This window comes from Strix uralensis, chromosome 4 (genome assembly GCF_047716275.1).
Source record: "Strix uralensis isolate ZFMK-TIS-50842 chromosome 4, bStrUra1, whole genome shotgun sequence".
Lineage (NCBI taxonomy): Eukaryota > Metazoa > Chordata > Aves > Strigiformes > Strigidae > Strix > Strix uralensis.
Genome location: NC_133975.1, coordinates 56,725,664 through 57,014,021, shown reverse-complemented (window position 1 = coordinate 57,014,021; position 288,358 = coordinate 56,725,664). Strand labels below are relative to the sequence as shown.

The following is a 288,358-nucleotide window of genomic DNA, read 5'->3' as shown; positions in this document are numbered from 1 at the left end:
GCAAAGAATATGTTCAGGTAGCCCTTCTCCTAATGATTTGAAAGGGCAAAATGCCAGGCCTGGTTCTCTATTTGCTCATGTTTTGTACAGTTTTGTAAAATACTGCTGAATCATTATACCCTGTTTTACACTGCTGCAGACTAGAGGGTTTACCACAGTAGGGGAAAAAAATTATCAAATCCATTCTATCTACAATGAGAAATGCTATAACACACACAGCTAGGGAAAAGCAAAATAGGAAGTGACTGAAATTTATAATCCTCTTGAAATGATTACACTCGCTCAATTTCACGTAAGAATAAAGCCATTACATATAATCATTGTAAATTGAATGCAGTATCAAATACAAAAGTTTATTTTATCATTCTCAGAAATACAGTAAAGTTTAAAGATCTGCAAAGTGAAAAGTGAACCTCCCTTTTATTAGTGACAGTCGTTGCTCCATTTTAACTGTGACTTAATCAAATACTAACAGAAACAAAATCCCCAAGAATTTCTACATGGAACAAAACTTCCCCTCCCTTTCACCCTCCTGTCACCCAAGAAAAGAGAACTTTAGGTGCACAGCAAGAAGAAACAAGCCTGTTAAGATTTCACAAGCCTGCAACAACCCAGAGCAGTGGAGGGTATTTGAAGCTCATTCTATTACACTACTGCCACCTGGCAACACTGGCGCAGCAATCAAAGATCTAATCTCCAACAGCCCACTTTTCCACTGTTGCAACACCACAGCCATCAGGATCTACACAGCTCTGAGTAGCAAATTTGGGTATCTTTAACATGAACCCCTGAAACAGGTTCAGTCAATGAGAATAGTACAGAAACACACAACCATGCACAGTTAGACGTTTTAGAGAGAAGGCACTATCCCACACACATTCAGACTTCTCTGCCTAACAGATGCCAAGATGGCCCTGCATACATCCCAAACAGGCCCACTTGAATACCATATCACAGCTGTAACATGCTAGCAAGGATCACCACTGCTTTTCATCTCACCCTAGCAAGTATCACACTACACAGCCTCCGAAGTCTGCAATTGTGATCTAACAGACTTGTAGGAAATGGGACAGTTCTGAGCACCAGCATAAAGGCTGACACTAGTTAAACCCAGCACAACTGCCACACCCTCTTTGCCAGAAAACTACGCTTTGTCCTCATAAAGAGCAACCAAAAAACACCATGGTCTGGTGGTACTGACTGGTAAGAAATGGTATACCAACATCAATGAAAATTATAATAAATTAGAGATACAGCACCCAGAAAGCACTATTCGTGGTGTTCACTGCAATTTTTAGTCAGTCACACAGTGCCCAAAACCAGAGAAAAACCATCACCTTCAGTAACAGAAACCATAATCACAAAGAGATTATATTCCAGTATCTGAAAATCTATCAACTTCAATGTCCTGCACTTCTCCTAACAAAAACCCTCACATGTCACTGTAATAACATAGTTTGAACAAAAGCTTTGCTTACAACATAGATTTAGCCCTCAGATTACCAAGTGGTATAAAATTTTCCACCCCCTTGGAATTTTGCTGGTCCACACCAACATTGCTGCCACTGCACAGTTATAGTTAAATGTCTACTGAACATTATCCTGTAACTCTGATTTCCTGAACTTGGAGGATGTAAAATACATAATTCACATCTCAGAATGTAAACTCAATGCTCGACCTTAACCACAGCAACTCTCCACTATAAGTCAGGACTAAAATTACTTTGTCTCCCAGCATATAACCTGGTCTATGTCGAAAAATGATAATGAAATGACAAAGGACCTAATCTTACCTTCACTGAAGTCAGTAACAAAACTCCCACTGACTTCAGTAAGAGCAAAAGCCAGCACTAGATCTCCAAAAACTATTATTCTCTTCGGCGCACCATATGCATTTCCTATCAGTACCCTGCAGAAGGATGACAGTGTCTCAGCTTTCCATTAATATCACCTCATATAAAAGCATCTCAGGCTGCCAGCACTGATCTAACATCTATGATCACCTGAGGAATACAGTTTGACTTGAGCATATAACCCGAAGGAAAGAATCAAGCCCTATGGAAGAAGAAAGAGGCATACCAGCAGTAATGACTCAATGATAAACTTGCAACTAACAAAAAAAGTCACTAGCATATTTTAAGGAGATCTTGTATGAGCATCTCTTCTCTCTGCACAATAAACACCTAGGATTCACAGAATAATATTTGCTTTTATACATACAAGCACTTAGATATTTAGCAGGAAATTGCTATTAGAAGTGACATAAAAAAAAGAATTTCTATCAAATGGAAAACTATATTCTGCAAGTGATGCAGAAATACTTTTTAATCCTCTCTGGGTTAAAAAAGTGTAAAAAAGCTCTGTTACACAATTAAAACCACTTGCTGTATGTTTAAGCATAAAAATTTCATGTGGCTTTTTTGGAACTGCAGAAGAAACGAGTGTCACTGGCTTCTGAACAGAAAAAAGTGACTTAAAAGTAGTTATGTAGTTAATAGTCTTTTCATGAGAATTAACAAAGGTAACAAGACAGAACCTGCACTTTTCAAGTACCTTTCCTCTTTAAGTCGTTTAGAAGCAGTCAGAGTGAACATAAGTATTTAATTCATAAACATAGTATAAAGGAAAAGCTAAAGATCATCTTCATATGCTCAGGCACTTCAGTCTTGACCATGGTATGCAGTTTGAAACTTATGCCATACCAAATCTAATAAGAATCTAATAATTATGCCTTCCTCTTAAGTGAGCTGACAACACACCTGGCAGCCGCTTGCCCGAACAAACTTCACACAAAGTAACAGCGCCTGATTCCTAGTGTACAGGCTGGAGTTCAGCTAAAGCTGCCTTGCCTGCTACACAGTAAAGAGCAGCTTCACCTCAGTAGTTACAGGTGCTATTTACTGGTCTGATGATGAAGGCGTTCTTCCAGGAAGACCCACATAGGACCTGAATCTGGGCTTTCCAATTCAATAGTTGTTTGCACAGAAATCAACAGAGCACAGAAGGATTACCACTTGAAATGGGAAGCTCTATTCAGATTGCCGGTCATTCCCTTCCCAGTGCAAGCATGTTCAAAATTCACCAATGAAACTGTATAGAAATGCAACAGATGTCCAGTTCTACATGCAACATTTTATACCATCTTTGGATCTCCACTTGGTAATCAGCAACAGGCAAGAGTTCAATTTAAAAAGAAAAAAGGGGGCTACTGAAAAACAGTCTTGAATCCATAGGGTAAGATACCATTGCTACCTGGCCATAGCAGAGACAATACAAACCATTAACATATCTCCTCTGGAAAGAGAAAACATTAATACTTTAGTTACTGTTCAGCTAATTAACCCATGCTACTGACAAGCATCAGCATAAGATTCTGCAACAATATTGCATATATTCATTTCCTATTTTTCTGTATCAACAAGAGATCATCACAGCACCTTGCTGAAACATCCTCCTGCACTCAGCCACTCTTTGCCCCGAGCCATTGTACATTTTATATGTGTTCTAACTTATATAATTGCAATATCAGTGCCCCTAGTTTTCTCCTTCTTTGCTGAACAAGATTGAAAAGATAAAGAAGTTGCCCTTTCTTGAGCAGCTGCTTCACAGTACATGACAGGTAGAAAAAAAAAATTAATTCCATACAATTTTTATAGAAGTGAATTGCTAAACAAATCAAGGTTTTCCTCCAAACATGAAATATGGATATAAATTAATTCACAAGTAATTTGCAAGTACTGTACCGCCCTCTGCAGTCCGTGTGTAAGTTCTGCAAAATGAACTTGTGCACATTCCTTACAAAGATCAGTAGGTCAATAATAAAGCCTCTGCAAGTTGAAACCCAGCAGAAATAGCAATTTTATGATATTATCTTACTTGTTGGAATCACAGGAACACAATACAGAAACTCTTTAATTCTTCATGTAAATGTTCTGCCTATTAAAGGATGCAGAAAATGCATGTTTTACTGTTTCAAGAAGAGTCAGATTACTCAATGATACTTTTGGCACTTACTCTCTCCGAACTTGACAAAAACTTGCCATGTCCCCTCTGAGAATTTTTTCTGGTCACTTCTAATATCCAAAACAAACTATTTTTTAAGTGTTACATTAACTGATCTGTCAGTGACAGAGAAGTGTATTTTACAGTTCAGGTATTGCACTACCTTATTTAAAACAACTTATAAGGGTCTAATAGGGCCTTTTACTGACATTGTTACAGCACCAACTTCTTCACATAGATACCCAAAGACAGTATTATTTTCCCTGTTGAATTGTTAGAGAGTATTTGACAATTATCGCTGTAGATATTTGCTAAAATGCAATTCCTTAAAAGGCCCTTTTTTTTCCCCTCAAACCTGCTCTATATATTTGTTTCAGAACCTCCATATGTGTTTAACTTCACTCAAACAGTAAAAGCTCTTCACAGACAATTATGAACCATTAAGGAGGCAATTCACGTTAGCAAATTTTACACACATGATGAGGGCTCTGGATATTGATATAACTTCAAGTATCTGTTCAAGTAGATAGCACTGTAGCACGTAATACCTGATGGGACAGCAAAAGCATACAGCAGTGTGCTATGGTATCTCTGTAAAACAAATCTCGAGTAACTGAATTACTAGAAGTTAGCAGGTTCTTCCTCTGTAATGTGACATTTTTCCTTCACATTTTAGTGTCTGAATACTGTTGCAAACAGAAGTTACTCACATTATAGCCAGCTGTCTCCTTAACACTGATAGGATCACATGACAAAACTGATTTCTATCAAAACACCTCTATTCCAACTTAATTTACATCTGCTTTTTTCCTTGGATCTGTGAACACAGTTTTTTAAAGTGATTATTAGATTTTACAATATTTTTCTCCTCCTACAAAACATTGTGTTTTACAGCAACAGCATGATATAGCATCACTAAAATGCAGAAGGTTAAACTGCATTTTCTACCGCACACAATGAAAGCGATGAAAACAAGTGAATCCCACTCAATTCTTTTTAAATCAAAATTAAGCTTTTGTAGATCTACACTTCTGCTCTCAGCTGAGATCTGAAAGATTCTTGTACCACAAACGTTCAAGACAGAGTACTAACAGCACTTCATGTTTTGTGGGTCACAATGAAAAGAAACAAGTCGAACTTGAAAACCGCTCTAGAAAAAGCAGCGGTAGCTCCGGCAGCTTGCTGAGGTTTCCCACCTAGCAAACGCTGCAACGCTGCTGGGCTGGGGACGGCGAGCCCAGCAGGAGCCCCCTCAGGGACAGGGCCCCCACCTGGCGCTCAAGAAGCCGGACAAGGACGGCGGCCCCCTCAGGAACCGGGCCCTTGTCCCAACCAGCCGCTGCTCCTCAGCGGGCGGCACCCGGGGCTCTAACGGCCGCAGCTCCCTCAACGGCCCTGGCTGCAGCGGGCAGGGCTGGCGCGCCAGGAGCCGGAGACAAGCGGTGATCGTGCCGAGCCCCGCCAGCAGACCCGCCGCGGGCCCACCCCTTCCGGCGCCGCCCCGCCGCGCGTCCCCAGCAACGGCGGCCGCTGTACCTCGGCGGCGCGGTAAAGCGAGGGCGGCTGAGGGGCAGCTTGGTGACCCCGGCCCATGGCCGAGCCTCCCGGGGAGCCCCCGCCCCAGGCTGTTCTGCGGGGGGAAGGGCAGGAGCGAGACCTCGGGGAGCACTTGCGGCGCGCAGACAGCCCCGACCGGCCCGAGCCGCCTCAGTGGGGCCCCGGGCAGCCGCCTTTTGAGGGCTTTGAGCCTGAACGAGAGCCTCGTCAGCCTCAGCAGTCGGAACCGGCACCAGCTTCCTATCGGTACCGGGGGGTAAGGCGAGGGAGTCAGCCCCAAGAACCTGACCAAGACCCCTCCCAGTTACAAGACCGAAGAGGAAGCGTCGGCCAGACCCGTGCACCGGGAGAAGCACCGTACCAATGGCAGAGCCCATTTCAACACCTCTCTGATCCGCGGGGAGCAGAACAAGCCTCTCCCAAGCTACAGGTGCCAGAAATAAGCATCAGCCAGAGAGACGTGCTGCCACAAGACTCTGATCAGGCACCGGAGGCAAGGCAAAGCATGTATCAGTCATATGCACTGGGATTAGACCCTTACCAAACACAGGAACCAAAACCTGCCTATCAGACACACGTAGCAGGAGACGATCCCTATCAAGCCGATGAATGTAGGCGTGGCCCCTATCAGCCACATGAACCCGGGTATGGTCTGTATCAGTCAGGATACAGTCCATACGACGATCAGATACCCGATCCCAAATCCCGAACGCTGGCAATTCAGAATGCAAAAGCCTATTTACTGAAGAGCAGCACAACATCTGGCCTGAACTTGTAAGTCTGATAAAGGGACACAACTGAAAGGGGTAGGAACTATGAGTGGAAAGAAAAGTAGTGTTGGTAAAAGGGCAAAGGGTTATGTTAAGAAAGGGAGGGATACCAGGGGGATATATATAGATTGGGAGAATATGTTATAAATGCAGTAGTTCATTGCTATGTGATACTTGAGTGTGTCCAACATCTTTCAGAATCAAAATTCCGAAGGGAAATGATAGAGTTCAAAAGGAAATGGATTTGATTAAGAGCAAGTTTAAATTCAGCTTCAGCTCTTGAGGCAGGTGCAGTATATACCAAAAATGGAAGATGGGACTACTCCTAAGTATATTAGAATCAAGCTAGTTTCCAGACTAATTTCCCATAATGCTCCATGATCCCCTTTCATCTAATTATTCCAACAATTTCTCCAAAGCTCTAGGTGATTAGCTTTGATATTAAAAACATAATATTCTAAGTCTTTTGTATAGTAGGTCAATAATATTTACATTTATATGACAGATATGATCATCTTGCTAGTATGCTTACAAAGATCCTGGATGAACAGCCCACAAATGCAGTAGACATAATTGAGAATATCAGCAAGGATGTGAAGTGGGCTCAGTTTCAGAAAAAAATGGACACTCTTCGAGATGAACATGAGATTCTGCCAACATTTGAAGCTGCAGAAAAGCGTAAAGCTTTGTTCCTCACGGCTAATGGAGAAGGAGATGAAGAACTAGAAGAAGAGATAGTGAGTTATTATCAGGGAAAAATAGATATCGTATATACCAGGGAATGGGTGGGAGGATGGCGGGAAGGGAAAGGAGGAAGGGAGGAAGTTGTGGTCTGCTTTGTAGTATTGCTTCTCATGATCATATAAGTACTATGTACCCTCTTCATAGTTAAGTTGGTCCCATATCTAGTTGTGAAGAAAAAACCCCATCTGGTTACTTAGTTGGGATTTTTTTCTGTAGTAAATCTAATATCCTGAGCCTTTAAAATCCTAGATGTTCTAGAGATGATCAACAGAAAGTAAAGTTTGCAATGTCTCCCATATGCCAGTTCAGCATGGAATATCATATCCAAATTTCTTTTCTTTATCTAAAAGTGACATTACTTTACCTAAAGTGACCATAATTCTGGACACCAGTTCCAGAATATTGTGCATAGCTACAACTGTAAAATAGAGAATGGAGAATTTTGTGATCCTTCCAGCTCCAGATATGGTTCCAGTCTGTCTTTCTCCAACTAAAAAAAAAAATGGTTATAATGAAGAACTACTAGAATTGAAAAGCCACTTCTTAAAACACGATTTTTCAGTTTTCAGCAGCTTCAGAAGCATTTGTACCCAATGAAAAATTAGGAGAATTCTTATAATAACAAGGGAAACTAATTAACAAGATGTTGATTTTCATATGAAGTTACCAGTATATATTCAAAACTAATTGCCATTGCAGAATAAAAGTACTAACAGAAGAGCTAGTCTTTTATCTTTTTCCATAGCCTATTACTTATTTTACAGTAACAGTATACAATGGTAAAAATGGAAAAAAGTAGGGTATTTCAGAAAGGAATTTTGAATTTTTCATACTCCTGTTTATCTTGCTTTCATATAAGAAACCTGGAAGGCCCAAAGAAATTCCATATGAAACTATCACTACTTCTTCCAAATTCCCTACCCTGCCATGTACAACTTCTAATATCTAATATTTTAATACCTGTGTGATATAGTCACCTACCCCCATGAAATGCAAGGGTGATAAAGCAAATGCAAATACTTGATGAAATCTTCATTATTGGTCTAGTTCTGCTTCCACTGAAGCCAGATGGAGTCTTATTATGGACTTCAGTAAAAGCAGGGGCCAGTATTTTAAAAAATGCAGGGAGCTTTATACCAAGGTTTTCAGAAGAACATTCAGTCCGGAGAAATATTGCTGGTCAGGTGTCTAAATATATAAAATATGTATTACATTTTTCCCAAATGCATCTGCCGCAAACACAAGGAAACGCAGTGACACTGTTTGCAGGCATCAAGGCCTCTTACATAGCTGACATGCCCTAGCACTGAAGTCCTTTGTAGATCCTGTGTAAGAATTCTGACTTTCTTTATTTTGCAGTAATTAGGAGTTTGAACTTTGAAATCCTGTATTCTAAAAGCTGCAGTTCACCTGTGTTCTCCTCTTTAGCCTTAAAATGTCATTTTTAGTTTTTCTAAATGATAGTGGAAGAGGTAGTGAATGAATGTCTGCAAAGCACTTCGAGAGAATGAGTGGCACTACAGAAAAGTGAAGTAAAACATTCTGTGGTTAACATGTTTAATTTTTCAAACAGATAATTATACTGCTCTTCAGCTCTAACTCTGGATCTTCCTTCCCAGGGAGAGACCCCTCTACCTAATGTGATGGAAACAGCCTTTTATTTTGAACAGGCTGGAATTGGCTTGAGCAAAGATGAATCCTATCACATATTCCTTGCCCTTAAAAAACTAATTAGTGTTCAGCCAATCCAGACCTGTCGCTTCTGGGGCAAAATTTTGGGCCTGGAGATGAACTACATTATAGCTGAAGTACAGTACCATGAGGGGGAAGAGGAAGAGGAAACAGAAGAGGAAGAAGTTATTGAGGAAGGAGGGAAAGGGATGGATGAGGTCGAAGACAAAGATGAGGAGAAAGAAAAAGAAGACGAACCACCAAAGTCCACCTATAAGCCCCCGCCTGTCATCCCAGAAGAAGAAAATGGGACTGGGGCTAATAAATATGTCTACTTTGTTTGTAATGAGCCAGGCAAACCCTGGGTGAAGTTGCCTCCAGTGACACCAGCCCAGATTGTCTGTGCCAGGAAAATCAAGAAGTTCTTCACTGGTAGGCTGGATGCTCCTGTTGTGAGCTTTCCTCCTTTCCCTGGAAATGAGGCCAATTACCTGCGTGCACAGATAGCTCGGATCTCAGCAGGAACCCAGGTCTCTCCCATTGGATTTTACCAGTTTGCAGAGGAGGAAGGAGACGAAGAGGAGGAGGGGGGAGGAGGAAGAGATACATGTGAAGAAAACCCTGATTTTCAGCCTCTTTCTGTGGCTGAGATGGTGGATTCTCTCTCCACATGGGTACACAATGTACAGAGTATTCTAAAGCAGGTATGTTCTGGCGTAGCTCACACTGACCTTGGATACCATTCACACTGTAGTATTCTTAGGGTTTCCAAATGTAAATTATACTCCTCACCTGCACATTTGAACTATTCACCAGAAATGGTATTGGACTGAAATATTCTTCTACAGAAATAAATATGTTGCACATATTTACATATAGCATATATTTTTATATATATATATTTAGGAACCTTATAGGTTTAGTACTTTTTTCAGTGGTGTGTTCTTGAGATCGAAACCTATCTTTAGGTAAAAGTATAGAGTTAGGCCTTGATAAATAACAATAATTTCTGGTAATCTTCTATATTAAGTTTTCTCTTTTGAAATCCTTACTTGACAAAAATGTTTTAAATTCTATTTTCTTGGGTAGGATGCTAACATGGAGATAACTTATGATTGCATGCTAAAGGGAACTTCTTTGATTTTTTTCTTCTGGTTTGTTTTTTGTTGCTTACTTTCTGCTGTGAAACATGCAAATGAAAAAGCTTAAAAGCTTGTGATACCAGGCCAGTGCTGGAAAGAGGTATTACTAATTTGATGATAATTACTGGATGACTTTCTGGCCAGTCAACCAATTCAATGGTTGGACTAGATGATCTTCAAGGTCTTTTCCCACCTAGATGATTCTGTGATTCTGTGTAATCTAGCAAGGATATAAACCAAACTGGCAAGGAACTGAAGACTACAAAATAAGAAAAAGCTGATGACAGAGGTATAAGGTTATTCTGAAATAGTAACCAGGAATGAGGGAGGGATGAGGGACATAGGGAACACTCTGCCAAAAGGATACAATTCTACTAGCAATATACCAATTGTGGAATATATATTTTTCTTTTCTTCCCCTCCTCCCTTAACTGTGTGTGCGTGTGCCTGGGCCAATTGTTTTAGCTGGCTCGCATTCTTTTAGTGATTGTTACATGTATTTATTATTTTTCCATATCAATTATAGGGTCGCTGCGTTTGGTTTAATCCCTTTCAAAAATCAGAGGAAGAAGAAGAAGAAGAAGAGGAGGAGAAATCAGAGGAGCCAGATGAACTACAGCAAGAAACAGGACCACCTCTTCTCACTCCACTCTCTGAAGATGAAGGTATTCTTCATGGAATATGAAGTTTTTGATAGAGAGCCACTAGGAATCTTGGCATTTAGGTAGTAAATATTTGAAGTTATAGGACTCTGACGCTTCATGGAGCAATATTGTTTGCCCCTGTAGGGTAAACACATTCTTTTACAAAATTCATCAAAAGCAAAATGGTTAACAGTATTGACATTAAAACTGAAATAATTGGATTTGCTAGTTATCAGTCTTGTTGAGAATAAAAGGGAAAAAACTCCCCAGGCTTGTCAGGCTACTGCAAGTTCAAGACAGCTCACTACATTAAATACATTCAGCTATTTTTCCATCATCTTTTTAGGCAAAAAAGAAGTGTGTGTGCACGTGTAAATAAATATATATATGGATGCATATGCATAGATACACAAATAAGAATTTAGATCCTGTAGCATATTACTGCAGCAAATCATGGGAATATGAGAACCTGAATATTAGATTACATCAATAGTAAATTATTTTCCTACTCTCCATTCTTTGATCAAGGTGAAATATAACTATATAATTTATCCATAAGTGATGAAAAGTCCTTGACAAAAGAAACAGCAGTGAATACTACTGAATTTTAGGAGCATGATCTTTTCTGTACACGGCTCTGTTAGCATTCCTGTACTACCTACCTGTACATCCAAACCACCTGTTTGAACACAGCACCTACATTTATTGTTTATGACTTCTAACTCTTCTATCATGCAACTTAATATAACCATTGCTTGAATTCTGCAAAAGCCTTGCAGCTCAGTCTTAAATATTTTGTAGAGGCTCATAAGACAATTTATTCATAGACTCTGTGTGTTTGGCTGCCTCCAGGAATTCAAAACATCCCTGCCTGGACAGCTCAGCCTTCTACAAACCTGATCCCACAACACGCTGTTGCAGTCCTCCAGTCTAACCGATGGCCTGGAGCATATGCCTTTGCATCTGGCAAGTGAGTAGCTAGTTGACATGGTTACAACACAGACTGTACATGCTAAACACGGATACCTGTCTAATGAAGTCAAAGTTGCTTTATTATTAATTCATTGACTGAATTCTAACTATTCCAGAGACTGATGGAGAAGGCCACTTAAATGTGCACAGCAACAGTAAGTACGTGTTTAAGACTGAAATGAGGGTAGGGAGGCTCTGCAGAGAGACCTGGACAGGCTGGAGCGATGGGCTAAGGCCAACTGTAGGAGTTTCAATAAGGCCAAATGCCGGGTGTTGCACTTGGGCCACAACAACCCCCAGCAGCGCTACAGGCTTGGGGAGGAGTGGCTGGAGACCTGCCAGTCAGAGAAGGACCTGGGGGTGTTGATTGACAGCCGGCTAAACATGAGCCAGCAGTGTGCCCAGGTGGCCAAGAAGGCCAATGGTGTCCTGGTGTATCAGAAATAGCGTGGCCAGCAGGGACAGGGAGGTGATCTTACCCCTGTACTCGGCACTGGTGAGGCCACACCTCGATGACTGTGTTCAGTTTTGGGCCCCTCACTACAAAAAGGACATTGAATTACTCGAGCGTGTCCAGAGAAGGGCAATGAAGCTGGTGAAGGGTCTGGAGCACATGTCGTATGAGGAGCGGCTGAGGGAACTGGGGTTGTTTAGTCTGGAGAAGAGGAGGCTGAGGGGAGACCTCATCGCCCTCTACAACTACCTGAAAGGAGGTTGCAGAGAGCTGGGGATGAGTCTCTTTAACCAAGTAACAAGCAACAGGACAAGAGGGAATGGCCTCAAGTTGCGCCAGGGAAGGTTTAGACTGGATATTAGGAAGCATTTCTTTACAGAACGGGTTGTTAGGCGTTGGAATAGGCTGCCCAGGGAGGTGGTGGAGTCCCCATCCCTGGAGGTGTTTAAGAGTCGGGCTGACATAGCGCTGAGGGATATGGTGTAGTTGGGAACTGTGAGTGTTAGGTTAATGGTTGGACTGGATGATCTTCAAGGTCTTTTCCAACCTGGATGATTCTGTGGTTCTGTGAAATGAATCATCATTGGAGAGGCTACTATAAAGTTAATGGATGTAAATGTCCAGTTAGTACTTGGGCACCGTCCTTTATTTAAAACCTATTTTCTTGAGTCTGTGGTACTTTTTACAAAAACAGCTACATTCTGTGGTTCTAACTTTTGTTTGTTTTCACTGCACATGGTACAGTCATTACCTCTTTATGCTTTTAAATGGGCGCTGGAGTTGTCAAAATGGTGCTGTTACCAATGGGAAGTTGGAGTCGTACTGCAGTATAGTGCAGTGACAGAGTACAGCCTTCATCATTTTAGCACTTGGCGTCTTTTTAAGTGGAAGACATCTTAATCAACAGTTACAGCAGTTAAAAAGAGGTGCTGTCTTTTAAATACTTCTGTTATAGGATATCTGCACCACAGTGACTTCTTGCACAGCAGAGTAAGGTAGCCTGACAATATCTCCACTGATGTTTTGACACAGGGAGAACGTGTGACCTTTCACTTTTTTTTCTCAGGAAATTTGATAACATCTACTTTGGCTGGGGTCACAAATACAGTCCAGAGAACCACACTCCCGCACTGCCTCCACCAGTGCAAGCAGAATACCCCAGCGAGCCAGAAATCACTGAGACAAGAGACCCCACTCTGGAAGAGGAACTGGCTTTCAAGGCTGCGAAGGAAGCAGCCTTAGCTGCAGCGGAGGAAGAGGAAGATGAGGAAGATGTTGAGGAGGATGAAGAGGAGGAAGATGATTAAAATATAGGGGAAAACATATTTTCATCTTAAAAGTTTAGACATGAGTACTGTTTTCATAAGTTATTCATTAGTTGACCTTAAAAGAAATGCAATTGGAGCACGTCTCCTTTTTTGAATTTCTGTGGGCTCTCCTTTGCAGCTACCTTCCCCTCCTTCCCTGCCTCCTGGGCCCACCCGGGCTGGCATGAACACTGCATTGCATTGAAAACAACACACTGAAGTTGCCCTTTTTTCGAAGAGTGGGCAAACCTAGCCTGCTTCTGTTTCCCAAAATACTGCTTTAAACGAACTAACTACCGTCCACCAAACGTTGTTTTCCTAACCCGCACTTCAATACCTATATAAATGTTACTTAAACCAAAAAAAACCCACCTTAATTACATAACGTCACTTTTATGTCTGAAAGCATGCTATTTAAAGTCAGTAGACAGCCTATTAAGTTACTGGCCGGTCGCACAGTGAGCGCGGAGCCCCCCTCTGGCCCCCACTTCCGCGGCGCCGCAGCCCCGGCCGGCACCATCGCAGGACTCTCGCCAGACGTGGGGGTGTGGCGGGAGGGCTGGGGGGCTGCTCCGCCGTCTGTCCCTCACCGCGCTTTCCCTGCCCCCCCCGTCCGCCCTTGGCCAGTGGTACGCCCCGCCGTGGCGTCTGCCCCGCGCGGGCCAATAGGGAGCGGCCTCGGCAAAAGTTCAAATTCCGGTGGCGGTTGGGCCCCTGCGGCGGTCTTGTGGGTGCGGGCGGGTGGAAAGGGGCGAGCCTGGGAGCGCGGCCGTGCCTGGCGATGGCGGAGGAGGGAGCCGTGACAGTCTGCGTGCGTGTGCGGCCGCTCATCGCCAGGTGAGGCTCCGGCCGGGCGGGACGGTCGCGCCCAAGGCCCCGGCCAGAGGGGAGGCAGCAGCGCTGCCCTCGCCCTTGGGGTCCCTCAGCTGCCCTGGGTGTTGCTGGCAGCCCCCCCCATCTCCAACACCCCGCTTCAGCTGGGACACACCCCCCATAGCTGGGATACACCACACACACACACACACACCCCTCACCCCCCCAACATTCAGCTGGGACACACTCCTTCAGCTGCCCCCCCCTCATCGTCAGCTGGGCCCCCGGGAGCACCGCTACCACCCTACAAAGAGGGAAAGGTGGGGACATAAACGAAAGAGGAGGAAGAAGGGAGTCAGAGCAAACGGGGCTGGGAAGTCCCTGGGGGGAGAGGGATGCTTGTGGTGAGGGGGTAGCCCCGTGTTATAGGAGAGGAGTCCTAACCTAATAAAGTTAACAGAATATGTCTTCGTTTAGAGAAAACGCTCCAGAAGATAAAGTGTCACTCCACTGGAAAAGTGAAAATAATACTATTTCCGAGGTGAATGGTACAAAAGTCTTCAATTATGGTAAGAGCATGAAAGCAATTATTTTATTTTGATGCTTACATGGGCCATCATTACTGTACTACTTGAATGTATCAAACTAACATTAATGACCTTAGCTTTTTGCAATGTCCTTGAACCTTTTTTCCAACTTCATAATTTTGAAAGAGTACCATTGGGGCACACAGGATTTCTGGTTTAGTCAGTAACAGGAACATGCTTTTCAAGTCAGCTTCTTGATGGACATTGCTTTCTCTGTTCTGGTTCATACTGTACAGCAGTTTTGAAACACATGAGCTGGATTTTTTCGTATGAACTCTGCTTACAAGTGAACTAGAGTAGGGCTAGTCTAGAGCATTTAGGGAGAAGGTGGTGCGGGAACCCAAATGCAAAATGGAAGAGTGCCTATGAAACAAAGAGCTTCACTCAACAGTCAGAATTGAGTATAACTGTTAAGCAGGTATTCTTTATTTGCAGCGCTGAGCAGCACTGGGGATCGTTCCACCACAAGTGCTGCACTAACTAACAAATATTCTGACTAATATACACAAAAAGCATACATATGCGTCAGATTTCTTCGAAAAGGCAGTCTAATGCTAATGGCTTCTCAGAATTCATTTACACAGTCTGAGCATGCGTAGTAAAAATAGAGTGGGGGTCTTCTCCCCTCTGTTCTCACACTGTCCATTAGTGAACTTTAGGTTTCTCATGGCCATATATGGTCATAGAGTTACCTCATCCGTCCTTCAGCTCCTGTTTGTTCCAAGGAGGTTAGTTTAGACGAGTTTCCAGTCACTTATCTTGACACTGGCATCTTCTTAGACACTCGTGTTTTTAGGTTCCTGCTATTAGGGATGTACTCAGGGAGTTGTTCAGACTGCCCAAGATCTGTCTTATCTTTACTAGGCAAGGAGTTAAAAGGTTTCAAAACATCTTACAAGTGGGTAACGACTACAGAGGGTAGTTAGGAAAAAGTATCGATGAAATTACATACATTGCAATAAAATATGGGAAAAATAAAAGCTAGTAAAACACAAGTGATGGTTAACATTAAAACTAAATGTCCTGCTTTACAGGTCCCTGTACATTAGCAATTTCAAGTATACTTGTAGCAACTTCCCTCCACCTAGTGTGGATGTTAGATCCTCATAACTAACTGCCTTGCTTTGAGTCTCTTCCTACTGATTCACTCTGCTTGTTAATTGAATGTAGCCACTACAGAGATTTTTTTTCCAAATTATAGATTCAATAAAAGCATGCTCCAAGCTAGGCATTTAACAAGTAGCCTGTCTTGTTAGGCTTACAATCTGCATAGATAAACAAGCTATAACTGTTTTTAGGATTAAATGGGGTGACTATTTAACTGTATCTGTCATTCTTGGGGGTTTTTTGACTTGTCCGTTGTATCTTTCTTGGTTTTGGGTTTAATATTTCTTTTTTTTAAAAAACCTGCATTGGTAGTGACTGTGTGAGCCAGCACAGGCAGGACGCAGGAACAACCACAAAACCACAGATGAAATGCAAAGAGCAAATTTATTCTCAGTATCTCATGACCCGGGGGATCTCCATAGCAGCACCCAAGTAGAGGCACAGAAGTGGCGACGAAGGCACTGCAGAGCTCGGTCCTTGCTACCCAGAAAGAGGCAAGGCAAAGCAAGAAAAGATCTTGAACCTGCTGCTTTCACCTCTATGTATCAGGGATTTTTGCAGCTGTACTTTTCCACTGTGCTTTGATCTTTCCCACAGCAGGGCAGGAATCTCAAGGATGTTCGATAGTGTGTCTGAGTCTCTCACAGGCCGATGTTATCCAAACACAGACACTCTACCCATCAAGTACACAAAACTAAACAGTAATTAGTGAGATATATGTGTTCTTCAGCACCCCAGCTGTGAGTCACTTGAAGGTGTTTACAATCCTCCTCACCAATCTTCCATTGTATTCCCACAGTGTCACAATTACATTTTCTGTTTGAATTATCCTACAAACAATCTGATGCCTATTTATTGGATTTGAAGTCAGCAATACTGACTAAGATAACAGCTTGGTTTTGACTTTCAATACAATGGATTCACATGCTTTTATCTTTTTTTTTTAAGATCGTGTCTTTCACTCAAGTGACAACACTCAGCAGTTATATGAAGGTGTAGCTGTTCCAATTATACAGTCAGCTGTGCAAGGTTATAATGGTAAGTTTTAAAACTCTGTTTAAATCCTGTTTGTAATGTATTTCATAAGTAAGTAGTAAAATTTAACCATCTTCCTAGGCACAATTTTTGCTTACGGACAGACTGCTTCAGGGAAGACATACACAATGATGGGAAATGAAGATTCTGTGGGCATTATCCCTAAGGCAATTCAACATGTTTTCAAAGTTATTTGTGAGGTGAGCAATTTCTTTAAATTGAAGTGACTGAAAGGACTAGTAATAGTTATGATTGTTACATAAAAGTTAATTTTCACTGTCAAGGATCTTATGAAGGAAATAAATTTATATTGGACCATATGTTGCAATTGCTTTGCTAGCCTTGCAAAGATGAGCGGTTTAAAGAAGAGATAATGACACTATTAGTTGGAATAAAACTAAGTTAGAACAAAATGGAGGGAGGTTGTTAAACTTGCAAATATACTAAACATTGATTACAAGTATAAATAGATGCTCACTCATTAATGTGGTAAATAAGGTAATGTGAAGCTTTGTGTTTGTTTTGCTATTTTTAAACCTGAAAAAAATAACAATATTAAAGACTTTAAGTGGGAAGAATGACGCTAAATTTACTTATTTCAGGCTTTCAAAAGAATCTTAGGGTAATTGGTCAGTGCTAATGGGAAGTAAGGAGGAGGTGTAAGTTAAAACAGTGCTTACCAAAACATCATCTGCAGAGCACTTGCTTCTGCCATGAGAATTTCAGGTAACAGTTATCAGTTACGTGAAATGGTCACTGCTCCTTTGAGGAGGTGCAGAGTACCTTAGGGGTGTCCATAAAAGTAACTAAAGCCAAGAAAACTTCCTGTGGTGCTGTAGTCTTTGAGTCAATTGCACAGCCTTTCCTTTTCCCAGTACTCTCTGCCAGGGAGGCAGGGGAAGAAGCAGCAGCAGCAAAGTAAATCTAAGCAAGCAGAGAGAGAAGACCAGGTACACATAGAGGAAAGAGCCTAAGCAGGAGGAAATTGGATATGGCAAGGGCATTTAAGTAGGACAACTATTGTCACACTTCTGTAGGGCAGTTATCTTTTATAACCTACTAAAAGTGATATACCATTAATACAGCTCGAAAGAGGTAGGATAGAAGAAAAATAATTCTATACGGGTGGATGCTGAAGTGCAAAGAGAATGAGGGGGAGAGAAATCTGTGGAATGATATACCTTTGAGTTAAGAATACTTGCATTAAAAGGTGTTAATTGGTTAGTCTGTTATTTTTTCTTTTCTTTTCTTTGAACATTAGATTCCAGACAGAGAATTTTTGCTAAGGGTTTCTTACATGGAAATCTACAATGAAACCATTACAGATTTGCTTTGTGATATCAGGAAAAAGAAACCTCTGGGAATTCGTGAGGATGTTAATGTAAGTGGATGTCATGTAGTGTAAGTATTTTATCTGTTTGGAGTAAAAGAAGTAGTTAAAAAAGCCTTCGGAGGCATCTAGTTGAAAATGTCTGTGTGTCAAATAGTGTAATTCTTATCTTCAGAATTAGCAGAAGAACACTTGATATAATAGAATAACAACAGTGAAGCTGGGCTTGCTGTGCTGGTTTATCTTTATAAATGATTGCAAAAGTAGACAATCCCTTATGTTTTCTGGGGTAGTATATTTTGGTTAACTTTGACAGTGAATACTTGGGAGTTGTCTAGCTAATAAAACTTCTGCAAATGTGGTATTAAGCCTCTAGCTCAACGTTTAAAAGTCTTCAACAGATATACAGAGTTACTTTAATACTATCTTCGTATCATCTACAAAGTTGATACACTTCTGTAATCATAGAACAGCCATCAGGCTAGAACTATTCAGTAAGATGATCAGTAGGGAAAAATAATATTAATGCCATCTTCAGTTTCTTTATATTAAGTTTTGTAGCAAATAATAAAAATTGGTGGGTTGTTTTTTGGTGGTGGGGTTTTTTTTTATTTCAATGCCCTAAATGTTCAGTGCTTTTGGCATTTGGGAAGAAGGGAGATTTATCAGTTGTATGATTATGGCCTTATAACATTTACTGAGAAATATTCTTCTGGATTCCCTCAGAAAATGTCTAGAAGGATATTTCCCTTATCAGTTTTATTTTGAGGAAAATTTCTAGATCTGTTTGATTCTTGGGCCTTTAGACTACAGTTCTGATAAAGGTGTAAACTTTCTCCATTCCTTGTGTTCAGAGTAAAAAGACATTCAGCTGATGTTGCTTCCTTTTAAGAAGGAAACAAACTGGAATAAATACCATAATAATTGCTGGTAATGTTAATGTATTGAAGTGCATTTTAGAGTTCAGTAAAATTTATTACTGTTTTTGTTCTGAAGAGGAATACATATGTAGAAGATCTGATTGAAGAGGTGGTGGTTGCCCCAGAACAAGTTATGGAATGGATCAGAAAAGGAGAAAGTAAGTTGTTTAACCAATGTCAGCTGATAACCTTAGAAAAGCATTGATGAACTGGGTATATCTAGAATCATGGGGTATCTCTTTGAGATTATATTCAGAAATCAATTTTTTTCAGGTAACTTTAAAAGTGCACCTTTTGTCTGTTATCTCCAGTTTATCAGAATATAAACAGAAGTATTCTAATATTGCTTTTTCACAGAAAATCGCCATTATGGGGAAACAAAAATGAATGAACACAGCAGCCGTTCTCACACCATCTTCAGAATGGTAAAAACTTTCACTGTTGGGGGGGGGTGTGTTATTTTCAGAGTGACAAAAACTTTATTGTGCTATCTTCTTCTAGATCATTGAAAGCAGAGAACGAAGTGACCCTGCAAATGCAAACTGTGATGGAGCAGTGATGGTATCCCACTTGGTAAGCTGTACTCCAAGAAGCTATTAAACAGGCATTTAAGTAGAGAATTCACCGTTACCGCTTGTTTGAGAGAATGATGTTACTTTATAATGATGTTACAAGCATGCTTTGTTGTTAACTTCTAGCAGACATTTCTTAAGCTGAAATCATGTTTCTGATCATCAGTATAGAGGGAGACTCCTGGCATGTTATCTAGAGGATATCTTCCCACCAAAAGCAATTTCCACATGGGAATAGTTCCTAGACAATTCATGCTGAATTGGCGAGTATTATGCCCTTCCCAGGAGTGTAAGGGGCTATTGTCAAGAGTGCTGTTGCACTTTGTTAAACACAGCTTCCTCTACAATTGTTTCTGACCACTGATAGTCCCAGTGAAATAACTTGTAAAGTGGGTAACCTTAAGGCTTCTCTCATCCTCTAATTTAGTTGTTAAAAGAACATGTGACCTACAGCTGCAATGGCTGGAGGATTATTTTTTTTCAAAAGTAAGCCCACTTAGCATCTCTTTGGTGGATTACTAGTATATGAAATACACTAAGTTGGGGGGAAACATATTGCTGACCTCTAGGGGAGTGTGTTGATTTCTGAAGCCTTCTCTATACAGCCTTTCCTTGATTCTCAGAAAAGAATCCAAATCAACTGGAAGAATGAAATCGATATGAAAGCCTTCGAGCTTGCTAAAATCTGGATGAGCACGCATACTCGGAATTGTGAATAGCATTAAGTCAATCACATGCATTGTGGAAAGAGATTTTTGTTTTTCTTCTGGCTTCATGTGAAAAAGTTCTGGGATCTGAATGTAAACACTGCTCATGCAGTATCTGAATAAACTACTGCCCACTTTTTTTTCTCACCGTAGCTTATGGGATATACTTTTCTTACACCACCACCCACCCTCCACCCTGTCTCTCTGTTCCAACTGACTTCATAGTAACAGGGAGGGACAGAGGATTTTTTGCCCTTTTTAGTCTGTTGCTGCTTGGTGGAGCTAGTGCAGGATTTTACCCTTCTGAAACAGAAGTCAACTGAAGTGAGGGCTACTTGCTCAGGCAAATCATTATGGGATGCTATAAAGTTCTATTTGATTTTGAACCAAATTCAGAGTGAGACTTTCTCTCTGGTATTTAATTTCTTCCTTTCCTTATCCCCACAATGACAGGCAAGGAAAGACATACAGCTGATTCAGAACAGGGTGCTAGATAATCTCATCTAGGCTCTTTCCCATGAAAGACTGGACCAGATGGTCTGTGATTATATGAAGCTTCCTATGGGTTGACTCTAGTTAACACTTCTGTATTGAGAAACTTTGCTTATTTTTTTTGTTACTGAAGGTAGGGGAAATTTCACTGCAAGTTTGAAATACTGTTCAGTGTGGTATAATAGAGTTCATAACAAACTTATTCCATGTCCTTATATACCTTGAAAGTAGTGGTTGGTATGTGTGTAGTAGCTATGGATTACTTCCAATAGTGACAGACCTCTTGCTTTTTTTTTCTAAGTGTAACTTTATGAAATTCTTAGTAGAGGTTTAAAATTAAGAGGATCTAAAACTAAATTGCCTCAGAACTAACCTGTGAAAACTTTAATGAATTTGCAGAACTTGGTAGATCTGGCAGGCAGTGAAAGAGCTAGTCAAACAGGATCTGAAGGTGAGTGTTAAATGAGGCTCTCCTGATGACCACTTCTGTTAATTAACCCTTGTGAGAGGCTAATAGAAAGGAAATTATTTGATCTATGTGCTATTGTGTTACTTATTATTTATGAATACTCCCTTTTCCCTTTAGTAGGGCAGGATCTACTCAGGAAAGTACTGAAAATGATGTAAAGTGCAAGCAGTTAGGTAGTAATAAGGCTTTTCTAGAATAGCAGGTTCAGCAACAGTCATGCACTAATAGAATGGAGATGAATCGGTAAAGATTCACCAGTAGTAAAGAAATCATTAGGAGTTTGTGGAGACTCATGTAAAGGTGAAGAGTGAATAGATGTCTCTAGCTAAGAGGAAGCTTGATCATTAACAATGACAGCATGAAGCTGCACAAAAATGCCTTTATCATAAAATAAGTGATCTGGGAGGAATACAAGTTAATATTCTCCCTTACAAGGATTAACTAACTTTAAAAGTTGTATCTAAGGCTGGTTTGTTATACTTACACATGTAAATATGGGCATTTGCAAAGTTTAAACAGGAAACAAAATGTTCTTAACTTTAAAGTTCTTGCTACATAAAGATTATTAGTGTTTATTTGTGATGGATTACTATCTTATTTCAATGCATTTTGGCTATTACAAAGGATTGGATACTGACTGCTTGATGGGTCACAGTGCATTGTGGCACTTGAGATTTAACTGTTGGGTAATCCCTCTGAACATAACATAGCACAAAAACTTGACAGATTGAAAATGTATCTTAATTTTATATTTTAAAAATAAATAATGAAATAATTTACTGGTGATACCTAGGTGTCCGACTGAAAGAAGGCTGCAATATAAACCGGAGCTTGTTCATTCTGGGTCAAGTTATTAAAAAACTTTGTGATGACCCTTCTGGGTAAGCACTTGTGTTTGTATACCTGTTTTAAGATAAGTCACTAATAAACTAAGAAATTAAAATCCTTTATATATAATCCTGGTTTATGTAGGTAGCTATTTCAAATAACCTATTCCCTCTAGAAAATATATTTACTGGGTATAATACAAAAATATATCATTTTCTTCATTTTTTTCTTTTTTTCATCAGCTTCATAAATTACAGAGACAGCAAGCTGACTCGAATTCTGCAGAACTCTCTTGGAGGAAATGCTAAGACGGTCATTATTTGTACAATTACTCCTGTTTCTTTTGATGAAACGCTCAGTACTCTTCAGGTAAAACTTCTCACATTTTCAAGTATTATTCTGACTCAAGGCTTCATTGTAGACAGGTTGGAGGGGTGGAATATGTTATCTACTGGATCTGTAGTCACTTGAATCTTCTAAAGGTCCTCTGTGGACTTGGAACTTGAAATATTTGTTTTGTACACAACATCTTTTCTCAGTCGTCATCTTGTGCTAAGTTGTCTAAGGAGCTTTCTGGCAGTTGGAACAAAGCTTCTTCTCTCTCCTTGCATCCAGGAGATAGCCTCTGGTTTCTCATTTGCCTTTTCCAAACACAGTTAGAACTATAAGTCTTTTCTAACACAAGATGTTAGACCCGTCCTACAGGAAATGAGGGTAATTGAACTATTAATGAACTGTATTCTTTGGGTAGGATTGTCTTCCTTTTCAGTGGTCTTCTGAGCTTTTTATTAAATAACTTGGTATATTTTTGCTTAAATGTTAGGCTTCGCTTCTTAGATATTAATATCAAGCAAAGAAAACTTACCTTTTCAAAGTGTAGAATACATGAAAAATAAGCAAATGTAAATATTTGTGTCCTTGATTATACATTGCTCTTTATCAAATAAACTGCCCCTTTAATTCTGTTGGGAAATATTACATGGAATATGTCTTTTGATATATTTGTTCTCTGGCTATTGCCCATGAGAAAATATTCTTCTAGTTTGCCAATACAGCCAAAAGAATGAAGAACACTCCGAAAGTCAATGAAGTACTTGATGATGATGCCCTCCTGAAGAGATACCGCAAAGAAATTCTGGATTTGAAAAAGCAGCTGGAGGAAGTATGTAATAAACTTATTAAAATTAAACTATCCTTAGTACTGATAGCTATTTGGAAACATTCTGTTTTAAATCAAAACCAGTTAAATTTGGAGGGGTAGGCAAAATGTTTAAAATGATATCTATCATTTCTAATGAGAGAATAAAAATTGAAAAGGTGATGTGAAGCTTAGAACAACTGATGATAGTCAACATAGCTGTGTGAAAGCTAACACTGAATGAGGTCAACTAACTGAATTGCTTGCTTTCTGCAGGTTAACATGTTTAAGGAACAGAAACTTATCATGCCTATAGCACTTCAATATTGCCACAGATCAAAAGGAATAACTAATTTCAGTATAAGAAGTTATTGAATATCAATTAAAGATTCCAACTTAATTCATGTTTTTCTCCCTTACTGATGATTAACTTCAGTTTGAGTTAGAAGAAGTTGCAACTGTGTAAGATCACTGGCAAAACTTGTGTATAGGCAGAAGATACATTTAGAAAACAATAGTAACTTCCCACCAGACAGTGTAGTCTCTCATGTTCATCTTTCTCTAAAAAACTACAGAGTTGAGGAGTAATCTTGGAAATCTGGTTTGAGCATAGATCCTAAAAGATAAAGCATAGGAAAATGACAATTATAAACATACTCTATTGGTGAATTAAAATATCAAAATACGCTTTTTTTGGCAAATAAAAAATAAGTCATAGGAGAAGTTTAAGGACAATTAACTGACCTCTTTAAGATCATTAATCTGCAGTATAAACTTGCACCTGGAAGTGTTTGCTATATTCTGAGATAGTAGGTAGTGAGTAAAGTACTTAAGTACAGAAGAGTTTGTTGGAAAATCCCATGTGAACTTCAAATTACTCTGAAGTATGTAAGCTTATGATCAAGTTGTCAGAAAACTAGCTACTGTAATGCAGTTGCTTTACAGCTGAATAAATTTTCAGTACTTCAAATTTTAAGAGACCACGTGCATTAGAGTAGCTTGCTGTTATTTGCCAATTAAATCATAGTTCTCAAAGAGCTTCAGGCTTCTGGCATGCCATGGGAAGGTCGTGTTAAGCTATGCTATGCTTGAAAGAATGCTTTTTTTTGTCCTTAGAAAAATCTGAGGCTGTATTGTTTTGACCCCTTTAAATACTAAGTCTACTGGTAAAGTGTAGATTAATCTTTAACAATGAAACTGAGAATTTAAAGACAGCTCTTTGAGACTTAAAAGAATATGGTGTAGTTGTCTTTAAATATTAGTAATTGTGTATCTTCTGTAGGAGTAGTTTGTGCTCTTAAAATGTCAGTTTGATTAGTATCCTTTTTATGGAAGGTGTCTTCGAAGACTCAAATTCACGCAATGGAAAAAGACCAACTGGCCCAGCTGTTGGAAGAAAAAAATACTCTTCAAAAAGTACAGGAAGATAGGATACGAAACTTAACTGAAATGCTGGTGACTTCTGCCTCCTTTTCTTCAAAACAGAATGCTAAAGTAAGCACCTGTTCTAGATCTGAAATACTTTGCAAAAGGTAGTATTAAATGCATAGGGTTATATTGACATTGAAGAGTAAGTTTGATAGGCAATTTTCACATAACTTTTCTTATTTCTAAAGTTATCCCTGTAAAAATAAGTTCTGAGTGAGTATCAACTAAGTGTTGCCTTGCAGTGAATGGACTGCAGAGACTTTTGCTTTCAAACCGTTATGCTGTAGTTTAATTTTGAAGAAACTGCAAATCACGTTCTAGTTACCTGCTGGTACATTATAGGACTAGCCCAATGCAACATCTACTCTCTACTTAGTACTTTGGTTCTACCACTCTTTCTGTAAATGCTTTTTTTTTAAAGGCCAAGAGAAGAAGAAGAGTTACTTGGGCTCCTGGTAAAATAAACCAGGCGAGTGTGAGCTATTTTGAAGACTTTGAAAAACCAAGGCTGACAGAAACAAAAAAAATGAAAATGTCCTTGTCACTATCAGAGGATTGTAAGTATCTTCAGGAAAAAATAAGGAAACTTTGCAAAGCAGTTTTGGAATGAGAAATAATCCCTTTTTGTTAAATCTAAGTTAAAAAGCAAATTAACTTGCTAATAATACAAAAGCTACATTTAGTTGGCACTATACTATTCAAATTATGTTCCATGAACATGTTTTTTGAAAGAGTTACCTGTAGCTCATAAGGAAGTTATGTTTGTTTGCCAGCAAAGAATGCTGCCTGGAAGGGAAGTGGTTTTAGTACAATAATACTGATAGTTCTTGTGCTGGAAGTAAGGTTCATTTTATTTAACAAGTGGGAGCATGAGCCTTACTATCCCAGGTGAAATAGTGTGTAGCAAATTCCTGTTGGATAACTTTGCAAGCATTACTTAGTTTCCTAAAGGGTATAAGTCGACTCTGATAGCACAAAGTAAAAGGAAAAAGAAAACAAACCAAAAAAACCCCACAAATCCAAAACAAACCCAAATGCCCCTGTGCACACTTTCCAAGGAAATTACTTTTTTCCCCACCTTGTCTGGATATTGAGCTTTTAATTGTGTTAAAACCAAAGGTAAAAGCTGTGAGGTAAAAAGCAGGGTCTGCAAATACTTCTACCATGCAGCATACCCCAACCCCCCAACTTTTTGTAAAAGTAGCTGAAGTTATTTGTTAACGCAGACTATCCATCCTAACCATGTTCTCTCCAAAAAAGGAGGAGGGGGGAAAAAAGGTGGTGTGTGTGAAATTCCAAAATCCTCAACAGGAATAGAGAAGTCATTACTCAAAGATCAGATTGAGATACAGAGAAATTCAAGGACTTATTAGAAGAGCAAGGGACAAAGAGTAAAAGACGAGAATAATTGGACAGTACTGTTGATGAATTGCATCTTACAGCCCTATTACCTGTCCTGTCAAGATTTTTTGCTTGTGTGTGGATTGTCAGGGTTTTTTCTGTATGGGGAGTGGTGGTGTTTTTTTTTTTATCTTGCAAGATACTGTTGAGTGGTTCTTTCCTTGACACTTAAACAATTTTCCTAGTCTGTAATTAAGTATATATTCTGGATTTGGTTAGTATTCATTAACTTCTTGTGATAAGGTGGTCAGTATAAGTGCAGGGACTGGACTTCAGCATTGTTCCCTTTCATAAGAGATCATGAGATTCAGAAGTCCTACTTGGTGTGTTGCATCTTTGCCATTGAATTAATGTTTCCAAGGCGACAAAACTTTAAGAAAATAATTCTTCATGCCCAGTTTAAAATCTACTGCTACTCTGTATTTTTTAATACCTCTTTTTTTAGCTATGTTAGAGAATTCTGAACATGACAACCAATGTCTGATGGTTCCTGATCAAATTGTGGATGCAGAATGGATTGCTGGACCTAACATGAATTGGGTAACATCATAATCTATTTTGATTATCTAATACAGTGCATATATATTACATGCTTCTCAGTAAGATAAGCCTTAATCTTCTGTAGAACACCAATATTCTTCTATACGTCTGAAGAATTATTATAACTGGCTAGAAAGCCTCTTGATCATCTCTGAAGTTGTAGGATGCTTCTATGATTCTATGGTTTTGTGGCAAATGATCCAGTAAGCATTGGTATTGAAACAGGACTAGCCATGAAAAGGCAAGCAACAAGGAATATAGTACTAAACCTGCTTGATCTTGTAGATCAGTTAACTGGAAGCAATTCTTTTTCTAGACTCAGAGAGACTTTGAAGAATCTGTGCAACTCTGTGAAGTGTTAGCACAAGAAAAGGTAAGTTTGTTGTGTATTGTCTAGAAATAAGACTGACATTGTGACAACAGCTTCTAAAGTTTCTTGTGCTGCCTCTTCAGGATATTGCTGTAAATGAGATCAACGTCCTGCAAGCTAACTTTAATAACCTAGTATTAGAAAATGAGCAGTTGAAATTAGAAATAAATGAGATGAAGGAGAAACTGAAGGAAAAAATAGAAATGGATGAATTTGAAGCACTGGAAAAACAAACACAAAAAGATCATGAGGTAAGGTGCATTGAAATAGAGACAAGAATTCTGTATGCTCAAATGTTTTCTAGAGTTTATTCGGTGTACATATACTTGGATGTTGATCCACAAACAGATGGTGTTATAAGCTACATTCAGTAACAGAATGAATGAACCCAGCATTTAAACTGGATTTATTCAGAGTGTGAAATTCAGACTTAAATTTTTGGGGAGTTGCATACTGAAATCTAGTTAAACATATATTTGTGTGTAGATGTATCCATATACTATGCATTATCTGAATTTCACTCTAGATTTCTGCAAGAGACAGTTTTTTGCTGCGTAAATACATTTCAGAACTGTTTTGAAGTTAAAGTACGGTTGCTAAACCATATTTCAGATATTTCTTGTGCAAAACATCTTGGTTTACAATTCAAAATAGCTCTGCGTTTTGGTAATCCATTGCACTATGTGAGTGTTAACTGTTAGCATATTAAACCTGATGATAAAATATTTTAAAAAAATAGTGTGAATAGTATTGTCTGTGGAAAATTGAACCATTGTATTTTGTGCCAGGAAGTCAGAAAAGGTAAACCTACTACTAGATAACTTATGATATAGGAAATGCTGACTTAACCTCCTTGTGCTATTAGTGGAGATGTACCTTGTTTGTCCAAATGTTTTGTGCTCTTGATTCTGTAACCTAAAATATATATTACTTGTATTAGGTTCTAGCTGTGCAGGGACTAGACTGTGAAGTAAGTCATGGTGCAAAAAACAAACCAAACAACAAAAAAACCCCAAACAAACAAAAAACAAAACCAACCAAAAAAAACCCAAAACCAACAACTTGAGGTATTAAGACATGGATATATTTATTATTCCACTTCTTTCCTGATACCTTCTCTGCAGATTATTTGTACATGCTAGTCTGTTTAAAATCTTCTCACCATGAAAGTAGGGTTGAAGCTGAAGTTACATCCTTTTGCATTGTTGTTTCAGGTTACAATTTAACAAGATCATCTCTCATTTCCACTGTGTTCCCTGCAAACGTCTATGGATCTTAAACAAAATGGATCCATAATAGATTATGATTTAGCTTGTATTTAAGATTCTTTTTAGAAGACTCTTTGTATGTTAGACTAATTGTGCTATCTTTCTTATCAGCCAACATTTAGCAAATACTTAGTTTTCCCTGCAAAGCTTGTGTATCTAATAACAGATGCAATGTTCTAGTTTCTATTACAAGAATTGCTTTTTGAATGATTCATGTTTTCAGATATGTTATCTGAAGTCAGTCCATAAAACATAAGCATTTGTTGATACCCATGTAGCAGATTAATTACAGCAATACTGAAAGGTAACACTTTAATGGATTTCAACTAATGTATTTAGTAATTTAAACCACCACAAATAAATACAGCTAAACTCTATTATTCTGAATAATGACATTAAATTACTTCAGACAGTAGTATTGTATCTCATCTTCTACAACCATGCCCTGATTTTAAGATTACAGATTGGGTTTTCTTCTCACTATACTCCTAACTATAGAAATACTCAGAGTGCTTGTTTTAGAGCTTTTCACTGATGTTAGATTGGACTTTTTCCTTACCTACACTTGTGACTATACAGAAGTAATTGTAGACGAGTGCTTATTGTAAAGCTTTTCTGACAAAGACCAAAAGAAAAGTTCTTCAGTTTTACAAGTGCTTTTCTATCCAGTCTTCTACTTGTGCCACCTTTCAGAGGATGCCACTGAATGAATTCATGTCTTGCTTCACCTCAATTTTGACACCTTCTTATAAGTATCTGCACTGTGTCATAAGAAAGTGCTTAACATGTCTAGAATTTGAAGTGTCATATCTGTAAAATTTCTGCATTAATTGCTTTGATCATGTTGCTCTTGCTTCTCGAGCTGTTGCAGATTAAATTGTACTTGCATCCTTTCTAATTACTGGGAAGCTAAAACAGAGCTTTGCATCTCATCTATCCATTTGAAAGAATATGTAGTAACTTGCTTTAGCTGTTTAGATATGCGTGTGTGTGTATGATTTGCCCACTAATAGAAAAGAAAAGATAGACCTTGCTTATTTTCATGGTGTTGGCAACTAAAACTATTGGTGTGGGTGCTTTCTAACATCCTCTGCAATTTTGCTTCAATTTGCTCCACAGATACAACTAATGCATGAAATTACCAACTTAAAGAGTCTAGTTTCAAATGCTGAAGTGTACAATGAGGAACTTGAGGTGAGCCTGTTCGTAAATTTACATTCAATAAGACTTGTAGGAAATGTGCTTGGTTTGTTTATCTTGAAATACTGTATCTGCTGAGGACGACCTAGACATCATTGGGTTCTGGTTAGTCTTATCAGCTATAAGGAGGGTATGTCTAAAACCCATGAACACTTACTATGTGCAAAGCAGGCTTTTGTTTAATTATTACCTGGAAACCCAGCTGGGCAATAGAATTTTCTTCCTTTTTTTTATCTCCAACTTTTAGGCAGAAATAAACTCCAAATTGGAACAGCTGAAGGAGAAAGAGAATAAAATAAAGATATTACAGAATTGCGTGGAAGAATTGCAGAAAGCAGGAGTGGAAAAAAAGGACACATCATTTTCAGTGGTAAACTTGAGTTTTCTGCTGGGTTAAGAGATGGTTTTGGTTTTGTTGGAGATAAATTTAGGTATTTAGGAAACTTGTTTTACAAAACTTAAAATGCTAATTACTACATTATCCTACAGCAGTACTCTGGTGAAGGAAAGTCATTGGAAATGCTGCTCTTCATCCCATCTCTCAAACAAGCCTACTACTGTTCCTTTTAGAGTAAACTGACCCAAGTTTTCTGAGCCTGTGTTTACATTTTAATGACATTATAATGAATGTATTTGCTTTATTATTGCTAGATATCTTGGGGCTTTTTTGACTATTTATCTGCCCTTTTTTCAGGGAGATTCTGATAAACTAATAGAGGAAATTCAGCAGCTGAATAAATCCCTTTTAGACAGTGAAACCATAGCCTTGGATGCCAAAAAAGAATCTGCTTTTCTCAGAACTGAAAATTTGGAGCTGAAGGAGAAGATGGCAAGTACTTGTTAAACTGCCTTTATAGCTGTACAAAATGATGTTAAGGGCCTATCTGCTCCCAGACTAGTGAAGGAGGCAATTGATAAAGACAAGATGTGGTGGAGTATATGGAGAAACCTAATGACTCATGCTCCAAGTAACACTTTTATTATGGAATTCATGGAAAATGGGTCTTCAGGAGAAAGATAAAAAGAAAATAGAGGCTGCTTCCATGGGAGTGGGTTGTTAGTTTTAAGTCTAAGATTTAAGGCCAGTAGAGAGAGAGAGAGCAAATGAATGATCTTTAGGGAGTTATTAGGACATAAGACTCAAAACCTAATTTTACTAGAGAACAAAAGGGAATAAGAGATGAGAACTCAGAAATGGGACGGAGCTTACTTGGAGATTTGAAGGAGTAAATACAAAATAGTAGAAGCAGTTATGGCCCTGACCTGTTAGGTAAGGTTTGGTTTGTTATAGGACTGACAGGAATGCAGTTGCTAGTGTGGCTTATACTGACATATTTAACAAGGTCAAAGTTTGTTCAGAGTGACCACAGGAAATGTGACAGATGCAACATTTAAATGTTAAGCAAGTAGAATTTTGTGTGTGAATTGCATGTTGTTTTGTTTTCCTGAAGAATGAACTCTTAAATAATTGCAAGCAAATGCAAAAGGATGTTCAACTCTATCAAAGCCAAATAGAAGCAGGAAAAGCCAGTTACAAGAAAATGCAAGCTGACTTGCAGAAAGAGTTGCAGTCTGTATTTCAAGAAAACACAAGGCTAATTTCACTGATGGATGGTAAAGTTCCAAAAGGTACTGTTTCAGGTGATGCTTTTTCCCTTCCCCTCTCCTCCCTTTTCCTCATAATGGTGGGGGAGTAGGGAGACTTTAGCTCTTGTTGTCTCAAATATTTGGAGCTTCTGTCAATATAAAAATATTAGAGTATCTGGTACTGCTGGCACATAACTGCTTTAGCACTTTCTTAAACTATTTGGAAAACTTCCACCTGCATGTTTTGTAAATTGCAGTTTTCTAAATAGTTTAAGAATGTTTTGTAATTCACACAAACACAGTCAAGTTAACACAGGTTGTCGGGGAGTATCTAAAATAAACTGGGTGTCAACCTAATGAGTGATATCTGAATTCAGACCAGCAGTTTCATCTTTAATTGTTGGCCATTTTAAAATAGTCTTTTCTAGGATTCTACTGATATGACATCCAGAATGCATTATAAGTCCTCTGCTTAATTTAAAACATGCTTTTCTTCTCTCACACTCTCTTATTAATCTAAACTTGTTAATTCTCTAGATCTGTGCTCTCTTGTGGAGCTGGAAAAAAAGGCAGCTGACTTAAAAGGGGAACTAGAAAAAGCCTGGAAAGAGAATGCACTTTTACAAAAACAAGTAAATGAGCTATCAGAATTTCAGTCTCTACCAAACACTGTTGAGATGCAGCAGAAAGAGGTAAACAAAAAAAATCTAACTTTTTCTTTGTTCTTACATTGTTCTTGACTAGTAACGTATCAATAGAGGCCTATAGGATATGAAGTTTTAAAGCCAAAAGTTGTCTTGAATCAAATAACCTGAGATTTTTACAAGTAAGTTCATTAAATTATTGTTCCTCAGGTATTTAATATTTGCATTTAAGAATAAATTTACATGTTTAGTCACAGAGTCTACCGTAATTAATCAGGAATTTCTAGTCCAACACTTGCCTGCCTATTTGCCTTGGTCACCATTGATAACTGTGTGTATATGTATAATGGTGGTTGCTCCTGGTTTACTGTTCTAAAACTGAATTTTTGTCTAACTGGGCAAAGAGAAAATTTCAAAACATCTTGGCAGAAATGCTGCTTGAGAAGCGAGAGATTTAACTTGTAAATTCTGGAAAACTTGTAAGGGAACTTCTGTTTCCTGGCAGATCAGGTCTTAGTAGACTAAGTTGGCTATAAATGTGTCTTAAAGGGTTTGTTTGCAAACACTTTCTAGGTTTCTTTATCCTTAAATACCTGCTACTAAGTAGTGTGGTGAAAATTAGCCAGGACAAGTAATCTCACCAACTCATGAATGCTTTGCAGGAAGTTCCAAACCCTTCTGGTGATCTACTTCCACTAATAAACAAAACTTAATTAGATGTTAACAACTTTAAATTCTGTATCTTAAAGAAAGTATTGATACATCTAAATATCCAGTTTAGGAGTTATAGCTAGGAGTATCAGTCCAGTCCTAACTCAAACATAAGAAAAAGGAAATATTTAAAGAACATCTAAAGAGTTAGAGGAGAAGCTTCAAGGTTTTGGAAGGGGCTTGTCTGTCTTGCTTCCCTTTGAAGGATTGTTTGCTAGACAGCTCCCTCCCAACAAAGCAAAACCCAATGTACTGTGCTGTGTGTTTGCCTGTACTTTATTTCCTATATCTGCATATGAACATGTTTTTTATTACACAGCTATGACAAATACTGATTTAGAAAATGCTATTAATACTGTTTTTCTGTTGGCAGATTCTTGAAAAATGTGAGGAGCTACGCTTACTAAAATTGGAAAGAGAAAAACTGCTTTCTGAAGTAGCTGATAATGAAATTAAATTTAAACATATGACTGAAGAAATTGGAAAATCAAAAGACAATCTAGCAGATGCACAACTTAAGTATGTAAAGTTTGATCAGGAATATGTAGCACTTAAACAACTCCATGAAGAACTAGAGAAAAAATATGTAGCTGCATCAGAAACCAATGAACAAATGAAGCTCCAAATAAATATTCTATCTAAAGAAGCACAAGAGTCTAAAACAGCTTTGGATGAAGTGAAATTAGAGGTGAGTGTCAGCTTGCTCCTTTTTGCAAATACAAGACAAGGAATTAATTTGTAGGATAAAGAAAGAAAAGCTTTTTTGGAGAAGTAGTCTTAAAGGTATAATTAATACTATCATTGAAATTCCTTTAGCGTAAGTGGATATTATTTATTCTATTCCAGGTGTATAAGGTTATGCTGCTCAACAGTCTCTTTCTTCATAGGCAAAGAAATTTATATGTTGCTCCAGGTCATATGTCTCCTTCTGTACTTGACCTTTTAGTTATTCTCCCATTCTTAAGTTACACCTTTATTATGCAAAATTTTTTTTAAATTATGCTTCTATGACCTACTCTACCTAAAGTCATAGAAACAAAGTTTCCTCATTTGGAACTGGAGTCTGTTTAGAACAGGTCTTTCAAACCAAAGAGAATCACAACATAATTTTTTTTTCTTTCTAAATGCCAATTTAAGAAGCAAAGGGAACTAAAGATACATATTTTTGACAAGGTTTTGGCATTGACGGCTGTCATATTCCAGCTATGGATTTGATAACTCCTAATTGGATAATTCCTAAGATACGTTACAGTTTCATGTATGGTGTTATATTTTAGTGTGGCTTTTGCTGCTAAGGAGAAACCACAGAAGGTTTTGTAAAAAAATGTTTATTTAATGCGGGTAAGAATATAAGCAGTGACTTAAAGTGAAATGATGAACTTCTTATTCTCTTGTTGAAAGCTAGCATATCTCACCCTTTCAAAGCTAATATAAGATTCTCTGAAAACATGTATGTTATGCAGTTTTGCATTACAATAGAAGTGTTTGGCCTTTTCCTTTACAAACTAAAGCTCTCTAGCAAAATGAAAGAACTGGAAGAAAAGAGAGCAGAGCACAAACAACTTCTTGAGATAAGAGAAGATTTTATTCAGACTCAGCAGAAGTTAAATGAAATGGAGCAATTAAAAGAGCAAGAAAAGATTATGGAGTTGAGACTGGAGGCCAAGGATTCAGAGATCCAGGTAGTTCTTCAGCAGCTTACTGAATGTCAAGAAGAAGTAAAAACTCTACTCCAGGAAAGAGATCACCTGAAGCAAAAAGAGGAGTCTCTCCAAGCTGAGACAGACCAACTCAAAGAGGATATAAAGGACACTGTTTCAATGGTAGGAATTCTGCCTTTGTAGAAATGGACCATACGTGTTAAGGGGGAGAGTGTAAGACAACTTAAAAATTGTACTGAATTATATATGGGAGTAAGGGCATTGGGGTTTGTGTGGTGTTTTTTTAATCAATGAGTGCTTACTAATGTTACAAAATACTTGAATTTTCTTTTGTGGATTTTCTTTCTTTTATTCTAAAGAACATTTTGGCACATGAAGAACTGAGAAATACACAGAGTTCTCTCAAACAATACCAGAACACTGTTGAGAAGTTGGAAAAAAATATTTCTGAAAAAGAATCTCAGATTCTGAGTGTTGAAGAGGCACTAGGGAAAACCATTCAAGAACTCAATATAAGGGTAAAACGTTATGTAATAATTCAAAATAAAAATGCTTTTAATGTATTTTCCAACACTGAAAAAAACAAGCCTAGTTAGTCTGCTTATAGTCTGTTCTGCTTGTCATTTAGAAAATTTCTAGGCCTTTGGTAGAAAGTGGGCAAGAAAGTAATACTGCCTGATCCAAGTCTTTACCAGTTACTGATCTATTTCTGTAGAGATTCCAGCTGTAATGTATACTCTAATACACCTTTGCTTAATTAGTGTGCCCTGTGGTTGTCAGTTTGAGTGATGGCATTAGATGGCAAGTGGACGAAGAGATAAGGGTTAATTAAGGGTAGAAATAAGGCTAATGGTTTATAACACTCAGTCCCAAAGAGAAGCGTTAACACATAGGTGTAAAGGGCAGCTCATTTCCTAACACAGAGCAGAAGACTGGTTCACTGTTTTTTATGCCTGTTTGTTCAACAACTGACAAAGAAGGGTGCTGAGAATATTAAATGTTACACAGTTGCTTCAGTAGTACTGTTTCTCTGGAGGGATAATCTATAGGATGTGATTTTTCTTGAAGTGTATCAGCTGACAGATCCAGTAAGTCAATGGCTGTCAACTCAGCATATGGATGTTTTGGAGCAGATGTGTAAAAATAATCCAACAGGTGTTTCTTATTTGGCTTCTTCCACAGACTTTTTCTAGATTAAAATCTAGCCAATATTGCTGAAAAGACTGCTGAAAGGTTAGCATTTAAAACAGGTGACAAAGGCCAAAGAGTCAGTTCTGGAGTTCTTCCAGTTTGCTTACAGGGGCTTGATAGTAGAAATACTGTAGCAGAGTGAATCACACAAAACTTTTGCATTTAATTTTGGTTTTGAATTGATGGAAATACTGTCTTTGCACATTTTTTTATAGGTATCACAAATGACAGAAGAAATAAAAATCATCACATCAGAGAGAGACCAGCTTGCTGAGGAAAAATCGGAAAAGAATAACTGTAGAGAAAATGATCAGCTTCAGGTGCAAAAAGAACAAATCTTCTTCCTTACACAAGAGAACTATTCATTGCAGGATAAGCTGGACAGTTTACATTTGAAAAAAGAGTATGGGGAAGGAACTTCGGTAATTATGCTAAGGCTGTAATGGAACGCATGCTTATTTAAACTTCAGTGGAAATAACTTGCAAAACAAACTGGATAAAAGGGTCCTGCTACTCAACTGCAGACCATTAAACACTAGGATTGTTATTGTTGAGTTGAAATATATTCCACTCATATTGTTATATATGGACAACTATTAGTAGAATATGACAAACATTTTTTTCTGTAAATAAAATTTTAACTTGATATAGGATGGTGATTTTTCTGAGTTGATCTGCACAGAGACATGGTTCTATAAGTAGCTGAACCTTAAAATTGCTCATCTGGAAACTGGTTGTGCTTTTTTGAAGCATAAATAGAACTGACTTTTTTCCTGGCATCAAAAGAGGCATCACATCCAACATTTTCCAAAACTGCACATGCTGTTTTGAGTGTTATATGTATATATATAAAGTGTGTGTATGTGTATATACACTTTGGAAAAAAGTAAAGTATGTGCATATACTTTAATATTTATGGGGGGAGTGGACACACTTCAAGGAAATAATTGTCTTAACACCATTATTGTCTACTGTTGAGACTAGAAATATGGATAAGGTTTCTGTAGTTTGGTTTGTGGTGGGTTGTTCTTGTTGGGGTTTTTTTGGGGGTGTGGGTTCCCCCCCTCAGTCTTAAACTATGGCTATGAAATTCTACTTCTAGTAACTTGTCTCAGAAGTCCTTACTTGAATTGCATGTTAAGAAACATACAAAATTTTAAGTTTCTTGAAATTAGTTCAGTCAAATCTTATTATTCTGAAAAAAAATACAAATCTCTCTAAAACATTTCTTCTGTTTCTAATTAGCCTATCAAAGGTTGGATATGTTTAAAGCTACTTCCCTAAATGTGTTGACTTCTATATCTGTATAAAATAGATACCACAGATTCAAGAAAAATCTATTGAGCAAGAACTGTTTCTTCTGAGAGAAGAGCTGAACCAGGCACAAAGGAAACTGCATGAAATGGAGGAAGTAAAGGCCAATGAACGTCAAAAAGAATCTGAAAAAATGGAAAGAACAGATTTTATTCCAAAATTGCATGACTGTCAGGAAGTGAGCACTCTGACAGAAAGAGGAGATGATAATCTTAAAATGCAACTGGAGAATCTCCAGAATGAAAGAGACCAGCTAAGAAAAACTATACAGGAGACAATTAGCATGGTAAGAAGAATAGTCCTATTCATTTAGGATAATAGATTTAGTAAATGTCTGCCTGAAATTTTGGAAGTGTCAGGCTTTAATATACTGTAACTGTGTTGTGTCCAAAGAATTCAGAGATGCGGGAAGAGTTGAGATGTGCTCATTACTCTCTTGGACAACATCAGGAGACTATTGTGGAGCTGAAAGAAAGTATTTCAGAGAAAGAGGATCAACTCTTAAAAGCGCAAGAGGCATTGAAGAAAACAACTGATGAACTGCAGCAGAAGGTCAGATGCAGTTTTGTCAAGTAAACTAAAAATCCTATCAGGATTGGCAATCCATATCCTCTGCAGACTTCAGTTTGTAAGGGTTCAGTAAATGGTAATAATGAAACTTAGTTAAAAGATTTTCCCTTCTTTTTCCCTGTACTGCTTCTCAAAAATGCCATAGAAACAGAGGCAGTGAAAAGATGATCCAACATAGTTTGACCTGCAAACTACAACCCTTACTTATAACTAAACATGCTGTAGTGCTGGGTGATGGAATATTATTTGGAATACTGCTCTTTGATCTCAGTGCACTTTCCAAATCTTAAAACTTAAATTCTAACAATATGTCTTTTAGCTGTGTAACTCTGAAGATACTTGAGCAACTAAAAGACTGTTTGTTTGGCTCATTCTTTAACTTGCTGCACTATTATAAATTTCTTATCTACTTATTATTTTCATGTCTGAAGCTATTGTGGCTGCAGGAGACAATAATACTTGGTAGAACCAAGCCTATCTGCTGTGGATACAGCAATGGAGTCATTTTTATGGAATTATAATGGCCTGTAGGTTTTTTACACATCTGCTTTTGTTTACCAATGAGACAGAAGCACTGAAATTTGATTGACTTCTAAGCAAAATTGTTATATCTTTCTTTGCATACTGCAGCAGTAAACTAATGGAGTTGTCTTCTGTAAAATAATCCAGTTATAACCACCCATATGTTCAGATAATGCTTGTGAAATATGACTTCTTAAATTCGAACCTGATTACTGGAATAACAAAATTTAATAAATAAGAATGTAACTGGAGGTTTTTTCCAAAGCAGCTCTCAAATTACTTCTATCCATACTAGAGTTTATCAAAAATGTTAATATTGGTTCTTGTTTGTTCTTTCAGCTCACTGAAGTAACTGAAAACCTGACTCGTGTCTCTTCTGAACATGGCAAGCTACTGGCAGAAAAAGAACAAATTGAAAGAACAATGAATGAGCATATCTGTCAACAGCTTGACAAAATAGCTTTACTTAATCAGGAAAAAGATGAGCTACAGCAAATGGTAGAGACTTGTAAAGCAGAAAGAGATCGGTTAGAGGCTGACTGTCGGGAAAGCAAGGAGACAGTATGTATAAAATCTCTTAAATAATTGTTTTAAAGGCAGGTTGTACCACTCTGAATTTCAGTCGTGACGCCTTCTGCTATTCAGTATCTGCTCCTCTTCCTTCACTTGTTCATAGCAACAGTAAACTAAAAATTTAGTTTACTAATCCAATCTGGATTTTGGAATCTGTCTTTTTTTTTTTTTTACCCCTATCCCCTTCCTGCCCTCTTGGTCACTTAGGCAGAGTTGTCTGCCACCTGCTGCACAAACACTCCACAAGTGCCAGTTACACCTTTCATGTACAGTGCCTTTGCATTTAATGCTGAACAGTAGAGGTAATCCAGGTTTACTGATATCTAAGGGCTTAATTCTCCTACCACTTCAGCTCATTCTGGATTGATGAAGAGAAAGCTAAACCCAGAAAAGAAACTGATTAGCTGTCCTAGTTCTCCTTCCTAATGCCTTATTTCCTGGCAGATTACTGACTTAAGTATTCCAAGTATTTGCATGAAAAGTATGCTTCTGTTGATGCACTATTTCAGACAAATTTTTTCTGATACGTAGTGTAAAAAAAAAAATCAAGATGATAATTTCTAAAGTTAAAAGGAAGTCAGGTAAATTTTTTTAAGAGAAGCTCTGCAAATTATTTTAAGAAACTTAAAAGCTTTCATAAGATTTTTAGCAAACCTCAGGTAGAATCACTGATCTCTCTTAAGTATGTATAGACCAACAAATTTTAAAATTAAAATCGGCCAACTAGGATTATCAAATGTTTAATTTGAGATTTACATCTTATGAAACAATTAGACAAATTGCTCATGTAACTGGTGGCAACTGCCACAAGAATAAGTGTATCTTTCAGGGTGTGGTGTTTTTGTTGTTTTTTGAATAGTCATCTACATAATCTGTTCCCCCAGCAACACTTTTCTGTTTCCCCTTTACTTCTGCCTACTTCTTTTAAAAACAGATAAAGACTATTTCTAAAGATTGTCTTCCTTTGGAGTTCTTAAACTAAGCATGGGGGAATGACAACTGAGGTTTTTTCCTAAAGTAAAAGGCTGATTATTCTGATAGTTCTCCCCTGGAAATTGAAATGCTTTGACATACCATTCTTAATTCCTGATAAGCAAAACTTAGTCATACTTAGTGAACATCTGTGTAATACCTTGTTCTGCAGTCCTTAAAAGTTCTGTCAGAAATGGAAAATCTACAGGAAGAACTAAGGCATCAGAGAGAGCAAGCTGATATCCAGAAGAACATGTTAGCACATGGCGAAGAGAAATGGCAAAACACTGAAGAACAACTAAATGAAGAAATAAACAAACTGAAAGAAAAGGCAAGTACAGTAATAAGAAACTCTTAGAAATAATTTAGAGGATGTCCCCTCAAGGACTTATTAGAATAACCTGTGATAATTTCTGCTGTTTTATTGGTCCAATAGGTCATGTCGTGGTAATACAATTTAGCAATAGAAGAGGAGTTTTTGCTAATAGTAATGTGTTGACCTTATACTTATTTTTAAAAATGTTTTTAATAGGTAGTCAAGCTGAATGAGGACTTAAATTTGGTAACTAATGAAAGGCACCAGCTCCTGGGAGAACTAAAAGAAAAGACTGAGAGTGAAAGCAGTAAACTTCAACAGCAGGAGAAAGAGTGTGACTTGTTAGCACAGGAGAGAGATCAGCTCCAGGAAATGCTGGAAGGTATTCAAGCAGAGAAGAACAAACTGGAGATCAACCTACAGGAGAGTGTTGATAAGGTGCTTTATCTTTGATTAAAGTATAGTAACTACAAATGCTTAGTAGAGGAAGATGGCTAATTCTTGAAGTTGTCTTGAAAAATATCTTACAAGTATTAAATTTATGCCAGTATTCTTCAGTCTGGGTATATGCTTTAACTTCTGTCTTGTGGAATGGTATTTAAAGATGCATGTAAATTCTTTCGAAAATGTTACTTGAGGCTGCTTTATTTAGGAATAAATGAGGAACCAGAAAATACATGGGTTTCATTATCAAAACACTTAACAGATGGTTTTTAATGAATTTGATAAAATAGTATCTTTTGTAGTTGAGCTCCAAAGTTTTGAAACTAAAGCTGACAAATTTGGACACCTTTTTCTTCTGGTTGAGGCATATCTTCACAACAGTGAAGTCAAGCGAATTGGGTGGTATCCACTGAGCATCAGTCCTTGTTCAGATATTGAGTAATCACTTCAAATATCTGTAGTTAATTCAAATCTATGGTGGGAGGAGAATCTTCTTACTCTTGCTACCAGTATCTTCCAAATCACCTGGTTTTGAGTATCAGTTGTCTTGCTGTAACACTTCAACTTCACTGGAAATTTAGTGAAAGGAATGCTAGTTCTATAAGAACTTATCAAAGATAATTTAACAGCACTCTGTCAACAGTCCAACACAAAGTTGTGTTAAGTAATAATTTCTAGATAGTTCTTAATGTGTACCCTACTCAAATTACATTCCTGCTTTGTGTTACCCATCTGTGTAAACAGGGATTGCAGAAAATATGTCCAAATGTGCTTGTAGCATGCTTTGTCTAATTCTTTACATTACTAAGGATTTATCACTATGCTAGTTAGCAGGCTTTGCTTAGCAAAAGGAGAAACCTTCAAAGACAGAACTCGAAATTTCATGTGCCTAACTAAATCACTCTTTGTACCAAGTATTTTGACTCCTATGAAATATTGAATGGCCTGGTGTGTGACAGATTCATGTGCTTTCACAGAACTCAATTGTGTATTTGTCGCTTTATTGTTACTCCAGATTCTTGAAACCGAAAAGGAATTGAAGTGGCAGCAGGAACTCCTCAGCAATGAGAAGATCAAAGCTGAAGAAAGGGAAAAACATTTGTTAAAGGTTCAAAGGCGGTCAGAGATTTTGGAGGACAGCCTAACAAATAAGGTGAGTTCTGGTGTTAGGAGCTATTCTGTCTTCTGCTGGTTTATCACTGATATGCTAAACTTCTGTTCAAGACAAATCCCTTTTTTTTTTAATTCTCAGTGCATCTTTTTTATGGGTGCTAAACAAGGATGAACATGGGCAAAGGATTTTGCACAAGTTTCTTTACTGATGTTTAGGAATAGTATCCTCAACTTGTCTCAGCCTTGTAACCAGTTGGTTTGGTCACTCAATTAGAATGGACACCAATTTATCCAATGTGTGCAGCCTTAATAAAAGTCAGTAATTGTACATGTATTTATTCTGACTTTAAAAGGCACCGTGTAGACAGTATGCACCTAGGTGGGTTTGGAATCCTTGGTGCTTTGCACACTTTCAAACAATGTTATTCAAAGTCTTGCACTTAGCTCTTGCCAACTCGGTCTTTGCAGTTTTCACTTCACTTTTCGCCTGCCAAACTATTCCTTTGTCTGTAGATCAAAGAGTGTAATTAAGGATTGCTTCAGATTAGCAAATGTGTTACTGCTTTGTTCATTGGAGCAGATATAAAAACAATTCCATTGCCCATCTCTTACGCTAATCATCTCCTTCTTTTTGTTTTCTTGTGCTGTGGACATATGTTGACTGCCTTTTTGTTTGTTTCCTCTTGCTTTACTGAAGACCAAAGTTGACTAGAGTTCTCAGGGTGTCATGCTATTCCTTTTAATTTCTTTTTCTGAGTGAGTAGAACACCAAAATTATTTTTAAACTTCTCTTGCTGTTAGTGTGAATTTTAGTTACTGCAAATTCTGTTGTCTGACACAACTGGTTTGAGTACTTCATAGGGGAGTAAACACACCAAAACCAAATCGTAATTCTTGTTTGTTCTCCACTATCTATTATAGATTCAACAGTTAACTGAGATGCTAAATAGCGTATCATGTGAAAAAGACCAGTTACTGGCTGAAAGAACTAGTCACTCTTTCCAACTTAAAGAACAAATCTCATCAATTAATCAAGAGAAAGATGAGCTACAGAAGCTTCTTCAGGATGTCAGGTCCGAGCGGGACCAGCTCAGGACAGAATTGCAAAAAAATTCTGAGATGGTTGGTGTTGCAAGTTGCATACCTAAGTTATTACAAACTTCTCTTCTTGAATGGTATTTAAATATGTATGGTTTTTTTTAGTGTATTGAAACAAATGCAAAACTGGAATGTGCTCTAGACCAATTGAAGCAGAGAAACCTAAATAAGTCCATTCAGGTGAACCCACTGGATAATGCAGAGCAGGTGGTTGATGACAGTGTGAAGGAAAAAACCTTGAAAATTAAGGTAAACTTACTTCTGTGCTTATTTTAAGGATGCGTGTGAAACCTTAATACCGCTTATTCTGGAGCATTAAACCTTGTTTCCGTGTAAATGTATAAAATTCTTTGCATATCTTGCTAAGGTGTTGCAAACCATGGGATCATTTGATTTGCTGTTGCTGTTCAGTGACTGTGCATCTCATTATAAGAAGGTTCAATTTAACTTCTCGGTTGAGACATCTCATTTGATTTCATTACTGTCCAGCCACCCCAATGAAAATAAATAGTTATGTAGAAGCACTTCACAATTTTCTTTTTGCAAAATCCCCCACAGCATTACTCACAACAAAAATTTGTTTCAAATAAATTAATTTCATTAAATAGCTTCTCTCCTTAAAATAGGAAGCTTCTATAATTCCTTAGAGCTTTTGGTAATCAACTATACTGAGTATACTTTCTCACAGATGTCAGAAGTACTACTAACCTACTGAAAGCCAAAATAAACCAGGATTTATGAAACACTTTAAGGAGTACCATTGTACTGCAGTCTGTACATCTGTGCAGCAGATTTGGGCTATATGTGCTAGAAAAGCCATGAGTGCTTCTTCAGTTAACACCAAAAGTGGTAAAGGGCCAAACTGCAAATATCAGCTATGTGTGGCTTTCTCCATTCACAGTCTTTCTATCCTACATCAGCAGTAGGAAGCTAATAATGAGGGAAGTAAACATCAGTTGATTTCTTTAAATGGCACTCTCCTCTTCTGACTTTGTAATAGGTAAGATCTCGTCTGCCTCCTGTGCAGTTTTCTCAAGTATCTTGTACTTGTTCCTGTTGACACAAGGCACGTGTTAGTTCCAATGTCTTTACTGTGGGGTGAAGAGTTAAACTGGTGAATCCTGCTTCTTTCAACTAAGAACCAAAGATGGATGCAGTATGCCCTGGGAAGTTTTATACTTTAAAAACGTATAGCCTAGCTTCACTTGAGATACTTGAGTTGCAGTTTACTGGGAGTGCCTTGAAGCCTATTGCATTTCTCAGCCTGCTTACTGCTTGATCACATCTTCCTTTTTATGGCAGACTGCTAGACACAATGTCATGATCCCTTTCTTCCAACAAAGGGCCAAGTAGATCAACTTGGGAGCCCATCCTGAGGGCAGCCCAGCTGGCAAGCTTGTGACCAGGCAACAATTTCATTTCAGGCCTCATCTACAGGTCTTGATGTGGCCAGGCAATCTAAACCATGAAAATAATTTGAGCTTGTGAAATGATTTTCTGGAAAACTAAGAAATTCTCTGCTTTTGTGCCTGGCTTAGTGTTTTTGTCATATTCCTGGGGCAAGTCAAAACTGAAGTCTTAGTCCTATTAACTTTTCTGTTGTAAAACCAATACATACTGTAGGGGTTAGTCCTGGAGTTTGATACTTGATTTTAAGCTTCTGTTTATAGCTAATCACTCTTCCTTGTTGTGACTGAATTAATTTGTTTCACTTGTATTTAGGAGCTTCTTGAGAAATTCCCAAATATAGGGAAGAGGTATGACTGTCTCTCTACAGTGTCTCTGAATCTGAAGAATGAACTGAATATTCAGAAAGAGCTGATAGCTGTGATATTGACTCAGCTTTCATCAGAACAGAGTAAACAAATCAAAAGACTTCAAACTGAAAATGAGAAAATAAACTGTCATCTCCAGAGTTTATTGAACAAACTGAAGGTACCAACTTAAAATGTTGAATATGTGGATGCTTCATATTGCTTCGGTTTGGGGCTTTTTAGTAAACTCTCAATATTAACAGCTAGGATTCTATGTACTCTAGCTTTGATTTTTCTGAATCCGTATCTTGTGGAAAATAAATTGATAGTAAATGCTTTACAATCCTGGAAAACTGGAACTATTTAGTTAAGTTAATCAGCCTTAGTTTTTGGCTGTAGTTCAGCTGCTTTGCACAGTATTTCATTGATATTAATCCATTTTAATTAGGAAAATTTTCTTTCTGTACTCTGTAAATCAAATTATGGACTCCTAAGTATGTATTTCATTGTGGGGGGAAAGAAACGTGCAAGATGCCTTGAAGATGCATGTTTACTCTGCAAACTACCAGTTTACTCTATTAAACTACCTGAGTAGCTTAGCTTCTATAGCCTTGTAGAGCTTCCCCAATTTGTAGTTCAGTGGAGAAACGGATTCCAATTATCAGAAAAAAGGAGAATTGGGAAAGAATTTGTTATATGCAGAATTACAGTAAACAATAAAGTCCTTCTGTGTCTTTATTTACCATAAAATGTTAAGGAGTTGGGAAATAGGCCCAGGGAGAGGGCGAGGTTCATGTCCAGTATACGAAAGTACTGGACTTGATCTTGAGAGTCAGTTGTCTCTGAAAATATCCATTGGCTATAAAGTTTAACAACTATTTGAAAGAGCCTTATTTTGTAACTTCACATAGGATTTTTACATTTGATCTTTCTATCTTTTTTTTTTCCATAGATGCCTTTTAACTTTTATGGTTAAAGAAGTTTGAGATTTAAGTAGTGATCTCGACTAGAATAGTCAATGAACAGTGATGATACTCTTGTAGATCATCTGCACCTTTCAGAACTCTAAGAGAAAATAAACACAACAAAGAATACTTTAATTTGCTTTTCAAATCTAGATTCATGGAAGGCTGCCTAGAGCCTTTTAGACATTTTAGCTTTCTTAGGAGTCTGCAAAAAATAGCATACTTTAGAAATGCTGACCCAGTTAAAAGCCTTATATGCCATTGCTATACAGCACATGAGGATTTGACTTTTAGTCATGTTTTAGGTGTCCTGGACGCATATGGATTAAGAATAAATAGATTCAATTATAAAATACAGAATTTTAGCTGGATGTAGGGTACCATTTTAAAGCATATTCACTGATATATCCTGTGCTTCTACAACAGTTTCTGTTCAGTCGTGTTTGCTCAAAGAAAAGAGAATATTATTCAACTGTTAACAAGTATGAAATGGAATTGCTTGAGGAAAAGAGAAAACAAGATCAGCTACAAGATCAGATTCAGTGTCTCAGGAAGATTTATTGGAACCAGAATGAAGTATCTTCTCAAGAGTTAAACATCAGTGAAGTGCTGCAGAGTCTGCACTTCGAAGCAGAGGTAGTATCTGAAACCATTTTCAGACAAAAAGACTTCCATATTTCAAGGCATGGAGTAATGTGGTGGTGCTAATCTAATGGCATTGCTTTTATCTGTTAAGACTTGACTTAAGGAGGGGGGGAATAGAATTTGTATTTTTTTGTTATGCTACTAATTCTATAATATGAAGATTCTATTTTATAAAGTGGCTCAAAGTGAAATTATTATAAAATAGTGGGAATTTTGTTTACTCATTTGCCCCATAGCATACATACTACCTGATACCAAGATGACTTTTAAAACAATGAGAGAAGCTTTTACTAACAATAATTTTTTTCTCCTTCCCACCTGTCCCAGGAATGTAGATTGTCTTATCATTTTCCCAGTAGTGTATTTTAAGTATAACAATTTATCTTATATGATAATTAGATTATAAAACAGACTTCCTGCAAATATTGATAGTTAAGAGGGCAAAATATATGTGTAGACACGTAGCTATCAAAGCAATATTTAGACTTGAATTCCCTTTTTTTTAAAGAACATTCTCAAAGATGTATCAGAAATGGAAAGCCAACTTCTCTGCATAGAGACAGAGTTACAGCAGGAAGAAAGTGCTAGAAAAGAAACAACACAGTTCTGGGAAGCTTGTTCAGGAACTCATTGTGATACAGAGAAACTTAAAGAAGAGTTAAAGAAAGACACTGAAAGGCTTTTGCAAGTCATTAAATTCTGGACTCCTAATGTAAAGGTAAAATGAAATCTTCTTTAATCAGAAATGTATTTTGTGTAAGTACTCTGTAAATGCCTCTAATCTGAAAACTAAACCCCAAAAAAAGGCCATTTAAAGATTCATGATCATCAGCACTTACTATATTCATACTTAACTGTAAGATGTAGGAATACTTAGAAGAAGATTTTTAAAGACTACTTTCCCTGTGCATCCAAACTTGGAAACTTGCTTTGTATAAGACTTCCTAGGTGATAAATGTGGGGGTGGTTTTGGTCTGCATTTTTATTAGACTGAGTTCTGGAAACTGTAGGTTCAAAATTGTTACATAGCTTCACTTGTAGAACTTGGCAGCCTGATACAATCAGTTTCTCCAAGCTTTATGACCACAAGATTGTCATTGTCTGCTCACTTCAAGCCAACTTTATCAAAACTACTTCAGCCATTTTTAAAACTCAATTGTAATTTATAGTCTCACACCTCTAATTTCAGCAAGTCAAGTTATTCTAGAGGTGGTTCAGCCTTCCTTTCTCTTTTCTTTCCTCCTTCTTACCTCTTGCCCCCTTTGGAAAAAAAAAAGTGTTTTACAAGTGCCTCATGAACAGGATTTTATATTTAATCTTTCTGATTAAATGTACTGAATATTTCTCAAAAAACAGATTATGGAGGGAATCCACTACCTTCTAATTCATTGTTGGAAATGGTCTTCCGAACAAGTGTATCCTGGACGTTCCTTGTCTGTTCATACTATTATTTCTTCTACTGGTATTGATCTGAAGTATGAAGAGCTCATCACCCTTCTTTCCCCAGTGTTGTGACTCAGTTCTGTACTCTTAAATTTAGCCTATTTTAAAAAGTTTTTTCTGTAGAGTCAATACCCAGTCTTGACTTCAGGATTTCCCAATGTTGGCAGGCTTTTTGGAAGAGTTTCCTGACAGACATATTACATGGATCAAAGCTTTTACCAAACAGTCTAGTATAACATTGTCACTTCCTGACAACTGCAGTTTTTGTTTATCTGGCATGATAAGCATATAGGTTTCTAGAATAGTCCAATGTGTATATCTTCTCTCAAATGGTTTCACTTACTTTAGTCAATGAATACATTCTAGCAAAAAGTTATGTAAATAACTGTTTTTCTGTTACTGACATTCAAGCAGTCTTTCCAATATAGTTCCTCTGTTTCTGTAATGTGTTAGTGTTCGTTAATTCAGAAATACTGGTAAGTTTGCAATGCATTATGACCTTTTCTTGTGCCCCTTCCTGCCTCCCCCTCTTTTGGAAATGAAACTAGTCTTTTGAGTGTTAGTGATTCCATTTCTGATAGCAAGCATCTTCAAACGGAACACTGAAACAAGAATGTGAAATTCGTACAGGCCAAGATACTTCCTGTTTCTTCACCTACCTTATTTCTAGCTGATTCAAAAATTATTTAAAATTTACCTGTATGACACTACTTATTTTCAGATACTCCTTCAACTTTCTTCAGAGCTGGATGCCAAAACTACCAATTACTGTAAAAATGCAGATGCTGAATCAAAACAGAGGAAAGAGAAAAGTGAAGAGTTGCTTCAGGAACTAAGCACTCTGAAAGAACAGCTGGCCCCTGGTGGCTCTGCCAGTCTCGCATTAGAAGAAGAAAACTACAGGCTTCATAACAAATTAAAGGCTGCAGAACAAGATATAAAGGTACCAATATTTATTTCTAAGGAAGACTTCTCTGCTTGTCTTCTAAGTGAGAGTACTTCAAACTGAAAAGAAAATAAAGATTGACAACTGTAAATCTGTGTAACACAATACATTGGCCCAGGGTGCACTTTATTTTTGTAGCTTTTCTTTATTCCCAAAGTGAAAGTTTGAGCTCTTGTCTGTAATGTGATTATTTTAATTGCCTGCTTTCTGTACACAAATAGATGTCAGTTTAGAAATACATATGAAATGCTCCCATTTGTTTTGGAAATAGTGATTTTAATAGTGTGATACTCTTGATGCTTCTTTTAAGTATATGATATTCGGTATATCAGACTGGAAGCTGGAGAAGAATTCTGTCTTTAATCCTAGGAATTGAGGACTCATTTTCTGTCCTGTTTTTTTTTTGTTAGTTACACTTGTTTAAAGCACGTTCTTTCTTAGACTTGAGTGTTCCAGAATACTAAAAGGTGACAGAAAACGATGAGCTAGACACCAAGAGTTCCCATAGAGCCTGCAGTGTTGGATTTTTTGTGTTTGGGTTTTTTGCTTTTATGAAGAATACAACCATATGCTGTTACTGTTATATCTCTTGGCATAACTACTCATATCTGATTGATATATCTCAACAGACTATGGAAATTAAAATTCAGAAGTTGGAAAATGTAATAGATGAAGCTGGAAAAAATGTAAAAGAGAAAGATGACAGAATAAACAAGTTACAAGCACAGATAAGAACAAAAACAGCGACAAGCGAGCTCACCGAACTGCAAGCCAGACTGAATGAGACAGAGAAGTGCCTCAAAACTGCCTTAACAGAGAATCAGAGTCTTCAGGTATTAGCAAAATACTTTTCTCATTCTCCTCTGATCTCAGAGAGATTGAGCAAGCATGCTTGAGAACAGTTGTAGATGAAATGTGGCTCTCTAAAGTCAATTTATTATTCTGTATGGCATTCTTACAGTAAAACACTACTCGTTTAACGTGTGGTTTCACATTCTATCAATGCAGCCTTCAGAGACAAAATTTAGAACCCATGTTATATTAGAAGCTACATTTATCACTGGTATGTGCTGCATTTCTGAAACATTCTACAAAAAATTGAAATTTTGAAACGGAAGCATGAGCTGTTTTCTCTGTGTAATATATTTGCATACTAGTTTAAAATGCCCAGACATATATGCAAATAAGTCAGCAAAACTTGCTAAAATGTGATTGCATATAATACACTAGAGTTAGGATACCAACTAATACTATAGTGCTAGTTGGAAATGTGGGCGTTCTTACGCCAGGATAACTTCCTGCTCCTAGTCATGTCCTACAAAATCTAGCAGATCATAGTAAAGATACAAAGCAAGCAACCCTTAAGTTTATTGCTAAGTGACAAGCCTTTCTTCTTCTATTTTCAGGCAAAATTAGATAAAGGTGCTGAGTTGTACAAAGAAGAAATTGATCATCTCAAAACACATTTGGTAAAAAATGATATGGAAAGAATGAAACAATCCAAGTCTTTTGAAATCAAGTAAGTTCAAATTTTACCTTGTTACAATTCTCAGCTACTTAGTTCTTAGCTTCTACTTCTCTGTTTATTTTTTCCACAGAATAAGAAGTGAACTTTGGGTGTCCTAGGTTTTCATTGTAGCTGGATTCCAGAGAAAGTAAAAACCATATGCATCTCAGGTTGATTACAAAACTCCTTCCCTATACACCCACCAAAATTTCTCAACCAACCCATATTCATTCAGCCATAAATGAAATAACTGTTCTGACAAAAGAAGGTGAGGGGAAAACAGTAATTAAAAGCAATCTCTAGTTCACTGAAGAGAAGGGACATAGAGAATAATTCTAGTCCAACTTCTGGTTTTCTGCACTTTAACTAAAATCTAACTGACAACTAGGTTTATGTAGTTTTACCTGTCTAACTTGGGTATGTTCTGGTTTTGACAGCTCATTTGGAAATCAAACTAGTTCTTCTGCAATTGTAATAAATATTAAACTGAATTTTTTTTCTTCCTCCTTTCCTGCCCCATATAGACTTGCTAATTATAAAGCTCTTGCAGAACACCAAGAACAACAGTTAAGAAAGCTGAAAGAAGAAGTTAGAAGATCACAGCAAGACCAGAATGCTACTGGTAAATTCAAGATAAATATAAGGGACTCTTTCAGGTTAAACATTCAGTTTTAAGGTTATATGGTTAAAGTCCAGATTGAGATGCAGGCCTCCTACCTCAAAGGGTATGAGGAGGACTGGTGCATTGGAAGATGAAATGGGAAGTAAATGTGTTAGCTGCACATACACTGCATTAGAATCACAGCAGTTCTTGTGTTTACTTCTCCAGCCATGTTTTCACTTGTGGTGAGATAAGCTGCAGTTGTAGTAGCTCATGTTGCCATTTTTTCCTTGACTGACTTCACATATGAATAGCTAGTTCTAATCATAATTGACATACCTGAAACTACAACTATTTTAACTCTAAATGGCCCAATGAAAAATCTCTTAACTTTCTTAATACCTCCCTGGCTGTGTGAATACTGGGAGGTGTGTTTTTGTGTATAAAAAAGAATAGCTTTTGTAATGGCACTTGTAGCCTAGTGAGGTTTTACATATAAGACCACAGGAAGGAATAGGCTAAAAAATGTATTGACTTGGTTTTAAGCACTGTCCAAATAACACACACATCTGTATAAAACTGTTTTCTAGTGGTACTGGAAGAAAAAGCTCCTCAGCAGTCCCAAATACCCCTTACTTGTGGTGGTGGCAGTGGTATTGTGCAGAGCACACAAATACTTGTTCTAAAATCTGAACAAGCTAAGCTACAGAAAGAGAACTTGCACCTGAAGAAACAAAATGACCTTCTGCTAAGGTAATTTTGAAGCTGATCAGCAACATGTCGAATCATTTGTTGCTACTTAACTATGTATGTCACCAGTGTTTCTTTCTGGGAGACTCATAGAAGTGAGTAATTTTAGATTTTCTAGTTTCTTTTACATCATAAGCTTTTCTTTAAAACTAGTGATTTATTGCTTACGTATATATATATATCTTTATCCTATTGAACTTTAAATTACTTTCTCTCATAAGAATCTCTTAAATGATAGAAGATATACTTAAATTATATGTTGGAAGGAATTTTAGATCAAAAAAAATTGCCTCTGAAAGCAAGATACACAGATATGGTCTTGCATTGCATGTCTGCTACGTCATCTGAAAATACAGGAACTGTCTGTTGTCAGGACTTCTTCCTTACTTAGAGGAACTACTTTAGAATTTTCTTAAATGCTGGTATGGTTTTGGTTTTTCTTTTCAGTAATGAGCTTCAACTGAAAGAGGAACTTAGAAAATGGAAAGAAAGAGCACTAAAATGGAGAGAACGATTCTCAAGAGAAACCACTCAAGAGGCAGCACCAAGGTCTCCAAGGAAGACAGTGTCATATTCCCTTAAAGATCAAATGCCTTCACCCTCCAAGCAACCTATTTCTCAGGAAACTGTGATTCAGGACTTATCAAAGCCTCTGCCACTGACTTGTCCAACAAATTTCTTTGATAATTCTAGCTTGGGTACACTAACAGGTATGTAACACAGTGGTGTTGTCCTATAAAGATCTGGAGAGGCAAAATACAAGGGGAGATCTGAAGTTTGCATGAAAACACAATTTTCCTGAATGGTTAGTCAGCTGACTGTCGAAGGGCTGACCAGCTGGAGCTCTACAGAACCTAAATACTTAAATGAATCCTTCACCCCCTGAAGATTAAACAAACAGTTTTTTTCTTTTGTTGCAGTGGAAGTGTTGATGACTGACTTTAAAAAGTGAATTAGCAGAATATCATTACTAGATAGCCGATGCTCTAAAATGTTTTGCTTTTTAACTTTACATTGGTAAATAACTTTAACGTTAACTTTACATTGGCAAAACTATTCAAAGTTAGTTGCTGGTTAACTTTTTTCTAAACTTCTTCAAGACAGTAGACTTTAGTCTTTGATGTTGAATCTGCCAGTCTACCTGGCTTCAGCTGCAGTAACAGCTGTTTTGGTAGCTTCTGTTCCTTAGCCCTACTCAGGATTTCCTATATCTGGCCAGATGACCTCTGGGGAAGTCTCTTGGTGATCTATGCTAGCATATTAAGGCTACTGCCCTCATTACACTTGCTTCTAAAAACTTAAAAGACCCCAGCAGACATGCTGTGAAGAGTTAACCAGTTTTCAGGGTATTAATGGCAGACCTCCAGAAAGAATATGACTCATTGCTGTTTCTTGTGATGGCTGACTTGGTAATAGAACAGAATTTTTCAAAATACAAAGTTCCTCAGAGGCAAGCTTTGACAGTTGACATTTAAAACACTAGTCAAGATTAAATTGCTCTATTCCTACTGCTTGTCTAACTGGAAAAGTTTAAGTATTACTTTAATGTTCTTGTCTTCTGTATAGATACACGACCTGCGGGAATAGAGCCCACAGAAGAACATCTTAAGCACTGGTTTGGAACTTCAGAGAAAGATAAAGCCCCCGATTGTACCACCCAATAAAGGTGCTCTGCTGTAAGCTGCCTTTGCAGCAGCTACAGCCAGAATCTGCATATACAAAAAATAATTGCTTCAGGTCAAAAGCCAAATTGTGAGAAGAGCTCTGGTGGCATGCAAATCCCCTGCTGTCCTGGAGCTGCTACTTCCCACAATTTGAAAAGCTGTAATACAAGAACAAAAATGGAAAAGCAGTAATGTTGCCCACAGCCTGCTGATCTGATGGTGTTCTACTTTGGTGGGTTTGTGTGTTGGACAGCAAAGAAAAGCTAGTGTATTGAAGAAAAAAATGGAAACGGGAATGGATCACAAACCAATCCACTGTGAAACTTCTCAATCTTAAACTTCTGTCATTCCTAAAGCAGCCCTCTTCTAGGTGATAGATATCTGTATCTTCAGAGTGCAGTTGAGTTGAAAAGAACTATACTTTTTCTTTCTTGGCATATGGTTTTTATACCATGCTTTCCCTAAGTCCACAGAAACTGCATTTTCACCACTTTCAACCTATCTGGACTTTACTAACTTCTGTTTATAAGGCACACAATCCAACATTCCTTTTAAACTTACATTATTTCTGCAGCTCAACCAATTGTGGTACCAAGTATTTTGCATCATCTTTCAATATACTTCTAGTTCCTGCCTGAACTTGCGTATTGGAATTTTTTTAATAGCAAGCGATGGACCTGACACTCTTCTTCTACTCTAGTGAATGGAAAATCAAGTGGATGATCAGGGCTGCATGATGGACTATTTTACTAGCCTGCTTATCTATATTCCGAGACCTATGTTTTTGTATGTTTTGTATAAGGTTTGTTTTGACAATAAACTTAATGTGTTAAGTATTTAAAAAAACTTTTGCTGGTCACTTCATTTGTGCTATGATCGAAGGATGTTGATTACAATATTTGGTGTCTAAAGACTATCTTCTATAGTAATCTTGCCACTTCCATCATTATTGTGCTTCTCGTCTGTGTCCTTTATGACTTTCTGCAATAATTAATTTGTGTAGAAGTTTACTATTGCACAAGTCTGTCACTTAATTCTTTCTGAATCTTTCTCTGTCAAGAAACATTTGAAGTCTAAAAGATAGATTCTCCTCCCTTTCCTCCCCCGTGCCCTCCAAATAAAACTGCCAACTAAATAGGAATTTGGCACTCAAAACCAGAGATCAACTCTGTTAAGAACGAAGTCGTCGTCATGAGATGAGAAAGTCATACCTAAGAAAGATACCCACATCAAAAGCATTATTTTATAGGAATAAAGCTCTCAGTGATGCTAGGTCTTTAAGTACTCAATTTTGGGTTACCCAAACTGATAAGTAAATAGTTACATTGCTGGCATTCAGCAGTTACTGGAATTGGAAGAGTCGCATAAGGATTATTCACCTGATGGAGGTACTTCAGAGATCTTTAATAAACAACCAACTACTTATTTACTTCAAATAGCTGAAAACTCTGCTGGCTACTGTAACTACTAGTTTGCAAGAAATTGCAAGCATTTATCTCTAAAGCTCTGACCTGGAATGTATTTTGGGAAGCTATTAAAGATATTGCTAGCCAAAAATACACAGGTTCTAAATACCGTTACTGAGTTCAGCACTGTCATGTCTCCTTTCCTACCACAGCCATAGGTACGTAGGAGCAATTTATATCCTGACAGTGATAAGTGCAAAGCACTGGTGTTTGTGTGGTGGGTGTTTTGTTTTGGGGTTGGTTAGTTGGGTTTTTCTTTTTGTTTTGCTCTGTTTACTTGTTTTTTCAATTTCCCACTATGGTTGAAAGATATTTCCTTTTTTTTTTTCGTTCCGTCTATTTTGGTGTTCTAATAAATGAATTAAACTGACATTTTCCTTTCAGAACGGGGAAACAAGGTGGATATAAAAATCTACCTTATATACAGTTTCAAGCAATTTTTTGTTAATTATTGCTTGCTTGGACCATTTGGAGGTTTTTCTGGTGACTGAGGTGAAAAACAGGAACTTATTGCAACAGGTCTGTGAATTTGGTAGGCAAAAGTTTAGGGAGAGGAGGATAAATGCTTTTGGAAACCTAGTCATTAAAGATTTTGTTTCCTGGGCAGCTGATTTATAAAGCCTTAGGAAAGCTATAATATTACTGAACTTTGTGTATGTGTGTCCCAGTTTACCCAGAGAAATGGCTTTTCTGAGGAAAATGTGCCCAACTGAAGTTCAGGCAGGACTCCAAATTCTTTAAGGATACTATCAGAGTAGCTTTAGGTCTGATGTGAGCTTATGACTAAATTAGTTTGCCCTAGAATTTTTCCTGTCTGATGATATTAACTCTGCCTTAACAAATGTAAGTTAAACCACTAGATACAAAAAGAAAAGTTGGTAAATCACCGGTTTAACAAAAAACCCGAAAAGAACAAAATTCATCATGCAAGTACTGTCCTAGTTTGGAATTTGATAGCTTATATTGCTACAGAGAGATTGCTTGGGAAAAACAGGGTTGTGGCCTTTTTTGGTGGGAATCCTGTTAATCTCTTGAATTCCTTAATGAGAATGGACAGCTAATGCTGGCAATCCTTTTTCGGCCTTTGCTGTGCAGGAGAAAAATCACACATTTAACATCTTGAGTTTCACTAGATGGCAGCATCTCAATGTTTCAGCAGGAAACTACGTTCATCTACCGAAACGTACCAGTTAGACTACAAATCCCAACAAGCACAGCAAAAAAGTATAAAACTTCCTTTTGTGCAAAGGTCAGTAAATACAAGCTGTTTGAGATCTCTTGGTGAGTGGCTATATTAATATTTATTTTTAAATGCTTCATAGAATTGGTGTTGTAAAGGTTCATAAAAACTGATTATTAGATTGAAAAATGTATTTATAGTGCATTTTGCTTCCAAAGTGTTACAGTGATTTGGGGAAGTACTTGAACAGATCAGGGTTTATTTTTCCACTGAAAAGACGTATGACAACAAAGAATAAGAGCAAGCTCCCTCTGCCTTGAGGGAGCACTTTGAACTTCTTGTTGAGATACTTGGGACTTGCTACAATTAATAGAACCTTTCCCAGAATTTTGTGTTTAAGGAGTTGCATTTTGGAAAGCTTGGTACATTAGAGAGACAATGCAACCTGTGTAATCTCATTTTGCTTGGTTAACTTGGTATTTTTCACCTGTCAATGCAAAAAAGTTATGCTAAAACAGGCACAATCTCATATAACCTTATATAGCCTACCATCAGAGGCATCCAAAGGGATGTCTTTTTACCAGCCAACCTAAAAAGAGATTTTAAGGTTTCCGTGAATTAGAAAGGTGCATCTCAGTTACTGTTTGCTTAGGAGACTGTTCTTTTGGGCTTTGTTTCTTCGTAGGTGTGTCCCAGTTATGGGAGGAAGGCCTACAGTGAAACATTTCAGTGACTTGAAACGTAATCTGGAACTCAGTTTGCCTTTAAATCAAAAGAGATAATGTTTTTCATGTTAGAATAGAAATAATTTTTCATTTAAACTGCTTCAGAAGAAGTCTGATTTGTTGAATCCATAACCTTCAGGGAAACATCAGTTTTGCTGCAACTTGTTGGGAAAAGCTGCTGAGAAAACAGAATTTCTGGTCAAAACCAGAGAAACTGAATCATCTGGTTTAAAATGTAGGACACTAAATTTGACTCTGTAATCTGAATCACAACACGGATTTGAGCATCTCTAGATAACACTGGCTGCTAACCTAGGGGAGATTATGGCATCTTTATCTTCTCAGTGAAGTACTCATTATGTTGGATTCGTGTATATATTTAAACACTTCAGGTTCTTGGGACACCTTTCTACATTCATATCGACACAAACAAATTTTGCTCTGTGGATTATAAAAGTACAGAAAGTTTTGCTTATTGGGAACCCAGTTAACAAACACCAGATGTAGCACTCTGACACAGTGACCTTGCTTTTTAGGTAGTTCTGCAAAACATCCTATTAGGTAGTTGACTCCTTAAATAACAAAAAATCCACAGGAGTGAGAGGATGGCATTTGCTTTTACTTGTTTGTCTGCAGCTTTACATGCTGTATTTCTTTAAATGTAATGCAGCATTAGAAAGTGTGCTTGGCAGAAGAGGAGAGGGCTACATTTTGCCTTTTGGCTGCTACACATTGGAACCTCCTGGAGGTTCCCTACTGCTTGCCCCAAGCGTGCTCCATAGTTCCCTGAGAGCAAGAGGGGAGAGACAGGACAGCGCATCATTCTTGCCCCGACCCTCCTGCCTTGTTGGAGCTGGGAATCTGCTGTGCTGGAAGATTTCTAACAATTCAGAGCAGACACCAAGACCAGAGTATTGTGTGGAATTTATTGCCATCTAGGAAGTTGGTGAGTTTGTAGCTTGAGAGGAGTAGAAGACTTGCTTTCAAAGAACACAATGGACAGTGGAAGCACTAGATTACAAGCTACTGTACTTCTGTTTCATCTTGACTTTTTTCTGTTGAAGGAAAAATAAGGTCTGGTTTCTGTTATAATAAAGCTTGGCTTTTGAGCTCAAATGCCTTTCGATTGTTTTGAGGTTCGTTCTTATGAAAAAGAAAAGTTGAGGCAGTCCCCCTCTCAGAACCTTGGATGACTCAGGGTCATGCTGCAGCCAGACAGGACAATCTGTGATGGGATTGGATGATAGAGGTGCTCTGAATCATGTCTGGCTTTTGGAATGCATTTGCATCTCATTCCCAGGGAGTGGTGTTGGCTCATCTTTCTGTTAAAGATTGTTACATCTTCTGTCTGCACAGGCCAGCAGCATGGGTCGGCTTGATGGGAAGATCATCCTGCTGTCTGCAGCAGCACAGGGGATTGGACGAGCAGCTGCTATAGTAAGTTGGAAAATGTTTGTTCTCCTGTACAGAAGCTAGCTCTCTAGTGCCAGCTCATCCAATGACACACCAAATAAGTTCTTGAATTAATAAACCATAGATGAAGTCAGAACTACCCACCAAAAAATTTGGGGAATAATACAGTCACTATCCTGTATCATGCATGCTTTGTGCTGTTTGAATTTCTGAAAGTCTTCAGCTCTGAGTGGTGATGTTGGGCAAGGATAAGAGCAAGATTTGAGAACGACTGCAACTGCTTTTCTAACAATATATGGTTGGTACTGTCTGTACCTTTAATCCAATATCCCTGCTGCTTTGTTCAGGGAGAAGATAAGGAGGATAGAGGGAGTATTTCCTGTTATAAAGCTGGATACTGCAAAGATCCCCTACAGTAAAGCCAAGATATTTATCCATATTAGTAGTTGACATAACCAAGTCTACATGATACTAACAGCACAGCTACAACATTGTTCACAATGAGCAACTGTGAGAAATCCTTCACAAATTTTATTTAATTACTGTCAAACATAATTCAATATATGTATTAATTTTCTGGTTACCTTTTAATTCCTTTTGAGCAGTTCTTCCCCTGCTAGTTCCTTCTTCCATAGCAGATAGAGAAACCAGTAGTGTTATCTCAGTATCTCCATAATGTAATCAGCAAGCCAGGAAAGGCTCCTGTAAGTAGGATTTTTGCCCAACTAGTTAATTTCTCATGCGGGCAGTTAAGAATGCAGGAGACTGCTGATCATGGCACTTAAATTAAAACACCCCGTCCAAGTAGCAGGTAAATTTTCATGATGATTTCTCTTTATAAACACCCAACCAAGCCAAGGAAGGCTGGCATGTTTAATGCCACTATCCTCTTAAGCTGCACTTGAGACACTTATTTTGAAGACTAGGGGCTACAATCTGAGATGTCAGAATACTTTTGACAGAGAGGTTACTTTGTTAGAAAAGCTGTTGATTATCAGTAAGCACAATGCAGAGAAAGCAGGTTTTGAGGGGAGCATCAAGAATGCAGTAATATTTCTGGTTAAGTATCAAAGAAAAGTTGTGCTTCTAATGTTGCTCTAGTTCAATGATTTGGAGGCAAAAGATTTTAATAAATTTATATACTACCATTCCTTTTCTATGTGTGCCTTTATCTGTCAAATCCCATAACTTCATTAAATCCAACAATACAGACAATTTTAGCCCTACATGTTTGTAACATGCTTGCTAGTCCATATGCAGCTAATAAGGGCAATAATAATACCAGTTGTCTTAGCCTGGTTACTGTTCTTAAACTTTATTTATGGATTCCTTACTTTAAGGAAACGATCATAAATTTGTCTTATATCATGTATAGTTACTTAGTTGTCCCAAGGATGTATGGTAATTAATGTCCATTACTCACTGGCATGCTCAGAATGAAAAGTGAGAGATCAGCTGCCTTCAGCCAACTTTTATTTCAAGCCAAAAAGGAAATGAGAAGAAAACAGATTTTTTTTTTTTCCTGCTAGATCTGGAATATCTAAATATAAACTGCTTCTCTTACTTGTGTTCTTCAGGCTTTTGCTAAAGAAGGAGCCAAAGTCATTGCTACAGACATCAACAAGTCTAAGCTGCAAGAACTGGAGAAATATCCAGGTAAATGATCTTCAGCAGGCATCAGTTCAGCTCTTGCAAGTTTTGTTGTAGACTGGCTGAAATATAATTTGAGGATAGGGCAAACTTCAAAAGGCCAGAAAAAACAAAAATATCCAGACTAAATCTTTAGACATCAACATTGCTATGTCCTGTGGTGTGGAATGTTCGAGATCTAGCATGTGAAATACTGCAGCACCAGCATATCAGACAGAGTATTATTTCAGGCATGTGGAATAACTTTGAATTTCTTGTGTCACAGCAGCAGTTGATTTCTGCTTCTCAGAATGGCACCCATTTCAGTTACCTTTTGAGATCACTAGGCTAACTGTCAAGCATATCACTCTAAAAGGCATGGAATGCTTTTCTCTGATCCCAAGAAGTAACATCCAGCTATACAAAAAGTAGATTTGGTGTCTTGCATTTCTGTGGTCCATACTTACTAAGGAATGCATTAAAAGGAGCTGTCTAGCAGAATTTGTATGTCTTCAGAAACTAATTCCACCAACACTAACTAGATAAGCCTATTGTGTTTGTACAAATGCTCAGGCCTGAAGGTTGCTTTCCTACTGATATCACAGGAACATACTTCAGGGAGTAGGTTTTGCATAGCTATGTGTCTTAATCATAAGTGACACAAGTGTGGGACATTATATTAAAAAAATATTTTTTCAGTCTTGAAATAAATAAGACTTGGATATACATTTTACAACTGAAAATGCTTCCAACTTAATTTGATGGAAGGAAGTGGATTTAATGAATTCCTATTACAGGGTGATAGTCAAATTCACAAAAACACTTTTCTCTGGCACAACTTAGCTTTTAGAGTGAATATCTGTCTCTACTGACTGGAGTTCACCACAAGCAATCCCTTTGTAATTCTTTAGGAGCTTTAGGACTTCCCAGGTTTGTTCTGAGGATGTTTAGGAAAGCGTGTTACACTTTAAAATGTGCATTTCCCCTCTGCTAGTGTGTTCACAAGTAAAGAGGTAACTTCCCATATACTTAGAGTCGTTTCTATCCTTTTGACATGTGATTAGTTAAGCCATAATTCATCAAGGCTTGGCACCTTATCATCTTTGAATTTTATCCAGGAGAGGTAATTCCAGTGCTGATGTTAATCACCAGCCTGTAGTCTAATTGCATCGTTATATACAAATCTCTTCAAAAGTGTCTATATCATTTAACTGAGGCATATAAAGCCTGTTCATGGATTTGGCAGTTTGGCTTCAAAAGAAACAGGTTTTTATCCATTTCAAATCAAATTCTCCCATAATTTAGACATCACTTAGATGCTTTACAGACAGCTTTAGAGTATTTCATAGAATCATGCATGCTGGATGACACCTCTGAAGGCTATTTAGTCCTGCCTGCTGCTCAAAGTGGCACTGGTTAGAGGAGGTTGCTCAGGGCTGTGTTGAGTCAGGTTCTGAACATCTCCAGGGATGGAATTTCCTCAGCCTCTGTAGGCCCCTGTTTCAGTGCAACTGCCCTTGTGGTAAAACAAAAAACCCCAAACAAACAGCAAAAAAAACCCCACCAACACCCACAAAAACAAACCACACCTTATTCAGTTAGACTTTCCCATGTTCCAGCTTCTTTCTGTTGCCTTTTATCCTTCTGCTGTGGGCCTCTGAGAAGTCTGGCTCCATTTCATCTACAGATTCTCAATAGGTAGTTGTAGACATTTTTTAGACTGTGTGTCACTAGTTGTACATGACTAAAGTGTAAAAAATCCTATGTTTTGGGGCACAGGTATGTTCTGCATACTAGATGCAGGATATGTAGTGACCAGGCTGTGGTAAAAGGGTGATCAGCAGCAAGTGTTAGTGCCCTGGAGCCTAACTGTATGTGCTAAGGGAATTACTGGAGTGTACCCTGGCTCCATTTCCACTCATCCAGGTTTCCTTTGAATGTAAAGTTCATGTATTTGAGAAGGGGGCACAGCTCAGTCTTCAGACACAGTATGGAGTGATGGTGCAGGCAAAGTGTATCATGAAGCATGCCTATTCCATAGTAAGGATTTGGCCTTGACATGGGTGAGAGAAGCTAGTTGTGTTAGACTGCTGGCAGCTACTTAAGTAAAATGAGGTAAAATAACATGTAGATTATATCCTATCATATTACAGCTCATCTGGAAGTGTAGTTCTTTTACCTTGTTCTTTTCACGTCTATCCTGGGGATGGCACTGCTGTGGTGGCCCTAAAGCAGTTCTGTTAGAGGTGCTGATTCTGTCAAAAAGTCATTGGAAGAGTTACGCCTGTCCCCGTTCTGCAGAAATTGTGTCTCAGTCTTTCAGAGATAACTTTTCTGAACAAAATAGAAGGATTATTTTTTCGTTATCAGTGTCTTTCTTGAAGGTATGGCACGGGCACAGTGCTGTAAGCACTGACAGTGACAGCTGTCAGAGGCTGGAATAAGTAGACAGTTATAGTGAAAAGCAATGAGATTCTAAGCCTTCTTTCATTTGATTATAAACAAGTTTACAAATATGATGCTTATGTTTTTGCAATTAAATAATTGCTATGATATAATTCCAGGTAATATAAGTTAATGGCTTATGCAAAATCACTTTTCCTCATTAATTAAATGATATAAAGCTGATTCATAACATCTTTAACTACACATGGATAGATGGCACGTAATGTGACTGTGAGTGTATGTGACGTGACTAGTTCAAAGTAATTATTATTCTATTGTAATGGGCATGAAGGCTTGTTATGATTATACAGGTTCTGTAATTCAGTTTGAGAGTATAACGGAATTCAAATTTATTGGAAATGTTTTTATGGTAAATTGCGTTAGCTCATTTGCCTGTGTGATGCTGTATGACAATCAAATCAGTTGATCTTTTTTTAACTATCTTCTGAAACTTTTAAATAGCATGACATGTTTTTCCATTGCTGTCCCAATTTAACCATTGCACTACCTTAATGATTAACTGTAGCTCTCGTGCAGTGAGGTTCCATGTCTTGGTGCACCACTGAGGGGAGACTATTCCTGGGAAGCCACTGACTTGAATTTTATGTGCAGTCCTCAGCACTTCAGAAAAACAAACTGATGATCCTTAGCCAAATGCAGTGAAGCAAATACCATATTTTCCTAGGCATTCAAATACGGGTTCTGGATGTCACCAAAAAGGAGCAGATAGAAAATCTGGCCAAGGAGATTGAAAAGATTGACGTCCTCTGTAATGTTGCAGGGTAACCAGCTTCTATTTTATCCTACTATTTTTCCAGTTTTCCCTGTCCCCCAGAAGCACTTCCTTTTACTTGAATGCATTTTTTTCCTTTTTTTTAATGCATTTTATCCATTTAATACAAACTTTCATGTGTTTTCATCAAAACTGAACGTTTTATGCACAGCCATGTTACCCAAGCCAAGATAGAATGGGTATGGAATTTGTGATGTTTTCCCCACTCTGTGGGTGACCTATATTGATGGCTTTGGCTCTCCTAGCACAACAGTGAGCAAAGTTGATGGTCTGCTAATGCTCTACTTATTTATGTTAATTTCCCTATTGCCAAGCATTTCTTAGCACATACTGAGTCTGCCTTGCTCCCTGATACTCATCAGCAGAAATACACTGTTGCTTGCTTTCTTCAAAAGAGCTCTTGTCCCTCCTTTTCAAGGTTGGAAGAGTTAGCTACTGCAAAATAGTAATGGGAAAATGTGCACAAAAAGCCATAGAAATGTAAACCGCAGACCATAATCCACTGCATGCACTTATTCTAGGTTTGTTCATCATGGAACCATTCTAGAGTGTGAGGAGCAAGACTGGAACTTCACTATGAACCTCAATGTTCACAGCATGTATCTAATGATCAGGACATTTCTTCCTAAGGTAAGGTTTGGTTGCCCATGATTTTTCATCTCTGCTGCATTGTTTCTAAAGTGTGAGAGGTCTAACTTGTTGCCACTGTGACAACATGTAATTTGAGACAAACATGCAAGTATACAGCTTTGGATAGGGGAGGCCCTTAGATTATAGTGATCCTACTCTAAAACATCTTTTGTATTGTGTAATTCTTCAAGTAGAGAGTCTATCTAAAGGATATAGTAGGGAAGATTAACTCAGGGGTTTTGCCTTATGTAATTTCTCACTAAAAATCTTTCAAATGTAGAGCAGTGAGCCATTGCAATGCAGTGCTACTGTATTATGCTATAGCACAAAGCTGCACAATACTACTGCTACAAAATATTTATGAATGTATATTAACATGTATTTTATGGAACTTGGGAAACCATCTTGTGAAGCAATTCAGTGCCACTGATGGCAACATGCTGGTTATATCAGACAACAATTCAATTAGTCTAGCAGCTTGAGGATACTTGTGTTTGACGTCATAACTAGGTTTTAGGACTACAAAAACTTGCGGACTGAATAAGGTGTTTGTATTCCTGTAAATACAGAGGCCAAATGTGGAAGCTGTGACCGTGACTGGATGACAAGTACTCTTTTCAGTGTTGTTCCAGTCCTTTTTGTTTGTTTTGCGATTTGGTGGGGGCTTTTTCTTAGCTGATACTCATTTTCAAAGGTTCTTTATAACAACTGTAGGCATCCCAGGTTTTGGAATGCCTAAAAAGGTTATAACTTAAAGAAATTTAGCTACAATTCAAAGATGCTAGAGAGCTGTGTGTTAGTCTTCTCCAAAGCAAGAAGGGTTTTAATGGGATCAGTGAATTACTGAATCGGTAGATGGCATGAGTAGATGTCTATGTAGGGTAACTTGCTGTAGTGATAAGAGGGCAACGATTCAGAGGTGGCTAACTAGGAAAAAATCCTTTCCTGTCATAGTTTTCACCCCTGAGACAACTTAGGAGAACCTAATATTTCAGATTCTGCTTTACTATTTTTTAGTGAAGAGTCAATAGATCAAAAAGAGGGAAGCACCTATTCGTGCCAATTAAGCTTTGTTACCCTGCATATCAATTGTATGCAGGGCTGTTCTGCAGGTTGTTATGGGCTATTTTGCTGGACCTGTAGATGACAAAATTTGTATTTGAATTACATAAGTATTCTTTTGCAGATGCTTAAACAGAAATCTGGAAATATTATAAACATGTCTTCTGTGGCATCCAGTATTAAAGGTCAGTAGCTTGCTAGAGTTTCTTATATAAATCTTTAAAATTATGGGAATACAAAATAAATTTTGCACAACTTTGAATTTAGAGGACGTTGCCAATCCTGTGGAAGAATGCAGTTAAAAAAAGGGAACACATCAACGCATACATACACACACAAGGACACAGATGGAAGGTTGCAGAAACACTAAGATCCTTGCCTCTGAGCTCTTGAAGCCATCCTGAATATTTTGCAGCATTCTTTTTACCAGTTTGTATTAACTGAAAAGTAATTACTTCCAGTAGTATTTGCTACATATGTTCTTCAGAGAAATAATGAGGAAATTAGTTATGTAAGCACTGTAGTTACACTTCCTAAGGAAGCCTGATGGTGACTAACAGATGGGTCTCTGCTGTTCCTAAATCTTTGTTTGCTTTGTTAACTTTTCTAGACTACTCCCCAAACTTACACTATAGAAAGATCATGTGCTTTGCTCTCCTGTATGCCTGAGCAGAATTCTGGCAGTCAGCATTCTAGTTAGCCAACCCTTATGGAGGCAATACCAGTGCTACAGGGAATGTGGGAGTGCAGCAGCAGGTGCATATTGAAAAAACTTGGCTCTTTTTTTTTCTTTTTTTTTTAAATATGTTTCTACGCTGCCTTCACACTGACCTTCTGTTAGGAGTTGTGAACAGATGTGTATATAGTACGTCAAAGGCAGCGGTTATTGGTCTAACAAAGTCTGTGGCTGCTGATTTCATTGAAGAAGGCATCAGGTGCAACTGCATATGTCCTGGTAAGTATTCTTACATTATTTTGTAAACTAGGAGCAGATGCTAGAAGGTCCGATTTAGTTTGACATTATTAACAAAGAGTAGACTTGCAAGTGGCAACTAAAGTTATCAGCAATCTAAAAGAACGGGACATGCTTGAAACATTCCTGAGATTTAAAATAAAAAGTCATTACTTTTGTAGTTAAGCTGTATGTTTAGTCTGTTAACCCAGCACATGGACATTATATATGCATTGCACAGTATTTGAACATTTATTTTCAAAGATATAGTCTAGGAGGTTAGTAGCAGGCAAGGGCTAGCTAACAGGTAGCCATTGTTTAACCACCTGAAAAGTATTAAATCTAATTCTCAAAAGTCTTGCCTTCTATTGAAATTTAGAATCCTGTGCTATGTCGACAGTTTGCAGTCTTTTTCCTGAATCATATTATGAAGTTACACGTAACTGTTAAGACATACAAATATAACCAATGAACTGCATTTTTTTTTGTCATGATTGTTGATGCAGTTGATTTTTAACATTGAATTTAAAACTTTGCGTAGGAACTGTCGACACACCATCTTTACGAGAGAGAATCCAAGCCCAGCCTAACCCAGCACAGGTGAGAAAGCAAACTATTAGTTTGATCATGTGTGTACATGTGTTTAACTCCCTTTAAAAAAATAAAATAAATATATAGCAGCACTTCTGCCCATATTCAAGAATGTCTCCTACTTCAGAGTACCAATGATAACGTAACAGTAGTGTATCCTTTGATAGTTTGGTCAGTTTGTACTCAGATAGAAGCCTTAAAATGCCTCAGAAGGATACTATTGCAGAGGGTCTGTCATCTGTGGAAGCATTTGCAACCATTGGTTACAGTATCTAGTGCAAAAATAGAAGACCTTTTCTACTACGGCATGTGGCAGCCACAAACTAGTGCAAAACCATGACAGAATGGGCATTGTGGCCTATGCATTTCAGAATTATTTCAAATGCTTTAACCGTACTGACTAGATAACTGTGAGCCCTCATTTGAAGGGCCTGGGACTATCTGCCACCAAAGGAAGAAGGACTTATGTTGGCTTTATTCTGGAACCAGAGATTTAAGTCCAGTCTCCTACTATTTTTCAACTACTGTTACTCTTCTAATTTCTTTTTCTAGCATAAATTCCCTACTCAGTGCACTAAAGGAAGTTATGACTTATGGCCTGTTTCCAGTATTGCTTTGTACATGTCCTACTAATTGGGTTAAAATAATTGGGTTTTTATTTTTGATATACCAAATGCTCTTGTGTATCTAGGCATTGAAAGACTTTCTAGCCAGACAGAAGACTGGTAGGATGGCTAATGCTGAAGAAGTGGCCCACCTCTTTGTGTACTTGGCCTCTGATGAAGTAAGTATGGAACAGTAAAATCTCCTGTCACAGAATCCCATGCTACTTTGTTGCTTCACAATAGAGAGAATTTGTTTTAGAAGGATTTATATTGTCTTTGAGCTGGATTATTACAAACATAAAAAAACCTGATGATCTTTTACTGAGTTCAACCTACAATACAAAAAGTACTCTGAATGTTAGCAGTGATTGTTAAGGCATTGTGTATTTGGTGCCATAGTCCGGTGGTTTCATGTCATCTGAGCAAATTGACTGACCCCAGATCATCCTGAATGATAGGAGAAACGGGCTTGTCTGATTTTCTGAGTTTGCACCATGGCTAGATCATGTTTTAAGGAAGTAGAATTAGTAGTCATCACCTATCTTCACTATTCAGGAGCAAATATTTGCATAGAACTGCTGGAGATTTTGGCTAAAAGGGCTCAGGGTGAATCTACCCTTTCAGCATAAAGAAAACAATAGACCCACTGAGGTTGTTACACACCAAACTCTTAATGACCACTGCAAATACCACTAACACTAATGAGCACACATCAAGGTTATTTTGGATGCTATAAATTTACTATGAATCTAAAATTGAGCAGGATTCCTCTGGACTTGTCGAGCAGTTCTACTGAGCATAACACAATACTTTAATGGAATTAATTCAGTCTTAATGCTGCTATCTATTAGAAATCCATTTCTCATTTTCATCTTGGTTTTAGTGTTTCTGTAAAGCTATTATTTTTTTCTAGTCTGGTTATAGGGTTTTCAACCATGTGTAGACAGAATTCCAGTTTTCCAATATGTTCCAGTATGCTTCAGTGCTGACATAGAGAAGAATGCCAACAGCTCAGTTTCTTGCCTCTTTATCTGCATGATCTAAATTTTCAGTTAGGTCCCGACATAATTATTGGCTGACCTGGTCAGATTCTGCGCAGCTGAACAGAGCTAATAACATCATAGTGTGAGGTATTATTCCTGCAGGTAAGATATCTCAAGTCTAGCTTATTTGAATTTGTACTCTCAGGATGCAGTCTCATCTTAATGCCTCTAATAATGCTTTTGCTACATTCCCCCGAGTTAGCCAAAAGGCTTCCATTTTTAAGTTTGTTTATATTCTATTTATTCAGATATTTTTGCAAAACAAAGACTTTGTATAAAAAGAAAGAAGTTTTTTGAATTTAAAGAAAAAGTGTTTCTCTGTAATTAATAGCCATGAAAAACTAGTTAAAATTCTTGTTACTTTTTATGTCATTTCAGTCTGCCTACATGACTGGTAATGAACTAATCATTGATGGAGGATGGAGCTTGTGATTGACCCAACCTGCAAATGGAAATTCATACCGTGAAAGGCAAAAAGTGAGGATCATGTTTCTCAGTTAAGATAGCTTGCAAAGATTTAGATCACGCACATGATGTCTTTCAAAACAAATTTGGTGCATTTTTACTGCTATATAGTCTCTTTCTAGACTGATCTTACTGATTTACTTTTCCCTAAATAATGAAACACTGGAGTAAAACGTTTCACGTGGCTTCAATTTATGGTAACTCCAAAACCATGAAAGAATAGTAATTCAATGTTTAAGATTTCAGAGGGCCAGGTTGGATGGGGCTTTGAAGAACCTGGTCTAGTGGAAGGTGTCCCTGCCCATGGCAGGGGGGTTGGAACTAGATCAGCTTTAAGGTCCCTTCCAACCCAAACCGTTCTATGATTCTAGGGCAAAGAATATTATTTAAGGTACAAAATCAGAGTTGTGTTTTAAGCAAATCTGAGTGAAAGGAATTAAATACTACCTTTATTCCCATCCTGCAAAGTATCTGGGAGCTAAATGTCCACAGTTAGATTTCCTACTAGCATTGACAGACTACCCAGAGAAAACAGAGCGATTACTACTAAAGCAGCCAAGTGGATCCTGAACTAAGTGTGGTTTACACAGAAGGAAGCAGAAATAATAGCAAATTTGAAGACCGGAACATTTGAATCATTTTGTTACTGGTAATATATATTTCTATATTGGAGAACATACTAGTTGCAAATTGTACTTGAAAGCACATTCTGCTTTGCAAATCACAATGTAAGTTCTTTCTGCTCTGTACTATCATTAGCAAAATGTTTTGGAACTGTAATAGCTGTAGAAAAACAGCCTGAATTGTTGAAAAGAACGTCCCAGGCCTTGACAACATTTACAGATCCAAAGTGGACAGTTCAAGACAGTCAAACATTGTAGATAAATGGTGTATGGGCATATGAAATTCCCGCATGTAGAGCAAAGAGTCAGTGTACGTCCACAGCTGGTTTGTGCAACTGAAATGTCCATTTTTCAGATCCTGGGCAAGTTAGGCTGTTGGAATCTGGAAAAGCAGGAGTGCAAAAGGCAGGGCAACAGATTACATTAGAAGCAGTAGGATTGGCTATTTTGTGAAGTTTGGGAGGCTTTTTTTTCTTTAAGCACATAACTACTATAGACACTGTCTTCATGAAGCAGAAATGGAGAGGAGCCTGCTCTTAATGGTTAAGACTAAAGCTTGTAGCGTAGAGAGCAGAGAGAATCGTGTGTAGTTTTACAGTCAGTTAGAAAAGGAAGACATTAACTAGCACAAAAGAGGTCCTGGTGGGAGAAATAGAGACCAGAACTGTTTCATTAATGGTATAGATCAGTCCTAAAATGGTCTTGGAAATATCATTACTATAGTGGGGTTTTTTCCCCTCCTTCCATGTACAGAAAGTACTATGCAAGGATGTTGCTCTGGTAGGCATGGAGGGGGGTATATGTGGGAGAAGTATTCTTAAATACACAGGTGGATCTTCATGAATATGATTGATTTCTGACACACGAGCAAAAGGAGTGGATTTTACCACTCTAGATAGAGCCAGTATATTCCTATTCAAAAGGATGTACTAATATTGGACAAATATTGTCAAATCTATACGCTAGATGCTAGGCTTTGGTATTCTATTGGTTGATTCTTAAATACCAATACAGTAGTTCATGCTAAAACACAAGGCTAAGTTTCTCTGAAAAGGACTGTTTCTACAAGAGTTTGTGTTGATGTTTTTATTGTGATAGCACACGGTAGCTTTGATTTATGAATCAGAAACCTATTATCGTAAAGTCTCACACTCTGGAAAAGAAAACATAGATTCTGACCCATAGATCTAAGGCAATGAATAACCTGAATTCCAAAACTGTTTTGCTAACATACTGTTAAAATTGACGTGAATGACACAGGCTGACTGCCTATAAATATGTTTACCTTAAATTGCACACAGCTCCATTTTCCTAGTTTGTGAATGAAGCTTTATGTAACTTCATATATATTCATATATGTTAAATGCACATATATATATGTGGGGGGAGAAATTAAAGAATAAATGCTACTGAATATGATAATCAGAAGGCACAGGGAAAAATGTACAATATTTTGTGCGTGTCTAACAACAACTGGCATATTTTTAAAATGATTGCTTAAACTTTCAATAATAGCTGAAGCATTAATACAAATTACTTGATTTCAAAGATAATGAAACATGTCTAGTTAAAATCAGGCTTCTTATTTTAAAATTGTAGGTAAACGTAACTGTTACAAATGAGAAAGTATTGTGTATGTTGACTTCCTCAGGCTCGTTATAGGTTTAACTCTTACCTTTAATCATGGTTGGAGCATCCTGATCTTGTGTAGTTTGTTTATGGGGTTTTGAGTATCTACTATTTCAGGAAGTGACCCTGGCAGCCAAGCAAGACCAAGTTGAGGCAGAAATCCAAAGTTATGCAAAATGGCTCCACCATTGTTCACTGATGTAAATCCAAATGTTAAGTTCAGGCTGGCAGGATACTGTTTCAGTGGTTTCAGCGTTTAATATGAAGGCCAAAGTCCTACTACTCTGTAGTAGGTGTAGAAGACTTACCTTGAAAAGAGAATCTCCCCACTGCAGGAACATGGGAAACTTGCACTGTGTATTCTGAAAATATACTTAAGAATCTGAGGGAAAATTCATTATACTTATTGCACACTGAACTTTATTAGTTAACATTTCTAAGCTCACTGGTGATTGTAATATACAGATGCTACTCAGAAATGGGGGGTTTTTGTCAAAGCTCTTCTACAAGAAAAGAAGATACCTGCTTTTTACATTTCACTAAAACCACAGATATACGGATTTTTCAGTGGTAGTCTGAGAAGCTGGTGGACCAGAAAAAGAAAAAAATATCAGTGGAAATTGCTGTCTCTTGCTTTATTAGCAATGCTTTTAATGGGTGTGTTAACAGCTACAACTCTGAAATGTGTGCTAATGTCTTTTCCAGAGCTTTTCCAGACTTGCTGGCATTAATAAAGGAGAACGCTGCTTAACGCTCTTGTGACCTCTTAATTCCCTGGTCTGTTTTTAATGGAACTGGGTCATTCTGTTTCTTTTCCTTCTATACCAGTGATACTATAAAGAGGAGTTTTTTGACTTTACAGATTCTAGGTCAAACTTTTCTCTTGGGGAGGAGACTTCCCCGATTCAGAGCCCTTCTGGAAAATTTAATCTGATCAAAACCCCTTTTTTCTCTCAGATTTGTAGTCAGCTTAATTCTGTGTAATGCTACTAGGAGCAAAGTAGCACCATGTTGCATCTGAATCTGCTTTCACATGCACCCAGTGCGGTTTGCAAAATGAGATTGAGAAGAGGTCTGTCTCATGCCCTCATGTGCACTTACAGATGAGGTAGTCACACTTGATTCTTCTTTAAGAAGTAAAAATGCCTTGATGGGAACACCACAACTCTGCAAGTATTTTTTTTTTTTTATGCAATTCTGCCTGTACCCAGAGCAGAATCAGCAAGAGCTCCCAACCCTCCCTCCCAACTGCAGTACTGCAGCCTGAGTAAGAGCTTCCCCATATCTCTTCCCACATCCAGGGGCAAGGCAGCGTCCACCGCAACACTTTTAATGGGTGCAGGTTGCAAGGAAATGACAGGGGAAGCGGAGGGCTGGTTCTGTGAGACACAAAAATCTACTTCCTTCTCATCCCTCGTCCCCCCTGGATGCTGTGGTGCCGGTCCGTTGCTGACACCTCTTTGACAGCTCAGATCATGGCCGCCCCTCACCGGCAGTGACCTATGCGCAGTGCCAAGAGCTAGGAGGGCAGCCGGGAAGCTCCTTCGGCCTTCCCAAGCTCCAGGACTGAGTTTTTTGCCGCTGGCCCAGCGCAGCTGTGGATTTGGAGGAGGGGCTGTGGCACCAGCGGCGGAGGAGGAGCCAGAGCTGGCGCAGGGTCGATCACCTCCCCGCTCCGGTGCTGAGGGAGGTTGCAGCGGGAGCGGGTCGTCACCTCACCTCCCGCCCCGGTGCTGAGAGAGGCTGCGGCGGGAGCGGTTCCCGCCGGTGCCCCCGTGCCGTCCCGCGTCCCTCCCCCGCCCGCCCGCGGGTGGCGGCGGCAGGAGAGGTAACGGGCGGGAGGCTGTGGGGGGAGGCGGGAAGGAGGCTGCGTTGCCAGGGTTTACGTTCTGTGGATGATGATGTGCATGGTTTGAGTTGCCCTATTATTATTATTCTGAATGTTAGTTGTTCTGGCGGTGGTTGTGGTATTTTAGTTGCATTCCCTTCCGTACTGTGTGTCTGCGCAAAGCAGAATCTTGACAGTCAACAGGGCAGTGAAGCTAATAATATAGGCATGCACATGCTGCCCCTGTCAGTCATCTCTTTGGTTCAGCTCTCCCTCTCTTTCCTCCTCTCTGTTCCCTAAAAACAAGTAAAATGAGAGGATCTAATAAAAACTTTCCCTGTTTCAAAAGGAGAGTATACTTTACAGGGAGGTACTAAAATAAGTCTGCTACTGGCTGGTTTCCATGGTACAGGCCTTAACCCCATGGGATGAATTCTGCTCTGTGATTTCTCAATCACTGATTTTGTTTGTATAGGGGATGAAGTTTAAAAGATGCAACAAACCCACACAACAACCCAAACAAAACAACCCCAAAACAAACAATCAAATACGATGAACCTAAAAAAGCCCCACTCGGCTGTGAGTAAACTAACTACTCACTTTAATCTAACTGGCCATTGCTTGAAAGTAACAGCATCAAGAACCTAATAGGATGAAGACCTGTCACAAAACAGATAAAGGCAGCACATATGCTATCAGACTCCTCATTTACACCTTGAAACCATTCCTGCTAAGCAGAACATCCAATCTCCTTGCTTAATCAGTCTTTCCTATATGCTACTTTGAAGAATGCAATCAGGAGCTGAAGGTGTTGGGAGGTAGGCTTGGATTTCTCAGAAGTATTAACGTATTTATTGTTAATAGCTACATGACCTCAAGAACTGGGATGTTGCCCATGCAAAGCTGGGTGGAGAGCAATGTCCTTCTGTTCCTTACCTGCACACACCCCTTTCAGAATTACAAAATTAAGTGTATCTACCCTGCGGAAGTGGTGGTGAAGGGAAGGAGGGAGGCACTGCTAGGTTTCTGATACTTTCTAGTCCAGTTAGTAGGTTGGCATGTGTGGATTCCCAGCCCTGATGAAAGGACAAACAATTCTATGGAAAATGCCCAGAAGTATCACTTATTTCATTAAAAAACTTTGAGACCACAAGTATTTGGTTCTGCAAGTAGTAGCTATAAATACAGAAAAGTACTGGAATTCGAGTAAATTAACACTTTACATTTAAAAAGGAAAGAAAGCAAACCTATTACCTTAGAACACATTGAAAGTGTTTGCCTGTGGCTCTGTATTCTTCTCTATGCCTTGGCCATGTCTCAAGCCAGTTTCCTACCGGAACAGCCCAAACAAAACCACCCAGGTGTTAAAATTGACATCAATTGTTCCCAAATATCAAACACATCATTATAAACTGAAGGCTTGATAATTGTGAGAATCGGCTCTCTGACTTGCTTCTAGCAGTTTGGCAAGGAAGGAATTTCTTGGCTCAGAAGTTCTGGCTTAACTTGAGTAGTGTTTTATATGGCCAGAGCAATGTAAAGGGCTTCAAGGAAATGCTGTTACCACTGAAATGTAGTTGGTAGAGATATATGTGCACACCTTTGCTGTAACAGTGAAGAACACTAGCAAGCCTTGTTTTCAGATATGTGCATGCAACCCTTGCTGGCTCAGACTTTATGAAACTATACTAAATATTCAGACAAAAAAAATTTCAGACATACAGGTACACTGCCTTGTCTCTTGTTAGTATCTATAGGACGAGAAGTGGAACAGTTAAGAGTAAATAGAATGACAGTTACCCACAAACAACTTGGACTTTCTTTCCCACTCTGAAAAGTATCTCCATGGGATATCAGCAGTAAAAAAGAGCCATGTTTTATCAGCCTCACCTGAACACAGAGTGCAAGCTGTGCATAGTCCTGATCCTTATTCTAACAGGCATCTTCTGTTTCTTAGATATTCAGTCAATGTGTTTGTGAATAGTGACACCTAACAGAACTGTGTTCTTGAAAATTCCTCTGAAAATCGAGATGGATCTGGTCAGGTTTAAGTTAGGGAAAAAATGTCTCCTCGTGTGTATTCTTTAGAAACTGTAGTTGTTCTTAGCTTTATGAAATGGTTGCTTGCACTGCCATGCACACAGGGCCTGTGACACTTTCAGAACTAATGGTTCTGGTAACTGGTGTTGACAGCAAATAACCTTTATCTTGTGCTGATAGGAGGCACAAATATACATACATATATATATAAAAACCAGCCATACTTTTAAGAGGGAAATAATAGGTTAGTAGAGATCACCATGATTCTAAAACTGATTTTTAAAATTTTTTTTTTTAGTGCTTGACTTTGTAAACTTGATACTGTTCTTCTGTTAGTTTCTATCTCTTGTTCTTACATACAGCATACACAGGCATGCAAAAACCATTAAATTCCAAATTGGGTTGTGAGAGTTTTTTCGCCTGATCTATGGGGAAGGAGACAACATCTGAGAAGTCTTCTATCTGGAAAATAGTATTTTTGCTTCTCTCTAAGTTTTCTGTTTACTGCTTTCCTTAGATTTGCAACAATGGTAAAAGAGAATATTGTAAATGACAATGAAGATTCTGAGCCATCAGTATGTGAGAGAAATGGCATGATTCCCATGCATGAGCAAAGTGAGGTAATTAATTCGGATCTCAAGGTACAATTTTCATAAGAGGGAATCCTCCCTTTCCTTTTTCTTCCTACATCTGTTAAAATCCCTACATCTGAAGGGAGTACAAAGAGAAATCTCCTCACTGGGAATTTCTTACAATTAACAAATGTTCAGCTTTTAAAAATCTGTAGTACGTTGGATTGCTGGAAATCAGTGGTTGCAATTTCAGCTTGAAGTGGAAAATGCATCAGCGTATGTTTTATAATCAGCTATGGAAGAGAATTACGTGGACTTAAGATTGCTTCTTTGCTTTCAAATTGTGCCTGTTGGTCCACTTGCTGAAAGTTGTTCATGCATGTCTTCCTTTTCTTATCTAATAAAAATAGAAAAACCTCACAGTTTTAAATTTCTGTATGTATATTTCCAGTGTTATTGGAAACTTCTATGGCTTTAAAAAAGATATGCAGTAAATGCAAGAATAAAATTCTTAACATAAAAGGCACTTTAGAGTAAACATATAGTATTGACTGTAAAAGTAAGTACTGTATGGCATATCTTTATACACATGGGTAGCTGGTGATCACAGAATCACAGTGTAGATAAGCAAGTAACTCCATGCTGAAAGCTCACAAGATTTGTGTTCCAACTGTGACTCTGAGTAAGGGATATATATATCTATCTAGAGAGAGAGAGAGAGATGAGACAGAAAAATAATCAGAAATGTGGAACTGTTACTGGAGGAGGGCCAAACCACAGTATAGGCAAGAATTCCATGTCTATGCTATGACAATGAGCTGACATGAAGGTGAATAATCAGAAGGTAGATGATTAACTTGTCAAAAATAAGGACCCTAAAATGAAGTGAGACACATACCCAAAAATGGTCAAAAAGTGCTTTGGCTATGAATATGGATAAGTAGATGGATCAGTATAAGAGAACAGCTTCAGGGAATCATTCTTCAAGGAAGTAACTCCCAGGGTAGTATCTCTCCATCTCTACCTTGACTTACCAGCTTGAGCCTTCCAGCAATGGATCATGTGAGTAATGCTTGCACTGGTCAACTGTTCTGTTTCTTTCATCTTTGTCTAATCATGAGTAGGTTTTGTTATTTTGGTTCAAGGTGTTGCAACAGAAGTTTTTTAGGAATTATATTAAAGACACTTGTCTCACTGGAATGATGCTAGTCGTGCACTGTATTGCAAAATCTAGCCTGGAAGCAGAACCTTATAAAATTGTAGAAAATATTAATAAATATTTAGCATGTATACAAGATAAGGTGAACCTGGCCTGTTAATGTTGTTTCTTCATCAGATATGCTGATATTGTTGCTGTGAACGGGTGCTATTTGTATTGTGACGGTAGTCCTGTTAGTTGCTGATAAGAAGGCAGATGTCCTGCAGTCTCTTATATGCAGTTCTTTGTGCCGTGTGAAAACAGACACATAACCAAAAACTCCCAATTTACTCCAAAGCTGTTAATGTCAACTGTAGACAGTGTGGATCTAGTGCATTGCAGCTGATTTTGGGTCTTGTACACTACTTCAAACATGCCACTTCTGAGAGAGTCTCATTGTTTTCATTCAGGAGGGACCAACAGTAGGTGCCAAAGGTACTGATGGGAATATACAAACAGAAGAAACTGCTCTCTTGAATCGTGCTCAGCAACTTCCGGAACCAGTAGCAGGGTCTTCAATACCTGCAAGAACATGGAGACAAATATTTACTTGTCCTCCTCAGGGTTTACTGGCCCAAACAGTGACAAATGGTATGTAAGAAAAATTAAAATGAGAAATGGCAAATACTTGTTTCTCTGGATGTGATGATATCTGTCCATTGTCCTTGAAAATAATGAAGAGAAGTGGCTATGTTTTAATGTATCACACTTTTGTTTCAGTGTTTTAGCAGAAGAAAAATATGAGGTGAAACAAAGATTTGAATGTATAGTTTTTGTTCCTCCAACCTCTCTTCTGTGTTTAACATAGTAGGTATGTTTTTGCATATCAAATTGTTTTCATCAGAAGAAAGACCTCCTAATTCTCGTCTCGATAGTTTGTTTTGGTGTGAAAGCACTAAGATGATTACAAACACAGTGGTATGTTTGGCAGGCTGAATGGCTTTTTGTTGAATTAAGACAACAAATCTGAGACTTTGCAGTGATACCTTCTTTTGTTCCTTAATACCTCAGGCTTGCAAAGCCAAGAATCCTAACGATAAGGCAAACTGACCCATTCTGTTTAAGATTTGCCCTACACTGAAGTCTCACAGAGGGAGTGCCTGGCTAACCAGTTATTTCAGACTTTTCCTAACAAAATACACTTCCTGTGCTTGTGACTGCTTCCACAGCCTTCATTCTCTCTCACTTGGGATCCTTAGGCTTTTATGTTTGGAAATCTACTGGTTTTCCCTTTGCCACCTGTCACCCTCAAATAAGATTAAGAAAAATCCGATCTGAAAATGCTAACATCTTCTTATGATTATGAGAAGAGGGATTTGTTCAACACATTTTTTCCTATCCTTCAGTCTTCTGCTTTTATATCTATGTATGTCTGTTCTTGTTGGATAACTGTAGGAACAGATTTGGGAACCTGGAAGGAGGATAATATTTTCACAGATTTTATAATATTTTCACTTAATGTTCTCATAATATTTTTCAGGTGATTTTTTTTCCCTTGTGTATTATCCTCTTTGACTGCTGTATCGAGGGAGGTATCTGTACTACTTCAGGCTGTCCAGAGACATGACCTTCTTCAGATTTTTTTTCCCCAAGGATGGCAATATATTGCACAAGCACATCCAGCCAAAAAGATTTACTTAAATTCCTTTAAAAATTGGACTGGAGCTGCAGTCATTAGCTTGAAGATGTGCCAGGCTGTAGAGCAGCAGGTTCTTACTGCAATTCTGAAGTAACTGAAGGAAGATAAGCAAATGCAAGATAAGTTAGTGAAAGTCTTTGCTTTAAGTTTGGGACCTGTTTAGTGCTTTCCACAGTGGCCCAAGGGTCACTCAGTACTTTTTGGTCGCTAATGATGTTCCTGTTACCATTTTTTGAAGTATCTTAGCATCTATAAAATCAGATCAGTTTAGGGAGCATCAGAAGTTAAACACATTTTCTACTAATGCAAAAACCTGATTTTTAAGGTAAGTGATTTTATTGCTGAAAGTCATGGTACCTTTTGCATTAGTAGAAAAACAAATGTGATCTAATAGCAAACAAAGTCGTCCCTGAGAGATGATGAAATATGAATATTTCTTGTTTTGTTTCAGTTGTAATCGTGATCCTGGTTTGGGCTGTGGTTTGGTCCATCACTGGGACTGAGTGTCTCCCAGGTGGAAATCTGTTTGGAATTCTCTTTCTTTATTTTTTTGCTGTCATTGGAGGTAAAATTTTTGGATTCATTAAAATACGAGCACTACCCCCTCTCCCTGCTCTTCTGGGTAAGATATCCTTCCTTCTTTTCTTCCTGCATATTTGTGTTGTTTAAACTGTCAAGTAGTATCTGCATGCTAGGGATGTTTGCATTGGGAACAAGCAGACTGCATCACGCTCAAATTCTGTAGCTTTTCCAAGTGACTTTTATCTGCTCCTCTCTGAGAAGGTGCAAAATTCTCCAAACTGGTTCAAGTGAAATTTCCTGTGTGTTACTAAGGCTCTCCTCTTAATTCTTTGGGGGACAGAGAACTGTATGCCTACAGATTCAAAGGTTATTGTCCTTCAGTCCCCTCTGTCAGAGTTACTTAAAATATCCCTAAACAGGAGTCTTAATCTAGACCTCCTTTTACAGTAGAATAATTAGTTCATGAGGAAATTATTGCTGAACTGTTCCGCATGTGTCTCACACAACGAAAATGTCTTCCAAAGAAAACACTACAGGAATTTCCTACTACTGGTAATCCAGATCAATTTCTTTCTTCTTCCTTTATCTCAAGATAACTGAAACCTGAGAAATTCACTACAAGGAGTATCAATTATAACACTGTTTTTCACATCAACATCATATTTTATTTTACATAAAAATGCAAAATAGAAGTAGGAGATGAAAATTACATTGATTCTGACATCATCAGAACTTTTTCAGACTTCTTTTCTAGATGAGGTTTTGGTTAGATCAGTACAATATTTTGAAGTGCTGTAATGTCAACAAAATTGAGAAATGAAGCTCCAGGTTCTTCTCACCAGCTGTATACACTGCCCCCTTAGGCTTAGCGCAGAAGTGAGTAAAGCAGCTGACAGTAAAACTTCATGGCAGAGCGGGCTACAAATACCTGCCTGTAGTTCACGGATGTGATTTTGTAACCTGCATAGCTGGTGGTGTGCCTCACGCAGTAGCACTGCTTACAGAAGGGCTCGATAGCTTCGTACACGGCTCCATCCAGGCAGCACGTGTGTTCTTGCACTGCTTAGTTTCACGAGCAAGAAAAAATTCAAATGAGAGGGAGGGAAATTTTGCATATAGCATGCATGCCTGCAATAATATGAATACAGAATGTAATGCACAGGAAGTCTGCCCTTTCTAAGTAAACACCCCCCTTAAAAAAAACCAGTTGTTTCTGACCATTTGGATTCTGCTTATTTTTAATTACGTCTGTATCTAAGAGTTATGAGTTAGGCATGAAACTGCTTGTCAGACAGGTAATAATGAACAACAGAAACTTAAGCGTGACAGCACATGCCTGTTGAGTTGCTTAGGACAGAGTTCATTGTTCAGATCCCCAGCCTTTGAGAAAAATTGGAGAAATCTACAAATCGGAAGAAGAGATACACAATATCTTTGAATATTCTTTTTTACACTAAAAATACAAATCTTGTACTCTTAAATGCCTTTAATCCACTTGTGCTAGGTGCAGTTGAGCGTAATGTGGCTGGCTGAGCACTTAAGCACTTTATAGTGAGCCTCTGTCTCAGGAAAAAAGGAATGAAATTGCTCCTGAACCAGTCACACAGTGTATTTTAGGTATACATTGCAGGGAGGTTTCTGCAGCAGGCAACATGGAGCAGAACAATGAAGATTTGAGGTGGAGTTTTTTGCTTTGTTAGGTAGATTTCTAGATCAGGGTAGCTCCAGTGACTTGGACCTCATGCAAACATTGCAAAGAGCATGTGATCGTTATGCTAGCCTGATATAATTGTCATGAGGTACCGCAGAGTAATTATCCCACTGTTTTTTTCTGAGAGGTGGTGGGAAGAGCAATGTCTGAAAGTTTAGTGTGTTCCAGATCAAATCAAGTTCACAGGTAAGGCTCACACCAAGCTGGGACCAACCTGAGCACAGTGTTTGTTTACATTTTCTCTTTTTTGGTTTCCTGTTTCTTAACGAGGCTAATATAAAATTATGTCACAGAAATGTATCTTTGAATCATCAGGACCTACAATGAATCGTTGCAGAACTATATTTAAAGTGAACTTTACTGTACTTTTCTGTATCCTTCCAGAACTACAGTTCTGATAGCTTTACAGGAAGTCTCTGATTAGACAGTTTTGCTAATATTTGCAAAAGGTTGGATCTTGCAGGTAGCTCAAATAGAGGATAAGACCAAGTTCCTGATTTTTTTCTCACTTTTTTTCCCCTCTGCGTAAAAGTCATGTTGCCAGAGCATTTTAAAATGTCTAAGTTAGTCCACGATTAGCTGTTTTAAATTATATTTCCCAATGAACTCAACATCATGGTTCCTGTGATACCTGCTTTTCACAGAATCACAGAATCATCTAGGTTGGAAAAGACCTTGAAGATCATCCAGTCCAACCATTAACCTAACACTGAGTGTTCTCAACTACACCATATCCCTAAGTGCTATGTCAACCCGACTCCAAAACCTAACCCCATTCCAAAACCTAACAACCCGTTCTGTAAAGAAATACTTCCTAATATCCAGTCTAAACCTTAACCTTCTTACACCTAAGAGTATTTTTAACAATTTCCAACTTCCGAGATAAATACACGATACTAAATGATCTTCCTCTTTTCATGGTCAAACAAGCTAACAAGAAAAATATCTTTAAGGATGCAGAGGTGGTTTTGCTTATGGTAAGTATGACCTGCACCTGGTGAACAGAGCTGAATTCTGTTGACTTGCATTAAAGCTAGGTGTCAGCATCCTGCGGGTTTATTCATTGGTGACCTGGTTTGTTCTTTGGCCACTTTTATTGCTTTAAACATGTCTCTCTCTTTCCATGCCTCTGTCCCCATTGTTAAAACATGGCTAATAATTCAGAGCATGAATTGTTTCTTTGTCTCTCATAAATACATAATATGGTGTCTATTTTTAAGAATGCTATGCAAGCTTTTGTTGTGCAATAAAAACAAATCATTTGACAGGAGCCTGTTTGCTTTCATTTAAGGGATGCTACTTGCTGGTTTCCTCATCCGAAATACCCCATTCATTAGCGACATTGTCCAGATAAACCTGCGCTGGTCTGCTGCACTGAGGAATATTGCTCTGTCAATTATCTTGACCCGAGCAGGACTCGGCCTGGATCCAAAGGTATGGCACCAGCCATTTGTCTGAGGCAAAGTATACAACAGCCCTCAAAAAAATCTGAATAATTGGTTCTGTTAAAAATATTGAACTGTTCAGCCTTAAAGAATCTGCAAATTAGATTATTACAGAAAGCAGAGTTTCTATTGTATAGTCATATGTACATTAATATTAGCAGTTGGATTTGGAGAGTAGGCGAGCAATCCAAAAAATACCTGAAGGAAACTGATTTTATGACTATTTTCTCCCTCGCCTTAAATAAATTTCCTGAATTTTGTGAGCAGAACATCTTGAGGATACATGCTCCATCATGGTCTGTCAGAAAGAGTTTTCACTCCCTGACAAACTCCCTGTCAGTTTACACTGACAAACTAAAACAAGTAATGGAAGGGATCCCCAATCCTTGAAAAAGAATGTTCCTTGTGTTGACGCAAATCAGAAAAACCCAACCAGCCAAAAAATCCAAATCTGTGTGTCTTTTTTACTCTTTTCTTTTTGAATCATCGCCATTTTAATGCAAATGTATTAATTGCAAAGATGAGTCCTGCTGCATTACAGAAGCAATGCTTCATATCCCAATGAAGCCCATAATGCTCCTGTGAACAAAAAACTAGTCTTCGTCTGCACACTGTGAAACGTGATGTTCCATAAATTAATGAGGACAAGGTTTTGCTTGATCAAAAATAACCTGAAATAAAGCTGTAACATATTGGCCCCTATCTGTTTAAGTTTCAGGGACCACTTAAAGTTTATCTAAAACTAAGGTCAAGCATAGCTAGTTCAGAACAACTAAACTGATTTTTCTTAACAGAGAAAAACTAGGAAGTTGCCAGTGCTTCAGACATTTAGGAAAATAGGGTTTTGTCATTCTTGAAAAATGCCTGGTTTCCTAGATTACAATCATCTCTTTTTCCAAGACATTGAAGCTTATATGATCATGGACTCTGTGTTGTCACACGCAGCTTGCATGCTCAGTTCTGTGAGATCACTTTTCCTTCTATTCCATGACAGCTCTTTTTGCCAAGGGAACTTGATCTTTGGGTCATTTTTCTCCCATGTAGCAATCGAAACTGTCATTTGAACTCTGTATGTAGCAATGCTTTGATGCAGTTACAATTGTTGCTCATGTAATTGAATCTGTGAAGACAGAGATGTCAGTTGCTCTGGTGATTCTCAGCCCTAATTATGCTGGGATAAACTGTGCTGGTAAAAAGTGCAACTCACTAATTTTTTTATTTTTTTCCCCCATGTCAAAACTGGGGACCTGTTCTAGCAGAGTCATGTTGGTGACTAGCTTTTAAAGGCAGCCATTGCAAGCAAATACTCTGTTTTAGAGACATTTTTGAATAGAAGTTGCTGAGCCAAATGGAACTTAATGTGCTCTGGATATCAAGTGAAAGACAGCTGAAAGAGATGGTTGGCTCCTTGTGCCAAGTTTATGGAGTTCTGTGACTTTTCATTATTTGTTCCTGGATTTTGAGGTAATTTTTTGGGGATGCTTGTGTAACTTGTGGGATCATAGCAAAATCTTTTGTGGGTGGAGCAAATGACCTCAAGTAGCTGTGAGTAAGTCGGTCAGCTGTGTTGAGGGTGCAGTTTTCAAATGGATCTCTGCTCTCTCACATTTAGTTTGCTCTGCACAAGAAGCCAAACAGAATTTTCTGCCACTCCTTCCTGTGACATTCCAAAACCTTGCTGAACCAAGATTCAGTGAGTTTCACTGCCACACTTGGAGTTTTTTATCCAAAGCCAATTGTGCCATGTAAAGCTGTCACATCCTGTACTGCAGCTCAGAGGGGTACCGATACTAATGTCTGAATGTGCTTGTATATTGCAGGCTCTTAAGAAGCTCAAAGCAGTCTGTTTACGGCTTTCTTTTGGACCGTGCATCTCAGAAACATGCACAGCTGCTGTTCTTGCCTACTTGTTCATGCATTTGCCATGGCAATGGGGATTTATATTAGGGTAACGTATTCTCTTTTCTCTTGTATGACAAAGGTGCCTATTTTCATGCTACAGTTAAATGATCCAAGAGCAGTTAGTTCTCCATGCCAACTAGAGACCTCAGTTTAATGCAAGTTAGGAAGCTCTGCTTAGCCCATGTGGTTGTTTGCTTACCATTCGTGTCTGGCTCTGTGGCTAATTTAAAGGTCACATTTCCAGGCTGTGGAGGAGTGCTTGCATCATTACCCTTCTGTGTTCGTGATCTGAACACTTGAAGAAGCAGGAAGGATGGTGCAATCCCCGAGTCTTTTACCACAGCACAGGGGGCATTTAGGGACAGAAAATGATACCACAATTTGGAGAATCTTCATGCTGGAATTCACAATTTCCTCGTAGAGAGATGCATGTGCGACAGTCTTCCTGTCACAAGTCAAGGATGAGGATATGGCATGTTATATTCTGGAGTAATATCCTTGAAGAAGAAACCTTTTCCAGCTAGTTCTATCTAAACTGGTGGACTTGGTCTGGACACATACTGGAGCAAGATGGATGAACTTCTTCTCTGCCACACGCTGAGTTTTATGAGGAACTGGGCTACTGAGTCATAAGCGTGTTTAGACCAGGTTCCTAAATGGAGCAATCAAGGCATGTATCAGGGAGCATAACTGACCTGCAGTGTTGACTTAAGTCTTAGTCTGTGGAGCCCTTTACTTTTAATACTCTTGAGTTGGGCAGGAAGTCAGAGCTGATTGCAGATCTGTATAGAAATATCCCTGCTTGTAATTAGCAGGGAAAGGTAATACCTTACGTAAAGGTCTGTTTATTTATACTTTAAGAGAATTGGGGTCAGAACATTTTGAAGTTTTTTAGTTCAGTGCTTTCTTTTTAAGAGAGGCTGAACCTCTGTGTTTTCAGTTTTGTTCTAGGTGCAGTCTCCCCTGCTGTGGTGGTTCCCTCAATGCTGATTTTGCAAGCTGGGGGATATGGGGTGGAGAAAGGTGTCCCAACTTTGCTAATGGCAGCTGGCAGCATTGATGACATTATGGCTATCACAGGCTTCAACACTTGCCTTGGGATGGCTTTCTCTTCCGGTATGCTGCTTAATCTCTACGTGGTGAAATCCAGAACAGACAGTGATATTTTGAAGAATGTGTGCTCTGTTATGACTGACTGGTTTGTAACGTAATGACATTTTCTTGTAAAGTTCATGTATGGACTTGAATATTGAGAGGAAAATTACCCATCATCAGAAGTCTTGGTGTAACATTGTCTGCTCTGAGTTGTGGGTCACAGCAACTTTCAGAGAACATTTTTCCCTGTCTAGCTGCCAAGTCTGGTCCCTGCATGCCCAGCATAATGCTTTCAAATTTCCCTGGGTTTGGCACTGTTCTCACAGTGGCTCTTTCCCTGGCTTCTCTGGCACACTTCCTTGGCATGAGCTTTCAGAGAGAGAATGTTGCACTATCCAGTTCTTTCAGGCGCATAGGTTCCCTCCTGAACCCCTTTGCCCCCAAGTAATTTAAAGCGGACACTGTCTGGAATCACCCTTGTAGGTCTACGGTGTGGTTTGTATGTGAAGGGTCTGCGTATGGCTTACTGAACCCATTTTTCTTTTGCCAAATAGGTTCTACTCTGTACAATGTGCTCCGTGGAGTGCTGGAGGTTGCTGTTGGCATAGCAGCTGGGGGGATTCTGGGAATGTTTGTTCGCTATTTCCCAAGCCATGATCAGGTAAAAACCCAGTAAAAAAACCTTGTAAAATAGAGAATCTTTGCTAAGGGATTATGTTCTTAAGTTATTCATTTCCAAGCTTCATGTGAAGCTGGTTTTGGGGAAAGCTGTGTACAGCGCTAACAGCTTCCAAGTTACAAAGTCTGTCAAGTGAGGATGTGTTTTATAGGTGATTACTTGTTTACTGCAACAATAACAATGTATGATCTCATAGTCCTTCCTGATGCAGAGTTTGGAACCCAGCTAACATCCTGCTCTTGCTGAAGGTGGTAGAAATGTCCACAAGTAAAGGAGAAAGGGTCTTATACCCATTTCAGACAGTAAAATAATCATCAGTTAGATTGGTGTGTGACACATTTACTTCTATGAGATGTTTCCCGCAGGCCTAAGATTAAAAACAAGTAAAGCAGACAGATTGTAGCCTTTAAGTGATTGGGTGTATCATTAGCACTAATTAGAGTGTGTTACTTTCAATAAAAATTAAACATATAAAGTGGTAGATTAATTTACAATCAAGGGGCTATTAAGTGAACAGAAAATTGTGGAAGAAAGTAGGTATATTCTGGACTACTGAAATCAATTTGCAAAGCATCTATTGCCCTCATGGGACCACATTTTCTTCTTATTAAATAACGTAAGAAGTGCGATCAGGACGTAAATAGATAAATAGAAATGGGGAACAATGGCAGAGATATAACTGTCTGCTGTGAGATTGGATCAAATAAAACTAGACTGTCCCTGGCAAACATTTGACTTGTCCTTGAAAACATCTAGTGGCAAGGATTTCACCTCTCCTTGGCTAAACTGTTCTAGTACTTGACTGCACAAGGAGAAAATCCTGTTATCAAAGCGTTGAAGCAGAGCTGTTACAATAGAGCATCATGTTCTTTGTGATACAAAAAGCCTGTTGGCGATAAGATTTTGGATGGGCAGAGGGAAAAAATACTAAATTTCCAAAATTTAAATTTCTTAGGAATTAATGTCCAAAAAAACCCCTCAACTCAACTAAGCAGTTCAGCGCTCACTTGAAAGGTTCGATTCTTTCACAATGGTTAATGGCAATTTTTATTTTCAAAATCAACAGAAGTAACCTTTTTCCTCCATTTCTAAAAGAAATTTCTTTTTTTGTTTGTCTCTGGCTGCAGGCATCTCTGGCATGGAAGAGATCGTATTTTGTACTTGCCCTGTCCATGTTTGCTGTTTTTGGCAGCATCTACTTTGGCTTTCCTGGATCAGGAGGGCTCTGCACATTAGTCTTAGCTTTTGTTGCAGGTGTGGGATGGTCTGATGAAAAGGTGAATGTTTACATAACGAAGCATATCATAGCTAAACTCCTTTGAATGTACAGGAGTCTGAATTTCTGTCAGTAGTGGTAATGATGCATTTATGAAGCTTTAGGGGGTGTATGGATTAAAAAAGATTTCTATGTTTATTTTGGAAGTCTTTAACATTTAACGTGACAGAAAGTTACCATGTATGTGAATATATATTGATACAGAGCCTAACATACTGACAGAGAAATGCTCACAAGCTTTTCTTAGACATCTTAAGCCATGTAAAGGAGATTTAGTTGTCAAAGCACTCGACTAGGAATGCAAAGCTTTATGTCCCAGCTCTGTGAGTGTCTGTGACCTTACACAGTCACTTTATGGTAAAATTTACAAACAGTTGTGCACACGGCCTGAAAACCCTGAGGGTTTGTTCCCTATGGTTTGGGGGGGGCTGAAATGGAAAACAGTAATTAACCATCCTCTCTCATCTTTCCCAAATCTCAGCAAGTGTATTCTGGATAAATCAGAAAGCAGGGGGCCCACAATAGATGGTGATATAAGGCCATACAAAAACCATACAGAAGACTGCTTATTAGTCACTTTCTCTTAGCTACTATGCGTGCTTCCTCTTACTGTTGCTGCCCCGCTGCATTTCTGTACCTTGGCATGTCTCACTGCCTCTTTTGCTTGATACCATCTACACTTAATGTTTTAAGGGCATCTTTCTCTCCACAGCTGTAGCCTTGCAACATGCAGTAGGAGAAGGGGAGAAGAAGAAAGGAAAGGGGATCAGATATAGCAGAGTCCACATTATTATCCCCATCTAGACCCTGACTTCAGTAAGATCTTAAGGTTTGTTAAAACAATGAAAAACCATGGGTTCTATTTAAAGCGTTACATTGTTGTCCAATTTTAAAAGAAGAAAAACTCATCTTGGGGCTTAACTACTTAAGGACATTACAACTGATAAAGCTCTCTGTTGAAAAGCTTTTAAACCATTTCAGGAGGAAGGACCTGGACAGAGTATATGCAGTCTATAAATGCTTAGTTTAAGTTCTTTTGATCAGTGAATGAAGCTTCTTGGCCTTAAGGATGTTGATTTCAAATGCCTTAGCTCTTTTTTATCAGATACAGTTCGAGATGTCTGCATACTCTATACTCAATATATTACCAAGGTTTTCCTGCTGAGCTTCTCAAAGGCCACGGCCTCCTACTGTCCCTGGTGGAAGTCACTTGGCACATACTGTCCACAGAGAACAAGGAAGATGGTACTTATTGCTAGAACAATTAAATGGGCAGTAAACAGACTGAAATAATGCTAACATCTGTAAAGAGAGTTATTTTTTTGCCAAAACAAGAAAAGGGTGAGATAACAAGGAGAAATGAGGCAAACAACGGGAAACATTTAGAAGTCTGTGTATTTCCACCTCCTTCTCTCTAAGGTTAGATGTTTTTGTATTACGGTCGTCTACCATTCCATTGACTGAAGAACAAGAAAGTTGCAGGATCAATCCCAGAGAGAACACCAAGGACAGGACATGTCTAGGCCCTGGATTGATTATTAAGTGACAGAGCACTGCACTTGTATTTTCCACACACTCCAGCCTGAAGGTTCATTTGTTAATGTAGAACCCACTTAAATAAAAAAGAAGTGCTACTAGATATGCTATGTGTACCTTTTCGCAGAAGTGGAAGATTCCTGTTTATCCTGGCAGCAGTTGTTTTAGGAAAATTGTTAGGTGTAAAGTTCAAGCACAAGGCAAAAAGATGGCTTTCCCTTATACAGTACATCACACTGGAAAGTTCAACACTTCTTACTAGTATGGGATTTCAGACTTGCTTGGTCTAACTTTGCTCCTGCTCACATGGAGACAGGCCTCTAACTGAATGCAGCACGAGCAGAGTTATGTCATGACTGAGACTTTTGAGGGTTTGACTCTGCTCAGATACAAATGGAAGAACACCTTTAAGCATGCAGTTCCCAAAGGATCAGAAACTTCATGGCAAAGCTGTTCAAATTACATCTTCCTCAATACTAAAAATCACCTATGCTTTATTTTTCTCCTCTTGTCTGCAGACTGCTTTGTTACTGTTCAAACATCAGCGATTTTTATACCACTTCTTGAGATAGCAAGCATTTATTTACTGGCAGAGCTAGACACACTCTGACCTTTGAATGGTGAGCAACTGATTTTGAATCTTTTAGTATTAGGTCAAAGAAGGAGGAGCAATTCTGGACAATCTTTAGGATATATTTTCCTAGGATACGTTTTGTCCTTTGATTAATTAAATGTTGTGTCTACTTGGCCATATTTTGGGGAATTTACAGATCCTTTTTGTTTTTATTGCAGAGAGAAGTAGAAAAAATTGTTGCAATTGCATGGAATATCTTTCAACCTTTTCTTTTTGGTTTAATTGGAGCGGAAGTATCTGTTACGTCTCTTAGGCCTGAAACTGTTGGTAAGATCATTCCCTAATTATCCAGCTTTCACTACTGGCTTCCAGAGAATCTCTATAAAGAAAACTAAAGCAAAGCAGACTATGGCTGACCCCCCCCCAAAAAAAACCAAACCCAAAACCCAACCCCACTGTACAGTTTTAGGAGGCTTATTCCCCTCAGGCACCTATGCACAAAAGTACTGAGAATTGTTTATCTTTGTTGCAGGGCTCTGTGTTGCTACATTAAGCATTGCCCTAGTTGTGCGAATCATAGCAACGTTCCTGATGGTGTGTTTTGCTGGGTTTAATTTCAAGGAGAAAGTATTTGTCTCATTGGCATGGATTCCCAAAGCCACTGTCCAGGTAAACAGTCCAACATCGCTTTCATTCCAGGCTAAATCTGTTGTCCTTAGCAAAGCTTCTCACAGCTAGCATGGCAGTAAACAGGGAGAGGATCAGGCTAAATACCAGCAGCGTAGTGTATGGACAGTTCATATTCTAAACCATGCTAAGCCTGCTTGAAAAGCGCATGGAGAGCCTTCTACGTGAAGGTGTTTTGCTTGCATCCTGGGTTGTACTCTTAATAATGACAACGAATTGTACATATATCACAGGAAGTTTAACTATTTCTCAGCTACTGCAGATTACTGTGCCTTTACATACAGATTCTGAGAACTCCCAAAACAAAGGTAAAAGCATTTCCCTCTTATACATGATGTGTCTGCAGGGACAGTCACACCAGAGGCTCAAAATGGGTTTTCAGTTTGTGGTTATTTGGTAAGGGGTACTCTGACACCTAGAAAACCCTCAGGCTGACTGCATTCCTGCTCCTTTATTTCAGTGATTGTTAAGTCATGTAGACTTTGCCTCAATAGCATGATTACTTGCAAACAAAAGTTAATAATCTAAACAAGCAAGGATTATTGCAAGATTTGTGAACTAAATTTTCAGAAGCTGCTACTAGTTGACTGCTGTCAGGACACATTTTCAAAGTGTGGCATTTTAACAGCTGCAATAGGCAGTATACTGGCCCGTTTCATTAATCACACATTCTACAGAAATGCGAATAAGATGGCAGCTAAGCAATGTTCCTCACAGGAGGGAACCACACAGATAAACTCATTAGCTTAGGAAATTCGATGTGTAGCCAAGTGAAAATTGTTCTCATAGGTGTAATACAACATTTACTTTTCTATGTACTGCCTAGAAACAAATGGGTTGAATGTACTAAAAATGTCAAATTTATTTTAAATGTTGACTGATGATTAGTCCCTTTTTTTCTTCTTTCAGTGCTAAAGGTTACCTGCACCATCTGAGCAATGTTTTCTTTCCTGCAGGCTGCAATAGGTTCCCTTGCCCTGGATACAGCAAGAAGTCATCAGGATGAGCAACTGGAAAAGTATGGAATGGATGTGCTGACAGTAGCTTTCTTAGCTATCTTGATCACTGCTCCAATTGGAGCCCTGGTTATTGGCTTGGCAGGGCCCAGACTTCTGCAGAAGGCTCAGACAAATAGCAAGGAGGATGAGGAAGGTGCTGAGGTTGGAGAAGAGGCAGAGGCCTGTGAACCTTCGTAAGGCAGACGTCTACAGGAATGTGGTGCTTCAGCCCTTACACTTCTGTTGAGTAAACACAGCAAGTCTGTAATCTTTCTGGAGGAAACCCAAATGAGTATGTTACATCTGCTATTTTAAAAGCAGCTCTGGTGGAGTTTTATAAAATATTTTTATGTGTTGATGGTGCCTTAAGAGATGCAATAGCTGAACATACAGTGAATAGGCTGGCCAGGCAGTGAGTCACTGGGAAGTCAGCAGTCAACAGTTACTTGAAATGTGTGGGTGTGAGGCCAGGGAGAGGATCAGAATTGTTCAGGCATGGAGTGGAGTCATGAGGTGGAATATAAACAGAAGAAAATGGAGACTGATGTGAATAACTTCTTGATGGTTGAAACTGGGCCATGAGATGACAAGTTCAGCAGCTCAAAGAATGCAACTTCTGAGTAAGAGACTCCTGACACAGTGAACGAGTCCTGCCGTGGGTTGGCGATTCCCTCTCCTTCCTCATTTGGGTTCCAAAACTTGCCTTTTCCTATTGCTGCTCTTCCTCACAGCTCATGCACTCCTTTGTGCCTTCACAGGACTGTCAGCTCTGGTCATAGCAAGAAACAGCAAGTGGCACTTATGTGCTGAAAGAGACAGCTGGGTCCATCACAGACTGTGGTAACACAGGTGTTGCTAGTGCTGGTAGAAAAAATGACTGAGCTTGAAAATGGGGTAAGGGTTGTGGGGAGGCTGTAAGGACTGGGCGAGGGTTGTATGGGATTGGGATGGCTGCTTCTGCACCTCTGTACCTCAGCCTTTGCACAACATGATGTCAAGGGAGGGAAAGTCAGCTCTTCAGCCACTGAGGGTGGCTATGTTCTGGTGCTGGCCACTAGGACAGCAGGGAGAGCTCTTCTCCGGTGGGGTTTGCTGGCAGGGCAACAATGCCAAGGTGGCAATGAGTTGTCCCTTTCTTCCTCAGCTCCTTTTGGGGAGCTCAGCAATAGCAGCAGACCTCTTCTTAAATCAAGATTCATGGGTCGGCCACGATCTCCGATTGCTTTGTCCTAAGTTAATACACATCAGGCTGAGAAAATGGCATGATCAGGTCCTCCTCATGTCTGCATTTGGATAAATGCAGCAAAGAAAACCAGGTATTTTCTAAAAATATAGCCAGTTAGTGCTCATTTTTCCAAGAGGTGGCTGGCTGGATTGACTGTGGAGAGTGGAGGCCTCTCAGATTGCCAAGGCATTTTTTCCCTCTGACTGATGCAGAAAACTAATAGACTCTAAATGAACAGCCTTGAAAATGCAGTGCTGAGGGAAGGTAGAAAGCGAGAGGAGCTGTATTCCCACCTGCCTTCAGAAAGGCTGCTGTATGAAGGCAAGTGTCACAAGGAAGCAGTGTTTAGGACACAGCGCTGGCACCCTCAGCATGTACCCATAGATCCTGTGGGTCTTTCCAGAAACACAAGTTGTGTGCGGCTGTGGATCATGGTAATGACTGGCAATACTCGTGTCTAATATCTTGCCAAAACATTTCACCAGGGGGAGCAAAAAGCTCAAATGTGGTTTTCATGTTATTTAATATAGATGCCTCCTGCACAGTCAGTTGCAATATAGTTCACATTTGATTTTCCCATTCCCAGAAGAGTTTCCTTTCTCTTCTCCTTGACTGTCCTAAAGCCAGGAGTAAACCTCTCTGCTGATCAAAATCGTGCTCTTGCCTTTAGCTTTGTATCAGTTAGGGTTTAGTATTGACAGATACCATCAAATCTTTCTTACTCTGCCAGGTTTTGTACAAGTAACTAGCTCCAAGTAGGTCATTCCCAGCTCCTTTCTGAGGCATAGAGTCAGTACAGCATCCCTCAGAAACTGGAAGTTTTATTTTATTACTTTTTAATATGTTAGATTGTGCCTGTAATCAAGGTGGACAACACCTCCCTGCAGATTTCTACCTTGCAGTTCTCTGAACTCATTTTACAGGATACTGTGTAGAATATATTTGTTGAGTCTAGCTATTTTTGGCATCAATAAGTAAGAATTAATCAATTCTCTTTTAGGTTTTACACTTTTAATATGCAACACAAAAATGTACTGAAATATTTTTAAAAGAAAACTATCTGAAACTGTATTATTTGCAGAATGTCTGCATAGGGCTCTGTATGAGGATTAATTACATCTCAGTATGGGTGGCTTTGTATATGCCTTCCTCTCCCAAGTCAAAAAGAAAGCTTCCTGAGAAATAGTTAAGGTTCATAGCCTGCAGTTCCAGCACAGTGATAAAAATACCAGGAAATTTTTCAGTAAGTTTTCCCCTAACATCGACATTTTTCTTACTGTACACACTGCTGTTCTCTCCGCTTCCTCGGGGAATGTGCAGTTCATGTTTGTCCCCTGACCAGAAGGGAAGTTGCTTTCACACTGTGCACTGATGGATAGTTAGGGTCTTGTGCTTGGTGGATATTGTGTCAGCCACTGACCTCTGTGGCTGTTCTGCGTACTTTGCGCTCGGTTACTTAAATGGGGTAGTGTTAATATTGTATTTGGAAATGATTGTTATTTGGAAAGTTACTGTATTTGGAAATTGTAATGTCTGTAAACCTCATTGCTAAGATGAGGGAATATGATGTTCAGTTCATCAGGGACTGTTTAATTCTACTTGAGTAAAACTTACAGGAGTAGAAGCTTTATATAGTTCACTTTCTCATTAAGTTTTACAAAAAGTAGAATCCTCCTGCAGGGAGGAATCACTGTGCCAAATTTGGTGTCTGTTCAATAACAGAAGCGTGATGTGTAAGGATTATAGCCCTTTAACTTTGAACACAACCTCTGACAAATAGCCCTTGTTCATGATAGCCTCTAATATTTGCTCACCATCATAACAGTATCTTATAAATTGGATTTATCATGTTCCCTTAACCTCAGCACACTCTCAATTTATTCATTAGATCACTCCCACCACTGAGTGTTTGAATAGCTATACCAGTGAAAAGTGTCGTCTTGTTCACTAATCTAAACGAAATTGAATCAATTTGCCTTCCCTCACCGCCATATGTGGATGTTTCTCACAAGATCCCTTTCCTCCAGCTTTTATTAAATCTTCAGAAAGAATCAGGCTGAAGCTATTACACAGACCTGCAGATCTAAAATGAAAGGCATTAATGTTTATAATGCTCCTTTCCTTGCCTTCCAGAAAGGAACAAAACACTTGCAGCTTGAAAATACCCATGACTGAAATGACAGTCATGAAAATAAATGTTATCCTGGGGCTAAAAACCTAGGAGACTTGGGTTTTTTAATAAGTATCATGACAATTTCAGCTGATTTTAAATAGCAGTTAACTTTGAGAGATGCGATTTCACTTTTTATCAGTTTGGCTGGGTGAAGTCATGACATTTAAGACCACCTCCCTTTTAACAAAATGCCATGAAATCATTCATCAATAATGCATAAATTCAAGCCAATAAAATCTTTATGTCATGTCAGTCTTTTATTTGCAGGAAATAAAATTAGAGCCCAATGTGCAGTACACTGTAACCAGAGGAGTCCCGCTGTCACGCAGACATGATCACAGCATAATTGGGGAGAGTACTGAGCACAGTGTGTGTGCGCTGTTCCAGAAGGTTCACGAGAACCTCTGCAGCAGAAGGCTCTGACGGCACAGCACGTTCCTGGCGGCTAGCAGCGGGCAGAGTTACAGCAGGCAGCATATGGGAAAAGAAAGAAATGGGCCATCTGGAAGCAGGGAGTTAGTTGCACAGGCCAGGGGATGCAGGGGTAATGTAATGATAATCACTGCTTCCTCTCTCTTTTTCAGCCAAACTGAGCCTTTTAGGGAATTTAGACTGAAGTCTAAAATTAACTGTGAAACACTTATGGTGTAATACAGCCACAAAACAGTGAATGATACAGTTTTTGCATTTTGCTTTTTAAATAAATGGAGTGCAAGAGATCAAATTTTGTGCCAGCTGCACTTCAATTACATTTACTTTGTCTAGTAGTTGCCACAAATCAGACCTCTTTCTCTAAATGTATTTGTTTTACAAGTTTATTTGTAGTCTGCTGTAACTATTGTTCAAATTCATAATCAAAAGTAAACATTACTGTTCTTGTAGAGGAAAAAGGCATGTCGTGACATGTCAAGTTCAGCTTCCCCTGATTTTGCATCAAGACTGTGAAGACCTGGTCTACTGCCTCAGTCCTGGTCTTTATTAGCATTCAGGGCAGATTTATCCCTTCGTGTGGAGCTTCCAAATTAGATTAGAAAAGTCATCCAGTGGCAAGACATGACCAAGCACATCCTAGCAGGTAATTGGTTCAACTCTCTCGATTGGTGATGAGATACAGGGCTCTGCAGACACTTCCATCCTCAGCTATCTATCCCCATAGACGTCAGGGAGATAATTTGAACCAATTAGTAAATTATTTGGGATGTTCTACAGAAAATTCTGTGCCCATGAGACAGTATTCCCTTGACAGATTTTTGAAATGCAAGGAAATGGTGATTTATCTTGCTTGTGGTCTTCATTTTATTATCATCTTGTGGAAATTACTAAAATCTCCTTTCTGCAAAAGAACAGTGACTGAGTGCTGCTATTGCAGGCCTGTACTATAAATGTGTTCCATTCCCCTATAGACATAAGCAAAAACAAAAAACCCCACCCATTTGCTGCTAAACTATCTACAAATGTGGCTATGGAACAATCTCATCTAACAGCAAGCAGGGAGAAAAAATTAATTACATAATCAAGCCATGCTAGAGATGGAGTCAATAGGTTAAACCTCACACTGTCGTTCTCCTTTTAGAGGAGCTTTGTGGGAGAAACAAAACCAATTTTGCTGTATTACTTAACAGGGTTTGCCTGAGTAGAACAACGGAAGCAAGAACAGGATGGATGTACACAGTTTACTTCTCAGACTTCAGAGGAAATACAACTATTCCAGTGCAAAAGTATCCTGATAAAAGCTGGAAGTGCATAGATTTGTATATAATAACAGCCTGCTACAACAGGCTGTGGATTTTAAAGCCTAAAAAAAAAAAAAATAGTTTAAAGACAGACATTTGCATTTCACATAGTAATTTCTTCACCAAACACAAGAATTGGGGCTTGGTGTTCAATATACCATATCTATAAGTGAAGACTGAGCATAAGACACTTAGCAACATTATGGATTTTTCTCTATTATAAATGTTGTATCTTAATACAATGTTTATGGTTTGTTCACCCATTAAGGTAAGACCACCACGAAGCATTTAAACATTAAAGATTGTACCACCGATCAATTACACACTTGGTAAAAGCAGGCATTTCACACCCTAATCTGCCATCTTGCCATACTGCAAGGCAAGAGGTTTAGGTACATGGAACTACAACCATTACAAATGCAGGAGGAATGATCTACCTTGGTTCTACTGCTGCTGTGAGAGCCATTAAGCGAGAACTGCTTTCTGACTTGCTTTCTGTTGCAGCACTCTGGCAATCAGCTTGGGCAATGGCACACTGCTCTGGGGCTTCCCACCTGCCTAACGCAGGGTCACAAGAAATGCTGTTAAGGAACAGCTGAAATCTGTCTTACTACAATTGTCCAAAATTGTAGCATGGATCACATTTTTATTTTTTAAATGAGGGATACAGTCTTTCATTAGAGAATAAAGCACTTAGAAAAATTAATTAGAAGTCTAGCAATTAGATAAGTAGCAGTTCTTTATCTGCATCTGAAATTAAGCCCTACCAAAGCAAAGTTCTGACTTGCCCAAATAATCATTTTGAATGGGTAACAAGCCAAGAATACAGCTCAGTTCTGCTTTCTTGGTTCTGTCATTTAACCAATTTCTCCCATGAGAAGTCCGTGCTACAAAGCACTGGCTACAATGCAAGTGAACTTGCCAAGAAGCAAATTTTTGTTTCCTTACAAGAGCTCATGAAGGATCAACACAGGGGCCTGAAACAAAGGGATGTTGTTAGTGGCTGACCTGCTCAACAGTTTAGTTAATATGGTCTGGAACAGCAGTGATCCAGTGTCAGACTTCCCAGGTAGGGGGGGTTTGTCTGAGCTGGGCTGCTTTGCCTGAGATATACACTTAGGCACCACACCTGCCAGACCTTCATCTAGGTAACTTAACATCATCATCACTCAGCTTCAGTATACTCACAGAGGATTAATTTAGCATGCTTTCCCCCCCCCACTTAAGTGCACTTAAATTTGTTCCTGAAAAGCAGAATAAAACATGGCTTCTCAGCAGCACAAAATTAACAGAAAGGTACACTTCTGTCACTTGGAAATAGTGAGTTTTTAATTGCATGTTCACACAAAAAAGGCGAAATTGTAGGAAGTCATTTTATTGTTGAAATAAACGACTTATTTACAGAGACAGTTACTTTACAGTTTTACAAAGCAGACATAATTCTCAGAATAAAATATCAAACCAGTGACAGATTTAGCACTGTCTAAATGCAAATTCCAAACAGAAACCTACAGCAATCATTAGACTAAATCATACCAATCACATAATAAAATGCTGTCCCTTGCAACTACAACAGTATAAAAAGACTTTTTATCAGTCATGATCTAGTGGATTAATCATCTGTTATACTTCTTTCTTCTTGAGTATTAGTGGACCTACATTATCTCCTGTTAATTCGTTGTGCTTGTTGTGGGAGCCATCACAGACAGGGAACTGGAAGAAAACATACATGAGGAATTAGTATAACTCTGTACAGCAACTGCATGGTGATTTTTATACTTCTTCCTATGCCAAGAGCACTTTGATAACATTGCTAGTTCCTCCTCCTATGTCCTGTTTCAACATCAAACTCTGTCTCCTATCAGACACATGACACGTGCTACTGAGGAAAACCACTGCTAACAGGTAACTAAGTTTGTAAGGACCTAAAATAGCTGTTCTTAGACACAAAGTTAGGGACAAAGCCTTTTCCATGAATGAACAGCAAGCAAAGCAGCCATCGCAGCCACAAATGGTTTAAGGTTTATTGTGGAACTAGTAAAAGGGCTCTTAATAGATTTAATCATTTGCAACCAGAAAGTACTGTTTTAAGGAAAGCTGAAATACTTTGCTGAAGTGATTAGTCTGAAGTGAGAGCAGTTGAGAGGGTTTCTTAGGTCCAGGGCAGATTTTTCTGTTAAAACAGGAAAGCATGCAGTTCAGAGAGGACAAAACCAGAGCACAGTCAGGACATTCAAAAGAAATTGAGGGTAAACGAAAAATACTTGTACGTCTAGTTGATTTGGGGGACACAGACTACTCGCACCAGTCATCTACTGTCTGCTCTGGACCAGATGGGGATATGCTCTCCCTCACCAACACAGGTCCAGCCTTACTTTCCTTCTAATAGCAACAACTTTCTAAGCATTGTTTTTGCAAAATAGTTATCTTGTAATTAGTTGCAATGTTTTTCAAAATACTGAACAAGGCTTACTTGGCTTTAGTCTACTCACAGGCAGTCAGTCTGTAAGTGTTTCTAGAAAAACCCTACTGTGCTTCTTCCAAGTTTCTACAGTTTCTTTCTGCATGTAGACAGGTTTACAGTGTGGAAAAATAAGAACTCTGCCATTCTCAAAAACCAGGAACATGTTCCACCCCCAGAGAAAAGCAATAGGTCAACATGTAGCAGTTCACCACCCAAGCACTGATAAAAATATGCAAGTTTCAATCTCTAATCCTACAGTTGCAGAACTTACCGTCTTAGAACGCCAACACCTGCAGTAAGCTTTAGTGAGACACAGATCTTCAATGTTTATTTCATTCACTACTTTTGGATTTTCCTTCTGGATCTTGAGGTTAATCAAGCTATCCTTTTGCTGTTTCTTCTTGGGGAGGAACGGACGAACAGCGAGGTAACCAAGCAAGGCCAGCACGCCCAGAAAAGGCAATAACCGCAGCCATTCTGAAACTAAAGACAAGTGGAATTTATATTGGCTCTTGACACTTCACTATAGCACAGCATCAGCTACTCTCAAAATACTTAGGCTTAGGTTAGGGAATGGGGTTGCTCAGTCAGCAAGGCTCCGAGGGCAGACAAGACTCTGGGTAAGTCTTAAGAAGAAAGAAGACCCAGAATAAAACCTGGGTTTTACTGTAGCCAAGGTAGAAATTTGACTCCTAGAATTTAATTTCAATTTTAGTTTTAACACTCTAGAAGATGCCTCAATGGAAGAGAATATATCCAAAACAAAAGACATACTGAAATAAAAAACCCTAAAATTACAGGACGTCCGACCAGCCCTGTCTACTAGCAAACTGGGCATGATTACATGTGGGAAGTATATTCAATGCCAGTCTCTTAATATTCTGTATATGAAGAACTATTAAGTTCATTTTATAATTCCATTTTTAATTGCTTATTTCAGATTTTTAGCTTCTTGAAGTTTCCATCATTTTATTTGTTCCCAGTTTTTGTAGAAACTTTTTGTAGAAATGATACAGATTATTAGATAAGCACTAGCAAAACCTTCACCAATCTTTTTTGGTTTTTTTTTCAGAGCTCTGTTTGCTCAGGGATTTGCTCGAGTTTCTACAGTTTCTACAATACACAGAAAAAGAAGAGGGTCCTGAGATCAGGTAAGTCAAGACACAGAAAATGGCTTTTAACCAAGCTGAGGAACTTCTTTTAAGTATAGGTACGAGAGTCAAGTATCCTCTGCAGACTTAGCTGCCTTGTTACATCATTATAAATCTTCTAGACATACTGGTGAGAGAAAGACTTACTGGACTTTTTAAGAAATTCATCAGCACCTGGCATAAGATCTATATATACTGAAGGTGGATCCCCTTTACCAGCAAAACATGTTGTGACAATACTCCAGTGTAATTAAAGTACCACGGTGCAATAAAGGAGAGCATATTTTTCTAAATTTCTGAAGAACACACTACATCTAAACACTCATAGAGAAATAGAAGAGAGTTTAAAAATATTTTAAAATGAGAAAGAAGTGTAATGAACTGGAGCACAACTAGCTGCACAAGCACTTTGTAAGACAAGACACTGTAATCAAGTTCCTCTTTTAAATGATTTAGGATCAGAACATAGCAAAATTTTGTTCTACAGTTTGGTTTTCGAGATTAAGATGTACAAGAAGGAAATGCAATAGAGCAGGCTAAGGATGCTAGGTAGGTTGTAGCTCTCAAATTATTCTGTATAGCTCGATTTTATTTGTAATAATAGATTGCATTTATGCTAATAAGCACAGCGGCTTTTTCTTAACAATTTTAATTTTCTGAAAATACACCATGTAATGAAAATACTTTGTGGGACTAGTTTTATGTTCAAGCTTTCTATAGCCTTTGACATGAAAGTCACACTTACTGCATTTATCTGGGAATGCACCACAACTGTATAAATGCTAAAGGCACTGCAAAAACTTTCAGTAGTCTTTCCACACCTGCATGTACAGCAGTCCCTATGCACAACAATTGACAAAATTTGCTAAGAGTCACTGCAATAGACTAATCTCTGTTGCTCTTTTCTCATCCCTAAATAATTAACACCAAGACACTTAAAAGTTTTCAGTTACACTAAATGCTGAGTTTCCCAGGCAGCAGTGCCTGTTTGTCTTTTCCATTGTTACTGTTCCAGAATACCCCATCAATAAGAATCCAAATACACTTTCTGACCTTATGGGAAGGACTGACTTGGAATGTACTTTAGAAGAGAGGAAAAATATTTGGTCACTGAAAAAAATTTCCACATTGAGTATCTATCTCAGCAAAGAGTTGGATCCCTCCAAAGCTACTCTGAACTCCAGGGCAGAACAGACGTTACAACAGGTGCACCATAACCAAAAGCAGGGCACCTGTCAAGTGTGTGATGAATACAACTAGGATAAGATTGACACACCAAAAAGAAATGTCTCACATCAGAATTAAACATAGTTAAAAGAGACTGGCAACTAAACAGCAAGTGGCATCTCAATACAGCTTGAAACTCCCTGACATGATATCCAAATTGGACCAGTATGTCTATGGGAGGCTCATAACCAGTTGGGTTCATCCAAATGAAACAGCAACATGATAGCTGTAACCTCTGAGAAACAACATTAGAAACAAACAGGAATGGGAAGTACAAGCATATTATTTATCATGCTTATTATTTAATATTTGTATCATGCTAACTGCTGATAAAGAGTTTTGTCCTCACTAGCCAATGATTTCTTTACACAGTTTCAATATGGGAGTCTCTGGAAAGCCCCAAATTACACCAGTGTGTAATCATAAACTGACTTGTTATTGCCAGAAGACTGCCAAAAACTTTTACATTGAAAAATCAACATGACCATGGTTCTAGGGCATGAGAGACAAGATACTGTCACAAAGGAAAAAAGTCACAGATCTTTGGACTGGGTGGGCAGGGATGGGAGAAAAGCTTCACTCAAACTAATGCAACGACACCATCCTACAACTATAAGCTGCTCTATGTTTTTGAAGCCATCCGTACCTTTCTGAAGCAGATATAAGGCAATTCACAAGACTGTTTATTTTCACAGCTGATAATTCAGAATTCAGCAATTACATTGACTCTGGAGATCCTTTACCAGTTCTGTTGCATGGGAAGAGACAGTCTTTGGAGCCAGAAACGAAGAGTAGAGTATCGAAGAGGTTAGTCTTCAAACTTGACTTGTGTTAGACAGAGACCAATCCCAAAGATAAGTCCTGGAAAGTATCCGGAACATCACTGAAACAGGAATGCCCAGAGAATTTCAAGAAGCTGAGGCCACAGACCATAGGCCAGTTACATTTTCAAGGAGATGCTGTCTTGACGTTTAGTCCCACAGTAACAAGTCCAAAAAAATAAGAAACAGATACACTGTGATCAGAAAGGGACTGGCCAGCTACTGAGAGTCAAGTCAAAGCAAGTGATCCCTGCTTGTCTTTCACCAACTACTCCTTTGATATCTTTCACTTGGATTTACGTTTTAGCTAATTTATGTGGAAATGACCCTATGCAGACCCAAAAGCAGCTTCTTACAGTAACAGCTCAACTGCAAGCCAAAATTTTAACAAGGATCAGCTATCAGTCAAAAATGAAGATTGGAACTGTGATTGTATATTCTCTAAACTGATGAAGTTCTTCATGCAAATTCAAATTACTTACTCAATTCCATTCTCTTCAGCACTGAGTTCTATCCTAACTGTTGGCTGTTGTTTGCCTGGGTCTCTTAAGGGTGTTCTCATTTCTACACAAACTAAACACAAAGGACTCCACATGCCACTTCTATGTCTATTAGCTTATGAGGGTAGAGAGGTGACAGTGCTTTTAGCAACATAGCACACCTTGAATAAATTAAAAGCCAAACCTACAGGTAGGTTAGCAAGCCACTCTGCAAATGACAAATTCATGGTTCAAATCAGTTCTGAAGACTGTTATCATGGTATCACCCTTCTTTTCCTCAGTATTGTAAAAGATGATCCACAGAACTGGCCTCTTCCTGCCTGGCAGCACAGTACATTAAAGTCCTTCCTAACATGCAGGCCAAGTTTAAAACAGGACTGTGTCATGTTTATGGAAAGAAGCCTAGCACTTAGATAAACCCTGAAATGTGTGGAAATGTGTTTAGCACATAAACCCTGAAATTCTGACCACATGCTATTTTGAGGTGAATGTCTATGCCGTTCTAATGACATGTACCAGGATAAAAAGCAACACAAGCATGAGACAACACTGTTCATTTCAGCAAACTTGAGAAGGGAAAGGTAAAGCAGCTATGACAAGAAACTGAAAGAGGCTTCTGAGCAGCAGCAGCATGACAATTTAGATATCCACTTTCAAACCCAAGGTCAAAAATTCTTTCGTTCCTCCCTCATTGCTTTTACCTTCAGGATTTTTGCACTGGTAACAGTCTAACTCTCTCCAAGCAAGCAGTCTTCCATTGTGATTTGAGGTCACGACAGAGAGCAGTGTCCCAAGAGTTTTAATCAGCACACTATACAAAAGGATCCTTCCTATACTTCTGGTCTGCTGTTTCTACAACTGATGCACTACAGGAACTGAAGTTGCATCTACCTGGACACTAATGAAGGTTTACCAGAGCAATGAAAGAGCTAGTAAGCAAAGGACTGCACTGTTCCAGATTTGGGATCTGCCCTGCCTTTGTGAACAAGGTATATGCTAGCAAGTGTTTTATAGTGCTGGTCCCTGACTAAATTCAGTAGATGTCACCAAAGGTCAAATACTAATGCACTTGAAGTGTTTTAAGATCAATATTATTTCTCACTTTCCAAAAAGAAGCAAAGAAAAATGTTTGACATATTTGATATGTCATTTGCCAAAGAATACGCTCCTCTGTAATTTGTACTAGTAATAAACACAAAGAGAATATTAATCTAATCTTCTCTATTGTCTAATAGTCTTTCACTAACGCTAATTCAATAGATATGATCCTGTAAATTGCTGCTGCAAAAGAACTCCCAGAATTGGGAATCCCTTGCTCTTAGAGGCTTATGACTTTAGGACAGGACAGACAAAGTCCACAACAATACAGAAGAGGCGGCACTTGCTGAAGCAAGCCCGCTTTCTCAGATGAGACTTTAGACAGACAGCTGCTCTGAGCACAGATATGTACAAGACTCTTCAATGAGCAATGAGGTTTCAATGACTTTCAGTAACTTTTGAGCACTAAGAGAGGATCATTTTTTAATTTATGTGCCTAGGATGTGGTGTCCTATGATTTCCTTTTGAAAAGCCTCACCATGTTGCATTTACCCTATACCATAACTTTAAGCCCCTTGTACAGTCTTGCTGTTTTTTCCTCCATTTTCATTCATATCCACCCCAAGAGGAAGATATATAAGCATGACAGCAGATATTAGTCTAGTCTAGCTGACTGTTGAAAAAAATGAAAAGTGTAAAAACATTGGTCTATGGCTATGTATTTTAATTATTCCTCTGTTTCCCCTTCTTGGAGTGCTTAGCACAAGACCAGTCAAAGAAATCACTAAGATTTCAGATATGCTCATTAAATCCTACCAGGTCTCAAAGCAATTGCTAACTCGGCTCCTTCTTTTACCTTTGTTTAATATTTTTGGGATTGACATTCCACGTTTGGTCTCCGCTTAAGGTTTCAGTTGTTTGCTTCTTCCCTCCCTCCAAATTCAAGTAAGTACCTGTCAATGCGGTAAGGAACATGACAGCAAACCAGTTCTCCCCCACTGATCATTCTATTAAAAAAAAAGTTCTGACCAGAGGTTTTCAGAATAAATTATAATTGCAATTATAAATACAGAGACTGCACAAATAATCCTGTTACAGAAAAATATGTTTGGACAAATGAATCAAGAAGAGATTAAACCCAAGCATTACTAAGCTTATCAAATTTTAAGTACAACTTGTGGTTAAAAGGGCAATGACTTAAGTAGGAAACTGCCAAATGCTAGGAATATGAGAAGCTGCATTGTTCTGTAGCTTATTGTATCCCATTCCTCCCAACTTGGTAGCAGCTGAGTTCCTCTATTCGGTGTATATAATTAACAGCATTTTCAAGTGAGAGAGTAGTTGTGGAGAAAGAAGAATGGCTCATTTAAAATGGGTTTCCTTGTGGTGGGAAAGATAACGGGACTTTAAGTTTACAAGCAGCATAAACATGCTGAAAAAGAAGTACTCAAACCTATTTTTAAATAAATTGTGCTTGTTCTAAATGAAATAATTTTCCAATAGTATTAAAGTCATACACCTTAGTGCTGCAAAATAAACACAGAAGGTTGATTCTACACTTTGAAGGCTTTTTCTAGTTCCAGAGTTAGAGCCGGGCTGTTAGAGCATTCCTCCTATTTATTATCACCGAACTATCCTTGTCATTTGACACTACTTCATGTTCTGCCAGTATTAGCACAGCTGAGCCTGGGCTCAGATAGTTCCAGTTTGCAAAGCACTGAAATGCACAGAACACCTGAAGAATTTGCTAGTTACTTAATTCTTTATCTTGTTTGTTCTGTCATAGGGCTATAATTAACGAACAGGTATTTTCACTCCCTCACCCAGAAAATACTTATAAAAGTTATTAAATAAACCCCCTAAACTTGTGTATGTAGCAGGCTCCCAGAAAGAGGTCTGGTTTTGTGGGTTTTTTTTAAACTGTACAGATGCTCTCTTTAGCCTTTTAAGCAAATGAAGAGGCAATGGTTTAGGTCTTGAGCTAAAATTCCATTTTCTTTATGTGCATGGCCTCTGACTTGCTGCTACTTGCACAGAGAGGATTTTTAAGTACAGTGCAAACAAGCTGGGACCGAGAAGCCTGGTAGGTTTTACTCTATCACTACATTTTACTCTGTTATCATTCATCATATGGCATCTTAAACGTTCTGTCGGATAACTTTCCTGATGGAACAGTTTAACAGCGATTTAAGGTTTGGGGTTCCCCCCTTCTCTAACAGATAACCTGCTTAGCACGGCCGGGAGAGAGCCAGTCATGCCTGGAACGAGGGGTGGAAGTCGCAGCCCGATATGGGACAGGCCCAGGGGATGCGTCGGAGCCCCGGCGGACGCCAGTGCTCAGGCACCCCTCACGCCGACCGGCCCGGCCGGGCCCCGCCGCGCCCCTCACGCCACCCGCTGGCGCCGGTGGGCCGGGAAGGAGGGTCCGGGCCGCCGGTCCCCCACCTACCTGTGAGGCGGATGAAGCCGCTGACGCTCTCAGGCAGCGGCAGGTGCTTGAGGTACGCGGGCAGCTGGACCTTGACGATGCGGGCCAGGCTCTCCAGCACCATGGCGGCGGCCGGGAGGGAGGGAGGGAGGGAGAGAGAGAGAGAGGGCGGGGAGCGCCCCGCGACCACCAACCGCCCCGGCCGCAGCTCGTCGCGCGCTTCCTCCAGCTACTCCCGCCGCGCATGCGCCCCGCCGCGGGGCGGGGCGACGCTGGTGCCGCACGCGCATGCGCTCAGAGGGACAGCTCGTTGCCCCCCGCGCGCGCGGCGCTTCTTCCGGGTGCTGTGAGGGGAGAGGCGGTGCTGGCCGTTACAGCCGGGAGGGAGCGGAGCCCGCGGGGCAGCGGGGCCGGGGTGGTGGGCGCTGGCTAGCGCCGCAGCCGTTAGCAGCCGTTAGCAGCTAGCAAGGCGCCTCCTGGGTCAGCTGCTCTCCTGAGGCGAGGCGGGGCCGCGTCCGGCCTGTGGGTCTGTGGTGGAGGTGTCCGGCCGGTCGCTTGGGCCTCACGTAGCCTGGGTAGGCTTCACTTGAAGGTAAAGCTAGGGAGGTGAGGGATTGAGACTTTAATAACGCGCGGCTTATGATTTAGAGGCTATGTATTACCTGTTGTCACCCTCTTGTGTTAAAGTTGTGTTTCGTGTCGATGGTCTTAAAAATACTTAAGTAAAAGATTTTTCTTCACATGAATAATGTTTTTCATATGTTATCATAACTCTTCTGAGGTGGGACAATGTGAGCACTGAGAGCTTTAGTATTACAGGGAGAGTGCCATCCACCTCATGTTCGGCAATTGTTTGCACAGAACAAGCTTTATCTCTGAGCATGTTACTTAATTTTATTTCATTTTACACCAAGGAGACTGGTCATTTTGGCATAGAAAATTGACCCTGCGTAGTCAGGTGAAAAAATGGGAAGTATGCAGCCATTCCCAGTCAATTTAGAGAATCCAGCAAGACCTGAAAACTCTTGCATTAGTCTCTTCCTTACAAGCCCAGCACCATTTGGTTCAAGATGCTTTGCTATTGTGACTGAATCCAGTAAGTGATAATAGCATATAGCACAGCACGAACTTCTTCAGGAAAGCTGAAACCACAATCCTTCAAAAAGATATCTCCTTCCATATGTGATCTTGTCTGGAGCACAGTTCTCTCTCCTCCCTCAGTGTACAGAAACCATGCCATATCTGCCCATATCAACTGTGTGCTTTTCATGCTGGCCCAGAATTGGTAATTAAGAAGTTTTGGGGTAAGTTAGTAGGGTTGAGCCAAGCAATAAAAGAATAATTATAGGTATGTGTTGAGTCAGATCAACCCACTGGTCTGTCTTTGGCTGAATCTACTCAGCAGTCATGTTTGTCTTGTATTGGGTAGGATATACAAGCCCAGTACTAGGTCTCTTTCACTAGTTTGTTTAGTGATCGATTCAGGAAAATCTTAACCAAAAGTTAAAATCACCATAAAGAACCAAGGCAAAAAAACAAATACTGGAAGCTAGGTTCAAAACAAACAAATCCAGCTTGTTTGTGCTTCTGGCCTGAATATTATTTTTCTACGTGTGGCCCTACATTAACGTTTCCTGATGAATCATCATCTTTAGCTAGTGACAATATTCCTGTGATCTCAGAGTATCTTAGTTCCCTACCTCACCTAAGTTTAGCCTTGTAATGACTATGTCTGATGGCCCAAGATGATTCCTTCTTGTGTAGGCAAATGCCTGCTGTTAGACAAGATAATGAAAGAGCATTGTTCTGTAAAGATTACACATCAGATGTCATGACGTAACTTTGTTTGTGAAACTGAGGGAAGAATACATAAGGCTGAAGATACATAAAGTAAATCCTCCAGCTCTGAATCAAACAACTTCATACTGAAGTTGAGAGACTCTGTCCTTCTCTCCACTTCCCTTTCTTCCGCTCTTCCAGCCTTCTCTGGATGCTAGCTGTGATACTGGGAGCACAGCTGACGTTTCACTGAAACTCCTGAGCCCTGCTGTGCTGCCTTTGATCAGCACTCCACTTAGCACACTGCTAGACAATCTGCACATGTTGCAGAGAGGAACCATTCTCACTGTGCCTCGCCTGTCTGCATAGGTATCAGCTGACATGAGTCACGAACGATTTTGGTATATGAAAGGCTGAAGTCACAGATGATGGAAAAACTATAAAGAATATGAAGCCTGAATGAGATTTTTAACTGAAGGGGACGCAAAAGATGGTGTTTAGAAATCCAGTTTGAACTGGAGCTCAGGAGATGTATGTTCAATCTCCAACTTGGCTGCAGAGTCTCTGTTTGACATAAGGGGAAAAATGTAAACTGCAGGCTTCTCAGTCCTGAAGAAAAGAACAGGGTTTTACACAGTAGTCCATCTTCAGGGACTGCGTTATGGGGTCGGAACTTAAGATCAGTCAACATCAGGAGGTTTACCAGGCAGGTGTGACATCTTCCTTCTGTTACGCACATTTAACACCCTATGTGAACATTCTTATTCCACAGGCAGATTGCTTCTTCGTGATTTTACCAGCATCCTTTTGAACTTTGCCTCAAATCTCAATACTGTTTGGTATCTGGAAAATTTTCTAGCTTTCTTGGGGAGAATAATATGCAACAATTACTGCATATTTGGCTTCAGTTTGTGAACTGTTAAGACGTAAAGATTGCCTCTGCTTATGTGTTTCATGCTGAATTTGGCCACTGAAACTCTGGTATTTGGTAGGGTGTATGGGAGTCACTGTAATAAAAATAACAGCACAAAAAGCCCAAGCATAGATACTTGAACAGAACCTGGGTCACTGATACTGAAATACGATTATTGCTTTCACCAGTAGGTATCCTCTATCACTGGGATTTTTCATCTAGCAAGAACATTACAGATACAGTGGAGCATGGAGCCCACATGAAGAGATCTACACAGTTAGTGCTAGCTCAGGTCTTTTACATGGAATTCCCAAAACACAGACCAAAAGAGAACCAGCCCAATTAACTTACTGTTATGCATGCATTGATGAGAATGTTAGAAAAGTTTGTGGTGCAGATGAGATCATGTTTGACAGAATTTATTCTGCCAAGCATAATACCACTACAATAACAGCTGCATTGGTCTGGCTCGCAGTAGAAATAAGAGTTGCCTTCAGCATCCACAAGCTGGTCGGTCCTGGTCCAACAGACTAAGTATAGGTGAAAAGAAGCCAGTCATGTTCCTCCTCTTGTTAGCCTTCAGAAATTGCTTGATTTTCCTGTGCCTTTAATTCAGCTGTAAAATGAGATAATAGTTACTGGTCTGTCTAGAACACTAAGATTTGCAGAGGAAAAAAACCACGTATAAATTATTTATTTTATCAAGTACACACCAGTAAGGATAAAAGGTGAAAGGTCCTGAGGTAGCAGACACACAGTCCTTCCATCTCTAAAACAAGCCTAAGCAGCACACTAATTTGCTCAGCACCCTTTCATGGTAATGAGCTTTTCTATCAACAAGATGTCTCGTGGTGTTAAAACCATTTTCTTGGAACTGGCATTGCCATTTTCCATACTGAGTGCCTGGAAAAATCTCCACAGCAGACAAAAGTACTGTTGTCAACTGAAAACTATCCTGTCACCAAAGGGCTGGCTTCTGTGATCGGGAAACGCAGGCCTCTGTCTAGGAGGAAGCTAGATCTCTCCCTTCATATTCGAATCATTTCACAATGGGGTTTGAATTGCTGCTGTTCCTGCTGTATGCAAAGATCTCTCTCTCTTCCACTTCCCCAAAAGTAAGCAAAATCATTACACCCCAGAAGGGCTGTAGGAACTGTGATTCATTTCATGCAATGTCTCTATCAGTTATGCAGCACTGTCAACACCCAACTATTAACTGAATCTCAAAAAGTAAGGAGACTGGCTTAAAAATGTAAACCATAAGGCCATCTATATATAAGGTTACTTTCCTCGGTTTTATGCTTGTGAGTATTGCAAACAAGTTGCAGTTGCATTGCATGGAGGTTAGGTTTTCAATTCTTATTTTTACATCCGTAGGTTTAATTGCCTTTAGAAGAAAGCTGAGATTGTCATGCTTTCACTTGACTCTCAGACCCAGCACCTTAAGTGGCTTCTGTGGTGGTTAAAGTGTTTGAGAGAAAAATGAGTTAAGGAAATAAATCACATTTATAATAGAATCAATAGGGTAATTTTGTGATAGCATAATTTTAATATTATAAAATTACTACTAAATTATCATTATGTTGCTTTCTAATCTAACTAATGTCCAAAAATTTTACAGTGTAACTATTACGTTTTGAAAGCAGATGCTATGGTAATTGCCTAAGTAACTGCAGTGTCCTACTAACAGCATGTATTATTGTTGAATTTTAAAATTCCCTGTGGCTTAGAATGCCATTTATTGTCACAGATTGTAGCGAATTAATTTGTGAAAATAATGAAAACAGGAATGTAAAGAAAAATGGCAAGATTTCTAAGAATTGGATCAAGTTCCAACACGGCAACTTTGTGCATGAGAGAACAGAGCAGCAGACACTGGTTTTATTTATTCGCAAGAAAAATACCATGCTTTGATCTCTCAGCCACAGGTTTAACATTTTAATTTCTTCTTCTGACTGATATTGCTGGGGAGTGGGAAATGTTACCCGTGAGTTGGGTATGAAACAAAATTGAAGAAAACCCCAACTCATGAAACAGTAGGCCTATTCAGTGCTAATTTCCTAGATAATCCCAGATAAACTCTGTTACTTTCTACTTACATTGTACATTTTTTCCAAGCTGGAACTGTCTTTTTAAGCAATGGTGTCCCGGCTTCAGCTGGGATAGAGTTAATTTTCTTCCTAGTAGCTAGTATAGTTCTGATTTGGATTTAGTGTCAGAATAATGTTGCTAGCACACTGATGTTTCAGTTGTTGCTAAGTAGCACTTATCCTAAATTAAGGATTTTTCAGTTTCCCATGCTCTGCCAGTGAGCAGGTGCACAAGAAGCTGGGAGGTAACCTGGCCAGGACAGCTGACCCGAACTAGCCAAAGGGATATTCCATACCATGGAGAACGTCATGCTTCGTATATAAACTGGGGAGAGTTGGCTGGGGGGCGGATCACTGCTCGGGCATCGGTCAGAAGGTGTTGAGCAATTGCATTGTGTATCACTTGTCTTTACTTGGGTTTTATTTCTCTCTCTTTTTTTAATGATATTCCTTTTCATTACAATTATTATTATTGTATTTTGTTATTGTTATTATTATATTTTATTTAGTTATAAAACCATTCTTATCTCAACCCACAAGTATTACTTTTTGTTTTGATTCTTCTCCCCATCCCACTGGGAGGTGGGAGGAGTGAGCAAGCAGCTGTGTGGTGCTTAGTTGCTGGCTGGGGTTAAACCATGACAAATGGTTAGCACTGGTCCACAGTAGTGGGTTCTACAGCTACTATAGTATTTGAAGAAATAGCACAAGATGAAACTATGAATATCCACTTGGTTACACTAAGTTACTGATTTCGACTGCCTTTATTTAAAGCATAGAAAATAAGGAGTTGTATGACACGAAACTATTGTAAGTAACATCAGTCAAGTAAGACTAATGATGCACAAGAAAGTACACAGTAAATATAATATTGCAATGAGTTTTAAATTTTGACCCATTGCATGAATCATGCAGTCTTTCCATCCCCGTTAGGTAGCTGATCCAATATGTACTGCTCATGAGAATCCAGACTGATCTGATTGCTGGTCGCATACAGACTTGCACAGATTTGGAACTTTACTGGGAGTTGCTAATTCACAACAGTTTTATTCAAATCAGAACAAGTATCCTTAGGATTCACTAATATGTTCATAAAAGACCAGATATGTAACTGGTTTGTGGCAGGCTCTGCCTGGTTTCTTGCAATAAACCAGGCTGCAAAATCCGCAGATTGTCCCCTGGGAGGAAGCTGCATTGATGGAAAACAGATACATCCTCCCCTACGCTAAAGGACCTACAGAGGACAAAGCTGACAATCTGGGAAGTACATGCTGCTAAATGAACAGACATGAAGTAAAACCACCATCAAAACACTACAAGCTGCTCTGTTGTGATGGGAATACCAGGGAAAAGAAGCTACAGACATGCCAGTGTATTCTTAGTAGGGGACCACTCACCATTCCCTTCTAAACTGCATTATTACTCTTTGCTAGCAGTGAAGACTGCATATCCTTGTCCAGGTGAGTAAGGGTATATTTGTTCCCTTAGCACTTTACTCCCTTGGCATAATAGCTGTCACTGAAAGATATTTCCTTCATTTTGGAAGGCAAAGGTGAGAATTCCACAAGACTAATTCCTGTGACGCAATGTGCATTCGTTGGCAGTGGCTAATTATAGCACAGAAGAACTACCAGCTTCCCCTGCCGAGGACAGAGCACAGGATCTCTGCAGTACGACTGCACTCTGCTCTTAAGTTCTTCCTGTGTCACGATGCCCACTGACACTGCAGTAGAACAGCAGTTTATCATTCCTTCTCAGGCTGCTGTGTAACAGCAGCTCTGTGGAGATTTCTGAGCCTGCCTTCCCCTTTTCAAGGTTAGCCAGGTCTAGCATTGACAGTAACCCATAGTCTTCTGTCATCTCACAAGAATAAAGAGGAGAAAAGAAAAGAAAAAAAACCAAACCAAACCACCATGCCTCTTCAATTTCAGATAATAAATATATGTAAAAGGGATGGAGATGAAAGCAGGGGAAAAGTGGCTATCTTGATTCCAAGGCAATGACATGGAATAGTACTACAGCAGGTAAATAAGATTAATATAGACTCTTTTAAGCCTATCTTAGAAATGCTTTTGTCTTTTCTATTTTTTCCAGGTACTCCCTGTCCTCCAGACTGCAGCTCATCTATAGCATAGCATGCTTTCAGACCTAGGTAGTTAGCTATTCCCTAGAAGATCTGTAAGTTACTTCCTCACTTACTTTTCAAGATATTGCCAGAATTTTATATAAATTCTGTACTTCACCCCAGTATAGGGAGCTGTAAGGTCTGCAAATACATTTTTTTTTTAAAATCAGTTTCTTTTTTCCCCTTGAATCAGCAGAGAAAATAACCAACACAAAAAGTAGGATATAAACATATCACTTCAAAGTTTACAAAAATTACTTTAGAGGGAATGTAAGCCTAATGACTATGAAAGGTAAAAAATAAATGAAAAAATAAATACATGGTAATTAAGAGGCATTAGTCTTGAACAACATGCTAGGAGAGTGCTTTTGGAAACTAGGAAAAGATCCTAGTACTCCTTTTTTTTAGAGCGGGAAGTCTTTCACTGAAAATTAGTCTTGTCATAAGTGTCTATAGTTAATTTATTAAGATGCTTGAGAACGTTTTAAACTGCTTCCCCAAGAGGAATTAAATTATTTTTATTCAGTTTTTTTTACACTTTTATGCAAGTGATTTTGACAGCTTCAGGACAGAAATGTTATAATTATTCAAAAAACGGGTATGGTAGAAATGGATGCCACACATAGTCCCTCAAGTTGCCTGTCCAATATGATTTGATACTGTCAAATATATTTAGGGTAAGCATATCATTTAGTCTCCAAGTAACTGAGACCTCCATGGCTAATTGCAGCAGTGTTTGTTTTTCTAATGTGGGAGCTGAACAGATACCATAAAATCATTTAACATAGGCCACCAAATAGTCAGGAAGGACTAAGAAATTATCTTTTTCCCTGTTAACTTGAATTTAAATCACTATGACTGAGAAAATTATCTTGGATCCCACTACCAACTCCCTAAGCCAGTATTTTTCAGTGGGTTTTTTTGTGAGATGATGTCCCATTATTCAAAGTAAAAAAAATTGCAGCCCTCATTGTCTTCATCTATTTCTTGTAAAAGTGACAAATTTGTGTAATATTTCTTGAAAGGCTGGAAAGCATGCTTGACCTTGAAGAATAAAAGTCACAAGGAGTGCAGAAGCTAGGTTGCCTTTGCTGTATAATTTGCAACATTTTCAACAACTTGCCAACACCCGACCATGTTTCATGACTACCATGTGTGTCACAACCCACCCTCTCAGAAATACTGCCCTGATCCACCCCCTAACCATAATGGTGAACAGTGTAATAACTGCCTAATTTCAGTATTGGTGATTTAGAGTCATCAACAATATTTCCTGAATTACAGTATGACAGCAACAAGTAATATTCCTTCCTTCTAAGAGATATATTTGGCTGTAATTACCTGGATATTTGAGGTCTAAGCAAACTCTTGGATATCTTATGGTTAACTGGGACATACCAAAAACTGAAACTATCAGCCAAATCTTTAAAGATGAGGTTGCTCAAAAGGTCAAAAAGAAAAGTGAAATGACTCCTAGTACCACATGATAGGTGGCTAGTTAAATCCATTATCTAAATACACAGCATATACTCCTGTCAGTTCAAAGACAAAAAAAAAAACCCTGAAGTATTTCTGTGGACTTTCTTATTTACTTAAATCATTATTTTAAATTAAGTCTATACAGCATTAAACAATTAAAACACTGCAATCTACAAGACTATGTAATAATTTCCCCAGGGAGAAATAGCATTATTTTGTATAAAACAAAATGGAGGAAAAAAAAAGGGGACAGAATGTTCTACAAGGAAAAAAAGCCTCTAAATAAAGAGCGACAGAAAGTCAGCCTGCTACCTCTGATGATGTGTAATGTTTATTTAGCTACAAATATGTAAACAATTCAGCAGCAGGACTGCCTCAGAAGAAGGGGGAATGACCAAAAAGGTGGACTGCTGTGGGCCCTTTGGGAAGTCAGAGGTACGAAGGCTCCTAACTCGGAGACGGTCCCTGTCCCAGGTCTTCTGAAAACACTGATCTCTGTGGAGAACCCTCCTAAGATACAAGGCAGTTTATACTTCAGTATAAAGTACACCATCAGTGTCCTGATTATCTCAGGCTCACTAATTCCCTGTAACTCTAATCAAACAATGAAAATTGCACTTGCCACATGGCAAGCCAGGTGAATGGAAGCCTACGCTTCAAATCAATCAATGCAGCATATTGTGAAGTCTGAACAGCCTTGCCTATACTAGGGAGCCTGTAAAATATGTTAGCTAGATTGTGTGAATAACAATCGTTTAATCAGTAATGTTCTATCTGGATTATCAACTTTAATAGTGTATTAGGTATACTGGTCAATTAATTTGTTACACCCAAACACTGCTCAAAGGTTACAGTTTGCTTAGTACATTTGCATCCTGGAACAAACATTGGAGGAGCAACCGAATTAGGATGGTCCACATCTGACTAGTAATCAATTATGTCAAAGTAATAAAAATAGACATATCTTGAAAATGCTTCAGACAGTCCTTTGATGTCTTCTTTAGTAAACACAATAGGCCAAATTAAGTACTACTAAAAACTGCTGTAAGAGCTTGCTCATTTTTGGTAACAGTGTAACTCCTACACACTTAGCATGGGCAGCCTGAGGGGTCAAAAAAACAGGTATAACAAGGAAAAGCAACCACCACCAAAGGGATATGGTAAAGTAGGTCACCATTAAACACCTTTCTGAAGAGATCAAACTGAAATTGATTGAAGAGATCAAACTGAAATTGGCCTACTGAAATTGATAAAACATTGATTTGCTCCAGAGAGGGGTTTCACCTGCTGAATTCAGCCTGTGTTACCTTATTTTAGCAACTGTGGCTAATTACTCAGCCCTTCACAACCCTATTTTAAGATGCTATTTTGCCATGTATGTTTGTATTATCTATATTTATTCAGGAATGTAAAGAATTCATATGAAAGAAGAAGAAAAAGGTAGTAACTGCATGACAACAAAACTTTTCATTTTTCAAAACTGGCATCATAATTACACTGTGCACATTCTCATCTGACTTTCATGCTTCAATATCCATAGGGCTGAGTCAGCACAGAAGATGAACATTCTTGTTGACACAAACGGCTGCTGACTTGAAAGGAATATAATATCTTTTGCATTTAGATCAAATGGTAGTTTTGCTGAGAAAAAAATGAATAATGTCCTGTAGCAATTTTCAGAGATTTTGTTTAGGTCTGTGAAAATAACATAATAAATTTTATGTTGTCAAAACTTTATTCTTCTAAAGTAGCTCTTACTTTCTGTAAGGATTTCAAGAGAAGAGGAAAATATTCTTTAACTGAAAGAAAACTATGTTGTCACTATGAGGCTAAAAAAGTGCTAAACAATGAAGTGCTAAGCAAAATCCTGAAGACCAGATTTTGTGGGGAACTTTGGCCTGTTGATCTCAGTGTAAGTTACTGAAGTATTTTATAGTCTTGCGAATCCCACATGACCTTGTGTAAGCCACGAAACCTTTGCATGCCATTATTCAACAAAGCACTCAAGCTTTCTACTGGGACTCGTATGTGGACTTGTTAGATCTTACAACTCCCTACACATAGCAGTAACAACTTAAAGTGCATTTATGTAGGGACTCAGTGTTTTGCCCTGTGACCTAGCGGTGAGACAAAAAGCACTGCTATACAAAGGAAACACGTGGAATAGCTTGGAAATTGTTTCAGTGAGAATGTCAGAGAAGCTGTCGAAGAAACAATGGGAGATGAAGAATTGCCAAATTGGAATATTAAGACGAAAAGTTACCTTTTATCTAATATTCCTTAGAAAGCTAACTGCTGCCTAACACACTGACCTTGGGCTGGACTCCAGATGTGAAAGGGTTTTGCTACCTCTTCTTCCTAACAGGAGACATAATGGTCCCAGATGTAACAGGCAGAGAACTGAGCGTGCAGTACCAAGGCTGTAACTATGACCCGGCTGTCCTTCTTGAAGGGTAGAAGCGCCCAGCTACCCAGGAAGGGCTGCTGGTCTTTGATATTTAAAACATGGATCAGGTGGAAGACAGTGACATCCCCAAACCTGTTTTTCTTCCACTGTCATGTAATGGCACTTGGGTTGGCAAATTCAGCCTTTTTATTTCTTGTGTTAAAAAAAGCCAGTGGAACAATCTTAATTTATCAGCTTTCTCCTGGGATCTTATTCTTTGTGGTCTCCATTGAATCAAAAGGGTCCCCAATAAGGTGAGTTTTGCTCAGATTAAAGAAGAATTTGACTGCAAGCTTGATTTATGATAATTAAAGGAAAAACAAGTTGGACAGGATGCTGCAGAGAAAATTGAGGCCTGGTAATACATGCAAACAGGGAGAATCTGTTGTTGTTGTTCATCTTAGCACTTTGTTTTCCAGCAGCAGAAGCTGTTGTGTTTTGTCTCCTCCAAACGGGAACTAATAATGATCTACCAGAAGGACTAATAAGAAGGATGTCTTGATTTTGTTGAAGTAATTTTTTTTCCTTTCCTAAAAAGGAAGATCTTTTTGGAAACATTTTGCATCTTGTCTCTCCCTTGCCTCTCAGATATAAGAAGCATCCTGTATGGAATGCTGCTTGGTGTCCAGGGTGCATGGTTGCTCCACCTGTTTTGAAGACAGGTAGAATAGCATGCTCAAAATGGGAAAGCGGCTGGTCTCAGGCAAGCGGAAGTGAAAAACTGACATTGATATGCAAGCAGACTACACTAACCTTTAAACTAAGACTGGGATGCTTTTCCCTCATCCCCTCTGCTGAGGGGAAAGGGCTGTAACAATATATCAAGGTTATCTCCATTCATGCTTGCTCTGCTGGACCACCACAAGCAGCTGAAATGGACTGGCACATTCAGCCTTTGGAGGTTACTGACCACTTGGCCGCACAGGGCTCTGTAACGCTGTACTTGAAAAAGCAAACCAAATTCAGAGATGGAGTCCAAGCGAGCTGGTCTGTTGTCAGTATTTTTGTGCAAACTGTTTATTACCATGCCACATCCACCAAGCTGTTTTGCATAATAAACCCCTGAAAATCTAACCCAGCTCTACTACCACATGAGGATTAGACATGGTAATACCTCTCTTCACCCACTTCTGAGAGTTAGCTTCAAAAATCAAATTAAAATTAAGCAAATCCAAATAGACTGGGTAGTTCCACAGTAAGTTGCAACGCCCATCTTCAGTAACCATCATCTGTGCCTCCTGCATTTTATATTACTAGATGAGGTATCCATGCAAGTATAGTACACCTGCTGCATATAGTAAAGGCAAGAAACAATTTGTGTATGGCACGTCAGTATAGTAAGGTCATGAGGACTTACTCACCTGAGTATTCCTACTGAAGTAGAAAATCTATTTATTTATTTCCAAATTATTTATTTCCAAATGCTGAGGGCAAAATACATGATTTTTACCTCACAATTTGAGGAAAAAGAGATGAAGGTGAGAACTATAATGTTCTCCCAGCAGGACTCTGTGCTGTGACTTGCAGAAATGGCCATGAGTGTGTGTCTTGTTTTTCATTCCTACACAAGTCATTATTTTTTATTCATTTTCTCAAGTGTATTTAAAGTTACTTAAATTGACGGATTTGTTTAAAAACAATGACCAGTGAGTGTAATAAAGTGTTTGTCTAAACAGATCTACTAAAAATATGCAAACCTGTTTCTGAGCAATAAACAAGAGCTATCCAATACATTTTAAATTCTACTTGGGGTCAAATGCTAATAGAGATACTGATTTTAACACATAACTGTTGAAAGGCACACAAACAAAACTTGATTTACTAGATTAACAATTCCTGTTGTCTTAAATTAGCAGGGAAAATTACACACTGTCAACAGTATGTTTGTGCTGTTCTTTATTCCTTTCATTATACAGTAAAATGCTAATCACAAGCCAGATCAAAATAGAGAGTCATATTAGAGGTCATTAATCTCAACTAATAATTAAAAATGTAGAACTGGAATACTGTTAAGTACCTAAATCTCCTGAGATACAAACAATAATGAAAAAACTTCAGAAAGTTTGTAAGCAATTTAGAAGGCAGAGAAGGATGTCTGTGACAGAAAGATAGACACACTGGTGATTTGGTGCAGTTTAATAGTGTCCGTAATTGACAGCAGGCAAGGACTGGCAAGGTGTTTTTCAGCAATATTCTTAAGATGATAAGAACATTAATGAAATAGTTTGGGACTACACTTCCTGAATATGCTGTTCAGTACAATTAAAATAATAAGCAGAAAATGAAGACTACGCAAGGAAGTTGCTAGGAATGGTTTAGGTGATTATGGAAAGATAACTGAACTTGACAAGGCAGTTTTCTCTCTAGCCTGTACATGATCTGAACAATAAAAAAGTATGGCAGTCCTACCACAGTACTATTTTTAAAATAAAAATAAAAATTAAAAAAGGGCATTGCTCCCCTAATTCACTGCCAGCTATTCCCAAGCTTCATACTGAAAACATTGTTACACAATCCAGTTTTCTGAATAGGCTGTCTTCTCCAGACAAATAATAATTAGCATCCTAGATAGCAAGAAAGCTAACAGTAGCGCAATAAAGGCACTGTAATGTATGCACACTCGATTCAGTGCAATGGGTTTAGCTAATTACATATCCATACTCCCTGACAGCCAATGCCCTATTTATTAATACGATATATCCGCTCATTACAGCAGAAAGGCAGTCTGGCAATCTTTCTCTGCTTGTTACTTCACAGAAGTGGAGTAAGAGTCCTTCCCCACGTACACAACTATGCATAAATCTACACAATTTATTACTACGAGAAAAAAGAGCCTAGCTAGACTGATTTGTTGACCCGTGTTGCCCAAAATATAAGGCCTTAAGGAGCTGGAAGTGTCGCAGAAGGTATCACTGCAAATTAAATAATTATTTGATGACCCTGGCCCTCGTGCGGACAGCCTGGGTATCTTCCCTTGGTGGTGTTTTTGCCCTGTATCGAGAAACTCGGTTTGATTTACTTCTATGTACCGACACGCTACAAAAACAAAGTTTGCAGGCCCGTTACGCCCACAGCAGGCCTGAACTCCTCGTTGATGCTGCTTCTCTCCCGGGCAAGCGCGGACCTTGAGCTGTTATCGCTGCACCAGAGCGATAGCTGCAAACCCCTCCGCTGTAGGGCTCCCGCCACCGCGCCCTCCTCGCTCCCCTTCCAGGCGCTCCGCGTCCCGCCGGGCCCCGCAGCTGCAGGGGCTCCAAAAGAGCCGGTGGTGCTTCTTTCGAGGCGGAAGAACGCCTAATCCTCGCTCTCTGCCGCGCCGCCACACGGACGCCCGGAGGGCCCAGCCCCCCCCCCCAGCCGGTGGCAGCCCCCAGCTCTGAACAGTTGAGAGTGCCAGTGTACCGCGCGGAGCGATACCGTTCCGCCGCGTCAGCGCACATATGTAGATCCGGCCGCCGCCATTTCGTGGGAGGGCGGCGGCGGCGAGGCGGAGACTTGTCGTCAGCGGTGCGCGCCACCGCGCCCAGGGGGCTACCGCGGGCGCGCGCCCGCCGCGCCGCTGCGGACCGGCGGGACAGCGCTATTGGGGCGGCAGCGGCAGGAAGCGGCGCCGCGAGCAACCGCGGAACCTTCCTGCCCCTTCCCGTGCCCCGCCCTCCCTGCGCGCCGGCGCGGCGCTGGCGCCTACCACTCGCCCGCTCGCACACCTCCCCCCGCTCCTCCGGGTGGGTTAGGCTGGGCCACAGCGCGCGCAGGCGGCGCATGCGCTCGGCGGCGCTTGTCCCGCCCCTTTCCTCCTTCGCCCTCGGGGGGGCGGGGTGCCGCTGGCGGCGGCGGCAGCGCCTCGCCCCGCCCCTCACGGCCGGCTCCGCCTCCCGCCCTCCCGCGGCGTCTGGGCCTGGCCGGCGGCCGCTGTTGGGGCTCTCTCGCCCTCTCTCTCGGGCGGGCGGCGCCTTTCGGTTTTCCCCCTCCCCGCTCCCTCCTTCTGTCCTCCCGGCGGTGACGGGAAGCGGCGCGGCGGGTGGAGCGCTCCCCCGGCAGCCTCCCGGCGCACGGTCTCGCTGCCCGCAGGCAAGCAGGACTCTGAGCGGCCGCCGCGCTCCGGTCGGGCGCCCCCCTCGGCTGTTTCCGGAGGAAGGAGAAGCGCAGCTGCCCCCTCCCCCCTCTCCGCCTTCCTCCCCCTCCTCCTCCTCCTCGCTTGCTCCCTCCCTCCCGGCCCCCCCTCGGCGCGAGCGGAGCGCGGAGTCACCGCGGCGCACAGACGGGCCCGGCGGCGGCGGCGGCACTCGCACACAATGGCGCTGAAACGCATCAACAAGGTGAGCGCCGCGGCTCCTCCTCCGCCTGCCCCCCCGCTCCCCCCCCCCCTTTTCCCACTTTGGTCTCTTTTTAATTTTTGTTTTTTCCTCCTCCCCCCCCCCCCCCCCGCCCGGGGAGGAGAGGGGCACGGCCTCGGGGTTGCGCCAGCCGGGCTCGGCGAGGGGGAGAAGGGGGAGGCGGGAGGCCGTCTGAGCGAGGCCCGGCAGGGCCGGCTCCTTCCGGGGAGGCCGCGGCCCGGCTGGGGCGGGGAGGCCGCTCTCTCCGGGCCTAGGCCCGGGACCTCGGAGGTCGGGCAGGGCTCCGGAGGATGGCGGGGAGGAGCGGTCTCGGTTGGGGCCGGGGCCCGGGCGTCGCCGCTGCCGCGAGCGGGGAGCGGCAGCACCGGGGACGCTCAAATGTCAGCGCAACCCGGAGCCAGTCCGGCGCGGCGGTGGCGTCGCCCGCCACTGTCCCTCCGCCGCCAGCTGGCCCGCATGGTGCCGGTCCGTGTGTGCCGGAGGGGTTTTCGGTCCGATGGCGGCCCTCCCCGGGGCCGGCAGCCGGCCGCTCGGCCGGTCTCTCCCCTCTGGCGTGCAACTTCTTTCCCGCATTGTAAGATGGCGGCCGGTTCGCCTAGTTGGGGCTCTTTCCGGGATCTCTCGCTTTCTGCAATAACATGACACACACACACACGCACGTCCGCGCTCCCGTCGGCTCCGGAGCAGCTGCCGCCGTGCCATCCTCTCCCCGCGTTCCCCGCCTCCAGCCAGGGGCCGGCTCGGCCCTCCCGGGGACCGCCGGCCGCCTCGCCTCGCCCCCCGCGCCGGGCGGGAGCGCGCACCGCGCCGCCGCCTCCCCGTTGCACAATCGGAGCCGGGTGGAGTAACTTCGCGGCTAACTCGGAAAAAATGCCGAGGTGATGAAAGTTTTTTGGGTTTTTTTGTTGGGTTTTTTTGTTTTGTTTTCTGTTTTGTTTTTTGTTTGGTTTTTTTTTTTTTTTTAAAAAGCCCTCTCCCAGGGTAGAAGGATGCCGGCGTGAGGGTTGCGCTTGGGCAGCTTTCGGGTTTCTCGGCGGCAGCGCTTCAGGTTTGGGTTTTGCTGGGATGTAATTGCAAACGCGATGGGAGCGCAGTGGCGTTACCGGGAAGTCGCTGTTGATCTGCGCTCCTACGCGAGCTACGTGGAGCACTTACGTATTTCAAGAGCTGAGAGGAGTTTCTTGGTCATCTCGTAGCCTGGCAAGATGGCAGAAAGTCAGTGTGTCCTGAAATCGGTGAAGTAAACTTCGGTGCACGAAACGCCTTCTGTAGATGGTGGATAAAGTTTGCCATCTATTAGTCTTGCTGTAATTTCGCATCTCTCTGGTAGTGCTTGTGGGCATATTTTAGACAAAATGACGTTATTTGTAAGTTATCAGTGAAAGGACAATTCTGTTATCCCTGGGAATTGTAAATCTGTTCTGGATTAGTGCTAGCTGAATTACGGGTAAGCTCTTACAAGAATTACAAAACAATTTCTTTTGAATCTGCCATCAGAACTTGTTCCCTTGTATTAGTGGATGATATCACTTGAGTTGAAACACAGCTAGGATACTCCCTGGTATGCTTTGTCATCAACTCATGCTTATGAAACACATTCAGGCACTGCAGGTAAGCATTTATTGTCAAATATAAACCAAGGCAAGCCCCCACTTACGTAGTAATCTGGTGGTCAAAACCTTAAAACGATTCAGCATGGCTCTGGAATCAGTAAGTCATCTCATTGACTTCAAGGTTTTGGCCTGTTGTGTGCAGTCCTGTATTGGTCCTTACAGTCTATGGCACTGTGTAGTAGCAAAAGCTTCTTCATTTGCCCAGTGCTACAGTTTAAGATTGCTGAGACAGTTGGGCTAGGGTTTTTTTCTTCTTTAGTTGGTTTTTGGCTTTTTTTTTGTTGAAGATGCTATTTTTAATCACACCATACTACAAGATAAACTTCCAAATTCACATAGGGTGTACAGTTCTGATTTTGTATTTGCTAACCTGGAAAGGGATATTTTGCTAACTGGAACCATTGCTTACAAGTTGCTTTCTTCCCAGGCATCGTTTCTGATATGAACGTTTACTGGGATTGAGGCTGAAATCCAAAAATAGCAGGGTCAATTTTGTACCAAGATGGTTGTGAATTTAGATTTTAATCTTGCCAACTGGTAAAGCCCGAGAATGGCATTCTGTCACCGGTGAGCTGGGATCCCCTGTTTTCCAATTGTAAGGTCACTGATCAGACCTTGAAACTCTCTGCTTCCTTGTAGTACGTTGTTGGCACTAGATCAGAACAGGCTAAAGAGAGACCAGGACCTCAGAACATTGTAATCACACATAGCTGATTTAGTCTGACTTGTGGTATTACCTGTCAGGACTACAATTCATTGTCTCCTGCAGCAGATGACATCCCAAATGCATCTGCAAAGGTATTTTCAGTCTGTTTGGCTGACTCCTCTTCATGGACTTGACATATCAGGCAAAATAAAATTCTTTATTGGGTAAATCAGACTTTCAGACTGTGTTTCTGTAAATTCAATCTGAAGTATATTACACATTCAGAATACAGCAACCCCTACTTAAAACATAACGGGCAAATTCTACTTTAGGCTTGGAAATGAAAACACATGGGTATTCCTGTGTCATGTGTTGGGTTATCTACTTCTGGAACAGCCTTTATAAAGCGTGCTTCAAATTGAAGTAGTTGTCAGGTACCTAGCCAGTCCAGTCCCAGAACGATTATGTTATGCTGGAGCTCATCATTGCATCTGTGCCATCTGCCCTCCGGGTAGCCTGCATTCGATTGGCAAAACTCTGCTTTTATTGATACGACTTGCTTTGCACAAGAGTGGCAGTTGTTTTATTGTGACAAGCAAGTGCTTTTGCCATGGAATAATGTAAACCTACGTGTTCATTTTAACCGTTTCCTTTCCTGAAGACAAAATTTTTCCCCAATTTTGAACAAATTCATGTTGATTTATGAGCTTGTACCTAAATGCTTGATATGTGCTTGTGGCACATTGTCTTTGTCTGAAGTATCTAGTGGTACCTGCTAAACGTACATCCTGTAATTGCTGCAGCATGTTGGTGCTTCTGGTTCAAATGACGATGATCCGGTAGTAGGGAGGCATTTATGTGGGAGTAGGGAATTGGGAATGCGTAAAATTGAGAAAACTTGGGAATGTTATATCATTGATGTATGTCCATTTTATTGCTGCTGTATGCATCCATTAAGGCGAGGTAGTATAAAAGGCCTAAGTGGTGATCTTGATAGGCTAAAAATAGAATTAATACAGGAGATGTATACATGAAATGTCTTGTCCGTGAAATCCTTAAGAAAACTTGTGCCTGCTGTGTTTTATGTCCATTTGGTTAAGCATAGCACAAGCCAGCATCCTTATGTCAGAAAAAATCTTAAGTGGAGTTGACATCCTGGAAGCTAAAGGCTGAAGGTGGCAAAACCATTTATCCCTACTTAAGTACAGATAGGTGGCTTCCATTGGCAGTGGTGGAGTGGAGACTAAATAACTATTTTGCTCAAGGCTGTAGCTCCCAGCGCTATTCCTAGATGTATAATTAACTGCAACTTTAACTCCCCCCTCCTCCAGATGCTCATAGCAGGAAATGCTGCTATCCTTGGAGATACCCATATTTTTCGGAGATTGGATGTAATATGCAGCAATGAAGGCAGCATGGAAATCTACATTAGTTTAACCAATAGTAGCTTTTGTAGAGGTGATTCAGTTAAGAGTCATAAAACCTGTCTGTTCCTTTTGTTTTAAACTTCTCCTATTTTCTTTTGAACTTAGTATGAAATTTAAAAAAAAAAAAAATCAGTTGAACTAGAAAAAGCTATTTGGAATTAAGTTTTCTTCTCTGGATGAAACCTACAATATTTTTGCAGGCAGTCTTGGATTTAGTTTGCTGGGCTTACTCAAAATAGTTAAATAACTATGATTGATCTGCTTTGAATGTCTAGAAGTAAGTCTGGATTTGTCTGTTTAGGGGCTCAAAGTTAAGATTAACTAGCTAATGAAATGCAGTTGATGTAAGCTTAGTTAAAATTCTTTAAACCTTTGTGGATAGTCTTTGTATGTATTGAATTACCTTTTTTACTTTAGTTAATTCACCTTTTTTACATTCCAGGGGTAGACTAGTTCTCCATCAAGTAGATAATGCGGTGCAGCTATGGCACTCAGTGGTTAAAAGGGTCATGCTGAGCCAGAAGGCAGTGGTTGATTTTTTATATCATGAGATTTCAGTAATAGAGTTTGGGAAGCACTAGTACTGAAGAATTTCAGTGTTTTTTAAAAGTCAGAATAAAAATATTCAGCATCAGATGAAGTCTGTCATCACTTAAATGCTGTGTAAGATTTAGTTTATCAGAATAGTCAAAAGTTACATTTATACTATGAAATTAGTATCATTAAAATTGTAATAATGCTTCTTAATTGGGTAGGTTTGATACCCATATTCAAGTCCAGCATTAGGGTCTTGAACGTGTTTTCAGAACTGGTCATTTTTTATGAGAGAGGAAAACTGATGCTTCCTTAACTAGAAAGTTTGGACTGCAGTAGCTCAAAGATTTCTCCTGTTAACTGGGCACTGTGCTTGTGGAACAAGTTCCCAGTCAGCTTAGATCTTTAAATGTGTGCATTGGAATGGGGGGAGAAGGGGATCATAATTTCACTTAAGTAATTTACAGAACTTCAGAGATCAATATTCCATTAGAGGGGTACTTCTTGCATACCTTAAAAATGGAGTTCTTCAGTATGTTAAGGATTTGGGTGGGATAATGTATGGGGTAAAAAGGTTGTCCAGACAACGTTTTCTTTATGATTATTCCAGCTTTTAAAGATCTGTTTTTGAAAGTAAGCCAATGCTTTTGCTATTATTCCCTGCGTGAGTTTCTTCTACAGAAGAGCTGCTGTAGAATTCCCCAGAATGAGCTCCCTTCAACCGCCTCCCCAGTCTGTAACCAGCTCTGAAGCACTAATGCCTTTCTTTGCACTCACACATTAATGGGTAAAGAAGGGGGGGAAGGATGTAAACAGCTGTAAGTAGCAGCTGTTGAATACAGAGCAGTAAACTGCCTCTTGCCAAAGGCATCCCTGTTCCTCTGAGAGGCCACCTCTAGCCTGGCATCATCCCCTACCCGTGGTCCGCTGGGTTGAACTGTTGAAGGAGAGAGGATGGAGGTTCTTAACCTTGTCTGAGATGCCAAGTGACAGCTGGTAAGGAGGAGTGGAAAAGGGTAGAGCTTTTGTGTAATTCAGATTAGGGCATTGATGCGCGATCCCCGATAAATCTTTCTGTTGCAAATATTAAGGTTTTGCCACTTTAACTGTCTGCCCTGTGTTCTTGTATAGGTCCCTCCCCTGTGCATCAGAGCTGGCAGATGGGAACGTGTGGTCTGCACTTCAGCATTAGGTCTGATATCTTGGTATAAGCTGACTTTTGTTGATAGTTTAGGCTAAAATGCTGTAGCTTACACTGAAAAGGCTGAGTTACAGGCATGCATTTTTTCCTTTGACTGATGTGATGTAGTAACCTGCTGGTATCATATGCAGAAAAAAGTAGGGTAAGAAATGAAAGCAGCAATGAGAGTGTATACATGATTGCAGTCAGTAATGCGTTTTTATATGCAGTTGCTTTTTTGTCAACTTGTTTTTTTCAGAAGAGAGTCTTAAACTGTAAGTTGTACATGCTGAACAGTGTTTTAAACTTCTTGAATCTAAATTTAATACCTCAAAGTCTAAATGGAAAATACGGGAGCTTTTTTAAAAAAACTCTCTTCAGTGGGCTTTTTATGGGGCACTGATCTGATACATTACATGTGGCACACTGTGTTGGGGAAGCCTTGCAAAAAAAAATTAGTTAAAATTACATTCACAAGTTTAAATTGGTGTTTATGCCTTTGGCAACTCTTCATAAAACACTTGGATGAAGACAAGGTTTAATACTGAAAAATGAGCCAAATAGAGCATTGCAGAATTCAGGACTGAAAGCTAAATAGATAGAGGGGATTTTTAAAATTTTGTGTAAACATTGTTCAGAGCCTTCTTACAACAGTAAACTTAAGTATTAAAATTTTGTGTAAAGGAAGCCTTTGTTCTGAACTTCATCCCTTTGAGAGTCATGATATGCTAGACATCTTCAAGAACCCCTGCAGTTTTTTCCAGTGTAATTGTGATGGGGTTTTTTATTCTGGTTTTTAAGAAAGCAAGATGGGAGGATTGCAGACTGCTTTGCAAATGTTAGGGCCCAGTAAAAGAAGGAGGAGACAAATGTTTAATCCTTTCCACAAGCATCTGGACACCAGAGTTGCAAGCTGAACTGAGTGCAGATGCTAAAGTGCTTTAGGTCTTCTTGATGGAAGGCATGAGGATTGTGTTAAGTGCTCAGTTAACTTTATAGCAAGCTTTTTCTGTAACCTGTAGTTAGGTTGGCCAGGTGCTCATCACTTCTGTGAGCTTTTCCAAGAGCTCTTTTAGATTTCTAGTAAATATGAGTGTCCTGCTCTAAGGCAATATTTCCCAAACTTTGCTGGCCTATTTCAGTAATAATATCAGGTAATTCTCTAAATCAGATAACTTCAAACTTTGGTTTTAGCTTTATTCAAGGCAAGAAGAAATTAAAACTAATACAGGAGAATCTCCTAAATGACAGTTTGCCAGATGAGCCATGGCCCCCTTCTATTCCCCTAATTCAGGTTGCAGTCTGATATGCTTTTAAACACTTTTTCCTTCCTTTTTTTCTTTTAGCTTTTTTAAGACCCTTGTGGATATCAGTATTCTCTAGATAGCTGAGGTGGAACTCAACTATAAGAGCAGCTGTACTCCAGAAATAGTTTTTGATTATTTTTTTTTTATGGTCTGTTGGCTCAGTGTGAGCTGATTTTGTGTGTAACTGGACCTGATCCTATAGACAGGCCCTTAGTTTTGCATCCCTACCACTAGCTGTTCAAAACACAGAAACTTTATGAGGGGTAGTTATACACAGTAGCATAATATGATAGGGTAATTGTACAGCTGTAGATAAGATTGTGTAATCATCCCCACATAGCTGTGTTTGTACAATATACCCCTATAGTATGTTGCAATAGCTTTCACATGCATCTTTGGGTTCCTACAAAACATGGAGTGATAAGTCAAGACAGCTTTTTAAAAGGGGAGCTGATTTTCGGAGTTCATTAGGTTAAATAATTAAATTTCAGAAAAATATATTGGACTACATCTAAACAATGAATTCACCACACTGATTAGAGATGTGTTATTTGTTAAGAATATTAATTTGATAACTTTGGTATATGATCCTCCTTTCCGTGTTTCCTTGAGAACATGGAGAATTTTTGTATCTTTATTCAGAAAGTGCAGATTTACTGAGGTTAAGTGCCCAATTAAGGCTGCTTGTGATTTATACAAAAACTTGTCCCGTACACTACCAGTCCCCAAAGTTGTTTATATAGGCTTGACAAACCCTGGGAGGCTCTGTCGCATTGAGTCCAGGGCAATGCATGTACAGATGCTGCTTCTGGTTGATGTGTCGGATGCTGGTGGCTGAGGTTCTGCTGTGTGTTACCGCGTCCTTGACAAGCTGCAGGGCAGCGTGTTGGAAGGCTCTCACGTAACATGCCAAACCCCAGCATCTAATGAGTGTTAAGCTAGCATTTGTGTGAAATTCTCTATCACAATGCCAAAATCTCATTGCTGGGTGGTAGCCATCAGACCAGAGTGCCTTACCTTGAATATAAACTTCTTTCCAAGTGCATCACTTCACATTTGTCTATATTGAATTTAATCTGTCCCTTTGTTTCCCAGACATTCTGTTTCATTTAGCTAGGTGCATCTTGCGGCTTCTCTTGTGGCACATTGACAGTAGTTACCATCTTTTCTGAGGGCTGTGTTGTAGTCCTGGGTTACAGAACCAAAGATCAGTGTGGTTATTGCAGGAAAAATCTCCAAGTGAAAAGTATTTTAGGTTTCAGGGTCCAATATTCAAAAGCTTGGAAATGCCATAATTAAAATACCTGATTATCATTGAATGGATAGGTAGTTAGCCAGTGCTTCACGCTTTTTCCCTTCACCCGACTTTAGTCAATAGCACAGCCCTCATCCTACACTGAGCATAAGTGTTTTAATAGCTCTATTTTCAGGGAATGATAATTGTTATAATACCTCAGAACTGATGTGTGTAAAGCAGTCAGATTTTCTTCATCTTGAGTAAGACGGCTGCTGTGGGTTTTGATTACTTTCAGGGGGGAAACAAGCCATAACTTTGAGTTCAAAGTACAGCTATAGGTGTGTAGTTGCCACCTTTTTTTCCAAGTCTGTTCTGAATGCCTTTAGTGAGTGACCAGGAAAGGAAGTTGGTAACTGAGCTCCTTTTCCAGTCGGATCTGTCCAGCTACAGAGGTGGTGAACTCTGTGAAAGGTTGGGATACAATAGCAAGCCATTTCAGCTGCGGTAACTCTGAAATTTTCTGAAGACCATTACCTACATTGTATACCTTCCAAATTTCAGAACAAATGAGAAGAACTGTAGACAGTAGTCTCATTCACAAAGGGCTTGTGTACTGAAAGGTAGGTTCTTTGGAAAGATAGCATGTAGTCATCTGAGTAGTTTGTATCACAGTCCAAGCACACAAATTGACTTAATTACAGTTGCACAGCAGCCTGGCATTTCCTTCCTTAGTGTGAGGCTTAAAACATGAATGTTTCTGTGTTTGTCTTGTAATTGTACAGACAATATGCAGTGTGTACCCTGAAAAATTCCATGCTAAAGGCTCAAGGTAGGAGAACCATGTAAAGTAGAACAAGCAGAATAATCAAGATAGGGACAGTCACAACTGTTAATTCCTGGTCACGTTTTGGGTTTCTTAAAAACTATGCTCTTTGGCCCGTGCTGTTTTCTGTGACTGCTCTTCATGTGTTTTCTCTGCATATTTGCTCTAATGTCTGTTTTTAAATGACAGAAACCTACATCTTTCTATATTATGCACTGTCATTACACATTGTTTTTATCCATTTATTAAGTGTTAGCCAAAAGGCCAGCTTGTTTAAAACTGATAATTTTCTGCTGGTTACACTTGCCTTGTGATGTGTATTGTGCCATTGCTTTCTTCAGCTTAGAAATCTACATTGAGTGTTCTTTCAAACTGTTATTTTCTGCTTCCAGGGGTAATTAATTTTCATGCTGAAACGAATGTTGCAAATGCAGGTGTGTGGGATGAGGCAGTAGTTCTTTGCTGGTTGACACTTCTTAATCTTCAAACAGGCTTAAATGTTCTTCCCCTCCCTTTATAGCTGCTTTCAATCCTTCCTTCTTTTTTAAAGCTGTTTTCAGCTGTGAGCTAATGAGTGAGACTAATGCAGTGATGAATTTTTGGATGCTTAGAGTTTGAAATATCCACAGGCAACATTAGACAAGCACTCAGAATTCATAAATGTTGGGTTTTGTTTGGCTTAAGTGTTCTTTTTTTTTCTTTTTTTAAGTTTAAACTTCTCATTTAACTCTGTATCACCTTTCATGCTCTCCAGGTAGAATGACTTATTGTCTTGGAAACTGAAAGCAAATTAACCCCATTTTTTCCATTATGCTTTCTTGACTACAAACCAGAAAGCTGCAATATATGATTTTAAAAAATAATTATGTTACAAACCAGTATTAAACCTTTACAAACCAATATTAAATCTAACTGAGTTTATGCCTGTGGAGAAAAATGAGTGATCTTCAGTCACTCTGGTGGAAGTGATCTTCTGCCACTCTGTATTTGTCAGCTGCTACTATCATTAAAAATAAGCCCTGGCTATTTCCAGCTTAAACTAGAAAAATGTAGCAGTAGTGCCAACAGGGAGTATGAATTCTAACAAATGGGAAGAAAAGGAACCAACACAGATGCTGCTCTACTTGGTACCTTGCAAGAAGGCAGCTTGGTAGGCATCAGGCTGTTATTTCTTACTGAATTTGCTGTGACCTGAAAACTTCTGTGAGAAAAGCAACTAGTTCCCTTAAATATTTGTCCTTCACTGTCTTGCTCATGCATATTTGGATGAGGTATCCTTTGCCATTCTTTAAATTTTCTTCATCCTTTAAATGACTTCTGTAATCCTTTTAAATAATTGGTAGAGAGGAGTTGTTTGTTAGCAGCTTTTTTTGTCAGGAAAAAAAATGACACTTGTGGTTTATAATAGGATTGTAGTCCTGCATTCACACTCACATGTCAATGTTTTGGATCATCAGTTGAAGCATAAGCTATATTTTCTATGTTATGATTATATTTGTGCAAAACAAGCAGATTAGTTAGCTTTTATAAGCATTTTTTCCTTGAAAATACTGCTTTATTTTTTTGGTTAGCTTTTTAATGAATTTATAGAGAAAGAGAACAGAGAATGTTAAGAATGGGTCTGTTTCACCAATAAAACTATCTTGCTACAGACTTAATGTAAAACTGGCAGAAGACCATGCTGCTGAATTTGTGTTAAAGCAGGTCTGTCTGTTGCAGTGACGGGTACTGTTGCTGTACTTGCAGTTATCTCTCTGTTTTTGAAAACTCTGTTGCCAAAATGTATGTATGTTGCTTCTTGTACATGCTGTGTTGCCATTGTCCTCTTAACAGTGGCACTGGCACTTACTTCTTAAACAGTATTTAAATCTGTAAAATGCTAAGTGACTAGTCATCCTTGTGGAGAGGTAGGAACTATCACAACTTTATATTTGGAAACTGGGACACAGAAATGGTGATATGCTGGAGCTATACCGGAAACCTCTGGCAGTGCCAGAGACTACTAGTCACAGTTGTAATTCAAGACTAATCCTTTCCGATAGGCATATAACACATCACTCTGAACCAAAGTTGGCTTATTGTCTCTATGTAAAGTCTTCGTAATTTGAAATTTCTGTTTTTTTCTTAAGCCACCTGTAAAGTGAAAAACTATAGCAGCTGACTCCAGGAAAATGTGGGTTCTACTTTGGGGATTTTTAAGCAAGTTTGGGATGTAACTTAGTACCTCTCAATGAAGGAAAGCACTACTGAAACTGAATGCAAACTAAAAGAATCAAAGTTGGAGATAGTAAGTATTGCAGTGGAAGAAATATTAGAAGCATAAAGCCCTTATATGGTGAAATTTTACAGAACAGTGCTTGAGAACATTTAATTCTAAAATTCTAGTTAAATTCTAAAATAGTTAAACACTGCTTTGTAAAATGAAACTTCACATGGTCTTTACCTTCGTGGTGAGAAATGGGTGAAAGCAGGGGAACAATTATGAACTGATTTCTTAGAAATAATTTTTTAATCAGCTCATTGAGATGATGAAGCTTAGTTTTGATGTCAGAAATATTTTTCAGATTAAATATTTTCCTGTTATAGAATAGTAGCTCTTGATGGCTAAACTGAGAAGGAAGGTCTATGTTTCTGTTGCTGAGTGGGAAGCTTTAAAAAAAAAAAAAACTCCCTTTCCTTGAATGAAATGCTTCACCTGCACTCCGAATATCACAGCCCATGTGCCTCTGCTTGTTTAGTTTCCAGTTATTCCAGTTTGCCTGTTGGATTCAGCAGAGTCGTAGCTTTCAGAAGGAGGCACTTTTTAAAGTTACACAGAGGAAACTTTCTGCTCCTTTGTTGCAAAAAGTCTCCCTGCTTTTGTATAGATGTGGTAAAGTGTGGAACACTTAACAGGGAGGGGAAATAGGTCTGGTGTTACTGTAAGCAGGCAAAGCTTGCCAGTGTTTCTTTCATGTTTGCCCGGGTTCTTCCACAACACTTCACACTCTGCTGAAGCAAACAGCTTTACTACAAATTTTACTTTATTGGGTAAATTACTTGCTCAGTGGTTGAAATACTAAGTGGTGTATCATGTGTTCCTGACCTTATCTGTATTTTGAACTGCTTTGTTTGGCACAATTAGGGTTTTTTACTGAACTGTTTGGGGCCAGTCAAAACTTCAGACCTTTAGCTTATGAAAATCGCTGCTTGGTTTGTTCTCTAGAACAGTTCAAGTGGTTAAAAGGGGTAACTCTGTATGGACATGTATTACAAAACAACTGAAGACTGAAATATTAAATACTCATGTGTATATATAAAACTCGTGTATACATACTCTTAATTTTCCTGCTGTGTTAAAATAGCTTATTTTTATCTTGAGTGCTGATTTCTTGTTTCTCTGAAGATAGTGCCTTTTGAAGAGCTCTCTAGTCTAATGCACATACCTCTGACAGTCCATCTTATGCTGATCTTTTTCTTGTCCTTGTCTTCGTGCTATTTGTTTTTATAGTTTTCATAAACTACATGAAGAGCCTTTTCACAGTTCTTAGTCCCTGTGATAGCTTTAAAAAAATAGGATCTGGTCTTCTTCCCCAATTAAGTCAAATAATCCAGTAGTAACTAAACAACTCCATTAAAATAGTAACATCTGTGTATTTCTGCTTATTTTCTTGCTGCAACTTATTTTAAGGGACAAAATATCTTTTTTTCTCTCAGATTTTGGAAATCATTGATCATTCTTAGAACTGGAAAATATATTTGGATGAGGAGAACTAAGCCTGATTAACAAAACCTGCTGTATTTGTTAAATGGAAAAAAACCCTCACCCTGGAAATTAAAAAAAGCTTTCTATCTGAACGTTCTTTTACATTTCTTGTTCTCCTTTACATGGATAATAGAAATCTAACTTAGCAAATTTTTCTGGAGGGTGCTGAACAACATATGAACCTAATAAGTGATATTTCACAGCAGAAGTAAGTATTACAGGGACCCCCAATAATAACTGAGGAGTGTAGAGAAATGCACTCTAAATAGATTTACTGTGATAATCTGGAAGGTGCTGCCCATGTTTCTAAATAACAGCAGCAGTGAAATGAACTGTAGTATTAACTGCATTGTGCCATTGCTTATTAGAACTGATACAATTCCATTTTACAAAACAGTCTGATTCCAGTGCAAAACTGAAGTCTGGTTAATGGGAAAGTTAATCAAAATTGGCACGTGTAGGGAAGGGAAATGCTGGACTAAGTTTTTTTGGTGGTTGGGGGGGGGACTGCTTTTTTTGCTGTGGGTTTTGGGGGTTTTTTGAATGTATGGACTTGTACATGTTGAAGTAGTGTTATTCTCTCTGTGTTTGTAGCATCTTACCAAACGACAAGGTGTTCAAGTTACAGGGAACATACCTTTTTTTTCCCTCATTTTGTGTTGGCTTGCACTTACTGAATTTTTATCATGTGCAGAATTTGTGAAACTTAAAGGATGTACATTAGGATCTTTCCAGACAAAACAGCTGTCTGATCCAAATATGCATGTGTTTCCAGCATAATATGAATGCCTGGGTTTCTTAAATGTCTGACAAAGTAATGGAAAGGTCTTGTTTTAATGGCTTGTGTAGACTTGTAGCAAAATAACTTGTGTGCAACTGTTAATACATGGGAGAGGGACTGAAGGTTTTCCCTTTTCTCATGACATCTTGATGCCTTGACAAGTGCAGATTTATAGAAGCTCCTGAAGCCATTTTTAGATTTAAAAGAGAGCAGGGAAGAGGGAAGGTATCTGTTACATACTTCAACTGAAAATAAATTTAATTTTAAAAGACACTGTCCAAACAAGTAACTTGCAGAGTGTTTAAACAAAATCGTGCTGAGGTTTTTTGATTCATTACAGTGATCTTGATACACCACAAAGAATCTTCCATCTGAAGTTTCTTTTTCATTCCCTCTGTAATGGGGAAGGGAGGGAACTGTTCCTGCAGCTCAGTTATTCAGAATTTTAAAGGCATAATTGTCTTAAATGTGAAGTTTAAAGTAAAAAATACAGATATTTTGCCTGCTTCTAACACTTGTCAGCCTCTTTAATTTTCTTGTCTACTTCAATCTATGCAATATACTTCCCTGCTGGAGGTAGCAGGGAAAATGAAACTGAGTTTGTGTTGGGTTTTTTTCTTTCTGTTCCCAGCTTTAACATCAGGTGTTACATACATACTGCTTTCTGTTTCATGAAGACTCATTAATAGCTTTCTCTCTTCCCACTTCAGGCTGCTCTAGCTAACACTGAATCCTTGAAAACCTTGATCAGAAAGTGGTTAGGCTTTACCCACCTTAGGCTCCATGTCCTGCTCTCCTTTCTGTCCCTTCTTCAGCAGTGGTGTCTTGACAGTAGTGGTATTTATTTGGAAAAGCATAGTCATTGTAGCTGTTTACCTTCATAACTGGGTTTGGTGGTCATTGTCTTCTATAAAGACATTTTTGATATTGATCTGGTGGTTCTAATAGTTGTTAATGCACATTCTTTTGTGTTTGTGTATGGAAAAACTGTTAAAGGTTTTTGCTGGACATGAAGTGAAAATGACTGAGTTCATTAGTGTTCCTTCTCTGAACAGTTCTGTTTGTTTGTTCTTTTTTTTCCTAAAGGAACTTAGTGACTTAGCCCGTGATCCTCCAGCACAGTGTTCAGCAGGTCCCGTTGGAGATGACAGTAAGTAACCTTAAGTTTTATGTTTTGCTTTGCTAACTCAGAGCATATAATGCATAGATAATAATGCGGAGTTTTTCTTTTGTAGTGTTTCATTGGCAAGCCACAATTATGGGACCTGTAAGTATTCTGATTCTTGTGACGTAATATTAAACTAGTAGTTCTTACTCAGGAGGAAACTCTGGGGTTTTTTGTTTTACTTCTTTTTAACTCCCCTTACCAAGCTTTAGTTCTAGAGGTACACCTTGCAGTGACAGAAAATGGAGGGGGAAAAAAAAAAATCAGCCTGATTATTGTTGGAATGTTTTATGAGGACATGTATTTCAGCTGAAATTATCTCTGGAGCAATGTTTAGGCATTATCAGTTAATATCTAGAAACTTTGTTTGCATTTAACTTTTTCTACAGTTTGAATCTAGCATGAACTTTGTACTAGGAGATGGTCCCAGTGTCAGGAATTAGCTGAGGTGCTTTTTGTGTGGATCTTAGAACAGAGCAGTGAATCCTTATTTGATCTGCTGTCATGTACTGAGATCTTGAATACTTTTAGGAACAGAAGGGGAAAAAAAGTCACTGAAATGTGAAGTTCCAGCTATGACTGGAGGAGAAAAGTCTATGCTTAAGGGTTCAATGAGCATCTGAAACCTGAAATGTGACTTTTTCCTTGTTAGAGTAAAGGTGGCAAATGCTTGCCTTCACTGAAAACATAACCTGCAAACCCTTGACATCTGGACTTCTCAGGGTTGGTTATCTATATTTAGAAAACAAAACCTTCTGTAACTTGAGAAGACAAATACTGCATGCCAGTAGACCTGCAGCCACAATGTGATGCTTCTGGTGAGGCTACAGAGTAGAAATTAAATATCAGTGATGCTGAGTTGCCCTGACACTATATATAGCTACAAGTGTGGTTTTAGGAGATCGCTATGGAAAATGTGCTTATTGGAGGTTCACCTGACTGGAAAAATGGCTCTCCATTCCAAAGGCCCTGGTCCTCGGCAATTGTAACTAGGTGCCTCAAAAAGATAAAATTGTTTAATAACTGTATTCATGTTTAAATGGCAAGGAATGTTCTTTCTACACTATGCTGAGTGTGATTTTTACGTGGCTGGTGTCTGCATGGTCATAAGTATTAAACATCAGTGGAATTTAAATTGGGATTATTAATTTTAGTTTCCCCTTCTGCTTTAATAATGTATAGCTCCTTCTTTCCCATATGGTTTTTGTGATGTCAAAATGTCTGCATTACTGATCCAAGAATGGGCAGTATCCTGACAGGAGTGTGGTTTTAGTAGTTCTAGTGCTCCTGTGGTGTTGCTTAGTGCCTTGAATAATGGACGAGGATTGTAGAACCAATATCTGGCCTTCCACCTCTGCAATAGGATATTCTACAGGCTGTGATTTTCTTAGATGTAAGAGAGCTTGCGTTAGTTTAACACATTACAAAAATCCCTCTTAGAATTACTAAAACGTATCCCCAGAATATGTGCAGTAAAAAGGGTTGCTTTCTGGCTCCTCAAGGCCTCACATAGTATCTATTGACCAAATACAAGAGGTTGTATCTTGATTTCTAGGTTTTCAGTAGAGATTGGGTAGGGTATAACCTACATGTTTTCAGGTTTGAGTCCCTTGTCTTGTGTTGCAGAATTTAATTTTCTGATGTTTAACTAAGTAAGATGTAGTTACTTCCTTAGATTGGTGAAATATTCTTGCAATTAATATGAAAATTCAATTTAGAAGTAATTCAGAAGTGTACCCTGTGTGTCTCAGATTAATTTTTCCTAGCCCTGAATCTGGAATTAAAAGCATTGTAGTCTTCAAGTTAAACAATGAAGTTCTTAGCTCTATTTCAGAAATTTAGTTGTCATTTCAAGTTAAAACTTCATACATCTTTCTTCTCATAACTAGTAACTTATGCAGTTCCTATTTAGTCTATTTATGCTGTACTTGGTATCAGCTTTTTTGCCTCCAAATGTTGCTTTACTGCTAATAGTTAGCACCCAAATGAATTATCCCCATAATTGTTTCCTTAGAGCAGGGAAATGTAAAAGACTCTTCCATACTAGATTACAGTGAACTTCTAATACTGAAAGGGAGGAAGAATTCACTTTAATCTTGATGGGTGGGGTTTTTTTTGTTTGGTGGGGTGGGATTTTTTTGTTTTGTTTTTGTTTCAGGGTTTTTTGCAAGGAACAAGGAGTTAGCTGTGTATTTGTAGCTTTTCGCCAGGGCTGAGCAATGCCTAAGCCAAGGACAGAACCTAGAAGGGAATGGGACGCCCTTAGAGCCATCCATGGCCACTGTAAACTTTGGTGGTCGTAACAGATAAGGTCCAAACACAGAACTTGAGGTTTTCTAACCTGACAGGATCATCACTCTGTTAATATTACTTCTTGGAGCTGTCTCAAAGGCATTTGAATCCTTTTGCCAAGTTGTCCTGAGTGAATTGTCAGAGAAGCTGTTTTCTATGAAGCATTAGCTCAGGCAAAGAGATCCATACAAGAAAGTGACCTCTGTGTGTTCTGTATTGCTTACCTTAGGAAGTAGTAATTGAATTTTAATTGCATTTCTCTTATATTGGTGGATTAAACAATTCAGTAGTGCAAACAAATTTCCTCTGCTTTTATTTATTTAAAGACAACATCTTCAGTGATATTAAGCCCTAAAGATTTTAATAGCATTATTTGCTTGCTTTGACAGAATGACAGTCCATATCAGGGTGGTGTATTCTTCTTGACAATTCACTTTCCTACAGACTACCCTTTCAAACCACCTAAGGTAAGTATTGCTTTCTCATTTGTGAAATTAGTACCCTTTAAAGAACTGAGTACAGGACTGAATCTGTCAACATCTGTGTTGTAATATTGCAAAGTTCTCACTTCTTTTCACGCATTCTTACAGTATGTTAGATGGCTAGGTCCCTCTCTGACTTCCACAAAAATAGGTATGTTAGCATATATTTTAGGAGCAAATTCATATGTGTGAATTCTGAATGTCTTGGAGTGATGTTTGGTTTTATTGCTATTAATTGATAGGAAAACTTAGTAGCTTTGTGTGACTATGATAGAATTCTTGCTGAGGGGGCTGTCAGGTATTACAGTGTAGCTCTTTGGGTTGGTCTGAAGGACACTGAATAGGGATTAACTTGCTGAGTGCCTAAAATCAGTGAAGATAGTATCTGTTAGACTTTGACAGTAATTGCAAAATATTCTCTTTTTTTGTAGCTTTATCAGCCACTAGCATGGTCTTCCACTCTTCAGTCAATATGAAAGTACACACTTGGAGTGACCGTAGTGTTTGAAGTTCCTTAGCTCTGTGATAGCAGTGTTACCGTGGTTCAGGCACTTCTGTTGACTGTCTTCATCACGATGCAGGCACTTGTGATTAAAACACAGCCTCACACTACCCCTCTCTGTGTTTGAAATAGAGTACTTGGTAATTGGAAACTGAGAGGTTGTGGCTTGGGTGAATTTCCATGAATTTGATGCAGTTTAACAGCTTAATTCTTTTCTTTTAGAGTAAATTGAGTTGACTAAATAGCTTGACTGAGAAGAAGGGGTAACATAATTGATGCCATAGACCAAAACAGGCTCTTCATTTATTTTTTTTGTTGCAGGTTGCATTTACAACAAGAATCTATCATCCAAATATTAACAGTAATGGCAGCATTTGTCTTGATATTCTAAGATCACAGTGGTCTCCTGCTTTAACTATTTCTAAAGGTAACTTACATGAAGGAGAAATGTTTCCATCTTGTGTTGAATACTGTGCTTTTAGCTTTGTCTTTTGAGTTCTTACCTGTCTCTTGATTTGGCGTTCTCATTCTAGCCTGTGTTTTGCCAATTTGATAATGATATTTTACTGCATTTTTAATGGATATTTGTTTTTTCTAACACCTTCTGCTACATGGCTGTTTAAGTAAGGCCTTGTCTGGCCACTTATTTGCTTCAGTATTCTTCACAGAGATTACTAGCTTGGTCCCAGAGGAATCTGCCAGCATTTGGATTGAAACAGGCCTGTGGTGGTGTAGTTGAGCTAAGGCTGAGAAACTGCTTGTTTAAAGCTGACCGTGTAGATACACACTTGCATGTTAATTTAAAGAATAGTTTAAAGTCAGTTTTTAATAATGAAATCTACATAGTTTTTTGACTTGAGTCTGTGGACTGAGTCTGTCTAGAATTACATGCAGACTTACATTGGCATTTCTCAGGTAGATGAATAAAAGAAAACCTATTGATACATGCTGCTTTCTGCCACTGTGCACTGGCATTTTATTACATTACTTCATGAACTAAGCTTACTGATTCTACTTCAAGATAAATTGATGTGGTGCTGCAATAGAAGCTTTGTAGCTTTCCTCATTTTACTATAGTAAACAACAGTTAATTCTCAAATATTTTCACGATGATCAAATTTTGTTTTGCCTCAAAGCCACTGGTCACTATGGCTTCAAAAGATCCATCAAAGTGCTCCTTTGTCTGTAGAACTTGTAAATCCTGTCTGTCTAGGGAGTAGGTTTCTGATTTAAATGTGGTTTCCCTACATTTTAATGCTGTCACTATTGTTTTTCTTTCAAAGCTGCTGTGAGAGTAGAGGATTAAGTCCTCATAGCTGCCTACAACAGTGTTACTCCTTTATTTTACAACATACATGTAGTTTTATCAGTGCAGACCAGGGTATTGCTGTCTTACAACAGAGAAAGAATTCAGTGTGTTTTTTAAAAAGTTGAAGTTCTAGTTTTAGTGAATAAAACCATGGAATATGCTGGTCAGCAGAATACATAATAACGTGCTTTTGTTGGCTGCTACATTGCATCATAGTGCAGGAGACAACAGTGCTGTTCTCGTGTGTGCTTACTGACAGCTATAAGTATTAGGAAATAGGAAACAGATAGTTCTTACGAACTTTTAAATTATTCTGGACTTTTTATTTAGAGTGGGTTACAAATTTATTTTTGCCATATTCAGGAAAAGGCGTTTTAGGTAGGTTCTTTTCTGTGCTGACATTGTGCTAATCCAAAGATGTGTGCTCTATTGTTGCTGAGATGGTTGCTCCTGTTTTGCCATTGAGAGAATTCTCTTTTTGTTTTCACAGTTCTCTTATCCATTTGTTCGCTGTTATGTGATCCAAATCCAGATGACCCACTAGTGCCAGAGATTGCACGTATCTATAAAACAGACAGAGACAAGTAAGTGCAGAGTTGTGTAAGACTAATATTTTACCGAAGTTTGTAAGAGTACATTGTCAGACAGCAATTGTGTTGAGTGAGCCTTTTGTGAAAATCTGGAATGGAGAGAACTTGTGTGTCAAAGAAGTACCTATTCTTGGTAGTGCATAATTTAAAAACAAAGGGGCTTAGTATCTTTGAAGTTGTGGGTGAAGGGAACTATCTTTTTCTCACATGCATGGCAGTATTTTAAAGTATGTATTACCCAGTTTTTTGCTTACCATGCATAAATAGAACAGAGTTAGATCTTCATATTGAGGAAAAGATGTCTGTTATTTTGATGCTTTCTTTTGTTAGCAGCTTGGCCTTTAATTTTGGTGCTCCCCTTTAAAAAAGGCTTCGTAACTCTTTTCCTCTCTGTGTTGAAACAACTTTTTTTTCCTTGTGTGTTTTTAGCATTTTGCACAGATAGAATTATATGAAGTAGACTTGTTTTTTACATATATATATATATTAATGCTAAATATACTTGTCCAATTAGGTACAATAGGTTAGCAAGAGAGTGGACAGAGAAATACGCTATGCTGTAGGGTAAGAATATCTGCACATTATGGTGCATTTAACAAAATGGAAACTTGTCAGCACTTGGGTGCTGCATGCTCTAAGGCACTGGATTAACTAACAGATAATGGATGCACCAGTTACTGAACTTGGTTATTTAACAGCTTGACCTGTGGTTAGTGTGAAACGTATTGGCTAGTCACTATTTCTCACAGATACTGCTCTTGCATGGCCAAAAAACAAATTAGTATGAAATAATTATCGAGTTTTGAGCCAGCTTGTCAACTTGTTCTGGTAAGTATTTACCCAGATTTTGTCAGAATTTCCTTAAAAGTGACGCCCTGAGGGAGACCTCATGCTTAGACATGGGTGAATTTAGACAATCCAAATTTCAACTTGTTATTATTCAGCAGTGTCTGTCTTCTACATGCAAACTAGGAAAATGTATGGGGATTATGTTCTGCTTGTATAGTTGAAAATTAACTTCTTACTGACAAGCATGGAGTTAAGTATAAACTAATTGTCAGCTCAATTCCTGTGGAAGTAGTGTACTTAAATATTCTTTTAATGTCCTTTTTAAGAATTGTCTGAGCAGTGTATTCATGTGGGAAGAAATGCTTAGTATTGTTTTACTCTGAAATGGGTAACTTTGACATTCTGTATCCAATGATATTATTAACCAAGTAATCTTTACTTACGGCATGTGATACTGTAATCTTTATCTAAGGACAATATTTAAACAAAATGCTCCTGTTGCCTCTCCCACCCCAAGTGGTCTCTAGTCCCCTTCAGTAGTTTTTCACAACGGACTTCTAGCAAATCTGCTTGCCTTGAATTTGAAGTGTCTCATATAAATTAGAGGATATCCTAGTTAGTCTAGAGAGGAATTTGTTCATTTTTTTCAGTTCAAGTATATCTTAGTATAGAAAGAGGTTTCTCATAGTGTGAAGAGAATAGGGAGATGGGGATAAAGTGACACTTAATGATTAACTGTTTAGGAAATTGTAATCTTCATGCTGACACTAATTCAATACCTGTTTTTGTTTGCAGGTACAACAGAATATCTCGGGAATGGACTCAGAAGTATGCCATGTGATGCTACCTTAAAGTCAGAATAACCTGCATTATAGCTGGAATAAACTTTAAATTACTGTTCCTTTTTTGATTTTCTTATCCGGCTGCTCCCCTATCAGACCTCATCTTTTTTATTTTTTTGTTTACCTCCTTCCATTCATGCACATGCTCATCTGAGAAGACTTTAGTTCTTCCAGCTTTGGACAATAACTGCTTTTAGAATCTGTAAAGTAGTTACACAAGAACAATTGCCCAAGATTCAGAATTTTTTTTAATGGAGCATGTGTATTATGTGGCCAATGTCTTCATTCTAACTTGGTTATGAGATTAAAAACAAACAAACATTCCTCACTGCTCTAACAGATACTGAAGATATCACCTGAAGGGGGGAGGGGAGATGGATGTTCAGTTTTCTCCCATCAAAGAAGTAACATTGCTGTAGCAACATCCATCTTGTTCCAAACCTTCCAGTGTTAGAGAACTGAGGTTTTATTACATACTTTTGCTCATAACTGATGTGTCTGGAGAATTGGTACTGAATCTATAGCATCAGCAGAACAGAAAATGTGATGTATCTTATGCATGTCAATAAAGGAATGACCAGTTCTTGTTTTACAGAGAATGGAAATTGGAAGTCAAACATCCCTTGTATTCCAAAATAGGGTCTAAGAACATTTTTGTAATTCATTTAAATTTTGTTAGGAGGCTTGGAGCTATTAGTTAATCTGTCTTCCAAAACACTGTTTAATATAGCACTGAATAAATGATGCAAGTTGTCAATGGATGAGTGATCAACTAATAGCTCTACTAGTTAATTGATTTATTTTCTTCAATAAAGTTGCATAAACCAATGAATTAGCTGCCTGGATTAATCAATATGGGAAACAAAATCTTTTGTAAAAGCAAAGCTGGTTTTTGTATATACTGTCGGGATTTGCCTCATTGTTTAACATCAAATAATGATGTAAAGTTCAATAGAGTGAATCTTTTGCCATTTTCAGTTATAATGCTCAGTCTGTTGCAGGTTGACACATTGTTCGGCCTGATGTATGCAGAATTAATAAGCTAACATAGTAGTGTAGCCTTAGTAGTGTGCTACACTTGGTGCTGGGAGCCCAGCGTTCAAGGATGGACTTGGGACCCAGCAGATCCGAAGTGGTGTATTGTGGAGATACTTCCTGATGCACCTGTGTTTGCTGACTGAGAACCTTTTTCTTCACCTTGTACACTTGACAGTTGAAAGATCTTAATGTGGGAGTAATGATGAGGCAAAAAATTATAAAATAAAGTACTGTTTTGATGTGGGAATTGTCATGAGGCTGTGTTGAAGTGACTTTACTATGTGGGATGTTCGTTACCATTGAAAAGGACTTGTTCAGCCATGCTGCCATTTACATTGATGACTATTTTAATGCAACAGACACTTTCCTCATGTCAGGTGACTAAACGTGAATAAAGACTCATTGCTATTGGATTTTTGTTCTACAAGAAACATTGTCTTGTGCCATTAGTTTATCTTTGCAGCAACAAGGGCATTATTAAACATCCGGCTCTCCTCTTTCCTGCCCTCTTCCTTCACATTTTTCCTTGTTGGATTTTTTTTTTTTTTTTTTTGGTCTCCATTCTTAACATCCATAGCTTCATTTTCTCTAGTCTTGTACTATCACTTTGTTGTGCATCTGTGACTTCACACCGGCACCACTTTTGCACTGCTTATAGTTATGTACATTCTGATTCCTTGTCCCCACATGGATGTGGAAAGCTAGATGTAAAATAAATGTTAAACCTTAATTTTTATAAAAATTTGATTATGTAGTTTGGACATGATTTGTTCTGGTTCTAAGCTATGAAAGTGAACTTATTTTAAAGTCTAGTTGGCTTGAAATTTAGAAACCTGGGCTCTTGAACAGTGCATGCCTTGCTGAAATGATGTTCTGAAATTTGTTGATGAAGTTGCAGTTCGTGCAGTATTTCTGCTTTGCTAACCAAAGGTTTTTGCTTACACCATTTTACTGGAAAATTGGATATATTTTAAAATATAGCTGCCAGTGGCGTTACAGCTGAGGTAAAAGTTTATATTTCAAAGCTTACAAACATGTTGCTCTCACCTTTTTGGTAACTGTTAACTTGATGCTTATTACTTGTCTTGGAGTCATAGCCACTAAAATCATTTATGCAATCAACTAGAAAGATGTTTTGAGATGTAAGGCACCAGGCTTTATAAAACTCAAGGAGGTGTGGATGAGGGAGGGTCAGGGAAGGAGAAGATACTAAAATATTACAATTTGGAAGTCTTGTTTGGACCACTATATATTTCCCTTGTACATCCATAATGGTCTTTCTGTGACAAATTTCTGTAATTAGAAAGTATGTATTTTGATGAAAGAATCATGGGTGAATTGTAGATGTTATATATGCATGCCGGAGGTCATGCTGAGACTTACAATCTTTGTGAAGTGGGAAATGGCAGGTGTTTTGTCCTTGAAGCTGTCTCAGTAGTGTCTCATGCAGGCTTCCTGTGGAAGTTATATTTGGGCTTGCTGTTTGGGTCGGGGTGCAAGGGGAGGAGCTGGTTAACGTGAGCTAATAAGGAGATGATGAAAGAATTTAAGAACTTTTACCAAAACAAAAAGCTTAATTAGTGATTACCTCAGTGAGTAATGTACCCGCCAAAACCACAGATGGTCTAAAAAGTATGTAGTAGATCTTGATTGCTATGAAACATGGAGGGGGGAAAAAAGACTTTTTTGATTTGAACTTCATGTGAAAAATGAAGGTTTTGGAAAACATTGAATTGAGTTGTCCTGTCCAGCTCTGTTAAAAGACCTATTTCAGGATGATTAATACAATAATGTCTTCTGAACACAGGGGCCAGCTCCATCCTAAAAATCTTGGATTGAACAAAATCTTTTTTTATAAATGGCTTTTATGTGAGAGTATGAGAACAAAGTGTCAAGCCAAAGCACTTAGATTTAACAAACATGTAACAAGAAAAGAAACTTACACTTCAGTGTTGTTTCTGGAATAATTTTTTTAAGATTTTTTTTCTGTGTTTACGTGGGGTTGGAATTTGACAACACGGTTCCAGTCAGCTTACTCAAATTTCACTTGAAAAACTTGGTTTTAAGCACATTTTTGAGACTTTTCAGGATGCAGGAGAAGCCTGATCTGTAGCACTGGTTAGGAATTTTTTTTTCTTTCCCTGTCTGCTGATGCCCACAGCATCTTCTGTATTGGTTGAAAAAATGAACATAAACCTAATTTTACATGTGTGTGTAAAACATTGTACTTAGTTGCACTGTACATAGTTTTTATGTAAAGATTATAGACACTAACTCTTTCTTAAAAATCTGGCTTTAAGTAGGCCACAACAGCGCAAGGTCTGATTGCTATGGAACATGGAACTACAGTCTGGCAAATGGTTAAAAGACAGCTAGTTAGTATATAGGTATGCAGACATAGTATACCAGCCCTGTTAGATTTGATAATTGCTTAGGCAAAAAGGAATTAGCAATAATTAACAGATAAAATAATGGTTTAAACATTCACATCCAGAAATAGTCTGAATAACTTTTTTATTGTATTTTTTTCTGCAGCCTCCCCTCAATTGTTCTTTCTAGCCATTTTATTTCAAATCCTTCACTGTTACAAACAGTAGTATTTTACAGGCATTATCATCTGAAGCAGATACCATAGGTCCATCAGATGTGGGTAGTGATTCAGAAGGAATCTTCAGTCTGCAGGTCCCTAGTAAAACTTAAAGCAGAAGTTGGAATTCAGCTGAAGATTTCTTGCTGTGTTTATAGGTGTCAAAAAAAATCTAAATTCAGTTTCTTTCCCTGGTTTGTGTGTAGTTTTATACATGAAAACTAGGCTAAGACAACTGTTTCTGTTAGAGAGTTAAATGAAACAAATGAGCACTAGAACAGTGGAACAAGAAAATAATCCATGATCAGTGAAGGATCTTAAGTTATAAAGGTTATTTCACTAGAACACAGACTATACTAACTCCTTCCAGCCTGAAAACCAAAAAAACTACTACTTGTAGGAATAATTTGCTTTATGCTGTTCAGTTCTCAGTGTCATTGATGCTCTGTTACCCCAGTGCCTTCAACATAGATATGAAATGGGCATAAATTGGAGAACTGTTAGATTCAGATCTCGATAGGCAATTGTTGCACCTTTAAAAGGTAGTTGGAATTACGGCTAAAATATTTTCAGTGTAAGGCTGAGGGCCTATATATTGGCAACAGTGCAAGACCAATGCAGAGAGAGCATGGTAACGCAGGAAACAAAACTGGGTAAACGTGTGATGTAAAGAGAAGGTACAGAAGGTAAAGACTGGCTGTCCGTATTACTCTGAAGTGAAATTGTGTTGCTGTCAATTCATGCAGCCTAGTGTAAAAACCAGCTGACTTCAAAATAACCTGAAATAAGATAGTTAATAAATTGTAATTTTAAGTGTCCAGGTTAGCCTGTCAAAGAACAGCCATTCAGACATAGCCTTAGGAAGAGCAGTTCAGTGTGTAGACAGCTGAGCTTTTGCACGTGTGTATGGAACAGTTCGTAAGTAAGTGTGATTGTTTAGCCAGTGCCCATAAATTGTGATTTCATGTTCTCCTTGGTTAATGCTGCAGTAACTTTGGTCTCGTATGTCATTTAGAAGCAAGCACTCGGTCTTCTGCAGGGATAGTTCAAAGTTCTCAGCTTTTTTGTACTGCAGTGAAGTGACATGTGGTTTGTTTAATGTGAATCAGTTGTGGGAGAAAGAGTTTAGTAGTTTCCAGGTGAGAAGCAGTAAATGCTGTAACTATTTCTAGAGCATCTGCCTATCTCAGTTAAAAGAGGTGACAAGTGTAATCTTTACAGTAATAGGTGCCAGAAATTAAACAGTGAATTTGATAGGACAGCTCTGAGTAAAGTAATACTTGAGATTTTTTTTTTTAAGAATGTCTGGTAAACATCTCTGCCCAAAATAGCTTATTTTTTATGTCTGTCCATTGGAAATGTTGGTGAGAATTCAGTATCTTCTTAAACAGTGAAGATTCTTCATTTGTGAGGGGAGGAATCCTCATCAGGAGACACACAATGTTGAACAGAACATGTTTTTCTGCAGCTTTTAACTGATCTTTGATCTGGGGTTGTACCTGACTGACTCTAGGAGAGTAGGCTGCTCTCTTTAAATGACTGCTGTTCAGATTGGTTCCCCCTCAGGAGCTTCAAGCAGAAATGCTCAAGCTCTGTAGTTAAGAATCCCAGGCTTTGCAAACCATCTAGGTAATTCTGGCTTTTGCTTCAACTTCATTTTCGTATTAACTGTGTTGTCCCATCACAGAGTTAAATTGTGCAGAGTATGATCTTTTGCTTAAAAGATGGCAATACTACTTTCTCCCCATGGGAGGAATGCTGGCTGGAGTGCTGGGCAGCTGGTTTTGCTCCAGCTGCTTTGGCATAGTAGGGCTTTGGAGCCAGAATTTGGAAATGCCTTTGCCTTTATCTGGAATGGGAGTTTTGACTCAGGTTTAGTCTCTGAGAGGTGATGTCATGATTCATTAGAAGGAATGCACAAATTAAGCTGTTTCCTGTGTTCTTGAAGAGCTGCCTAACTCATCATGTATCTTATCTTAGAACACATTGATAGCCACTGAATGTGATAGTTTCGTCTGTGCTGAGGAAAAGAGAAGCCTATGCTTGTTTCTAAATTTAGTCTGTGTTTTTCCCCGCTGGCCAGGTAAGCCTCGACACTTCTTATCTCAGAGTATTTGATGCAAGTCTAAAAAGAAAACGTGTTCATATAGTCATGAGTCCTGTCATCTTTTTTTTTTTTTTTAAAGGGAATTTTCTGGAACACAACTTTTAACTGAACATGCAACTCAGATCCTCTTGGCATCTAACCGAGGAACTGCAGTTTGCAACCTTATGTACAGAACTTAGTGTGAGTCTATAATCCCTTCTGACAAATCTGTGAAGGTAAATAGCGAAGATGGCATAACTCTGGCAAAGATCACTGTTCAGTATGAAGCTGTTAATTCTTTGGGGAAGGATATGCTTGCTAAAACAAGGTTTATAGATTCTTTGCCATGGTACTAATCCTGCTCTGATAGTGAATGCAGAAAATTAATTCACAGATATCTTAGAAAATGAAGGATCTATTCAATATAACCATTATTTTATTGGTTTTCCTATTGCAAGGTTTGGAATGCTATTATTGGAATAAGTGGTCTAGATCTCTTCATAAGGTACTAGATTTTGTGTCTGTACTCAGAAGAGCATTGAGGAAGGTATCACTGTTAGCGACTGTAGGAGTTTTTGGGTAACAAACAGTGGAGAACAAGACAACTTCTCGAAGATGGCACTGATACATCCTTTTATAGAATGGATTAGTGCTGGCTGGAGAATGGAATTTAGTATTTGGGACTGAGTGATGCTCAATCTTTGTGAGAAGTCCCTCAGATTCTTGCACCTCAAGCATATCTGTCTGGTCTAATTGACATATGTGCCTTGACAAACTTAGAAGTACAAATTGTACCTTTTGTTTTTTTGGTTGTGCATATGTTTTGGTCAGCTTCTGTATACCTGTATTCTTTCATTCCACCCTTTCTTCAGTTTGTCTCCTTACTGTGAAACCCAGTGAGGATTCAATTCCTTAAAGTTTCAGGAGACTCCTGTTAGAATCCACAGGGCTGACCTCTGAGAGGTTTGAGATTTTTTTTTTTTTTGTTGTTGAAGAGTCAGAGAGGAAACCATGCTATAATGAATAGAAAATGTTACCACACGAGCTTATAAAGGCAGCGTGCCACTAGTGTGTATTTAGCCCCTGTGTGATTCTGCAGTTCTTCTGTTATGTGTAGTAGAAATAAATACAAGCCCTTCACAAGAGAATGCATGTGGCTTTGTATAAGCTTATTTTTGCAAACTGTAATGGTATTTTTTTAATGTAGTAACACTATAAAATATTTGGGATACAATAATTTCTATATAGTTGGGGTGCTTAATACAGTTAGCTTTGCATAAATAATAAGTTCTTCATACACTCAGAAGATGGAAGTTTTACATTGGTAAGTAGTAGTGCTATAAAAAGCAGGACAAAGTTTCTTGTGGTTTGTCTACAAAGAGAAGTTAACTGAGATGTGTAAGCCAAAGCATGCAGTTAGGCACATACAACGTATACTAGTGTAAGTCTCCTTTGACCCCAAATTTTGTAGTATAAAAATCCTTTGGTTTGGGAGTTCGTGGTTTGTTTGGGAATGAGTTCTAAGCTCAGTAACAAGCTGCCATGGAACAAGTGCAGATAGTCTGATCAGCAGAAGAGGTAAAACTTTCTTGTGTAAATGAATTGTGACCCTGTTTCTGTTGTTGAGTGTACTAACTGCTCTTAATGTTTTTACAGTTTGAGTTGTAATTCATGAGGATATCTCTAAGCCTTGTTTACATAATGATTTATGTTTCCTGAGAATTGATTCCAAATTCACTGAAAGCTGCACTTCAAGGTATCATCACACAATGACAAGCAATTGAGTTAGAACGGAGGTAGGTAGGTGTCTGTTGCTTAATTTAGCTAGGCGTTTTTCCACTCCTACTTCATATGTGCTGCACTTCACACTCAGAATTACTGTTTTAGTGCAAAGGATGTGAATTTTCATAACCTTAACTTTTTATTTATAAATAGGGAAAGAAGTAAAAATGCATTCTGTTTGGATTAACTATAAATGATACGAGAGAACTCAAGCTTTAAGAAAAAGCAGGTAACTCTTGAGGCATATTTTTGCACATAATATTCTTTCTGATACTGATAGAACTGATGGAGAAGAATATTCCAACTTTCCAGAATGAAAACATGAAAAAACAGGCTTGTGGAAAGCCATTGACCAGTTACCTTAAAACTTTTGGATGTAAAACTATTTCTTTAAACCAGCTTTTTTTAATGTGGCTGATGTGGCAGCTTACTGGCCACACGTGCATTATGCTGTGCTTTATCGGGGAAAAGAAAAAAAAGAGGAAGATGAAAAGAGAAGTTGCCATTTGCTGCTTAACTGAAGCTAGAACATCTCTGCTTCACAGGGCAGGAGACCCAATAGAGAAATAGGCTGTAGTTGACTGATCAGCCTTCCTAACCTTCTTTTCCTTCCCACAGCCACCCTGCAGTGTTTGCCTCTGCACTTTAGAGACCTGAACTACTTTTTGCCCATACACCTCCCCTGCTAGATAGGGCTTCTTTTTGCTGCCTTCCCTGATCTGATGGGGAATCTCTTTCATGTAACTTAGCTAGGCTGTGATTATGAACAGAAATTATGAACCAGTATTTCATGCAATTGCTAGGGCGAGTAATGCCTTTTGAGGTGCAAAGCATGAAGGGAGGGGGAAGGGTTAACTTCGAATCTTTCTACTCTGTTAATTGCTGCAGTGGTTGTAATTTGGAGGAGAGCTTGTAAAAATACCAGAAAAAAGGGGTTAAGAAACTTAAGTTTTTAGGTTAGATCAGTATAGGTGAAACAACTGCCGTGTATTAGGATTAGGAATCTAGAATGATCACAGATACGTGGGGACAAAGTGAAGGGGAAGAGCTCAATGTTGTCTCACTGAATTTTTAAAGAGAAGTTACCACGTAGCATATGCTGACACATAGATCATGAATAATTTGGGGTGTGGACAGTGGAGAGGGCAGCCAGCTGTACCTTCTGAGCCAGCTGCAGCTAACTGATAAGCTCTTCTAGAAAAGTTGTGTGAGGAGGAAGTAGCAGTAATCATAGTTTGTGGTTACAAGATTATGGTTCTTTGCCGGGAAGCTGGAAGGATAAACAGCAGATCAGCATCCTTGGTATTAAGAGAACACAACAAAACAGAAGAGGTCTTGAAAAATCTCCAAGTTGAAATTGCCACAAAGATGTTCACTAAACAATAAGTGGCTCCAGCCATGCAGTGGCTTTCTCATGTCAGCATTAAGCTGTCCACTGTTACTGTCTAAGCAGGAGATGGCAGAAGGAAGTTTAGTTGTACCCTTCTGTCCTCCAAGTAAACCTTAGTGGCTGCGACCAAAGTGAATATTGAGGAAAAACTGTTATTTGTCAACTTGCTAGGCATACTGAACTACTTCATTAGACTAAATTACCTAAATTGGTTTTTTTAAAGTAGTTTTAAGTATCTTTTTGGTGTGATTGAAATTTCTTGGGGAATAGTTCCAGGCCTTTAAAACTGTATTTGTCAGTATGACCACTGCTGATAAACTGTATTCAAAAAAATGCTGAGTGAATCAAAATAATAGAATCTTTATTGACAGATAAATTTTCAAGATTATTTTGCATCTTAAACCTCGTAAGTGCTTAATAACCTTTTGGAGTCATGACAGCTTCCTGTGGTGAAGAAGTCCTTTTAACAGAGAGCCATACCTTTGGAAATGATTGCTTGCTGAATGCTGTTTATTTTGCTAGTATGTAAAAAGTGCCAAAAACCGAAGTGGCTGTTCACTCTTTAACCCTCTAATAATTAAAACTTTAAATACCTTCAGAATATCGTGGCACTGCTGTGAAATAGTGTATAGATGTCAAAATGTCTTTTTGCCAAGAAGGGTTGGATCAGATGAACCTCGAGGTCCTTTCCAACGTGGTAGTCTACGATTCTATGAAATGCATGCTGAATATTTATATACAGAAGTTTAATTGAAGTTATAGTGTAGCTTTCCTCCTTTCAGTAGATCTGTACCAGTTTAGACTAGCTGAAAATCTTTGCACTTGCTGAAACAGTCTTAGAGGATTCCTGGCAGTGATCTCTTGTGGTTTTTAAGATCCTTTCTTACAGGGTGCTGTTTGTGTCATTATCTGCAGTCCTAGTGGTGAGAAAACAGAGGTCTTCCATGGAACTGTGACACTTGTAGCAGCTATCAAAGGTATAGGCAATAATTTGAGCACCAGATTATCTGGATCCACTGGGCTGAAAACTTAGCTGTGAACAAAGTCAGTGTGAGTAGTATCTTAATGTAGTCACTCCCTGAAGAGGTTGGGGCCCTTCTTTCACCAAGGACTGAGCTGAAGAGACAAGGTTATTCTAAGGCTCTTCATTACATTTCTAGCCACAAAACTACTGCCTGCCTTCCCTGCTTCCAGTGCAAGTAGAAAAATACTAAAATGTTGACTAGCACCAAACCAAGAAATTTGTAGTCAGACAGTACAAGAGTATGACAGGACACAAGGAAAGGGAATGAAGCTGCATCAGGGGAAGTTCAGATGGGACATCAGGAAAAGGCTCTTCACTGAGAGGGTGGTCAGTCACTGGAACAGGCTCCCCAGGGAAGTGGTCACAGCATGAAGCCTGTCAGAGTTCAAGGAGCATCCGGATGACACTCTTAGTCACATGGTTTAGTTTTAGTCCTGTGAGGAGTAGGGAGTTGGATTGATGATTGTTACGGGTCCTTTCCAGCTTGAGATATTCTATGATACTTCTAGTACTCCTTATTCTCTTTGTTTGCTGCAGTAGTCTTCCCTTTTTGTTACAATGATAATCAAACATGTAATGCTTTTTTTAGAGATAGATATGTATAAAGTAGTGTTTTTAGCACTATGTACTAAGCCATTTGGGAAGGAAAAAAAAAAAAACAACAACAAACAAACCAGAGCATATTAAAAGTATGTCTGCTTGATGAATGTGCATGAGTCAATTTCTGTAACTCCTATTCCTGAGACATTTGTACCAGTGCAGTGAGCGATGTTGCATGTAGCATCCTGGACTACATGAGGATGTAGTTCCGTTACGTAAGGGGTTTGCCCTGGAATCGTTCAGACATGTAAAGATTTTTTTTTTTTTAATGTAGGCAGGCTCTTGGCTTATGCTGCTGCATAAGTGGGGCTTGAGACGATTCAGTGTGAGCTTCATTGGTTAAGAATTCTGTCAATTCTTGTAGGTACTGAAATAATTACTAATTTTTCAAGAGGGGAAAAAAGTGTCTTTTGAGTACCCATAGTTTTCAGTAAAGTAACTTTGAATATTCCCTGGTGCTTGCATTAGGGTCACTTTTGCAGAAATGTATGGACAGAGTTTGGCCTACTGCTGAAGCCAGCTTTGTTACCCCTACTAAAGCTTTGAGAAACGCATGTCCTGACCTGCCCCAGCAGTTTGTCTGGAGTAACTGAGCTAGAAAAAGAAATGCAGCTCCAAGCTGTTTTGGCAACTCCAAATCCATTTCAGTTTACTCATCCAATTTATCAGCTATAAATTTTTGTTGATGTTCTCATAATACTCACCTGCATGGGAAACATTCATTAAAACAGTAGGCTGGATATGTGTTTCATATTTAGTGTAATCTGTTTGGTATGTCCTGCACTCAACTGGCAAAATGCCAGAAGTAGTACACAGCATTAGTAAGACTCAGTGGAAGCCTCTCAAACTTCCGTCATGGGAGAAACCTGTGATACCCACGTTTTGAGGGATTTAATTTTAGGCGTTTAGAAGGGACGAGTCATACATAGTATTGTGGTCACAGATGACTGTCTAGATTTAGACCTTTAAGAAGGTTAAGCAAGCTGTTTCATAATGTTCCCGTATGTACTACTGATTTTCTTGAAGTGCCAGAGAATCAGTTTTGATTCTATATATGTTTTAAGTAAATTTTAATGAGAGTTCACAGGGAGCTGGGACAGCACCATGCCTAGTCTTAAGATGGTGACTTTGCTCATGAGGCAAAGAGTAAATGACAATGGTCAGTGTTACGTAATCTTATAAATAGATTAGGATTTTTCAAAATTGCTTATAAATTGAAGAGTATAAAAGCTATTGGAATTCCATCTTCTAAAGAACTTGTCTTTAGAAATGTGTTCATGTTGGCTTTCAAGATCCTTATGCTTTTTGTGTTTGTGCTATGGAAGGTGGTGACCTGAAATCAAAATCCTGTGGTTTGAACCCATCTTAAAACAAGATGTTATGTAGAGGTGTAAGTACAGGCTTTTGCCCCGGCATACCTGATGAGGTTTAAGGGTATACTCAAGGTATTGCCTGCCTTTCTGTTTATGTAATTTTAATTTTAAAATTATTATTACCTATTTTTTGCCTTTTCCCCTCCATATAGCATTTGGCTGGAGCCAGTAGCTTCCCTTCCACATAATTATTTCTAATTACTCGTGATTGTTTGTGTTGAGTAATTTCGCTTGCTAAGGAAATCCCCTTGCAATGACCTACAGATTTTACAATAATTATGAAAGAAACTTTAGGTCTACCACTTAGATTGTAATTCTGTATTTTGCTCATGATAACCTAATACAACGTTCTCTTCTAGTGATGTATTAATAGTGTCCTCATCTAAAAGCAATGTTTATTTTCTCATTTTATTTTTAACATCCTTTTTGGATGGAATTCAAGATAAATACAGAATAATGCCTGAAATGTGTTCTTTCTGTCTGTTCTTTACAAATCCATAGCTGGAGGGCTCTCTGCACCATATTGCCTTTACACCAGCTCAGAGAGTAGCTATTTTGCATAGCAGCTCTATGTTTTGCAGAGGCAGTCATGAAACAGGACAGGCATTACATTGAGGAGCTGTAGGGCTTTCCTACAGATGTGCTGTGCTGTCTGAAGGTATTCGCAGTCATGCAAACACCAGACCAGTTTTACACCAGTATTTATCCAACATGTCTGCGTCGATATTGCTGCATCTAATCCAAAACTCCCACAAGTAGATGATCCTGTCGTTGTTTTGCATCTTTGACAAATGGTCTGTGGTGGTGGTATCTGCAGTGGTGTACGATTACCAAAAGAGACAGGAAGCCTGGGTATGGCCTGGTTTGGATACAAGTCCTGGTTTGCTTCAGAGGTGGTAACCTTCAGCAGAAGAATGGTACAGGGTGGACAGGTGGGGGCAGTAATATCTTAAAGTACTGTAGCCAAATCTGTGAGAACCTGTTTAAAACCTTTGCATGAACTCATTGAGCATGAATTTGAAAGAGAAAACAGCAGCAGCCTGTCGTGATGATAGAGGTTGCATAGCAATTGGAAACAAAAGACTTCTGGATTAACACAGCAGAATTTGGGCAGCTTCAATAGAACTACTCTGAATTTATTCTAATAGAGCCAAAGGCATGGTTTTGCCTTCAGCTTTTTGTCTTAGTTGATAAAGAATATCTGCTTGCAGTATCATAAGGAATTGTAATAACCTCCTAAATTTGTGGCATTTCAGAAAGAAATTGAATATGGTACACAGTAAAAGAAAGCCACACTAAAGATCTTGCTTTGCTTTGTGTCTTCAGATTTTAAAAGATAAAACCACAGCCTTTAAGACTCTTGCATCTTTAAACAGTAAAAATGTAATTTGTTTAAAAATACCCTCAAACAAACAAAAAACAAACCCCAGAACTGGGACATGAAAATGAGACATGATTTAACTTAATTATAAGCCTTGAACAAGGAAACAGCATGTTCTCAGAATACTTAATTACAGCATTGTTTTTAGCTTGAGTTTTTTGTGTGTATGTGTGTGTTGCTTCAGTCAGTCTTCAGCAGAAAGAATAAAAGGCAAAGAAAACACGGAAGTACAGTAAACATCTTGAAATGCAGTTTCCTTCTTACTGGGAAGCTAGCACATGACTTGCTGAAAAAGATTTATTTAAAAAAAAAAAGCTTGCAGTTGTTTTTTGGTAGCATTAAAACTTACTTCTCTGTAAGTCTGCTTCTTGAAAGATAGTATCCTACAAGATCTCTCAAGCAGCACTACAGTGTTTAAATGCTTTTAGTGTTGTATGAGTGACTTTAAGGAAAATACACTGAATTGTTTGATTGTCCTGAAAGCATTACGCATTGACAGATGAGAGCAGAAAGAGAACAGGCTTTATTACTATTAATGTATAATGATTTTATAGGCTGAACTTTTAAAGGTGAGAAGATACTAATTTTGACTGAATTGTGCAGCGTGCAAAGCCACTTGGGGTAACTCAATCTTCTATGATGATAGTCTTTTTTTGCCAATGGGACCTGTATTTCAGTTAGTCAATATGTTGAATGTAGGTTACTCAGTCTTAAAAATACACACAGAGTAAACTGTTCCAACAGCTAAATTTCTGCACAGACTTCTGCTGCCAAACAGTATGGGTCCCAGCCATCCTTTTTAAAGTTGATAGAGATTTTTTCAGTGTGACAAAAAGATCAGGTACTGTTTCTTGCTTTGGACCAGTATTTCTCAGAACTGTGCCCCCCTGTGCTCTCACAGGTGAAAAAATCACCTGTGGTTATATCATGTACTTTATATGGTAGATGAATGGAAAGACTGGCATTTTTATGTTGTATTGAAACAAAGGGCTGTTAGTTCAAAAGGATTTGAATCATAAAGGCATGTTGACCATGTTCAGTAACGTTTTAAAGACATATCTAGGGTGGATTCTTATGTTGTGCTGAATTAGGTGTGTGAAAGCCAGGAGCTAAACCAGAACTCTGGTATCCCTATTCTTGTCTGCAGTTCACTCTTGCACTCTGTGCTGCATACCAGAAGCAGCAGCGTGTTTTTGTGTCAGTCACACTTCATTCTTACGTGATTTGGTGTATGAATTGTATATGTGTTGTTACAGTCATTAACTCTTTATGTATTCTTTCCTCCTTTAATTTTACAGTCTATAATTACAGACAATAAGAAAACACAAGGACAGACATGGAAAAACTGAATGAAGTCCTGCAACTGGGTTTCATAGAATGCTATTCGTTGGTTGCATTTCTATGCGGAATCATGTGTATGCACCTGCATGCAGTTAGTAGTTTGCTTTCTTTGTATGCACTGTGACCTGACTCTTCTGTTAAAAGGAAAAAAAATATTATATAGTAACAGGAAGGTAAGTGACACTACTGGTAGCACTTCTTTAAAGAAAGTTGCAAGATTTTCTGGTTTTAAGCATATTTTTGCCTTCTCACTTAAGTGTATTCTGAGACAGCAAACTACCAGCCTGATCAGATTCTGACCTGGTTCATAAACAAAGTAAAAATTACACAAATCCAAATGGAACATTGATTTAATCAACTATGCTTTAAGAATAAACCACAAAAAAAACAAATCACCACCACCACCAAAAAAAAAAAAAACCAAACCCACCCCAAAATTCTACAAACCATAAGCTAAGGTCATGGAGTAGCTGCTGAGATCAGCAGTTTCAATTTCATGTTGAGCTGTGTGAGGGAATAAAGTCATTTATATCCAGAGAAAAGCAAGCCAAGTGCTCTCTAATCTGCTCACAGCTGAGCAGGCATAGAGGTAATATAGTCTGGAAAGTTCTCAGATACTCTTGTTTTGTGCTGTCACAACCTTTGGAAGGTTTGTGGGCTAGTCACTTGCAATTATGAGAGTCTTTGAAATCTGAGCATTTTTCTGTATTGTGAAATGAGAATCAGTGAATTGCACAGCTATTTTCTACCTGCTGTACAGCTTTGGCTGGAGGGACAGCTAGATGAAGTGTAACCATGCTATGGTGTGAAACACCTCCATGGAGGTGGTCTAGGCCCCTCAGCACCAGGGTTCAGTGGAAACAGAGCATGAAGTAGGGTGGCTGATTACCCCTAAAAGAGTAGCTTATGCTCTTGATTGCCTTGTGCTCCTTCCACTGAGCCATTTAAGAACTTGTTGCTTTAATTCCTGGTTCGGGGCTGTGAATGAGGGGATTAAGCTATCGAGGGCACACAGGAAAGCTACAGTGTGATACTTCAGGTTCTTTCTTTGGAGCTGACCCTTCTGCTCCTTTGCAGATGAACGTAATTTTTACAAACAAAATCCACAGGAGCAGTGCTAGCACTGCTTTATGAGAAACCAGACTACTATTTTTGATGAGATGTTCATGACGTTTGTTCTGGTTTTACACGCCTCTGTAATTTTATGGGAAAAAGGAGGTGGAAGTCTGGGGCTGTATAAAATCTCATGATTTGAGGGAGTCAGTACTTAAAGTATCTGTTGCAGTGTTATCACAGCTCTTCCTCCTCCCTCCCCCTTCACTGCAGTTTTCTAGAGTTCTAAGTAAATTTGCTACATCTGAAAGATTTGTAACCATAGCTGCTCCTATTATCAGTGTTCCCCTGTGCTACTTCTTGGAACAAAACCCCACACTATTTTGCTTTCTTCGGCTGTTACTGTGTGTGCCCTGCTCGGTCAGCCTTCCTCTCCTCACGCTAAGCCGACTTGCTCGAGTAGTCGCTGGGACAGGGGGGTTGTACAACCCGCTGTGGCGGGCCGGGGGAGCGGCCGTGGCCCCCTCGCTTCGCCCGGCGGGGGAAAACCGCTCTCCGGCGGGCTGGGAACGCTCCCAGGAGCCGCACGGGCTCGCCCTCAGCGGCGCCATCTTTCCTTCCCCCTCAGCAGGACTGTTGGGCGGCCTCTCGCCCCCGAGGAGCCGTTACCGGGCGGCGGGAGGAGGCGCCCGCCTCACCCCACCCCCACCGGCCGTTAATGGCCCCAAGCGCCGCCCCAGGCCTCTAAGGACGGGGCCGGCTCGCCGGCGGCCGCAGGAACCGGCCCGGCACACCCCTACCCCGTCCGTCCGTCCGTCGACTCCGCGGGCCATGGCGGTGAGGCGGCCGCGGCGCGGGGCCGCCGCTCCACCCAGCCGCTCCTCCCGGCGGCCATGCCGAGTGCCCGGGGGGCGGGCGGGCGCCGCCATGGGCCGAGCTGCGCTGCTGCCCTTGCTGCTGGTAGCGGCTGCGGGCCGGGCCGGCGTCTCGGCTGCGGGCGGCCCCGAGGTGCGCAGCCTGCGGGGGAGCTGGTGGCTGGCCAACGGGAACGGTTCGGTGGTGCTCCGAGGGGAGGTGCCGGGCTGCGTGCACACCGCCCTGCACCGCCGGGGCCTCATCCAGGTACGGTAGGCGGCCGCGCCGGCACACCTCACCCGTCTTCCCCTCGCCCTTGGCGGCGGCCCGGCGGTGGGGAGCCTGCCCCAAAGGAGAAAACCCAGCCCCCCGTGTGAGATCTCCAGAAGCATGGTTAGAGGCAACCCCCTCACCCCCCCCACCAGACACTGCCCTGTTCCGGGAGCTGCCTCCGCCGCTCCAGGTTTTGCTAGGATTGCTGGTGTAGCAACCAGACTTGGTTTCCTTAGCCCCTCCAGCGGCAAAGGGTTTGGTGGCTGCAGTGTTCCCAGGTGGGTAACTGGAGGTTATCCACGGCAGAGCAGTCCCAAATTGGGCCAAGGACACAAATGCAAGCGTGTGCTCTCAGCGTCTGAAATTCTGTGGTTTTAACACGGAACCAAGGTGCCGACACCAGATAGCTACAGTATCGTAGCATGTAAGTCATGTTTGCTTACATGTTACCTCAAAAGAATGAAAAGTTAAGCCCACCCTGTCGGGGTTTGACTTGTTGGTGCAAGAAGTCTAGGGATTTCAGGCATTTCAGTCCATTAAAAATCCCTTTTAACACTTGCAGAGCACATCAGAACAGTTAAGATTGTATACTCTCATGCTGCCTAAGGGAAATATGAGACGTGAGTATAAAACTGTTACATTGAAAAGACTGGGTCCTGCCTTAACATTTAAGAAGCTTTGCTGCTTCAGTTTACTATTGCCTCTTAGTTTTTAGAATTATGAAAACTTATTTACCACTTTCTGAGACAAATGATCAAAACTGCAGTTGTAGATTGGTAGCAAAGTACCCTGACATCAGCATAAGTTGCTTGTCACTCAGACCTGACAAGAAACCTGGCACTGACTGGATCATCATTAAAATAAGATGTCTTTTTAAAAGGAAATATGTGGAAAGTGAAATGCGTACCTGGAACAAAGAAAAGAAAGAAACCAGTGAAGTTAACAAACTCATCTATAAAACTGATAAATATACTTCTGTACTAGAAAACATGAAGTACTGTCATATGTTGTCTGATATCAGACATACCTATCTATTGTATTTATTGTGGGCCCGCTGTTGCATTTCTTGTACAGTATTTATTTTAAAAATATGTTCTGGATGCATGCATTTTACATTTTCTATTCTTTAATTTTTATTCAGATTATTATCCTGCTCTGCTCTGGCTAAAGTTAGAAAGGTATAAGGAGAAAGTGACGCCACTTCAGGCAGGATAATTTTAGCATTATTCTGTGTTGACATTGTTTGGGAATCCCAGTACTAATAATAGATTGCAAAGAGTGTCATTGCCAGGTAAAAGAAATAGTCAACATTGGAAAAGTAAATATACTAAGAAGAGATAAGCTGAGCCATGCTGGTCTGGTGTTTCAACATCTGTGTGCTAAGTGACATGACATTTTGAACATATACAATTAAGGTTTTAAAATGGCTTTTCTAAAGTTTTTAAAAGTGCAGCGGACAGTTAAACTATATATGGAGGATCAGTGAAGAGAACTGCCAGTTTCTCCTATGCAAAAGTGGATAAGGTAAACTGAACGTCTGAGCTGTTCGGCTATGCTGGGAGGTGTTGCTATAAGAAGTGGCGTTCAGGAGAAACTGTGACCAATGCACTGACTCAGGAACGCAAGATAATGACGTAATGAAAGACTCACATTTAACTGCTCACATCAAGTACTCTTACGAAGTGAGAAAATATGATTGCTAATTTAGCTGCATTGCTGTAAACTGACTTGTAATTTTAGTTATTTTAAGCAGGAGTATGATATTTGGAAATGAGGCTGCGATCATGAACTCTCATGTGCCTTGGCAGAATCCCAAGCCTGCACAGAGGCTTAGTCAGCCTGCTGGCCAGCAGCATGGGTCTTGCTAATAGGTAGATGGGTGTTTGGCTAATTAAATCGATGATAGTTGGTGGTGGACACTTAGAACATGTTTACTTGAATACAAGTATGAACTTGCTCCAAACACGTGCTGATATGGCCGAGTATGAACCCGCTGTAGTCTGGAAGCTGTTGCTAAATTGGTGGTGTTAGAATTAGTACGCTCTGTTGAGGAGCTGAGTTAACCAAAATACTTCACTGGTGTGGTTGCTTGACCTCTGGACTGGACCCCGCTGATGTCTGGCTAGTTCCAAGCTCAGAATGAGCTAACCTGTTTCTATGTATAGGTGTGTATGGATAACTTAAGACCAATTAAAACCCATTTCTTACTCAGTTTAGCAAAGCCCAGTTTACAGAAAAAAGTGTTCACACAAATATTTGCACCACAACAACTAAGTTGTTTTAAAATCATTTTTTTGTTTAAAAGATAGAATGGCGAGCGTACCAAAACACAGGAGCAGCCCTAGCAGATTTCAAGTCTATCACAGATAGTGTTAAATGAAATCATTCCCTACCACCATAGTTGTAGCATTCTGCAAAGCAGCAAACCTGGGTTGTTTGGAGGGAGTCAGTGACATAATTTGTTATTGTAATGCATGGCTTCGTGCTGCAAAGTGTGGCTCAGCTGTTTGTCTTGAGTTTTCTTCGTTGCAGTGCAAATGCTTATGACCAAATGTTTTCAAATGCAGCTGCCTACAATCATATTCCTGTTTATACAAAAGTGTACACACAGTCTGAATTTGAGAGGCATAGAGCACTGGTTACTCCATTTCTTCAGTGTTCATTACCTCTGGAAATCAGCCCTTTTTGTGTTTGTGTCAAGTGTAGAATTTAGGAGTTTTTTTTATAGTTGCCTAAATACAAAAGCATTGGTCTTGAGTATTTTTTTCATTTGCTCCTTTTGCTCTTTGCCATGGGGTATAGGATTTCTATTCATCCTACCAAAAATGTCACTAGACCAGCAATCCAAAAGCTCACTGCTTGTAATCAAAAGTGGAGACTGGTCTGAAAAGCTGCACCAGGAAATAGGAGAATAAAGCTAGTGGGAACTAAATTATTCTGGATAGCAAGACCCATATGTTCAGCAACGTAGTGAAATCTATGTGCTGTTTTTCTGCGTGGCAAATGGCAAATAGCACTGCATCCTTTGCTTCCGTATCCTTGGGAATTTTTCATGGGTTAGCACCCAAAACAGAAATTTAAAACAAAACTTGGGAGGGCCTACTCCAACAATGTAGCTTAGTGGGCATCTCACAAATGAGAAGGAGGAGGGCAGCAAGAATAAGCTGCTGGATATTAAGCCTGCAAAATATGGATTAGATGGCAAGAGTAGGCTGCAAGCAACTTATTTATCAGTACGTGGTTCACTTCAAATTTAGCTCGATGCACGAAGTATTTTTGCCTAGGGATGCTCTAACTGATTGCATGTCTGTAGCCTTACTTTAATCTGCCGTGCAGGCCGTACATTTGAATTGACAGACATCTCTCTGACACTGAGGGTTCATTACTCATCTTCGGATCCTCTTAGGATTCGTTCTAGAGATGTCTTTACTCTTTGGCTTATAAAATATACATTGGATGAACACATCTTTCTGAATGCACCAAATGAACGTATTATTTTCTTCCATGTTCAACCAGAGTAGTTCAAATGCTGGATTAACGATGATGAAAGCTATAAGGGCAGGAGATAGCACTAGAGTATGTGTTCAGCTGGGTTGTTTTAATAACATGACAGTAGGACTCTGTAGCTCTTACTACTATTTACGTGTAAAATTTAAAAAAGACGTGAGAAATGCACAGAAACAAGGGTAACTGTCACTTGAATGAAATTAGTGCAAAGCTCGGGCATAAGCACAAACATTTTACAGACTTGCAGTGAATCTATTACTAACCCTACATCTCTGGAAAAAAGATTTGCAGAAACTGTTTTGTCTGAAGATTTAGTTCTTAACTAACGTCAGTGTAGTATTTTCTTTCAGGCATAGTTCTGATAAGCAACATGTATCAGCAGGTAACTTGTACATTAAATCTTTGTGCTAGACATAGTCATCCTCTAGCATGTACTGTCCAAGTACTGCGTGATGCCATTTCTGCTGGCAGGTGACTCCTATAAAATTTCAGTTCTGATGAATATGGCTATTGTAGCTGGATTTTCTCATCTGCCAGCCGTTTGCATTTATACAGAAAGGCTGTTTTGTCTTACTAGCTGTCACTTTGATTTGTAAAGAACTATTATGGGGGGTTTGCAACTGTGATGCTAATACAGGGGCTGGATAACACTGCAGTTTCTGCCCTGTTATAGAACAAGGGCATGCACTTGACACAGAAGGTTACAGTGGCCTTGGTCATACTTGGATATTAAAATATATTAGAAGAGGCGGAAGCTTATGTATCTCAAATGATATTTCGGTAGTTCTGCAAAGTAGGGTGTATTTTTTGTAGCTTGTTTTGCATTTCTATAAAATATGCTGCTGCATATTTCTGATACTTCATTGCAACTTAGATTTTTCAGAGCAAGCCAGTTAACAACTGCAGTGGGTATTGTATGGTTCTAACAGGTTAAATGGCATTCATTGATAAAGTAGTTGATTAATAGAAATATATTATTTTCCCTTAAAACATACGTGCTCTGCTGAGTTACATGAACATATGTGGAAGTGTTCAAAAGCCTTAGTGAAATTTAGGATTAATATTAAAGATCACTCAAGTTTATCTTCCAAAAGCTTGTGAAGTTAAAATAGATAAAAGTTATAGTAGCCTGTTAAATACAGCAGAGTATTCAAAGAATATCAAGCAATGGGTATTAATATCTTGTTAATTAACTCTTTAGTAGTATTTGGCTCGGTGTTCAGCTGTAACACATCTTGAGCATAAGGTGTCATTCAGTTTACTGCTCTGTTAGAGTAACTACTGAAAATGAATCATTTTAGGATGAACCTCTAACACTCATGTTCCAAGAATATGATCCGTTCATCACTACTGTTAGTTCAGCTTGACTTCAAGATGTAAATATGTGAAATTGGGCTTGCCAAAAATTGTATAAATGTCCTGATTGCTATCCTTTGAGATATCAAGGAGTGCACGGATATAGATAAGTATCTTAACTATTTAGCTTCCAGTCTGAAGTTGGCAACAGCAAAATCATTAAACTGTAAATCATGAAACATCACTTGCAAGTTTTATTTTGGTCATCTGTTACATGAGCAGGATTTTATTATGGCATACATCATAAAATATCAGCAGAATTGATTTATGGGAGAAGACCATGCGAGGCAGTTTCAAATTACATCATAACAAAAGTAGGTAAGGCAAAGGAACCTGGTTTTTGTTCCCTTTATTACATTTCATTTTGTTACAGGCTGATCTTCCGCCTGGATCCAGCTGACTCTGTCTAGTGTCACTCAGGTGTTCGCGCCGTGCTCCCCTGGACCCCCGGTCCTGCACGGTCCTGAAGCTGGCCCTTCATGGGGCCGGGGTGTGCCTGGCACTGCTCACTCACCTGGGCTTTGAGCCCACACTTCTCATGTGTTCATGTCTCACCCGTTTCCCGCTTAACAGGAGAAGCTCTTGGCTTATGTGACTGTAGGTGTTCAATATCCCCTTAAAATCATTGCAGGGAGGACTTTCCATCTAGCCGCTTGGCAGTGCCTTCACTTGAGTGCTGCCAGTGCTTTTGAAGTCCTGCTGATGTCCTGTTACCCGAACTGGAAATTGCTTTCTTTTGATGCTCTGTAGCAGGGCTTTTTACCTCTTAGCAGGTGATTTGCTTGTTTATAGCATTGAAGTTGGGAGCAGAGAACTAACAGGCAGGGAGCTTGAGCGGTTCAGAATTTTCCCCCAGATTGCAGGGAGCGGGACAATGCAAGGCTGTCATGTTTGGTGGGATCTGAAAATAGCTGTAGTTGACTCCGCCCCTCTACGACTTCCTTCCAGGAACATGTTGGGCTAATTAATATGAAGATATTTAATACATGTGCAGTCTATTTCCTACCATCTTTCAAATTCTCCCAGTACCCTTAAGAGTCTTAAATTTGCCCTTTTTTCATCCAGTTTTCTGAAATAAACCTTTAATTTTAATGTGAGCTGATTTAATGTGGGATGAAATTCTGTTTCAGATAAATCCAAACCATTTGAGTTCTATAGGTACATCTTCCAGCACTGAAAACAGCTGCATTTAATAATGAAAAAGTCAATAATCTCGCAAGTGTATTGGAGAAGCAATTTTCCTTTCTTACAGGACTCTGTTGTGGTCATGCATTTTTCCTGAACCTTGAGAATTGGCTTAAAAGCATTGCTTGAATATTGCCACATGACTGATTTTACGACAAGCAACATTTGTCATGCTTAAAATGACTAACCAGTATTAGCATTTAACAGCTTTTCTGTGTGATATATAAGCTGTTTTACTAGTTATGTAGCAATCATATCAATAAGCTGCTAACTTGTATATAAAGGTACACAGAACTAGGAGCTTCCCGTCTAAAAAGGTGGATGCCTCTAAAGAAGAAACAGTATTCCTGCGAGTCACAAAGGGCTAATTAGCACCTTCTGTGACACATATTTTAGCAGTCAGTGCATTTCTTGAAGTTTGAAGGCTTTAGACTAATACAGAAGAAAGCCCCTTCAGGAAAAAGGATCTGCAGTATGCTCTGAGATTTAAACAAGCAGCTCTGTTTGTAAACTGCTGTAAGAGCCCATCTGATGATGCAATTTCTGCCTCTGATGAAACATTCCTACATTTCTCTCTGCTGATAGACAACCAGTTTTGTGTACTTCAGAGGTCAGGTCCTTCTTCATTAACATCTTAATATCCATGCTTTTGTGGAGAAACAGTGCAGGTTTCTTCTATGCAGGGTCTTGATCTTTGCTGAGGTGCTTATGTCGATTGTTTGACCACTAACCAAATTGGTTTTGTCTTTACAGTCTGCTGTCGTTAGTGCATTTACAACTTGAATATTTCACACATACAAGTAGCAATGGTTGAAATTTAACATGCACGTTTTCCAAAGCGTAACCTAAAATAAAATAGTAAATAATGTTAAAGCTAGACAATTGTTAAAAATGTGCTTTCTAAGGGCATATTGTGGGTTTTCATGATCTCTGACATTTGACGTTTGCCTTTCGTTGTCTCAATACAGTAATCTTAATGGAATTTCTGTTATGAGCCTAAATTTTGCATTTTAATATGCATTTATTAGCCTTAAATTTTGCATCTTAATAAAAGTCTAAGATAAATTCCCCAAACATTTTGCATACAAAACTAATGGTATGGATATCTTAAAATTCAGTAGTTGTTTTGATAAGTTCATGATGACTTAACTTTTAGAGAATACACTGCATTAGCAATACAGAGGTCACAGTTTTACTGAGGTAACAAGACCTTTCCTTCTTGACTCTTACTGCCTTGTAGTAAGAAATTTGATTGATCAAGCATAGCATGTAGAGGCAAGGCAACAACTTTCCCTCAGTGTGGGCTCAAGGAATGATGTTTATGTTGCTGTGGGATTCCAGAAGAGATCATGCTGTTAAGGACAGTCACTTAGGTGTTACAAATTTGCTCTGCTATGTAAATAGGTTTGTGTTTATACTACAGAACCTGACCCTGTTAGTTGTAAAACAAATACAAGATACGAAACAATGTTTTTCAGAAGATTTCAAATCCAAAAGTGTCATTAGTATCTACCCTGACTCCTGAAATGGGCAGAAAAATTGAGCTTCAGCAAGAAGGAAAAAAAAAAAAGCTGGGCAGATTTTCTTCAGTGTGAATCTGGATATTCAGGGCAGATACTTAGCTGTGCAGGTACTGTAGAAGACTTGTACCAAAGGGAACCTTAATGCAGCTATGCTCTCTCTTAGCTGGGTTTGAGTCATGTAGTCCAGAAGAGATTGGTCTTTGTTTTCGGAAAGCAGTTCAGCTGTGCAGCTGCTTGAAGAGGATTGAACTGAGCTGTCAGTCACTGACCCAGATACCTGCGCTCTGAACTGTCTGACATAGGGATGTAACACTGTACCTTTCTGCTGCCTTTGTATGAGGTGCAAGGCAGTGGGTTGTCAGCTCCACATAACTGATTCCTTCAGCCTAGGTGAGGAATGTTGTGACCCACCATAAGGTAATAAATACAGCATGAAGCCAGAAAGGTTGAGGACATAGCTGAGACCAGCTGTGCCTTTATTCTTTCCTGGGTAGTGTGACTAAAGGGAAAAGAACACATTCGGTATAAATGCAGCATTATTCTCAAAAGTAGTAGTTTAATTTTATGCAACAAACCAAACTCTGTTGCTTCTCATTCTTCTTGTTCTCCCTCCTTCCAAATATAACAACTTCACTTAGCCTTACCACATCAAGACTAGTTGACAAGAAACAACTGGAGTATTTGCAATTATTTTAAACTGTAGAGATTTGTTCACTGCTGTCCCTAGAGGCCTAAAATGCTGTTTCTTTGCCTCTTAAAATCCTATTAGTCTTACTTTCTCCATCATTATGAGAGTGATCATGTTTCTGTTCCTCTCATTAAGTCACAAGCTGTCTTGATTTTTTTTTTTTTCATTTCCAGTCCAGTCATTTCTTATGTAAAAACAAATCCTGCTCCCTCTAGTTTGAGGATGAATGATTATAGCAAACAGGATTTGACCTATATAAGTAAAGTCAAATATTAGCAAAGCTTTGCTTTCATGTATTATTTCAAAGGTGAAAGGGAATATTAGGACCAACTAAATAAGGTGGATTTTGCATTTGCAGACTGTCTGAAATAAGAAGTGCTCATCTAACGGATATTATGATGCATTTCATGTAGTAACACCTTTACTAAATAAGTCTTGTAATTTTCTTTTTGTTGGTCTGTTATTAGGATCCATACTATAGATTTAATGATGTGACGTATAGATGGATCTCACTGGATAACTGGACTTACAGCAGGACATTCAAAACTCCTTTTGATGACAGGTATGCAGCAAAGATATGTTTAAAATAGTTCTGTGCCATCTTTCATGCAGAATTGCTAGTTAATCCATCAGTTCATAATCTGCTTAATGCTTTTGTATCTAATAAAGCAAATTATGCAATAATGTGCAGCTGCAAAGTTGTTGCTAAAGAACACTTCAGTAGTTGCTTTTTTCTATTTTTTTTTTAATTGTTAAAAGTTACTTATGAATTGCCAACTAAGGAAGGAAAATACTTAGGCTAATTGGAAGCTAGCCCATCTGATATATGGTGGGTATGTGAACATGGTGTGTTGCAGACTTGAGCCACTTCAGCTGTCATCTTAATTTGACTATTTAAAGCTATAATGTAATCACACTAAGTCAAACATTTTTGGAGGTACTTGATACAACTGCCACTAAAGATAATGGTGACATACGCTTTTATATTTGTCTCCCTCCTGTGTGTTGTTAACTCTAGGTATTCTAACAGTTTTTTATTCATATCTTATCTTCTGTAGAAAATGGCAGAAAGTGAATTTGGTTTTTGAGGGAGTAGATACAGTAGCACAGATCTTGATCAACAATATCACTCTTGGGAGAACAGACAACATGTTCAACAGATATGTAAGTACTGTGTTTTGTTCTGAAGATGCTTCTGTTTTTTCTTCAAAGCCCTTTTGTGCTGAGCACTTTCAGTGCATTCAAATACACATAAAAATAGGTCCTTGAGGGCAGAAAGTGTTGACCTGAGGACTACACGTGTAATCAGATAACTGTTAGAAAGAGAAGTGTACTTACCTTTTCAGTAGCAGAGGGGTCAGATCTAGAGGTGAACGTGTCTTGTTCTAAATGAGTGGACCCATGCAAGAGGATCAGTTCAGCTAATAATGTAAGTCTTGCTTCTTGGGATCTGTCACAGCTCCAAGAAAATGTAAGCTTAAATCTATTAGCTGCAAATCTGCTTACTAATTGGTATTAGAATGGTTTACATGTGAACACTGAAATGAAAATGTACGTGTTGCAAAGCCTTTGCAAGTATTTCCATGCGTTTTTTAATACAGGGGGTTTTATTTTTAATGTTGGGCTTTTGATAACGTTGTCTTGTGTTTTTGGACTTAGCCTATGTCAGGATGAGAGTACTCATCATGGAATGATCTTGAGAGTGGCAAAACATTCAAACTAATTTTATAGCTTTAAACTATAAAATTATTCTGGTACTAGCATAAGGGAAAATCTTTAATTTTCTCTTAAAAGAATCAAAAAAGGAAAAGTTAAAGGAAGAATGTTAGTGGAATAACTAAATTATTAAGGAAATCTGGCATATTTATATCTCGGTGTTTACCATTCTGGCAGGTTTTATTGCAGAGGTACTGGCCTGAGACATGAGAGCTAGATTTTGCCACCTTGGTCTATGTGACCTGGGACAAATCACTTAGTTTCTCTGTGACTTAGTGTCACCATCTGTAAAATAAGACATTTTATAGAGCTTTTATGAAATTGTAATTATTTACTATTTGGAGAGTATCTAAAGGATTGCCAGTAGCAGGCTCTGTAGAACTGGGAAGTGATATTATTTTGCCCTGACTTCTGCAAGTTCATTCTGTCTCAGACTGTAACAGTTCATGAAATGTCCTTCATTGTAAAACCAGAGTGAACTCTATTAGATTGAGTCTAGGATTACTGTGACCCAGACTTCTGCTTTGTTCACCTGTTCCACATGACAACTATATCTGCAGGAAGGACTCTCTGAAGGCTCTGTATGGGGGATGGAACACTACAGACATAAGTGATGCTAGCTGGGCTGCTCGTAAGTTGGAAAAAATGGCCAAGACTTGGCTTGTCACAAACGAACACTGTGAAGAAGGAATGGGTATTAGCCATTGGAACCATATTATCTTGATAGCACAGGATAATTCTGAAACCGAACATTTATCCTTCTATCCAGCCACTCTGAGGGGGATTTTGTGAGCCAGTGAGGAAGCCCCCAAATGCTTTATTTAGTGCTGGCACAGAATGTGTATTTGTACATTTTTGGGATAGGGGTGCAGGTGGCATGAAATACAGTTTTGCAGTGTTCATGCAAAAGGCAGCTCAGTGCTTTGCGGTAGATAAGTTGGCAGCACAGTGTGAGTTGGAAGGACCCCTGTATAGACCAGCTTTCTGAGTTGGAACAAGGTATCTTTCTAAAGATGCAGATGAGTTCTGAGTGGGGAAGGAGGGTAAAGATTCTCTTGCTGTCCTTATCCTTCAAGCACTTTTGTGTGCGGGCAGAGTGCTGCAGCCTGCTGTGGGGGCTCAGTATGGGGAAAGCCCAGAAACATCTCATTGTATCTGGAATGTTACTGTGTATTTTCTTTTTTCAGCTTAAGAAGTAGCTTTTATTTTCCTTCAAAACCAGAGCCCATTGAGACTGTAGTTCAAATGCCTTTGAATAATACATGTATGGTATTAAAATCCCAATGTAACAGTGATTATAAATCTCATAAATAAATGTCACTGCTGTAATGATTTTGTTCTGTTTTCTTGACCTAGAGCTTTGATATTACCAGCGTGATCAAGGAGGTCAATTTTGTTGAAGTCCGTTTCTTATCAGCCGTTTCATATGCAGCAGAGCAGAGCAGATGTCACAAAGCATACAGCATCCCCCCAGCGTGCCCTCCACCTGTGCAGAAAGGAGAGTGTCATGCTAATTTCATCAGGAAGGTAGGAGCAGAATTGTCTGTCTCTGGCTTCAGGCTTGGAAAGAGGAAGGCACCACGTGCTGTCCTTACAGATGTATTCTGAAACCTGCAATGTCATTTTATAAGTAGGGCATATTTTGCATTGCAGCTTCCTTCTCCTGTCCCCCCCCGCCCCGAAACCTGAAATCTAGCATGTTGATAATACAAGAGGCATAAGAAGGCCAGGCTTCATATCTAGGTGATAAGAATGTTTAAAAGGCTGTTTTCATCAAGGAGTCAGCAAGGAGACTTGCTGCTAAGAGAGCAGGATAGCACTGTGAAATGTGTAATCATTACGTTTTGATCCACTGGGTGGATTTAGCAATGTATGCTGACGATAGAGTTCACTGTTGCAGTGTATATTGCCAAGGCCAAGGCTGTAAAAATCTCATTCAAGCAGCTTTGTGTTTGCTATTGCTCATGTGCTGTGCTATTTATACTGGGCAGGTCTGGCATGTCCCAAGAAGTGGTGTCTAACAGAGGACCTGTTCTCACCTTATTACGGTGTTGTGAAGTGTGACTTAGTACATATTCAGTGAAAACAACAATGTAATACACAATGGATGAAGCTCAGAAACTCTGATTTAAGACGTAGCTTCACTGCTGTTAAAACTTACTCAAGGCAAACTATCATTTGACTAGCATCTCATATATTTCTGGTAGCTTTGCAGCAGCTAGGGACAATGGCTAGGTGATCTTATTTTGGAATTTATCTTTTATAGGTGCTTTGCATGTTTGTCTCCACTTAAATCCCATTCTTGATAATAATTTTTAATCTTTTCAATAAAGTCCTTTTAGACTCTCCTCAAAAAAATTACTGGAATCCTGTTAATCTAAACCTGGATGTGATTTCCTTTAAAATTTGTTAATGGAATGGAGTCCATCTCTCCATTTCCCATTGTCCTGGGAAAATCCTTCAGGATTAAGTTGTCTTTATTACTACTTGCTGCTACTTTTATTTTTACTGCATTTTAGAAAGTAGATTAATTCTTCTGAGTCCAATGTGTTTCTTAGAAATCAGTGCATGGAGGAGCTTGGAAGGAAGAAGGCACTTAAACAGCTGTAGACTTATTTATAGCGCAAAAATGGCCAGGGATGATTTTATGCTTTACTGAACTATACCTTTAAATCTGTAAGAAAGTACTTTAGTACTTTTCCTCAAAGGAGTTGTTTGACTGTACTTGGAAGCTGCTCCAGACATTTTCAGAAACATTTTTAGTTCCAAGTATATGGCAACAACAGCAGCAATGTCACATTTAAAAGTGAACAAACATACTAGGACATTGCTAAAGTAAGTTGGCTGCTTATCATCTTAAAGTAATGGAGAGCTGTTTACACATTTAAGTTTCAGTATTAAGTGCAGTAAACACATCTAAATCTTAATAGGAATTTGTGGCAAAACGCAGGCGTTTCACTGGTAATGTACTTCAGCGATACAAGCATATTGTTCTTCTGATAGCGGTCTCTGCAATATTATTAATGAAACCTGACAATCTGTCAGTGATTCATTTGTTTATTTTTTATAAAGGGAAAATTACTTTCAATCTGACTCGTTTTCTAAGAATGTGTTGTCCCTGTTTTTACACTTGAAATAGGTACAGTGCTTGCTTCCTGGAAGGCACTTTTGCAACTTGATAGGCAGGCAGGCTGACTCCAGCAATGCCAGGGATAGGCTAGACTTGTGCAATGTGGTTTGCCAAAATTAGTATGCCTCGGCTGTAAGTTATTAGTCTCTAAATTTAGAACTGTAGGTCACTGTACAAGACTTTAAGGAGATCTATTGTATTTGCTTTGGGGGCTGGGGCTGTGTGAAGCTTGGAGGGCGGCTGAATAGATGTCTTCAAGGGATTTGTTAGCTAGAGGTCTGACCAGGTTTGAAAACAACTAAATGGAAAGTAGTGTAGGTACTTCTCTGCCTGACCAGCATTTTATAATTCTGACGGTTATTCTGATGTTAGAACCAGAACTAAGCTATTTCTCAACCATGTTTTTGTTCCCTTTGTTTTTGTATAAGAGAACCATAAAAAGGGGAGAAACAGCGAACATGACTGAACTACACAAATGCACCAGACATATGCATCTCTTTCCTTGTACTAATCTGGGGTGTTACAACAAAAAATAGGGGATAAGGTATTTCAGCTATACTCACAATTTTTAATCTAATACTGTTCTTTTAGAATACTTTAACATTTGTAATTTTCTGCTTACTTTGTCTTTTAGGTATACAATTAAATACTGACATTACAAACTAAGATAATTCAGAGCTGAATTGAGAGTAACTTGCTGGCTTGGTTTTTTGATCTTCACTGTGTTTTTTTTAAGTGATGGACTAGGTAGAGTTTTGCTCTCACTACTATAAAATTTTGCTATACATGGATGTTTAATACAAAACTGTATTTTTTATGTAATATATTATATAAATATGATAACAGCAGAGTAGCAGCAGAGTTCTGGACAAGAAATAAGAGGAAAAATACTGTAGCCTTTTCTGGTTTTATGGAAATTGAAAAATTCTTTCAGTGCATGGCAATATTTTATTTCTAGATATGTGTGAAAAATAGGCAATTGTAACATAATCATTCTGTATTCTAGGAGCAATGTTCATTTAGTTGGGACTGGGGCCCTTCTTTTCCCACTCAAGGAATCTGGAAAGATGTTAGGATTGAGGCCTATAACCATTATCACCTGATTTACTTTTCTTTGACTTCTTTCTTTGGTAAGTCATGTTGCTACTGTTTATTGTTGTTTCACCTTTGGAATACAAATAATTTTATTGTTAAATAGCTGTCAGTTTAGGAAAGATGCTATTGTTTTATTATGATTTTCTGTATAGTTCTTACCACAGCACACCCTTTTAGGTCTTGAAACAGTCCTTCAGTACAAACAATAGTGAATAAAAATGTTAGAATTCAGAATATTTTTTTGCTTGAAGATCCCTGAATAACTGCAGAAATATATATAGTATAGCTGAGGTTAGCCCCCGTTCTTCTGTTTTGAAAATTTTCTTTTTTATTGGCATGTGTTTTCACCAAGACTCCCAATAAATATGTCTCACTTTTGCCTCACCTCCATTTCAAACAAAGGTAAAGCTGCTATGGGAGTCTAGTTTTGTGTTGGGAAGACAAATGCAGAGTGAGAAGAGTTTCAAGAGCGCCGAGTTTTCAGGGCACAACATGAAGTCTGAGAGAGAAAAGCAGTCGTGCTATGCAAGGATAATTTGTTGAGGCTGCAATTTGAGAGGATAGCCTCCTGCATTCCTGCTACCTAACTTACCAAACCGGTTTCCTCCCCTGACGTGATCTCTGATTTTCATCTCCTTTGTCCTGAAGATCATTGCAGCTGAGCAAAAGTAGTTAATTTTCTGTTGAAACTTTCTGTAAACGGTAATATGCCCCATTGTAGACCACCCGCACGCTTTCTTTCACTGCCTGTTGAGCCCAGTCTTCAGTGGAGTAAAGGCTAGCACGTGAGTCCTCTGCACTGGGTTGAATTTCAGCCCTTGGGAATAGAGTTGTTGTGTATGAATAAAAGAGGAAGACGTCACTCCCTGGCTGCTTTTAAAGCTTCCTGAAATAGCTGCAGGTCTTAGCTAGAATTAACGTGACTGGAATTTCCATGGAAAGCCCCAGCACAGAGTCTGTGTGCTCTCTAAAATTTAGCTACAGTAAAAATCTTTTCTGGTCCCTCCCACATTCCCACAACTCCACCTTCTGGTAGGTAAAGTCTTGCCTCTCTGGATAAAAGAGAGAGCAAACCTCTTTCATTCAGCAGAGTGGTTTGGAACCAGAGTCAGAGTTTATTAGTATTCAAACATAATAACATTTGAAAAATAAAGAGTAAATGAACAACTTGAATTCAAGTGGCCTTTGCAGTTATATTGCTCATCAGATTTGGTGTCATAGCTTTTTGACCACTGAGTCTGTCGATGATTCATTGTTCCTGATTTCTGTGCCTAGACCCCACAGTTCATGCAGTTAAGAGTGGGCTGGAATTTCTATATGCCCTTGGAGGGGAGGGAGAACTACTGCAATGGCTGCCCCTTGTGGGATGTGTGTTTTTTGAAGCCCTTCAATATTTCTGAAAATTGGTCTTCCCTGGGTAATGCTGGGTGTAATATAAAATTGGGAACACATTCATTGCTCTTCATTCTACAAACGACTCTGAAAATCACACAGGGCTGAAGGTAATTCTTTGCTCTTGGAGGGAGCTCTCTTTCTCTCCTGGAGGAAGGAGCTAGAATATATACATGGAAAGAGAAAGTAAGTGATTAGTAGTTTGTGTATACAAAATATGTCTTAGTTCTAGTTTTCCTTGTTTTCCGTTTTCTTTGGTTTTGCTTGGATGTTCATCTGTAATATTTGAAGTATAGGATTAACCAGGCTGTGTTTACAGATAGGTAATTTAATTGCTGAAGTTAATGGGAAGTTTACACATGAATCTTGAGTACCCTTGACCCTGGCTTGCCTTATTCAGTAATCTCTGTAAAGGAGAGGATGGTCTGAGGTTACTGTAGAGAGATCTCAGGGAAGTCATTAACTTGTTTCCTCCACCACACTTTGGTGGCAGAAGGGACATAAAGATACAGCTCATCAAGTCTAGACACAATGGGCCCAATTCATCCCCAGCATAACTCCATTCATTCTGTTTAGTGACTCTGGGATGAATTCAGCTTGTTTTCTGTTAATACTGTTTTTGTTTCATCGACAAAAGTGATTGTACTGCCTTGTGATTACGATCTTTCCCAAAGAGTACCGTGTTCATACGAGTGCTGACTAAAAGCAAATATAATGTCTGTGGGAGTTGGTGGGGAAAAAAATCCTTCCTAATGAAGTGACTGGTGACATGATTTCTGACTTTTGTACAGAACTCTGAAAAGCACCTGCATGGCTTTCGAATGAAAAAAAGAGAGATTTATAAAACATAAATCATATTGTGTAGTTCTATTCTGAGTCAGCAAATGTAAACACAGATATCAAATGCACTAAGCAAGAAGATTAGCCTTGTAGGTCTGGTTCAAAAACAGTCTGAAAATTGTTACATTTAATGTGAGGTGTTTGAATTGTTTCCTTGATGAGAGATCATATTAACTAATAGGTATATAAATACAATTCCTGAATTCCTGTTTTTTTCTCCCCCTTCACTTAGAAAAGAGTGCTCAGCAGTGGAGTCTTGAAATTGAGTCTATTTTTGATGTAGTCAGCTCCAAGCCAATTGCAGGTCTTGTGACTGTGAACATTCCCAAATTGCAAACGCAGCAAACATTCAGTGTGAAGCTTCAGCCTGGAGAAGGCAGCATTGTGCTGCTTGTAAACATCAACAAGGTAAGGAGGTGTGTGTGGAACCCTAACCAACTGCAAAATGTTTTCCCTGGTTTCCAATGTGTCGTTCTGCCTCCATACCAGTTTTAGGCCTCCCTCCCCTTTCTTGCTGCATTCCTGACTTTAATAAGAGTTCTGTACCCCTTACAGGATAGGAGAATTATTCTTTTCCTCTCTAAAAATTTATGTCTGTGGGGCTATGTGGCTCAGTGTCAAAAAGATGATAAAGACTTTCCCTTACTGCAAATCGAAAAGATCACATCAACACCAGTCACTGTTAAATTAGCTATTTAGGTAGATAAACTTTGGATACCCTGTGTCACTTCACTTAACTGGCAGTAGGTATCTTGTCTCCCACGCTATTGTTTACTGGACTGATTGGGACTAGAATATACTACAGTGTGCATGGTTTTCCCAGGAAGGAGGGGAAACATTCCTCAAACCTCTCAGTAAATACTCTTTCAGGTAAATAAAAGCAAAAGAGCCCTTATAAAGAACTTGTTTGGTAGTAAGGTTGGTGGAAATTTTGTGGAGTAGTACTTCCTTCTGTTAGCTTGTAGTCCTTTGGGTAGATAAAACTCAGGAGGAATTTTAGAGAGGTAAAGGATGCTCCAATGAGAAGAGAACTCAGTTGAAAAATGATGAATTTGGTATACGCCCCAGTGACGAAAGAGGAAACAATTGGTCTGCTTGCCTTCAGAGGGTGTTGGGAAACTATCCAGTGGCAGACTTAATTCACCAACATTATTTCTATAGAATTTGTTTTGATTGTGTTTTTTTAGAAACTGTTGAGTTTTATCACACAGGTGTAATTAAGAAAAGTTATATAGGCTTGAGAGATGAAGAAAATAAGTGTGTCTTTTCTAGTTGACAAATAGGTAGGTGTCTTTAATTAGGCAGTGAGCCCAGTGTGGTAAAAAGAAGCATGAGCTTTGTCTTGGCTTCTCGCTCAGTGAGCAGGGCCCTTGTAGAGCTGACTGTGCAGAACTGAACCTGACAGCGGCAGGCCCAGGCCGGTGGGCAGGGTGGGAGCCCTGGCAGGTGCAGCAGCTGCCGCAGCTGATGGTGTTCTCCATTGCACCAACAGCATAACAGGAGCTGCTGTCTGCTTCACTGCCCCAGGGCACAGTTAGATTTGTGGGTGAGCAGTGTGCTGTGAGTAGGAATTTGGGGCTTCTGACAATTCTGGCAGTTAATAACGTTTGAGGGTCTGCCCTCAAACCTTTGTATATTTTACTGGCTCTACTGATTTTCTCTGTTGCTGTGTAACTCTGCATTTGTTTCCACAGTTTGAATGCATTATGTGTGTATTCTCAAGTTCTCTTGTCAGTTGTTTGAGTGGAAAAAAAGAATATATTAAAGGCAAGCAGGGTATTTATGTTCTAGTGTGCACACTCAGTGACTTGCATACTTATGTGCTTTGTTTTATTTTGACATGAAAGCATAAAAGCATACAAACATATGATTTTTGTTACTGTTGTTATCTGACATGTGAGTTGCATGAGCAATTACACATACCCAGTTTCATTTAAAACAGTCATTAGTCTCTGCTTAGCCTTTTCAGGGATTACATTAAGCAGGCACTGCAATGTGAAACTTCAAAAATTATTTTGGTTTATTTAATTGCCCCACCCCCAACCTCTGAAGAAATCTGTTAGTGAGTGAAGTACAACTGCAAGTTTGTGAGGAAGCACTTCCTTCAGAGCAGAGGCAACAGTGTTTTATTATTCTTTGTACACAAAAGGCTTTGCTGCATGAATTCACATCATTTTACAAGAAGCTCTGCAACATGTTCTCATGTATCGATAAGCCTAACGGAGCCTTATTATGTTGCAAAGTCAGTAGGTGTTTGAGTGGTGTGTATCACCCGAGATGTGTAGCAGTCTTCCTGCAATTGCCACACAGAGTGCTGTGTTGCTAACATGACAGCATTTTGCTTATCAGCTAATGGTGAGCATGGGGATGACATCATTAGTGACCAATGAGACACTCCAGCCATGCCAGGCAGCTGCGAACACTCCCTTGTTGTTGAGGCACACGCTGATTTTGTGCTTCCATTTGTATCCGTGCAACACAGAGATTAGTACTTCTGCACAAGCAGTTATGATAATTCTGTGTCAGGGAAGCTGAACTGTTAGTAGATACGTTCATGATTGTGTCCAAGTATGGCTACAGCAAAACATATTGTTGGGCTGCTCTCTGGCCTCATTTTATTTGAAAAGATTGAGGCACTCCTTACATGGCTCTATTCAGTGCTGATCCCTCCATTGTTTGGTTGCATGCATTATTGCTTTCTTTCCACGATTTTTGTGTTGTGCACTCAACTGGCAAATGTTGGCAATAGGATTGAGCAGCAGAAGTAGGCTGCGGGAATGGAGATATAAATACTACTCTATGACTAGAAAAATGAGAAAATTAAATCATTCTGTCATCCTAGAAGTAGTTTTTTTATGTTTGTAAAAATTATGGAGTACTAATGATGTGATTAGGAAGCACAGAGAAAGAGCAGAAAACACTGAAAAGAAAGAATGAAACTTACAATTTGACATAAAAGCTTGACATAAGTGAAAAAGTCAGTATGGTCACATATTACCAAAGTAAAAATTGAAAAGTGTCACCTCTGTATATTGAATGTTGTATGCAATAGGTAAAAGGGTCAGTGAGAGGAGGGGTATGATACAGATGCTAGTGAATGATTCTGTTCCTGACACAGATATTTGAGTTTTAGAGGAATATTCTGTCAATGTACCTCGGCTAAGGGGTACCAGCTAGATGTGTCCGCAATAGGTCATGAGCACACACACATGCATGCACACAAGATGAAGTGATAGCCTGGACTTCAGTGGAAGAAATCATACTTTCTCTTTAAATTATTTTCACCTCAGAGCTGCAGCTGGAGAGATCCCAGTTACCATGGCTCAGGTGAGTCACATAAACTCATTAGGCTTGTGGTAATTCAAAGATATTGGGATAAGGGATGAGCAACTGACATCATCTACCTGGACTTGTGCAAAGCATGTGACGCTCTTCCACACAACATCCTTGTCTCTAAATTGGAGAGACACAGATTTGATGGATGGACCACTTGGTGGATAAGGAATTGGCTGAATGGTCACACTCAAAGAGTTGCAGTCAACAGCTCGATGTCCAAGTGGAGAGCATGACAGGTGGTGTTCCTCAGGGGTTGGTGTTGGGACCAGTGCTGTTTAACATCTTTGTTGGGGACATGGACAGTGGGATCAAGTGCACCCTCAGCAAGTTTGCCAACAACACCAAGCTCTGTGTGGTGCTGTCAACACGCTGGAAGGAAGGGATGCCATCAAGAGGGACCTGGACAGACTTGAGAGGTGGGTCCATGCAAACCTCATGAAGTTCAACAAGTGCAAGGTCCTGCACATGGGTTGGGGCATCCCAAGCACAAATACAGGCTGGGTGAGGAGTGGATGGAGAGCAGCCCTGTGGAGAAGGACTTGGGGATATCAGTGGATGGAAAACTGACTATGAGCCAGCTATGTGTGCTCACAGCCCAGAAAGCCAACTGTGTCCTGGGCTGCATCAAGAGAAGTGTGGCCAGCAGGTCAAGGGAGGGGATTCTCCTCCTCTACTCTGCTATCATGAGAACCTACCTGGAGTCCTTTTTCTAGCTCTGAGGCCCCCAACATCAGAAGGACATGGACCTGCTCGAGCGGGTCCAGAGAAGGCCACGAAGATGATCAGGGGGCTGGAGCACCTCCCCTGTGAGGACATGCTGATAGAGTTGGGGCTGTTCAGCCTGGAGAAGAGAAGGCTCTAGGGAGACCTTATAGCAGCCTTCCAGTACTTCAGGGGGGCTACAGGAAAGATGGGGAGGGACTCTTTATCAGTGATAGAACGAGGGGTAACAGCTTTGAACTGGAAGAGGGTAGATTTAGATTAGATCTAAGGAAGAAATTCTTTACTGTGAGGGTGGTGAGACACTGGAACAGGTTGCCCAGAGAGGTTGTGGCTGCCCCCTCCCTGGAAGTGTTCAAGGCCAAGCTGGATGGGGCTTTGAGCAACCTGGTCTAGTAGAAGGTGTCCCTGCCCATGGCAGGGGGGTTGGAACTAGATCATCTTTAAGGTCACTTCTAACCCAAACCATCCTATGGTTCTTTGATATCTGAGCCCCTACATGTGTGTTATGCTTCTTTTTATACATATTGCTCTGGCTTTCTCTCTTGTATGTTCAAGAGTTCTACAGTGGAGGCTTGGTGGCCAAATGGACATGGAAAGCAAACTGGATACAACATGACAACAACTTTCATCATGGAGGCAGGATACCAGATCGAGAAATCTTCAAAGGTGAGCCCTTCAGCTTGATACAGCTGGTATTGCAGTGCTACTGTTAGGACATTTGCTCTGCATAGCGGGTATCTAGAGCTCTTAAATATTTTGCTGGATTGTAATATGCATGTGAAAATGCTAATGAGAAACAAGGTAGTTTTTAATGTCACAATGTATGTTTACCTGTTTTCTGGTAGCCTTAGCTTGTATGGATGCCTCTACTTGCATTCAGACTGAGAGATGGCTTATGCTTAGTTGGAAACCTCAGAAAGAAAAAGAATGTTTGCTTCTTAAGTTTTCTATCTTACAAAAAAAAGTACTTTTGAACTTGATATATCATGCTGATGTTTTTGTATCATGCACTGAAAAACCCCTTTAGACTTCTATAGATTATGTGAAGGTTTATTACTGAGATTTTTCTTGTTAATTCAAATTTTAAAAAATTTGTGGGATAGAAACATTCCTAAAAAGCTAACATACATACATTCATTTATTAGAATGTGATAGATGTGCTGCAGGTTTAAGAAGAGACAACATCTTAATTATGACCACAAAAGTAATATTTAAGGATTATTTGCATAAGGGTTCGTGCAACACACTGGCTATATAATTGTCTGGGTTTTTTTAACTAAGAAGCCTAGAAGAGGTAATTTTCAATTGTCCACCGGAAAAAAAAAAGTCATACAAATTAGACTAGGCTGCTTATGCCATGAACATGTGGAAAGAACCAAGTAAAACTGCACATTTATTAGGTGGTTCTGATGTATATTGCTTCACTAAAATCTAATGTGGTCACCAGGCATGTAAAACTACTATTTGCTGTAACATCTGTGCACGTGAAAAATCCTATGAAAAACAGTAGCTTCTGGAGTCCTAGTCTTTATAGGGTTAGCCCTTAGTTTGATTATGAAGTCATAAGAATAGTTCTTTGCTATTATTAGCAATTTACTTTTAAAAGAGTTAAAAAACCACACCAAATAAACATGGCATATTGTGCTTGGAAAAACTGGTTGTAGGGTATAAACCATGTAAAAAGGACAATTCTGTTGTGTACTTTGTGAAAACTGCACAATGATAGGAAAACTAATTGGTTCCACTTGGGTAGTTTGTCAGGATATTTCATAGAACCCTGTGGCATATGATCATAGGGAATTCATGGTCTACAAAAGATAATCAGAAGCCTCTTCTTTTTTTCTTCTTAAGGGGAGAGAGGGGAAAAAAAGCAAATGCACCACATAGTGAGCATTATACATTAAGCAGTGTATGAAGCCTTTACAGATTCACAGCGTAAACTCTAGTCTTCCTTCATGTGTTCTGTGAAGCTCTGTCTTGGATTCTGACAGACGCCCACCCTGCCCCCTCCACCCCCCACCCTGCCCTGAGCTGTACGAGTGGAAGAAGGCTTCATATGCATTTTTTTCATGTTCTAGCACAATTTGCTGTCATGTCAGCAGAACTTATGGCTTAATAAGAACTTTGAGTAGTTCAGGAGATACAGTCAGGGATAAATGTTCCTGAAAGGTGTTTTTCTGTTGTCAGTTCTGTTGTTCTGTGGTCCGTCTATTCAGGTGGAATACATTTCCTCCCCCCCTGCCTCTTTTTAAAAAGAAAAAAAATAGGGGTGAGACATTTCACAAGTGATTTGTCTCCATATGAGTATCTACATAACTTTGGACAGGTGAAAACTAAAGGGTGAGAACTGTATATGTGAGAAAACCCAGCTTGGTCATATGTCAGATTCAGCTACCCTTTGCTTGAACTACTCTCTGGTTTCTGACAGGTTAGTGTCCTGGTTTTGGCCGAGATAGAGTTAATTTTCTTCCTAGTAGCTGGTACAGTGCTGTGCTTTGGATTTAGTATGAGAATAATGTTGATAACATACTGATGTTTTAGTTGTTGCTAAGTAGTGATTATGCTAAGTCAAAGACTTTTCAGTTTGCCATGCTCTGCCAGTGAGCAGGTGCACAAGAAGCTGGGAGGGAGCCTGGCCAGGACAGCTGACCCGAACTAGCCAAAGGGATATTCCATACCATAGAACATCATGCTTCGTATATAAACTGGGGGGAGTTGGCTGGGGGGGGCTGATTGTGCTCAGGGACTGACTGAGCATTGGTCAGCAGGTGGTGAGCAGTTGCATTGTGCATCACTTGTCTTCTCTTGGGTTTGATTTCTCGGTCTTTTTTCTTTGTTTTCCTTTTCATTACTATTATTATATTTTCAGTTGTTAAACTGTTCTTATTTCAACCCATAAATTTTACTTTTTTTCCACTTCTTCCCCCATCCCACCAGGGCAGTGGGGGGGAGGAGTGATCAAATGGCTGCGTGCTTAGCTGCTGTTTGGGGTTGAACCACGACAAATAGTCTCCAAAACATTAACTAATCCTTTGGGAATATTTCTGGGTACCCTCCTGGTATGTACTTGCAGAAGCTCTATAAAGCTCTGTCCAGCTGTGCTGGGAACCTCTTTGGCTGAGGGAAGTACCTACTCACTCCTGTTGAGAGTAGCAGAAAACCAAAAGAGAATAAAGCCAACATCCAGGACAGAGTTGGTTTTGGTTTTATTTTGTTTTTCTATTTGAATACTTTGGTTTAGACTTTGTTTCTCAGGATAATGTGAAACAAAGTCATAGCCAGAAATTATCTCAAAATTAAATTGGTTTTCTTTAGGGAAGGTCTATCAGTCCTTTTTGCTATTAATAAGTTGCTTTTCTTCTTGCCGTGCCTACATCAATGAATTTATTACCTCTTTCATTGCCTCATGAGGCATTTGCTTGCTTTTCAATTCTGTTTCCCCGTCTTTCTGTATGCTTATTTCTTCAACACTGTAATCAGAGTTTTTTGTTTCTGAAGGCTCTTTTAGTACTTGGAAGATCTTAACCTCTAGCTGTCTTTTCCTCCTTCCCTCTACACCCTCATTCCCCTGCAGGCCTTTTAACATGACTTCCAGAAGTCTTTCCTTTTGGCTTTGTAGTTTTCACACTGCTTTCATGCTGCGTGCTAATTTGTTAGGTCACTGGGGCGTTCTGTGATCTTAGTTCAGCTCTAGGCATCTTCATCCCTATTACTTTTCCTACTGCTAAATCTGGGAATGCCAAATGTGATCCACAGGTCACTTAACTGGGTACAAAGCACTTGTATATGACTTAAAAAGACAGGTATCTGTTTCTTAATTGTGCACAGAACCAGCTGATTGGTCTGTGGTGGCTAGAGAGCCACTTCTGTGCGCTCCAAGACTGGGAGAAATGTTCAGTCCTCAGGCAGCAAAGTCTATCAGACAAATTTCAAGGTGGCCAAGGTCTCAGTAGCCAGAAAGGCACATAACCAAGCATGCCAGATGCTAGTTGTGTCCCCTTGCCCTTCTCTTACCACACAAGGCAGAAGGAAGCTGCTGTAGGAACAGCAAGAGGTGCTGTGTTGCCGAGTGGGCCCCTGGGCCCCCTGGAGTGGGAACACAAAGGCACCAAACCCTGGAGGCCTGGGAATGTGAGATGGGGTTGAGGAGCTTTTCCTCTTGCTCCTGCTCTGTGGGTGGTCCTGGCTGGGTGTTTCAGCCTCTCAGATTGCCTCAGATTTGGCCAGTTGCATGAGTTCCACTTGAGCATGAATAAAGCAATATCACATTACTTCTGTTAGTAATATAAATACTCCATTGCAAATGCACTCTGAGACAGTCCCAGCCTGCCTGATGACATCCATTAAGAGGACCTCCCAAATACTTTGGGAGTTCTGACGATAAATCGCATTTCATTTTGTGCCACAAAAAAGAGCTGCACTGGAGACTGAGGAGTTTTTCTCCAAGTAACTGAATTCACTGGAGGACGGTCAGAACTTTTTCGCTAGTGTAGTACTCATAATGTAGTTTTTCTTTTGTAGCATTCAGTAGTTAGGATAATCATGAATGTTTTGAAATATTGGTTGTTTTTTTAATTCGACTTCTCATGTTAAAATAAATCTGCAAAATTCTAGGAATGAGTGTAAGACTGTTGTCCTACCCCTGAGTTCATCATGCTGATCTATATTCAACCAACCCAGCGTACAACAGGATCACAGTAGAAAAAAGTCAGGGCACACTGTCCTCAGCACATGTATGGGCACAGAGATATTGGACAGGGAGCCTGAAATGTCCTCTCAGTGGTCTGACTTTGTAGTTTTTCTCTAGCTGGGAATTTCTTTAGTGGTACAGATACTGGGCCCCCCTTGCCACTAACCCACTGTTGCCACTGGGAAAACACTGTAAAACACTGCAGCACTTGGGGCAAGTACCATTTTTTTTATTCATGAAGTTTCTGTGTTTTGGTAATTGCCATGATGCAGAGGGGTTTAGCTTGAGGTCAGTGATCTGCGGCCTCCAGTCACACATCTAGTTTGTCATGTGCATTGTCTCTGTCCAGGTGTTTAATTAAGAACTGTCCCATTGACTAAGAAGCACCAAAGAGGAAGCAAAAACAGTGGTGATTTTTTTGGTCTTCTCTACCACTAGAAATAATTTTTTGTCTATCTGTATGATTTTTGATAAACTGAAAGTTTAAAAAGCACAGTTTCACAGTGGGATTAATAATTTCCCATTTGAACTTCAGCCTTGTCTGGTGTGTGAAATAAAGAATTCCATTTTATCTTAAAGACAAGTATATCACTGGCACTTAACTAGGTTAATTTTAGCCTGATTTACTAACAGATACTTGTCTCAACTGTAGCTTGTGGCAGAGAGAAAAGGCTGTACCCTACAAGCTGACCTTTTGTAAAGGTATAGCAAATAGTCATTTGAGGGAGGAGTGGTTGCCATCTTAGGGGTATTCTAGAAAAAATGAGGTTCCTGGCCTCCTGCCCCAAACTTCTTGCTTGGTGTGAATTGGCTGAAATTTGCTATTAGCTTTCCTTTACTGTATTTAATTTCCTAGTTATCTCCCTGTGACAATGAGCAACAGGCACCAGAAAGAAAAAGAGTTTTCTTTCTGGCCTAGATAAATTGAACTGGAATAAGGATGCAGGAGAAAAAGAAGTCTAAAGCCTCCCTGAAAGAGATGTTTTCTGTAACACTTTGCTGTTGAAAGAACGCAGAGGGAGCCCAGCCATCATTTAATGCACAAAGGCTCAACTTTATTAGTACTCACACTTCTTTTATATCCACAATAATTAGTTCATACATATTGCAAAAAGCAAGCTCCTTATAGGTTGCTAAGGTTAGATACTTTGGTTGCTAAGGTTAAATACCAATCTCTCCCCTTATGATTTCTGCAAGGCCTTCTACATAGTCCTGCTTCTGTTCTTTGTTCTTCTTTGATACTTTTCGGTATTCTCCCATCACGTCGCCGTTGTCAGCAGTTCCTCGGTGCTGTGCCCTTTCTCACGTAGCCAGTTGTTAGCAAACTGCTCCACATCTCCCCCGTTTTCTTTTTGCACTTGTGCTAAAAATATTGCAGAGGCAGTCTTCTGCAGGGCCCTTTGCAGAAGACTGACAATACATGGCAACATCAAAAGCACAACCACAATTACCAAGATCATGACCCCCACAGACTTGATCAGAGATATTAACCATCCTGAAAGTCCCCATCCTTTAAACATCCTTGTTAACCAATCTAATCCATCATCTTCTGTTAAATGTTTGACACCATCCTTTAGCTGCTGTATGCTTTTGAAAATAGATTCTGAGTGGTCAGACAAATTCATGCAACACATTCCTTCAAAATCTTCACATCCATGTCCTTGCGCTAAGAGCAAAAAATCAATAGCTGCTCTGTTCTGTAAAGTAGCATGTCTAACACTATCAACATCAGTTAAAAGACCACTTAAAGCTAAAGAAGTAGCATTAGTCTGTTTGCTAAGCCAACATCCCAACTTATTCAAAGTAGTTAAGGCATTTGCAACACCAACTCCTGGTGCCAATATGGAGGCTGTTATGATTTGGCCTGGATTCCAGAATTCAATGTTATCTCGACAAGAACTTTCAAACCGATGAACGGTCCTTGGGACTCGCTTATGTTTTCGAGTCATATTCAGAATCATTGACACATTTGGTGTTAATAACGTGAGACGTCCGAGGCTACACGGGCCTCCATTCAGTTTAGATGGGACGCCTCCCCAGGCACGATCTCCACAGATTAGAAACACACCAGGAGGTAATGCAAGAGGAACAGCAAAAGATCGTGAGATGTTAGTCGAAGTATAATTGCACCAAGCAGTTGAATTATGATAAGCAGCATTAGTTGCATTCACATTTTGCCCTCTCCGTGTGGTGTTATAGGAGTAATTAAAAAACACACAAGCATCCATTATAACAGAGCCTAGCAACTCTAGCTCTTGAGGTTCTTGCGTAACCTGTGGAAGGTGACTGTATACACCATCCCAATTATCTGTACAATTTTTTGGAGAGTTGCAAAGAGAGAAAATCTGAAGGGTTTGTGGGATTGGCCATGTGTCTACTGGCACTCCCACCAAACAGGTGGAGAATGGATTTTCCGGATTCGTAGTAGAAAGGCACAAGGTTTCTTGATGTGTCATGTTTGCCAAAGTTACCCAGACATTTTGTTTAGGTTGTGAAACCATCCAGCCTTCAGCTTGATATATTGTCCAAAACAGGCCAATCACGCTGGATAGGATCTTAATGAAGGTTGCCATCTGTGGAGACACAAATAAATTCCTAATCCTGATTAATCAATTGTTCTTTGTACTTCCATCTTTTATTGCTACATAACGCCTTTTCATCTGTCCCCACCTACGGGGAGCAATCTGTATCCACGTAGGAATAGCACTATGTATGAAACACTCAGTCTGTAAACATGCAGATTTTGATTCCTGTTCTAACCGTTGCTTATGATGCTGCAGCCACCAAACAGCCGCTGCCAGGGATAACGACTCTCGATTTTCCCACAAACCGAAACATTCTTGAATTGGCTGTCCTGCAAACCTTGCTAATGCCCTCTGTGGGTTGTCATTAATCCATGTGTTACGACAGTTAATACATCTTAACCCAAAATATAGCTGTGATTGGTGTATCCAATATCTTTTTTCACATCCTCCACAAAACACCTTTACCCACGCTTGATGATCTGGATTGTTGCAGTTTAAACAATTTTGCCCACTTCTTATTACATTCCCATTTAACCACTCAATAATTCTCCATACATCTGACAATGTTGCCCAGTAAAGTGAATGTCCGAGTAGACCCTCAAGTTGGGTCAAAACAGGCTGGATCTTCAGCCGCTGTCGATGAGCTTGTCTCTCCTCTGGTGTCATTGGGAGGTGCGGCAGGTTTCGCCCATCTCGCTGGAACCCATACGGTGCCTGTTGGTGTAGAAACACAAAGATATCTCCTTCCCCATATTACTACTTTAGCTGGTCCTTTCCACAATCCATCTTTTGGATCCTTATAATTTACCCATATCTCTTTCCTTCCCTCACTTACTTTTGCCTTCTCATAATGTAACATAGCTGGTGGTTGTTCTGCGTCTCCAAATATACACAAGTGATTCATTACAAATAATGTTTTTGCTAATCTTTCCTGTACATCCTGTATTTCCTGATATTTTGCTACATAACGTTTCAAGGTACCATTTGCTCTCTCAACTATGGCCTGTCCTGTGGGAGAATGCGGTATCCCTGTTACATGCTTCACTCCCCACTTGTTTAAAAATCTTTGCATTCGACTTCCGACATATGCTGGTCCATTGTCTGTCTTTATAGTATTCGGGACTCCCATTATTGCAAAACAACATGTTAAGTGTCTGATTACCTGTATGGCCTTTTCTCCACTCTGTGCAGAGGCCCATATATATTTGCTATAAGTATCTATAGTAACATGTACATATTTAAGTCTACCAAAACTTTGTATGTGAGTCACATCCATTTGCCATACTTCATTAGATTTCGTCCCTCTAGGATTGACTCCTATTCCAATACCAACCCCTTTATTGTGAAAACTACAAACAGGGCATGTTTTTACTATGGCCGTTGCTTCCGCCATTGTGATGCCAAACTGTGTTTTTAGCCCTTTTGCATTCTGATGGAATATGTCATGTGCTTCTTTTGCCAATTTGTCTTTCGACATGGGAACATGTATAACAGTGGATACCAATTTGTCCGCTCGAGCATTACCTTCCCCAAGTCCTATATCCCATTTATGACTCCTAACATGAATTACAGCATACGGTTGTTCCCTTATTTTTATGGCCCTCTGTAATTGTAAGAACAACTCATAGAGACGCTTATTTTGTACTTCCCTGACTTCTGCATCTTCTATCCTTGCTACTATTCCCGCTACATACATAGAATCAGTTACAATATTCAATGGTCCATTAAACTTAACCATCGCCCAAACTACTGCCAACAGTTCCAAAGTTTGTAGTGTGTCTTGTGCTGTGGCTTTTAATATCTCGTGTTTCCATGTATTATCTTCCTGCCACGTTATAGCTGCTGTCTGAGATTTCTTTCCTGCATCTGTATAAACTGTGATGGCATTCGGAATCGGCGCCTGTTGTCTTTTTGGCTGTTCAATCCAATGTAATTGTCCTAACCATCTCAAAGGTTCCATAGATAATTGATCAGTTGACAACATCATTGGCCCATTTAACATGGCTTCCTGCAATGCTGTGCTATTTGCCAGGTACCACTGCATGGTTTCCTTCTGCATTGGACAGTATATGAATTGAGGTTCTCTTCCACTTATTTGAATAACTCGCACACGACCTTTCTTTACTAAATTTGCTAATGCCTCAACTTTTTGAAGTAGAGATTTTGATTGTTGTAATGCTGGCGTGATCCATTCTAGCACCCATGTCTCCCCCGTTTTCTTTTTAGACTGCGTAATAGCTCCGAGCAAATGCTGTGAACCCATCCACACAAGTATGTCCAGGGGGAGCTCAGCGTCTCTCCGACGCACTTGTCCAGAAGTAATACGATCCATAATCTGTTGTAGCACTCGCTTCTGATCTGCTGATAAAGACACTACCTGTGCAGGATCATTTCCTTTTAACAGTGGTCTTAATTGTTGTAAAAGCTCGTTTGGGATGCCCACTATAGGTTTTAGCCATTGTAAATCTCCTAATAGCTTTTGAGCATCGTGCAGTGTTGAAATTTCAGGATTAATTATCAATTTTTGTGGTGCTACTATTTGTTTCATCAAAGACAATCCTAAATATTTCCATGGAGCTGTTTTTTGTATCTTTTCTGGTGCAATTACCAATCTTTGCTTTGCAAGGGTGTTTACAATTTCTTTTATCTGTGCTTCTGTAAATGGTTCTTTCTGTGCAAATAATATATCATCCATATAGTGATAAATTATAACATCAGTCCATTTTTGACGTAATGGCTGTAAGGCTGCATCTACAAAAATCTGACATAAAGTTGGACTATTTCTCATTCCTTGCGGTAAAACTGTCCATTCAAACCGTTGATCTGGCCCTTCTCTATTTATTGCCGGTAAAGTGAAAGCAAATCGGCGCATGTCCTTTTCATGAAGCGGAATCGTAAAGAAACAATCTTTTAAGTCCACAATCAATATAGGCCATTCATAAGGTAACATAGCTGGATTCGGCATACCTGGTTGTAAAGCCCCCATTGGTTCCATTTGTTTGTTTACTTCTCTAAGGTCATGCAAAAGTCGATATTTGCCTGATTTCTTTTTTATGACAAATATCGGAGTATTCCAAGGACTAGTAGATAATCTTAAATGTCTTTGCTGATATTGTTCTTGTACTAGCAAGTGTGCTTGCTCAAGACTTTCCCTTTTTAGTGGCCACTGCTTTACCCATATTGGATTGTCAGATGTCCAAGTTATAGGGATCGGGAAAGTCCAAGCAATGGCCATTAGAATAAATGGTGATCATTTGTCAAAACTATTCCCATTTGTGCTAACACATCTCTTCCAATTAAGCAATTTACCCCTGGAGGTAATTGCACTACAGCAAGCACCGCTGTGACTGTTTGTCCTTCAATTGTTAATTGTAGGGGCGGCGTTCGATTAGCTAAAGTTAAACCACCCACGCCAGTGATGGTAGTGGTATGCTCTTGTAATGGCCAGCCTTGTGGCCAAGAAGAAGGCGACAGTATGCTGGAATCTGCGCCTGTGTCTAACAACCCTTCCACAGTTATTGCGTTACCTTGAAATGACAGGTGAACAGTCTTCCTGGGTCTCGTACTCAGATCCAGTGTTAGCAGGGTCAGGCTTCCTGTGGATCCGAAGCCTTTATTTCCGCGACTCTCCTCAGTTATTGGTCGTATTGTTTGAGTCACTTGTGGCAGAGGCACCAGCTGTGCAATCCGTTGTCCCTGTGCAATCTTTACTGGTGGATTCAGTGTATATGCCATAATATAGATTTCACCTTCATAATCTGCATCAATAACTCCCGGTAAAACAAATAGTCCACATTGTGATGCCGATGATCTTCCTAATAATAAAGCTCCCATGGCTCTCCCATTAATGATGATAGGTCCTCGTACATTCGTAGATATTGTTTGAGGATTATTTGTTAACAGAATAACATCTACTGCTGCTGCCAGGTCCAACCCGAGACTTCCCCGGGTGGCGGGTTGAAGGACTGCGCTGCGGCTGCAATTTTGGTCGTTGCGCGGCGGCCGGCGAACGCGCTCCGTGTGGAGTTTCCCGACCGTCTGCAGCAAGCCCCCTCATTATGGGAGTTGGATCGGCAAGTTTGACACCATACATTTCTGGCTGTACAACTCTTTCGTACATGCCCTGGAGCTCCGCATCGGTAACACCGTAGCTGCCCCTTTTTAGGTGTTTGCACTTTAACTGCTGTTGCTGCTGAAGTCTGGAGAGGCGCAAGGGCTGCCATAACCTGACTTTGAGTAGCCTGAGCCTGTTCTTTCATTCCTTCCCCTAATTTCTTTATTGCCTCTACAAGAAAAGCCTGAGGTCCAGTAGGTATCGAGGACGCTTTTTCAAGTGCCTCCTCTATAGTCCAATGTGCCCTTAATGTATTCAATAAACTCTTTGTAGCAGGATTGCCATTTTGTGAAATACACTGTTTTAAGAGAGCACCCTGCATGTAGAGAGGTACTCTTGCTCTTTCAATTGCATTTACCAACTTATCTACAAAACTGCCCAAAGTCTCTTCTCTCCCTTGCTTAATTCCCATATACATTGGAACTCCGCCTGGCTCTTTCACTTGCTCTATAGCTTCTCTCACTAACCTCATTGCCTCTCTCACTTTATCCGGACCGAGCAGTGCTTGAGCTTCTACTCTAGCATAAGGTCCTAACCCCATTAATTCATCCATTGTAACCCCTTGTAATGGATCTCCTGCTTGCCGCTGTACCGCTATCGACTCTAACACTCTCGCTTGCCAATGCGCATTAAACAACAACCACTGACTAGGAGAGAAAATTAACTTTGCTATACCCCGACAATCTGCAGGCAAAAGAAGTTGAGTGCTCCAGAGATAATCTAACATTTGACGAGTCGGTTCACCAGTAACACCATAAGAACTCACTGTAGAGCGCAATTGTGATAAAAGCTTCCAATCTAATGCCGTAACAGTAGCATTTAGTCCACCAGCTGGGTTCGGCTGAAACTGAACTGGAAAAGCCATTGCTGTCGCCATCTGAGTCATCTCCTCATCCCCTTTTTCTAACCCCTCTCGCGCCAATGCATTCCAAGCCCGACACCTTTCTTTAGCGATCTCTATCCCCAGCCCATCTTCTGAGCCAGGAGTAGAATTCTCGCTTTCCGGCGTCACAGTGTGGCTGGACGCGTCAGGGCTACTCAGGGCAGAAGCGAGGGGAGCGGTAGGGAGAGCTCGTTCTGAGCTTTCCTGTCCCGTCTCTTCGGAACGTAAAGGTGGTAAAACAAGCTCACGAAACGCAGGCGGTAATGGCCACTTAGTTTCCTCCTCCCCATATCTGGTGTTTTTCTCTTTTGCCGCAATTGCGCCCTGTGCAGCTCTTTTTTCAGCCTGATACCTGAGCAATTCATTATGAACCACCCTCCATAACTTTCCCAACTTTTTTGCTGTCTTATCATCATTCAATGTTAATTCCCATAACTTATCTCCAAATTTTCTCCATTCCGATAACTCATGAACTGTATGTGGATTAATAAAACAACCTTGCTCTACCCCATAAGCTAAAAGCCCCTGAAGATCCTTTTTTACATCTATTCCCTCAACCCGGCGTTGTGCCAGCCAGGATGCAAATAAATCATATGCTGCTTGCCTGTCCATACCTTAATTTTTTCCGTTGCAGCCTTTCCAGGTCTCGGCAGCACGTATCAGCAGGGCTCACCTCTTATGACACCCTGGGCGCGGGCCTTTTTAGTCGCCTTTCGCCGTCCTCGCTGCTTAAGGACCTGAACAACCTTCTCTGGTCTTTATCCTTCGTGGTGCCTTATACGTCCTTTGGCACGTATCACGTCGGGGTCACCATTTGTTGAAAGAACGCAGAGGGAGCCCAGCCATCATTTAATGCACAAAGGCTCAACTTTATTAGTACTCACACTTCTTTTATATCCACAATAATTAGTTCATACATATTGCAAAAAGCAAGCTCCTTATAGGTTGCTAAGGTTAGATACTTTGGTTGCTAAGGTTAAATACCAATCTCTCCCCTTATGATTTCTGCAAGGCCTTCTACATAGTCCTGCTTCTGTTCTTTGTTCTTCTTTGATACTTTTCGGTATTCTCCCATCACGTCGCCGTTGTCAGCAGTTCCTCGGTGCTGTGCCCTTTCTCACGTAGCCAGTTGTTAGCAAACTGCTCCACACTTTGCAGCTGCACAGGAGCCTAAAGTGGCAGCTGCTCTGCATCTGCCTCATGGCAGGTGGGGAAGACACCTCTACAAATAAGGGGTCAGTGCAAAGTGTTATTGTAGTCAACTAACTGCTCTCTCATGACTGTGGAATTGACTGTGTTTATGTCAGTGCAATCAGGATACCCCTCAGAGCAGCACTGTTGTATTGACTGAAGTAAAGTCCCAGAAAATGTCCAGAATGATTTCTTGAGAACTTTTCTTCCACCTGCAGCAGGAAGGAGGAATGTTTTCTTGTTTCAGCATGTGCAGTACACAATACCAGATATTAGGCTAAAAGAGCAGCTGTAAAAGTTTGGCTTCTGCTTGAGATGTGCTTTTATCTGGAATGACCTTTAATACCTTACATAGAGTTAGTGGTTATTTAGCTGAACTGGTCTCTCTGAAACCTTATTGCTGAGCATGCTGTTCAAACACAGCTGTGATGGCTAGAGGGCTCTTCACTTCCAAACCGACATTTGTGTTTGCTTGCATATCTTTTTCTTCTTCATTGCTACACGTATTAAAAAGGGATCATTTCAGGGCAGCAAAAGGAGATTTGCTTTTACTGGATGAACCTGAAGCTAGTCGTTCAGAGACAAGACTTGTAGCTGAGCTGCTGCAGTCTCCTTCTGTAAGGAAGAAATTGCAGATTAAATGGTGCGTCTGATCTAATGTAACCACTTATTCCTCTTGCTGGTCCTCAGCTGGACTTTAGGCTGAATTCTGCAGCAAGCAAACATGCACCTGTCTCTTACATATATACAGATGTGCACATGCACGCTCCTTTGTACGTGCTTTCTCTCAATAGTAATTTTAAAAAGTGAACAGGTTTATTGAAAGGATTCTTTTTAGCCCTGTTACCGTGTGTTTTAATCAAGCACGAATTTAGAGATGAGATCATGTCTTTTGACTCCTTGACAAATTCTAAACTGTTAGTGTTCAGTTGAATACCTTTTGTAATGGCTTTCTTTATTTTATTTTTATTTATTTTTGTCTGCTTTAAATCTAAGTTTCATATTTTCACAGGCCTATTTTCGGACAGTAGAGCTTGTTCAGGAGCCTATTCCTGGCTCACCAGGTCTGAGTTTCTACTTCAGAATCAATGGCCGACCCATTTTCATTAAGGGCTCAAACTGGATTCCAGCAGATTCTTTCCAGGACAGAGTGACCTATGACACGTAAGCCACATTTGATGTTCTCTAAGGAGAAAGGAACATGTTTTCTTCGTCCCGATTCTCTATCCACCCTCTATCAAAGGGTGGCATTAGCGGGTGGAACTCTTTTCAAGGTATGACACTAATTGTTGTGGGTTGGAGGCCTCAGAATTAAAGCTTAATTAACTTCAATAGATTTGAGTGATGTTCAAGGCATGTAAGTCCAGTAACTGATGGGAAGGTAGTTGTTTGCTGTCCACAAATTACTGGCTTTTGGGGTATTTTTAGGGATGATCCTCAGGGTGTCCGATCCTATTGTGTGGGACACGTTCATTGGTACTCTGAGGAAGCGCACTTCAGTCATCTCCTAATCCATCTCGTGCAGGGAGACATAAGTGCGTGGTAGCCTGTTTCTCCCCTCTGGTCCAGACTTCCTGGATTTCGATAACACAACACCCCAGAGGTGCCAGTGGGATGGGGGCCACATCGTGCTTTGACTAAGCTTTGCTCTGGGTAGCTGGGGAACCAGGACAACAGGGCATGCTGCAGTGTACATTCGCATGCGCTTTAGAGGCTGCCAGCACGATTAAGGAAAACTTAATGGAGCCTGAATCCCTTAAAACGAGATTCAGAGTCTCGGTCTTTCTCCTCCCCACTTCTCGCTATGCATTGTAGAACTTGGGAAGAGAATATAGATTTCTGAATGCGTTTAAAAGAGGATTTGAATTCAAGTGATTGATACTTAAAGCAAGTAATATCTAAGGAGAAAAGAACAACCCAATTAATAAAATATAGTATTTCTAAATCTGGTCTTGCCAATACTTCTGTAAAAGCACTTACTTGCATGAGTCACTCCATCTATTTCATAAGTGTTAACAGGACCAAGTAACTTTTTCTGCACAAAAAATTTCTGTTTGAGATCTCTGTCCAGACATGCAGGCTTAGAAGTTATCAAAATAGTCTGGTTTCTATCAGAGTTATAAATCTTAGATTGCCTGCTAATGATGTTTGGGTGGTTTGGTTTTGTTTTGTTTTGGGTTTTTTGTATTACCTTAGAAACTCCTAAGTGATACAGTTTCACAAAACTTGTATAAATTTTCTTTTTGTATTTGACAGATTATGGCTACTCTTGAAGTCTGCAGCAGATGCTAACATGAACGCACTTCGTGTTTGGGGAGGAGGAGTATATGAACAAGATGAATTTTATGATATTTGTGATGAAATAGGAATAATGGTAAAAACAATAGACACAGAACACTTATTTAAAAAACTGACAAGAGCTTGTAAATAAAAATCCACTCTGAATGAACAAAATAAGAGAATTAATATATAAATTCTAGCCATCTTTCCAAAGGACATGGTAGAGTACCAACCTGAGAAGTCAGATCAACCTGATTTTTTTTTTTTTTTAATTATTTTAATTTGAATGGTTCCTGATTACTGAGGCTGTCAGTTGAAACTGGAAGTGATATTTTGGAGACTTTATATTAGAACCCCAGCTTGTATTTTCTCTTGTAACTAAGGCTACAACTCTGTTCCTCATCTCCACTTTCCTTCCTAGCCCAGAATCTCCCCTTCATCTTCCCTTCCTTTTCTCCCCACTGTCTTTCATGCCCCCTCATTTCCCAAAATCAGAGCAGGACTGTAGCTTTAACTTTCTGTCTTCTAGCTCTTTTCAGACCAAAACTCTCATGTTTATATACTGTAGATCTCTCCCAGTTCTACATTTCCTACTCTCTTGAGAAAGGAGGAGAGAAGAAATGAACAGCTGAGGGACTAGTACTAGTGTTGTCACTTAATGCAGGAAGATGATATTTATGCTGTAATGATGAGCATGATAGAAGAACTTTTGTGGACTGTAGGCATCAACAGGGACTTGCAACACCCACTCAGTTGTGAAACAAGTAGTGCATGGGAGGGGGGTTATTCACCGAGTGGAATAATATTTTTTCCACAGCAGCGAGACTGTGGGGCTCTGTAGCTGTGTTTAGGGGCAACTCATGTGAGAATAGCTCTGCTGAAGAATCTGAGTGCTTGAGTATATGCCTCAGACTGAGAGCAAAGGCTTTGCAATCTGACCTCAGTGAGGATCTAAGGCCTGCTGTATTTGAGTTTTGTGCTTTCAGCCACCTCTGAGTTGTCAAAACACCGAAGAAGGTAGTCATGCTTTTCTCTGGTCTGGAAATGGATTTTATTTCTTTTAAAAGTATTTTTCCCTTTATAGCAATAGCTGAAAAGGTTTGGGGGTTTTTTGGTGCAAACTTTTTAAACAAAAGTATTTCACTTGGCCTGAAGCCAAGCATGGAAGGCCTTATCCAAAGGGCTGTTTTGAATAAGCTATAATTGAATATAACTGTAGCTGTAAGGGGAACACCTGCTGCAAACACTGATAATCCTAGATGAGTACCTTTGATTATATGAGCTTGGAGGCACATGTTAATAAGTTTTGATGAAATAGTGACTAGATGAGTGGAGACCAAGTTGCATCTGGTATTAAAATCCTGAGAAGTGTGTTTGGTCTTACTCTACAGCATAAAAAGCAGGGAAACAGAACTGATACCTTGCTGCCTTCTGCTGTGTGTGCTTGAAAAAAAAAAAAAAGTTACATCTATTTTAGTCATCTGAATGAGTGCCCTGATTTTCAGCACTTCTGAGCACTTCTAGTTCTTTCATTTTTGACACTAGGCACCTAAGTAGGCCACTTAGATCTGTGTCTGTACAGTGCTCAATACAAGATTTAGATCTTATTTAGCAGCCAAAATAGCAAGTAGATGTAGAAAATCAGACCCTTATTCTGGAGGGGGTGGTGCTGGAGACTTTTGGCTTTGTTTCTTCTGATGGTCTTGCAGAGGTTTAAAAGCGCATTAGTCAAACTGTGCTTAAGGAAAAACAGTGACAGCTCACTGAGGGAAACGGTGAGAGAAAGTTTCTTTCAACAGAGTTTTGACTCTACACAGTCACTGAAAGATTCTGAGTGATTCTTCAGCAGTAGCTTTGCTTTTTTTTGTACGGTGCTAGGAGTGTAACATTTATTAATGGATCCATTACTTCCCACTATCCTTTTCCCTATCTTCGGTTTTCTTTGGGAATGTATGCTGAAAAGAGTCATGGAAAAGCGTGTTCTCACTGCAAGGAAAATGCAATTGTATGAGGAGCTCATCTGGCTCGCTCTCTCTTGTTTATGTATTATGGTGTTCAGAAAAGTGTAGTCTCCTACAGACTCCTTTGGGTAAATGTGCTTCAAGAGATCTTTCCATTTGAGATAGCAAATCTCAAAGTTACAGCAATTTAAAAACCAGAACAGGTAAAACAAGAAATCTTACCCATCTCATTGGGCTTCTTCCTTTCCCCCTTTTTGTAATTCTCCTTCAAGGTACAAATGGACTTCATTGTTGAATTGAAAGGCTTGCTGTTCTCTAGTGGTATCTACTTGATCTTTCTTTTAAGAGAAGAATCACTGTGTTGTTAGAGGATCTAGTTTTTTTCTGCCCCTCTTACTGGGTAAGATTTGCTCTTTTTAAGATCAGTTTGCGCATTTGATATGAAAGTGTTTTGTTAACAAGTACACTTGAACGCCTGTTAAGTGTGATTGATACCACATCAGAAGAATTACTGTCTCTTTTTAATAAGTAATGGGGATTTGGTGTTACACCTGCAAAGTAGTAAATACAAAATTGTTCTGTTCAGCTGGAGATTGCCCCACATTCACATCTGAGCAGTGCATGGGTTCTAATTATTCCATTGAAAATTATTGAACTCCATCTACTGAGCAATATTCCACTCATCAGTGAAGGCTGTCAGGATCTAATTCCTAAGGGTAAATATTTTGTAACACTGATATTGAGGAAAACCACAGTGATGTATGTACATACTGAACCCCATGAAGGCTTTGATTGTTTTGGTGGTACTTTCCAAGAATAACAAGTAGAACATTTCAGTTTAATCCTTTTTCAGATAAATAACTTCTGTCTGAACAAAGGATTGTGCATCCCAATACCCATATATTTTTCAAGTATGTAAAATGATTTGCTAACAGATTTCTTTTTTGGTTGTATTTTCTTTCCTTTTCCCTGTAGATTTGGCAGGATTTTATGTTTGCATGTGCGCTATATCCAACTGACCAGTATTACTTAGAATCCGTAAGAGCAGAAGTTTCTCATCAGGTATCTTGTTTGTGTGTTGAAGCTCTATTTCATGTTACTTATTTTTGATTGACTGACTGTACAAGTTAGCGTTCCAAAAGTGTTTATTTGGAAGTGTTTGTTAGTGTACCTTTATGTGGCAGACACAAAATGTAACCTTGCTAAATCCTCTTTAACTTACTTGTAGGAGTAGTCAGTCAAGCAGAGGTGCAGGCATTCCTCATGTCCAAACTGCTCTTTTTCTCAAGGATGTTAAAGAGCATTCACTGAGAGTGAGCTCTAATGGTTGCAACATGCCTTAGCACAGAACTTACCCTTCACATGTGACTGAATAGATGAGAATGGAGGTACACGTGTATATGGTGGATATATGTCAGCATATTAAAAGTTTGCCCCTTTGTGAGTATATATTAGAAAAGTTTGAGCCTGGTGGAAAGCTGAGGGAATAGTGAACAGTGCTGATAAAACCAGGAATTGTAGGCTCAGCCTATGTAATATGCATGTGGACTTGTAATTCAAGTAGTAATAAGGTGATTTTTTTTTTTTTTTTAAGAGAATTAATTTTGCTTGACTTCTGAAACTGTAAGTTGTATTTCAGGTAAGGCGTTTAAAATCCCATCCATCAATTATTCTGTGGAGTGGTAACAATGAAAATGAAGCAGCAATTGCAAGCAACTGGTTCTCCATACCTTATGCTGACAGAGAAGTCTATATCAAAGACTATGTGATGCTTTATGTGAAGAACATCCGAGAAATAGTTCTTACTGTAAGTGATCTCAAGAAACTGTAAGGGATGGCTTGGCAAAAGGTTTTAATATTTGCAATTTGAACAACTTGTGATTTCTCTTTTAAATCCTTTTGGGAACTGAAAACCAGCACATTATTGAGGAATTGCACTTTCCAAGCTCTTGTAAACAACTCTCTAAACTCAAGGATTATCCTCAAAGTAAAACAAACTAAAAAATTACTTTGGTATGTAAAGGAAGACCTGAAAATGTAGTGGATCTTGCTTCTTTTTTCATTCCTATTTATAATACCTCCACAAATGCCTTCATTTCCAGTGGACAAAAATCAACTTGTCCATTAATTAATTAATCTAGATGATCAGATTTCCTTTATGGCAATTTTGTTGAAGGATACTGTAAGAATGATTTAACAACACTCATAGCTTTTAATAGCAGTTAAAGAAATTCATAAAGATGTGCTCATCCAGTTTTTTGGCTTAAGCAGGTTAAACAAAAGTTATGCTAAACATTGTCCTCGTGCTGTGTAGTCATTATATTGTGTGTTTTTGAAAAAAAAAACTACTGGTTTTTTACAGTATATGAAGGCAAAATAAAATATTTTGGGATAAGACTTAAACTGTGAGCATGCAGACCAGAAGCACATGGAATCTGTGATGAAGTCTGCTGTGATTTGGCACTACCGTTTTGCACAGCTTTTGTAGTTTTATTTCTCCTCCTAGAAGTATTGCAGTTCTTCATTATTTAGTGGAATCTGCTCTTAACTAACTTTTATGTGTGTACGTAGAGTGAAATTGATTTATAATTCCCAAACTGATGTCACATAACTGTATAGGGATTAAAAAACAATGCTTGAACCACAGGTGAGTATTCTAAACTCCCGTTAGCTAAGAGACAAAATGTTGCAAGAGTTTTGTCCAGTTAGAACTTCCTTCTTCAACAAGAGTATGAGTTTTTGTTAACCTAAAAATGCTAGTGGCCTTTTCCTACCCAGTTACCCCTTGTACAGTATGATCTTATTGACTTCAGAGTATGATAATTTTAGTCTAATCTCTGTCCTTTTCAGGATGAGATACATTTCATGTTATGAGGCTCATGACCTCAAGTTTCCCTTTGCTGATACAGGCACTCAGTATATAGGTGACAGCAATATTATTGCTTGTTATTGGAGACTACTGTCATTGTCAGAGTAGTTATGCTCTGAGAATTTAGAATACATTCTTACTGGAAAAGTTGAGATACGAGGAAACAATGAAAATGAGGCCAGGCTTGAAAGAACCTGCCGAAATGAGCCCGCTCTTGAGGGCAGTTATGCATTCTAAATGGCAATGGTGTCTTATACCTGCTTAACATTTTGATTCTAGATTTCAGTTAGTTTTTTTGGAACTGGCAAGGTTTTGGAACCTTGTTTGTAAAAGGTATGCTGTGGTGTTCCTGTGATTAGCTATGTGAGTTGGATGACCAGTGCATGTGCAGCAAAGTCAGGTGTTCTGGCTTGATACTGTTTTTTAGTTACAGTTCACTTGTGTAGCATTGCTATCCAAGATGGGCCCTCTTTTATTTTAAACCCATGGAATAACTATTTGAAGTGCCAGAAGAAACCATACAGTGAAATAATTTCAGGTCCTGTGTAATACAAGCCATCTGAGGAAACCTGTAGCTACTGGACTGTATAAGTTAAAAACTTAAATACTTAATAACTTAAAAAGACTTGTGAGTTTGAGCTAAATACTTCAGGGAATCCTGGATATCCTGTAGTAAATTGTTTCAGTTAATTAATAATTACTTATGTCAAAAAAAAAAAAAAAAAGGGAGGAGGGGGAAACTGGACTGTTTCTTAAAATGAAGCACATGTCTAAGTGCTTTGCTGTATTGGAGCCAATTGCTGTAACTTGTGACTGGTAACTAACTCAGGCCTCTATCTTACTACAAGTAGGGTGCTAAATGAATTATACCTGCAAAAGAATTCCTTCAGTACTTTGTAGGGTAGTGCTAAAAGATTTAGTATACTAAATCTACTGAGGCTATAAATAAAGGCAGCTCTAAAGAATTTGAAATGTAACCCTTCTTACAGTCTCATCTATCTTAACATGCAGAGCCAGCCAAAATTACAATAACCTGCAAGGCTACCATGCAAGCATTAGGAGCAGAATACCTTGGCTTTGTTAGGACTAAATTTAGGTGACTACTTAATAAGAAAGGGGAGAATCGTGGCCCTGTTCCTGCAAAAACACTGCAAAACTAATGATTTTCCATAAAGAAGTCACAGTACTCAAATATTAATGTTCCCTGAGTTTATTTTTCACGAGGCACACTTTAAATAGCTTTCATTAAGAATTTAGAAGCATATAAAGATAGAAAATCTCTTGATGTGAGGAGAGAATCCCTTAGAACAGCAGAGCAAGCAATATCATGCCCAGCTGTTCTCCAAGAACATAAATAAGCAGCTAATTAAGCAAGTAAAGATGATGAATGTCAGGACACAAAAGGGAATGTTTCCTCAGTGGTGACTCAGAAATTTGGAAAAGGCATGTTCGCCCTGTCCTCCCCCCACCCACTTTTCAAAATGTGATCTATGTATTCAGATGATAAAAGCCAATCACTTTGTGAGGGGGTTGTGGTTTTTGTTTTGTTTTTAAATCCCAGGAAGATAAGAGTCGTCCTTTTATAGCATCCAGTCCCACCAATGGCTTGGAGTCAGTTAAAGAAGGTTGGCTCTCCCAGAATCCTTATGATACACATTACGGTGACACTCACTTTTATGACTACAGCAATGACTGTTGGAACTGGACAGTGTATCCTAAAACTCGTTTTGCTTCAGAATATGGATTTCAATCCTGGCCTTCCTTCAGTACAATTGAAAAGGTAAGGCTGGGCTTGCACACCTTACTATCCTCTCTGCTCTCATTTAGTGAGGACAATGAGTCTCTTCCCAACAGACTACAGCATCTGAACTGTAGTTGGGATAATGTCACTTTGTTAGGTGTAGTATGACATGGGTGGGTTAGCGGTGTGTGCTGCTGTGAAGGGAGGGGATGAAACTGTACTGGTTTGCTCCTCAGTGTTCAATATATTTACCTTGATGTTGCAAGAGGAACCAAGTTTAGATGAGAGACTATTATGAGACTATTAATTTTAATAGTAATTCTATTTAATATATAGCTTAGTAATGATTGCCTGACATCTGTTTCCTTTTGCTGTGTCTAAGGATATGTGTTCATCTAGAAAGAGAAAAAACATGACAAATGCTGAATTGTGCAGAATTCCAAAATCTATTGGTTTTTATTGTTTTTACCAATTTCTTTTACTTAAATAATTTGTTTCTTTGTGTGTTGCATATAAGAGGATTTGGTTTAAATTTAGGTATTGTGTATTCTATCTCATTTACCCAGTTGGAGCAGAGACATGCTGTTTGTCCATTTGTTCAGAGAGAGATGAATATCATGTTGATAGTCGTGCATGCAACTAGGAGTTCAGAACGTTCCTTTCAATTTGCTGGACAAAGTATATTATCTGAGACATAATCAGTACACTCGTCCATATTCATAACAATGAAAATTATTCAATCTGGCCTAAAAAGGAACAAACTTAAATGAAAAGACTTTATAGAGATTATAATTACAATGAAAGCTTGACAATAATAGCTCTGTGAGCTATGCTGCATTGTGGTCTTTAGTTGAAAAGTGTTTTCTGATCATTTGTTTTCAGAGGCAGGTTTTGAAAATATACACATTATTAGAATTTATAGCCCTACTAACTTCTGTAGCTTTTATGCCTAAATGTGTTTGACTAGAGTACATTCTTCCATCTTAATTCTAGGGTGTTTCTGATTTACTGTGAATGCAGGCAAACCCTGAGGTCCTGTGACCAAACTGAACCTTAGGGCAAATAAGTTCAAGGCCATTGAGCCGAAAGTTGCTCTTCTGGGTTCAACAGCAAGGTCTGTTTTCATTTATTTGTACAAGGAGCATAAGCAAGGGTGCTACTGATTCAAAATCCTTGCATGACTGCATGAGGCACTATAGAAATATACTACCAATTGTAAAGGTTTTGGGTGATGTCAGTAGGCTGTAATGGATATCCTTTCCTGAATATCCTGTCAGTCATTAAATGCACATTTTGCCTTTCATTCTGATCTCTTAGTTTTGTGGTTTTTTTGAAAGGTTTCCTCCACTGAGGACTGGTCCTACACAAGCAATTTTTCTCTCCATCGACAACATCATGAAAATGGCAATGATCAGATGCTTCAACAGATTGAGCATCATTTCAAGCTTCCCCAGAGCACAGATCCCATTAAGAAGTTCAAAGATACAATTTACCTCACTCAGGTAATGGTGATGTCCTCCATATAAGTAGCTGTCAATACTTGTTCCGTTCGTGGTTCCATTTAACCACTATCAGTGGTTAAAACTGGGCCTATTCTGTTAGGTAATGTTCAGTCATATAGAAAGTTTCTGCACTGAAGCATTGGAGAGTCCAGTTTAATTTGGAACTAGCTTGTCTCTCTTTTATTGGAGAGAGACTCCAATTTTTGTCAGAGAAGGGCTGGAGTACTTCTTGGGGAATTTCCCAAATACTGGCTCAATTGGGAAAAAGTCTGGCTGTGTGTGCTACCTTGGTCCCTGTCCCCAGGAGGGCCCACTCATGAAGCTGGCTGGGGATGCAGGGACTTGCTGGCCTTCCTTGGTACACCATTATTCCTAGCGCTACACTGTTACTCCCTGTTCCAGGGTGGGTATGTTTTGCTGTTCATGCGGGCCCTGTAGGCTTACTGCTTCAATTTTTGCCTCAAGGAGTACATGAGCTTTTGAAACAAGATAGTTTCTGGAGAATGCAGTTTGTTATGGACTCAGATACTGATATTTTAGAGAATCTGTTTTGTTTGTTTTTCAAACCATTAGGTTATATTTTACTCTTCATTGGTACTAGTTTACCTCATGTTTGTTTCTTTCTTTGTGATTTCTATGTGACTTTTAAATGATGTTAAGTAACTTCTTAACGCTATTAGGGAAGTTTAAAGTGGTGTTACTTTCTCTTGTGCTCCAAGAACCTCAGAAACACTCCTGATGGGAATAACTGGACAGTCACTTAAGTTTTTAATGCCTGATACCTGCTGTCAGCAAGTTTTATATAGAAACAAAACAGCTGGAGAACTTTAGGCACTGATGACAAGTGAACAAGGATAGATGATGCTGTGAAATTGAAAACAGGGATGAAACTTGTGCAGTGAGGTCCTGACTCAGAAAGATATGAGAGTTTCTGCAAGGTTAAGTCTGTCAGGGCCTTATTAACAGGTTAAACAATTTAAGAATATAAAAATAAGGATAGCAAAAAGAATAAGGAGAGTAAACTTGGCTCTAGTGGTTAACTAGAAATGTTGTATTTACCTTTTGAGCTGTCCTGAAGAATAACTTTTTCCTTTATTTTGAGACTTTCTTTTAATACCTCCCCAGCCTAGTAATATACTTTGTGAAGAAAATAACAGATTGATTGTCTTCTATTGAGAACTTGGCCAGTGAAAAATTCTGAGAAGTGTTTTTTTAAAGACAAGGTGGGTAAGGAGAGAAGAAGTGGGAGTGAAGGTGAAGAAAGGTTGCTCTTTCAGTGCACAGTTTTGACTGTATACTGGGAATGTGAACATCATGGTAATGTATACTGGAGGTAGTGCAGCTTGACATCATTTTGCAACTCTTAGTTTTTTTATTTACTTTTTTTTTAAAAAAAACATACCTATTTATTTTAAATTTCTTTCCCTTGTCTTCTCTTTGCCTTTCAAAGACCCTGTTTGTTGCCCAGTGATCTTCACTGGATGGAAGGCAGAAAGTAGACCCTCCAGAGTTTCTCTAAAGATACTGCTTGTAAAGCTGTTGGGAGCTGCTAGGAATAGATCTCCTTCAAGCAGAGGCCCACTGCACTGCAGGTGTATACTCTTGAAGGCTCAAGTTTAAAGTTATGTGCCATTGCTGTGAAGTCTCAATTGTATGTTGATACATACACACATGCTTTGAAAGTAAAGTAAAATATAAAGTATAACACATCTAAATTTTTTTTTCCCTATGTGTTTGTTGACCAAGGTGATGCAGGCTCAGTGTATAAAGACAGAAACTGAATTCTATCGTTTTAGTCAAAGTGAAATAATCAGGGGAGAAGGACACACAATGGGAGCTCTCTACTGGCAACTCAATGACATTTGGCAGGCACCTTCGTGGGCTTCCTTGGGTAAGTTTTGTGACAGTCTGGTCAAAAGCAGCAACTATCAGTCTTGTTTTGTTTTCCTTATCTGGAAGAATCAGAATAACGAATGGCTCTGCTCTCTCGGGCAACTTTGAGAACTTTGAACATGTTTCTGATCATCCTTTAGAAATGCTTTCCATAAGAGTGTTTTTCAGGATCATCGTAATGGTCTGTGAAAGTGGAAGAGGGTGAAGAACAAAATAGTTCTTTTCCTCTGGAAGTTTTGCTGTTTAAGTTCAGATTTAGCAGCCACCAACTCTTACCCTTGTTTTAGGAAGATTTAGTTTAGAGAAGTTAAAATTGTACATAACTCCTAATTTCTTAAAACCACATTTTTTCATTTAATCAGTATTCTCCTTTCTCCCAAGGAAATAATATCATTGAAGCCAGACAAAGCTGCCTATTAGGAAGCAGTGATGGTTAAGAGTCAGGGCACAGCCCCCTTGTGAGGTAAACTTTCAACTACCCTTGCTTTTCTTATGTAGAGCAGGATCTTCCTGAAACTGTGTGATATATCATCCAGGTTTTTCCAGAGAAATTTGTATTTTTTTGCAAGTTTAATTCTTTTAAAATTAGAAAGATCAACTCTTTTAAAACTGGAGTCCTATAAGAAATTCTGTTTCCAAAAAAAAAAAGGGCCTGTCCTAGAAATCCCCGATTATATTTATTGGCTCAGCTGTACAGATGCATGTATGTACCCAGCCACCCTGGGTGAGAATAGACAGAGAGGGAGCTAGTGGGATAGGTGGTAAAAAGAAGCACCCATGCATAATTATACTTTCCAGAATCCCAACAGATTTGGTTGGGTTTTTTCCCCCTGCCCCCACATGGTAAAATGATCAAAACCTAGAACTGTGATCCTGTTCTGAGCAGGATGGGATTTAGCATGTAAAGGCTAAGCATCTAGATTTCTTCTGTAGTCATCTAGAGGAGAGATGGTTATCTCCAGAGTATTGTTCATTGTGTCCTTAGCTGTCTAATAAATGGGATGAATTATCTTCTCCATGCTGAATTTGATTTTCATAGAATTTCATATGACACCTCTCACCCAGCATAGCTTCTGAGAAACTCATTATAGGAGATGACTAGCTGAGATTTGGTGTATAACTTAGCGTCAGGTGAGGTGAATCACTCTTTGTGACTAGATTATTCTGCTAATATGCTATTTATGCACATAATATCTCCTTATATATTATATATTACGTTTTTCCTTTTAGAACACAAAAATGGAGTAATCAGACATATAAAGAGATAAGTCACTTAGGCAGTAAGAAATAGGGGAGGAGTGTGTGGTGTGAGGGAAGTGGCTGTGTTTCATGTTCTGAACGTTTTGTGTAGAAGTCATTTTGAAATGGAGAAGCTGTTCTATGGCAGCTGGATAGTACTTGAGTAGATCTTCTTTCAATTTTAGTTATTTCTCATATATTCTGTTTTGAAAATCTTTATGTGAAGAAATAGGAGTGAACTAGAAACAGCTAAGCATCAGTGTGAAGTTCTTGATCTGTCCTTACTATAAAATGCTATTTGCCCTTGCTTTAAAAAAAAAATTAGCCCACCCCATCCTCCCCCTCTTTCTCTGGAAGATGTTTGTCCCTCTAGCTTTTCCTTTTTGTTCTTTTTTTCCTTTTTTTTCCCTTTATTCATCCAAGCAAAGTAACTGCAACCAACAAAGGAAAACACACCGGTAGAAGAAACAGGCTGTTGTTTTGGTTTTTTTTAAATGTTAAGGCAGTGGTCCAACTCTAATGCTCATCTTTCTGGACTTTCTAGATTTGTATTAGGAAATAGAATATCCCAGTGTTCAGTTTTATGATTCTAGCAATGGCTTAGGCTTTAAGTGCCTCAAGAGAAAAAGATGCCTGGAAAAATGTTTCTTTGTAAAGACAGGTGTATTGATAGATGAAGTGATCGTGGAGACCATAAATGTCTTTTTAAGTACAGAGCCGACATCATTGTAGAAAATATATCAAATACTTGAATTATTCATATGTTGTTGAAATTAGTTTACAGAAAAGAACCTCAGCAGAGATACAGCTGTCCCTTTGTTTTGTTCTATTCCCTCAGTGGAATGAGGAAAGGTTTAATATTCATTTAATTAGGCAGTGTGGTAGAGGGATTTTTGAAATGCTAATGGCTGAAATTATGCAAAACTTCAGATAAATTAGTTTTATTTGCACTTCAAAAACACGTTTCTGCATCTTGTTAGATGGCACATTAGTATCACCAATGAGTGCTTGCTTAAATCTGTTATTTCACGGAGAGCCATGGAGGGGCTTACATAATTTCCTGTACAAAGTGGAAGTGTTTCCTCATGAGGTGGGAAGGGAAGAAGGTAGCAAATGTTTCTCCTTTTAACTTGCCTTTAAGATGTTTGCTTGGGATTGAATGAAAACACAGCACAGCACTCGTGTCATGGTACTTCTGCCTTCAGTTCAGAATCAAACAGCTTTTACCACAACTGGGTTTTGATTGCTAGTGTCTAGTTGTGGAGCTGGTTGTGCCATGTTGAATGCTTTAGCATCTATGCAGTGTGTTTTGGTGAAGAGCTCTGGGATACACATGGCAATTTACCTCACTCCCACACAAGTGTCACCTTGAGGTGTCCAACTTGGTTGTCATGAGATTCCCTTGAACAGATAACTGGCTTTTATGGCAGGTTCAATATTTAGGGCCCCATGTGAGCTGAAACCACAAACTATTATGGAGAATAATAGATCTGAATTCATGAGACTGAGGTAAGGAAAGAACTAGCAGCATGTTTCTCAGGTTGCATTTCATGGTGTGAAGTGATTAATTTAAAATATGGTCCAGGGAGAACTATTTGTTCTCACTCCTGCTATCAATGTAGAAGGCTTCAGGGAAGAGTCAGAAAAAAGGGTACTGGGATCTCATTGCAAAACTGATTTTATTTTCCTGTTCTGAAGCTTGATACCGCAGAGAGTGCAGACCCCATGTTATTATCAGGAAAAAAAATAGGGAACTTGGATTTCTTTACGAATTCATTTAAATGTGGGGGGAGGAGGAGAAAACCACCCCAGGGCTGTTGCTTTTAGGCATGCATGTCTGTGACAGTAAAGGTTAAGCCCTGAGATTTCTCACAATAGTTACCTGATCTCCAGATTTCTTACATCCATTTTTGGGGCAGGGGGAGTATTTTATATGCAGTTTGCCTATTGTTAAATCAAGAAATGTGACTGGTCTTAAGGAAATCAAGACAACAGATGAGCTGAAGAATGTGGCTTTTTTTTTTATCAGTGAGCTTCTGTTTTATGTGCTGTCTGAAGTTACTTTGACAATTGTATTATCAAGATCCTGTTGCTGGAAGGGTTTGGAAGACCCTTCTTGTGTGAAACTGCTCCAGCAGTTGAGCTTTGGATCTTCGAAATGGCTCTAGGTTTTTTGGGAAGGGAAATATGAACCTTAAAAAGCTGATCTGAGGTAAGCAGACTTAGTGATGTTTTCAAACATCCCAAAACAATAGCTGAGTGGTTGAACCCTAGAATGAGCTGTGAAATGGTACAAACTTTTAAGTGTGTGGTTTGTTTGCTTTTGTTGGTTGGGTTTGTTTGTTTTTTTGCCTGAGGAAGTGTAATGCCAAGTTTAGTCTGAGTTGTTTTCTCCACTGTACAGGTTTCTTGAGGATCTCTGTATCTGCTGCCCTAGGTAGCAAACCTTCTCTCTTTCCCTCCAGTAACCACTACAGTGTGGTTACATAATCCAGTTGGAAATCAAGGCAGAAAAGCAGAAATTGAGGGTAGGGCCCATTTGAAGAGAAATGGGATTTTATATTACACTAAGTAACAGAAACTGCTCTACTTCAATTGCATTATTCATTTTCATATTTAAGACAGTCGAAGCATAGATTTTCATCATGTAAATTAAGCTGAGGAAAAAATTCAAAGTAGCAGGCACTGAAACCTCAGCCCATGCTGGGTAACTTGTCTGAGCTCGTGGTGGCCTCTGAGGCCTGCAGTGAGCAATATCTGTTGCACTGACAATTGAAATTCCTGAGAGTCTTGTGGCAGTCCTGAGGGCTTCGGAGACTTCAGCCCCTCCCAAAGCCTGAGGTTAGGCATAGTGCCTATTTCTCATACAAGGTCCATTGCTTTTATTTTTTAGATCATATGCTTCCCCGCAGTTTACTCCGTTTTGGATAATCCATCCCCAATCCAAATCTCTCATCTTCTCAAGTTTCATGGCCCTGAAAAGTAATTTGTTAGCACTCCCTGGTTTTGGCAGAATTGTTCTTTAGACCACCAACATTTTCCGCCAAGAATTGTCCTTGGAATGCAAGAATGTGGCTTCGTTCATACACTGAACAGCACCGATATGCTGAGTATGTTCATCAGTTTATCAACAGTCTGTTCTGAAGAAACTCAGCAGCCTTTCCTGAAGTTTTCTTTCAGACTTCATCTCTTCAGTTTGCTTCAGTGCTGTTAACTTGAATGCTGGTTGTATTTTGTTGACAAGTCTGATCTCATAGCACAGTTGGCTCCTGTATCAGTTTTCCAGGCAGATATGAGCTCTTCTTGTCTGTTCTCCAAGCTAGGTGGTTGTGAGCTTGCTGAAAACAAGGTGATGTGTAAGGTGCTAAGCTGGAGCTAATGCACTTTGCTCTCCACAAAGTTCATTCATGTCTATGTGGAGGCCAGGCAGAGCATGTTCAGGTCTGCCTGTGAAAGCCACAAACACACTCTTTAAAGACTACATCACTCTGGATGAAGTCCTTAATTATGAAATATTTGAAAGTGCTAAGAGCTTTGTACAAGTACCAAAACATGGAGAGGTAATTAGTTACAACCAAAACGTATTACTGGAAGTATTCTTCAGCATCCCTGAACTTTAAACGTGTTGTATAAAACAGAGTCAGGAACAAGAATGAAACCAGTATCTAACTTTTCTTTCCTTATGAGATGATGCAGCTGACTTGCTACTTCTTTTTAGTGCCATTTCAATGACTAGAAAATGGTTGAGCAAAGACAGAGCTAAAATGCTGACAGTGGGTGCTAGATGAAAAATTAAGAGAAAGAAATGGAAGCAGCTTCTCTTTCAAAATGGTTTTGTGGCAGTGTTGCATCTGGCAAAATTGTATTTTTTGGAGAGGACACAATGTTTGATGACTTTTTCAGTTTATTCATGGTAGACTATGAAAGTATTAAAAGTAATGACCTATAGCTTTCCATCAAATAGGCAAAGTTGAACCATTTGGCATATGTCTACATGATGTATCTACAAATTCCATACAGTAAGTGTTGTGTCTGCATCTTGGCAAATTAATTTTGCCTAACTCAGAGCTGTCTTTGGTTTGAGAATGTGTTTTTTTGTCTTCATTGATATTGATGTTCCTCTAAGGAAGAACTGAAAGAGAAGGATTGAAAAAATGGGAAGAGGACGCTTTGTATAAGCACCAAAAGTCAGACTCTGATCTCTTTACAGTGGCAGTAGTTTGTGGCAGTGCCACCAACGCCCACATGTTTGTCTGGATTCTCAACAACATAGATGCTCCAGCTGCTTGCTGAGTATGTAGTACGCTCTGTCAGTTTTGTTAATGTCACTTGTGTTTAAGGCTTTTTTAAATTGAATAACAGCATAGCAATGATAGGACCAACGCTTAAAAAATGTGACCTTTTGGTGAAGCTCAAAAAAAAGCTTGAAAGAGCATCAGACCCTTTCCAGAGCAGAGCCTTGGCTGGAAGAAAACAAGAGTATCTTCAGTCATTCTCTGCACCTGATAGAGGTGAAAAAGGGTGGAGGGGGGTATTGCCATAGCTGGACCAGAGAGCACAGGAAGGGATTATGTGCCAAGGCAATCTTGGCTTCAGTCTGAATCTTTCTCCCTTTTAACCTTTTTCAGAGTATGGTGGCAAGTGGAAACTGCTCCATTATTTTGCCCAGAACTTCTTTGCACCACTGCTGCCTGTGGCCTATGAAGACAAAAGTGTGTTGTACATTTACGGTGTCTCAGATCTTCATGTGGATCACAAGCTGACTTTGAGGGTAAGTGACACCTCTCTCACCACCCTTATGTCCCTCTTGCAAAAATGTGAGAAACTGAATGAGCACATCTTTGTATAGACAAGCTTCAGTAAGTCCATGCTTATACACAATAAGGTGAAATTCTTGTCTTTAATCTTGGGGCAACACTATCCTTTATCATAGTAGTGTGTACTCCTTCACAGAACAAGGAATTAATTGCCTTGCTTATAGCCTGTAGATAGAGGCCTGAAATTAAGTGTTCTGTTGAAATCTTAAAGGGATTGATGGTTAAATAGAACAAAGTGTGAAAAATGGTACCTCACTACTTAACAAAACTGTTCCCTGGGTGTTAGAGCTAGATTAACTGACTAAGAGCGGGGAAAAAAATGATTGTACCATTGCTTGCCAGTACTCAAACTACACTGCTTTGGGAAAAAGAACTGGATTATTTTCTGAGAGATCAACAGAACAGCTAGGTGTACTTTAATTGCAAGGTCACCTATGTAATGTCACCATTTTACAGTTGATGCCTTAACCGTTTTCTGATAATGCTATAGAAACTGTTAGGATTTCTTAGGCAGTATTTGAGCTGCTGAGTTGAGCTGCTGTCCTGTAGAACACAGTCTTGCTTCTCAATTTGTTACATTTTGTTGCTGTTAATCATATGGCAACCAGACCTGAAATGAATTTAGGGGACGTTTTGCATATAAGATATAATTCCTGACATAAAGGACATTCTGTGTGAAAAGGCTGGAAAAATAGACTTGGAGACCTGGAATGACTCACTAGTCACTTTGAAACTAGTAGCGTGAGTATGTCAATTCCTAGTTCGCTGCTCTGTCTGGTGGGGTGCCATGAATTTTCAGATTTATGAGGTTATTTATAATAATATATAATATAGAAAATGGTTTCAGTTTCTGGATGGTCAGTTCGTAGAGCAGAACTGCACTTAATGAAATTGTTTCTTTCTGGTCTGAGTTGTTTTAACAGGTTTAAATTCAGATTTTCTGATAATGCGAGAGAAGCATTGACAGTAGGGTGGTTCCGATGAATACTGTATTTCGCACTTCAAGAAAATTTGGAATTTAAAACTTTTGAAAGGAGTTAAGATCTGTTCCTGGCTGCAGACCCCTCTTAAGGTCAAAATAACCTAAATTGTATGAAGCGATAGAATGCTGCAATTGTCATTAAGTACCTATCTTCCAAATTATGCTGCTTTTTTTTTTTTTTTATTCTTAAAACATAAGGGTGCATTCGTAATGCATGGATGATCTCTGGGAATGTGTATTTTACTGTATTAATATAATTCCCATAATTCCTTTTAAGATGATGCAGCTTGCTTCTGTTTAATAGTGATTGTGCAGAAACTCTAGGGGTTACATCAGATAACACTAAGAAATATCAAGAAAATCCTTTGTTTGACTTTTTTTTAATCAGGGAGGGGAGGAAAAAGAGTCAACAAATTAGTCACTCACTAATTCCATTTCCCAGCACTCCCTTGGTGGGAATTGGCAACCCCCTCCTCTCAAGGAGCCTGGAGAAAACAAAAAGCCTTGCAGATCAAGAACAACAAGAGATCCAGACTGAAATGGACTTCTTGTTAGGTGTATATAATCAATTGTTTAAATCTTTGTGGAGTTTCTTGCTAGGTAGAAATCAGGTGGTACTGTCAGGAGAACATCTCTTGCAATGAGCAATCCAAAACTTAGGATGCTGGGTTGTTTTCACAGTGTAACTTTTCTTCTAAGCTTTGTGCTCTCTCAACATGCTTGATAGGTCGTTGTGCACACCTGGAGTTCTTTGGAGCCAGTATGCACCCTTGCCAAAGAAGGTGTGACTGTTAAAGCACAAAGTGCTGTCCCCATCTACAAGGAGTCCATAGATGACTTGCTGGAAAGATGCAGAAATTGTACCAGGAAAAGCTGCGTTATTACTTTCTGTCTTGTGGGAGAAGGTGGGCTCCAGAGTCCTACGAACCATCACTTCCTTTCATCGCTAAAGGATGCTGTAGGATTGGAAAAGAGCCATTTTAGTGTAAGCATCAGTCATGCTAAATTACTGTATTTGGTCTTGCTAATCTTACTGTTTTGAGTTGTTTGCCTGCTATGCAGTGACCGATTCCACATAATGTTCTTTCTCTGTGGGTGTTGCAATTCTAGTTTCCGTGCTGAGTTCAAAATCAGACTTTTTTTTTTTTCTTCTGTGTCATTATATGTGTATCTAAATAACACTGGTGGGTTTTTTTCCATGGGATTTCTTTTGTGTTTTGTTTTAAATAATGAAGTCTCCATTTCATTTGTTTTGATTGTCTTTCACCCGACTGCTGCAGCATTGCTCCTTTCATTCTTTTTGTCCCTAGATAGTGAATAGCATCATGGCAAGTGTTTCGACTTGCAGACAGTACTGTATGTCAGTACTGGGTGGTGCTAGTTCGGCTGAGTGAGGAGTGCATTATTGTCAGCAGTATTTCCTCTTGAAGTGCTCAAACTCTCAGATCAGTGTATCATTGCTAACATGCAATATTGCATGCTCCTTTCCTCCTTCTGCAAATTCCTGCCCTCCAGCTAAGGGTTCTCATTTGCATAATAGTGATTATTTCTTAATATCTGGCAAGTGTGTCAGTCTTCTAAACAGGCACAAAAAGCATCAGTGTTGTATAACACTCTAATTTGGTCCATTTGCTGCTTTTCCCTAGATTTCTTCCACTCCTAGCAAGCGAGCTCTATATATAGAGAGCAAGCATGGTCTCTGAGTGTGTGTGTACACACACATTTTGTTCAGCCTCACTTCTTAGCGGGTAAATCTTATTGCAAAATTCTTAATCAGCAGATTGGCAGAGTGGGGGACCTGTGTGTTCTCACATTTGGCTTCCAAACTGCAGCTTTGCTCTTTTGAGCTAAACCAAACAAGGGGAAATAGAGATCTTTAATCTTTTTGAATCTGGACCAGCATAATTGCTTTACAAAAAGAAAATGGGCCAGATTTTCCCCTCTTATCTCTTTCATGGCAGCATGGTCTGCCTCCTGAGTATATAAAGGAAAGAAATCAGCCTGTTTTTATTTTTTTCAGCTGATGGCACAATCTGGAGTCTGAGTCATGCTGGGTTTTTTTGTGGATGACATCATCAATAATAAAAGCTCTGCAACTGGAGCCTCGTTGGGAAATTTCACTCCTTTTTCCCATGGCTGTGCTGTCTCTGCAGTGCTAACTAATAAGGATAGCTAGCAAGCATAAGTGCAAAGTGGTTATTTTAAGAAAGTATGCAGCTGTGATTTAAAAAATTATTCTGTTTTGTGAGAAGCTGGTGCTTCTATACGTAGTTACTAATAAACTAACTAGACTTTCAAATACATTCAAATACAAATGCATAGCACTACTCTTCATAGCATTGCTTTTAAAAAACATGAAGACTTTAGTGTTTCTTCAGAAAACACAACATATAAAGGATTTGTGCTTTTTCTTAAAAATGAATAGCATTGTCTTTCTTGTAAGTGGGGACATGTTTAGTGCACTTAACATAATTTGTCTGCTTTTTATACATAGTTAATTGGTATTTGAAAATGATGTAGCATATTTCATGATGGTGGATGGGGAGTGCTGCATGAAAATGCATCCTGGTTGTGCTTTTAAGCCCCTCTGAGATTAACTACTGATAGAACTTAATATAAAACATTATACCTTGTCCTGATACTTCACAACATAGCTGCCTTCTAAATGTAGTGTAAGGACTTCAGTGCCGTGTTCCACTGAGATGAGATGACCTCCTGTGTTACTGTGATTTTTACCATCTTTTGCTTCTGTGTATTTCTATTACCAATTTAATCGGAAAGGCCAGCTACATTAGTAGCTGTGAATTTATAGGTTGAGTGAAGTATGTTGGTGAAAGGACAAATCTCTTTCACTGCAGTAAGTATAGGATACCACTACTAGGTACAAGTCAGATTACCATTTATTCACTTATTTTCATAAGAAGATGGTAAGAGTAATAACACTTCACGGCATTTTTCCACAATCTGTAGTATTCTGTAGGAGAGCTGTTTGGAGTTTTTGCATGATTCTCACAAATGAATCCTGTTGGTTTGACCTTTTGTTCCAGAAGAGGTTTCCAGAAGAGAATAGTAATTTTGATCAAATGTGGTTGTTCAGTCTGTTTTACTGACATTAAGGTCCTTCCCAGTTTGTGTGTAACTGGGATCTTCTTTAAAAGGTTTATTTATTTATTTATTTATTTCTCTTTCAGGCCTCTGTATCCCAACAAGATGACATTTATATATTTGTTCTTCAGACCACTGCAATTGCTCCTTTTGTTTCTCTGGATGTAGGGAGTATAAAAGGCAGATTTAGTGATAATGGTTTCCTCATGACTGAACAGAAGAAAGTGGTTGTGTTTTATCCTTGGGAACCTACCGGTGTTGAAGAACTAGAAAAGTCACTAACCTTGACCTCTCTGGTGGACGTTGTCTGAGGATACTTCCTTTCCTTCTAGATAAGGAGTGAAACAGGAGGAGGAAAAAAAAATTAGAAGAATTTAACTAAAGTTGAAGTGATGTACAAATTGAGCTGCCTGTCTGTTCCTGTCATGTGTGCATTTAAAATGCTGGTTCAATGTAAAGATGCTAACAGCAAAACTTGCATATAATTTATGCAGTGTATTGAAAGTAAGGTTTTCTCAGGTAACAGGAAAAATATATCCCATGTGTAAAATGGGAGGGTGAGTCAGGGCAAGAGAGCTAGTCCGAGTTCTTCAATTCACATGAGATTGGAGTTGTGAATTCATCCTAAGAGGGAGCAAAAACATGCACCTCTAGACTATGGTTGTAAAAATCCATGTTTTTTCCAGTTTCACTATGCCGTAAGTGGAAATTCATCTTAGGATAACAGCAAGGTATGCTGGGGGCAAGGGAAAGGGCAGGGAATGAAGCTGGGACCACCTCCACAGGTATGCCCTCACTTGGAGTGATTTGATCTTACCTGCGCCCAAACAGGGAGAGCGCTAGTCCTACCCTTTCAGACAGATGGCTGTCACTCTGTCAGGTGTCCTGCCTGCCTTCTACAAAGTAGGCTTCCAAATAGACATGCAACCTGGGCTGTCTACTCAGACATCAGGCAGATCTGTTCCCCCTTCTGAAAGGGGAATTGAGTATGAGACTTGTTTTCGTCTCTCTTTTCACGCAACATGAGCAATAACCTTGAGAGCTCTGCTTCTATCTTTGACTATTCCCAGAGAGCTGCAGGTGCAGCCACAAACCTTTTGCTGCTGCATGGAATCCTGCATAATGTGGCACAGTATGAGATATTCCTGGCTGTGGGAGAAGGAATGGGAAGAAGAGTTGACCAAAGGTGCAAAGAGAAAGGAGTCAGTACAGAGAAGAAATGGTCACGTGAGAGGACCACAGAGTTACAAGTGACTGCTTTTTCCTTAGTAGATTGTGTTGGGTTGGTGTGTAGCAGGGGAGGGAGCTACAGCAGTGGCCCCTGTGAGAAGCTTCTTGAAGCTCCCCCAGATCCAAGTTAGACCCACCTCTGGCCAAGGTCAAGCCAATTAGTGACAGTGGCTGCACCTCTGTAATAACGTATTTAAGAAGGGGAACCTGGGAGGAGGACGAGTGTGACGGAAATACCTATGCAAACACTGAGGTCACTTGAAGGAGGGGGGGGGGGGGAGGGGGCGGAGGTGTGCCAGAGCAGAGACTCCCCTGCAGCCCATGGTGAGAGGGCAGGGCCGCCCCCACGTGCCACCCATGGAGGTCACCAGTGGAGCAGATGCCAACCTGCAGCCCGTGGAGGACCCCACACCGGAGCAGGTGGCTGTGCCTGAAGAAACCTGGGATTCTGTGGGAAGCCCACGGTGGAGCAGTCTGTTGCTGGGGGGACTGCTGCCCACGGCAGGGACCCATGCTGAAGCAGTTCATGAAGAGCTGCAGCCCTGTGGGAAGGACTCACGTTGGAGAAGTTCATGGAGGACTGTCTCCCATGGGAGGGACCCCAAGCTGGAGCAGGGGAAGAGTGTGAGGAGTCCTCCCCCTGAGGAGGAAGGAGCAGCAGAAACACAGGTGATGGACTGACTGCAACCCCCATCCCTGCCCCCCTGCACTGCTGGGGTGGAGGAGCTAGAGAAATTGGGAGCTGAGCTTGGGAAAAAAGGAGGGGTGGGGGGAAGGTGTTTTTAAGATGTGGTTGTATTTCTCACTCTTCTACTCTATTTGATTGGCAAATTAAGTGTTGGTGCTGTTCAAACTAAATTGATGTTCTTTTTTACTTCCCCAATGGAGTCTGTCTTTTGCCTGTGACCATAATGGGTGAGTCATCCCCCTCGTCCTTATCTTGATTCCTGAGCCTTTTGTTTTATTTTCTCCTTCCCATCCCTGAGGGGGAGGGACTGAGTGAGTGTCTGCATGGTATGCAGTTGTCCTCTGGGCTTGAAACACAACATAGATGCATAGTGCAGGGGCTGCTGTTCTCACTCAGACATTGCTGCACAGATGTTCTGTTACCTTCCAGCATCCCTCGAGAGTGGCCCTGTGCCCCACACCACTCTTCCTCTCTGTCCAGCAAAGGAAGACCTCAACTTCTTAATTTTGCTTCTTTGTGTGTGAGTTCCCCATAGAAGACACTGTTGACTCATGATTAGATCTGGTGCCACATTGAACTCCTTAGTCTATGGAAAGTAATAGTGCTTCACCTTCTGTCTCTGAGTAAGTTTTGAAAATGTTTCCGTTTCCCATAGAAATGTCTCACTTTGGCATTTGATACAAAGAAAATAAGCTTGCTTCTGCATGGAGGGCTGCTGTAGCCTGTGGAGCTGAAAGCCTGAGGGTTTGGCTGTCAGGAAATCCAGGCCACCAAGCCGTGCTGTGGGCAGATTGCTAAACATTTGGCTTGTCTGTCAGATGTGGTTTGAAATGCAGCTGGGGTCTTGCTGGGGTTCCACAGGGATCCTCTCACAGTTTTCTTGCAAAACACCTAGCGGAATCAGCACTTTACAATAGAAGGTGTTTGAACAAGCTCTACTGGTGATGTCCGTCTTCATCATAAAAGCACCACGTGGGTGATGGTTGGTGTGTGGAGAGAGTGCCTGCGTGTTCCATTGGTCAGTTAGAGAACTTGGAACTGGGGGTTGTTTTCTTGCAGTGGTCACAGTTGTAATGGGCAAAGAAATGACCATATTGACAGATGCTTGGCAATGTCTGGTGCTTTTTGAATTGGGCGTTAAGCAAAACTGACATCCTCCTGAGCAAGAGGAAAAACTTAAAGATGAAAGGGAAATGATAAATGGAAGTTGCTTAGAAATGCTTTATTAGGTCACCAAAACAACTAACTGTAGTTGCATAGGAGGGCTTTTCTGATTCAAAACTTGCCTTAGTTGAAAGAAAACATGAAAGCAATCAAAATATATATGTGTATGTGCCATTGTTCATAGGTTATGTAAAATAAATAGGGAAAATGATAGTCATGAATAAACCTTAACAGTTAGAAAATGCAGACATTGATAAAGGAATTTAAAAGTTATCCAAGAGGCATCCTGGGCCAACAATACAAGAAAAATCCTTTAGTTTTTTCAGTGTCCTGGAATCAAAGCAGCAATAGAGTCAATATAAGGTAAGGATGAAAAAATATGGAGAAAATATGGAATAAATATGATTAATAAATATTGTTGCATTGTATTAGAAAAAGGGTGGGTTGATTGATGTCTTTCTTTTACACTAGAAATGTCTCTTCCAGGAACATCTAGGCCAATTTTCAAAATTGCACTTAATAGTGTTAAATAAATAAAACTTCAGCAGAATTACTTGTTTCAAAGACAATGAAGAGGACTATCTGGAGGTTGATGATGTTTGTTCTTAGTGCATCTCAGAACATGAGTGAAGTTTCAGAGGTGTAGAAAAGAGCTTTCGGATTGCTAGAAGCCATAAACCATGAATTTGGACAACAGTGACCTTGTTTAGCCTGTGATGAATTTTGGGCAAAATCATGAAAGAAATTATGTAGTACATAATCAATCATTGATGAAGTGGCTATGCAGCTAATGCCTGTCAGCACTATTATGCAGAAGAACATTCTTTTATAAAATGGTTGTTGGTGGGGTTTTTTGCTGTTACTTTCTGCAGTTACCAGACAGGCATAAAAAGGTTCGGACAATTTTTAAATTATTTTTGAAGGTCAGAAGCTCCCTAAAGAGTGAGTCCATTCTTTCTCACTGGAAAGCTTTAATTCGGCACTAGGTGCTGTTATGAAAGATTAGCAATTGCTTAAGCCAAATGCTTGAGCTCAAAACAGAATTTAATGGGGGAGGTTCACTTCCATTATTGTCTTAATATCCTTAATATGTTCTTTTGGTTTCCTGCTGTTGTAGTAGGTATGTATTTATAGATGCTATTTTCTTCTCTCCCCTGTGCAGCAGTGGCTCTAACATGTCCCTTGGTTAACCATTTCCCCTTGGTACTTTTGCCGTTGCATAGTGTGCTCCACTTGGTTACATTGTTCTGCCTTTGTCTCAGATCAGGGCAAAGATAGAAATGCAGCAGTGAAGAGATCTCGGAGTATCCATCACTCCTACCTGTAGCCGTCTGAGTGTCGCTGCAGCTACTGGGCAGCACCTGTATTGCCAGTTGTATCTGATGGGCTGGGGATCAGCAGCAGGAGCATTAGGAAGAGCATTTGGTAAGTGTCATGGTGCTTGTCCTCAGTGTCATTAAATTGTTAGTAGCAACAGTAGAGGGGAATGGCCTCATCAGTATTCTTTCAGGGTTCAGCCTTGCAATGTTTTGTTCGAGGGATCACTGGGTTTGCTTGTGCGAATGGCCTTTTGTTTGCTTCTGGGCTCCTCTGGGCTGTTCTCCACAGATGGCAGAAGCAGCAGTCGAGTTCCCCGCAGCAGGAGCCATGACAGATGCCCTTCCAGAACAGAACTTGAGAGCAGGTTCTGGAAGAAAGTTGTATGGCATTGGCTAATTTGTTGTCCTAAAACTGGTCTCTGGCAGAGATTTGGCTCTGAACCATTCAGGACCTGCAGAGAGCATTTTGAGCTTTAGAGGGCACCTCTTTGTTGGTACTTTCTGCCACACGAGGAAGACTGACTTTGCTCCAGTTCAGCACTTCCTTGGAAGCTTTTCCAAGTTCTTCTACATCTTTTCCAGGAAAGATGCATATGAATGAATCTAAAGTTCCTCTCTAAGTAAGTGTTCATAGCTCTTTGTCAGTCTTTGCTGTTACCTGCCGTTTGCATACCTTGGGGCCCGGACAGTTCTGCCTTGGAGGCATGTCTGTCTTCAGTACTTTTCCTTCTATCAGTCCCCTTCTGTTTTTGGAGGTGTGTAGCAGAGACCACTTCAGTGACTTGTAGCAGTGTCAGGTGCAGAGGAACAGGGCAGTGAGTTTCTTATTCTCAGTAAAGGACAGTTTGGTTTTGTAGCTTACAAGCCAGCCTTTACGTTGTCAGAATCGCAGTTTTCTTTCCTACCCTCTGAGGGGTAAGTTGAGTCATCCAGGAACTTGCGGTTTGAATGTTTAAGGACATGTTCCAGTCAAAGAATTGGGTTTGCATAATTCTGCTTTCCAGTCAGATGTTACAAGATAGCAAAATGAAAGCCCCAATTTAGTTTAATTAGAGTGGAAAAACAAAACTTAAGTGAAAAATACAGAACCTTAAAATTACTTGGTTTTGTCCCTGCCAATATTGAGGAAAGGCCATGTTACTGTAGGAAGTGGAGTCAGTTAGTAAAGACCTGTAAATGACAGTTTTGATTATTAGTGTGCATTATAGCCAAAATAAATGTGTCTTTGGTCTAGGCCACTACAGCAAAGGAAACATGCTGCAGCAGGAGGGGAGACAACACCCTGGGGGCTAGTCAGGAGGAAGGTGGTGGGTCTGCTTGCTTGCCAAGACCTATTCTTGGGGGTCTGCTTTGGGAAGTTGAATTTGAGATTTCTTCATGGGTTCTCTGAGTGTAAAGTGGTTCAGTATTGCTCTTTCTTTGCATAATTTTTTTACTCCGTGGCTGGCTGGGGACCTGGTTGACTCTGCTGAGGGGAATGGCTGTGGTTGAAAGGACTTTACCCTTGCGTATTAGAATCACTGGCCTGTGGATTGAGCCAGGCTCTATGGCCCAGTGAGGAGTTAAGTAGTCTAGAACAGGAGCTCTAAATAAGAATGAGAGCTGTCTGTTGAGCTGGTGGCCTGGTGGGGAAGCATGCCATTGTCAGATGCAGGAGCTGAAACTTTTGATCCTTTATTACAGTGGTGAAAACTCAAAACCTTAAACACTGGCCTGTGATACCCTTTGCGAACATTGTCATTGCCAGGCTTTTCCAGCCTTGCAGCCTCTCCCTCTTCTCTTGTTGTAGCAGTCCTCCTTTGCCTGTTGTAAATAAGCTAGACAGTAATACTCTGCATGCTGGCCCTGTGATTCTGTCTTTCCAACTAGCATGTGATGTACCAGGATTTAAGCATTTGGCACTGCAGGCTTCAGCTCACTTCTCCAGCTGTAAAGGAGTGATGGTGTGAGCCAGCCCTCAGGTGGTTTCCTGTGAAAGAAAGAGTGGGAAGCTTTATCTCTTCTGAAGACTTGTTCCATGGTACTGGTAAGATGGTAGGAACTTGTAGTTGGGCTGCCCAGCCTGATCACTGGTGAGGAGCTGAGGATAGGAGAGGACCTTCCGTGATGAAGCAGGCCCAGTGTTTAGGACAGTGACGTGGTTTGTGTATCTAGCCATCCGCTACCCATCTGGGAGTGCCCTCACTACAGCTTTTGGTTTGTACTGTAGCCCAACGTAGAGTTTCTTGCCTGGGATGCTGAAAACAAGAAGATAGTGAGGTGGTTGCACATCTGAAAGAGAAGTGAGGCATTAGTCATGCTCCTGTCTTTCTGGCAAATGTCACTGTATTAGCTAGAGCAGAGAACATGATACTGCTGTGTGCATGAGCACATGTGTGTGGACTCAGCTGGAACGTTGGCAAGTGCTGCTGCAGGCCACGGGTTAACTGGTGTTAAGTCAGTCACAAGTGTTTGCCCTTGCAGTGCGTAATGAAGTCCACTGACCTCCTAGTGCTCCTCTGTATTGTGAAAATAGCGAGGGTGAATGGATGGGTGAAAAATTTCTGTAGCAGTTACTTTTAAATGAGTCCATGGGGAAACCTTTACAGGCTCTAAGCAGCGCATCAGGCTGCTTCACAGCCCTGACTACAGAAAGGCAACTCCTGCGTAATTAACCTGTGCTGTCTTTTGCTTGTAGCTGTAGGAATCTTTTGAAGCCAGCAAAAGTTCAGACCACGCCTTTGGCAGTTACTCCAGAACTGTTCTACTGTAAGAGAAGATCGTGTCCTCCAGAAGAGCTGAAAGCTGTGGATGGTGGGTGAGTATTGACCATTGCACCTGAGCTAACACATGGGCACTACCATTCCTGTCACTTAGCTGGAGGGAGGGAGGAGGGTTGCTTTTCTTCCTTAAATGTAGGAAAACAGCATTTCACTTGCCCAGAAAAGGGAGGAAAGACACTTCATACACCACCACATGCAGACAAGATTCTTGTCCTTCCTGCAGTCACAAAATCGCTGAATGTTGCGTAGAACTTCCCACTACCACACTGGTTTTCAAGTTTGTAAATACCTCCCAAGATGGCACTAGAAACTTACAGCTGTGGCAGCAAATCTAAAATCAAGAGCAGTTTAACTTTCTGAATAATCCTTTTTACATCAAATGTAGGGAAGATCTCTTGTGTTCTGTTGTCACAACTTACTTTTGCTGCATTCCACAAGTTTCTTGTGTTTATTACTGCAGTGCAGTAGCAAAATAATGTAGCAAGTTCTAATTACTTCAAGTGCAGATTAAGTTTAGAATTTTTTCAGATTTTGATCCTCACTGTAATTAATTTAAAATTTAATACTGAACTTGACAGAGGATGCCCAAAGGTTACACCTCTATATTCCAGGAAAAAAAAAGAGCTTCATTAGATAAGCTTTCTTACTTTAATATTGATCCATTTGAATATTTCAAGTGTTTCCAGATAAATCTGTGCAGTCCCTGTCAAAGTGACAGGAAGCGTGAGTAGCACTCAGGAGGACAAACCCATGAAATCAGCTTTTAAGGATCAGTTTGAGGCTGCTGGTTGATGCTTTTTGACCACATCTCCAGTCTCAGTGCTTTAATTGCTAATGGAAATACGCACCAGGCTTCCTGCAGCATGATGCAGCGCATTAGAAAAGCCCACTGTGGCGTGGGCCTAGTCAGTACTTCTGTGCATCCAGCCACTGTGCAGATGCCCCACTCTTAAGTGCTTGACAGCTTGCTGGGCAAGTTTTACTAAAACTTCTAATGGAAAAAACTTAACTCCTGAAATGCCATTCTTGCTGTTTGTGCATGTATCTTAAAAAAACCCCAACTTAGTCCTAACTTTAGAGAATTTAGTGAGTAATAATGCTTCTCTGTTTTGTTTCCTTAGAGGTAATATGGAATAGAGTGGGGACAATACCCTCTGCTACCAGGTGTAGTGAGGTGTACATTGCTGATATACTGTGCTGAATGAAAACGTAAGACTGAGTTACATCATTACAACTATCTTTTTAGCTGTTAAGTGAGAGAGGTTTCTCTCTATAAGCCAGGTTTAGACAGGAGCTCTCAGGCAGTTGAATTCCTGCAGGACTGTTTATTCCATCACACTTGTGAAATAGGAGTAGCACCTCTTTTCTGGGCAAGGAGGCATTAGGATAGATCTGTGTCTGAGATGAGCAGATAGGATGATGAGACACATAAATATATCCTGATAGTTACATCTGCTTTAAATGTTTCTGTTGAGACTTGTCTGCATTGCTTACGCTTTTTCTTGCTAAGCCCGGTTCCTCTGTATGTGCCTTCATCCTCATACTGGCAAGGAGCCTGGCTGCCTCACAAGAGTGTGCCCTGTACAGGATGACCAGTTACTAGTAACAAAGGTAAAGAAGAAAGAGTAAAGCTGCGGGTGTTAGCATTTTCTTTTAATTGAACTGCTTGAGGTAAACACTAGGCTCTCAACAGGTTTGCTCTGCCAGATGAGAACTACCCAAGAAGACACAAATGGCTCCTACTAGATGTCATGCTGCTTTCTGTAGTGTGTCCTACACTAGCTGGTGTGTTCTACCTCCTACTCTCACCTAGTTCTCACAAACTGTGTGCTATGCCTGCAACACCTACTTAAGATGCTAAGGGTTAATGCAGATAGGAAAAGTTGTCCTATGATGTATGTGACTCAACTGTAAGAACAGTGTTCCTGTTTGAATTAATAAGACTATTTTAAAATTAATATTCTTCTATTTCTAAACAAAAAGGGAAAAAGAAAAAAAAGAAGGACCAAAGCCTCTTTTGTTAAACAGAGTGAAACTGAGATGCTGCAAGGAAAGAAGCTGCCAGACTGCCATGTAAAGCAGTTGAATTCACAGGGCCTAGGGGAGATGTCCCGCTGTTCATTGCAGGATCACTAACCTGATGAATAGCTATTATGCAGCATTTGGTCATGAAATGCTTAAGGAAATACAGGCCCAGGTGTCTTCTGGTGGTTTAAAAGCAGAGCTGGTCAGAAATAAGGCTAAAAGGTATGAATCACCAGCCAGGATGCCCTGGTGACCTGCAGGATTGTAGAAACCTCAGTAGAAGTCTCTGCCAGCCCCCTGAGCTGTTCTGGAAATTCTGAGGCAGGAGCAGGTGTGTTTGACTCAGCGAGCAGCTCTGCTAGGGCTCAGAAAGCTCCTCAGCCCCGGAATATGCGAACCTCTCCCTCTTTCTGTTACAGCTGGAATGCAAAGAGACTACTGGACAAGTACATTAATTGACCAAAAACCTGTATGCCTTTGACACTGCAGATGTAGGTTACACATACAGTAACTGAAAGAAGGAACGGCGTTTTTACTATTACGCATCTTGTTTCTCTGGAAATAATTAATATACTTGGTAATTCAGCTGGATATAGAATTATTTCACAAGCTTGGGTTTTTTTCATTGGTTTAATTCATTACAGCAACTACTGCTCTAAACTAACAATTCTCAAGGCTTATCTTGATTCGTTTTCTCAGGAGTGACACCCAGGTTACTGAAGACTGAGCTGAGCCAAGAACAACACTGTCAACCTCCAGCTTTGTGCCAAGAAAAGTGGCTACAAGGGAGTGACAATGGTGTGATGCTGCTCTTTGCTTTTTCATCATGAAATCCAATACCTGTTCTGTATTGTTAGTAGGGCCAACATTTGTAACAGTTACACTCGCCATCTCAGAATTCACATGCAACAAGAAGAAATACAGCTCAGGAACACAGTTAGAGAAGTTTCTCGACAGCCCAAGGAAGAACTGTCTCATCAGAGTTTTGCTGAGATGCTAAATAGTTGGTTTCGGTGTAAATGATTCTCTGCTGCCATAATTATGAGAACTAAAAGAGACCTTGAGTTGGAGGCTTTAGTTCCAAAGCACAGGCAAAGCACAGCTGCTCAGCACTGCTGACACTCCTAGTCTCCCACCATAAGAGATACTTAAAGACAGGTGGCTTGCAACCCTTTATTTATTTTAGTACTTGGAAATCAACATGATCTTGTACCTTAAACTGAAATAAATCTTCAGTGTAGACAAAAGATTTCATTTTGGGTTTTTATTATAAAAGTAAAATAAAAATAAGCATTTAAAAAGCACATTTTTTTTAAAAAGGAACAGATATTAAAAAAACTATTTACAAATAGGAAAATGCCAAACTTGAAAAATTTTTTGAATAAGAGGCACCAAAGTTAAGTTTAAATACATTATTTGAAATATACACAATTCTCTTTTTAGGATTCTCTTTTCTCTCTGAGTTGTCATTGTTGTGATTAAAGTCATGGATTTTCTTTGCCAGCTATTTTATGAGCCTTTTTCTTGCAACTGTGCTGCAAAAATTATGAAGAGAGCAGCTAGAAACTGTATCCTTTGATTGCTCTGTGTGCCTTACCTCTTTTTATTAAATGAGTTGGTACGCATTAACAAGGAGTGACTTTCATCTACAAAACAAAATCCTCAGAAACCAGAAAAGCTCCTTCAGTCATTCACAGTGTCCAGTCCTGTGTATTACTGTGGCAGCAGAGCCCTGGTTACCGTATATGGCTTGTAAATGAAGAACATTAAATGTACTTGAGGAAGAAAGCAATGGCTGGGAGTCACATGCTGAAGCTGCTGTTGGTTCAGGTTGTGTGTGGTTCCTCCAGCGCGCTTTTGGTTGTGAATTCACTTCCCTCGGAGCAGGATGACAGCGATGTAATTTGAAATGTCACATTTGTTCCTGTAACTGCACATTGCTAATTGAATATTACTAGTTGGCTATATAATTGCTCTGCACTGAATTGTCACGTCCATAGCCCAGGGTCATTTTGCTAAGTGTTACTGATGACTTGCTGTTCAGAGAGTCTGAATAAGTAAAGCTCAGTTTGCGCAAGGAGGTCTCCACACCGCTGTCACACATGCTTTCATTGTCTTGAAATTTGCTGTTATAAAGCTCACCTGAGGGAGAAAGAAAAAGGAAATGTATTATCATTTGTGTTGTTTTCAGGAAAGCTTAAGGAATACAAACCAATAGGGTTAAAGCTCTTCTACAGGAAAATAACTCTAACTTTAGATATTATAATAGGAAAAGCTGTACTGAACATTTTCAGTTGACCAAAGCATGGGATGTGATGTGCTGCTGGCAGTGATCAACGGCAGCTGGAGCTTGGATGGGACGAGAAGCCTGGAGCTCTGCTGATACTCATGCTCTCACTGCACTAGTCAGGACTCTGCCCGAGTGTGGTAGTAGCAGGGCAAAAGGTTCTTTGGTTCTTTTTAGGATGAGCCTCTGAAAACTTTCTCATGTTATTTCACTTACAGATTTCTTTGAGAGAAATATTTGAACAATTTTCATCTAATAAGTGAGCCTGAGATACGAAGAAGTCAGCAGCAGCTGTTGTCTTTGCAAGATCCACAGAAGGAGTGTCTGACTGCAAGAGAGCAGTATCCAAGTTAAAGGTATGATGTGGGCTCACTGTGACTAGAACAGTGGTTGGCATACTACAGTTCAGTATTATTTTTGTAAACAACCATCTTAAAATAAATGATGTGATGCAGTCCATTCATGCTGCAAAGCAGCTGAACCCCTCTTACCCTTCCAGATTAATCTAAAGAGGCAATATGCGTACAACCACATTTTTGGATAATTGTGAAAGTTCATTCCATGACTGAACAGTTTTGTACAGAGATCTGGCAATGTTGGACCAAGATGGAGTTAGGGTGGCGTTTCTTTTTTCTTTCCAGAAATATCTACAGTATTCTCACAAAGGGTCTAAGTTTCCACAGTAGGGTGCTGGCAGCATTACTGGTGCTTGAACAGGGCATTGGGGGAAAAACAAAGGTTTTTGTTACTTAACGTGGCCAGACAGTGACTGAACATCCCTGCTGACTTACTACTGCCTTCTCACAACCTCTGTTTTTCTGTTAGTAGAGTCCCCTGCCCAAAACCACCATAGGACCTCCATGGCTGAAGATGGTCAAAACTCAACTGGACATGACACAGGCAACCTCTTGTAACATTACATTGGCCCTGCTCTGAGGAGGCAGTTGGACAGCATGACTGCTGGAGGTCCCCTGTAACCTACACCATCCCCGAATTCTCTGCCTACAGAACACTGGGCCATTTTGGAGTGCCACACATTGGAGAAGGAGGAATTTAATACCAAAGTCTCACTGAGAAGTTTATGATAAACACAAAACATTTTTGTTTATCCAGATGTGAGAGGGAAAAAAGTCAAAAGGTAATGGCACTTGTACAGGCCTGGGAGATCACTGCCTACTTTATCTTTTAAAACTTATCCCCAGTACATCCAAGGAGTTACCATCAGTAAGTGGCAGATGTCTGCTTTTAGAAAAGGGAGGCAGTGCGCTCAGTACTGTAATGCAGGGGTACCGAGGCAAATGGTCCATTTTTCTCCTCCCTTTTAGGCCTAGCAAATGCCGATGATGAGAAAGTTGAGCTGCAGTAAAGTATTTCTGAAACAGGTAGACAGCTCGGGCAAGGTGTGTAAGAAGCTTTGCAATCTCTCAGCAGTCCAAGGCCGCAAGGGAGAATGGAAAAAACATCTTAAATAAAGCTTTTGATGTTTTGCTGTCAATTTTACCTGTCTCTCCATTTGCAAAGGTGGGTGGTGATGACAACAGAAGAGCTTTTGCTGTATTGTCCTCCAGATGAGACAGGCTTTGTGAGACGGGTAGTGCTTTCTGAATGACTTCAATGGCTTCTGTGTGACCCATCTGTCTCAAAGCAGCGATCAGCTCTTGAACTGTGCCACCAGAAACCTAAGAGAGAAGACACCAGATGGCTCCAGGCTGGGTACAACCAAAGGGCCGCACTGTCTCACCAAGGAGGAGGACAATGTTCTCTACACATCTGAGTGTTCTTTATAATTTGTTATGGCCACATTACCTCGTAGTTATCTAGCAGGGTTTTTGATGGGGAAGGGCTCAACCTGAAGGCATTATTAAGTATGCCAAGACCCAGTTTTTGTGCTAGAGTGGACCAGTTTTTGTTTGGATCTGGCAATTCCAATAGTTTGTAAAGCTGCATCTTGAAATTTTCATTCAGGTCTCTCAAGTGTCCTGGGGAACAGAGAAATATGTTAGTTTATTATTTATAGAAATCATGCACCTGTTAATTTCTAAGCACAAAGCCAAATTAAAGAGTATATTGTAGTGTCTGTCAATCCCAGTGTTTACTAATGTATTGCTGTAACAGTGAGAGTGTACTCCATGTTCTTCGGACCTACCTCTTAACAGAGTCATGCTCATTCTACGACTGAGAGCGTGGGAGGTACCTCTTCTCCCCCCCCGTTTCAGTTACAAGCTATTGCAAGGCAATGTCTTCTGCAAGTACACTTTCAGTACTCAATTACTAGAGGGATATTGTCAAGTCGTCTTTATAGATGTTACCTTGTGTCAGTAAGTCTTCTGAAACCACTGCTGACTCGTAGGGTTTGCCATTTAGTATGTCATACACCTAAGAGAATACATTAAAGTCAGTATTTAGCAGAAACCTCGTTAGTGTCCATTATCTCAACAAGTTTCAGTAATATTGTATAAAGCCCTAATTCCGTCTGTAAATGGGCAATTTTTTCTGTCCCACGATCAGTACGACTAAAGATACTGTAGAAGGCCTGTGCAAAGCTTGAGGGAGAAATCTTGAGAAGTTAATCTCCCCTGCTCTTTAGCTATGTCATCTGGCAACTGTTTTCAAGACACAGAGGAAGTCTTTGGAGTAAGTAAGGGCAGTAGCAGCGGCTAAGTGAGGAGTTACTGCCTGTCTGCAACTAGTCACTTAAAACAAAGCCTGGGTTAGATTTTCACCTAAGGCTGGTACCACTCCCCAGCTCCCTGTGATTAGAGATGCTGACTGCTGGTACCTTACACTCACACTAAACCAACTGCAAATAATCAGCTACTAAAGCAGGGACCATGCAGCCTAATCACTGGGCAGGACACCAGAGTACATTTCCCCTACACACAAAGTCTGCAGTTCTGAAGAACGTGCAGCACAGAAACCCGAGTATGGGCCTTCAAACCCAAGCTGCCCAACCAGCTAAATACTTTTCCATATTGAAGACTGTAGCGCAACTATTTCAAGAAGTACCTGGTCATTCCTGTTCCATAGAAGTAGTCTGTTAAGTGGAACTTTCTTCCGATGCTATTTCATGGGGTTTTTTTGTAGATGAATTAGTTTAATTTTTGATGGCAAATTAGTAGCTTGTCGCCACTGAAATAACTGTGGATGCAGTGAAAGGAGTTGGCTGAGAGCACTGAACTATCATTTATTATTAAAACCCCAGACCACATACCTCACAGTTGGCCGCCATATCCAGTGGTGTCGTTCCAGGCACAATCCCTTCGTCATCATCTTCATCATCTTTCACATCATCTAGATCAAACAATGGCTCAAAGTTCTCAATGTGCGGATTTGCACCTGGAAAACAAGTGTGCAAATAAACTCCTAAGAAAAGGCTTCAAGTTGCTTTTCAACAATAGAATATATATTTTAAGTAAGTTATGAATGGCAAATCTGCTAATTTTGCTATGCAAGCTAAATTACATTTTCTATTAAATCAGCAAATAGCTTTTTTTATCAACTTGAAGTTAAATGCTGTCACATCTCTGTATAATACTACTCTTCATTGTAAAGAGGGAAAAAATGACAGGCAGAGTGTTAGGGCCCAAAGAGCAAGCTGTGATTGTATCAACTGACTTCCAGTCCCATTCCTGGCTCAGAGCATAGCATGCATGTGAGGAAGCAATGGTGTGGTTTTTCTTTTTGAGTGTCAGAGAAAGTGTGGGTATTACTAAAAGACCAATCACACAGCCAGAGCAATGGGAGGCTTGGATTTCTCTTTCAAAGAAGAAAAATCAGGTCTAAATACAATTGCAAGAATGTTCCAATAAATACTCAAAACTAACTCTTCCACAGTGATATGAAATAGGGGACACTAACAAGCTCATGTTTCAGTGACCTATTTGTTTTGTTTCTGAAGCAACACTTATCCCAACTATGTAACGAGGTCTCTTCTCTGCTTCTTCAGCTACAAAACTGCCAAAGAAATACTCAAAAAACTGAGAGTGCTCGACCTTTCCTTGACTAACATAATTTGCTTCTTTTAGCCATTAGATGGTGCTAAAGAGTAGTATAGCACCTGGAAGTAGGGCTTTCCTGAGGAAAAACCAACCTTCATGCTTTTAACACTGAATTTCTTCTGCTCATTAAACAAGTTCACTGGCACGTTCTTTTCCGCTTGCAGCCTTCTAACCTGAATTGTCACTGTGAAAGAAAATTCTCCAGCAAATACCTATTTTCATACCTGCTGCTTTGAGCACTGCTGCCAATTTTGTAGAGCCCCTTCCAGCTGCTATATGAAGAGGAGTCGTCCCATCATAAGTAGTGCTGTCCACATCTGCGTCACCCTGCGTTTTTATGAACGACAAAAAGAAAAGTGCTACTGTATAAGTGTCTATACAATACAGCTGCAGAGACTCATGTCTGCACAAACAATGCTACTGTGCCGATAAGCACCCTTCCACGCCTGTTTGCATAAAAACTCTTAACCATTGTCTGAAAAGAAGGAAGCGGAAAGTAACTACAACTGTCTGCCTGCAGGAACGGATGGCGGTTGTGAGCTCCAGCGTGACAGCAGGAGGCACAGCATATAAACCCAAATAGGTCAGGCAGATAAAAGCCACTTTGCATCCCATGCAATAGTTCTGCCATCTGATTACCTGCGGCATTTGGAGCCCAAACCGGCGGGTGCAGAAATCTGCCTTCCCGCTGCTCGGCAGGAGAGCAGGTAGGCTGGGGGCACCCTCGTATGCAGATAGCGAGGAAAGCTACCCCAGGCAGCTGTGGGTGTGTAGAACTAAGCACACTGGCATCAAGGTGTTAAAGAGATGGGACAAATATTTATAGATATACACAACTATCTCTCTGTGCACATCTGCAGATACATTCCACTTCACACAGATGAAGTGATTAACTTGTTCATGAGTAGTTTCAGTGGCTGCCGGGGTTACTCGGTGCAAATTAAACATGGCATATGCGGTCAGGTCAGGGTCACAAACTGTAAATTCCTCAACCTGGGCAAAAGGTTCCCTAGTAGTGCTGAACAAGCAATAATGAGTAACAGCAATGATTTTTCCATTATAACAATTTAAGTAATCAAGTCAATAAACAGGAAAAAGCCCTTACTTCTGCTCCTCTGAAGCACTTAAGGATTTTCAAGAGTTTTAAAGTATGTAAGTGAAAAAACCTGTGAGAAAGAAATTCTGCCTTTACCTCAAGCAGAAGGCAACCTGCCAAAGGGATGTTCTCTTGCTCAACAGCTAAATGCAATGCAGTTCGTCCAGATTTTTGTTCCTGAGCATTGACGTTAACTCCAGCAGCAATCAGCTGTTTGAGGCAGGACATGCTATTTGCCATCACCACCATGTGAATTGCACTGAGACCTACACAAAACAAAACCCATCCATCATGTGCATTAATATTTGAAAAATACAGAAATGTAAGAGTAATGAGTTTTGAAGTAGCCGCATCTATAAGAATTGTAAAATGAGAGTTACTGTAGTTATCTGAGCAGAAGTAACTTATTTTGCCTGCTTATACATTAAAAGATGGTGTTAATAAAAATGTTCTTTGTGCATAAATTGGAACTAGTTGTGTTATTGATGGCGAGTCAAAGCCATGCAAGAAAAAAAAATAAAAATCAGTAGATTACGAGGTGGAACAGAAGGCAGGAACTAAAGAGCTCACCTAAAGCATCTCTTTGCTTCAAAGGAGAGTAGCCTTAAAAAGAAGATCTGCATCTCAATACTAAACAATAGGTACCCTGCACTGGCCCCATCTGCTACTGAACATCTCTTCTAGAAACAGTCTGGGGAATAATTGGTATATTTTGGTATCACCCTCCTGTAAGGTCACACTGCCCCTATCACCTCAAGATTACCTGCATCAGCTCAGAATAATAAAGCCTTGTATTTAAAAAACAAACAAACAAAACCCAACCAAACAAAAAACCCCCTCTTTCTCTGAAGAAGTTAACAGAGTTTTTTGAATCCCAGAATGACATTTTTAGGTCAGACATTTTACAATCTGCTAGAGAGGAGTGCTAAATTCAGATGACATGTGCCACTGAAAAATGGGAGAATTGTGTCTTTGTGGTTATTTTATAGGTTCTAATTCTGTATGGTCACGAAGTACCAGATATGAAACTTGACAGCGGCCCAGAAGTTATTTCTAGGGAATTTCATTCACTAGACAGGAGGAGGAAACATTTTCTTCTGGGGGGATTTTTAAAAAAAATCAGTGGGTGCATAAGGTATCTCAGGAGGAACTCAGTGCTTGAAGTTTTGAGATTAAAGGGAATGTACAGTAAGAAAAATTCAAATCCATGCAGTGTCATGTGGCTTTTACCACTCTCTATGTTCTGTATAACCGGAAAAACTACATGTCTGTGTTCTCTCATCTGTGAGTGCAGGCATATAAAAGCCAAGGACAGCATATGCAAAATGGGGAAAGATGCTATTTCCAAGGTCTGTATCTACCTGTGCAGAAAGACTGTGTGGGCAGAACTGAGGTGTGCTTGTCCAGCAGGTAAATGTAAAACACAGCCATTATCTTTCCATACCTTCACCATTGGAAAGGTTGACCATCGGCGTTATCTTCTTATGCTTGAGGAGTAGACTCAAAATCTTGTCATCTCCTTCAGTAGCAGCTAAATGTAAGACAGAATTACCATGGCGATCCAGAAGGCTGACGTCTGCTCCAGCCTTCAGCAAGTCTTCTACCACCTCTGCCTGCTTTGTGATTACTGCCAGGTGCAAGGGGGTCTAGAAGTGACAGAAGCAAGCCATGAAAAGATAAGCAACAGCTACATCACTTTTACAGAAGTCTCTTAAACCCATAAAAGCTCCTAGTGTGATATGATGTTACTCCACTTCAAAGCTAACAGAAACTAAAAGCTTGCTTATGTGTACTTTTTTTTTTTTTTTTTTTTGTTATTGCAAAGTTTCTACTTACTGGAAATAAAAGCTGCCTTGCGAGTGTCAGCAATTGGACCTTGGGAGGAACAAAGATGCTGCCTACTCTGTAAGGCCAGGGCACCGACCTGGCTATTTGAGCCTTGCGGTGCAAGGGGCTTGGGAAATGAGATAATCCCTGTGCCCCCCAGACACCGCAACCCCGCTTCCAGCTGCCCCATGGCCACGTCCATTCCACAGAGGGAGCACACGCACTTCCCGGGGTCTGCTCAAATCTGCCTTTGGCACTGACCTATGCTCTGGTTTTGCTCCTGAATAGGAGGTTTGCAGCCATTGGCTTAGGATTTCCTTATGCCTCAAAATGACTGCACAGAAGAGAAGAAAATCCTGCTGTTCTGTGCACTTGTCAAAGCGCAGAACGACTGTATTTACGCAGGGCGGGTCCAGCTAGCTGATTCTCTTTGCACGTTCTCCATTTCTGTGCAGAGACACCTGCAGCACCGAGAGGCTCTCGGGCTGAGAGGTTTCAAGTATTTCCAAAGGTTCATTGTGTACTGCATTCTTGACAGTCTTGCCAGTGAACAGCATCATGTAGAACATACTCAGAAATGTAAGTATTTAAACTAAGCATTTCAGTACGGTTTGGAAAATCACATTTCCAACACTAAAATAATTGAAAAATTGCACGGAATTCCATCTCCAGATCATTACCCTTATATTAACAGAGGACTACAAAAAAAGACTAATTCTAGCTCTGTACAATAAGCTTGTGTTTGTCAATAGATTTGTCAACATATTTGCAATTAGTTACTGAATCTATAAAGGTACACGTACGATTCAACATTCAGCATATCTGTACAGAAGGAAAATTCTAGCCCAAGCCTACATTCCCTCCCACCACTGGCTTAAGGTTTAAGTAGAAGGTAGGAATAGCTGTAGAGGCCCTGGTAGTTAGAGATTAATTTCTTGTGTGGAGCACAGCTTTTCTTCCCGTTTCTGGAAAACAGAGGGCACAGAATTCAATTCAGAATCCTCTGCTTGCTTTCATCAGCCCCCACATTTCAAATTGCTTTGTACGAATGTAAAAATGAAATGCAAAAGAGAACAAAAAAAGTCAAAATAAACCCTCTGGGACTATCTGTGTAGAATAAAAACCTGCCTCTACTGTTCACAGCAAAAGAAGTGACACAAATGTCAGAGTGCCCCTGCGTAACGTCCAGCTGGTTACCTTTGGGACAGCTGAATGGGGTGCACAGTTGAAAAGAGATTCTTTTCCAGGCAGGTTTCTGCAGCTCTTTTTAAAGCCTGAGTTACAATGCAAAAAGCTCAGACTCTGTCACAGATGAAGCTGAGGCAGTGCCTGGCAGTTAAGAGTTCTTTTCCTACTAGGTAAAAAACCTGGAGATGGGCTTTTCTGTGTTTTGCTATAATGTGAACCTAGAAATAAAATCCTGGAAAATCTCGGTGCTCATGTGATAGGCACAAATATCATCTGGGCTATAGGAAGGGCACAGTTTGTTACAGCTTCCACATGCCTATAGATAACTGATGATGCAGCAACTGACTCATGATCCCGAGTTAACCTCAACAGTCAAGAGATCCCAGAGTTGGCACACTGTAACCCACGCCACTGGTTTAATAACAGAGAAGCCAAATAATGAAGACATGAACTGAAGCATTTTGTATTTTTGGCCTGTTCTATGATTAACCCATGGAGACGTTTCTGTTAACATCAAGGGGAGTTATGAACTAAACCAGTGAAAACACGCTCCTGCTCCTCCACCACCTTACAGTATGTCACTGTGTTTTTAAATCTGTTTGCATTACAGTCTGATCTGGGCTCATTCCAACGCAGAAAAATAAGACACATAAGTTGTGCAGTTTCTTTTTTACTGGTTGAACAATCAACAACACTTACACCACCACAACTGCGCACCTGATAAAGGTCGTTTCTCATGTTAATGATGTCATTATAATTCAAATTAGGTATCACTTCCAAGAGGTTTTTCACCAGCTCAGTATGAAGGTGGATAATTGCTAAATGAAGGACACTGAAACAAACAAACAACAGATGAACAAATTCACACTATTTTCAAATTTATTATAAAAATTTTAAAGTTTTGCTGTAGATCTGAATTCTAACTGATATAAACAGTTGATTATTAGAGGTCATGGTTTCAGCACTAAATATCAGCACCTAAAATGAATCCCAACATTAAAAAAAGCTAGCCAGAAGGTGAATGTATTTAACCTTTCAATCCCAAAAGCAGACTCAGGATAGCTTTTGCTGGTTCTGAGCATAACTTAACTACTAGTCTAATAAATACAAACTTTGTAGCACAAAATAATTGTTTCAGAATTTGTTGAAATCCCCAGATTCTTTGCTGTTTTGTTTTTTTTCATGTTTTGAATTACGCAGCACATGAACACCTCTTACTGTCAAAACCTTCCTTCAGAATTTCCACAGGCCTCTCTGCCACCAAAGCATATTTTCCCTTGGGGGTTTCCCCAGACCTGTGGGTTTTTCTTTTAGTCATTTTTCTGTTTGAAAATGAAGAAGGACCCAGGCCTGGTGACTTAACAGCCACAGGATTTGCAGCAGTTGCCAGAGACATCATACCAAAGGAAAAACTTGTTTTGGGACATGAGTGACTCTGCATAGCAAGAGGCTTCACCTCTTCTACTGGGTTAATGCAATGGCCTTTCCCGGGCTCTTCTCCAGAGACAGCTCCTTCACCACCAGCCACAGCAGCTGTACTTGCAAAACGACACCAGGGAAAAAGCAGATTGTGAATCCCATCACCCCTCTCCAACAGAGCTTGAGGAGGAGGCTGAGGGGAGACCTCATCGCCCTCTACAACTACCTGAAAGGAGGTTGCAGAGAGCTGGGGATGAGTCTCTTTAACCAAGTAATAAGCGATAGGACAAGAGGGAATGGCCTCAAGTTGCTCCAGGGAAGGTTTAGACTAGATGTCAGGAAGTATTTCTTTACAGAACGGGTTATTAGGCAGTGGGATGGGCTGCCCAGGGAGGTGGTGGAGTCCCCATCCCTGGAGGTGTTTAAGAGTAGGGTCGACATAGTGCTGAGAGATATGGTGTAGATGGGAACTGTCGGTGTTAGGTTAATGGTTGGACTAGATGATCTTCAAGGTCCTTTCCAACCTAGATGATGCTGTGATTCTGTGATTTGTCTTGTTCCCTGTAGACTTCATTTCAAAGTCATACCCTTTATGTTGGACAACTTCTAAGCTCATCTTTTTAGCATATTGCTGCTGACACACGATATCATCATAGGACAGGTGGTGTGTTTGTTATGCTGCTCCAGAAATACGTGAATAAACTCAGATCTACACTTTCATCAGAAAAATAAAAAGAAGTTCCTTGACATTCGGGGTGTAGAGTCATCTTGAAATTGAGACTGAGAGCACTCAAAACCAGAAGATAATTTAAAAAGAGAGAAAAAAAATAATTTCTAAACCAAACTCGTCCTCAAATCGTCTGTTTTATTGGTTCTGGATGCTGCCACAGGCAGTACCATGGCACTTTACCTCCTTCAACTCTCCTGTTCCTCTGCTCTCCAGTACATGCTTCTCATTATGCTGTATCATGCTGACATTTCTTTTCAAATCTCACTTCAGAACCGAATTTGCTCTTCTACTGCCTTTAGTTTTCTTTCCTGTAGCAGTATTTTAACTTTACCCTCCCACTACATGTGATACTGTAAAGACATGCTGACTAGACCATGAAATTCCATTTCTTAAACAGTCCTACATCAAAAAAAATGCATTTCAGCACCACTGTGCTGACTGTAACACCATCAGGCTTCTAGAGAGTGGTGGTATTGGTATAAATGCAGTGACAGTTGGTGCCACTGAGTGTCCACTGTAAAGATACACTAATCACAAATTAGTGTATTTTGTCTCAAAGCCATAAAACACAACATAGGATCTCATGAAAGGTATTTTCATTCCCTACATACTACTTTGATGAAAGATGAGCAAAATTGTTGACGGCAACACTTCTTTAAAGGCTTAAGCAAAATTTTTTTTATTTGTGCCATATAATTTTAATGATCAAAGTGAAAATTAGGGAAATTGATTTATGAGTTTTGACTTTTTTTTTTTTAACAGCTCCTGTGAGAGAGCTGGAAGACAGACACCAAAACTTTGTTTTGTTAAAAAGCTGCAGAGTAATTTAGATGTATTACATGCTCACAGACTAAATTCCATCCCAGGAAAAAGGTGACATGAGCTTGAGCTCCACATACTTGCAGGTACTTCTTGATCCAGAAAGAAAACAACTGTCTACCGTCATTCTGAAAGGCATTTTTGACTTTGTTGAAATGCCCTGAAAGTCCAAATTTGAGGGGCACCTTATTGATATTTAAATGCAGGTCCTACTTGCTCAATACCCCTCTACCCACGGCTGCTTTTTTTTTTTTTTTTTTTTTACAACACAGAAGCTGTATTGTCCAAAGTGCTAGCAGATTTTGTTGCTAGCTCTTGTGTCGTTCATATTCCCGCTTCCCTCAAAGCGGACGTCAGGTTGCCAAGTAGAAAGCAAAGGAAGTAAAGTAGCTATCTCTGATTCTGGAGTCCTTAGTGTATGCTGTTTATCAGTAATCTGAGGCCTATTTTCACTGAATGTAGTGAAAGTAGTAGCCTCTCACAGAGTAATCGAACAGTGGGATAGCATGTCTCGGTCACTTGTAATTTTCCATCTAGCCAGACATATTAAGGCTTTTATAGCTTCTACTGTACAAAAAACCCTGCAATTTAAGGAAATGTAAGTGATTGCACAGGGCCTGCCCAAAGCCTGTCAGCTAAAAAGTGAGGATGTGATAATGTCACTTGCTTATTCAAGAGATTATCTTTGCATGCATTCAGAGCCACTTCTGCTGAATTTGCTTTTAAGTAACTACTCATCATTAGTTCCTCACTGTATTTCACACTCTTGAGTCCCACATAAGCTGTATTGCTGCAGAGGAACAAAGTGGATTTCTATTCCAGCTCACATTACTGAAGGACTGATAAGTAAATATTAGCAAGTCTGCCACAAACATCCATGCAATCTCTTGGAAGACAACAGCACAGTACAGATGTAAGCAAGAGCAAAATACTGTCCTCTGGGAAGAACTTGGTGTCAGTGGGAGAAAAGCAGCATGGACTCTCCAGCTATTATTTCTACGTCTCCCAGTGCATCTGTAACTTAAAGCTTCCTATGAAGACTCAAGGACTTGCACGGAATGAAAAGCAGGCATTCTCCTCCAGCACAAAGCTGAGGATCCCCATCAACCGTGTATCATGATCCAAGCATAGCACTTCATGGTCAGTCAAGATTTTAAGTAAAAAAAGGCAAACAAACTCTCAACAAGCTCATCATACCCTCAATAACCGTATTATTTTCTGACAGGTACTGGATCAACGAACTTTGTGGTGGGAGTGACTTTTCCACAAATGCAACAAAAACGTCTAAACCACAACTGTACCTCTCCCAGACAGCACAAAGGAGGATGGTATTTATTTCATTAAAGCAGTGCTGCAATCCATGATCTGCACCCACAGGGGACAAAACAAAATGACTACAGCATTCCGCCATCAAAAACATGACTTTCAACCCCGTAAGTACAGAACAACTTACTTGTCTCCATTATCATCCTGGACAGCAGTGAGATGGCGCTGAACAGCCAACAGCATCTTCACATCTCCAGTGACAGCGTAATCAAAGAGAGCGTTGCAGTGATACTTGGCAAGCTGCATGGCCTTCTCCAGGAACAGACCATCTGCAACACAAGAGTTTTGTCTTCATCAGTTCAGCTGTCTTCCTTGCAACACCACCTTCTTTTGACAGGCATCTGTGCTGCCAAAGAAACACGATGTGCAGATCACCAAGCATTATTTACTGATTCACTGAGACAGGTTGCTAATTACTCCTGAGAGGTAAGGATAGAGGGAACGGGTCCCTTGGAAGAAAAACCAGATGCATGCTGAGCATTCAGGCAGCAGGAATCCTGAGAACAGTCAAACCCTGGAAGCTCCCTTTAGTTTGAGTGGTACTGAATTAATTGCACTGATGTGCACTTCTGTGTAATGAGACAAAAGGAGCAGGAACTTGGATTTGCTTAGATACAAGCAACATCTAAGGACTCGTATCCATAAAGAGCACTTAAAAGAACATCCCATGCAATTCTGAGTAGTTTAGACTTGAAGAAACTGAGGCACAAGAAGCCTGAGGAAACTGAGGCTCAAGAAGCCCAAGTGACCTGTCAAACATTGCACAGAAACTCAGAAAACAGCTATGGAATTACTGCAGGGCTTTGTGCACCCTGACTCAAACCATGCAGTCTCTTCTGCTTTACAGCAGCAGCGCAGAGAGTCTGTTCACCTGATTAAAACATTCCAGCTTACAATGCTTAGTATTTGTAGTATCCTGATTTTAGATTTATAAAGTGTACAGCCACTGAGCAAAAAGCAGAATTTGTCATGGTGGGGAGGCAAAAAGGAGAAAGGGGAGAAAAGAAACTAATTTGTGGAAAAAAAGTCACTTTAGCTGCTCTGTCAATACCTTTGTGGTTCTGTATAAGAAACTAGCAAAAATGAAACAGATGAACTTTCAAACCACACTCTCATTCTGGGAAGCAGTATCATCTGAAACCAGCCTGTATTTTGAACAGTTTCATGTTTCTATAAAACCTTGTAAAGCTGGAAATTAGCAAGAGCAAATAAGTAAACCAGACTTTGTCATTTAAAGTACACATAGGGAGAGAATACCCAGGATTTCCATCTATACAAAACCAGGCATTCAGACTGGGTCAGAAAGGTATCCCTGGTGAACAGGAATACATAATTTCTGTAAGCCAAAGACCTACTCAACGATCCACAAAGTTTATTGTTCTAGCCAATACCTCACTGTAGTTCCTGTACCATATGCCCAGGCTGATACATCGATATTTGCTATTTACCTCTTATCACTAAATAATAGCCTTAAATGGATGTTATGTTCAGGATACATATCCAGGGTAAAGGGTGTTCAGCAACTCAGTCTTTTCTCATTATAGAGATTTCCAAAGACCAAAAAACTGGATGCTAGACTTCCCTGGTTTCTTGTTATCAAGCACACAAAAAAGATACCCTTCAAAATACTACAAGACTGCGTCTTTTAGTCTAATACGCAAATGTTCTAAACCTACAGTAGCTATTTCATGGAGTTTGTTCTTCTGCATCTATTCTTCACATAATCTGAAGCTTCAGGTTGCCTCTTTTCATGCCATTACAATTGATAAACAGTCAACTTCCTGCCTACAACGTTCACTACTCGGAAACCAGGTCAACAATTCAGGCCCCTCCTTGGTGACTGCTCCATGGACATTATCATTTCTTCAGATACCAGCAAAAGATTTTGCTCTCCGAATCAGTCACGGGATTTATCACAACCTTGCAAACAAGTTCTTCAGATTTTCTCAGGAGCACCGTCTGTTTCTCAGATCACAAGAAGCTATACACCTTGGAGGTTTTTACAACTACAACCCATGTGCTACGTGGCTTTGGTTTCCCAAGCCACAGTTTCTAGGGCTGTTAATAGCAAGTGTCACACAGGGCTGATACACACAAGATAACGTGCCCTCTTCCCTGACCAAGAGGGAACAACGAAAGTGATCTAGATCACACTGCATTTGGTAAAAGCCAAGAACAAAGAAATCCCTCCTGCTCAATTCCTACCACTACCATGCTTCTCTAGTCCAACAGTTGCTTTTAATTTTATGAGGAGCATGATTACTCTAATACTTTAAAAAAGTGGCCATCAACTCTTTTAAAAAACAATCCAGGAAAAAGAAGTCTTACTGTCTGGGAAAGGGTGATTTGTAGTCTTCATGTATTTTACAACTCCACTGCTAAACCATTTCTACTAACTACTCTTGCCTTCCTCCCCTTTTGTTTGATGTATAAGACTTTGCTACCCAACAGCATTGTTTTACTGTGTATGTGTCACATATGTTTACATTTTAAATTCAAATCTGTAACGCTACTTTGCATGCAACTTAACGGTAGAATTGCAGGGAAGAACTACTGCAACAACCACGCCAACAACCAAATGGCTTTACTCACCCAGTAAAGCCTATCAAAAGCCAAGTCAACTGCTGAATTGCATTTCATGTACCTTCACTGCTTTCACTGTTTCTCATACAGGTTTATTATAAAGCAGAGTTACTTGTGCTCAATGGGTTTAAGCTATCTCTTCTCCTTGCATGACAAGCAGAAGCTCAGTTGCCCAGCGGCAGTACAAAGGTGGAAGATTACCTTCAGAACTATGTATGGAGAGAGACCTTAGATTCGGGGGAATGGAATTCCTCCCGTTTCCTCCAGGAGGCATTATCATATTTTGAAAACAGCAAGTAGACATTTATGGAGCTTCCAGGCCTTTAACAGCTACTTTGCTCATACTGCAGTTTGATCTACCCTAAATGCATTTACTTGTTCACTTACCCTGCCACCTGCAATCTGCTTCAGTTACTTCAGTTTTACAGGAAGAAACATCCTCCTCCTCATCACCAGAGGTTCTGCACTCATTCTTCTCCATAGTTTCCACTTTCACGTTGTATTTCATGTCCTGTTTGTCACTTTGTTTATCAGAGCTCTTCCCATCTTGTTCAGCTGTGCTATTTGACAGTCCTTCAAACAAAAATTAGTATCATTAGTGTCCAATATTGCTGCTTTTTTATGCAAGTGATAAAGCTCAACTAGCCAAAACCAAACGCTAAAGAACTCAAACCAGAAATTTACATACAGGTGTCATCATTAAACACTCATGAATCATAATACTCCAGATGCCAACACACATGGACAGTCACAGAAATGTAACTTGCTCTAAAGTGATGTTATGTTTTTGACAGCCTCTGCTTTAAGGATAAACTGTTATATAAAACAATAGATATACCTCTCTTTTTATGGTACAAGAACCCAAGTCTGAAGTATTCCCAGGAAATCTAGTAGAATTATTCAGATTTACTTTCATTTTTCTGACAGCAAATTCATCCCTAAGACTTTGGAAATAACTACAGAGTATTCAACATGTAAATTTGAAATTACTTCCCTGTTTTAGGAAGGCAGGAACGCCCTTATTATTAATTCAATCTTTTCCATTGACTTTTATGTTATTTCTCTGGGCTAATGTGTAGTACCAGACTGTGGCAACAAAGGAAGACACCTTTTCTCTGGTCTAGTCCTTCGGTCACCTGTAATCAGCATGTTCAAGCAAGCAAAAGGGCTGTTGCTTGAAACATACACTGAACATAGAAGCACATGGAGGTGTTTTGGTGACTGCTTCTTGGGAGTTAGCAGTAAAAAGGGACATGCACACAGCTTTAATTCTCTCCCAGTATACCTTAAAAGAGAAGCAGGGCAGTATAACCTACACAAACCCCTCTGCTGCCAGAGGTTCTAGAAAGAGGCTGATTCTAAGGAGGGAAAAAAAAAAAAAAAAAGCCCTCCCCAGCACACTTGCTAGACCTGCATGACACTTCAGCTAATAGCGTAGAAGAAAATAAAGATGGTCAAACTCAATTCATCTGTTACAAGGACAACATTTTTACTGTTACCATGTTTCATTCCAGCGTTGGACTTTGTTGTGCCAGGGTGGAAATGCATCCCTCCAAAAGCAGAATATCCATATGAAGGGTAACTGAACCCTAAAGAAAGGGAAAAGATTAAGAATTATACCCTAAAGCAACCAAAACACCATCTGGAAGAACACTGAACCTAAAGAACTGAAATTTTCTTTCCTACATACCTTCTGCTTTATTCCATCCTACTGAAAAAATTTTCCAAACTGAAGGTGAACTCTCCCCCACTCCCTCAAAAATCCAAAGAAATTCTAGATGGTTGGCTAGTGACACTCTCTATCTCACCATCCACCAGACCACACAGATGTAGTATCACTAGCATGCTTCATCTAAAACTCAACTGAGACTTCACAAGCCACCCTTCTGCTTTCAAATCTTTGTGATTACAACAAATTTGTATTCTGGTGTTATGTTATAGATACGCTGTTAGCAAAGCAGGTAACAATTTGAAAACTGCTGCTCTGTTCCCTGCTCTAAAAAAAAGGTTGCAAAGATAGTGTCGTTCAGATGACATCTGCTGATCTACAGGTTTTTAATGCTCTGCTGCAAGAATCAAAGCAATGCTCTTATGATCCTGCATGTCAGATATGCTCTGGCTTCAACAGATAGAGCACAGTCAAAAATTTACTAAATAGTATCTCAAATTTTTTAATAGTTCTTTGCACTAACAGGGTTAATTTGACAAATTCCACTCCTGGTCCCAGAAATAATTGAAAACCTGTTTAATTTTAAGCACCCAAGACGGTACTTAGTTGAGCTGTCCCATGAATTTCAGTGCCTTCAAGGTCCTAGGAAGCAACAAGGCTAAGGTATGATGGATTCTTGACTCAGACTCCCTCAACCAGAACAGTGTTATCTGTTACTTAAAGCTTCAAGGATGAGAAAAATAAAAGTCACCAGGAGCCTTATGTCTAAGTAGGAAAGCAAATGAGCTGATGAAATATTTAGAAAACAAGGAGATGCTTGACTGAAATGAGTGTAACACTGGTACAAAGACAGGAGAGTCAGGTCTCATCTAGCTAGACAACGATGAAATCCTCATCACTTTTTGAAAATCAGAATAAACATCTGTCCTGCTCTCAAAGTAGAACCTCCTCCCCTCTTCACCCAAAACTGCTGCCTTACCAGAGCCAGGACCGCCACCTCCCCCTCCATACATGCCACCACCTCCTGCGCCACTGCCTCCACCATAGCCATCAGAGAAGTTTGGCATAAGCTTCTGTCGCTTCCTTTGCACTTCTTCTTTGTCTGGGTTAGAAGGAATAGGCAGGATAAGGAATCACTCTTACTAGCGACCACGCACAGAACAGGACGTGTATACAGAAAGCATTACTAAAGTTTACTAGTTTATAAAGGAAAACGCAGAGTACTATAGAAGAGTCAACACTCTTCCAGCTCCAAACAACAGAACAACTTTGTATGTAATGGAGCAATGAGAATCCCTGTGAGAAACAAGCTACTGCCAAGTCCCCAGCCAGACCATCAGCATTGCTCAGGCCTGCATGGTCTCTTCAGTTATGTCAGGTGCCTTCTGCTCAGACTGGGAGGAAAGCGTGCAGAGATGTCTTAAGAGGGCTCTGAGTGTCCTTCAAAAGTATCTCATGCACTTAGAGCCCTGGAAATCAGTGGCCCCAAATTCCTTCTACGTCTAAGCCAAGTTACAAACTAGCACAAGTGCCCCAAACCACAAACTTGCTCAAGAAAATTTGCCTTTGGGAAATATAAGCACAGGCTCTTCGACTAGGCAAATCTACTTCAGAAATGGACCCTTATGAAAGGGTCAGCAAATCACATGGCACTTTGATTTCCAACAGTGCAGAGTAATCACAGTGTCCTTTGAACTTTTGTTTAAGGGTAAGGATGGCAAGAAATAGTGAAAATAACATTTGCTTGAAATGATTCACCTAAAATATCTGAAAAGCCACCAGAATAAAGATTGCTTATTTTCAGGCAGGACATAATACTGTCAAACCATGCTGAGCCACGGTAGGGGAAAAAAAAAAAAACAAACCCTAAATATTTTATAGTGTAAGTACAAAATAATACTTAGTTGCCCTGGAAAGCGAAACACAAAGATTTTAAAGAAGTATCCCAGTGACTAGGGAAAGTGAAAAGGTCATGATAAGAGCTACAAAAATAGGGATACAAACATTATAGAGGTTAAAATCCAGTAGAACTGTTGAGGTAAGAACAAAATATCCTTCGTTTATTAAACAATCTAGTAGTTTTCAACAGCCATATGACAAGAAGAAATTTCATGCACAGGCACATCAGTCAGTGCATCAAATGAGACAGCTGAATACATGGAACAGTACACTGAAAAGTACAAGTGCATTATTTCCAGGCATACAAGATCTGTAAGTATGTATGCATGCACACACCAGGCATACTCACACTGATGAGGAGAGAAAACTCTAGAGAGCAATCTAGTCAGAGAAACAAACAAAAAATCCACATACACGTGTGTATGTTTGTGTGAACACTTGCAACAAGGGAAAAAAAACAGTCCCTAAATGGTAATTTCATGATTTGGTTGTGTAGGGTATCCAAAAATGCACATAACAATGTTGAATTAACTTTACTCCATTAAGAGGCACATAAAAGAGGTTTCCTTCAAATCTGGTAACTCTGCTCCACAATTGTATGCCTCACTTTCCATAAAACTTGTACAAAAGACTCCTGAAATCATTACTGATACAATATCCTCCACCAACGCTGGAAGTTTTTTTTGAATGCACACTTTCTGCTATTTTATTATAACAGACATAAAGTAGATTCACTTGGACATCAACTACCACCCCTCTCTCCTTAGCTGTCCTTAGTCCATTACGATGGCACACACATTTTAGAGAGTTTGACAGGTTGTTGATTTCAACACAGCTCTGAAAGTTCGGCGCTAGGCAGGTAAAACCGTTAAGCAGAAGGATTATTGTCTTAGTACAATGAAACACCAATTCTGACTTGGGTCTCAAGGCATTTCTATATAATTAACATTATTGATATTCAAAACCATGATTGCTGCTGCCATTCACATCAAACATTTCAAAAGTAGACTTTAAAGGGCACAGATCTAAACTTTTCACTAACAACTTAGGAAGCTGGTCTGATGCCAGCTATTCTATTTCTGCTAAGTGACTAACATTTTAATACAAGAGATTGAAACACCACTTTCCCTGCTCTCACAAAAAGTGCCTTGGGCTTTGTAACTAGTACAGGCAATCGGAAAATTCAAAAACATCAGTGAAACTGTGGGGCATGATGGTAAAAGGAAAGAACTGCAAAATACGTACCTTTTCCACCAGATACCAACCAGTCTTAGGTTTAAGGTTTCATCTGAAAGTACTGACAGTAACATGTCCTCAGATACTATTTTGCAGAAACTCAGAGAAGAGAGTGCCATCTGCTGTATGGACAGGCATGCGTGCATATATGAAACTTCCAGGGAGTAAGCCTCACTAGGCAAAGACTCGATTTACTGCCTACCAGTCCAACAAAAAATGTACAAACCCATTACAGAGCTACCACTTTTCATATTAGCTCTGCACAAAACAAGAAGGGAAATATCCTATTTTCTAAAAATAACAAATACCAAAAAAAATCCCTCATCCAAAAAAATTCTAACTTATTAAAAGCATTCCTATGGATTCTGCAGTTTCTGCTTCCAATATATAAAACATTTAATAAATTACCTTTGATTTCCGGATAGTAGAGAAAAGGCTTTGGTTCGCTTGTTTCCAGATCAGATTTCCTACGCAGCTGTACAAATACAGATGCTGGCTTTGTAATATTGACATCTCGATACTTCGGTGTTTTGAAAACAATAGCAAACTGTGAAGGAAACAATGATAAGCACATCTATCATGAAGCATGGGTTTTGATAACTTTGCTTTTACATTTGTGTTATTTTGTAGGAGTTGGTTCACAGCTTGGGAGGTAAAAATTTTTAGCAAAAGGCCGCTACAACAATAAACTTCCATTTTAGTTTCCAGTTGCACTTTTGAGTTTGAGTCCTAAAGGCTTTTGGGAAAGACAGAACTACCACATAAAGTATCACCACATCATATATGTTAGTACTGCATTGTCTGTCCCCTCATCATTTAGCATCTGTACTCTGTGGCTTTCTCAGTGTGTTCACAGGAGCTCTAAGAGCTTTTTATATATCCTATCCCAACTTACACTGCTGCATGTTAAAGCAATGGGTCTGCTTCCCAGTTTCCTTGCACTGTATTCCTAACCTGCCTAGTTACCTAACGTACATCTCTAAAGAACAATTAAGATTGTATTATTATTAGGAAGTAACCAACAAAAGATAAGGTTAGTCCATAATACAGATGCTTTCACCTAATTTATTAATGATAATATAATCCTAAATTTACAGAGATGAGAAAATCATTCACAAATGACAAATGCTCTGTTACTTACCTGTCTATGTACATCTGTAGGAGAAAAGTCTCCAAAGCCTTCCCACATACCTCCATTCTCATCCTCTTCATAGAAACGTATTTGAATATCATCTGCAAAGAGTGAAAGAAACACTTTTTGGGACATTTGTGCATTTGTTTAACCTTTGGGATGTTTGTGCATTTATTTAACCTTTGGCTAAGTTTATTTCAGATAAAAATCAACATGGTTACATTTTGGCTGGATGATAATATTACGAGAATAATACATGAATTATCTTTATCCATTTTATGAAATCATCATAAATAACCCATTTGTTACATCAATTTTAGATCAGCCTAATTCTAATGACTTCACTGAAACTGCTCTCTATTTACTGAGCAATAAAAGGAGAACTAGGTTCACTACCTCTTCCTATTCTAGGGCGATAAAACATTCCAGAGGAGCTTTATTTGGAACAAACATGTAGGGAGGGGAGAACTTGAAGCGTGAAACGTAGAAACCACCCTCTCTCCTCCAACAGTTTCAGTTCAAAAAACTGTAGCAAAACCTGAAGTGCCACAGTTCAAGTTCCGCTTGCTGCTGGCAGAGTGCCACTTTGAAGCTGCAGCTCAGAGATGGCAAGGGTGTGAGCAAGAAGCATGTCAACAGTGATCCCTCACCCCCCAAACACATAACAGGGCCAGAAACAAAAGATTTGGCTTCTGCTTCTCTAAACAAATTTTCTTTCATTCTCTTTGTATTTATTTATTTGTATTTTTAGGAGAAGCTGGGAAATATCATACAAGCATATTCCTTCCCCAGCACTCCTGGTGAAAAAACACTAGAAAAAGGCTATTTTCTCTTAGAGTGACTGACGCAGGACAGGCTTTTGGAGCAGACAGACTGCTTCCTCTGATCCACCACCTGCTAGTCTCAAGACTGTGAACCACCACTTCCAGGCCTGCTGTCCTGCATGCTCAAGTTCCTTCAGGCAGAAGGCTTCTGAGAGTGATGAAGTCAGGGGAAACCCCAATCTGGCTGAGGGGAAACCCCACCTCAGGGCTTCCACTGAGTCAGACATTTATTTATTTATTTACCGCACAAGAGTTATGCTTCATCTCAGTCCTTCTGATAGCAGAGGGTATATACACTACTGAAGGAAAACAGTTTTTTCAAAGCCCCCAGAAGCCCCCAAAGCCCTCTCTCTTTCTTAAGTGGTAGAAGAATATTTGCAAGCAAGAGAGGTGGAAAAGGACAGCCTGTATTAACAGAAAATGTCAGCGTGATTTTTAACATCATGTGCAGGGACTGATTCCAAACAGGTGAGAAAGGGGCACCCACTCCACCATACAGTCTATACCAGGGAGTCCCAGGTATTACGTATAGCTGAAAAATGCAAAGGATTTCCCTCGCTCCCATTTTTTTCTTTTTAGTTCAGCCCAAATACTACAACCAACCACATTAACCATTATCTTCCTATCCAAAAACAAAGCATCCAAATCCACACTGCCCAATCCTGACACATTCATAACCATGAGCAGAGATTACCAAAATGAGTCTGTGAGAAGTATCTGTTTACACTGAGTAATCTCTAGCATTAGCATATACATAAAAATGAAGTTACTAGCAGCAGTGCTGAACACATTCAGTTCCCATCGATGGTTAATAGAGAATGCTCATACTTACTCTTTATAATCAGGAACTTAATCATAAATCAGAAACTTTAGACTAATTCAGAGCAGGTGTTAATGGAGTCAAATATCACCCAGGACCCACCACCCACAAAAAACCCAGAACATGGGCAACAGCAGAAACTGGAGAACAAAGATGACCATACGGTCTCTGTGGAGGCAACACAAGCTGAATTTGCTTTGCAACAGACTATTTTGATTTAGTTATTTTCTGCACTGCTGGCCTGACTTCCAGAAAGGCCGAGTGCTTACAAATCCTGCTGCACTATCAAGAGCGGGAGAATACTAAGGCAGCACAGCGTGCTTCATGTGTATGCCAGATGAACACCCTGGTGTGCCTTACAATACTCAGGACTCTTACCTTTCTGAACCTTGTCACAGAGAAGGTAAATCTCTTCCCCTCCTGTTACGCACCCTGCTGTTCTGTCCATTCTTACGATTTTTAAGTTGGAGGCATTGGGAGCTTCTATTGAAAGAAAAGATTAAAAAAACACTTACCTTCATAACAATTTTAGATTTCAAAAAACCCCCAAGCACAACACACAGAAGTTCAATAGAAAGACAAGACTTCAGTACAACTTACTCAAATCTGTCTATGCTTTTTTAAAACATGAATAAATCAACAGTTTTTCATCTGAAAGGCATAATCTTGTATCCTCTAAGCTTTGACTGAACTGTTAGCCATAAAATAAAGCCCTGGCCATTCCAGCACAATTACTGCACTAGTAAAGTAGATGCAGCACTCTGCACTAGTACTAACTTTATGACAAGAGCGCATTACAATAGAACGCAATTTTTGCTTCCCTGCTTTCTTGACAGTGTAACACTCTTGAGAGCTGCTCCCTGGATCTCACTATTTCAATGCAATATGCAATGCTTTGCTTCACCCTCTGGCTTACTTGAAAGCAGCATCAGTCCTTGGCCAGCATACTGGACTGTAATAAAAAAGCCCTCCTCTACGGATCTTAGTAGAGGCATCAGTGGATACCTACTGATCCCCAAGACAGATCTATCATCTGATAAGTAAAAGCAGCTGTGATAGACAGTTACGCTACCACAAGTTGTCTCTGTTCTGTGGAAGAGGCTTGAACAGTGTCAATGAAGACTATTAGAAAAATACCAAAACCCAAGAAAAATATTAACAACAAAGAATTCACCGTGGGAGCTCAGAAACTAGTAACTGACATCTATGTAGGAACTTAAAACAGCAGAAACATACGTACAAAATTTCCCTTTTATCTGTCTCCCTAGTTGGAGTAAAAATTTTGATGGTCAGATTCAGAAGGATAAGATAGCTTCGATTGTTTTTATATGTATGGCTCGATACACACTCTACATCCATTGATGCTTTGTCCTCCTCCTCCTCTTTGCTTTACAAATACTCTCATTATGTAGGTGTGAGATATGAGTAATGAAAACATATGGAATCTGTAATTGTTTCTAATGAAAACCAAGATTGCTTAAATACACTGCTTGGTAAATCACTTCAACCTCCAGATGAAAAGATTGTGTTTTCTCATCCAGAAAACACAGGTCATGTGTGCCATAAGAACAGGAGGCATCACTTTTCACTCTGAATATATGTAAAATGGCTGTGCTACATTCCCCAATTAGTAGGAAGCAACAGACTGTATTAGAACAGTTGCATTTAATACCTCTTCATCTAGACTTTGTCCTTAAAAAGCAATGATATAGACATGACTGTGGCTCAAAGAAAAAAACTAGCACTTTTCCTGAGTCATTACAGAATGACTATCATGAACATGGTAATCCACAGGTACAGGGAGGAAAACTCATGCAGCAGAAAGGGCTCAGGTAAGATGAGTAAGTATAATCAAAAAGCACAAGGGAAAGCATGAAGTGGAAAGATTTACTTAGGAAAAAGACAAAGAGTGATGTAACAGAAGTATAAAAAATACTGATGGGTCTAAAGTAAATGGTTTGAGAACTCTGGCTGTATTAGTCTTACCAAACAAGGACAAGCAGATAGCCAGCAAAACTGAAAAGTGTCAAATTCTCAACAAAGATTGAAGCAAAGTAAATTTTTCCTCATACTTTATGTGACAAGGCTTTGTCACAGAAAGCAACTGAAAACTCTGCAAAATTCAAGCACTTATGAATGTAACAAGAATTTACAAAATCCTCGTAATAAAAGTGGCAGGATTAAACATGCTAACAACAAAACGAAATCTTCCTTTATGGCTTACATCACCATCTATTAAAACCAGAATGATACCATGTGTACTTGGATAGACATGGGGCCAGTTATCCACGGGCTACTTGTTATTGATCAAATAACAAGCAAGCAGCAGGGCTAGATGAGTCTACGTATAGCAATACCTACATATCACTTTTGTATGTACAAAAGTTTACCCCTTATTAAAAAAGTAATTAAACCAAATATACTTACTGCTGTCATATATTGCATCTGATATAACAGGATCAAGTTTCCGTGTGAAACTACCATTACTGTCAGGGAGAAAGGCTGTAAACATAAGACGCACCACGCTGAGATCCATTTCTTTAGTCTGCTGTACTGCTGCCTGACGAATAATTTCTCTTTCTCGTTCTGGAACCGGTAAGTAGACAGAGGAATTAACACGAGGGGTAGGAGATCCATAACAAAACAGAGGAAGCATTTGCCAGACATTACTATCAAAATGAACCCATAACAAAGAAATGTTTTCCTTTTCATTTAGTATCCATTGGCTTCTCTCTTTAAGCAGACAGGAGCAGCTATTCTTGAGATACTGCATTCATCTTACAGTTTGTGCATCAGATGTTATTTAAGATAAGGTATGTAATTAAGAGACATACAGAAAATTACTATTTCCTGCTCTCAATTTATAAAGGTTGCAAAAAGGACAAAGGCCACCACTAAGTACATTCGAATGCCTGGTACTAGAGTGATAAAGAGAAGGCTGGCCCCTCCATACAGTGTCCAAAAGTAGTGTAGACCACAGGTTTTACAGGGATATGGGTGAAATGCAGCTGAATGAAACAATATTCTAAAAACATAACCCCTAATATAGTTAGGGATATCATGTCTTGCAGCAATAACACAAAATTACTCTTATTTATCAGCTTATTAAATAAGATAAGAGCAATGAAATATAGGTGCAGATGTGGGTACAGGCAGCTATGGAAGGAAGTTGCTCCATTCTCATGTGTGTGTTGACAGCCAAGACTCTTTCTTTCAGATTCCCTAAAACACAGCAACAACACACCACCTCTTAAAGCACATGGTCACAGGCTGTTTTCCTACCCAAGGCCTTTTTCTGGCTAAAAATCTGTGTTTTCAGAAGCTAAGTCTGGTTTTAGTAAAAGACTATTAAAAGCAGGCTGTGATTTCTACATACCAGTTAGCTGTCTGTCTCCACACCCCTCTGCCTGCAGATAGCCAAGTTCAGGATGTACCAGCAGTCCTGGGTTGTATCCTTTTTTGCAAGCATCGATCATGCGTGTTTCCAGAGTTTCAAACACTTTCTTCTTTGTGACATGAAGTATTCCAAGATTTGCAAACCTGCCAAATTTTGATCAAGGGGAATATTTCTTAATGCTTTATGCAGGCAGTTTCTCTCTTACCAGAGGCAGCTACAGAACACAAGTCAGTGGAAGGACTCTATAGGCTTTCTTAGGCACTACTAATTCTTGAGGGCAAGTTTTTCAGCAAGAAAAATTCAGCCAAGCTTACAAAACATGTAAAATGTGCACCATTATACAGCAGCAATCATATGGGTGCACGGAATTTTGCCATGGCACAAACAGTAATCTCTTAGGTTTCCAATCTACACTGCGGAAGCAACTTAGACAACATTTGAAAATCTGACTGTCACACTTTGTTCGCTCTGTCTTGGCGATGACATGAATATGCCATTCTATATGGTTGTTATGCAGAGCAACTATTCAGAGTAAGCTCCATCCGTTCAAAATGATTTGGAGAGCAAGCTAAGAAGCTAAAAACAGTGCAACATTTTCCAAAGGAAATGTCTTAAACAAGGCTCTGGACATTCAGTAAGACACTTCAGGTATCTATTTGAATGAAAACTTCCATAATACAAGATCTGCTTTTGTAAAAATCTTCTGACACATTTAAAAATCAATTAGATCTGGAAGTATGAAAACAAGACAATAACTCAGTTTTCATGTGGGTCAATTGAGGATAGGAAAGCTGTTTCTAAACATCTGATGAAAAACAAGACAGGTTAGGAAATGAGCCAAACTTTTCAAGATGAAAAGGAGCATTTCAAATAAAGCTATTTAAATTGTTGTGCTTGGTAAAGTTAGTGCACTGGGCTTGGACATCAAAAGTAACAGTTTAAAAGAATCTCTCTCTCCCAACCTTCTCAGCTTTTTAAACTTCATCTTCTTCACCAACAAAGACATTCTTGAGATCACAGAATTAAAACTCATAGCCAGCATGAAACCTGATCTAAGCTTGAAAATGTAGACAGGAGCCTCAGCTTCATTTACTGATACAAACAATTACTCTTTTAAATTAAACAAGAACAAACCAACTACAATTCCACTACAATATTACTGCTTTAAACTTAAAAAGTTTGACTCATTTAGTATCTTCATGTTTATACGTGTCTTGCATTAATTTCAAATTTACTAACCCTATTTTCTTAACACTTTTTTCTTCACTATATTCCTATTGGCATATTTCAACAAAAGTAAAATATCGATCAAAACTGTAACAAAAGCTTTTCTTCAGTAATTTTACATTACTCTTTGATTGAAATGACTTACATTTTAAAGACGGGCTTACAGTACAAATTTGGACTGCACACCAAGAGATCGAAACTTTACAAATTCTAAGTGAAAATTACTTGCTTAAACCTATTTAGCTTTCTTAGGGCAAATTCTACAAAGGTAAACAGAAATCCCATTTATTTTTCTATTTAAGATACAAACAAAACACAGATCAGAGCATGAAGACTAGTGCTCCACTTAGCTGCCTCTTAGTAGCATTTTAGTATTGCTTCTTACAGTGTTTATACTTGATTCTCTCTCCCTTAGTCCAGCTTTACAAATGAGTTGACAGACTTACCCCACAACCATATCTTTAGGTCCTGCATTAACCGTGCATACTCCGTCTTCACAAAATTTACCCACCAAGCTGTGAGCATGTAAGTGTACATATTTCCCATTAGTAACTAACTGGACGATTACTTTTGCAGGTCCAACATAATTGCAGATCTGTAAATAAATATAAAAAACTGTGGGATTGTTTGTTTGGGGCTTTTTTTAATGAAACAACTAATTATTCCAGTTGAGTATTTTCTGTTGCCTAAGTACAATCAAGCTTACATAGGAGAAATCTGTATGCATTTCCTCATGAAATACAAATGACAAGCTACCTGTAGCAGATCATCAAAAATAAAAGCCACCACTTTTTTTGTAATTAAACTTGACATACAAATTTCAGGAGTGGTGACCAAAGAAGTTAAGAAATAAAACAAAGCTAAAGGAAAGCAACGTTCTGCTTCCCAAATCATGAATCTCAGTTTTACATTCTGGCCAGTTACTCTACATTGCTCTCCTTAAATTTCAATTAGCACATTAATTTCACAATAAACATTGTCACATGTTAAGAAGCATACAGAAAATGTACGTATTTAATAAAAAAACCTGCATTATTTTGCCCAATTTGAAAACACTTAAAAAAATTTTTAAATATTATGATTGTTTTAAAACATTTTGGCCTCATTACAATGACTCTTCAGGTAGAGATTTTAAAGTGAAAATATTCCATATTCATAGGTATTTTGTTAAGCCAATATGCTACATCAACACATATTACCCAGTCCAGTAAATAGTTCCCTTAAGTGTACATGAGGATATATGCTAAATCCCCCTAAGATTTTGCAAGACTGGATCTACGATAAACTGGGTGCCTTAGTATAGCCACCTCTGGAGGACTACAAAGCTTTTTTTTCCCTGTTATAGTCTCTAATCACCATACATTTTTTAGTAACTTTTAAAATTGTGATGTTAAGTAATGCCTCAAAAACAAACCTAAAATTACTAATAACATACTGTATTGGTAAGTCACTTGTTTTCATATATTATTTAGAACTTTATTTTCTTTCCTCAAAAGTAATACTCTTCAAGTCAGTTATTGGTTACACACCACTCTCAAATTATGCTGAATATAAAATTACCACACTTTTTAAAAAGCAAACATTGCCTTCCCTTCCAATTCACTTAATTAACCCTTTTATCAATGCTGGGGTTTTTTCCCTCCTACTCTAATTTTTCTTCTAATTTGCCTTGGGCAAAGTTCTTTGTATTACAGCAGCTTATAGATCTAATCAAGCAAGGTATTAAAGGATCACGATAAACATTAAAGTGATGAATCAGTGATGAACTGAATACTTAAGGTTATATTGTTGATAAAACGCTGATAACCAGGGATTGCCAGGATTTCATCACATTACTAAATCCTGCTAGCTTCCTTCACTCCAGTTAACCCCTCTCTTGAACCCATTCCATCACAGCTGAAACACTCTGCATACGTACAACGCGTGCCCTCCCCGTCTTCCTATTCATTGCTAAAAGCAAAAAAAATCCCAACTATGAAAAAGCTGTTCCAGGAGGAACAGGTGTGCAAAAGTCCTCTCATTACTCACTGCCTGCTAGTTAACTGTATAATACTCTACTCATGTGCATTTTAGAAGCAGCAGCTCCTAAAATACAAAACGTGGGGTACTCATACTTCTCTCCAGTTTCCAAATTGTAATCCCTCCTGGACTGAAACAATACAGAGATGCAGAATAATCACTGCTTCACTATCTCCACTATTTGCCAGCAGTGAGAAAATGCAGGGATTCCTAGGTAACTTTCCCAAAGTCACCTGAAAATAAAAATGATTGTGTTTGGTGCTACGGTCATCATCACTACTACAATTAACTTATCAAGAGGGGGGCTTTTAAAAAATTATTTTCATTTTAATCCCTCACTAAACAAGCCTTTCCCTGCCATAAAGTTCCCAGAACATCTATAGTGTTATATTCATTATGAGTAACATGCATGTTCTAGTGTCACATCAGAAAAGTTCAGGACAATCCTTCATCAGCTGTAGAAACCACAGTGAAACTGTAGGTACGACTGCTGCACGTCAAGGACTTTCCAGCCTCTGAAAGCAGAACATATAACTGCAGCAGTAACCAGATTGCAATCTCCCCCTGTTACTCAGCTCAGCATGATCTTTGTAGTCTCTCTCAGGGGAAAAACAAAAGAGTTCTTAAGACGTAATACCTTATGTAGGTCATAAGGCAAGAGAGAACTATTTTTTGTCATCCAGTCTGATGTCCTATGCTACAAAAGCTACAGAATGTCCCTGAACTGTTTCCTACCTTATTTCCTATAGACAGACTTTCCTATTTGATTTTGAGACATTCAGGTTATCTCGGTGCCCAGCAAAAATAGCCTCAGTGGTTAAATATCCTTATATATAAATTAAGTCCAAAATAATTTTTCAGTGTCTTTGAATCTTTGATGCCACAATTTCAGAATAACTTAAAATGTATTCTGGCACTAAAATATACACGTTTTATGTAGGAACTTAACACTGTCAAAGGCATTAGGTAGACGGTGTATTACAATGCTGAGTATCTATAGAAACCTGAGGATTATGGTGTTGACACAAAAACATATACTCAAAGTAAGAGGGAGATAGCATGTGGGTGCTGTACTGCTCAAAATCAGAGCTGTGATCTGAAAAAAATAGCTACTGAACTTCAAACCAAAGATAGGGGAGAAAAAAGAAAATAAGGAGTTCCTGGGAAGAACATAGCTGTAATACTTGATTACATCCTGTACTGAAGCAACATTCAATTGATCTAATCTGATAAAAGTTAAAATGCTGCAGGCTCACATTTATCTGCTGTTTCTGTTTGAGAGAGATTTGTCTGAGAGATTAAAAGGACCCTGTGAACTTGAAATCGAGTCAATTTCAAAACAAGAGTTGACATTTTTTTCAATTTCACATCCTCCTGCAATCCAGACCCCAGTCAATTTTTTATAGTTTGTGAAACTTTACAAAAACTTTGTAAGAACATTTTCCTACTTCAAAGATGTTTTTTCCAGTTACTCTTCAAGCAAGAAGTGAAACCAACTGGTCAACGACAGAAAGTAAATCATGGAAAAGACCATGTCAAACCTACAAAGCCAGCAACTACAAAAATACCTATGTTTCTTTCTAATCACTTTGTTATAACAACTATAGCCCCAATCCTGCCTAACTTTCAGCATAACTATTGCTGTCCTCAATACGCACATACAGAAGTGTTCCACAGATAAGGCATCACTCACTCTTTACAAACAGTATGTTTTCAGAGCAGCATATTTTTTTTTCCGGTTGCTAGTTTAAGACAAAATATTTCAGACGTGGTATGGATCGTTTAGGTGACTGAATACTTACTTAGAGGTTTAAGAATAAGCAATGTAAAGTGATTTAAACCAATAGGAGCTGAAGATCTTCTGATCCTCTGAAAGTGAGGTCACTCTCATGACAAAAATACAGAGTTAAGTGTTCTGCTTTAGGAGCCCAACTAAGGGACTCGGTGCCCCATATTCAGACAAACTAACCATAACGATATAAAGCACAAATCTCACTGAATTTAGCTTCGGCCGAATTTGGTTCACTACAGATTTTTAAGAAGGGTAAAGATTTATAACAAGAAGTCTGCTCATTCTTGTCTCATGTTTATTCCTTAATTCAGCTGTTAAATGAATTTGTAACTTGTAACCAGTGACCTATCATTATACAATTTAATTCCTATGGAGGGAAAAAAGCAAAGATGCTGCTCCTTCTTCACTAAGGCTCATCAAACATAGTAACTTGACTAACTTTCCATAAATTCCCCTCCTGAACTTGAAGTATGGGCTGAAATCCCCAATTTCAATACGAATGCTTATCTCCAAATGGAGGTATAATTTAGGATAGCCCCAGGACATGACTGGATGGGCAGTTCTCCTGTTCGGGGCTGCCTAGCTGGCATGCAGCTTCCATTCGCAAGCTGAACTGCACAATGTTCAAACTCTTCGGCACAGAGAAGGTGCTCATTAGGTCAGGCACACCTCTGAGATCGGTAACTCGGTCTCTGGGCTGGAGCTGATCTACATCCAGCTCGAAGACAATAAGCAACTTGAGTTTGCAGCCACCCACATAGATTTGCCCTCAAGGAGATGAAAATTCAGGACACTTTCTTCACACCACTATTTTCAGCAAATTCTTTTCACACCCAAAAGTGGATCAAGAACTTTAGTGTAAAACATGAATATGCCTACGCTAACATCAGTATGCAAGATCAGGACGTACATGGCAAATGCGTAAGAAGGCCAGCAGAAATTTTCTGCACAAGTTTTCTCACAGTTTTTCAAATACATAAAACCAAGCAAATTATGAATAAAAAATTTAGACAGTTAAGTAAGATGGTGGCAATATTAGACAATCCAGTTTTATTCTTTCTTCTTATACTATTGATTGGTTTTTCCCCTGGACAAAAAGCTAACGATGAATAAGCAGCTCAGGAGCTTTGATTTCAACTGTTCTAGACAGTAAAAATTTCCAGTATTGTGTTACACTAAGCAGACAAAAATGAAATTTAAATTAAGAATTTTAGGTAGCTTTCCACTGTAATCATGAAACTTGTCATGATATGTAACTTCATTATAACATGTTCAGTATCTACAACTTCTCTGCTCTCCATAACTACATGCAAAGTTACATAAAATCCTCTGAAAACACAAGATGTTTTGTACATGATATTAGGATTACTGTTAGCAAAGACAGGGCTGAACAAAGGAATATAATTCCATAATCCATAAAGATTAATTAATCCAATTTTTGATATTATATAAAAATACTACTGTTATCTAGACTCCATTTGTCATGACTGTGCTGTTAAAACAAGAGGTTTTAAATCAATTCCACCTCGCTGGCCACTGCAGATTTGTCTTAAGTGTAAAGATTGGCATTGCAGAACTAACTCCTGACCTACACCATCTCCTAATATACCATAAAGGAGGTGGTTAAATATGTAATTAACTACCAAAACATCCAAACATCCAACAAACCAAAACTGCTTAGAGACACAGCAAAGTCTTCAGCACTCCAGCCTTTAAACGAAAGATACATCTTTATGTGTTCCAGCTCAGCTACAGATTAGCGACTGGGTGCAGGAAAACAGAAAAGGGTGAAGTTGAACAGTCCACATTATGCAAGAGGTCATATCAGATAAACGTGGGGTTTCTTTGGCCTTCAATCCACAATCCTGTGAAAAGGGAGTAGGGAGACTGCAATACTTTTTTGTGTATTGAAGATGTCTATTTTCAGGACAACCCCTGACAGCTACCGGTAAATTGTATCAGCTTTCTGTGCAGAGTTGGCCAAGCAGAAGAGAGATCCCAGTGTGAGCTGCACTGACCACACCATGGCCAAGGATTAAAGATCTGTCACAAAACCTCCTTTTTACAGTACAGCCAAAGCTCACGCTACTGTCCTTTCACAGCACTGTGATCAACCAATGGAGACTTTATGGTAAAAGTTTACAAGAGTAAAAAAAAAAAAAAAAACCACCCAACAAAAAACCACAACAAAAAATAGCCACCTTCAGTTGTGCTCACCTCAGTGACGACAAGGTGAGCACCCTTTAACAAAACAGAAAAGAGACTTACAGGAAAAGGTGTGAAACACTTCTGTCTTTACTGGCACCACTTGAATCAAGAACAGGCACTAACAAGCAATGGCCTTGAGGAATTTACTTGTTGTGTTCCCTTGCCAGCCTCTCCCAGCAGGTGTTGCCATGTGGGGATTTGTACTAGAAAAAAAACCAGATGCACACAGCAGGACGAGAGGGAGGGAGGGGAAAGGGACACATGTGTGTATGTGTGTGGGGAAGCTTTAGATGAAATTAAAATCTGATGATCATTGAAAACAGAAGGTTTGATGGAAAGCCAAAGAACATTTTGCTTTCTAGTTTACTCACGGAGAAATTCCATTTCCTGTATAACTCCTCATTGCATATCTCCTAGTCATGCTATTGTGCAACCCATCACATCTTTAGAAACTATGAGTTGTATTATTATTAATACAGATTGGATTGGAATACAAAGATCTGGCTCAGCTGAGTTAAATTATTTTATATCTGAACATACGAGTGAAATTTCATTCATTGGTTCATCATTACCGTCACAATAGAAAAGGGAAGAAGCAAGTAGATCCTTTGCCTGGGCTAGTAATTTTTCATAGGAGTTTTGCAAGGCTATATGAAATCAGCTTTCCCAGCCTCTTAATTCCCAAGACTAACACCCTAGGCTATCTCAGCCAATGTTGATTATTTTCCATTGAGTCATGCTCATACTGACTCATTATGGAGATGCAACTGTTCCAAACTCCAGCCTTTCTCAAGAACTGCAGAAGAACTACAGGCATACTGCAGAGAAAGCTGAGGAGTGGCACACACCAAGACTGCTTGCCACTTTTCCCTCCCCTTCTCTCCCCCTAAAGGAGACAGTAAGAGATAACACCAGAATTATGCTCCTCATGAGACAGTCTCTAGTGGAATAGTTCAAAGAGGTAATGAAATAGGGAGACTAAGACTTTCATTAAGTTAAAAAAATACTGAAAAGACACAGTGTATCTTTTCCCCACCTCCATGGAAAAAGAATTTGCTGCAAGAACCATAGGCAAAAACAGTTCTTCTGTAATCCTAGAATGATTAATCACCACTGTTACAACCTTTATATTGTGCTAGCACAGAATGTTTCTTTGAATAGCATCCTTGAATTTCTTCCCGGGAAAAAAAGCCTCAAAAAACCTTCAGCGAACACCTGAACATAATGCTGCTCCTATCAAAATGAGTTTTCCATTGACTTTAAAGGAATTAAGTCCTTAAGAACTGAGTATCCTAGAGACATTGAATAAGGAATAATATGAACAGAAAAAGAAGGAAACTTAGTAAATAGCATCTTAGAGTGAACTGGAGTAACTGACCAGACTCATGCTTTGCAGTATGCTAGAAGTGGAGTAATTTGAGCAGCTCAGGCCTTGCTTTATGCTAAAACTGCACCTTAAGGAAGAGCTCCATTAGTCTGCATGAGGGCAGCGAGATGGTAAGTGCAGGAAAGCTTACTGCTCAACTGCCGGCAGATAACTCCACAAATCTGAAGACAGTTTCCTTTTCAAAATCAATTACATTTTAAAAGTTGGGATTGAAATGCAGTCAGTCTTGAGTAACTTCATACATTGATATGCAGTAAGGTCCTATACACATACATATGACACATTCATTTCACAAAATTAATGATTTATGTACTTACTTTGACCTGAGGGTATGATTTTTTGTTCTTTTCACTAGAAGCACCAGGAAGTCCACCATGTGAAGGCCCTTCGCATACGTATCGGAAACGAAACCCCCTCTGTGGAAATAAAGGAAAAGAAACTTGAGAGCTGTTTAGAAACAGAACTAAAAAAATAGTAGCACACACACACAAGACTTGCCCAAACAGCCCACAAACTGAAAAGTTACAACTGTTCATCCTTGAAATGCTGCCTGAGTGCTGGTTAACAAAGCACCACTGAACTGTAGCCCTAGAGGACCTGTTCTATTCTCACACACAGAAGAAACCCGAAATTTTTATTTCAGTGAGTGAAGATATTTTGAAGCAGAGATCTATTTATACTCTCAAAACAAGATAAAAATTAAAAGACAGGGAATGCAAGAGCAGATACTCTCTCCCATCATGACTGCTGCTAGGAAGAGAGAATTGAAGCCAATAATAATCCAGAAAGTCCAAAGAATCAGAGAAAAGGACATGGATGAAACAGAAATGCTTCATGTGAAAGCTGTATCCCTGAGTGGAGTCCAGAAAGAGCACAAAAGCTTCAGGGAACTTTGAATGGCTGGCTTTTCACCTCAGCTACATAAATAGATGTCTAAATATACTTTAGGGAACTGCAGGATATTAGCAGCCACTCAGGTGTCATTTATTCCATGTACAGGTTCCATTTATTCCATTTTTATTTATAAGAAATCCCCTTTACAGGGTAATCTATAATGCACAAAATACGCAACTCTTAAGAACATGTATTTGGTAACTCTAGATCTACTTAACTATATTATTTCACCTGGCTCACAACTTTTAATACTTTCAGATCTATTCCCCAGTTCTGCAATTTCTGGCAAAATCGCTGTCTTATATAGGGCTCTCAGTGTCTGTCCAAACAGCAGCAGTTGGTGGTATATCCTTTGTCAAGAATCATTCAGCTTCTTTCTAATAGTAGACAACTCTGAATTCAAAAGTCTGTATTAGGTGACAGTGAACAACATGGTTCAAAAATTATTCTGTAATCAGTAGTTTCAATACCTATCTCACTAAAGCCTTTTCAGTTTAAGAACTTGTTTCCCAGCCAAATGTAAAGATCTTTTATTCAGATACTGACCAGTCAATGTAATACATTCTTACGCATGTCTTTGCCTTCCTATGGTGAACTGAGTGACCAGTGTATTGCAAGTGAAGTGCTCAGCTATGATGAGCTTGAACTCAAGTTGTCCAGAAGGCAAAGCAAAGCAACCTCTGCAGTCACGACATATGAGACGACCCAGTCTCTCTTCACCTCTATGCCTTCAATCCAACAGATCCAGCAGTTATCTGTGTGGCCTTCCCCAGCCTATTGCCCTTGCTATCCAAGCTATGTTTTCACACATACAGTCTTACTCCCGCTCAGTTGTCTCTCTGCTCCAAACATGATCACAAGCACAGCACTCTGCTGATGGATCACCCTCATCACCCTGTTATAAACCAGTGCCCAGCTAGCCACATGGGTACTCCACTACAGGAGCTGCTGGCTAAGAACTCATGTATGGAAACAATGGCTTCTCCTTAAAGAACTGTAGGCTCCACCATGCAAAGACAAGGCCTGATTTGGGATGAACTAAAACAACAAGGAAGAGGCAGCGTATTCTTCCAAGAATACACAGTTCACAGAACACTGCTGTTTCACCGATGACCATGAAGTGTCCCTATTCCTGTAGGGATGCTCGAGCACAAAAATGTCGTTGGTGTATAGCTGAAACAAATGTTCTCTACCACCTCCTATCAGGAAGACTGGATTGCGGTACACTTCTGCAGAAGACCAGGTAGAGGATGGGACAGCTTTTAGTCACTCTCTTCCCCCGTCTACTTAACAGCTCCATAAGGTAGGATTTTATGCAACTGATTGGGAGAGGCAGGAAAGGGGTCTCCATACTGTAACAGCTTCAGGAGGAATACTTGTAATTTTTGATGCCACCAGCTAAAGGGGAACAATACCACGGCATAATTTGGGGCAGTCTTCACTCAGCATTACTTTGTACGAGTTGCATGAAAACTAACCAGTGCATTGGGATGACTTTCATACTGTCAGAGGAGCCTGAGTGTTTGCTACACAGTCACAAAAAAAGTTACATTCAAGTATCTAACTTCCATTTTTCTTGTGTTATTAAAAACAGCCAACTGTGACAAATCTCAAAGGACAACAGAATTTCTTTACAACGACAAAGCACACATCAAAAGTTCCTGTAACTTGGGAACAAAATGAAATGTTTCTATTTTTTCTTTCCTGTGTTTCAAGAAACATGAAATATTCTAAAAATCTTCCATGTTTGGTCTAATCATTTACATTTCAAAATACTGGGGTACTGTAAGAGTCACTTCTAAGCTGAAGAGTCTATACTCAGCAAGACATTTTTTTAAAAACCCTCAGGTTTTTTTTCTTGTGACACTTCCAGAGAGACACAAAGATGAAAACAGAACAAAACAGGAAACGATTTAACTACAAAAGTGAGAGGAAAAACTGCTCATGGTTAAGTGCGACATTTGGTTTGAGAGTTCAACCCCTTACAATACTCTTTTTTCTCATCTTAAGTCATAATTTTATTCAAAGCTGAATATGGCGACATTACTACCTTAAAGATTTTCAAAATCCAGTGTTGTTCTTACCTGTTTTGGCTGTTCTATGATTTGAAGATATGGTCCATCTGCTAACATAAAAGAAAGAAAAGTTGTAATATAAATTATATTTCTATTACTATGACATATAAATTGCAGGGGTAAAATTTATGTCCTTGAATGTCTTGAGATAAAATTTTTGAAATCACCTAAGCATCTTCAGAACTTATACTTTAATAAATAATCACTTGGCAGTTTGTAATTTCTAGCGTTCCCCAAGACAAGTGATGTAAGGGAAGGATTAACTCAAAAAAGTTAATTTGAGCTCAGAGGGCCTAAATGGGCAATTCTGATCACCCACTTAAGACTGGCAAGGGTGAGTAAGAACAGGATCCTCCCCTTGCCACTGACAAGCAGCCTGGTCTTCCTGAGCTAAGGTTAACTTTTGTATTTAAACCCCTTGGGTTCTAAAGACTATACTCACAAGCTTTTGGCCCTAGGGCTTCCTACTGAATAGATGCTTTTGAAAGTCTAGAGACAGCCAATGGGAAGCTCTGAGGTATGGGAATATAGGAGGAATTTAAGCTGTTTCAACATGCCGTAACAGTCAGAACTGCTTAAAAAAACCCCCAAACCTGGAACTGAGGAGACTAAACAATTTACATTCTTTTAATAATTTCAGATACGCTTTTAAATATACTGTTCTGCTGTGCCTCTAAAAACACTGAACACACTCTATTTGACTACAGATACAGACTCTATAATGAGATCCATCTTTGAGCATGATGCTAATACATGGGATTATGTTCTACTAAAATTCTATTTGTGTCTTTCAAAGAAGGCTTCCTTAAACAACTTTCAGTCTTGCACCACTCCCTGAACACTGGCTAACTTCATACCATAAACCTCATTCAAAATTCACCAGTTTAAATAGCCTTTGAGCAGGCTCTAAATCCAATGAGAACTCAGTGTCACCAGAGTTAAGAATTCATCAGCTGATCAAAGTTTAGCTCCAACTCTGGTCAGTTATTTACATCAAGAAGGAAAGCTCTCTAGGTGGATGAGTTGGATGGCTGTGAAATATCTTCTAGAATGCAAGCCACTCCTGAGTCTGAAAACAGTTCCAAGAGGATGATTTCTTTGCTGCCTCTTGCTAAACAGAAAAGATTCAGATTTCAACTCTAAAAATTCAACTGTTATCAAAGCAAATCCCCAACAACAGCTTCACTGTGAATACCTACACAGTACTTTGCTACCTATATTCCTGTTGGAATTATGTATCATCACTTATACTCTATTAAAGGTATTAATGCTAAGGAATCAAGCAAGCTCACTGGGACACGTGAAACCTCCAAAGCAGACAAGCCACAGCTATGTGGCAGAGTCTGCAAGCATACAAAGCATATCGTGCCCTGCCAACATCCAGGTGTGATCTGCCTCTGAACAACGGCACCATCTGCAAGTACCACGCCATCCAGCTAGCTCAACCAGGTAGTACTTGGCTTCAGCACAGAACCACATACTTGCATTAACTTTAGGCCTAGTGTTCACTGATAATTAAAAATGGCAGAGGATTCATTAATTTAGTTTGTAGTATGACTACATGCATCCTTCTCTGCTCCTCAATACAACTTCACTTTACTAAAACAAACCCTCATGTTTTTAGTCAGCACAGGTCTTAATTGAACGGGCTTCTCTCAACATGAAAGTTTTGATAAGCAAGCTAGTAGATGGAATTAGTATTTTGCTGTTGAAGTTAGCTGACTCAGCAACAGAATTAACTTCATGTCAAAGTTGTATTGCAAATGTCAGTCACAACAATTTAACAAAGATCATTTATTTCCCAAGTCCAACACTCTTCCTGTGAAAAACAGTGCTACAATTAAAATCTCGATGTCATGCAAAACAATTGCCTCAAGACCACATACACATCATCTTACATTAGAAAGCGTGGAAAACAGTTTGGACTTCAGAAACTTTAAAAGACATAGAGTAATATTTAGCTTTGGTGTGGTTTTATGTTTCAGCTTTTGTCTGTAACATGGAGTCAAGATGAGTCAAGTTGGGTTTAAGCATTGTATCAACACTTAAATTTAAGTCCTCTGTTCACAGACCTCTAACCCTCTTCATGCTTTAAGCATCTAAAATTCTATACTTTGACAATCCAAAGGCCTTGTATCTTCTGGGCACTGGCAGAAGTAACACACCTAAAATGCAACCGTGTAGTTCAACTTTCAACCAAGACTCCAGGGCAGGATCTGCCAAGTAAATGTTCTTCGGCTGTTCTCTCCTTAGGAATTCATTTTCAAGGCATACACATTGGGTTAGTATCGGCACAAAATACTACTGCTTTCTCTTAAACGTTAGCCAGAAAAGGAAGTGCTCTTTTATCTAACAGATAAGCGGCTGCAGCAGTCCCCCAGGATGCAGCAGACCGAGATTCCAACTTTTCCTCAGCATAAGGAAATTCAAACTCTTAAGAGAGCGATATACACTATATCGGCATATTAGAAAGCTCAAGGGGAATTCTTCGTACCACTGAAATGGTTTCACCTTGTATGGCACCTCTGAAAAGTCAGGAAAATTGAAAACTTAAAGACTGTGGTTCCTACGCTCCCTTGGGAAAAAAGCTTATAAAAAGCATACAAATATACTGATACAAAAAAGTCAAAGTATCTTACATACTAATACCATGGAAGTGCAAAAAAGGTACAGTGTAAATGTACAAAGGCAAATTAGGTGTCTATTATCATTAAGCCAGATATATAAATCGTATACAAATGTACATAAAACAAGGTTTTATGAAGTCTTATTTTAACCTTTGGGTTTTGTGTCTAAAGTTTTTCTCTTTTTACAATGACTAAATAATTCTCTGGTACAGCATCTGAACCAGATCCAAGTAACAGTACAGAGAAGGCACTCTAATGCAAGGCACTTAATTACATTTGAAATGCTCTTTAAAAATAAAGCAGCAATATTCAAGGTAACTTCCAAGCATAAATGGCATATTATTTTGACTATAAAAAGGACTTTACTTAGTGAAAGGTCTCATACAGCTGTCTTTATTAAACTCTGAATACTTCCCAGAAGTACATTAGAAGGACAGCCTAACACTGGCTATATGTGGTTCCTTCTTTCTCTCACTCATCCTTTCCCATGGGGAAAAGAAAAGATGTTTAGTGTTTTGCACAAGGAAGTTTTTAATATTTCATTTCTATTAGTAGGCATGTCTGGTCTAAGCAGACCGACAGCAGGAACCTGAAGATGTATACCTTGTAAAAGGAACTAATAATGATGATAAGATTTGTGATGATCTTTTGCACCTCTGTCTAGGCTGGGAAGTTGCTTGCTTCTTGTTTAACGAGCACAAGACGGAACGCTAGTTAATGCGTAGCTTAAGTTCTACTTTTGCCCCGCAGAGAGGCTGAAGCAGCATACAGTCACGGAGCTGGCATCTACACAGGGATGACTCTCACAGTTGCCAAGAGCCAAGTTTTGACATGAGCACTCCTCACAATTTGCCTGGCACGGCTGCAGTCAGGAGTGCTAAGAACGGCAACTAAAACATGCAGTCCTCCAGCCTGGAGGGGGTTTGATGCAGACTGCCACATCCTGGGTATGCTTCAGTGCTTCCTTTTCTGTCTTCTCGCCTTGGTTGCCACAGACTGACACGCATCCCACTGCCTCCCCTCCAGCCTGAGTCACAGGCCCACTTCCCCACATCTTCTTCAACTGCTGCATTTCTTCATTTTCCTTCCTGCCTGAGTCAGAGGCTCTCCTGCATCTTGACACTCCCACCACTTACATTCTTTCTTCCTCTTGACAGGCCTCACCCTGCACACACACTTCCCAAAGGAGCACCCATCTTAGGCTCCCTCTTGGTTCCTTCTTCCCATCATAGCAAAGTCAAGAGAAAAGGGGTTTTGTGACGTTGGTGGGATATCCCCACAAGCCTGGCAGCACCACAGGACTAGTGGGGTCCTTTACCTGACAACTTACCTAGTACCTGAAGCCATACAATTTAACCTGAAACCAGCTGTGGTCAAGTCCCCCCCTCCACCTCCTCTCTGCTAGTGGGTCCCCCAGAACAGGCATCTCACCCTTGTAATCGTGTCTCATTTTGTTCTGTGGACATGAGTGAAAATGCTCATAGCCTCCACGTTTTGATTGTTAAATTCAACACCAATCCTGCTGTGTCCATCCTGGCAGTGGCACTTTGCTAAAAGCTCACACTAGATCTAGTGTCTTATCCTTCCTGAAGGCCTATCGTAGTATTTGTACGTTCTCCCCCTCGGGGATTCACCCGCACAGGAACACCCTCTTGCATCTCAGCTCTGCAGTGTTCAAAGCATGATGTTTAAAGCAAGCAGCACACAGGCTTTGCTCTTTCCTCGGTTCACTCTTCAAAATACAAGCACAGAAGATCTAGAAAAAACACCAGAAGCAGTATGCAAGTCTGCTCATGCTTATGAGGATTCAGGCCACTGCTATAGAACAGGGAAAATGAACACTCATCTAATTTTTAGTGATGGTCAAGCTTCCTTGAATCTCTATCATTCTCTCTCTCTGAAAAAATATGAAATAAACGTGCCTTCTTTTTCGCTCTATGCCCTTCTCAACAGCAAGCATCACAGAGGGTTGGGCAGAGGAGGTTAAAGTTATACAAGAAAACCAATTTTAGCAGCCTCCAGGCAATACTGTTCAGCTGCTGATGGTCCTGCTTCAACTTCACAGGCTTAAAATCACAACACCTTAATGCCAACAGATAGTTAGACCAGAGCCCCTAAAAACCAAGGCAATTAAGAAGTTCCCAAAACCATCTCTAACAGGCACACAGATTGCTACATTACATGGTTGTAGATGGCCTTGTATAATCAGGAGGAATAAGAAACACCCAAAATTATAAAACGTTTTGCTCAGAGCTCTTGCCCACTTCCTCTCCAATTTAAGGCATCACTTTATCCCTCCACTACACAGTGGACATCACACCGATGCACATCTACCTTTGCATTGCCTAAATACATGCCATGGATAATGCTCCCTCCATTCCCGATGCCTTTGAGAATTACTACCTAACTCTCAAAGGCAGGATACTTCCCAACGAGCCAAAGAAGAGGCTGACTTGACGTCATGACATACTGCCTTTGCTGCTGGTGCTGTTTTAAACACACAGCTCAGTCCTGTAGCTTGCACTGCTATGGTACTTGTTATAGATACACTCTTTTGTCACTAAAGGCACACAGAGACTACTTCTCTTTCTAGATTTAGATGTAAATGTAGAACTTGAATCACGTAACTAGCTACTACAACTTTAGGACCAAAATAACCAAGCCTAATTTTTACTTAAAACTGACATACGTGAGATAAAGAAGTAAGCAAAGACACCTGAGCACTGACAACCTCATTGAGAAAATTCTTGTCTTGACATCTCAGAGGTTTTCTACTCTTACTGTAAATGTTAACATAACAGCAGAACATCTATCATCAGAAAGTCCCCAAATTCCCCAGCTATTTGTTGATTCACCTACGCTGGCATGATATGGCAATCCACAGTTATATATTAAACCTGCCAGCCAATGTACTAAGTCTGACATTGCGCTTTAATGAACGCATGGACTGAAAGATGTAGGCACCACACCAAATCGTGAGGAACAAGTTCTTTCTGTTTAAATCATCCAACTGTTGTAAAGAAAAGTCCATTTTAGAACACTCTATTTCACCCTCTCCATATCTCAACTGGAAGTACTTTTGGAAAATCCCACATGAATTTTTAACTGGCCTTGCTTTGTAGAAAGAAATCATTAGTTCCTGCTTGGAAACAACTAAAGCATATTATATAAATTATTGTATTACCTTATGGCCAAAGAGCTAAGTCCACAGTAACAACACCACATAGTTTCAAGCAGGGGAAGAAGCAAGCATTATACTGCTGCTACTCAAGAAACAAAATCACAATGGCATCATCAGATGCCATTGAAATGATCAACCTTTTCTAAAACTTATGATTAATTTTTTGTTTGTGATAACCTGAAATCCATGATCCTTTATTAAATCCCATTTTGTACACAGGGAACTCGCCACCTAGAGTGCAGTAGTAGACAAGAGCAGTGCCACTAAAAAAAAAGGCTTTTTCTAAGCAATTCTGCAAATTAAGCTAGACTTAGCCCAGTAAGAGTTTTCTGTGACTGCAGAACTCAATGAATTCTTGACTCCCCCACATGGTTTTAAAAACAGCTGTTTTCTTGTTTAGGCAGGATATAGATATCTGAAAATCAGTTTTATATATCTGAATAATTTGTATGGAATGAATCTGGCATGAGGAGTACAGAGTAAGCTTAAAAGGTACGTGCAAGAGAGATCATTATGGGGAAATCAAAATTCCAAAAACCTTATTTGTTCCATAGAAACTCTGGGAGAACAGTGAAAAAAACCCTTGGTATACAATGCACAAGCCCTTTAATCCTGCACAGATGAATCTTACTGAACAATCTTATCTGCCTTAATAAAAACATACTGCAAACAAACGATTGCAACATTCATTCGTTGGATGCTTGTCCATATTTGCCAAGAGCTTTGCTCATCAGAACATTTTATCTTGAAACAAAATTAGCTGTACCATATGTGTTTCTTGATCTTTCCTTGCTACTATTCAGTCAAGAAAACTGAAGTATGCTTTAAACCAGGAAACACTGAAACAGCAACCATGATTTTTTATTTTTAAAACCAGCATTTATTGTTACTTTAGGGTGGAATTTTACCTATGAAGTAAAAAGCTAATTGCTTATTTCATTTTACTCTTCACACTTTCACTGCTGCCAAGTGTATCAAACATTGAGAACAAAAGTGATTTGCATTTTCAACAAAAGAAAGCAATCTGCAATACAGAAGTAACCAGCTACATCCTGATACAACAGAGTCAAACAGATCAACAACAGAAAGCTGTCATGTTGAAAGACGTTAATAGCTATATTGGAGATACATTATTGGAGATAATATATTGAGAAAAACCTCACCTGCCTAAATAAAATTTTATTTCCTTCCTCCTTTCATATCAGCTATTCTAACAAACTATGCAGGAGAAACAGTTTTCTAAATTCAAGCAAGAAGTAATACTTATAAAGAAATTTAATGAGCAAAACCAGATCAGGGTTGATGAAGAAGCTAATACGGCTGAGGTATAACACACTTCTATCTGATATTCCTGTTCTGGAACCATACTGGAAGAACTGTGTGTATCAGACCTTTGCAGAATACTATTTGCTTATTTTCAGTGGTTGGCTGCAAAATTTGACTCTGAACTTTCAAACTAGTGTTATTATTCAGGAAATTGTCAGGTACTTTTAATACCAGACTGCCACTTTACAGGAAACAGAAGTCACCGAGAAGGAAAAACAGACTCAAATGATACAGGAAGTTGAATATACTCTACATGTTATTAGTGAAAAACAAACACCTTAAGAATTATTACAACAAATGAAACACTGTTCAAAAGAAAAGAAAGAACATATTGCGCTCTGCAAACTGTCAATACAAACCTGTAGGTCACTGAAGATGCGAATTTAGAAAAAGAATACAGAATAATTTATAAAAACAGGTCACTCAAAGGTCTTTGGTCACTCAAACTATTTAACTAATTGAAACTTTCAGTTTCTGTACAAGCCAGAAGAAAATCATATTTGCTTCACTGTTGAAAATTTCATGAGGGTAGGAAAGAGATGCTTAAGAGTGTAATAAAAAGTCTAGTTGACAACTTCGGGATCTAGTATTATTAAATACAAGAGTGTAAATAAAAAAATCTCTGAAAAGAACTTCACAAAAACCAAACTGGAAGAAACAGCAGGACAATAGCACAATCAAATAGCAATGGTTTCCTACCTGTTCGTAGTGGTAGGTCTGAAGTGATGTAATTTGTATTATTAAATAATGCATTCATTCCCATGAACTGCTCCATTGCAAACATCTATATTGAAAGAAAATATACTCTTCATTACTACATATATACATAATTTCATAAAGCATCTATTGGCAACGAATTTCAAAGTTCTCTGCGAATATTGAGACTGTAAACACCCTGGATGCAGTACATAAACATTTTATATCTATTTTGTTTTTGCTGGCAACAGCAGTGCAAACAAAACTGATAGTACTGACCAAGTTTCACCAGTATCACGAGACCGCACTGAGCTCAGCACATTTTCTAAGCACCCATCTTGCTTACATGCACCAACAACTATATATTCAAAAGAGCTTATACAGTAAATTCTGAAAATCTGACCCTAGATGTCTTGTCCAAGGTCTTGCTGAGAAAGTGTGAGTTTTCGTTTCCACTTCTGTGATTAAACCCCATCAGACTACATTCCTTATGTAACTATATTTACAAGCTCTAATGCAAGAAAACAGTATACCCAGGTTAATATTTTTCGGGGTTTTTTGGTGGGTTTTTTTTTTTTTTTTGAACACTGACATGCCTTAACTCACTGTAATTGTTGTCAGGTATAAATCTATCTTCTTCCAAAGTGGAGCAAGCATAACAGAGAAATAGTTTCTTTTCGGAAATTAAGATGAGTAGAAATGATCTTTCTTTACTCAAACTTTTCACTCAAGCACAATTCTTGCAATTCAAATGGATCACGAAATGACCTAATGTGATCAGGAAGAGCTTCTGAAGATCTACGCCTACTGATCTGTGTGAGCAAAGGAACATTTTAGTCATCGATGTCAATGTGAATTTCACAAAAAATGACACAAAGGGGCTTTTTAAGGCATAGGGGGCTTTATTTTCAGATGAAGTCCAATGTCCAGCACAGAAGAAATTTCAGAGCAAGTTTCACAGGCACACAGGGCATAAAAACAACTATTTTTTAAATTCCTTCTTTCAGCAGGCCTAGCTTTCCTTTTCATTTCAGCCATTTCACCGGTGACAAGGCACTTTACAGGTCACATAAAAAACACTTTAGAGAAAAAAACCTCAAGATTTCCCCAAACCTTATTTCTGCCAATAGCTAGAATGCTTTTACATCTTCATGTTGTTAAGCCTAGGAAATAACGGGACAATATGAGAGGAAGCCAAAACAGAGAGATAGGAGACAATACAAGGATATTGAAAATACACGAATCCACTTACTTGGGGATCAGACACTCCCATAATATAGGAATCTTCTCCTGCCATTTTAAGTCCTGAAACACAAAAACATGATCAGAATTCTCATTTTTTTCCAATGAACATCAATAGAGAAACTTATTTTACTCATAATGTTAATTATTTCTAAAATACTCTTAAAATTTCTTAGTACTTGCAAGGGACAGGCTAAGGACAGGATAGGCTACAGCTAGGATTTTCCATTGCCTGCTCGCAAGCAACTAAAAATTACAGCAAAGTCTTCAAGTCAAAATTTATTAAAATCAGTTACTAATTTGTTTCTGTCTTCGCTCTGACTATTCTGCCATTCGGGTTTAGGCAAAATCATTATCATAGTTTAGCAAAAGCAGGACTCTGCATTTTTATACAATAAAAAGACTTCTGAGCATTCATGAATGAACCCTAATGGTTTTCTTGTGAAGTGTTACTAAATGCAAGATAAAGATGCCTGAGGAAGAACACCCAGTATTTTTTCTGTAAATAAAAACAGGAGTCAAGCATTGACTAATTCTGGACACCTTTATTTCCAGAGGTCCACAAGTGCTTGGCACCCACAGCAACTCAGTGCTGACAATGACAATTATGGATGTACAAGATACCTAACTCTCTCTCACAGGTCTACATGTAAAGGGTGGACACTGGGGAAAGGTAGCCTGGTTTAGTTTTCCTGGGGCCAGCAGCAAGCCAGCAGCAGAGCTTGAAAATTTTCTTAGGAATTTGTTAGGTCTATTATAAAAGATTAGGGTTATTTCCTTTCATGTAGGCATTACTGAAAGAATTATAATTTCACTTATATTGATCTTACTAAAAAAGGCTCTCCAAGAGAACAGCTGAAAATAACTGTACTGACTGCTTCAAGAAACTCATGTCTGCCTATGCAAGCAGACTCTTTAAATAAGGTTAAAAACTAATAAAAGATTAGCCCTCATATTCCACCACAATGAACATAAGCCATGTTTTCCAGCAAAGTGAACAGTGAAAATCTACTGCCCTATGAAAGAGAGTCGGCAAGCAACCAGTAAACCAGTAAAGAGAAACTGAGTCACCGTCTACCTTCTACATGAACTAGAAAGGCAAATATCAAAAAGAAAATTGGAATACTCAGGTACTTCACTTTGATGGAAGTTCAACTCAGCTTGTTAACAAACCCCAAAGACAACATATAGCCACCCATCCCACACAAGTAGAAAATGAAAGAAAATTCAAAATGGAGAAATGGGATACACTTAATACCCAGAGGACTTCCAGGAAAAAAGAGTTCCATGAGGATGAAATTATTTTTTAACCTAGAAAATAAAAGTATTCACCTGTTTGTAATTCAATTTTAGAGAGAAGTATTTGCTGGGTAATATTTATTTGTGGTAATTTAGCAAATATCAAATAACTGGTCATAAGATTTCAGCCAAAAATTAGTAACAGATAAAACAAGCAGGCACAGTCACCCATACTGTATTTCATCACGTAATACATCAGGATTTCACCAATATAAAAAATACCAGTCAGTCATATTATCTCACAGGCACATTCTGCAAAGCATTATCTTCATCAATAATTTGCTATTGTTATTATCAATCTTTATGGAAAAAAGTCAACATACAAGGCATAACAAAACCTTCAGCATACAACAAACGTTACCAAAATGTTTTTATTTGACATTACATTCTGTAGGAAGAATATAACCCTTGTTACCAACTGACAAGTTACTGAAATCACCAAAATAACTGTAATTTAGTTTTTGGCAAACGCTTCCCAGTTAAAGGTGTAGATATTACAGTAAACAGTCTGAAGACCTCAACAGCCCATTTTTTAGGAAGCATGAGAAAATACCCACCCCGCAGGTAACTGTGAGTGCAAATGCCAGATTTCTTCTGCATAAATAGAACAAAAACTGGTCCTGAAAGTCTTGGTTTGTGATCTCTCATATTTAATCACTTACTATTTCATGAGTCACACATGCAAAACTGCGTTCCAAAATACCTAAAGAACCCAGATAACATGGTAAATATGCTTGTTCAGAAAAAAAAAGATTCTGAGGAGCAAATATGAAGAGTATCTGCCCACTTGCCTGTTTGCTAAATGTATTCTTTGCAAAACTTTCAAATAAAGCATCTCACAGCTTTTTCTGTAAGCCCAATTGGATAAATTCAACAGCATGTTCTGTTGTCTGCCCTATTCTAGTTTCTCAGACTGTATCCCTCTCAGGCCAGCAGAACTCTGTGGAAGAAGGGCGGTTCTCACAACGGGTACACTTCCTGGTCACATTCACAGTTCTACAACACATGATTTCAACAAAGTGGAAAATACTGCAGAGGCTGTATTTCTGAAAACTTTTCATTTAAAGTACTTCCATTTAAAAATTAGAACCCATACAGAAATAAAACCTCTGTCTCTCTGAATCAGTCCTTCAATTTCAAAGGATCAAAATGGTAATTTCTGGCTTTTCTGGCTGATGCAATGAACAGTGTCAAGAGAGCAGAACAGCAGTCACTGAAGATGAATGTTACACTCAGAAGCAGTAAGGTAACTACCCACATACTCCCCAGTTGCTGTAGGTATGTACTAATGAATTTCTAACCAGGTATTAAACAGAATCTCTCTGGCACCAAAAGCACAGGTGTCTCACCTGACATCTTTTGTGTTCAACAGTCAGTTGCAGTATTTGGGGGAGAGGTTAAAGACATTCTGTCTGGCTTGAATGCTAAACCAGTTTACTATAAACACACAATGATTTAGGTGTGCAAACATATGCCTTTGTGTATGTAAACTGACACTTCATTGCCTTTTCAGGGCCCAGACAAAAATTAACCCAGCAGTTTAAAATGACCCCTCTAAATGACTTGAAAACACTCTCGGTTTCACTGGATCTTTTGTCCTCTTTCAAAGCCAAATGAACAACAAAAATGTTCCAGGAGCCCTACCTCCAAAACAGAATTTGTTTCCTTAGGATTACAGTTAACAAATCCCTAAACTTCCTCTTCTTAGAATAATATTGGGGCAAATCCAGGGAGACAATAACATGATTAAAAAACAAAGAGACACTTGCAGAAAAACAGACCCTAGCATTAATGGTAGACTTTTAATTGGTCTCTTCCCTTATTGCTTGAGTTTCTAAGCACCTTTCCTACATGCATTAAGTGGTGAGATTAGCATCTACCATGAGTAGCTTTGTTCATTCTCTCCTTACATGAGCTGTATTTTGGGGCAGAGATTGTTCTTATCCAAGCTGTACTTGCCGCTATAGGTATCTTAGAGAAGTCAAGTCAAAACCACCTCTCTCTCATTTGAAGATGACCGGGATAAACTTGTTTTGTGGAAGTTTGTGTTGCCATATACGCCTGCTTCCCACATAATCTCTGACTCCCACAAACTGTACTGCAAACCTGCATCTACAATAAAAAAATACCCTACACCTACAGACCACAATCAACCACGACAGTTTCCACCCTGGAGATCATCTGAAGTTTTTCAGATAATGGGGCACAGGAAACTAAACATTTCAACTCACAGTATTTTTTAGTGTGAAAATTCAAAGATGGGTGAAGGAGATCATACTTTAGCTCCTAGTGCAATGCGAAAATGTAAAATACAATTAAACTTGTTGAAAACCACACAACTGTGCCTACTGGGGGACTGTAAGCGTGTATGCGTGTGCATACGCATGTAAGTGCAGTATTCCTTTCTCCCCACAGCGGGTCCATTGCCATTGTGAAAAAGATTAAAAAGAGGAAAAAAAGAAAAAACCTAAGAAGATATATACACATAGACATATATGAAAGATGATGGGGTTGCACCAACCAAACAAGCAAACATAATGGCAGTTCCTTTGTATCACTACTCCTCCTTAATAACCAAATAATACCGGGTACAAGTAGGCACAGCTGGAAGAACACCAGTTCATTTATCATATTCTGAGTATTTGTTTTAAAGCTTCAAAAGGATTAGGCATTTAAAATGGAAACGACACAATTAATGTAGGAATGCTCTCACCCAGGAACAAGAATTCTCTTTTCTGTTCATCTTGATCATTTGATTTCAGATCTCTCTCCTGCTGTTCTCCAACATCCACTGTATCTAACTACCTTTTAAAAACAAAGATAGGTTTCTCTAACCAACTTTTTTTACACACACACACACACACCCCCCCCACTTCAACTTCCTGGCCTGAATTTTAAAAATGAGGTAAGCAATTTTCCTCTTCGATACCAGTATCCAATTCTGTACCTACAAACAGGTAATGGGACTTCTTCCTATTACCTTTCTACAGACAAGCACAACCCGATGCACATTTCATCATCTATGAGAAATCAAGCTTTAATGTTTGATTCACATACTGATACTCCAGTTATTTCTGAAAGCATTTATAGACATCTCACCCAGCAGTTGCATGCCTTTTAAAAAACTAAGACTTTAAACTTCATTCTTTCTCTTTCTAGCTTTGTTCTCATACTGGCCTGGCTAAAAACCTGAACAGTATATATACTAACAAATTAGAAAGACTTTTTATTCCTACAAGCAGAAAATAAAATAATTTGAATATTACCCTAAATAGTTGAATACCCTCTCCCCCCCCAAATAATTTGAGCTTTAGTACCCCAGATCTATTTATTAATGTTTTACAGTGCACCAGTGTGCTTACTAATGAAGTTAACATTTCACATCGGACCAGAGAAAAAACAACATGACATATACTTCCTTTCCCAGACCTTCAAAGAGAGACATGGTAAGCAGGTCTCTACTTTTAATCTATGTTCTTTGAATATAAATGCATTTTTTAAATCAATTTGGAGAGATGAAGGATGAAGAGCATCACCAACTTCTCTACCCCACAAAGACCTGCCTCACCATAAAAGACTGAGATGCCTGGTGGAAATTCTTATCAGCCACTCATCTCTTTTAAACTTTCTGTACTTTAAGCCAGCCAAAGAAAATAAAAGCATAAAACCTGATGTGACAGGATGCCCATTATACCCTCAGCAAATGAATGCAAAAGACTAGCATCAGGGTATCTGTCTGTTATGTTTTAAGATACAAAGAATCAACTCATCTTTCCTAAAACTTGTCCATTAGTTTTTAATTAGTTCAATATAAAGACTGAGTTCAGGACAGATGAATATTTTATGGAAGAAGGTTTGGTTATAGCACAGATCAGTTTAACAGAATAGAAATTAAGGCATATTCTGTACAAGGTTCACTGAAGATATGTATGTTAGTGAATCATGATTTTTATTACTCAGAGTTCATTATACTTGTGAACTGGAATTAGTCTCATGGTTTAAATAAATTCCTGTGTTGAAGAACATCCATCTCTTACTTTATGAGACATTTTGCATCATCTTTCAAGGATGGGATTCAGAAAGCAAGCCTCAAGATGAGAAACTCAACTACTACAGCTGACTTGATATACTGAAAGCACAGTTCCTCCTGAAAGTTTTCTAGCAGACTGTTTTTTCTCTTTAATTTGGCTTTCGGTGGAATCTACCTGTTAAAATAAACTTCTTAACTGGACACTGAATGAAAGTAAAGAAATTCACTGTGATTATGCTCTTAGCCTGTTTACTCTGCTTATTAAAAATAGAGAGGAATAAGGATGAGAGGATAAGACACTTGTGTTTTATATATTATATTCTGAGTATATTTTTTGCTACATCAAGGCTATAAAGCACAGCAGACGATCTGATTGCAGAGAACTATGTTTTTAGGAATAGCATCCTATGAAATACTGAGGTAGAAACAGTAACTGTTGTACTATATAGTCTCTACAATGTGTTTAACCTGTACTGTTTACTTCTTTTAGTGGCAACTATCCATCCTCGAGCCTCACTTTTCTGTCCTTTGCAAAACATCATTTGTATCTGTACAGAGACAGTCATTTTAGAGATCAGCATTTCCCAAACAGAGATGCTGGGAAATGTATTGTGCAATAGGTGCTGCGAATTGCTGGGTCAGGGCTGGAAGCAGGACAAGAGCTGCTGAGATGATTTTGGCTAGAAGACAGAGCAGGCTGCTCTGACAGAACAGAGATACTGATCCAACATGTTTAGTCTCAACCTTCATCACTGAAGTGTCTTCAAAGTCAGGATGCTGCCCATCCCTTTCAATGCCTGGCCTTTTCACCTTAGCTCTAGCCACCTCCTCTCAACTTCATCCAGCACTTCATTTCCCTTGTAACTCAGTTATTTTTCCCAAAATACGGGGAGTACACCTTCAGAGCAAAAACCTTTGGTGCAGAATATATTCTTAGAGAAGCACGGGGAGGGAAAAAAGGAAGTTTCAGAACTGTTATTTTCTACCTCTACACAAAATAGCAGGCCATACATATACACAGGCTTAAGTCTTCTGATGCTTCAGAGGACACAAAAGTTGGGCCATGAACCTACCACAGTTACACAGACAACCCTTAGTTTAAGTTGTGCATGTCTTTCTAACCACTTCTAATTTTTTAAGGCTGAATAAAAGATGCTTTTCTTAAGAAAAAAAAAAAATCCCATTTTTGGTAAAAGCAATGTAACAACAGTGGGAATATTGTACAGGCAGGATTCCAAATAGTTGCTGGCATTTTGAACATATATCATCCAAACCAGCTTAAAGCAGGTCTACACAACTAAACTCTAACAGCTGTTAGCTACCAGCACCTTGTACTTCCATTAATGTCATCATTAATGAAGCTGCTGCAGAAGAAAATTTTCTTAAGAGAGTAGGGAGAGGGGAAAGAGACATCCTCCTCCCAAATACTAATCAAGCAAAATCTTAACAGAGAAAAGGTTTTACAAATGGTTATTTATTTGCATTGTTCTCAACCACTCATTTTGATTGCATCCATTTTAATAAATTACACTGTTTCTGAAGTCCCCAGGCAAAGGTTAAGACTGGACCAAGTATTTATCATTTAGACGAACACTGTCCTGATGCAGAGTCTGAAAAAATTGGGAAAATGCAAGCTATACATACATGTTTTTCTTTATAAAATAAAAGGGAAAGATGTGCTACAGACAGCAAACCCCTGGATTATTCAAAATAAGAGGTGATAAACAGCAGTAGTATTGTGAAATATACAAAGTAAATAGAACCAAAATATTAAGGAAACATCATGCATACTTTCACTCACATTATTGGCACAGATCTCTTCAGCACAAACAGGAAAGAAAAAGCATTTTAAAAGCCGGGAGAAGTGATTGCTAACTCGCTCAAGTTGACAAGAAGCCCCATCAACTATGTTTTTCTGAAAAGATTTTAACTCAGTAATGAAACAGACTTGAAATTTGAAGTTTGCCTGTCAATGTTAAAAGTTTACTAATACTTCTCCCATCTATGACTTTAATACCTGGGGGTGTAGGGAGCTGTTTTAAGGAAATTGTATTCTCAGTATAAAACTCAACAACACTCAATTTCCACAAAAGCAGCATACGGAAGTTGTATTTTTTACTTTCCTTCATCTACTATGAAGACCTGTAATCTCTGAATAAAGATTTGAGTATAATTTCTCAGTATACAAGTGAGAAAAGGCTTATGCAGAGAAGCATTTTTATCAAAGATACTACTTTCCTCTGCAGACTTTTTCTCATCCATAGGTTGTTGCAACTGCAATAACACTACATAATCCTAAATGACACTGTTTGTTTTTCTAATATGACAACACAAATTGCCTCCTCTTGTTATTAAGTCTGCTTATTATTTCCTGTTGGGTGGGACCTGAGAGTTCTGGCTGTGTATTTTTAAAATTAAAAACTGTTTAAGTTAAAATTGTCAAATATTTTCAGTCACGAGCAGATGCATTATTAGATAACAGTATTAAAAGTACAAAATATTTAGGAAATTAAATCAATCACAAGTATTAAAGAGATTTCAGAAGTGTGATGCTCTGAATCAGAATTGCTGGGTACAGAATTATTGTAGGAAATCTAGACTCAAACTTGTTACACCAGACAACCACTAAATTTGAAGAAAAACGCATAGCATGAGGAAATTCACTTGGCAAAGATTAACCGGACTACCTAAATGATTGCTTTATTAAGTATTTTTACCAACAAAATTTGTGTGTTAAGTGTTTTATTCTTCCCCAAATGTCAAAGCAGTGAACTAATACGACAAGAGGAAACACCAAGATGCCATAAACATATAAACTGTTTTTCCTGGCTATTGTTAGAATGAAGTTAAAATGTTTTTATTAGAACACATTCAAAGCAACTTAAACTAAAGGAATAAAGAGTATTCAAATACATAGCAAACATACTCTGGTATACGTATAATGCTAAGTATATGTAAAAATACTAAGCTTCAACACTGCAAAACAACTCTAGTAACTACACTGTATCTTAGCCATATGGGGTAGTAACGCTACTTGAACTAACTTGAATATCATGTTAAAATGCTGTTACTTTTTCCTACAGATTAAAAAGAATTGCTGAATGTTCTTTAGAAATAGTTCTGGTTCATGTAAGTTGTTCATCAAATTTTAACTTAAAAAGCCACACATACCCATTTTGTAATGAATCATCAGTATTACACAGCAAACCTTTTCCTTTTTGGGGGGGAAATAAGAGTGTTTCTGAGAAGTCAAGTAACAAGCAAACCTAAGATTTCAGAAGTCCAGTTCACATAAGGTTTGTTGTATCACCAGGTACTTTCATACAGGTTCTGGGGTCTTACTGAAGACACAGTCCCTTTATTTCATGAACAACAGTGGCAGGAGAGGGCTTAGAAAATAGCAAGGGCTGTTACCACTGTAATCACAAAAGTGAGCTATGGGATTCTCAGTGTCCTTTTTGTTTTGAATAGACACTGAAAATGTAACATCACAGAAACAGTCAGTTAACACCAGTAAGTGGAACCAAACAGGTAGAACTGAGTCCAGCACTGCTACAGCTATACCCTAGGTTTCAAATCCACAGGTGCGAAGTGGCTACTAAGACTTATTTTTTAGGTTTTTTTACAAAGAAATAGCAAAACTCCTGCAATCTCAATTTTCTACAGTAACCTATTACACAACAAAACCCACTCAGACTAATGAGACAAAAAAAATCTGTTGACTTTGTTTTTACTTCATTTGTGTGTTAAAATCTGTCCATAAGTGTTTAAACAGATAGAAATATGATCTTTAAAAGAAACAAACAAAAAACCCAAACAAAAAAAAACCCAATGCCACAAAACTCAGACCTACTTTGCTCTTGATCTGTTGATACCGGTACAGTTTGCTTGGAGAATGCAGTGAAATATAATTTAGCTAATTCTGTATTTTAAATGAAGAGGGAAAAAAAAAAAAAGTATCTGGCACTGCTTTCCAAAAGAACGTAAAAGTTGAAAGGGGGGAAAAAAAGCTAGTAGTAGCAATAGTAGCTTCCTCCCCACACATGGTCTGTCAGCTCCACCTAAATCCTAAACAAAAGGATTTTACCTTGAGACTAAAATAATTTGAAACATCTTTTAAAGCCTTACTTCCGAAACTATCAACAGTACTTCAGCAAAATATATGTTTAAATGAAAACACTGAAGATAACTCACTGAATTATTTCAATGCTCAAAATCAGATGCAAACTTAGTGCCTGACTGACCTAAGGGCACAGTTAATGACAACCATAATTATGATCTTATCAACGTAGAACTTCATAAAAGGTTCACAGCTTATTTAAAGGACATCAAATTAGAACTTCTAAAACACCTGTGCTGGAGCTAAAAGGGACCAAGACCAGGAACTTCTTTTTCATTATTTGCCTGAAACGTCCTCTCCTCTCTGTTTTATAATAGCTGTGGTATTTTGTGTCTGAGAACCAATGAAAAGCTATCAACATGTTGGAAAAATGAGTAACAATCTTCTTTAAGATTAATACTTCTGAATTTAGAGTTGGCAAACCTTTACAGCACCAAAAGGTGAGAAGATTTTAGCAAGTACAGTTTGAAGCAATCTGTGAAAACACAGCGTAATTAACGAGAATCTCTGAAGACGGCAGAATTTTCTCATCACTAGTGACATCAGTAAGCCAACTGTGAGTAAAAAAATATATTGTCTTTCACTGTATCTCTGCAACTTCAAAACAACATTTACTTTGTATGCGCTTAACTATTGAGGGAGACCTGAACTTTCTAGTCAGCATAGAGCATCCTTGATAGTAAAGACTGATAGGCCTCATACTTGGTTCCTGTCCTTCCAGACTCTGCAATGATAAGCATGGTAACATGAATTCCTAACTGCGCTTATTTCTGGAGTTTGCATACATTCATGAGACAGTGGCATGGGAAGATTTTGGGAAAAGGCAATCAGTGATAAAAAGAAGAACTATTGTTTTCATAAAAACCGAAAAATCTATTAATTAGCAAATTTGTGTCAGTGATATTTGTAGGTATCCATTACTGAATTTACAAAATGCCACCTCAATGAAAAAAGTAAATTTGAACTTATTATTAAAATTGATTTTAAAAGTAAAATCATAGTAACTGAGAAAACAATTGAATTGCTATTTTTCAGTAAATGAAGCAGGAAATTTTTGAACGTACATATAAATGAAGTATCACTGTCTGCTTTCCACCCTCTCACCCTCTCCCAAGATTCCCCTGTTCTCTCTTCCAGCACACATTTTTTTTCCCAGCAAACTTTCCAATTTCAAAATATATCCTACAAAAACATTACCAAGGTGCCAACTGAACTCAGTGAATACAGCTATGAAGTTTACCTGCTACATTTTTTTAAAAAACACACTACATGACACAAAGCAATAAAGCTGTTCTGTTTTGCAACCTTAACTCTACTCAAAGTGTATTCATTACTTGCATGAGAAAATAATTTCATTTTTTGATGACTCTACCACTGATTGACATTTCTTTCTTTTAAAAAAGGGACAAAGGGTGGAAAGAAAAAAGCTTCTTCCTTTCTGTTTAATATTTCAGATTAAATTATTTAACAGATCTTGCACATATTTCAGCACTGAGTTTCCTTGAAATCTCCATGTGGTGTGGCAGATTCTGATAACAATATTTCAGCATAATTGTCAGTTAAATTCTGGAGCCAGAGAAGTTTACAGAACAGAGGATCTGCCTCTGGATAGTTACAGCCTGCTTTTTCCTCTTTCGTTTTCTCAACTGATAGTCATTTCTGTAGATTACAAAGCACTGCAGACGGGATGACGTTTTAAAATGACGTCTTGGTTAATGCTTTCCTAGAATGGGCAGCTATATTCTCTTCCAAAAGAATAAAAATGCTTTGACAGAAACACTATTTCAAAAGTTGATACTTCACAGTACATAGCACAGAGCCTCTGGATGTCAATAAAACCAGAGTGCTCTATTTTCAGTCCTGTTCTGTGAGCTTGACAGTGGTGGTGTAGCACCCTACAGTATGTAAGGCACAAGGGGATACAGCAGAGAATGCATCCACTTAGTACTAATTTTCTCTGTGAACAGAATGTGAAGAATGTGTAATTTTCTCTGTAAAGAGAGGACTTCTGAAGCACAAAACATGTCAAATATGACTGGCACTTTAAAAACATTTTTTAAAAAAGATAAATTTGTATTCCCTTTAAAATGTTATTCTTTAGCAAATATTTTTGAGCATTCTAAAACAGGAAGTTGAAATCCAGCAGATGATCCCTTGCCTACAAAGCCTTATTCTGCAAATGCTTACAGGCACTCATATTTACTTATTTGAATGAAATTACATAGCAGTACAGTGCATTATGGTAATGGCCAAACAACACATAGCTCACCTGTACTACAGTTCAGAAATAATACTCCATTCTATGTGAACATTAAGTCAATAGTGCTTCTTTATCGAAGTTACCACCAAATCAGAAAGCATCAATAGGTAAAAAAATAATTGCAATGATGAAAAGTTGAATATTCTTGGTTTTAAGGTGAAGTGTAACAGAACAGTCAGTCTAATTCCTTGTCACGGGAAGAACTTTTCGGTTTCACCACTCACCACTAAATTGCCTTTAAAAAACTCACTATTTACTACCTTTGAAAGTAGTCTTTATTTAAACTATTTGTGACACTTGGCAAGCCCCAGCCAGGACAAGGGGACCGACAGCTGCCACCAGCAGACCCACCTTTTCACAATAACCGTCTGTTTTTTCAAGGCCAGCCGGCAACTATACAACAGCAGACACTCCAAACTGTCTCAAATTAAGCACGTTATGTCGCCTTCGAAACCAAAAGCGTAAAAAGCTGCCCCTCCTTTGCCTACAAGCACCCACTCTACGGTCAGCTGTGTTTTCAACTTTTCTCACTCTACTTGACAGTCCTTCACAGACATCCCCTCCCAGCTAGGAAGACCCCTATAATACATCAGCGGAAAAGCCTACTACGTGCTTAACAACAAATAAATCCCAGAAGAGGCGTGAGGCGGTCCCTGCACTAACAGAAAGCAATTTTCCAAACCCGCAACAGAAAGGAAAGCGAGGTGGCGACCGCCCCTGGCAGAAGCTCCGCACCGGGGGAAGAAGAGGGTGGCCGACTCCCCGGTCCCCCGCCGGCAGGGCCGGCACCGGCACGACCCCCACCCCCGCAGTCCCCCGAGTCCCGCCACACGGCACCGGCTGTTGTCGCCGGTTGCCCGCCTTCCTCTCTGGCTCGCCTCAGCCGCCCCGGCGAGCGCAGGCAAACCCCGCGGCAACCTCTCCCGCCGTTTCAGCGGGAGGTCCGCACCCGGGCCGCGGTCACAGGCGAGCGGCTGCCCGGCCCCACGCGTGGGGCTGGCGCGGGGGACGCGTTTCCCGCCGGCAAACCTCCCCTCTGGGGGGGTCGCCACGCTCTCCACAGCGCTTCCCCGCCGCCCAGGCCAGCCCAGCCCGAGCGGGGCGCAGCTGCCCGCTCCCGCCCCGCTCTCGCTCCGCGCCGGCGGGAGCGCAGCCAGCGGCAAACGGGCGCCGAGGTAAGGGCAGGGGGGCCATGACGCGGTGAGCGGCGGGTCAGGGGCCGCCTGAGGCTCACCCGGGGCAGCGCAGGGCTGGCGGCGGCGGCGCCTCCTCCTCCTCGTCGTCTGCCGCTGGCGGGTCCCGGTCGCGCGTCCCTCAGCGCCGCGCCATGTAACCGGCGTGACGCCGCCGGCGCCGCCCGCGCCCTGGCTCCGCGCGGACTTTCCCCCTCCCTCCCGTCTGTCCGTCGGAGAGGGCAACCGAGCGGCACCGGCCTCCCCGTAGCCTCCACCCCCGCGGCCGCCTGCCTGCCAGTCCCTCCCCCCGGTCCCGCCGCACTTCCTGGCTGGAAATTCCCGCTGACGCTCCGGCAGCGCGGCCGGGAGGGAGGGAGGGGCGGGGAGAGGCGGAGCGGAGGGGAGCGGGCGGCCGTTGGGCGCGAGCCGCCGGTGTGGGGGCGCGGGCGGGAAGAGGCAGCGGCCGTCCAGCCGCCTCAGGGCGGGGGAGATGCCCACCGCGGGCCGGCGGCGGAGCGAGCGGGGCGGCGCGGAGGCAGGGAAGCGCCTGCCCGCCCGCCGGCGACGGAATCCCTCAGCCGGGGACGGGCTCTCCCGGCTGGGGGAAGCCGCGGGAATACGTGAGCCTTTTCATCCCGGGGGAAGTGGCACCGCCGCAGGAGCCGTCCTGTCCGTTGTCCACGTTGCTTGGCCCAGAGCGACATTCTCGGCGCTTCTGTGGAGTCAGGCCCGACCCGGTGACTGCCAAGGTCTTCTTGTCAGTTGACCCCTAAAAAGTTTTGAAGGAGAGATACACCGTGCATAGAGTGCATTTAAGCCCACGCGCACAGGGCCTGGCTGTTGCCTGGCCTTCGTGAGCACCTCGTGAAAGGAGGTTTACTGATTTACCACCACCTGATGTCTGAAAACAGCACTGAGCAGAGACTACAGGCTACATAGTACCATTTTTTCTGTGGATTTACACAGCTTCTCGCAGAGCAGACTGCCAGGTCAGTTAACTTTGGTTAAATAGTGCCAACCCTCAGTTATACACTGGTCGTCTTAACACCGAAATCCAAGTTTGTAGTACAGTAACCAAGTCCCCCAGACACATCTGACCAAGGGCAAGGAAAGTCAGTACCACACTTAATTGGCACAAATATTATGTGAAACGTTTAAGTTCAAATCTCTGTTTGCTGAGTCTTAAGTGTATGGTTTGCTAAGGGTAAAAAGCATCTCAAATCAGCAGCCAGCATGGTATGTGTTAGCCCAGAAAGCAGCTCACCTGAAAAGCACCTGTGGGGGATTTTGTTATGCTAAGGCCACATGAAGTGGAACTTCACTAATTATCTCTTGAGTTGAATGAGACTAACAAAAATAATAATTTATAAGAAATTTTTTTTAAAAAAACCCATAAATGAATTAAATGATAGAACTGTTGCTTCTTGTATTGAAGCATGGAACTGTAATCTAGAACAAAAATGGATTCAAAAGAAGTAGGATCAGATTATAAGCCACCTGTGGACTGGAACAAGAAGAAAGGGGTATTTTTACCAGACAGCTATTATCTTTAATATTGTATGGATAGTCATGTTATAGAGGGAGAACTATGCTGCTGAATACTTCCAGGCTATCCAGAGAGCTGATTTCATTCCTGGAAGGGGAGTAGATTCAGATGCTACGCTTTGTGCCACATCTCTGGGTTAGAACAGAGGTAGACTCTTTTAAAATTAGTGCTGAGCCTGCACAAGAGAGTTTGGAAATACAAAGGATTTTCTGTATCTTTTGATAAGAGAAGTGAAATCTCATACAGGTTACGTATACATATGTATGAAGAGACAGTAATTTCCTTTATTTGAATTGCCACTCATGCTCTGTGATGCAGTTCTAAAAATGCATTCCCCTTTTCCCAATCCAAATTGGGAATTGAGAATGACTCAGCATTTATGAGTAAAACATGTTTTTCCTTATTAAATAAGGGTACTTTCTGGATACTCAAGACCCAATATTAATCTTTTCTGTGGAAGCAAGTGCACTGAAGTAAGCAGAGGAGAGGAGGCCCTAAAGCCCTTTAAAGAAGGAAGTCTAGATGGATTTAAAATACAAGAAGTTTCAAAATAAGATTCATCTGAAAGGAAAGGTGCCATGTCACAGCTAGTCAAAGGCATGCTTACAGTGTAAAACCTGTATGAACAAGTACCAGGAAATCAGACAGGTGGAAAAGTTCCAAAACTTAAGGAGACTTACCTAGTAGATTTATTTTAAAAGAACACATTATCAAGTATTTAGGTTCAGCTTTCCCTGTGAAATCCTAATCAGCTTCCACAAACATCTAGGTTTTACAAGAAAATCCTCTTCTCAATTATATTTAAAGCATGAACTTGCCTTTTTTATAACTTAACATGATAACAGAAAAGTTATTTCTCCTGAAACCTGCCACAGTACCAGGCTGTAAGCCCAGGGTTTGGTAAAATTATTTCCACAGGACACTCTAGATAAATGAACTGCTTTAAAACACAGGATTCTCACCTGAAGAGCTAACGGAGCAAGTACTTCTCTAATCCTGTTTCCAACCACTAGGGAGATTAGGCAGATAATATACTCAGGTGATTGGTTTGCAGTGATAAAGTGGTGCCTCTTCCCTGGATAACACAGGTTTGAAAAATTACAATCAAGATACTTTAGTGCCTGGACAATATCGGCTCACAATTGAGCAAGTGATTAAAGCTGAACCCAAAGGAGCAAATGCTTATGTTGTTGAGCTAAGGGAGAGATTGTGAAATGTTTCTAGTTGTGTTACACTCCCTAGTAACTGGGGAGGTGCATTAGAGGTAAGGCTTTCTAGTTGTGCACTTGCCTAGGCTGTTTCACCTTAGTAAGGTTGCGTACATGTAAGTTTCCTGATACGTAAATGTAGGCTAGGACCTGTGTCTGTTCTCTGCTAGCCTTGCTCTGGGGCTACAGATTCCTTTTCAAGGTCAGAAATCTTTGGCCTCAGTATTTTTTAATCTTATAACCAATGCTGTTTCTCATCAGAAACAAAGTGTTATTTCTGAGAATTAAGCTTTGTGTCTTTAGAGATGTCAGAAAACTGATAAATGTGTAAGACTGACAGAGATTTTTAAAATAATCACTTTTTAATTGGTATGCCTGAATTAGAAAGGAAAAATCACTGAAGTTTTCTACTTCCCCCCCCCCCTTGTTTCTGAGGTATTTGTTGGAATCAGGACAGGATCTTTTCATTCCCTTTGACGTAGCAGCTTTGATACTAAAACAGGAAGCAACAGGGGAAAGTCTAAAATAGCTACTGAGAGAAACTTCCTTTTAAAGCTTTTAGCTGCCTGTCTTCATTGGCCTCCTAGGCCATGCTATCCAAATCTCTTTCTGGTTAATCCATTATTTCTTTATCATCCAGGAGTTTGAATTTAAAAACTGATTTTCCTTGGCTAGTAGCCAGTGATTGTCTTACATAAACTTCAGTCTTCACAGAGGTTATCAATGTTTAGCCAATGTTTGCTGTTGGTGTTGCCATTATCTCCTGTAACTTGAATCCACCAGGAACATAAGGCAGCAACATGCTTTAAAAAAAAATCATAAGATGATCATTCTGAGACAGAATATATATCGAGCTCTAATGAAGCAGACAATAGAAACTGTATAAAAAAATTTCTAAATAGCTCAAAGTACATGTGCAAAGCCAACCAATTTGAAC

The 288,358-nt window shown here is 39.5% G+C and overlaps 8 protein-coding genes across 29 annotated transcripts; 6 read left to right on the top strand and 2 right to left on the bottom strand.

Moving 5' to 3' along the window:
• The first annotated feature begins 5,593 nt into the window (after positions 1-5,593).
• LOC141942002 (radial spoke head protein 6 homolog A-like) lies at positions 5,594-13,293 on the top strand. The gene is made up of 6 exons (XM_074864942.1): positions 5,594-6,333; positions 6,835-7,066; positions 8,693-9,448; positions 10,413-10,551; positions 11,383-11,500; positions 13,023-13,293. The coding sequence occupies exons 1-6, from the start codon at positions 5,594-5,596 to the stop codon at positions 13,261-13,263; spliced, it is 2,226 nt and encodes a 741-aa protein (XP_074721043.1). The 3' UTR covers positions 13,264-13,293.
• A 751-nt stretch (positions 13,294-14,044) lies between these two features.
• Positions 14,045-53,299, top strand: CENPE (centromere protein E). Its single transcript, XM_074865103.1, has 44 exons — positions 14,045-14,100; positions 14,554-14,645; positions 16,719-16,808; positions 16,887-17,005; positions 18,067-18,186; positions 19,132-19,213; positions 19,413-19,480; positions 19,557-19,628; positions 21,226-21,277; positions 22,089-22,176; positions 22,366-22,492; positions 23,166-23,285; positions 24,597-24,755; positions 25,111-25,246; positions 26,536-26,630; positions 26,947-27,003; positions 27,084-27,251; positions 29,388-29,462; positions 29,716-29,838; positions 30,163-30,297; positions 30,920-31,097; positions 31,593-31,747; positions 32,784-33,098; positions 33,922-34,233; positions 34,431-34,589; positions 35,478-35,684; positions 36,578-36,862; positions 36,970-37,128; positions 38,008-38,229; positions 39,386-39,548; positions 39,750-39,967; positions 40,989-41,126; positions 42,008-42,208; positions 42,290-42,433; positions 43,907-44,119; positions 45,330-45,539; positions 46,057-46,266; positions 47,713-47,934; positions 48,567-48,770; positions 49,344-49,456; positions 49,969-50,066; positions 50,636-50,798; positions 51,243-51,505; positions 52,362-53,299. The coding sequence occupies exons 1-44, from the start codon at positions 14,045-14,047 to the stop codon at positions 52,457-52,459; spliced, it is 6,684 nt and encodes a 2,227-aa protein (XP_074721204.1). The 3' UTR covers positions 52,460-53,299.
• A 1,869-nt stretch (positions 53,300-55,168) lies between these two features.
• BDH2 (3-hydroxybutyrate dehydrogenase 2) lies at positions 55,169-70,461 on the top strand. 2 transcript variants are annotated; one of them, XM_074866855.1, is made up of 11 exons: positions 55,169-55,206; positions 57,187-57,267; positions 58,821-58,899; positions 62,003-62,099; positions 62,632-62,740; positions 63,927-63,987; positions 64,644-64,757; positions 65,296-65,354; positions 66,037-66,129; positions 67,372-67,470; positions 70,416-70,461. In XM_074866855.1, the coding sequence occupies exons 2-10, from the start codon at positions 57,196-57,198 to the stop codon at positions 67,423-67,425; spliced, it is 738 nt and encodes a 245-aa protein (XP_074722956.1). In that variant the 5' UTR covers positions 55,169-55,206; positions 57,187-57,195; the 3' UTR covers positions 67,426-67,470; positions 70,416-70,461. The 2 variants fall into 2 exon arrangements, with proteins under 2 accessions (XP_074722956.1, XP_074722955.1); XM_074866854.1 differs by having other exon boundaries at positions 67,372-70,461.
• LOC141942001 (sodium/hydrogen exchanger 9B2-like) lies at positions 68,868-92,265 on the top strand. Its single transcript, XM_074864941.1, has 12 exons — positions 68,868-68,877; positions 71,282-71,538; positions 75,759-75,939; positions 77,439-77,609; positions 80,512-80,654; positions 82,486-82,613; positions 83,508-83,683; positions 84,217-84,323; positions 85,469-85,618; positions 87,946-88,054; positions 88,260-88,396; positions 89,371-92,265. The coding sequence occupies exons 1-12, from the start codon at positions 68,868-68,870 to the stop codon at positions 89,608-89,610; spliced, it is 1,809 nt and encodes a 602-aa protein (XP_074721042.1). The 3' UTR covers positions 89,611-92,265.
• A 3,637-nt stretch (positions 92,266-95,902) lies between these two features.
• On the bottom strand, positions 95,903-104,416 carry CISD2 (CDGSH iron sulfur domain 2). Its single transcript, XM_074866853.1, has 3 exons — positions 104,194-104,416; positions 97,279-97,490; positions 95,903-96,256 (listed from the first exon to the last, which is right to left on the bottom strand). The coding sequence occupies exons 1-3, from the start codon at positions 104,294-104,296 to the stop codon at positions 96,167-96,169; spliced, it is 405 nt and encodes a 134-aa protein (XP_074722954.1). The 5' UTR covers positions 104,297-104,416; the 3' UTR covers positions 95,903-96,166.
• A 14,454-nt stretch (positions 104,417-118,870) lies between these two features.
• UBE2D3 (ubiquitin conjugating enzyme E2 D3) lies at positions 118,871-142,056 on the top strand. Of its 5 annotated transcripts, XM_074866850.1 has the most exons (9): positions 118,874-119,323; positions 124,693-124,753; positions 133,721-133,784; positions 133,870-133,901; positions 136,481-136,558; positions 137,397-137,502; positions 138,875-138,968; positions 139,489-139,538; positions 140,559-142,056. In XM_074866850.1, coding segments are annotated over exons 3-8 (360 nt in total). In that variant the 5' UTR covers positions 118,874-119,323; positions 124,693-124,753; positions 133,721-133,783; the 3' UTR covers position 139,538; positions 140,559-142,056. The 5 variants fall into 5 exon arrangements, with proteins under 5 accessions (XP_074722953.1, XP_074722951.1, XP_074722950.1 ...); XM_074866849.1 differs by lacking the exon at positions 124,693-124,753; XM_074866851.1 differs by lacking the exons at positions 118,874-119,323; positions 124,693-124,753 and adding an exon at positions 120,121-120,219.
• Positions 142,057-146,146: 4,090 nt separating this feature from the next.
• MANBA (mannosidase beta) lies at positions 146,147-226,641 on the top strand. Of its 12 annotated transcripts, XR_012628752.1 has the most exons (22): positions 156,435-157,382; positions 166,115-166,209; positions 166,706-166,811; positions 168,720-168,890; positions 171,500-171,623; positions 174,053-174,228; positions 178,435-178,545; positions 192,295-192,446; positions 193,539-193,656; positions 196,499-196,585; positions 197,163-197,330; positions 199,954-200,172; positions 201,471-201,635; positions 203,382-203,526; positions 209,396-209,538; positions 218,016-218,178; positions 218,499-218,692; positions 219,942-220,098; positions 220,750-220,869; positions 223,559-223,659; positions 225,365-225,502; positions 225,972-226,641. XR_012628752.1 is itself a non-coding variant. In XM_074866839.1 (19 exons), exons 3-19 carry the CDS (start codon positions 148,292-148,294, stop codon positions 213,980-213,982), a joined length of 2,499 nt encoding a protein of 832 aa, XP_074722940.1. In that variant the 5' UTR covers positions 146,417-146,552; positions 147,973-148,112; positions 148,252-148,291; the 3' UTR covers positions 213,983-214,076. The 12 variants fall into 12 exon arrangements, 10 of the variants coding, with proteins under 10 accessions (XP_074722938.1, XP_074722944.1, XP_074722940.1 ...); XR_012628753.1 differs by lacking the exons at positions 218,499-218,692; positions 219,942-220,098; XM_074866839.1 differs by lacking the exons at positions 156,435-157,382; positions 218,016-218,178; positions 218,499-218,692; ... (3 more) ...; positions 225,365-225,502; positions 225,972-226,641 and adding exons at positions 146,417-146,552; positions 147,973-148,112; positions 148,252-148,327; positions 211,294-211,551; positions 213,758-214,076.
• On the bottom strand, positions 224,109-284,950 carry NFKB1 (nuclear factor kappa B subunit 1). Of its 6 annotated transcripts, none has more exons than XM_074866829.1 (25): positions 284,727-284,797; positions 271,794-271,846; positions 271,148-271,353; positions 270,545-270,629; positions 262,721-262,761; positions 260,060-260,158; positions 252,783-252,931; positions 251,089-251,252; positions 250,140-250,298; positions 248,091-248,195; positions 246,078-246,169; positions 245,345-245,483; positions 242,781-242,903; positions 241,632-241,721; positions 240,520-240,705; positions 237,677-237,818; positions 233,973-234,087; positions 231,685-231,886; positions 230,337-230,506; positions 229,369-229,471; positions 228,358-228,482; positions 227,456-227,522; positions 226,953-227,125; positions 226,648-226,825; positions 224,109-225,001 (listed from the first exon to the last, which is right to left on the bottom strand). In XM_074866829.1, the coding sequence occupies exons 3-25, from the start codon at positions 271,196-271,198 to the stop codon at positions 224,814-224,816; spliced, it is 2,946 nt and encodes a 981-aa protein (XP_074722930.1). In that variant the 5' UTR covers positions 271,199-271,353; positions 271,794-271,846; positions 284,727-284,797; the 3' UTR covers positions 224,109-224,813. The 6 variants fall into 6 exon arrangements, with proteins under 6 accessions (XP_074722930.1, XP_074722931.1, XP_074722933.1 ...); XM_074866830.1 differs by having other exon boundaries at positions 262,721-262,758; XM_074866832.1 differs by lacking the exon at positions 271,148-271,353 and adding an exon at positions 271,655-271,704 and having other exon boundaries at positions 284,727-284,786.
• Positions 284,951-288,358: the final 3,408 nt, after the last annotated feature.

What these genes read in the sequence shown, in the direction of transcription:
- LOC141942002 (XM_074864942.1), top strand. Translation starts at nt 5,594, where the DNA reads ATGGCCGAGCCTCCCGGGGAGCCCCCGCCCCAGGCTGTTCTGCGGGGG. An exon ending in ACAACATCTGGCCTGAACTT is followed by an intron (nt 6,334 to 6,834) that starts GTAAGTCTGATA and finishes TTTATATGACAG; the next exon opens with ATATGATCATCTTGCTAGTA. An exon ending in TATGCCTTTGCATCTGGCAA is followed by an intron (nt 11,501 to 13,022) that starts GTGAGTAGCTAG and finishes TTTTTTTCTCAG; the next exon opens with GAAATTTGATAACATCTACT.
- CENPE (XM_074865103.1), top strand. Translation starts at nt 14,045, where the DNA reads ATGGCGGAGGAGGGAGCCGTGACAGTCTGCGTGCGTGTGCGGCCGCTC. An exon ending in AGGACACATCATTTTCAGTG is followed by an intron (nt 29,839 to 30,162) that starts GTAAACTTGAGT and finishes CCCTTTTTTCAG; the next exon opens with GGAGATTCTGATAAACTAAT. An exon ending in TAGCTTGGGTACACTAACAG is followed by an intron (nt 51,506 to 52,361) that starts GTATGTAACACA and finishes TCTTCTGTATAG; the next exon opens with ATACACGACCTGCGGGAATA.
- BDH2 (XM_074866855.1), top strand. Translation starts at nt 57,196, where the DNA reads ATGGGTCGGCTTGATGGGAAGATCATCCTGCTGTCTGCAGCAGCACAG. An exon ending in TGTGGCATCCAGTATTAAAG is followed by an intron (nt 63,988 to 64,643) that starts GTCAGTAGCTTG and finishes ACCTTCTGTTAG; the next exon opens with GAGTTGTGAACAGATGTGTA. An exon ending in GTGCAACTGCATATGTCCTG is followed by an intron (nt 64,758 to 65,295) that starts GTAAGTATTCTT and finishes AACTTTGCGTAG; the next exon opens with GAACTGTCGACACACCATCT.
- LOC141942001 (XM_074864941.1), top strand. An exon ending in CAATGGGGATTTATATTAGG is followed by an intron (nt 82,614 to 83,507) that starts GTAACGTATTCT and finishes CTGTGTTTTCAG; the next exon opens with TTTTGTTCTAGGTGCAGTCT. An exon ending in TGGGATGGCTTTCTCTTCCG is followed by an intron (nt 83,684 to 84,216) that starts GTATGCTGCTTA and finishes TTTGCCAAATAG; the next exon opens with GTTCTACTCTGTACAATGTG.
- CISD2 (XM_074866853.1), bottom strand. Translation starts at nt 104,296, where the DNA reads ATGGTGCTGGAGAGCCTGGCCCGCATCGTCAAGGTCCAGCTGCCCGCG. An exon ending in CGGCTTCATCCGCCTCACAG is followed by an intron (nt 97,491 to 104,193) that starts GTAGGTGGGGGA and finishes ACTTGTCTTTAG; the next exon opens with TTTCAGAATGGCTGCGGTTA. An exon ending in GGTGTTGGCGTTCTAAGACG is followed by an intron (nt 96,257 to 97,278) that starts GTAAGTTCTGCA and finishes GTTTTCTTCCAG; the next exon opens with TTCCCTGTCTGTGATGGCTC.
- UBE2D3 (XM_074866849.1), top strand. Translation starts at nt 119,300, where the DNA reads ATGGCGCTGAAACGCATCAACAAG. An exon ending in AAGCCACAATTATGGGACCT is followed by an intron (nt 133,902 to 136,480) that starts GTAAGTATTCTG and finishes TTGCTTTGACAG; the next exon opens with AATGACAGTCCATATCAGGG. An exon ending in TGCTTTAACTATTTCTAAAG is followed by an intron (nt 137,503 to 138,874) that starts GTAACTTACATG and finishes TTGTTTTCACAG; the next exon opens with TTCTCTTATCCATTTGTTCG.
- MANBA (XM_074866835.1), top strand. Translation starts at nt 157,092, where the DNA reads ATGGCGGTGAGGCGGCCGCGGCGCGGGGCCGCCGCTCCACCCAGCCGC. An exon ending in ACAACATGTTCAACAGATAT is followed by an intron (nt 166,812 to 168,719) that starts GTAAGTACTGTG and finishes TTCTTGACCTAG; the next exon opens with AGCTTTGATATTACCAGCGT. An exon ending in TGGAAAAGAGCCATTTTAGT is followed by an intron (nt 211,552 to 213,757) that starts GTAAGCATCAGT and finishes TTTCTCTTTCAG; the next exon opens with GCCTCTGTATCCCAACAAGA.
- NFKB1 (XM_074866829.1), bottom strand. Translation starts at nt 271,198, where the DNA reads ATGCTTGCTCCACTTTGGAAGAAGATAGATTTATACCTGACAACAATT. An exon ending in CCTAAAGATATGGTTGTGGG is followed by an intron (nt 251,253 to 252,782) that starts GTAAGTCTGTCA and finishes AAAATTTGGCAG; the next exon opens with GTTTGCAAATCTTGGAATAC. An exon ending in CTGTGACAAGGTTCAGAAAG is followed by an intron (nt 246,170 to 248,090) that starts GTAAGAGTCCTG and finishes CACTCTTTGCAG; the next exon opens with ATGATATTCAAATACGTTTC.